Below are 237,555 nucleotides of genomic sequence, written 5' to 3' on the forward strand. Positions count from 1 at the left end.
GTGATCATCTGTTCATCAACACTGAACAGGAAGAGCTCCACTGACACCTCACAAAGAGAGAATGACAAGGCAGAAAAGGCAGCTATAATTAAACATATTTCTCCACCTCAGGTAGCTGTTCCTTCATCCGCTGTCACTGAGTTTCTTTTCATCTCACTCCCCGTGAATACACCTCTGGTCAAGAAAGAATTCTTAGATTTTATTTTACCTTTCCTATATTGATATCTTGCTTGGAGAGTATGTTTGACCATGAACACTCTTTGTGAACACATGAAAAACATGAGACAACCTTGATTTATTGAATTATGCAATCCATTAGAATTCTAGAAAATGTGATAAAGAAAAGCAGAACACAATGAAGGTTATGTGTGCTGTAACACAAAACATGAAACACATTGAGATAAAGAATGTATATTCAGCAACTTGTAAATTGCATCAACAAAAGAGAAAAGTGATAAAAGCTACTTTGAAACAAGGATCCACATGATTTGACTGTAAACACGACTGCTACTCTGACTCACTGAAAGTGTCACTGTATGCGTTACGCGCTCTAGACGTGCACTTCAATATTAGGGCTATTTATTTACTGGAAGTTATTAAATCTTTTATTAAGCAGGAACACATAACATTGGTTAAAGTGAAACAAAGGTCACATAAAAAAAAACATTCAAATAGAAAACTGGTATTGTATTGTACGCATAATAATATTTCACAATAATACTCTTTTACTGTATTTTTACAGGGGTATTTTTTGGAGAACTTAAAATCATGTAAAATTGGATAAAACTGCACAGAAAAGATTAATATTTCAATACTTATGGATTGGCCACCTACCCTTCAACTGTACTGCAAATGCCTCATTATAACTCCTTTGAAAAAAAAAAAACAGAAAAAAAACAATATATTCTAAAGTCTAAATTTATGCTAGTCAATGTCACGCCACAAATAAACACAGCTTGCCGCACCTATAATATTTTCTTAACCCCAAATACTGACGTACATATTATTATTATTATTATTATTACTATTATTGTTATGATTATATATATATATATATATATATATATATATATATATATATATATATATATATATATATATATATATCTTTTGAAAATCTCTGATGAATCAAGCAGCTTTTAGTCCAACTAGTCATCCATATTCATCCAATAGAACTATTTTTATCTCAAAGCATTAACTGTTTTTATGAGAGTGGAGTGAACACAGAATTGTAGTAAATTGCCATTGTTTTATAATATTCATAAGGACTGCCTAAAGCAAAGCAGTGATTCTCTTTTAATAACATTCCCACAAGGAAGTTCTTTTGGATGCGAGACTGTTTTCAGCTCGTTGTTTCCACGTGAGCCAGAGAGGAGGTGAGGGTAGAGTGTCAAGGGCTCTAGAGTTGTGAAACTGGTCGAGCAGGTAGATACTGTATGGCACTGGCATTCCTCCATTATGAATAAAAGAAGGAGGATAAGAGGGCAGTCCTAACAACGTCTTGAAAAGCAGGTCAGAAATAGAAAAGAGGGTCTCAGTTTTTCTTTAAGCTTGTAGAGACAGGTTAAAATCCCGCCCACCCTAATACACAGACACTTTGGATCTAACCATAGTCCTCATTTAATGGCAGACAATGACAAGGTAATTATTTTTATGCATGTTTGACATGTTAAAGATCTGTATTGTGTCGTCTATTTCAATGGTTTATATGAATGCATTTGTATGAGTCTAGGCTTGCTTGTATCGCGGGGGTCTCAAACACTCAGGAGATACTTGAGCTGGCTTTGCGTTGTTAAAACATTGAAATTGAAATGACAACATCAAAAAAGGCTAGTCAAGTAACTGAAATAATAAGTGTACTTAACCTCATGGTTTTAGATATTAAGCTTTAAAAGTAACAATAGATGACACTAAAGGTAAAGTGGGACTTATTAAAAATGCATTAATTATGCATGTTGCGTTAACTAATTATTTTATTTTTTTCTCATGCATTTTCCTCCTTCATTTGTAGGACTATTTACCAATCAAGTTATTAATGAACTGCATGTATAATCTAACACACCATTTGAAATTGATTAAAAATAAAAACAAATAAGTGGGTATACTGTATATTGATAAATTATATAATAGTAACAATTTACAGTAAGGTTCTATTTATCAACACTGGTGAACTATAATATTAGTTAACATAAAATAACTATTAACAATACTTTAAAGGCATTAATTAATCTTAGTTAATGTTCAATCCAACATTTACTAATATTTTATTCAAATCAAAAATTGTATCAGTTACGTGATGGATCTGAAATAACTAACTAACATTAACAAAGATGAATATATGCAAATATTAGTTGCACTTTATTTTACAGTACGTGTACTAACATGTACTTATAGTGTACTTCGTTCTGGTAATACAAGGTAACTACATGGGGTAGGGTTAGGTTTAGGGGTAGGTTCAGGGTTAGTACCTAGTTATTACACAGTTATTGTAATTACTATAGTAAGTACATACTATGTACATGAGGAACAGGACTGTAAAATAAAGTGCTACCCAAATATTTGTTGCTCATTGTAAGTTGCATTAATCAATGTTAACTAATTTAACTTAATTTTAAAGAATTATCTACTGCTCATTAAATATAACTATAAAAATGTAGAGGTAGTGCATTAAAAGACTATATTTTATTTATTATTTACTGCCTCAGCTTGCTGCTAATTGCTTTATATACAGTAAATGCTAGTCTCTCTCTTAGAAAAGGGTGAGAGTTTTGACAAACCAGTTTTTCCACATTGAAATGAAAACATTCTCGTTCTCTGTTTCAGCTTCAGACACAACAAAGCGAGAGCTAAACCACATATCATTTGTCAAATGCAGACGCAAACCTAAGTCTTATTGTTTGAGGGTGTTTAACCTGAAGTTGGATTATTCCAGCTATCTAAAGTAGATCACCTGCAGAGTATGAACTTGTTTTAAAGCCCTCTGAATTATAAGAATGGATTTAAATAAATATGGTACATTGAGGTAGTTAAATAACACTCTCATTGTCCTACATGCCAGAGAGAAACACACTATTCATTCTGGACTGAATCTTATCCTGGGGTCAGTATTGTTTGGGTATTTAAGTATGTTAGACTATGTCTCTTCCTTCTAGTACTCAATAAACTTTTACTGCGATATTTTCTCAAGGGTTTAAAATTAGAATCGCTCACTATAAATAGTACATAATAATAGCCTCTCTAAATCTTTTTATTATGACTGATTCATATTTGACATCATCAAGTTGGCACTGCACCAAAAATGTAATCAGAAACCAGATTCCCATGCTGTATTGTGATACTTTAGGATCGGTTTCTATGGTGAATGTAAACTACATGAATACAACATGAATTCAATATACAAAACACAAGACACATCCACCAAGTCCTGGCAAGGTGTGAAAGTGCAGAGACAGTGAATTTAAACAGGTTTATTATTATTATTTGGTCAAGAAGCTAGAAGCACTTACTGTACGCACCTACTCACTGGGCTGAAGAGGGACATCTTTTGAAAGTGACAGAGAAAGCAGCCATTGAAATGCAAATTCAAGTGAGATAGTCTGTGGTCTTCGGAATACATCAGTCACAAATAAACAGCTCCATACTACTGTACATAACTTCAAATCCATAGTTTCTGAAGGTGTAGACCTACTGCAAATACAGTGTTTAAAAAGAATATACAGTCAAGCCAGATGTAATCAACCATGGTTTTACTACCAAAAAAAAAAAAAAAAAAAAAAAAACTTTTATAAGAGTTAATAACACATGTCAGAGTGTTTGGGACTAGCATACATTGCCACAACAATATTACGTAGATACTGAAGTGCTATGAAATCATTTTACTAGAGTTGTTCCCCAAGAGCATCAGTTGCAAAACTCCGATTCAGTGCTCGTTCACACGAGAGACAATTGTTACTCGCAGATGCAAATGTATTTTAATTAGGTTAAATACCTAGAAGTGTTCAAGATGCAGGTCCTGTGATGTTCAGTTTTTGCTAATTTCATTTGTGGAAGGATTCGATTCCCGAGTTCAGCTCATTGACTTATTGATTCGCTCGCAACATTAAAAGGCTCCGTACAGGGAATAACAGTATAACACTGGACTAGACCACTTTTATTTGCATCATTTTTTAAGTCATCATCAGAAATGCTAATCTTGTGTTCCACAGAAGAAAGAAAGTTACACGAGTTCTGAATGACGACAATGGAAATAATTGATATATACTTTCACAGAACTATTCCTGTAAATATAAACACTTCCTGTAATGACATACACCCAGAAGAAGAGACAATGTAATCCTTTTTGCCCATTGTTGTGTTCTCACAAGGAAGCAATCCATTCGATCCTAGTGACCAAACTGTTTATGTACAGATCAGCATTGAGACATCAACACCTTGTCAAAGATAGTCTGCCAGACATTTACTGGTAATTTTACTAGTGAACATTGTTTGTACATATTATTATTTTTCAGTGCACTTTCCGTCTACATAGATCTGTTTCCGATCCATAAATCAATTTGAGCCGTTTCACACAGCTATACAGTACAGTACATCAAAACCTAATGTCATGCCAACTTTGATTTTTTAAAAGCATGTATTTAAAGAGATATAAAGAGATATTTTTTTTGTAAAACAAAAGTAGACCAGAAATACAAGTATATTGACATATTTGTTATGACATTTGACTAGAATGTAGAATGCAAAGAATTCTGGTGTGGGAGGAAAGTCAAGGCATTTTGAAAGTTTAGGACAAGGCGCACAAACAAATTCTAAGAGCATTGCGTGACATTGTTTGTTGTTTTAAAATGATAATGCTTTACAATGAACTTGTCAAACCACGCCAACCATAATAGAGCTAAGGGAAAAAGTTCATAATCATCTATGAAACCTTTCACTTTTTCTTTCGTAGAAGGACCCTCCGCCACCATACTACACTGTGGCAGCAGAACCACAGACACCTCCTATAACCTATGAGGAGGTCATTCTCCAGGACAAATATGGGTACACGCAGAAACCTGTGCCGTGCTATGTTCCCAAGGATCCAGCACCAGTAAAGGTAGACGCCGTCATCATCACCACACAGCAAGTTGTTGGTATGTACTGAATCTCTTCAATTGATTGTGAGTGGTTCGTTGAGTATGAATTGCTGACAGAATCCTGTTCCTTTAGTTCCTACAAAAAGGCAGAAGTCTTGTGGACGGAGTGCCAAGTGTTGGGGTGGATGGGTAGGTGCGCTGCTGGCATTGGCTCTCATTGCACTGGCCATCTGGCTTGGAGGTAAGGGAAGGGATGCTTACGGAATGACAGGACTCACCATCAATGCTTACTTTGTATCTAAACCCCTCTGCTTTGTTTTTTTCTGTGTACCACTCTCACTGATGGGTATAGTGCGTTATAGATCCAATTCAAATTCTGGAAATTATGAGAATGACTGCAGGGGAGACGATTGCAAAGAACAGGAACATGACAGTGATTGCAAAGGAAAAGACTGCGGGGAACATGATCACCACAAGATACAAGATGGAATGAGTGTACCTGACACCTGCTCCAACTCCTCCAAGCAGTGTGATGCCATCCAAACCTGCCAACAGGGTGCCGATGAGACAAACTGTGGTGAGAACACTTTCTACAGCAAAGAGGCTGACAGTCAGATGTAACTGAGGGGCACAACACAGGGAGATTAATGGTTGAGTGTTTCAGATAGTGCTTCGGCTTTAAAAGTGGATCTACACTCAAGGATGACGTGTGTAGATAAGGAAACTAGATTTCAAGATTAGCGAGAAACTGTACTGCTCTTAGAAAAGCATTTATTGTACACAGCAAGGCCTCTATTTACTGTATTACGACACATGATGGTGAAAGCTGCATTGCTGGTTACACTGCAAAAATTGTGTTAGGTAATAAAACCCAGAGAACATACTGGATTAAGTTATGAATATATATTGAATTGATTAAACTAATTCAAGACTGTTGTTATTGTTAACAAATGTTTATACTAAAACATCTGCAAACTATAATTGAAATAAATGATGATATATGTGACCCCTGGACAACAAAACCAGTCTTAAGAGTCAATTTTTCGAAATTTATATTTATACATCATCTGAAAGATGAATAAATAAGATTTCCATTGATGTATGGTTTATTAAGTTCGGACAATATTTGGCCGAGATACAGCTATTTGCGAATCTTGATTCTGAAAAAATTTTTTTGGATATTGCTAATAATATACCCCAGTGACTTTAGACTGGTTCTGTGGTCCTTATATAGCTATAAGATGGAAAAAACATAACTTAAAAGTCAAAATTGTCTTGGCAAATTACTGAAATAAATGACTTGAAGTACTAAAATGACTAAAGCTGAGATAAAAATAAAAACAAACAAAAACAAAAATACCAATCAAGGAAATTTAATACACTTTTTTGTTCCTCTTCAATAATCTCAGTAAGATTTGGTGAAGGTGGAGTGTTGCAGGTCAGAACTGCTCAGGATGGTCGATTCCTCCCAGTGTGTTATCAGGGAATGGATCAGAGTTATGCTGACCAGATCTGTGAACAGCTGGGCTTTAGAAGGTAAACATATTTAAAATAAATACATTAAAAATAACATCAACTAACAAGAATATTTCACCCAAAAATTGAAAATGCGATCATTATTACATCGTTACCTTTTGTAGAATGGTCCATATGACTCATTATGCCTTTTTCATTTATTTATTTTTATTTATTTTTTCATTCTGTTCCATATTCGAAAATAAAGGTCATACAGGTTTGGAACAATATGAGCAAAAATTATGAAATATTTATAATTTCTGGGTGAACGATCCCCTTAATGCGTTACTGTATCTGAACTCAGTGGTCGAGATATGAACAAATATGAATCTTGTCCTAGCAACTATTTTAATATGACTGATGCCTCTGTTTTCTGTGCCTTAGGTCTTATGCATTAAATCCAGTGGATAGCACGACGTCTGTAGCCCTTACTGTAGGACCGAGATCAGCCAAACTAATACAGGGTCTGGTCAATGTCAGGTAAGACTAGATTATATCAAAGCACAGAGTTTTGTTTTGTCAAGATAACAGTCCCCTCAACAGTATATAATGTATTTCGTGATCTTTCTTTGTCTTTTCAGTTTGGGCTGTCAGGATGAGAAAGCAGTCTCACTTCAATGCACAGGTAGGACTAAATCTATTTCTAGTAAACCACCAGTCATATTTAATCTCAGTTTATGTCTAATAACTGTGATGCATAACTAAACCTTATCAACTATATTTGCTAATGAGAACTTGTGTAGATGAGTTAGTGGATGATTCTTCCCATGTTGAACTATGGAATCCTTTTCAGACTGTGGCAAGCAGCAAAGTGCCTCCAGGATCATAGGGGGCAGCACCTCCAAGAGTGGCCAGTGGCCTTGGCAGGTTAGCCTGCATTACACTGGAAGCCATGTTTGTGGTGGATCACTGGTCTCTCCAGACTTTGTTGTGTCAGCTGCCCATTGCTTCCAAGGGTTGGTATTCAATCGTGCCATTTTGGCAGATTTTGGCTTTAATATAAGCTTTGTAGACAAATTCTAAAATGTTTTAATTTCTGAAATGTGCAGGATGTTTTTATAGCAAAATGACCTATATATATATATATATATATATATATATATATATATATATATATATATACATATATATACATATATATACATATATATATATATATATATATATATATATATATATATATATATATATATATATATATATATATATATATATATATATATACATATATATATATATATATATATATATATATATATATATATATACATATATATATATATATATACATATATATATATATATATACATATATATATATATATATATATATATATATATATATATATATATATATATATATATATATATATATATATCAAAAGATAATGATTTCTCACTTCAGGACCCCTTTAAAGGAACACTCCACTATTTTTGAAAATAGGCTCATTGTTAGGTTAACCCTAACCCAATTTTAATCTTCTCTCTCTCTCTCTCTCTCTCTCGCTCTCTCCATTATAACATTTATTAAAATAAACATGCTTTTTTATTTTGATCACAGCTCAATGAGGAATTCTGGAAATTGGCGTGTCTATGCTGGGTCTATTTCCCAGAGTGCCCTTCAGACATCTTACCTTGTGAATAAGATCATAGTGAATGAGAACTACAACAGTAACACCAATGATTATGATGTTGCTTTGCTGAAACTCAGTAGTCCTGTAACCTTCTCCGGTGAGTTGGATTTTCTTGATGAAATAGTTTCTCCTAAAATGAAAATGCACTGCTTTTTTTCTACAGTGAAACCATTTATTGCCCATAAAGTGCCACAAATATAAAATTTACGGTGTATGACTCTATACAGCATATACTCTATATTCCAAACATTCTATAGTAATATTTCTCCCGCTCATTCCAGACACTGTGCAGCCAGTCTGCTTTCCCACATTTGACCAAACCTTTTCTGATGGATCAGAGTGCTGGACATCTGGCTTTGGGACAACGCAAGAGGGAGCAGGTACAGGCAGATAAAAGTGAAAATGAATGAAAACGGAAGAGGAGGAGTAACGGCACAAAGTGTAATTTCCCTAAACAGGACAGTGTGATACAGAAAGTAAACACAGAACATGTAGTGATTCACAAAAAGACAGAATAAAATAATATAATATTATGTTATATTTTATATAAAAATAAAATAAAATGATACACTATATAATGTTTAGTAATAAATTTAATAACATAATAATATAATACATTATACTAGTATTGTGTTGCCTTTAAATTATGTTATATTTTATATAAAAATAAAATAAAATAAGAAATAAAATATATATTTTAAGATTAAGATTAAGATTAAAATTCTGATATTTATATTCTGACAGTTATTACACAAACAATATAATGTTAAGTAATACATTTATTAACATAATAATATAATACATTATAGTAGTATTGTGTTACCTTTAAATTATGCTGAAAAATTAATATTATGTATATATATTTTAGTGCTGGGCATAGATACATTTTTTTAATCTAGATTAATCTTGGAATTAATCTAGATTAAAATGGCTCATTTGAATTCTGCCGAAGGCATTCAGATTATGTGTGCTACCCAAATAAAATAATGACTAAAAGTAACAGAAACGCGTCCTGTGTGAAAGCACAATGAGTATGAGTCTGTGCTGCTTCTGCACCACACACGTAACGCACACAGACTGCATACGCACTGCAGACGGAGTGTGTGTGTGAAACATGTGTGCGTCTTGTTGAGGTTTCCATTGGGAAGCTTCTTTAAAAAAAATTTAAAAATTCCCTGAAGCAACCCCGGCGACATCTTAGCTGCATCCATGTTAGCATGTCGATAACTGTAACGCAGATAACGGCCCACCACATTGTTATTGTTTTTGTCAAAATTGTCCTATTATATATATATATATATATATATATATATATATATATATATATATATATATATATATATATATATATATATATATATATATATATATATTAATAGGACAATTTTGACAAAAACAATAACGATCATTATTGAGAATAATGAGAATTACCAATAAATGTAAAAGTAAAGCATCTGATCACATTACGGTCATTACAAATTGGGTGTTAAATCTTAAAAATAATGTCACAATAAAATAAATAACTTTCTTCCTAACAAATTACTATATTATCTTTATTTAAAAAATGCAATTAATGTAATTATATAAGAAATGTTCTTTAAAATATTATTACAAAATTATTATTACAAAAACTATTGAAACCTTTTATTTTATTTTTTTATTTTTATTTTTATTTATTCATACTTTATAGTTTGAAAATGCAGATTTGATCTTAGAAATCTGCCCATGGTACAGCTTTCAATGTCTTTTGTCTTCTTTGAAGCTTTAAGCTGACCTTTGACTGTGAGCGTTTCCTTTGCTCTCACAGCCTCTGGCTCTACAAGCCTCATGGGAGTGTCAGTGAATATCATCAACACGCTTCTGTGTAACAGCAGTCAGGTGTACCGTGGGGCCATCACCAAGAATATGATATGTGCTGGTGATATGAACGGGGGCCGGGACTCCTGTCAGGTGAGTCTCCTCAGCTACTAGAGCACAAGTGACCTCAGACAAATGCATTATTCACTGGCCAAGTCTCGCCCAATGCTTCTTTGTCTCATGACATTGATTTATTCTGGTTTGGGCTAATACTTTATGCTATTGTTCACAGTGCTACAACTCTTTTTTATTCAACCAAGTATGTAGTGCATGATGAAATTTGCTTTAAGAACTACTTTGTATAAAAATTATAATGGGTCAGTGATATTACCCCCAATTTTTCATTTAATCATTAAATGATTAAAATGATTAAAATGAAGTCGCTTTGGATAAAAGCGACTGCCAAATGCATAAATAAATAAATAAATAAATGCATACATAAGGATTGTTGTGAAATAATTGTTTAATTGTTTAAAAAACTGTTTATATAAAATACTTTGTATTAAATTTATTTATTTATTTTAATAAAAGGTATTTATTTATTTTAAAGTACCATTCAACAGCTTTTGAACAGTAAGATTTGAAAAAAAAAAATAATAATAATAATAATGAAAAAGTCTCTTCTGCTCACCAAGCTTACAAAGTACAGCAAAAATATTGGGTGAAAAAAGTATATATATGTATATATAAAGTATATATATATATATATATATATATATATATATATATATATATATATATATATATATATATATATATATATATATATATATATATATATGCTTTTACTGTATTTTGGATCAAATAAATGCAGGCTTGGTGAGCAGAAGATATTTCATAAAATAATAATAATATTAATAATTTTTGACTGGTAATGAAGACTAAAAATTAGTAGTTTTCAAAGAACTACTTATTTATTTATTTTATGCTTATACTTTTATACTTTTTTACTGTCATCGTTATACATGCCTGTTCACAATGATCTGAAAGTCCATGTTCCATTTGCTTTCTCTCTGTCCTTGTCATTGGTCTCAGGGGGACAGTGGAGGTCCGCTGGTGTGCAAGGGGGATAATAACCGCTGGTATCTGGCTGGAATTACGAGCTGGGGAGCTGGATGTGGAGAAAGACAAAAACCAGGAGTATATAGCAGAGTGACCAGTCTTCTGCCCTGGATCTACAGTGAGATGCAGGTTAGCTGGACATCATGAGGACACACAGTTTGTTAATTCATAATATTGTTATTTCATAATCATACTTATTTAAACCTGTCTATATCTTATCTTAGCAAGAGAAGCCCTGATGTCTCTTTTCTATATGATGTGTCCATTCCTGAAGACAACAGTGGATACAGCGAAAACGATGAAGGACTGATCAATGCACTTTGACATGGGACAATATTGCAATATATGTAGCCACAATTGGACAAAACAAACTTTATTAATCACACATTCTCAAGTAAGAAAACAATAAAACAACTCAACTAGGGAAAGCAGAGCTGCAGGCATCGAGGATCCTGTGATCCCCTTCTGTTGCTTTGCTTTCCTCTTTCTTTTCTTTGCATTTTACTGTAAGTTCAGGGCACAGCTGCTGAAACGGAGCCTTTGTTGCCTCTTTGTATTGTTTTCCTTGGTACTTGGTATCCTTGCACTGATTCTACAAAATAATATAGGGAGTATTCTGAATGTATTTAATGACCAAAAGGGTGTTAATTTTGTTTGAAAATCAGTGTCTATGAACTATATGATAAAATGTGGTAACATTGTTTTAGCCTATGTGAGGGTCCGTCCTCTTCTATTTATGATTCATGCCGTTTCTTTAAAAATCATGCAAAAATGGATACAGTTTGAGCTTTATTCTCCTATTGCAACAGAGAAAAGAGATCATTAGGGGAGAATGGGGCTAGCTTTGAAAAATTCTGTATCTCATTGGGCCGTAGCCCCTATGGCACATTCAGATATCCAGTGCAACACTTCATCTGAAAGAGTGAGGTACTGTAAGATACATAAACGTTTAATATTTGACAACTATTTTACAATAAAAATGTTACACAACCAGGACTAATATCCAGTTATCCAAGCTACACTATATGTTGTGTGTGTGTGTATATATATATATATATATATATATATATATATATATATATATATATATATATATATATATATATATATATATATATATATATATATATATATATAATTTCATTATTATTATTCTGGTAACCAAGTTATGTATCTATGCAGCAACTGACTTTCAAAAATGTAAAAAGTACCTCAACTAGTAGGCTAGACCACTCCAATCCTGGGTATAATACTATTGCAGAATCACATCTGTCCCAGTTGTTTCTCCTAGAACAACTTTAGAATAAAAAAGAGAGACTGACAAAGGTTAATATAGCCTTTATTATACTTTTGATTGACTGCCTTGGGTATCAGTCCAGATTTGGGGACACATTTGAGATATTTTTAGATCTCGTCTGAATGTGAGGTCGCACGCTGGTCTTTTTCTCAGGAGAGTCGTCTGAGAACCTGAAGAGTTCAGTAAAAGTTCCGATTTGCTTTGCATTATAACTAATTGCTGTTTAAGAAAACCAAAATAAAGATATCTCATTTGAACGCCGAGAAAAAAAAAAAAAAAAAAAACAGTATTGAATATTTTTTTGGAGTCAGTTCGAAAGACTCTGCATAGACTTTTAGATAAGCTTTGAAGGCTTGTGTTATGTTCCCGTACATGCTTGCTTATAAACACCAACCAACCACTACTCGCGACCAACGCGCGCGGTATCCCTCATTGCGCGCGTGGCGGGGCGGGAACCGAGAGAGCGGGAGAGAAGAGACGAGGGACAAACCAACAGTCAATATATTTACATCAGAAAAGAGGAGGTGAACCTTGTTGACTGCTATACAATATCGAACGCTCGCTTAAGTGGATTTTTAACCATTCATAACTTTTCGTTCCTTCTCAAAACGCAAAAAATCCACTTAACAGACAACGACCTGAGGACCCCTACAGACGTGCGGATCGTGAAGCAGCATTTGACCCACTGTTGCCCATCTACCTACAAGTACCCTTAAAGAGATGAGACGAGGTAGGATATGGAGTCACTTATCCAGTTAGGGCGTGTGCTGTTGTTTTTTTTTAGTCTTAGAGATGCTGCGTGATGTTTCCTCATTATAAAGAAGGAATTTTGGAATGATGTGCGTCAAGCCTCGCGTTTACTCCAATGACATCATCAGTCTAAGTAATAAAAACATTTAATAAACGGACAGTGTCGATTTTATCTTGAGATGCATAATTTAGTTCACACATAGCATAAGTGAATTTGAGTTTGTTGAACAAATGTGTGAGTATAAAATGCTGTAGAATGACAATGTTATTGTTGCGCGAGGGTGTGTCCGTGCTTTATGCGTTATTATACATAACATAACTGTGTGTTATGTTATGGCATATTATTTATGGAGTGGTTTATTTGTGTTATAATAATGAAAATGTCTGAAATTATTCGTCTAGAATGAATGTTGATGGCGCGCGAGCGGATTAGAGTTGAATTACTGAGGGGGAAAATATATCATCGCGTGAAAAATATAGACGAAAAAAAAAAGAGCTTTTAGTATGCGTGCTGAAGAAAATCCACAGGTTGGGAGGGGTCCGGTAATGAGCACGACTGAGCTCCGTGCACAACAGGTAGCGCGTTATCTTCGGTTTCTGATCGATTCGTTAACGGAGGGCGCAGAGTTAAAGCGCTCATCACGTGCGCTCTGGAATACTTGATTCTGATTGGTCAATGGATACACATTTCTTCATAATTCATTCTTTTTTCATTTCTCATTCTTGAATTAAAATCATATTATTGCAATTCGTATCAAAATAACATGTTTGGTTTTGTAAGTGAAACAAGTGGGAGAATGTACACCAACAGACCCCTTCAGGGGGACACAAAACAAGGTGACCATTATAGTCTGGGGAAATGATTATCTAATTGTACTCGTCCCTTACAATTTATGCATTTATTAATTGCATCTTATATCCCGCGTTTATATGATTTTTATGACGTGCTGTTAATGCCATCGCGTTTCCAAATAATGTCTGATTTGCCAGAATGTCTAGACAAGGAATTGTCCTGCGTTTTATCAAACAATGATAGCCATCAATTTCAGTTTCCAGGTTGCCAGCGCTATCTCTTTCAAAACTAATCATAATCGTAATCACCTGACGGATACAGTTGCCATAGCAATATTTCTGCACCCTCGTCTGGCAACGCGCCAATGAAAGCTTTGTTGTCATGGATACAATTTACCCTCGTTACGGTTGTGATGAAAGGCTGGAGAAGGGTCTCACCTTAAATAGTCAAAGATGACCTATTGTTCACAATGAAATGTTATTCATTAAACAGAAATCCTGGATCTGTCACAAACAATGTTCTGAACATAAATATATTGTTCTGCTGAAGTATGGTAAGGACTTATTGTGTGTGACACTGCATTTGACAGCCAGTGTATTATCAGAAATAATATGAGCTTGCCAAAAAGAAAAGAAAGAGTACAGTGTGTCAATATTGTTTCGCAGTCTATTGTATACTAGCATTTTCTGTCATCAACACCCCCGTAGACATTTCAGCAGTTTACTTAAACTGTATCACATTATTTCCAAATGAAAGGGATGCTATTAAGTTGATCGCAAATACTTTAGATATAATTTTGCAGATAAAAACAGAGGGAGGGGAGGGAAACAGGCACACCATTCTAAACTCATGGCAAATACTCAAGTGTGTGCTGGATGTAAAATTATGATAGATACCATCTAAATATTATTATTATTATTATTATTATTCTATATGTGCATTATGCTGTTTTAATAATAATAAAAGTTTAAATTTTTAGTTTTTATAGTTCATTTTAATTTGCTTTACTTTTTTATGTTTCTTCATGAAGTTTGATGTGCTGATTACTTTTTGTGTATCATTAAAAGTGCTCATGAAACTAAAACAAATAATCTGTTGTTACTTATGCATAACAGTTACATGGTACGTGCATAATACTGAGCGGACAACAACAGTTTAACATAAACAGTTATCAAAATGAGTTATCCAAAGCTTTTGTCTTTTATGACTAGTTCCAGAATGTTCTTGAATAAAAGCACTAGCATTTTACAGCATACTACAGAATGTTACATACACGTCTATGTTCCCATCCTTTAAGTTTCTTGAAAAAAAAAAATAATAATAATAATTAACACCACAGCATTACAGAAAAACCACACACACACACAAAAGGAAACTTACACATAATATTTGTTGTTGTTGTTTTTACATTGTGCTATTTTACCATTCTGTGATTGTGTTATGTGGACTCTGTTTTCAGGTGGTCATCTACAGTACCCATTTGCACCATGATGTCGTAGCATTTTTAATTGTTTAATGACCAATTTATTCAGAAATCCAGGTAGGGTAAATCCAGGTGTTCCCACACATGTTCCTGAAACAGAAATATCACAATACCACTTTGTGTAAAAGTCAATGAAAATAAATATTGATTTCATCTGCATACATTTCCCAACAAATTCTGCCTAAAATAGAGATGGCAACTGGCATGAGAAGTCTCCCCCCTAGCTGGTGTTTTAAGTGGGCCTAAATAGCATAAAAGAGAGCTAATTAGATGGGGAGGGAAACTGCTCCATTTCTGGCAGAATGAATGCGTGTAAACACTTGCAGTCCTCTTACACCTAGTCATGAGAGCTCTCAGCCGGTGCCAGGCTCTGTTGATGATATTTTTTGCTCTCATTCATAGCGTGAGTCATATTAATGAGGTCAGATTCTCTCAGCTTCGGACATATAGTCTAGTAACTACTGCTTACACGATCAAGCTGTATTTGATGACGAAACCAGTCCGACAAAAATAGCACAACAACATATGCACTTCGTTTATGACTGGTTGGCGTCTTACACAAGATGCTCTTCTGTTCACGATGTGGTGCTCTTGGTGGGACACTCAAAAACAGTGTGAAGAGTGCAAGCACTTAAAACTAAAACTCTTAAATAAAAATAAATAAAAGAAAGAAAGAAAGAAAGAAATGTACATAATCTAGGCCGACTCTACCAATCCCTTTGTGTGTTTGTGCAAGCAGTGGTTTGTTTGTATTTGCTACATATGACAGTCAATGGGAGTGAATTATGTTTCGTCTCGTTCGCAAGCTATCCAGATATAGCGACAGTCTCCCTTTTGTCCTCCAGGGAGCACAGGAAATATCCGTGGCCGACAACATGGTCTCAATTGACTTTAAGGGTGAATTACACGGGTCAGCGACTGACTGGGGAGGCTTTTACTCAGAAGGAGAAATGAATTGGTGCATCTAACTATAGCACTCTGTCAATATGTCTGCTGAGGTCAGAGGCTGTGTTTGATGATTGAAGCCTAACAAGTCTCGTCTTCTAGTGCCCGTGAGTTGACAGACTGGCTACTACTTACTTGTAGTTCAAAAGATGCCGAGCAAATGGATCCCAACCATAAGAATACTGTGCATGCAAAGACTTTATTTGTGCTCTAATGTATGGAACAGTGAATAAGGTTATAAGGGCTTATTTCAAACACATATTTAACAAGAATACTTTCAAAATGTTTCCCTCCATTTCAAACAATTCTAAAAAAAAGAGAAACTATCACGTAGGCCTAGTGTAGAGACCCACACTTTGGTAAATACTTGTATAGAGACCATTAACAGGTGTCTGTTTAGTCAAGCATTGACTGCTTATTGATTTTCTTTCCACACAGAAAATGATTTGAGGTCAGTAAGGCACAAGTGATTTATCCAAGTACATTTCTGTAAAAAATAATCCTAACTCTATCCCTACCTCTAACTCTCTTTATAATCAGTGCCATCGATAAAATTCACTTGGCCGGGGCATGATTTTTTTGGGTGGGCACTCATTACTGTGATGGATATTGAAACACAAGTGTGGATGGTTTCTGCTCATGTCTCTAAGAGACTGCTTGCCATTGGGAAGAGAGAAGTCAAGCTGATCTAACAGACAGTGTCTGTTGTTTACAATATACACACAATACCATGTTACATCACATGATACAATGTTTGTAATAGCCTTTAGTAATACTGCTACCATGTTTGAGTATCGTGACCCAAGGCTGTATTTTCAGGTGAGATTGAACTGGTTAAACAGAATAACAATTTTGTCGTTGTTATCGGCTCATTCCAAACACTTCTTCTCCTTGTGAATTCACTGAGACTGATATTGTCCATTAGCAGACTGCAGTGCCTCTGGAATGGGTGACATGCTGATAAGACTGAAGCTCTTAAAAAAAGACCAAGATAAGGGCGTTATTATGCTGTGTTAACATAATCACACATAAGGTAGCTGTAGAGCAATGTGTCTCTAGATAAAGTTGAAAAGAACATGAGGTTATCCAAGATGGTAGATAACAATATTTCCCAGATGTCCTTCATTTCCTTGTGGTTTTGGCTCATTTGTCCCTTCTGCTGTTTGGACATCTGGTAGCCAAGAGGTCTGCTACTGTATATCTGTAAAATGATGAATCTAATGAGTACAACATTATGAGACAGTATTGCATTGAATATAATAACTCTACAGACAGAAAATCCAAATTAATCCAAAAACTAATATGTCCCGTGTTCAGAATGTTGTCCGATAAGTATACGGTCCGAGTTTTTCACTTGCCAAATATCAAATGAGGTTCAATAGTTCATTAGGTAGTTCTGGTAGCGCCACTGTTTCGTCTGTGAAATGTCTGAAGTTCAAATATTGAATTTCAGAAAGGTCAGTGTAAGTGCAGTTGAAATGAAACACTGATAAAGAGATGCCACTTCCTTAAATATGATGTCAGAAAGGTCAAATATGTATTTTAGAGTGGGAATGTCACAGAATAACAGAGTTGAATAGAACAGTAATAAAGACAAAATTGTGTTTTCTCAAAAAAATCTGCATAAACAAGGTCACAAAGGTTTTTCACTTGTCCGTGTTGCGTTTTTCTAATTTAGACAAACTGTCTGTCTGTTATGGAAGTCAGTTCAGTCTGTTATGGAATTAGAATTGTGAGTTCATATGAAGCAATTTTGAGATGTATTTTTGTTTTATTCAGTGGCGGAAACAGGCTTCCATCATTATTGTTGAGATTTTACTGACTGTTTATCCAGGTTAAATTGTTACAGCAATGGGTTGAGATAAGTAATTGTCTCTGTGAGTCATTGAATCATTTAACTCAGTTCGAACTGATACTGTAAATGATCCAAAGGGAATACCACTATTGCATGTTACTGCATGTTGAAATGGCTGTGCTTTGACTTGTGGAACTATTTTCACTGGCGGAGCAAAGTATCTAAAGTTAATGTGTGTAAATTGTGCGTCATGTGTTGGCGCAGATAGCCTTGTGGTTATATAGTGCAACTGTGCTCACAGCAACCTGAGTTCAGTTCCCACCTTGAGCCCACCCAATACTTTCCTGTCATACAAATATAACTGTATTGTATTATGGCTATATGTGTTGCATTGCACACTAAATTGAGTTAGGTGAGTGTGATATAAATTAGCAGCATCATGTTAATTTCATCAGTTAGTCCTGGGAAGCACATTTTCTCAGAATGACCCTGTTCCCTTTACAGGTTGACCATGACACCATTTCGACATGATGGTGCCCTACTTAACAGCAGGGTGGCGATGGAAGGTTTGGCTCTAAAGGTTTCAGAAGCAGCAGGGTTGTTTGGTATTTTTAGTTTTAAACATGTATTTGTCTTGTGTGTGAAGAAACCCATATGAGTGAACAAATATCCATAACCTGATATAATGACTTAAAGATTAAAAAAGAAAGAAAGAAATATAATTTAAATCTACATGTCTAAATTTGTAAAAGTTTGAAAGCTATCTCAATGACTGTGTTGTGATTTGGTAAATTAATGGTCCATTTGGAAATCTTTTTCCTGTGACACAATCCATTTGTTGAAACACTCAGAGAAGAATGATACATGTCCTTCCTGTGGTCAAGGGCAGTTAATCTGCTCTGCTCCGTGTCATTTTCTTGTCGATGGCTCTCCAATGCTTAATGTTCTAGTAAATGACACTGCTCTGACTGGGTCCCTGAAAGCTGTCACAGGGATTGTGGGACTACCGGCAGAATCCAGTAATATCCTGCCCATGACACAGAACAAATGACTTTGTCCTTCTATGATAAATGTTATTACAGCACTCACTGACAGAAAGTAAAAAAAAAAAAAGAAAAACCCAGTAAAACAGCTCATTTTGAAGGCAGATTTGTATGACATGTGTTTGCAGCGTTTTCCACATTTCCACAGATTTCGAGCTATGCAAACTACAAGGTTAAGTTGGATAATAATAATAATAATAATAATAATAATAATAATAATAATAATAATAATTATTATTATTATTATTATTATTATTATTATTATTATTATTATTGTTGTTGTTGTTATTACTATTATTTTATAACATGAATATTAATAGTAATATTTGTAAAAATGTTTTTAACAATTTGAACATGTATAATAATAAGAAATGTGTCTTGAGCAGCAGATCAGCATATGATTTCTGACAAATCATGTTACATTGACGTCTGAAGTAATGGCTGCTGAAAATTCAGCTTTGCATGAAATAAATAAATTATACTTTAAAATATATTACATTAATTAAATAATACAATACATTAATTATATAATTACAATACATGAAACCATACTGGTTTACTGTGTTTTTGATTAACACTAATTTGGTGAGCATAAGAGACTAACTAAATAATACCAATCTCAAACTTTTGAATGATAGTGTCTGTGTTTATATTGTGAAATGTAATTATTTAATTACTCAAAATGTAATAAATATTTTGGACATACCAGGCAATCCTGGCTGTTGTATGACAACTTTAACCAAGACATTTCATAAAATGGCAGAAAAGAAAAAAAGAGGGAACATTTTCTAAAAACCGCAAGATGCATATTTCTGATTTCTGGGTCTACAGTCTAAATTCAACCTGTTGTCAGGCTTTCTGACTGTGCTCTTTCAATGACGCATAGATACAATGACAGCATGCCAGTCAAGGATAGAGAATTATCGTGATTATAAATAATGTGAGCTTGTGAGAACTCTAGTCATGTAACCCACTAACACCGATTCTCACTCTGTTTACTATCTCTTTCTCACTCTGTTTCTCTCTCTCTCCCCATTGCAGTTGCCATGGAAACTGTTCTGGTCTTCCTTTTTTCCCTCCTAGTCTATGTGGCGGGTAAGTGCCCCCTCCCTTTCACTCCCGACTCCCTGTGTCCTCTGGGATTGGAAAGAACTGGAAAAGCATGGGGAAAAGCCATGACATGACACATTAGCGCCATCCTAGAGTTCTTAACTGAGAATTTGATCAGTGACCTCTCTAGTCTGATATCACGCGTGTGTGTGTGTGTGTGTGCTCTCTGTAGTTCTTCACTGGACTCAGCTCTGTGTTTGTGCTGTATATGTGCTTTTACATGTCTGTGAATTGCTGTCCTGCTTTTGCCAAACAAACTTCATTTGTGAAATGAGAGCATCTATTTAAATAACACTCCCATCCATCTCAGTCCTCTGAGAGACTCCACCCTTCCCAAATTTAGGCCACATGAAACACACGCAGCTCTCTACACTGGTAAAAAAATGTATCCTTCAGCTGTCAGCAAACCACAGCTAAAAGCACTGCTGATTGTCAGACTAATTTTTATCTGGTTATCTTTCACACTGCAACCACAAGTTTACATTCTGCTCTTCCCTCTCTCTATTTTCCAGTCCTTCCTTTCATTGTTTCTTCCTTTTTTCTTCTTTCCCTCATATGGTTCCTTTCTTCTTTTCTTCCAAACTCTGTACCTTGAAAATGACAGATTGACTATATTCTGCTAATTTAACCATACATTCTTAAAAATAAAGGTTCCAATATATATATATATATATATATATATATATATATATATATATATATATATATATATATATATATATATATATATATATTTTTTTTTTTTTTTTTTTTTTTTTTTTTCATAATCATCGGAAAAAAATTGTTCCTGTATAAATAATGTTGTGCACAACAGAAAAGTTGTTAAAGGTTCTTCATGGAACCATTTAGATGCCAGTAATGTTATCAGAATCACTGGCTTTCTTTTCGCAGTCACATTTCAGTAAATTGGTGTGGTATAGAAATGACATTTTACTGGTGTAATTTGACCATTTCTCAAATTAGATAACTGGCAGATATTAAAGATGCTGTTTAAACTTGATCTCAAAGCGGTAATTTACCAGTTATTTTTCAACAAAGTTTGCAGATATGGAAGCCTCTCGTGGTCTCCTCCTGATCTTCATTATTTTTTCTCCTTTTTTTCCCTATTATTGGTTCTTCCTTATTCATTCTCACATTGTTCCTTCCTTCCATTGTTCCTTCCTTCTTCCTGCATAGTCCCTTCCTTCTATCCATCCATTGAATTTTTTCCTTCTTTCCTTCTGTCACTTCCTCCCCTTATTTTTTTCTTTTTCTTCCTGATCCATTTTCTTCCCACCATTCTTCGTTCAATCCATCCATCAAACCATCCAGCCTTCTTTTACTGTCCTTTTCTTCCATTCATTCTTCCTTCCATCCGTCTATTCATCCTTCCATCATTCCTTCCTTCCTTCACACTCCTTTCCGTCCCTTCCATCCATCCTTCTTCCTTCATCTATCTATCCATCCTTCTTCCTTCCTTCCATGCATCTGTCCATCCATCCATTCTTCCTTCCTTCCCTCTATCCTTCCTTCCTTTGCTGTCCCTTTTCTTCCCTTCCTTCATTCTGTCCTTCCTTCCTTCCATCCATCTGTCCATCATTCCTTCACTGTCCTTTTCTTCCCTTCCTTCCATCCATCCATCCATCCATCCTTCACTGTCTTTTTCATCCTTTCCTTCCTTCCTTCCTTCCTTCTGTCATCATTTCTTTTCTTTCATTTATTCTTCACTTCATTCTTTCTTCCATCTTTTACATCTTTCCTTCCTTCTTCCAAACCGTCCTTCCTTGACTATCCTTTTCTTCCATTCATTCTTCCCTTCATTCTTCCTTCCTTCCTTCCTTCCTTCTTTACGTCTGTCCGTCCATCCGTCCATCCATCCATCCATCCATCCGTCCATCCATCCATTCTTCACTGTCATTTTCTTCCCTTCATTCTTTCTTCCTTCTTTCTGATATATGTATGTTATTTTCCATCATGCCTTTTTTGTCATGTTTTTTTCCCACTCTTCCTTCAGGTGTCTGTCATGCTTTGTTCATTCTACTGTACCTTCAGTCTTTCACTTCCTGTCATTTTTCATTGCCTGTTTTTGTGTTCCATAAAGTTCCTCTTACCTTGCTGTCTCCATCACCTCTTGTGTGAGGATGAGTGAAAAGAGGAAATATGTAATTTCATTTCAAAGTCAAATGATCAACAGAGCAATAAAGCTATAAATATCTTCACCTGTCAAATTATCAACTGCCAAGTGGCATATTAATATATTTGTTAATAGATTATTTGATGCAATAAACTTCCGGGCTTGTATTTAAGACTGTTAACTCCTTAAATACTTATTTCAGTTTGATGGTGATTCTAGTCTAGTATACAATCAACATTTGATGTAAGTTTGACAAATTTAAAAGCACAAAACCAATCCTAAACTGCTTGAAAATCACTTTTAAACTCATTTCAGTGCTACAGAGAGGACAAATCAGTAAGATGTTAATCATTATGAGTTTCCCCTCCTGTCTCACAGGCATTGATTTAGTCTAATGGAGTTTGAAATACAACAAATTGTATTGACCCTGTCAAAACCCTGTTATTATGCCTGCATCGGATCACACATTCATTAGGCAATGTCATATTCCTGCCAATATTGCATTTAGCTTAGGGCTCTGAGATCTTTCTCAACAAGCAAAAACACCCACCACAAACAAATAGTTTGGATTCAGTCAGTGGTTGTTTTGTGAATATAAAGATCCATAATACTAATGTGTTTCACTCTTCTTATAATGGTTTTGTTTCTGTATTGATCTTCTGTCTTAGCTCTGTCTGAATCTAACAAAGGCAAGTTCTGCTTTATTGCATTTACCACCTCACATATTTCTGTTTTACCATATATATGTATAGAAGGCAAATGGCTTCATGCATAATCTCTTATTGTTTTCTGTCAGATGGAAAAGAGAAGCCATTGGAAACATTTGTATATGGTAAGAATCAATACTTACAAAAGCTTGCACAGGGAATATAAGGAACATACTTCTTACAGCAGGTACACATAGAAAGTGGAATATAACTTGGCTTCCATTTAGAGGTCTTCACGGGTCCAAAAATTCGTGCCCGAACCCGACAGAGACCCGTAAATGTACTACACCGAACCGACCCGGACCCGTCTATTATTTCAAAAGCTGGACCCGGACCCGTGTAGATCCGAGAAATGCCTACCCGGACCCGACCCGGACCCGACCCGGACCCGTATATTATTTGAAATCTGGACCCGAACCCGCCGGGAAGACACAGACCCGACTGGACCCGACGTTCACATATTCCACCTTAAATTGCTATTACTAGTCAATAAACCTGTTGCGAAGAATACCGCTTTTTGTCTTACCTAATTTAAAGAGCCGTGGTCTCTCTTCCTTGTACCTGACTGCCTGTGAAGCATTACAATCTTCCGAAAAGAAAGTTATTCATGTTATTCCTCTCGTTATTCCAAGTCCAAGCGGAATCCACTCATTATTTCAGCTTCAAAAGTCCACTTGATGTCACGGTGACGGATGACAAATGCTACTGTGCACATGTACATTCTGACTCGACTTAATTCGCATAATAACTTACACTGTTTGCCTTTTGAACTATAATAACGATCGCTCGTGCAATGCCATGGCCACTGACGTTATTTATTTGCTATCATCTGATCTCTGTATGTGCTCTCTGCTCTGCATCCAGTCTGAATCTGAACCACTAAAACTTTAAGATTAAACGGTTAATTTATAATATTATAAAAACGGGAGAAAATGTAAAACGCGGTTTGGCGGTCGAAGTGTCCCTCACTGCTTGCCATAGAAACATAACTGCACATGCGTGCTAGCTTTATCAACCTAAAATGCTTTAACGCAATTTGAGCGTCATAGAAAACATTCATGTGACAGTTCACCTCAGATTGTGTTGCTGATTTGAAATATATTAAACATGAGTGTGTCAAGTCTGCAAGCATTACCGTGTGTGCACTTGTATTAACTCTTGAGTCTGCGAGTGAGAGAGAGAGAGAAAGATCACTTTTTTTGGCTCACTCTTTTCTTTTCCTAATTTTACAAGTTGCAAGTTACAAAAAACACAAGCAGTCTTTGATCACGGCCGGATGTTATCCGAGTCCGATGACTCCGATCGCACGGGTATTACACACAATGTTAAACACCCCCGGGACCCGAGGTAATAGATTCGGACCCGACCCGGACCCGACCCGGACCCGGCTGATGATTTAAAATATAGACCCGAACCCGTACGGGTCCCGGGTCGAGTCCGGGGTCGACGGTTCTCGGGTGCACTGTGAAGACCTCTACTTCCATTACCTGTATAGTCACACTTCATACAGTCACATCAATTGTTGCCTTAGAAAGCAGTTACACCCAAATTCATTATTTCAAAATGTAATCTAAATTAGTTTTTTACACAGTATTTTTAACATCTCCAGACACTATGTAACATCTGAAAATCTGTGAATTGTCCTGCCTGATGTGACTAATATGATGAAATATGAAAAATACAGGTCAAATTGTGCTCCAAAACAGTCTGTATCCACTCAAACCACAATTTCAGCATGTGACCACATCACATTTGCACTCCAAATACTAATATGTCTTGATGCATCTTGGGCAGCTGTGAAGGACCTGTCAATCAAACATGTGGTTAACCTAAGATCATTCCAGGTGTAAATAGAGCCTCGCATGTAAAAAAAAAAAAAAAAAAAGGAAAGAAATTCACATCAGACATACTATCATCACATCACACTTCTTAGGAACTCTGTGATGATACTATAAAGAAGAGAAAGATTAGAAAAGACCACTACGATTGTAGATAGTACATGAAGCTGTTCACCCAGATAGGCAGTTGTCAGGGAAGAAACCAAAAGGCCAGTTTCTAACTGGCAGAGCTCCAAAGGTTTTTGACTGCCGAGATATCAACAACCACTTTAGCACTACACAGGTTTAGCCTCTGTTGGAGAGTGACTAGAGACGAGCCACTTCTGAGTGAGGCCACAGTTACAACATCATGCCTCGAGTTTGCTAGAAGCAAAAACCTGCAATCTGCTGACAGATTATTTTGGAGTAACAAAATTCAGAAACGAAAATTCATCTTAACACCCATGGATGGTGGTAACTTATTGGTTAAAGTTACAATTGAGCATGGTACCTTAACCCCAAATTTTTCCAGGGATTTTCTTTGGAAAAATGCTTTGGATATTGAATTTAGGTATCTGTCAAATAACTAATAACCAACACTGGCCTGAAACTATTTCAGTCTTCTACAGTAACAAATATATATAAAAAAAAAATAATAAAAACTGTAAAAAAAAAAAAAAGATAATAAAATAATAATAATAATAATAATAATTTTTAGAAGATACTATTTCAGTCTTCCTACTTCAAAATTTCACGTTTAATTAAATGTTACTTGAAATCTATGATTTTTTTTTTCATTTTTCTTTTTTTCATTTTATTTCTTCATTAATAGTAATTAAAATGCAGTACATAATTATCCCTGATAAAATGCAATTTAAAGTCCCATGCCGTACCATTTTTTATTTATTTTATCTTTGAATATCCCATTTCATCTGAGAATATTGCATTATATAAGTAAACTGGTTTGCAAACTGAAATTGTGTGTGTGTGTTTTCCACATAAGCTTGAGTTTTTCTTCAAAGACAACTCCAAAAATTAATATCCTTTATTTCTCAACCAGACTATGAGAGTTTGAGGATCGGGGGTTTGGCGTTTGCTGTGGTGCTCTTTGCTCTGGGAGTGCTCCTTATTCTCAGTAAGAAACATTGTTTTATTTAATATTTTTTAATTCAACATCTTCATTCAGAAACTACATGGTGTAGAAATTAGTGTAAAAGAGATCAGAGCACAATAGCTAAACTGAGCTGCCGAACAGCACAATAGATAACAATTATACAGCAGTGCTTTTATTCAACTGAGCATGAGATGAAGTTTTATTATCAAATAGAGATGCATGAATATATGTCACACTCAGTGGCAGCGATAGAAATTAACACATGCTTGCTATCAACATTTCAGTCTGGTTACAAGAATAACATTTGTAAGAGATTATTGTCCCTTATTATCCCAGTCATTATCACAAAATAAAGCCGACAGGTCGTTTGTATGGTTCGACATTCATCCGTTTGATCTAAACTGTTTTGCTTGTGTGCACCCTTCAGGCCGCAGATGCCGCTGCAGTATAAACCAGAAGACTAGGTTAGTCCTATAGAACCTCTGTTATTCTCTGTCATGTGTTGTATGAGTTTATAACCATCAGTTATAATTTTCTTCATATTATATATTTCCTCAGGGCTCCGGGGGATGAAGAAGCTCAAGCAGAGAACCCCATGGTCCCCAAGGGTGAGATCAGTTCTATATCTTGTAATACACGTTGGTCATCTTTAAGAACAATTTTAACAGTTATTTTATTCTTCTTCTTCATAAAGACAAGGAGACCCCTAAAACAGAGAACTGAAACAATCTAGGTACATATACTTTCCTTATGAAAGTGTGATTATGGAATCAGAAATGACCAAAAAAGCAGGGAGCTTGCTGTAATATCGGCTTTATTTCTTCTCAGTGCTGTTGAACACATAGCTGTGGCTGAACGACTTCACTGATGCTGCGGATGCGGATGATGATGAAGCTGATTCCAGACCATGGCTATGAGAGGATAGAGAGGAGACAGAGATTTGTTGGGGGAGGCTGATGACTTGGGATTTTAATGGGCCAGTGTCTTGTACGTAGACCTCTAGTCCTGTCACGTGAACAGTAACCGTAGTCGTCTTTTCGTCTGTGCCCTTTTGCAACAGTCCGTCTTGAGTGAAATGTTTTAGCAAAACTAGCCACTTTCTGCAAATCATTCTTAACATGTTTGGCTCCTCTCCAATCAAACTTTTATGTGCAGTTTAAGGAACAGTTCACCCAAAAATGAATATTCTCATTTCGTTCTAAATCTGTATGCACTTATTTCTTTATGTTGATCACAAAAAAGAGATCATATTAAAAATTCTTCATGTAGCCCTTATTATATAATGAAAAAACCTAAGAAAAAAAAATGCCATGGTTAAATTTTTTGGATGAACTGTATCTCTAAAACAATTTTGCTTTAACATCCAACATTGAATAACTGCTACTGTTATTGTTGGTAAGAACACTTGCAATTTCTCATTTGTGTCGCATCTGCTGTTTTTTTTCTCTTTTAGATTATATAGATTATATGCACACATATTTAAAGTATTTAATTTAAGTATTGATTCATATGTGATGCAGAATATATATTTGGATATACACTGTTTACATGTGTGCGCGTGTATGGTAGAGCTTGTATAAATCTGTGTGTGTGTGTGTGTGTGTGTGTGTGTGTGTACGCCCATATTCAGGGCTCCTTCTCCCGACAATCTTTCAATCATTTTTCCCAGACCAAGCACAAAAACAACACAGTACCACCACTGTACCATAGGGGGCGCTATACCACTTTCCTATGATCAGCTGAAACACTGCCGGGCTCAAAGCCCCCATTCGGACCCATAGTCTAACCGTCTGCGGCCTGAGAGTGAGCCCGCAGAAGCAGTTCACTTCACCATAGTGCCACATACCTGTGTCCTTTACCTTGACTATCTCACGCCTTCTGTAGCCTACGTATTCACTTTCATAAAGGAATAGTTCACCCAGAAATGTAAATATTTTATTATTGTCTACACACCCTCATGCCAGTAAACTTGAGATGGTTGTCGTTGTTATGTGGAGCACAAAAAGGAGATATTTTGCTTAATGTCCAAGCAGCTGTTTTCCATACAGTAAGGTAAAGCATAAAGTATACTAGTGCATGTGTAGCCAATTTATTTATTTTTTTCAACGTAGTTAGTAAAAACATGAGCACAAAGGATGTTTTATTCCTGTTTAGTGTCTGTGCCATATCTATCTAAAAGTTGTGAGCTGAAAAGAACCTTAGTTAAAAAAAAAAAAAAAAAAGTAGTTTCCTATTTGACCTTGAAACAACATGCTAGGGCAGTATTCTTCACCTGGTGGACAAACTAAATAAAGCAAAATATACATCTAGAAAAACCTTAAATAGTTACTATACTTTGGAAAATTAAACATGGTTTTATTGTAGTGGTATGGTTTTTGTAGCAAAACCATAGTTAATTTGTGCTAACCATGTTTTATTATTATTATTATTATTATTATTATTATTATTATTATTATTATTCAAACTGTGGTTAATTTTCATAAGGGTGGGACTTTGGTGCAAACAAAAAGCACCAGAAAACTGTATTTTATATTATGAAATATACACAAGGAAGGAACAGACGGAAATTTTAATCATTATTTGCTGAAAATCTCCAATGTAGCTTTCAAATCTCTTTCGGCGTTCTTCTATGTTAGTTTGTGCATTTTGTGTGATCAACTCTGCACCATATTTTAATGTAAGCCAGCGTGAATGAGATTCAAGCAACTTAAATTCCAATCTGTAACACCATATCTATGGTGAACTTGGCATTCAAATCACATGAGGTTGAGTAAACAATGGTAGAATATTGATTTTTGGACGAACTAACTATTGGGCGAACTATTATCACTCATATTTATAAACACTATTCATTGGGACCAAAATGTCGGCCTCTAAAGAGACCAACCTTTAGATTTGTGTGCGTCTGCGTATGTATGTTTGTGTGTTGTTCCTCAAATCACTTGCTGTGATAAACCCATGAGAGCTGTAGAAATGTAGGTCAGTTTATAAAGAGAGAAGCGTTTCACAGAATATTAATCAAATGTATTGAAGAACACAGTCTAACGCTACAGATGCTTCGCTATCAGAGAGGAATTTAATACATATTAGTCTCATATCTGTGCAGCTGCTGGCCGCTCTTTGTGCTTCAAAATAAATAAAGTCTTTGTCTGAAACAGACATCGGTGTGTGAATTCGTTTCTGTTGCTTCAGTCAGTCTCTCTTCTTCTGGTTCTTTTAAAAAGGTCATACATCACCTGCCAGAAAAAGATGGTTCTCTTCAGTACATCAGGTAAAATTTTATTTAAGACCGTTTGGACTTGGTTATCCATCAGAATGATCGATTTGACACCATTGTAGCATCTAGTACCATGTTGTCGACTAAAATTGAGTATCTGAAGTCAATTACCAAAGCTCTCTGAGGCCTGTTGGTTATAGGCGACTAGACAGAATCTGGCCACAATCACTCCCAGCATTTTATACTGTGATGTAATTGGACTTCCCTTGGGCAATGACTCCAAAGGTTGGGCCCAGCGGTATTTTATCATAGTTTGAAGGCCAGTGTTTATGGGCTAATAAATGTGTTTCAAAGAATGGTTGGGCGGTCAGATTTACGAATGCTCTAGGAGTCAGGGAGTGGTAGAGGGATGAAATACACCAGAACTAAAGACACGCTCTCACAGTAGTCAAGACCTCAGAAGGAAGGGGAGCTCTCCACAGTACAGGTGAGGTGAGATGGTAACTGAGTTATGGATTTCTGCAGCATGTTAATCATCAGAATTTCTAAAAATGGTCAGATTTGACAAGCACAATGTTTTTTTTTTTATTGGTTTATGTTCATGACATGACAACTGTGGTTTGGGGCATGTTAGGTTGCATGTTCATGCTCATGTTTTTTTGTCAAAATTCGCTTTGTAGGGGTCCCAGAGACTTTTGTGTAGTTTCTAAATGACCTTATTATATATTCATCTAAAATTATTTTTCAATGCTTTACCAACTAAGCTTATTAATATATATGTGTGTGTGTGTGTGTGTGTGTGTGTGTGTGCGTGTGTGTGTGTGTGTGTGTGTGTGTGTGTGTGTGTTATTCATTTTTTGAGTCACTTTAAATTTAACACTTTCAAGTTAGCATTTTGGGGTCAATTTAAGCTAATAACATAAAAAAAATACAATTAAACAAATTCTAATGGACATGTGGTAGCAGTGTATCTTAACATATGAAAGTATATTGGATTTATTGAGTAATTTTGGGGTCAACTTGCTACAGTAACTGTTCATGTTTCAAAGTTTTTGTCACTAAAAACTTTTGTCACTGTAAGTGTGTCCAATTGTGGGTGGTGTGGTGAAGTGGTTAAAGGTTAGCTCAAGAGCTGTTGCTTGTTTAAGCAAGGAATTAACAATAAGCTAAAACCACTGTGCCCTAGAGCAAAGCATTACAGATGAATGTAATATCATGGACCTGAAGTGTTGGTTTGTCTGACAAGATCTGCGTGTAGAACTGAAAGGCAAACTGCCCTGACTGAGGCTTTATGAGTCACATTCTCTTCAAAGAAGCATAAGTTAATCATTACTCATGAGATATGGATTGGGAAGGCAATCAATATAAGTACTATCCTTAAGAAAGCCTGGAGGAACTGAAATGAGAGAAATGTAGAGGATCTGCAATTAAACCTTTCTTTAAAAAATAAAAATAAAGAAATAAAGAAATTTGGTTGCTGTTTTTGAGTTGAGCTGTATGGTTCTTTATGTTCTTCAGGTCAGTATATTGGTTTCAGTGTTGGTTCTTTTAAAAAATCATTTAAATCTTGTGTGCTTTTGATGCATTTTATTATACAGTATACAGACTACATGAAAATAGTACTAATATAAAACTGTGAACAGATTTTGAATGCATTATGAGGGTTAAACCCACTGCAAGGCTATGGATGGCAGACGGGGCCAAAATAATTAAATAGATGGCGTGAAATTTGACTGTCTGAACATAATGGTTTCTGCATTAATGGAACAATATGCAGAGCAGCCAATTGAATATATTTGCATATGTGATTTGCAAATATGTGTGGTACATTGGTATATATGTATACAAACAACAGATGTCATAATGGTATACTGGTATGCTTGAATGCAAACATCAGAGGGTATATTTGTTCATGAGGGATAATGAATTTGTACATTTTCTCACACTCTAAGAAATGCTGGATTGTTTAAATCCAAATTTGGGTCAAACATGGACTATCCACCACTATATACATTTTTACAATACATTTTTAAGCCAAAAGTTGGGTTAGTCCTTATTTGACCAATAGCTGAGTTGAAACAACCCAGCATTTTTTAGAATGAAGGTAGAAAACTCTTAATTTACACTGTAACATTAATTAAATTACTCTAGCACAGCATATATCGGTAAAGCAATAGCACAATGAACAAAATAAATAATGTATATGTGGATAAATCTAAAGGTAAAACTGATTTTAAAAGCATTATACGTTCAGACACGGCCAGAATCGGTGTGCATAGAGAGGCACATTCAATGAAAATTCTTCAGCATAATGTGATAAATCTGTGCGCCTAAACACATATACGAAATGTGGCTAAAACTAACACCTAACACAGCCAGAATGTAAATTTCTTTTCATATAAAACAAACATTTTCAAAATTGCTGCATGTGGACAGATTTTACGCATCCCATTTAAAGACTTTTGCCCCCATCCGCCTTCCATACACGAGTCCTGCCAGTAGTGGGCACTCATGAAATGAAATTGAAGTACATCCAAATCAATGACAGGCTAGAAGTCAGCGAGTACAGTGCATACAAAGCAATGTGGGATTTTGGTGAAGGTTTATGAAATTACGAGAAAAGGGGCTTATTGCTTTTCAGCAGTAACAAATGATCGTGTACAGATATCCACATTAATTACAACAATGACACTATTCACTACACTGTATTCAACTCAAATACACTGAACTGCATGCAGCAGTTAGCTATTTTAAGCGCTAAGACTGTTGGATTATAATGCATTATTATGATTTACATTGCCAGTTTTGCCATTCTGCCCCGTGACCCACAGACAGCAGCCATGTCTTCTGGAGCAGGTGAGTCTAATTTTAAAGAGTTTTATTTGTACTTTTATTTTCCACTCTCTACTTCACACTGCTAATGAGAGCTGGAGTTCAGTTCAGTTCAGATCAATTTATTCATATAGTACATTTAAAAAGAACCATGGTTGACCAAAATGCTTAATAATGTCCAGAAAATAAAAATAAAAAGTCACACACAAATAAGACAAATACAGTAAAAACATCACAACGTCACAGCTCAGCTCGAAATAAAAGCCAAGGATTTCAAGTGTGTCTTAAGTAATGACTTAAAAATTCCAACAGTCTGATCAGTTCTCATGTGTACAGCCAGGTAAACTGTTCCACAAATTATGTGCCACCAGTGAAAAAGCCCGGTCACCTTTATTTTTTAACCTAGTTCTTGGAACATTGAGGAGCACCTGATTGGATGACCTCAATGCTTTAACGGGAGCGTGGACATGTAAAAGCTTTGATAAATACGCAGGCGCCAACCCATTTAAAATCTTAAAAACAAACAATAAAATCTTGAAATCAATCCCGAAGCGGACAGGAAGCCAGTGTAGTGAAGCTAGGACAGGGGTAATGTGCTCATTCTTTTTAGTCCCAGTTAAAAGCTGAGCGGCTGCATTTTGGACTAATGGTAATAGTTGAAGAGATGACTTATCCAGACCAACATATAAAGAGTTACAGTAGTCTAGTCTAGATGTTATAAAAGCATGAGTTACACTTTCAAACTCCTTACGTGGCAGGTAGGGCTTGACTTTAGCCAACAGCCTTAGTTGAAAGAAACTGGCTTTTACAACAGAACTAATCTGTTTTTCAAATTTAAAAGCACTGTCAAAAATCACACCGAGATTCTTGGTAACATTTAAAAACAATCAAAGCATTATGGGTTTATGGTTTGTTGTTGCACCAAATGTGCATTAAAATGGAATGATAGCTGAATTTATGAATATGGGCGTTTCTGCGATAGAAATTGTTTTCAACTGATGCAGTGTTTAATATTCTTCTGCCTATTCTGCCTTATATACACAAGCACACACACACAAACACTTATTAACTTAGGCAGATTTTTATTTATTTATTTATGTTTTGCAAATAGCTGCCTTTGACTTACTCAATAGGCATTAAGCCATTACTTCCTTTAAAACGTCTTTGAAGCAATCTATTCTGAAAGCGCTATTCAAATAAACTGAAGTGAAAATCCACACCACTTCCTTTGCAGGTCTGTGTTTGCATGTTATTTTAGGTGTTTCAGTTCAGACTGTTGTGTTGGATTGTGAAACTCAAAATGACAGTTATGCCATGTTTTCCCTGTAGACCTTGATTTCCTCTTCTACTCTGTCATTTTCTCACTTCTGGGCAGAAGTAGGGCATGTCTCGACCACAAAACAAATACAGAACTAAATCCTTTTGGGAAATCACATACCCCTTATTCCCTAGCCTAGGGGATATTATATATATAATAGGAAAGGCTATGGAATAATTATATATATATATATATATATATATATATATATATATATATATATATATATATATATATATATATATATATATATATATATATATCATTAAAGATCTAAAATCATGTTTTTGTAGTTTACACAGAGGCTATAATGGTATAGTTTTAAAAAATGTGCACTTTGAATTAAGTTTGCATTTTTAGGCCCCACAGCATTTTTGTAGTCTACATGAAAGACAAAAAATGCATAAGGATTTCTATTTTTAGCTAAAAACAATGATTTGTAATGGCTCCAAGGTGATATGATTTTATTGAACGTTATAACTAGGGATGTATGAGAATAACCAACAAGTTGACAGCTGCTGCTAAACACTGAAAATACTAGGTGGCTTGTCAATATAGTATATACTACTAGTTTATATATAGTTTATATCTATCATCTATCTATCTATCTATCTATCTATCTATCTATCTATATATATATATATATATATATATATATATATATACAGTATATTCACTGATTTCTTAATTTAAAAAATATATATATGTGCCTAATTTCATTTGATTTTATTCTGAGTCTCTCTGTTTCCAGTCCCTATAGTAGAATCAGATGCTGACTTCTACTATGGTAAGGATGAGCAAATTCCTCTTGAATAATTCAGTTTTCTGTATATGTGGACAATAATAATCTGATTACCTATAAATACTGCCTGATGGTCATATTCTTAATATCCAGGATAAAATATTCCAAATTCTGCTAAGCCCATTAAGACCAAGAGCTTTAACTCTTTAAGAATAATTATAATTCATTAGAATAGCCAGGTCCACATCTGAGACAGGAGAACGATATCATTTTAAATCATCTTCAGAATGTTTTAATCAGAATTTTGCGTCTTGTTTTCCTTAATCAGAATATCTTTATTCACAGACTATGAGAATCTGCGCATTGGAGGCCTGATCTTTGCTGGGGTCATTGTGGTACTATCTGTCCTCCTCCTGACAGGTACGTTTTAGCCTCTGCGTGTGTGTGTGTGTGTGTGTGTGTTGTATGAGTCATATCAAATCACTGATGTGTAATGAATGTCTGGGCCTGTAGGTAACCGAATCAGACGGTGTGGCAAGCGTAAGGTAAGCACCCTTAACTTACTGATGTGTTTCTGGTGTCATCTAGTGGTCAATGTTTAGTGAAAAAATATTGTCATTTTAAACAAAGTAGTTGTCACTTTTTTTACTGCTAGATATATTCACTGGAGTAGGTTTACTTTGAAACTGACCGTTATGTAATATATACACATATGTAAAATTAATATATATATATATATATATATATATATATATATATATATATATATATATATATATATATATATATATAATGAGAAATGTCCTTTAAAAAGAAAAACACAGAGAACAGTGCATTTGATCCGAGCTGAAATGTTTTTAAATGTTTCTGTATTCTGTGTGTGTGTCAGGCGAAGCATGTGGACGAAGACATTTAAGATGGCTCATTTCTATACTGGATGGTTTTGAGATGTGAAAAGCCTGTACGTTTGGAAAAAGTCATATCATCATGTTTAACTTAACACTTACAGCTTTGATTTAATTGTTAAACATTTCATTAAACCATTGATTTGGAAAAAAAAAACTGTTTGGTGTTGAAAACCAAGTTTTCAGAACTTTATTTCACCATCATCTTTGCAAACAATTTACCAAATCTAACATCTACACAACTATACAACCGCAAACCCATATATTTTACAAGGCAAAAGTTAAATAATTGTCAGAAATCATACAAAGAGCTCCATTATATATAATATATATATTATACAATACAATTATACAATTATATACATTTCCTATAATATATAAAAATGCAGTTCAGCAACCGACAGATATGTTTCCTTCCTTGACTGTATTTAAACCCCAAAATAAAATACTTTCAGAAAAATATTAATTAAAACCACCAATTTTTTTTTTTTTTTTTTTTTTTTTTTTTGAAAATGGAGTTTAAATTAACTGTCCATTCTGGTTTTACATTTTCGTTTAAACCAAGGAAAAATCTCCATGGTGTATCTGATTTCTTAGCAAGATGATTCTTGTTAAAAGCTCACATCAACTCCACACCAAACACTTAAAGTTCCACATTTAAAATAAATAAAGAAATAAATCCATCCATCAATCAATAAAATTAAACTATTTTTCACAGAAAGGTTCCTTACTTTCAGCTGACTGATTAATAATACTTACAAATGCATTTACAGCAATAATTCCATGTATTAATTTCCATTTCAAGACTCCAGTAATTTTGGTCAATGGTGGTTTTTATACTATTCTCCATTCTGGTTTATAACTCTCATCAACCCCAAAGTGTGATTTCCAAGGCATATCTGTTTTACTTTTGAGCTTATCTTTGCTCAACACTTTAACACTCATCTCATAAAGTTATCAATGGGTGAGAAAAATCTTCTTCTGCAAAATCAGGAAAAACTCCATATTAGGAATAAAAAAAGAGTCATCATTATCAGGTGCACATCCATTATTGTATCACATTATAAACTCATCTCTTCTTCAATTAAAAGTAGAAACTTAAAACCTACAACTTAAAAGGAGTGTCCAAAAAAAAGCACTGCTTAAGATACAGCAATAAAATTTATAGAAACCTTACTGTGAGGCCATCAATTCCTGGAGCTCTTCAACTGTCCATACTGTGCAAAGCCTCATATAACTAATTCTCAGTTAATTGTTCCTCTAATTTTGCATTAGCTGTGTCCTCTACTCGTGGTAAATCACTCAGGAAATCTTCAGAGTTTTCTACCTTCCACATGTTCACTTTTATAAAGTTCCACATAGAAATCAATAATTCTCTGACATATATATGATTCTTCGCTTAGCTCATGTCAGTTGTGAATACATCTATGAATACATCTACTTTGGCCATTCTTCTTTTCTAAACCAAAAAATAAGAATAATTAAGGCCACTTGTGCTTTATAGCCCAGCAGATTTTCCAAGAAATATATATTTTTTTCTTTTAAATCTTAAATAGACCTTGTTGGCTATGCTCCTAGTGACACTGAAATGGCATTGTTTACACAACTTTTGTATTTGCTATTTTCCCAATTTCCGAAAGTGACATGGCCAAGTATGGTGACCCACACTCAGAATTAGTGCTCTGCATTTATCCCATCCAAAGTGCACACGCACACACACACACACACACACACACACACACACACACACAGAGAGCAGCAGTTGGCAGCCAGTGCAGCAGCACCCAGGGAGCAGTTGGGGGATTGGTGCCTTGCTCAAGGGCACCTCAGTCGTGATATGAAGGCAAGAGAGAGCACTGTACATTACCTCCCTGTTGGTATGAGACTCAAGCCCACAACCTTTGGGTTAGGAGTCTGACTCTTTTAGCATTAGGCCACGATTTCTGATCACGATCAGTGGAAACAACTGAAATCATCTGGCGAAGTGATATTGAACTGTAATGCGGTTCCCAGAAAATAACTGCACACCTTATAACGGTCGTCAGCCAATCAAGCATTCAACTGGCCGTGGTAACATATGTGTGTTTGTGTGTGTGTGTGTGCATGCATGTGCACCATTTCTTCAGGTAATTTACTAATTTATTAATACATTCCTTGCCATACAACCTTCTGATAATATCAAATATGAAACAGTAGAGGGCAGCCAATCTCAGCTTTTGGGATACAACCTTCCACGCAAAACCCGTTGCTGGTCATATTGTACATTTGATCTTTTCTTCCAAGTGTTTTATGTGCAATAATACTACTTGATATAATGAGTACTTGGTTTTAATTCTAGAATTATAATTTAATTGCTTCTCAGGTCTTAATGAGACAAATAAAATATCACACACACACACACACACACACACACACATCAGTCTGCGTATAAATAACACGACTTTACACTTTCTATTTGCGTGTAATGCATACGCCAAATGCCATTTTTGCGTGCATATGATACGCCAATCCTTCCCATTAATTTCGGTGGAGAGCAGATGCGTCCAAATAACACGCATCATCTTCAGCGGCAGTGACGTCACTAGCGAGGCTCGTTCAGTTCACCTGATGCGCGTACACCTTCAAACAGGTAAGCAAGGGTAAATATATTTTTTTATTCTTCTTTTTGTAATGATATCACGTGGTTAAGCGTATTGTTTTAATTATTTCAGTATTTCTGCATCACGTTAGACAGGGCCGTGTTTTTAAAGGGCAGTTTATGCTCCAATTATGGGTCAGTGGGCTGCTCAGCTAGCCTACCATTGTCATTAGCCTAAGCTAACCTGTACTGTTTATAGACCTGTTGCAGTTTTAAATAAATTTATGATGTGGCATATGGGTCTTCAGCTTTTAGACATGACTAATACAAGCACAACAAAGCACCCAACCCAATATCGCGTGATAATCGTGATCGTGTAAAAAGTCCACACATTTAGCATATTTTTACAATACTAGCCTAACTTTTGCTTGACCACGTCATGTGTAGCCAATACACACACAGTAACTACAGCATATTTACCATGCTTCTCCTACTGTAACTGTAGTTTTACTCTGGACTTTGTAACGCACATAACCACGACATTTACTATGGGTTTACCATAGTAACCATAGTTTTACTCTGGTATTTGTATTTACTAACACACAATAACCACGACATTTACTATGGGTTTACCATAGTAACCATAGTTTTACTCTGGTATTTGTATTTACTAACACACAATAACCACGACATTTACTATGGGTTTACCATAGTAACCATAGTTTTACTCTGGTATTTGTATTTACTAACACACAATAACCACGACATTTACTATGGGTTTACCATAGTAACTTAGTTTTACTCTGGTATTTGTATTTACTAACACACAATAACCACGACATTTACTATGGGTTTACCATAGTAACCATAGTTTTACTCTGGTATTTGTATTTACTAACACACAATAACCACAACATTTACTATGGGTTTACCATAGTAACCATAGTTTTACTCTGGTATTTGTATTTACTAACACACAATAACCACGACATTTACTATGGGTTTACCATAGTAACCATAGTTTTACTCTGGTATTTGTATTTACTAACACACAATAACCACGACATTTACTATGGGTTTACCATAGTAACCATAGTTTTACTCTGGTATTTGTATTTACTAACACACAATAACCACGACATTTACTATGGGTTTACCATAGTAACCATAGTTTTACTCTGGTATTTGTATTTACTAACACACAATAACCACGACATTTACTATGGGTTTACCATAGTAACCATAGTTTTACTCTGGTATTTGTATTTACTAACACACAATAACCACAACACTTACCAGGATTTTACCACAGTAACTGTTTTTACTCTACACTATTTGTAAAGCACAGTAACCACTAAGTTTGCCATGCCTTTAATATCTTTTTGTGATGTAATTGTAATTCAGTGTTTTTTCTGTCTTGCAGTTACGTCAGATTACATACTCCACAACAACCTGTAATCCAGCAGATCTTTAAAGAAGCCATCTCTTGTAAAATCTCTCTCTCTCTCTCTCTCTCTCTCTCTCTCTCTCGCTCTGCTAGAATTAACAGGGAACTTCAACTCCACGCTCCCAATGCTGATATTGAAGAAGCAGTCAAGGGGGCTGAACAAGTCCTTCAAAGGATCAACCCTTCACAGGTAATGTTGAAGACTCTTAGTTATAACTGATTTGCTTTAATGAACGCATCCTTATATTATGTGTTAATCAAATATTTTGGTCACAGATCATTTTAACACACTGTCTCAACATGTTTATATTTCAGGAAGGCCTGTCATGAGATTTGAATTTGACCATCTTGTGCATTTATGAAGAAGACCAAAAGCTGCAAAGGCAAACACTTCCAATGGTACGTCAGATACATTTTTCTCAGCATTTGATGTTTCTTAAATTTTGGTTCACTTAGCCCATCAGGAAGAACACTCAACAAAGAGCATGTTGTAGTAGTAATAATTCATCCAATAATCATATTATATTGCACAAGCGTACTTGTACAAAATTCTACAACTTTTACTCCTACTGCTGTTATTGGCCATTACCACAGCTCCCATCAGATTGTGCCCATTGTAAGAGTGTTTATATCATGAAGTTTAAATGAAGTCCATTGTATTCTTTATTAATCTTTACAAATTGGTGCCGCCTCTTCCTGTTTCAACAGTACATGATATCTGTCCACACCTCATAGTCTGCCTTTCTTTCTATGGTGATGTTACTGAACACATCTGTCTTAGAAGCAAGAGAATGGAAATCCTAGTTTAACTTTTCAAGTGCTACAAATCAGATCAATGAATTTGGGCAATCAGATCACTTAAAGTTGTTCACACAAAGACCAATAACTATAATGAGAAGTATTTTAGCATCCACACCAACAGACAATACTGTTCTCTTAAATCTCTTAAATGTTCCCCTCATTCTGTTAAATTTATACACAAAATTCTGCCTTTCTCTGCCTTTTTCACTTCATCTTCATGCTGTACTCCCTCACTCACACATTCTTTTATGCTCTGTTGTAAGGCAGAAACTGAGAGTTTGCATGATGGCATTTTCTCAGACGCTGAATCTGATGTGTACAGATGAACTCAGGAGCCTACTAGAGTTGCCAAGGAACTTGTGCTTGAAGTATATAATGATATCTGCTTTATTTATATTTTTAAACAACAATAATGATTAAACATGGGGTCAATAAATATTTTCTTGTTTTACAGCTGAAGACCAGAAACGCAAAGAAAATCAGTCAAACCAGTCCTAAAGAAATGAGGAATGAACATGGACTTCTTGTGCCCCAAAAGAAAAGACAGAAAGGTGAAAAGTTTCACATTTCAATTTGTATGTCTGAATTCAATGCAGTTATGTGTGGTACAACATTGATGTTGATCTCTCAAAAGACTTTTCAAGTCCGCAGTTATAGTTTTTCACATATACATCTTTTTTATAGCTCCTAAAATGAGCAAATAAGCTGTGCATCATCTCTGTGATTTGGGAAGGAAATGACTGAATATGGTGAGTACTGACACCTGCAACTGTATTCACCAACACTATTACTCTAGAATGGTTATTGCTGTTATTGCTGACTTATTGTTTTGTCTGTTTGTTTGAATTAAGATGAAGCCAATTGATGAAGATATCAATTGAATGGCCACCGAGTGCATCACTGCTACCTGAACCCATCAGTTATCTTCTGTGAAGACTGCATTCACAAACCGCTCTACTGCGACAGCTCAGATGTTACGGTCCGTAAAAGTAAACATCACAGCTAAACAACGAGAGCTAGTTGTTGTGGGATTCTTTTGGCCAATATCCCCAACAAGAATCAATGTTAAGTCCAGTGCAACAATTATAAATAAAAATACTATATATTGTTTATTGATTTACCATACCCTAAATACATGTTTTGGCCCTCCAGGACATCTAGACCAGGTGGAGTGTGAGGAGGACCGTCAGAGACGCCAGCCAGCCGAGCCATGGATTGCTCTCACTGTTACCATCAGGCAGGCGTTATCACAGAACCTACACCAGCAGACAGTGAGACAAGTTCCTTTCACAGGCAATCAGACTGAACTGAACTCATACCAGTAAAACCATACACACCCCACCAACCTCATATGCCCTGCACTCTTATCAGTTATGCTGACTGGACTCAATATTATTATGCACCCTGACATTCTGTTTGCACTAATTCATACCGTGCTTTACTGCAGAGATGTATGTGTACTGTGATTATTATTGTTTTCAATTCATGCTCTTTGTATAGCATAATTTTTAACATATATTGTTCTCTACCTGAATTGAGTCCCTTATATATGTGTGTTGCATATATATATATTCAGAATTTTTATTTCATATATATTCATGAATTAATTCATTTGTCATCCATACTGTCACGCTGCAGTCTGCACCCAAGACTTTCATCACCTGTATACTTGTGTTCATTGTATTGTGACAATAAAGATATTTGATTTAAATTAGTTACATGTCTTTTGTTCATCAGTTGTGCTGTAGGGTACTGCATAACAACTGCAAAAAAAAATGTATGACATGGAAGATTATGATATGTCCAGGACATGGACAAGCAAGAAGAGGAAGAAAAGCAGGAGAGCTCTAAAAACTTGATGTGATTCTTTGGGGCTCAAGACATTTCACCATGCATGCATTTGCATGGTTTCATCTGATTAGAAAAACATGGTTTTAACATAACCCATTTTTAATATTGTTAAAAATTGTATATCATTTGTCTTAATACACTACTTTAGTTGTCTTTATGTTGTATCCTCCAGTAAAGTACTGCACATGGTGTTGGATAATAAAGTAGGGTGAATATTCTATATTAAGAATGGTGTTTGGTAAATACACCATTTAATTTTGTAAACAATAGATAAATGTGTTTTAATTAAGAAATGAACATTTGGTTACGTTAATGACATTCAGTTAGATGAAGGGCAGGCTGAAAGCTGCATTAGAAGATACTGCATGGACTATAATGCTGCAGGAATTTCATGTACAACTGAAGGTGATGGACAAGGGAAAGATCAACATGAATCCAGTACTGTATAATAAGCAAGATGAGCATGCACATTACTGATGTTTAGTACCCGAGGAGGACAAATATGAGGAGTATTTTACACAGAGACACAAATTAGCTCTTAATATTATGATTCTTTGCATTGCATGAATTGTATGGCTTTGCACTATAAACTACACACTCTCTGTACCTTGTCTTACTGAATGACACATTGACACTGTGAAAGTACAATGAAGTGTCACAGTATGTATTGGTTGTTTAAATTGGTGTCTTTGTTTACTTTCAATACTGTATCCTTGCACCTGATATAATTCAATATTTGGAGCCTATTCCAAATAGGCACTGATGTATATTTTTATGGTTCTATTCTTATTCTAAGATAAACATGACTTACAACTTACATATTGGCAATTTGTTGAAAAGAAAAACTTAAAAATTATGACCCAGCACAGTCTGTTGTCCATGATGAGAAAAGGTATGTGTATGTTTTACTGCCCTTCCATCTTCAAGGGCCCAGTAGAGTCCCCTAGAAGAGCAAAAAAATGTAAATTTCAAATGGCTGTAAATCAAAGTCTGATTATAGTGTCAAAGAAAAAATTGGCAGGACAACTACTTATGCTATGCTAATTAAATAATGTTGGACAGAGTTTTCAAACATATATGGAAAGGTGGTATAAAGGTGTTTAAAAAAGTGCACTTAGTAAAATATCGAATTTCAGCCTGCCTCTTAAATATGTCATTAATGTTTACACAATGAACATGTTTAGATTACCCTTTGTTAAAAAAGATTGCATTTTCCCATTTTTTTAATTATTAAACATTTTAAACTACATTACCCATAAGCCTCTGCCATTCTATCGTTTGAACGCGAGTAATATTAGCGCTGGTATTTGGAGTTTATTGGAGTTGTGCTTAGGGTTAGGGTTACGATTTCGATAAAGAGGTAATTTCTCACGACATAGCAACACTGCATTGTTAACTGAAGGTGTTACTGACGTAATAATTACAGTCAAACGGACTTTGCAACATTAAGCGGTTTATAATTTGGGTTAAAAGATAGTCCAATCACAGCGAGTTCTGCGAGAGCCAAGGGAACGTCAAAGCCAATGGCAACCCAGTTGAGCAGAGGCGTCACACTAACTTGTACATATATGGTCATTTATGCCGGGAGCTTCCGGGTTCCTGTAGTGAATGGACAGAAGCTGCAGTTACCCTGATGCAGCAAGAAATACGTTGATTAAAGGTGTTTTTTTGTTTTGTGTTTTAACGAAGGTATAATGATTCCCATTGTATTGAATAGGCTACATTGTTTACACTAATATTAGTGTACAGTACTTAAACTCAAAAGTTTGCATATACTGTGTGAAAAATAAATGTCAAAATGTTTCATTTGCTTAAAAAAAACACCTCTGAAGATTATTTAAACACAATATTTTTCTACTACTCAATTTTCCTTCTGTAATATTTACAATGTATTTATAGTGTATTAAAGGTAAACAATTTATCACATCTACGTTTCATGGAAATGGACCCTAAAAACTTGCCATTCTTAGATCCACCAGTTGAACTATAGGAATAGAAAACAAACAAACAAACATCATGACATCAATCACTCATTGTCTAGTCATTTTACAGTGTTTATTGATATGTCAAACTTTTCGCAGATAAACATAGTGCCCAGAACAGTCTCTCTCCAGTTTATTCCACTATGAAAAAAAAAAGAAAAGTTGATAAAAAAAAAAATGCATAGAGGTAACTAAGTGAAAACAAACAAACAAAATTGCAACAGAAACTCCCTTCAAAAAACATAAGTTTAATATTCAAAAATAAAAAGGGAATTTGTTTACAGAAATCCTGACAAAAGATGCCAAAGAATAATCAAGGCTACAGTTGAAAATATATTGTTTTCTACCCTTTATCAACCAAATAGGCAAAAATGATTAAGAACAATGCTCCAATATTTTACAATTATCACCTTTAAAAACATATATCCTGTAATCATTGTTTGCTTCTATTGTGAATAAATGCAAAACAAATAATTGGTTAATAATAATTATTATTATTATTATGTGTATATATATATATATATATATACAGGAGTGCTTATAGTAGAGATTGGAGTGATGAATGTAGAGGAAAAATGAATACAAGCAGAAATGCTAAGACTGGAGGTTGGCAGTAAAGGACTGAGAGCAGATGTGTCACACAAGAGAGGAAGATCTGGAAGCTTTTGAATGGGCTGATATTGTGAAGAGCTGATGAAGAATGATTAAGTCATCTGTGAGAAATCCTGCAAGAAGAAACAAAGATAATGTATCACATGATGAACAACAAAAACACTGACAACAACAAATGGCAGAATACAACATACTGTAACTGCAGTGTGCATAGCAGTAATTGTACAGTATTGTCTGTTTGTGTGGATGCTAAAATACTTCTCATTATAGTTATTGGTCTTTGTGTGAACAACTTTAAGTGATCTGATTGCCCAAATTCATTGATCTGATTTGTAGCACTTGAAAAGTTAAACTAGGATTTCCATTCTCTTGCTTCTAAGACAGATGTGTTCAGTAACATCACCATAGAAAGAAAGGCAGACTATGAGGTGTGGACAGATATCATGTACTGTTGAAACAGGAAGAGGCGGCACCAATTTGTAAAGATTAATAAAGAATACAATGGACTTCATTTAAACTTCATGATATAAACACTCTTACAATGGGCACAATCTGATGGGAGCTGTGGTAATGGCCAATAACAGCAGTAGGAGTAAAAGTTGTAGAATTTTGTACAAGTACGCTTGTGCAATATAATATGATTATTGGATGAATTATTACTACTACAACATGCTCTTTGTTGAGTGTTCTTCCTGATGGGCTAAGTGAACCAAAATTTAAGAAACATCAAATGCTGAGAAAAATGTATCTGACGTACCATTGGAAGTGTTTGCCTTTGCAGCTTTTGGTCTTCTTCATAAATGCACAAGATGGTCAAATTCAAATCTCATGACAGGCCTTCCTGAAATATAAACATGTTGAGACAGTGTGTTAAAATGATCTGTGACCAAAATATTTGATTAACACATAATATAAGGATGCGTTCATTAAAGCAAATCAGTTATAACTAAGAGTCTTCAACATTACCTGTGAAGGGTTGATCCTTTGAAGGACTTGTTCAGCCCCCTTGACTGCTTCTTCAATATCAGCATTGGGAGCGTGGAGTTGAAGTTCCCTGTTAATTCTAGCAGAGCGAGAGAGAGAGAGAGAGAGAGAGAGAGAGAGAGAGATTTTACAAGAGATGGCTTCTTTAAAGATCTGCTGGATTACAGGTTGTTGTGGAGTATGTAATCTGACGTAACTGCAAGACAGAAAAAACACTGAATTACAATTACATCACAAAAAGATATTAAAGGCATGGCAAACTTAGTGGTTACTGTGCTTTACAAATAGTGTAGAGTAAAAACAGTTACTGTGGTAAAATCCTGGTAAGTGTTGTGGTTATTGTGTGTTAGTAAATACAAATACCAGAGTAAAACTATGGTTACTATGGTAAACCCATAGTAAATGTCGTGGTTATTGTGTGTTAGTAAATACAAATACCAGAGTAAAACTATGGTTACTATGGTAAACCCATAGTAAATGTCGTGGTTATTGTGTGTTAGTAAATACAAATACCAGAGTAAAACTATGGTTACTATGGTAAACCCATAGTAAATGTCGTGGTTATTGTGTGTTAGTAAATACAAATACCAGAGTAAAACTATGGTTACTATGGTAAACCCATAGTAAATGTCGTGGTTATTGTGTGTTAGTAAATACAAATACCAGAGTAAAACTATGGTTACTATGGTAAACCCATAGTAAATGTCGTGGTTATTGTGTGTTAGTAAATACAAATACCAGAGTAAAACTATGGTTACTATGGTAAACCCATAGTAAATGTTGTGGTTATTGTGTGTTAGTAAATACAAATACCAGAGTAAAACTATGGTTACTATGGTAAACCCATAGTAAATGTCGTGGTTATTGTGTGTTAGTAAATACAAATACCAGAGTAAAACTAAGTTACTATGGTAAACCCATAGTAAATGTCGTGGTTATTGTGTGTTAGTAAATACAAATACCAGAGTAAAACTATGGTTACTATGGTAAACCCATAGTAAATGTCGTGGTTATTGTGTGTTAGTAAATACAAATACCAGAGTAAAACTATGGTTACTATGGTAAACCCATAGTAAATGTCGTGGTTATTGTGTGTTAGTAAATACAAATACCAGAGTAAAACTATGGTTACTATGGTAAACCCATAGTAAATGTCGTGGTTATGTGCGTTACAAAGTCCAGAGTAAAACTACGGTTACAGTAGGAGAAGCATGGTAAATATGCTGTAGTTACTGTGTGTGTATTGGCTACACATGACGTGGTCAAGCAAAAGTTAGGCTAGTATTGTAAAAATATGCTAAATGTGTGGACTTTTTACACGATCACGATTATCACGCGATATTGGGTTGGGTGCTTTGTTGTGCTTGTATTAGTCATGTCTAAAAGCTGAAGACCCATATGCCACATCATAAATTTATTTAAAACTGCAACAGGTCTATAAACAGTACAGGTTAGCTTAGGCTAATGACAATGGTAGGCTAGCTGAGCAGCCCACTGACCCATAATTGGAGCATAAACTGCCCTTTAAAAACACGGCCCTGTCTAACGTGATGCAGAAATACTGAAATAATTAAAACAATACGCTTAACCACGTGATATCATTACAAAAAGAAGAATAAAAAAATATATTTACCCTTGCTTACCTGTTTGAAGGTGTACGCGCATCAGGTGAACCGAACGAGCCTCGCTAGTGACGTCACTGCCGCTGAAGATGATGCGTGTTATTTGGACGCATCTGCTCTCCACCGAAATTAATGGGAAGGATTGGCGTATCATATGCACGCAAAAATGGCATTTGGCGTATGCATTACACGCAAATAGAAAGTGTAAAGTCGTGTTATTTATACGCAGACTGATGAGAACGGGTTGATATATATATATATATATACAGTCATTTCTGTTGGTATATTCTTACTAACATGGTTGTTTCTTTAACTGTTAAATATCAAAGCATTTTAAAACGTCATCTTCTTCTTTAAAACCTTCTGTAATTGGAAATGTTTTGCTTCAGTGGAGTTCCACGAAACATCCTGAGGTCTGTTTAAACTGAGCAAACACAGATGTATGCAGATCTGTGAGTATTCACTAATCCTGAACGATCATTTCTCCAGATCGAAACCTGCTTCCTGTGCAAAGATCACAGATAAACTCTCCAGCTGAGCTAGACAAGCCTCACACGGGAGAGAGGGGTATGATGGTCAGTTACTTAGATAATACAAACATAAAAATAAGGGTCTAGCATGAAGTATATTTACAGATGTCTCATATCAACTCAAATTATTAGAAAGCAATATAGCATATTTTGACATTCAGCAGATGTCCATGCTAGGCAGTGAAATTTAATCCATCAGTTAATTGTGTTTGGAATTTTTTTTTTTTTTTTTCTCAGCACGGAAGTTCATGGAAAACCCCTTACATCAATTTCCTCGAATGTAAAGACTTTTTTCTCTCAAGTAATGCTCTCGGATTTTTCAAAGAAATCTACTGATTTCCTAACCGTCCTTAAGCCAGTGTAATGGAATCCACTGTAATCGCTTGCAACGTTCCCTAATAAATTCACAAGCTGACATCTTCAAATTGTCTGGATTGTATTTCTCTTCCACAGAACTGTCATTTTCACATGTCTGTTTTTCCTTAAAGATTTTGTTGTTTGTTCCTTTTTTCAGTGTCTAAACACTATCAGTTCTGAATAATAATTAACAATGCAACAAGATTTAAAACCATATTGAACAACCACTGGTGAACTTCCCTCAAGGTAGGTCATCTTACAGTGGCTTTTCTTACCCCAGTGTCGTCTACATCACATGTACAGTATCATGCTGTACATCACAGTCTTGGTCATTGCTTCTACAGATGTAAAGAACTGCATGGTTAGACAACAGAAAGAATAGAAGAGCTGGAGATGAGCCAGGGCTCAGGAAGCTTGAAATATTGTTCTGCAAGCTGACAAAGAGCATTAATCACTGCTCCAGGCCTGAGCTTAATTATGCTTGAATAACTAAGTCATTAAAGGCAGAGACAGGGCCTGTCAGCAGCGCTCAGGAGCTGAAATGCTCTGCTAGCATCACCTTCATCTTACTCATTTATTTGTATTAATTATACAATGTTTACATTTATTTTTTTCAAGTTTGTAGGTGTCCAGGTACAGAAACCGAATAATTAAATGTAAAATAGCACTGCATAGTCTTTAATGTAAAATAAAATACACAGTCAAACCAAAATGTTTTCAGACACCTTCAACATTTCTCACATTATCACAGTTTATTTGCTACAGTTTGGAAAATGGTAATAAAACATGAAAAGAACTCCGAGTTAAACTGTGTCAGAACAAATTAATCTTGATAATGTCGGATAACTTTGATAGAAAGATATGTATTGAATAACAAACAACCAAAACTTCAGACCGACTTCAACTGTTAGTATGACAATATTTACACAGCTATCAATACTTTGTTGACCACTTATCTTAAAACTATCTTAGAAATTAGAAAAAAAAAGAAGTATTTCACAACTATCGCACCTAAATGTAGGGCACTGAGACTCTCTGTGAAGTCCTCCATTTAAACACCATATGAACTGAATGAAGCTGTTGACCTGCATGGTTGGTGGCCATCACTTAGAATATAGAGAGAGCACTTATTGTTCACACTTAAAGGGGTCATTTTATGCGATTTCAAGTTTTCCGTTCTCTTTGGAGTGTTACAAGCTGTTTGTGAATCGTTAAGATCCCTAAAGTTCAAAAAGAGATGTTCTTTATAAAAGTTGAGACTCATCCACACCCTCCTAATTTAACCCCCCCCCCACCCACCCACCCACATGTCTACATCATTGTGTGGGAAGATTTGCATAACACCACTCAAATGTTCACGCAAGAAACAAGGAGGGACTTTGATTCTCGCCGTCGTATTGTTGCCCCCGCCATCATGTTGTTTTTTGAAGGACTGTTTCCTGAATGCCGGACTCAGAACCTGTTAAGTATGTTTTTTTTTTTTGTTTTTTTTTAGATTTAAAGAATTTGCCACTGATGATTCAAACGTGAGTTTTGAGCAGTGTAGAGTATCGCTTGTTGTTTGTCATTTCTCCGGTCACAAATGAAGACAAATGGTTTTATGTTTAAAGAAAGAACAGATAGATAAATAAATAAATACATAAATAAATAAATAAATTTGAACTTTCGCTAATGATTATTTTGTTTATGGAGCAATCTGCCAATTATTCTGATGATTAATGGCGTAATCGGATAATTATTTTTCATTATAACAAATGACTGTAGAGGGCGCCAACGGCCTGACCATTGTTTTTACACATTAGCTTGATGTAATGCTTGTTTAATATTGACATAACAACATTTAATTAAAATGTACACTTAATGTTTATAATTTGTACATTTTATTTTGACAGAAATGCTACAGCCACGTAATTTCTTGAATAGCTGTGGACATCAAAACGTGTACACTCCACACATTTCCGAATTTCTCGGCAGCGGAAGTCGTGATAAGCCCTATTCGGACAGGATTAATATTATCACCTGGTGACCTCTAGTCATGTGGAGGTTGTCTGTGATCTTAATCCCGTGCGAATCGAGCATGCCTGTAATTCGTAAAGTAAAAATTCCCCCGCAAATGTCTTACCATATTTCATCTAACGCTGACGAACACTGTGATAATATTAGTCCCGTGCATATCGGCATCTCTGTGATTTTGCAGGGTCGTACAGTATATGGTTTTTGTTTTATGTGCACCTTTTTATCCATCTTTAGAGAAGAATGGAGTCTTGTGAGTGTTTTGATAGTATTTTGAGTGTTGATAGTATGTTGAGTGAATCGCTACAGGGGCAGATCTAAGATTGCATCCACAGGTGGGCTAAACCTTCAGACAGATTTGGAGATAGATTACCTACATTTTATGGAGTAAATATAGACAAATATCCATTAAAGATACATAAGTTACTTATTTAAGAGCAACAAGTGATTCTCTCTTTTATTGTTTGATTAACGTTATTAACATAGCCTAAGATATGCATGTGTCTGTTCACATCAACTATTTGTGTTCGTTTAAGAATTTTTTTATGTCGATACTCGTCGAGATAAATTTGGCAATTTGCTCAAAACTTGAATAAGAACTCAATTTAGTATTTGCTTGCTGTCTCAGAGATGACTTCCTTGTGTGCACGACAGAACCACATTGAGATCTCTTTCGTGCCATCTTATGTTTGACTAACTTAAAATGTTTTAAACTGACGAGCCTTAAAACACATGAGGATGATAAACTTGAGGATGATAAAAGAGGAAGCAGCACTGTCCTAATGGTTCAGATAGTTTTAGGCGGGCAGAGGGGGGATTTCTAATTCACACAAGGTCCCCAGATAATACTTATCCAATGCGGTTAGGGCTTTAGGGTTAACTTGAAGAGCAGTGAATGGGAGAGATATATATATTGTTTACATTGGCTCAGATAGCCAAAGAAAAATTCCACAATAGTGTATTCATGACTTTCAATACAGGGGAAAAAGAAAACATATTGAGAGAGACTGACATATATGTTGTTGTTCATTATGTAAAAGTCAGTCCTGGTTTTCAACTTTATTTTAGCCCAGTGTTCGATGTTTTCTTATTATATCTACTAATGTCTCTTTACCAAAAGGACAACTTGGTATCTGTAAAAATCAGGTACAGTTGAGTACATTCATTCATTCATTCAAACATTTGTGTTCAACAGAAAAAAGAAACTCATACAGGTTTGGAACGAGTACATGATGGCAGAATTTGTGGGTGAACTATCTATTTAATACCTCCAAGCACTTGGAATATCAAGAATACAATACTTAGTCCATGAGCACCAAATTTGAAAGAGAACAAAATAGTTTTTTTTTTTTTTTTTTACAATTTTGCAATGGAAATAAGCTGAAACCATTAAATCTAACCTTAAAAAGTGTTGAAGTTTTGATGTGACCACATCTCGATGAGCTTGCAGAATAAAGTGTAAATAGAGGTCTGCTTATGTAATGGTGTGAGGATCAGTACCTTTAGGTTCCCACACACAGAGAAGTGTTCAAGCCTGAAGCGTATACATGAGTGCACTGGGTCTTGTTGCAGTTGGTCAGCATTTTAACACCCCTGCTTAGAACTTAAGGATATACTGGTTTAACTTCTCGTGAAAATAAATCCACTTGTTTGGCTTTGTTAAACTGGAGGGGGGCACCTGTAGAATGTGAATGGAGATACAATCTAAACACGCCGGTCTGGATGGAAACTTGTGTTGTGGATGTAAACAATATCAATCAATCCAGATAGATAGATAAAATCTGCATTGTACGATCTTCCCACTAGATGTCAGTAAGCATTCTAATTCATTCTAATACACTGCATGTCGTTATCACTCACTTTCACATACACACCCAGTCCAGAGAAAGAAAGAAAATAAAATAAATAAATAAGTAAAAATAAATATCATCCCGTTTTGACCTAATCGGCAAGAGAAAGATTCCGTTATGTGACAGGAATACTTAAATAAATTAGATTTGCAAATATATAAAATATCATACACTAGGTCATCTGTGGTCAGAGAAGTCCATACAAGCATTCATGCCTTTCAAATTAATTAATCGAGGTATAACCATCACATTTTCTGATGATACATTAAAACATTTTTAAGGTTAAATCTGGTGTGTGTGTGTGTGTGTGTGTATCAGCTTAAATATTATTTTAATTGCATGTACACAAATTCCAACTTTTCTCCTCCTTTTCTCCAGTTCCTGCTACACTGTTTCTGCCATCCATAATGGCGAGAGATTCTTGTAAGATAAACGCATGAAAAAATAAGGAAGATCAGGAGATGAGAGATTTGCAGAGCGAAACAACCAACCCCCCATTTCTCTCTTTCTCTCTCTTTCCCTCTCTCTCTCACTCTCTCATTACCCTCCCTTGCTCATTTGAATAAATTAACACCCCCCTGACGTCTCGCTTCACCACCTTCCTCTTCCCCCCAATCTCTCCCCCTCAACAGGCTGCAGGGAGAGGGAGAAATCCAGAAATATCCTCCTGTTTCCACACACGTTCATTCACTTACAGACACCATCACACCCACCCTCTAATACACCAAATTCATCCCGAAAGCTTGGGTTCAACAGTCTCGTCGCTGCTAACGCAAAACAAACCCTTCCTCAGCACGCAAAAATAAATAAATAAATAAAAGAAACACAAATTACGAAATAAAAACATTTGGTCTTGTAAAAAAACAGACTGGCGCGCAGCCGCAGATGCACGGGTCCCTCCCTCAGCTGACTGACTTGGTGCAGCTCACTGACTCATTTGACTAATGCTGGCGAGTGCAACATGGCGTACGGTTCTGTATCAGGCTGGCTAATTAGTGCCAGTGCAGCTCCAGCAAAACTGGGCAAGCCGTGCACCACTGCGCCGCCATGCTAAACCAAAGCAGCTCACCATCTGGGCCTCCTCGGCCGCCATTTTGGATCTACATGGCACTAGTTTGCATAGAGTACTCTAATAGGTGGCCCGTACTGCAGCAGGAACTGAAACGGGGCTCGTTAGCCACCATTACAGAAGACTAGCATTTAGTGCCCTCCCGTTACCTGCGTGTGGCTGAGGTGGAAAGGCGCCAACCCTTGCCCCCTCCTTTCCACTCCACTACCACCCTCTACCCTCAGTGACCTTGTAGGCATTTGGTTAGGGAGGGGGCTCTCTGCATTAATACCAGATACATTAGCGTTAATATGATTCTACCATGTAGCCGTGGCCTGAGGGGGGACTCTGATTGTCTGCGTATTAGCATTACCGTTCTCATTAGCCCACCCGCTTCTGCCCTCTCCGCTCTCTCTCTCCTTCCTTTTCCTCATTGGCGTACTCTCTCTCTCGTTCTCTGCTTTTCTCCAGGCAACAGATGAGAGAGAAAGTGATGCAGATGATTTGTATTAGCAATGATTTCAGCAGTAGCTGCCTGCCTGCAAGTCAGTGGTCACTTCCTCTCTGATGCACATTGTGTAGATACATACACAGTATCTAGATTTCTTTCAGCCAGTGTGGCTTGTACTTTCTTTCTGAGCGTGTGTGTGTGTGCGTGTGTTTCTCCATAAGTGTGTGGGCGGGTAAGGGTAGCATTCCATCTTCTATATTTCCACTTGTTACATAAGAGTTGAGAGAAGTGGTAGAGAGAGGCCTCGGTAGGAAACAAAGAGTCTGGCTGATCTGCTCAACTGCTATCTTCCCTGCTATTCCATACAAACCACTGCAGAAAGAAGTGGATCTTGACTGGCAAACTTTAGTATACATTTCTGAATTTCAGAGGTATCCAGGAGCTTACTAGATGGATCATTCCAATGTGTGTGAGTTGTACAAGTGAACATCTCTTTATAATAACAGAACTCATGATCATATTGACTCTACCCTGGCTTGGACCCAGCTCCCTATTCGATCTTGACTTGAGCTCGAATGAGCTAGTCTGGACTACAACACTGGACAAGTGACCCCTAATGGAAAGGCAGGGACCCTGGAGAGCCACTGTCTTGTAAAGTTTACTCCAACTTACCTAAAAAAAACCATGTCTGGAAGTTTCCAAAAATACCTAGTAAGACATTGATTATTTGGTTCAAGAGTTTAAATTGTGTTGGAGATAAACTCTCCAAGACAGTGGCACCTCTGGACACCTCTGCCCTAAGGTGTTTGGTCAGAAGTTGTACCCTTTAACACAAAGTGTCAAATGCATTTCAGAACTTTGTGCCACTGTGCTTTACACTTTTGCTCATTAATTTCAAACTAGATTTGTTTGTCTTAAAGGGTTAGTTCACCCAAATATTAAAATGATATCATTAATTACCCTCATGTCGTTCCATACCCCTGAGTTTAAGATATTTTAGATTTAGTCTGAGAGCTCTCTGTCCCTCTATTGAAAATGTGTGTACGGTCTACTGTCCATGTCCAGAAAGGTAAGAAAAACATCATCAAAGTAGTCCATGTGACATCAAAGGGTCAGTTGGAATATTTTGAAGCATCGAAAATAAATTTTGGTCCAAAAATAGCAAAAACTATGACTTTACTCAGCATTGTCTTTTTTCCGGGTCTGTTGTGAGCGCGTTCACTGCAGTTTAGTGATATCCGGTTCGCGAACGAATCACTCGATGTAACCAGATCTTTTTGAACTAGTTCACCAAATCGAACTGAATCATTTTAAACGGTCCGTGTTTCCAATAAGCATTAATCCACAAATTACTAAAGCTGTTAACATTTTTTAATGTGGCTGACATTCCCAATATTCCCAATATAATAACAAACCAGTATCCCGGAGTAATTAATGTACTCAAACAGTACACTGACTGAACTGCTGTGAAGAGAGAACTGAAGATGAACACCGAGCCGAGCCAGATAACAAACTAAAGATTGACTCATTTATTAAAATTCTAACTGACCCTCTGATGTCACATGGACTACTTTCAAGATGTTTTTATTACCTTTCTGGACATGGACAGTATACCGTGCACACAGTTTCAATGGAGGGACAGAAAGCTCTTGGTCAAAATAAAATATCTTAAATATCTTAAACTGTGTTCCGAAGATAAACGAAGGTCTCATGGGTTTGGAATGAGTCATTAATGACATAATTGTAATATTTGGGTGAACTAACCCTTTAAGCTTAACCCAACCCAAAACTTGGGTAGTTATCAGGTGAGAACAACAAGGAATATTGTGACAACATCACTCTCAGAAAAAAAATTGTACCTTAAGCTTGTTGGGGCATTACCCTCAAAGGTACACATTAGTGCCTCATTTAACCTTAAAAGGCACACCTTATAATTTCAAAGTATACTCAAGGTATTAATGTGAACTCTTTGAAGGAGTAATTCAATTTCAGCATTTCTTTTTTTTTTTTTTTTTTTTTTTTTTTGCATGCATGCATGCATGCAAAGTTACTTTATGGTAAAGCATTGTCTTTAGGTGATAGAATTGACTAGCCCATAAAAAATAAAAACTGCCAAACGTGTTAAACTTAACTTAGAATAACTCATATTTTTAGTTGAAAACGTAATGAAATTAACCAAAATATGCAACTATGTAAATGTTCCGATTTTGTAGAAAGAATTTATGTGGGCACAAACATAAGTTTCCCAGAGTTGTAGCAGAGTAGCAGAGTCTTAATCTACATGTGATGTACCCTTGCCACTTAATTCCAGGACGAAATGTTCTGCTATGACAACATATTTTCACTAATGATTATTCCATTTATATGATCTGAAAAAAAAAAAAAAAACGGATGAAATGACATTAGATAACCTGTTCTGTTATGGGCTGACCAGGGGCTGGGTAAGTATGCATCGCTGTCATTATGTGTAGAATCACATGTCAGTGTGATGGATTTCTGTATCGGTTGATTCTCTGACAGGGCTGCACATAGCCTGTAATCAATAGCAGTACAGCACGTTACAGTTCAATAATTACCCGAAGTGGATGTGGGAGTGTGAAGCCAGAGAGCACTGGAGCGGAACCATCAAGCCAAACACTGTAACCATTGGTAGCATACGATCACTCTACACATTGTTTTCATTTCTTAAGTTGCCCTGGGGATAGTGTGCCATACTGTAATTTTACACCCAGACATGTACTCTGGCATTGTTACGTATCCTTGTCAAAACAATCCATAGAAATCCATCAGACTGCTTTCTTCCTTTTAAGATGAAGGGTTTGCCAATTTCCACATATAAAGACTGTCAAATGCAATACCGTTTTGATTTATCTGAATTATAAAGGTTTAACAATGCTGTCCAATTACGATTTCAGATTTAAAATCTGTTCATGTAAATATTTCTTTTTGCAAACTTGGGTGGTGTAGAAAGACACTATAGTCACCAGACCGAGGAAGCCGGGGTGGTCTGTGAGCGTTTTTCTCCACTCGAGACAATACATACACGATACGCCCCTCAGATGTCATTCCTCTCATTTTGAGCACTGAACAATGCCGGCGATTCAGACATTCCTCCGTGCACGCGTTCTCCCTCATTCGCATACATTAACGCATAGAGAGACCGTGACAGGGTCTCGTGCAGAGTCTCTAAGGACGCACGCGTGTCACTCACTAAGCAGTGACATAAAAGAACGAACGCAGAGGCTTTTATGCACACAACATTCGCACGAACTTTAAAACATATTGCAGATGATCCGCGGGTCTTAAATGGTTTAAGGTGGTCTCCCAGTCTGGACTTTTTCGCCCGGGTCTGTTGAAAAGCGCCTAAAACCAGCCAAAAGATCATACTGGGAGAACGGACAATATTTAAACAGTTTTTGACGGCAGCGTTGCATCAATGCACGATTTCTGGCGGTAAAAGGTAAGCCGTTGTCATTGCGAAAAGTGATCCGCCGTGCGTAAAAAAGCAGCCATTAAGTTCCCAGGTGCGCTGTGGTAACACTGAGTGCCTCAGAATGCCCCTGCTGTCTCCAGCCACGTGGACCCCTCACAACAACAACAACATGTTAAGTCCTGTCCTCCCTGATGCACTCAACCCACCCCCACCAACAAAACTCCGCGCGCCGTCCTCGCCGCGTCTCTCTCTGGCCCCGCACCAGCACCTCTCCATCTCGCCTTACCATTAGACTACCGAAGGAGGGGCCGCTCGGATGACGGTCCCGCGGAGGGGAGGGTACGAGAGGCGGGACCAGAGTCTTCCCCGCTTCTCGGCGCTGGCGAGTCCGGGACTAGGGCTGGAGAGATCGCCGGGGAGCATCGTCACCACTCCTGCACGGAGCCTCGCCTGGCCGAATACTGCACAGTGCACACGTCGGGATTGCAAAACATTCCTGAGAAATATACCTGCTATTTATGGCATGTGGCTGGTAACTTTACTCCTGCTGTATTCTTTTCAAGAAGGTATGTAGTCAGTTTGTTTTTTCTGCTTTTTACTTATAACAATGTTGGAATAAACCGTTAAAATGTATTAAATTAAATTAAATGGAAATGTGTGTGCAGAAATATATATATATATATATATATATATATATATATATATATATATATATATATCTCGCTGTTAAGTTTATTGAGTAGATATTCAGCGTTATTTTATTGCGCGCTCGCATATCTGGATTTCATGAAGTTTCTTTCGCTTCAAAACTTATGCAACTTCGTTCAAAAATGTTTTTAGTTGCTTAAAATATGAAAAGATGATTTTTCTAGTCAGCGATTAACCACGAAAAGGAGATTATGAGGCTGTAGGATCTGCATGTTCCCGTGCGCAAAGATGGGGGAGATATCATGATTTGTATGCAAGATATGAATATGCTGTTGAGTTATGAATATGTAGAACGGGATCAGATTTTGCGTCGGTCGTGTGCATTTACCTTACACTTTTGGCCTTCTGTACTTTGCTGGGTGGGAAAAGTAGAGTTGGTCAGTGAGGTGTGAATTTGTTCGCGCTTGGTGTTCTTTTTTACTGGGCTCGATAAAGAATGTACATTTCCTAGGATTTGAATATGTCTGTTCGCTGTTTAAAGTAACATGCTGCTGTATGCCTTTAGGGAAAATGATAATAGGTATTTTGTAATAAAAATGCATGTTTTTTTGTGGTAGAGGATGGATATATCTGCATAGATCTTGTGACAAAATAGAATGGCATATGCAGCTTCATTTCCAATTAGCACTGGTGCAATTAGTGGTCCTCCATTTTCTATGCCAACAAATTCCCGGTTTGGCTGTGCTGATGGTGGGTTTGATAAGGCACATTTGAATTTGTATAAATGCAAAACGAAGATGTGGGTTATTGTAATCATAAGTAAGGTTATTTATTTGCTCATTCTGTTAGTTTTACGCATCATTTTTTTGTCATGGTGTCTCTTCAAAAAATTTGTTTTTGACACCTCACAGCATATATACCCCTCCTTCTCTCACCCTCCAGCCTTGGAGATGTGATTTCAGTTTTCGCTCATATTTTGTTTTCCTAAAATTATCTTACATAATAATTCTGGATGAAACCACTTTTCAAACGTGTGCGCCTATTTCCTTTATCTGATTTTTATTTTTATTTTTATCAAGTATGGATATCATATTTATTTACCCACAGTTCAAATGTAAACGCTTTTCCTGGTTTTACAGTGCTTGAGTATAGATGCTTTAGAATTGACAAGGTGTGTGTATGTATATATATATATATATATATATATATATATATATATATATATATATATATATATATATATATATATATATATATATATATATATAATTATTCTCTCTCTCCTAGTGTGTGAGAGAGAGATGGTTTGTGAAAGAGAACTGTGGTGTATATTAGTAATGTGTTTGTGTATGTTTGTGTGTGTTCTTGTATGGGGGAGGAAGGGCGCAGTAGGGCGTAAAGTGCGTAAAAAACGGGATACGGAGCTCGGAAACAAACTTATCTTTTGAATTTTTTTGCAATGTTTTATTCTTTATTTTCTAATGCTCATAGTTCATGATGTGTTTTCTTTAATTTTCACATTATATTTCTTATCTTGTATCTCGAGACCTGATGACACGGTCGATAGGAGATGTAAAACGCACATCAATTATCATACATGCATATGCATTAGGACTGCGTATTTTTTCCAAGAGGGCCGCGCCTCCATCTTTTCCACTTTCAAGGAATGTAGAAACATTTCCCATTAAAAAATTAAAAAAATAAATATTACATTTCCCCCTCACATTTCCCGAAATAATTGTATGTTGTGATAAAAACACATTTTAGTCGTTGTTGGTTAGGAATTATCAGTCATTTTAATTGAATTATTATGCATCATCGTGACCCGGGTAAGTTTGAGCATATTACCCCCCGTCTCCACACCTGAACCCCGGTCTGGGAAACCGAATCCAGGGTAAACTGCAGTCTCGAGGGTCAGCTTGTCTTTTTATGGAAATGCAAGTAAATGAAATGGAAAAAGGCACCGATGAATGCTGCAGTATTGTTTGTGGAAATTTCCATTGTTATTTGCATGGGAGTTATAATTGTATTATTATTATTATTATTATTATTATTATTATTAACAATAAAACAATAATAGCAAATAGCTATTTTTATTAAATAGATTAATAATGACATAGTTTATTAGTTTTTTTTTAATAATATTGGCTTTATATGAAATATGGAATATATATATATATATAGTTTAATTAATTGATGTTATTAACCAGATGGTCTGTACCTTCAGAGTGATAGATCTCAAATCTGTTTAGAATATCAAACAAAACATTTGAACAAATATTTGTTTATCTTTATCAATTGTATTTATGCCAGATTTGCTTCATAGGATAATGAATAATGAATAAAAGGGCTGTGGGCAGTGTGTGTGTGTCTGTGTCTGTCCAGTATTTATTTTAAGGATCAACAGTCGTCAGGTCGTCAAATTTGTGTGGTGGCTGCGATATTATCCGGTCTGATCCGATTTTCTGAACATTTGCCTAAATTAAAATGTGATTGAAAGGAGCTTGCCACGTCAGACCTTTTTAGACTGAGATATAATAATAATAATAATAATAATAATAATAATAATAATAATAATAAACAACTTATGTATGTCTAACATCATCAATAACAGAAATACGTGAACATAAAATATAATAATAATAATAATAATAATAATAATAATAATAATAATAATAATAATAATAATAATAAATAATTGCCCACTTTCATGCGTTTTCACCTCCAAACTGCTCGCAATGTCAAACCTGCGCCTCACATCAGGACACCTCTATCCCACCCGGTCTCCCCCTCATAGAAATATGCAAAATCGGTTTCCTTTCTCCCCCCTGTTCTTCCCAGCTGCGCAATTAGTAGGAGATCTGCCGCATCCCCCACTCCAAAAGTAAATCAGGTCATTGGCCATAAGGACTCCATTTATTTCTCTCTCTCTCTCTCTCTCTCTCTCTCTCTCTCTCTCTCTCTCTCTCTCTCTCTCTCTCTCTCTCTCTCTCTCCGTGGATCTGTCTATCTCTCTGTTTCGTTATACTCGTCATAGAGGCCTGCACCTGTTTCCCTCTTCTTCTTTTTTTTTTTTTAATTCTTTATTTTTATGTAATTTGCCGGGAGAAACATTGCGTTCATTATAATACGATATTTCCTGTATAAAAATAAAGAGCAAAGCATTGTGTGACAGCAGCATGAGTCACAGTGATAAACACACGTTACTCTCATAAACTGTAGTAATATGTACTTGAACTTTACGTCTACTTGAGAATGAGATGGTTTCGACTAAACAGGTTTGTCGCATCAGTTGTTGTTTTTTTCTCCCAAGAATTATGACTGTGCTGAATTGATTTTTAAAACCCAAACTGTTCCTATCTAAAACATTTCACGGAACGCATTTAATAGACAAATATAGGGTACTTAAAAAAAATCAAAATAAATAAATAAATAAATAAAGATTTAGAAAAGTTTCACAAAGTATGAGTTTCATTCCAATGCCCGTGGGAAACATCAAAACTTGCTTTGTTGCACAAGAAAGTTTGAAACATTGTAAGTCACGAATCACGATTATATATGGACATATGTATCATAGGGAAATGTGGGGGGAAGACATGATACTTTTTTTTTAATTCGTGTGTTTTTAATAATAGACTTTTTAATAATAGACTAAACTATGTATTAAATATGAGCTTTTAGCTGAATCCTTATTGTGGCATGTTTTACATGCCTTTCTTTTATGGAATTAAACAGCTCTGTGACTGCTTACACCGGACATGCAAACTACCATATAAACTCTAGACAGTCTGAACTCTGTGTAAAATACATCACTCTCAGACCCTTCAAAACGCAGAAGAGAATTGGCGCCACAAATGTAACCGTCGAGAATTACTGGGTTAAGCGGCGAGCTATTTTTTCCCTCCGCCTTAAATCACACCCCGCCGCTCCACCTGCCATTTCAGCTGAAGTGCGGTCAAAATAAAACTCTGCGTGTCACTCTGGCGTTCCGCTTCGACAGGTGACCGCTGTTCTCCTTTCAGAGCTCGTGTGCCGGTGAGTTAAGCGCGCGAGCAAACACTCCTCGCCTCCGGAGCACCTGCTGCACGCGGTGCGTCGGGGCCACTTGACCAACCAATCGGACGCCATGCGCAAGGCAACAGATCTGGAGACTGAGAATACTGTAAGATCCAGTGTCAAGGTGCGAATCTTGATTTGACTTAAAGCATGAATCCTCCAATCAATATCTAATCAATCAGGGATGGAGGTCTCTTCTTTGTGTGTGTTTGTGCGTGTGTATATATATTCCTATTCCTATATATATATATATATATATATATATATATATATATATATATATATATATATATATATATATATATATATATATATATATATATTTTTTTTTTTTTTTTTTTTTTTCAATCAACCTCAAAAGTTATCTACAATTACTCACGAACAGCAGTAGCCTCAGGAGGTAACCATAGCAACAGCACGTCGCTCTAGCGCTTTGCCGCGTTCCTTTGCGAACAAATGTGCACTGGGAAACAACAACTGGCAATATATTTTATCATAGATTTAAATACAACAAATAGAATCACTCACGCACACTCTCTCTCTTCACACACACACACACACACACACGCACTAATAACTCTATGAACAGGAACCACAGAAGTTCAGATTCCTGTCGCTCCTGTTGCAGATAATGATATAGCCTACTTGCATTTTACTTAGAGGTAAAGAGTGGCCAGAAGAGGGGCAGTTTATAAAGTGTTTAAACTACAGTCTATAAACTACCCAAAAATGGCAAAACATAAGATTCTCATTTTATTAACTCTTTTAAAAATGCATTGAGAGGACTGAAACTCTCAACCTCCAAAATCATCCTTTGAAATCTGAGTGACCTCTGCAAATGGAGATTAAAAAAAAAAAAAAAAAAATTCCCTGATGCTGCAGTAACCTGAAAATATGGGGGGGTAGAAAACCCTTACCCATTTCAAAATCCAACCCCTAATGCATTTTCAACTGCATTTATCAACCTCACGCTCTTACGTGATCATATGTGACCCTGGACCACAAATCAACTCGCTGAAGTATATTTTTTAGCAATATCCAAAAGATTTTTCTTTCATGCCAAAAATCATTAGTATATTAAGTGAAGATCATGGTCCATAAAGATAATTTGTAAATGTCCTACCATAAATATGTCAAAACCTAATTTTTGATTAGTAATATGCATTGCTAGAACTTCATTAGGAAAAAATCAAAGGTGATTTTCTCATTATTTATATATTTTTTTTTTATTTTGTTTTGCACCCTTCCAGAAATTCAAATAGTTGTATCAAATACTGTCCGAACAAACCATACATTAAAGGAAAGCTTGTTTATTCAGCTTTAAGATGATGTATACATCTCAATTTCCAGAAATTGACCCTTATGACATATATCTGATTCATTAGATGTATGCAAAATGCTAATTTTATAACCAAACGTATAGATTTATACTTCTTCTACTCTACCACTTTTCTCTCGCTCTCTTCTCAAAGAGATTGCCATACAAATGTAGGAGGTTACATGTGACTGGTTTCCAATCCACTCGAGCTCACTCACGCAAAGCACTGAACATTCACAGGGACAACAGTGGCAGGCAAGATTTACTCTAATACAGCAGAACAAATGTAATCTAAACACTAGGGTACATGTGTCCTCCTCAGCCTAGCTATGAAGAAATGTCCAACATGCACACACCTCATTCTTGCTATCATAAACCCATAAGTGCACAGCTGACTTTAGATCCAGCTGGAAGTTACTCAACACCTGTAGTATTGATTTTTCCTTGACTGCACCGTGCATAAATGATTATCAGTTTGATAAGTGGCTTGTCTGATGAAAGGTATAAAAAACAAAGGAGGAAGAAAGTCAGCCCCTCTCTCTCTTAATCTCATGAGTCATTTTAAAAGGTTAAAGAAAACATTATGACACTGGAAGCTGTTAAAAATATATATATATATGCGGCGTTGTAGCACGATACAGACATGCTTGACAGCGGAAATGGCCCTTGAACAATCTGCGAATAAATTAATTGGAAGGCTCGGAGGCAAATGGATGGTTGAATTGCGTTGTTGTCGAACAGTTGCGCTCTCCAAAAATATGCGCCTGTATTCAGACATGCTTATGTAGGTGAGACACAGTGATCGAAAGAGAGATTGTATCTAGATTTCTTTGAGGACAGGGTGTGAAGATCTATGCGTGTGTATGCGAGAGAGAGTGTGTGTCTAAGCAAATGCAGATGAGCGACTGTGAGAGCTGCATTATGCATAGCGGCTCACCATTGGCAATAGGCTGTCTGCAATACATATTCAAATGCTATTTCCATAGTGACCGAACAAAAAAATATATGTATGTATGTATGTATATGTTGTGCAAATGTGCAAGAAGAAGGATCGCATAAAGAGGAAGATGGGAAAGAGGAAAATAGAAGGCGATTAGCAGGGAGAGATAGCGAGAAGGATGGTAAAACAAGAAATGATGAGCAAAGTCATTTTTGAGCAGGATTTTTTTTTTTTTTTTTTTTTTGGTTCGAGGAAGTGGGTGGAGAATAACGCGTCCATCTTGAGAGTTAGACAGATAGATAGGGAAAACTGGCATCATTAATGGAGCATTTCAGCATTCCCAGCCCTTTCCCTCGTTTGGCATATGGCAACGAGAATGGCAAGGAGCTGCAGGGCTTCGTTAGCCCTCACACGGAAGTCATCTCAGAACAAAGAGAGAAGAAATTGGGTTATTCCATTGCCCTTTCTGTTTTACCTCCTTAAGACCCCACTAAATTACTGAACATCTACCCTAAATGTCTCAACGATTTTCCATGGACATATGAAGTCCTTGGACATAGAGGTCAACCATTTTTGTATAGTTGTATGGATACTGCAGCTGATGTATTCCATTTTTTTTTTCTCATGCATAGTATCAACAAATATCTTTACTCTAAATTAATTTTCATTGACCACATTGTTTAGGGTGACCATACATCATCTTTTTACCTGGACATGTCTTGGCTGTGATTACTAAATTGCCTATAGTGTCCTGGTTTTTGCTTTGTTTTCCTATTGACGTTCTCTATATTATATATACGTATTTGTATTTCTTTTTCTGTTTTCTTTAAATCCTACCTTTATATATATGTTTTTGTGCCAATCAGCATTATAACGACTTAATTTTCTGCAGCTTTAAGGTGAGGTCACACTAGCGAAATTTAGGCAAAGTTTTTCTCAATTAAAAGTGTAGCGATGTATGAAACATAGCTCACAACCTTTAAACAAAACAGATTAATTCTGTTTGATGTGGCAAATTCATGAAATTCGTGGAATCTGCATGGAGAACTTTTTTGCACTTCCACAAAACTCATGATCACAATGATTCCTATTGAAATGACTGGAATTTTCTCTCTAAAAATTCACAAAGCATTGGTAAATGTGACAACTCCTTTAGGGTTATGAATGGCATGCCATTTACAGCTCAGGTTATTGGCTCAGAAAGTTATGACCAGAGGTCCTGTGGTAGTCCTATCAGCCTCCCAATAGGGGCACCTGTTGGTGTGGAGTTCAAACTGCAGCTGTCGGGCTCAAGCTTTTCCTTTTCCCCCTCCTTACCTCAGACTCCCCCAACCACCATCACCCAGACTGTAGGGGCGATATCCCCAGGCTGTCCCTTTTGGATCCACAGCCCCTTACCCAGAACCCCGCTGTGAGATTATAGATATTGCAATCTTTATTATGGGGGTTTATGCTTTAGGCTATAATCTGCAAAGGCAAAAAGGGTTGGGGGGCAGGGAGACTAACCAGTTGACCTGTTTTTCATCCCATTTCAATAAGACCATGACCATATTTCCCAGTGTTGCTGTGTTTTGTTCAGATCTACTGTGAACTGATGTGTTGTCACGCAGGCATTCCGCTATTGTCTATATTTGTTTTTGCCACGAGCGGGGTGGCGTTTGCTTTTGTTTGTCCAATAATAAGAGAGATATGTTTGTTTTAGTTTTAGTTTTTCATATATATATATATATATATATATATATATATATATATATATATATATATATATATATATATATATATATATATATATTCTTAAAATGATCTCTTAAAAATTAACAGATGCTTTTATATGCTTATTTTTAAGTTGCATTTCTGTGGAAAGGAGGATATTGGCACTGTCTATAGTGCTGAAATGTGTTTAGGGACCATTCAGTCACTGTCCATGGTCCTGAAAAGGGTTCTCGGAATTATATTTGACACAGCTTAGAAACCAGGCTAGAGTGCACTCTGCTCTCGTCCCAAATAGCACTTAAGGCTGACGGCAGCCAGGGACTGCTCCATTTTGAGCATGTCAGGAATCTTTGCTGTTTAACTCTAATGCTGGATCCCAGAGGTTCTTTACACAAAAGCTCGGGTCAAACATTTGCTTCAAAACCTAGATTTGTCAGTACATCTGTGGTACTGCACTGAAAGCCAACTTTGCATTCACAACAGAGTTCTCAACAGGGGGTTTTTCATAGCCCAGTATGGGGCCTCAGTAAACTTTCAAGGGGTTAACTTAGAAATAAATAAAAGTAATTAACAAATAATGATTTATTAATTATTTAAATGCTAGTTCTTCCATTATTTATTTATTTACTTGAATGAATGTTTTTTTTTTTTTTTTTTTTGCATAATGGGACTAGGTGTTATGATCCCAGTATTCAGCTTTTTAAAGAATAACCTTGACTGTAGGGGACTTTGGAGTAACAAAGGTTGAGAACTGCCAGTCTAGACGTTGTTTTAAGCCTTTCATGCAAAGTTTTAACAATGAGAAGCATTTTATTTCATTCCTATTCAACTTGTAACTCTTGATAGCACATCCCATCCATTCCCATCAGCCCCAATCCACCCCCCCCCCCCCCCACATTTAACCTACCACTATGCACACTCTAAACCTGGTCCTGTCTGTACTCTTGCCCCCTGGTTCGCACCCACCTCCATAATCTGCCCTCCTCACAGGCAGAGTGAGGGGAAGTGATAGAGGCCCTCCACCGTGCTGCGATTACCAGGCCAGGAAGGCTCTGTGTGTGTTAAATGTGAAAGAAGATTATATGGATTTAACTCTCTGCGTCTGGCGTACAAATTCCAATCACATAACATATCCCTTCATGTTCTATGGGAATATAAAAAGAGAGGGAGAGAGAGAGAGAGTGATGGATGGAGAGAGAACGAATCCAAACCCCCATCTTACCCAATAAAACCTTTAGCTCTAATCTCAGCCTTTGAATTTTCTAACATAACTTTTTTTTTCATGGTTTTTATTCTATGTTTTGCATGTTTTTACATTTTACATTTTGCTAGATTTTTTTTCCCTCATTAAATAAACATTATTATTGTCCTTTGTAAGACTTTAAATGGAGTAGCCTACAACTGTCAAAAGTAGAATTGACATTATTATAGTCATTAAAGGAATATAGTATCTTGAGAACATTGAACTTTCATTGCAATAAAACGAGCGGCATTTTCATTGTTAGGTGAACTGTTCCTTTAATATTTAGAGTTATTGGGTAGGAATTCCAATTTCATATTTATTTTTATATACTGAGATGCTGTCTGTTCAGTATGCGGAAGCTTATAGGTACCCCATTGATTTTAATGCCAAGGTAGCATGTCACCATTATTCTTTCAAACACAATAAGAATCACAAGAATGGGGGTTAATCCAGGCATTGTTGACATAAACCTGGTGGGGGGCATTAATTAAATGTAATTGCCTTAGAAGAAAATTATCTTGCTTTGGGCTTGTGTCTCCCTTGGCTTGGAGCCAGAGCTGAGCTAAGCAATTCTCTGAATACAAAAAGATTCAGAGCCATCCCACCCGAACCATGTAATCCGTAATAGAGCCTGCAGATAATAGAGATGCCAGGATGGTAAATCGCTAAAACGCCGCCTTTAAAAGACATAATTAGCTATGCTGCTAAATTAGCAAGTGTATTAATTTACGCAAACCACCACTTTTTTTTTCCTCTTTTCTCATTGTAGTCCGGTTTTGGTAATACACCAAGAGCGAATGATTGTCTGATTCACATTAGCTGTCAAAGAGGTTTATAGATACATAGAGGAGTTTCTATGACCTATTTATTCTCCTATCAGATGGCGGCATTCAGCACGGCTCACACCGCACACATATTAGATTAGTGATATTCTTTAATGCTTGCCCTACAACTGTGCTGTTATAGCTGTCATTTGGGTTAAGGTTGGATAAGTCGCTTTGGTAAGGAATCATCTGCCAAGAACATACATAGGAAAGATGTGAATGGAATATCCACTCTTGCTGTGGACAAAGTTGGCATTTGTTTGGAAGCCTCGCTGAGTCTTGCATCTGGCTTTGTTCATTTACTTCTGTGTTTGCTTTTGTGGAAATTGCAGCATTTTCTGTTTTACAAAGAGTCATTTTTATCATTCTAAAGAACTTAGTGAGGGTAGCGCCATATTTAGTTTTTGGCATGAATGAAAATGAGATATGAGGGTAAGAAGTACTCTGCGTCAAATGGATTGTACTGTTCTTTGCAACATACAGATTGGTCAGCTTACAAAAAAAAGAAGAAAAAAAAAAAGAAAATAAAACTTAATTTAAGCGAAAAGTATGTGATTATAAAGACTGTAAAGGCCTGTTTACACCAAGAACAATAACTATAAAGAAAACTATATACTATTGTCTGTTGTCAATTCTGAACCCACATTCGTCTGCCACTTTAAATTCTCAAGCTCATTATATAAGGATTGATTCTGATTGGGTGTCAATGTTTTTATCATTCATAAGCTGGAAAAATCGTTCATGAATGTGATTCTAATAATATTGTTTCTCTGTGCCTTTATCATTATAGCTGTGGTGTGGACTCTGCTATTCTTTAAAATTGAGAACGATTTATATATAGTTATAGTCCTTGTTAAATTCAGTATGACGTCTAACCTGACTAAGATGCTTAAGATCCTTTGGTACATTTTCCAAAAGTGCAGTTAGCCAACTATAGTTGAAAGTTCTGTCATTATCAGCATAGCTCAAAGATTTGGTGTTGTCTAAAATTCCGAAAATTGGAAAAAGTTCCAAATTAATATTTGTTAACAGTATTTCAGTGGTTTGAAGTATAGATTGATTCTATATTTTTCAGTTTATCAATAGATGGTTAACAGTTTTTCAGAGTTAGAATGTGCTAATGAAAGTACATGCAACCATAGTTGGCTTTTTCTTGCAGCAAACAAATGCAACCTTACGGTGCAGCTTTCGAAATGATACAGCTATTGTTTCATTTTTTAACCCATTAATTAGCATAATTTATTATTTCCACCTGTGTGACAAAAAAATAAAACAAACATGATGAACCAACATGGTTCAAAGGGCACATGTGTGGTAATGTTCAAATATGAACCAACTTGATCCAAACATCAAGCGGGTGACATAGTAACTTTGGCTTTTGGAAGCAGTTCTCCAATGGTGCATCATACTGTAGTAATTACACATTAGTTGGGATGTTAACATTAAATATGTTGAACCAACTTGGTTTGAATTACAGATATGTGACTAAGTACAAATTTGTTGAACCAACTTTTTCAAAATTATGAATGTGTTACAAAGTTACTGAGGTTTTGGGAGACAGTTGTGAATAACATGGGCAGTTAATTTATCCAATAATGCATCATACTATGTTGTAAAATCAATATCAAATTTGTCGGACCAACTTTCTTCCGAATGATGGATGTGCGACAAAATATCTGTGGCACTGAGATACAGTTATGACTAGCTAAAGTAGTTAATTTGTCCAATAATGCATCATACTGTCGTAGCTAAGCATCAGTTGTGACGTCAACATCAAATATGTCAAACAATGGATGTGCGATAAAGTAAATGCAAATTTGGGAAACAGTTGTGACTAGTTACAGTAGTTAATTTCTCCAACGATGTTTCATTCTATGGTGGTTAAAGGGTTAGTTCACCCAAATATTACAATTATTTCATTAATTCCAAACCCGTAAGACCTCCGTTCATCTTCGGAACACAGTTTAAGATATTTTAGATTTAGTTCGAGAGCTTTCTGTCCCTCCATTGAAAGTGTCTGTCCATGTCCACAAAGGTAATAAAAACATCTTCAAAGTAGTCAATGTGACATAAGAGGGTCAGTTAGAATTTGTTGAAGCACATTTTGTTCCAAAAATAAAAATTACGACTTTATTCAGCATTGTTTTCTCTTTCGGGTCTGTTGTGAGTGCGTTCATGGCACTGCAGACGTATGAAGCTGCTGACGTGTTTTCTGGTGCGCCCAATAACAAAGATAACACGTCAGCAACATCGTACATCAACAGTCACAGCAGTCGTGCTCACAACAGACCCGGAAGATAAGACAATGCTGAATAAAGTCGTAATCTTTATTTTTGGACAAAAATGTGCTTCAACAAATTCTAACTGACCCTCTGATGTCAGATGGACTACTTTGATGATGATTTTCTTACCTTTCTGGACATGGACAGTAGACCGTACACACAGTTTCAATGGAGGGAGTGAGAGCTCTCGGACTAAATCTAAAATATCTTAAACTGTGTTCCGAAGATAAACGGTGGTCTTACGGGTTTGGAATGACATGAGGGTGCATCATTAATGACATCATTTTAATATTTGGGTGAACTAACCCTTTAAGCATCAGTTGCAGAGTGGACATAAGATATGTCTAACTAACTTAAAGGTGCTGTAGGGAACTTTTGTAAAAAAATATTTTTTACATATTTATTAAACCTGTCATTATGTCCTGACAGTATAATATGAGACAGATAATCTGTGAAAAAAATCAAGCTCCTCTGGCTCCTCCCAGCGGTCCTATTGCCATTTGCCGCTCCTGGTAAAAAATAACCAATCTGAGCTACGGTCCGTAACTTTGTTTGTGTTCAAAATGTAAAAAAAATGTATATAATAAGCGAGTACACCAAGAATCAATTTTCCAAACTGTGTTTTTGGCTTGTACTGAATCACTAGGGTGCACCTATAATAAGTGTTTATATTCGGACTATTTTAGATTGCTTCAGGGATACCGCCACGGAGTAACCCAGTACCTTTGTGATTCTTCATAGACATAAACAGAGAGAAGTAGTTCCGGCTACGATGTTCTTCCGCAAGACGCAAGCAGTTCTGTTTATTAACCGCTAGAGCGTCAAAAGTTCCCTACCGCAGCTTTAAAACACCGGACGTGCGTTAAAGTAACTGCAGCTTTAGGAAAGATTTGTGACTTGCTACTATAGTGACAAGCTGACCTAGCTTTCCCATATAGATTGTCCACCTGGTAAACGACAGACAGATAATAAGATAAAGGACCATTTTTGGTTACATCATCTTCTCAATCCAGTGATTGATTTGAATTTAGTTGTGCTGACCCAGTGGGAACGTCTCTGGGATAATCCAATCAGAGCATGGCGTGCACTTTACCAGACGTGAATGTGAGGTGGAAGTTTGCCAGAATGACATGCAGTGCTTCTATTACGATTTCAAAGTGCCGTAACTCAAAGGTACCAGTATGCATTGGGCCCTTTACCTGTCTAGGTGTTGATTTGAAGAATAAAATTATTTTGTCACTTCGCAACTGACCATGTTTTATCTCTTCCAGTGCACAGCGAGGATGTGGTCTCGACGCGGCTGTACTTTGTGAATGCTTCCCTGCAGAGAGTGACCTTCTCCAGCTCAGTGGGGGTGTCCCTGCCCTGTCCTGCGGGTGGCGCCCCCCATGCCGTCCTCCGCTGGTACCTGGCCACCGGCGACGACATCTATGACGTGCCACACATCCGCCACGTTCATGCCAACGGCACGCTGCAGCTCTACCCCTTCTCCCCCTCTGCCTTCAACAGCTTCATTCATGATAATGACTACTTCTGCACTGCCGAGAACCAGGCCGGCAAGATCCGCAGCCCTAGCATCCGTGTCAAAGCAGGTGAGACATGATCCCATCCATCCATCTGTCTATCCATATATTTAATGTATTTATATGGTGGTGTAGTGCAGTGTGTAAACGTCAGGGTTGGCAACCACTAACGTTCTTCGTCAGATCTCACAAGGAACAGGCCATGATCAATTCTCACTATTAAGTAGTTGCTTATAAGCAGTGTTTGGAATAACGGCGCTTAAAAGAACGGCGTTAGGTAACGACGTTATTTTTTCAGTAACGGGGTAATCTAACTAACTACTTTTCCCGTCATTAAAATGCTGTTAACGTTACTGAATGTTAAATGCGGTGCATTACTAAGAATTGATTTAATAAACGCACCCCTGGCTCACACTGTCACACAGCGAGTGAGCAGGTGGGTTAATAACGAGATAAGCGATTATTATTGGCTAAGGCAGAGTCATGTGTTTCATGATAGCCAATCAGAGCCAGTGATTCACACACATGCTGGCACATGCGCCAGCGGCGCCAAACACACACACACACACACACACACACACACCACCCGCAACAGCTACACAGAGATTCGCAGCAGTAGCAGAAATGACGAGTCAGGAGCAATCCGATGAAAAGTTGGCATTTTCAAGGTGGAGATATAAGCACTACTTCAAATTCATTGTGGTCAAAGGAAAGAACGTGCATGTAATGTGTACATGTAACGTGTGACACACGCATCTACAAAGCTAGTGGCCAAAAACACTTTTCTTACAAAGATAATACTTGAAGTGCAGGATAAAACTCTTGCTGTCTGTTGACGTGCAATTAATATCGAAAGTTATGTACACCTGTCTGTTCTACTCATTTCAACTGACAGGTGAGAACTGCTTAAAAAAATTCAAAATCTTTGACATATAGCAACTTTTTATTTATTTATTTATTTATTTATTTTTACAGTAACACAAATAGTTACTTTCCCTTGTAATGAGTTACTTTTATTATAGAGTAATTCAGTTACTAACTCAATTACTTTTTGGAACAGGTAGTGAGTAACTATAACTAATTACTTTTTAAAGCAACGTTCCCAACAGTGCTTATAAGCATGCATATTCAAAGCATATTGACTGTGTATTAATACTTATAAAGCACACATTTATGCCTTATTCTGTAAGACCATATTTTAGATCGCTTTAGCCCCACCCAATATCTAAACTTAACATCTATCTTACTAACTATTAATAGGCAGCCAATTAGAAGTTTATTTAGGCAAAAGGTTGTTCTTAATAGTTAATTACTAGTGAGAATTTGTCCACAAATCTATAGTGTAAGCAAAACTTGGTTAGTCATTATATATAAAACATTAATTATGTCAATAACTGGTAGACAGATACATTTTCTTAATAAATATGAACATAAATATAAATAAATGTAGTTATGCACACTACCTTTTTGTGTTTAGTTTTAGAATATACTATAAATATTAATATATTAATTAATATAAAATGTATATTAATCAATTTATTAATATAAAATAAATTAATAATTTTATATGAATAATTTGACAATAAAGACATTTATAATGTCAGAACAGGTTTTTATTTCACATAAATGATGTTTTATTTTATTCCTTATTTATTCCTGCCCAATACCTCAACTTCACAACTACCTTACTAACTATTAATAAACAGAAGATATTAATAGTTCACCTAAGCAAAAGTCATAGTTAATGGTTTGTTAATAGGGAGAACTGGACCTCAAAATAAAGTGTGACACTGCCCACTTTTACCCTGAAAGACTGCAATGGCTTTAGTTCTTATCAGCATCACATTACAGGCCATAATGCTCTGAGAAAAGAGCATAGTCCACGCAGGCACTGTGGCAGAAGGGCGCGCGTGACGTTACAGGTGGAACATGAGTTCTTAACTTAACATCTGCAGTAACAGCAGAAGTAGCGGCCGCCATATTGCTAACCTAAATAAGAATGTAAGTGCCAAATGGATGTCCCAGTGGACGGCCTGATGACCTGGCTGCTTTAAAAAGCATCGCACAGACGGACACACGGCGTTACAGACAGTTGGCTGACTGACCCTCCCACTCGGTGCCAAGGTCACCGCTCGTGAGTGGGGCTGGCCGCCCAGCAACAGCGAGGGATATCCATACACCTCCCTACACTCACACACTCACTCTTATGCCAGCCTGCGCAGTGCCAGTGTCCCTCCTGTCTCCCAGTCTCCATCTGTCCTCTAAGCTAGATTTCCCATCTCACACAAACACACACACACACACACACACACATTTACGCGTTCACCTACTCTGAATTTCCTAGAAATCAGCCCATCAAGCAACGCAGATCAACCATCTTTATAAATAATGTCTGCTTGAACAATTATTCAACTGTAACCAGGCTAGTTTGGCCGGTGCTACTTTTTCCACTTTACCCGCATTAACATTAAAGTCTCAGAGGATGGAATGAATTACCAACCAACCGGCGACAAGACGGGGGTGACTTTCGCCTCAAATAATTACACTAATTAATCAATTAAGTGCTGAGATGCAGCAAAACTGCTAGTGGACCTAGCAACCCAAAAAGAGCCCTGAGGAACCCATCACTAGGGCTCCCTTACCAGCCAATCAGATCCTGGCACTGAGGGGTTACCATGGGTACGGTGAGGGGAGGGGCAGGGTGTGGCGCTGAATGTCTCAGGTGGCACTGGAGAATGATGACAGCTGACAGCTCACTGTATGACACCATCCCCCCCATGCATCTCTCTCTCTCTCTCTCTCTTTCCCTCCTCCTCTTTTCTCACCCACTCTCCTCCATGCTGATCCTGTGCCAATAATAGCATGGGCACCTGTGTGGATAGCTCTACATTTATGAAAATCTCCCTATGAGGGCTTCATATGAGTGTGTGGTTTCCTCCTTGCACTCACTATTCATTTTTAATTTAGCCTTTTACAGTGGCTCAACTCTTAGCATGTCATTTGTTTATGTCCCTGTTTCTTGTATACTATAGGTAGGCTATTCATCTATCTATCTATCTATCTATCTATCTATCTATCTATCTATCTATCTATCTATCTATCTATCTATCTATCTATCTATCTATCTATCTATCTATCTATCTGTCTGTCTGTCTGTCTGTCTGTCTGTCTGTCTATTAGTTGGAAGCAGGTAACTGTCAGGAGGATACAGTCAAGTTAAATGCAGAAATTTGCTTAGCAGAAGCCATGCTATAGTAACTAAATCACCTCTATTATCCAAAAAACATAGTAGCGTGTTTACTGGAGATTGTCCTACTGTATTGAGTTTGTCTAAAGTCATCTCAAGGGTTAAACACAGACCCCATGTGACGTGTGTGGCAGGTGCACTGTGACACAGGCTCGCTCTTCCTTTCTTTCCGCCCTTTGTTTCTTAGGCTTCCTGCCTCCTGATAGGTCATGTTCATTTTGTTTTTCTTCTCTATTACATTAATGAGCACCTTTCACCGCCTCATTCTTATTCAATTTGGACCTTTTCTCTTTTTTTTTTTGATACGTCTTGCGTCATGAATAAGTAAATACGGTATTTGCTTTCTCTCAAGTTAATTATTTAAACGACGGTGATACAGGACTCATGGTGTGCGCAAAAGGAGAAAGAGAGCACCAGCCCGTGTGTCAGTCCGTTTCCAAGCAACCGATGAGTATAGTCAGGCATCGGTAACATTCTAATGATGCCACACATGAAGACGGAGAGTCATTTGCCCATAACAAATGCTATCTGCTATTGTTGTCTGCAAATTCGTCTGCGAATTTTACACATGCATTATTGAAGCCTTAGAGATGTTTTCGCTTGTTTACGCTCCTTCCACCGCTGTAAAACAGCATTCCACAACCAGGTCTAGCACAATCCGAGTCGAGGCGAAAATAAAACTAGCTAATAGAGGGCCGCTTTGAGTTAGTTTATCTTTAGAAATTCAATAAAGCCTGAGACTCGCAGTCAATCAATGACTGAATAAATGATTATTTGTAGACTATGGAGTCCTGAGTGTAATAGGGAGTTCTATTGATTTGTTCTATCGATTCAAATCTCATCTGCATCGGTAAGAAGCTGGTTAGTTAACAATGGGCAAATATACACAGCCTGTTTTAACTTACTCAAGCAACTTTCATTTACATAATTTCATAGACCGTAGTTAAATATTGAGAAATATAATGACTGGGCTCAACGATTCATGACTTAACTATCAGACAAGGACACTGATTCGCCTCGCTGTGGGTGACACTGGCACCTGGCAGAAACCTTTATTAATGACCAAGGAAATTCACCCACAAGCCAGGCATTAATTATATATATGTGACCGGGGAATTTAATTGACCACCAGAAACACTTTTAGCGGGTTTACTTACTTTGTAGTTTATTCATTTAGTATTTTCAAAAGAATGACATGTTCTGAAATGTTTAACAAGAGTGTACAAGAAACCGTTCCGGCTCAAAATAGACCGGAAACAAAGAAAAAGAGTTAAATATCTATTTTTGAAAATAGACGGAACAAAAAAAACAGAGAAGGATACAAAGAGCTGGGAATAAAGTTTAAATCTCACAGCTCTATATTTCTCAGTGTATAATTATTCCTAATGTTCAACAGATTGTTCCACAATCCAACTGCTATAAGCAGAAACAAACTCTTAACCATCGCAAACACGGCCCAGTAAAAATACAGCCGCCACACAAAGATACAAAAGTTAAATAATTAAATACAAAAGGAATACCACAACAACAAAATGTTGTGAGACGCTACAGAGAAACTACCACACTAAAATCACATGTGGTACTACACGGTACAATACGGCAGTGGGAACACTATACAAAATAAACAAAGCATAATAAGAACATGGAAATATTACCCACTTACATATAATTTGTGAAAAATAAAAAGATAACACTCACAAAATGATGAGCTCCTACTTTACACCTCACATTCACTTTATGAGGGCTGAAATCCTCAACAAAATGCTGTACTGTAAATAATCAGATAAAACATCAACACCTGAAACATTTGCACAATGTAAAAAAATGTGTAAAGCCACAATTGAACAGGCCTATACCGCATGGTGTGACGTCATTCCATCGTACACAATACAACTTTAATAACATGACATCTTTAGAAACCACACAACAAAATATATATCCAGAAATGATATTTAAGAGGAAGATTAGAAGGAAATACTAGATTTACCCTTGGATGGTCTTAAATATGTCACTGATTACAGAGAGTGCACATCTCCCCAATGTTGCTCCCTGCACATCACCCAAAAAGATCTGAAAACAGCACATGCGCATTTCCCATGCATAATGCAAACAGCACCACCTACTGACGACTCAAGGAAAAATGCAGATATTAACTGTTTCTTCTGACTTAGTAATTTACAGAAAACAGAAAATAAAAATACAATAAGTTTAACGATGCAAAGGGAGAAATAAATTACTATACTTTTTACCACTCGGTTACATTCTCCCCTGCAATAAGTCAGCGTCCTCGATGACTCACTCAGTAATAAATTCAGTATTCATGGCACCCCGTAATGCCTTCTCAAACAACGCAGTGCCAATACTGGTCAGCACTTGCGACACCATATCTGTGCTGACACTTACTGCATTACAAGCAGACCTAGGTGCATGGAAAGGATTTGTGTGAACACCAGCAGTTGCACGCTTACTTCTGCGCACAGCTGGAACGGGTACTTCTCTCTGAACTCTGTCACACATTTCACCAGTTTCAAAACCTAGAGACCGAATAACCTCATCTGCAACCTCTGCATTTAAGGCCACACCATCAGATTCTGCAAAATCTCTACCAGTGTCAGATGATACTGGTACTTGGTTACCTTCAGAGCTACCCAAAGTACCGGGTGCCTCTGAGTTAACTTGAATGTTGGTGGCCCCTCTTACAGAAGGTTGCACCACCTCCTCTACGACCACAAAATCTGGCTCAGAAGTGTCATTCTCAACCATGGTAACCTGCTGTGTATCTGGCTGAGATCTGTCCCTACTCCTAGGCCTAGGAGTAGGCACAGCACCTGGACGCAACTCTGACCGGTGAACCTTTTTTTGAGGGCCCTCCCTCTAAAGGTTCCACAGTGTAAGTCGTGCCTACTACTTCCACTACTCGGTACACAATTGGGCTCCAGGCATCTTGAATCTTGTTCCTGCCTGGAAACCGCTGACGCAAATACACCAACTCGCCCACACCGACCTGGGGACAAAATGCCTTCTCATTCAAACGAGTCACTCTCTCTAGAGCTTTTTCCTCTGAGTACTCCCTAGCTTTCTCATGGGCATACCTCAGCCTCTCCTGATGAACAGATAACCAGTCTTGCTTCCCCTCAGAGACTTCCTCACCACCCAGCAATGCATCAATGGGCAGATGTGGCTGTACCCCAAAAAGAAGATAATAAGGGGAAAAACCGGTAGTAGCATGTGGCGTCACATTATATGCATGGACTAACTCTGGCAAGTACTCAGGCCAACGCCGTTTCCGTTCCGGGGGTAGTGTACGTAACAGGTTGTGGAGCGTTCTGTTGTATCGTTCACATTGGGCATTTCCCTGCGGCCTATAAGGGGTTGTACGGGTCTTTTTCACCCCATAGAGTCTGCACAGCTCAGCGATTACCTCACTTTCAAAATTTCTGCCTTGATCGGAGTGCAACCTCTCCGGGACGCCATACTTCATAAACCACTCCTTCAACAAGACCTTTGCTGTGGTATCGGCCTTTTGATCTTTGGTGGGAAATGCCTGTGTAAACTTTGTGAAAACATCTGTGACAACCAGAACATTTTCACGCCCGTCAGAAGCAGGCTCTAGGACAGTAAATTCCACCGCAATTACTTCAAGGGGCCTGGAAGCCAAAAATGCTTTCACAGGGGCACGGACTTTGGGCTGCGGCATCTTTGTGAGGATGCACCGTTGACACTTCTTTACCCATTCCTCCACATCTTCATACATACCAGACCAAAAACATCTCTGCTTCAACAACCCCACAGTCCGTTCAATGCCCTGGTGCCCCATATCGTCATGCACACTCAGCAGCACTCGCTCTTTCAAACACGCTGGCAACAACAACTGCCAACAGCTCTCCTCAGAAGAAAAATCTACTACCCGATACAGTAACCCATTACGTTCTCTGATAAAACTCCACTGCTTCAGAAGACACTTCGCTGACTTAGATAACGACTTTCTTTCTGGGTGCACTGGTCTCGTTTTCTTGTCCCAGAATCTTCTAAATTCTCTCAGAACAGGGTCGCTTTTCTGAAACTCAACCAGCTGTTCCCTAGTATAGCCAGGGAGTGTATGAGTGTTTCCTTGGAGACCAGTGCCAGCTTGTTCTCCAGCCTCCAATGCACGGATCTGCCTCAACCTGGCGCACTCAACACCCTTAAATGCGAGTTCAGGTCCCAAGGCTGTACCCCGACTAATCACACTGCAAATCGCTATACACTCATTCCAGTCAGCGTCCGGATCAGATTCAGGCTCCCCTGCAAACTCCTGCCTAGACAGCGCATCGGCTGCAGCATTACTCTTTCCCGGTCTGTATTTCACCTCGAAATTGAAGACAGAAAGCTGTGCTACCCACCTCTGCTCAATCGCTCCTAACTTAGCGGTTTGCAAGTGACAGAGCGGATTATTATCTGTGATCACTTCAAACCAGGACCCAAGTAAATAGCCACGAAACTTCTCAACTACTGCCCACTTGAGGGCCAGTAGCTCGAGCTTCATGCTACTGTAGTTGCGATCATTTTTCTCTGCATTACGCAACCTACGGCTGGCGTACGCAATGACCCGCTTCTCATCACCCTGTTTCTGATATAAGATGGCACCTAACCCATTCTGGCTCGCGTCTGTTTCAAGGATGAAAGGGCAACTGAAATCTGCGAAACCAAGTACCGGGGCTGTTGTCAGTCTATCCTTTAACTGATTGAATGCACAATCACATTCACTAGACCACATAGTACTAAAGTGACGACCACTTCTGGCACACCTGCCTTCCCTCAGACAAAAATTTACCAGGTCATGTAAGGGTCCAGCTATCTTTGAAAATCCCTCAATAAACTTCCTATAATAGCTGCAGAACCCCAGAAATGACCTCAACTCCTTGACATTCTCCGGGATCTTCCAATTACTAACTGCAGCAACCTTGTCAGGGTCAGGTGAAATCCCCTGCACTGACACCTGATGACCAAGGAAGCGCACAGTGTCTTGGAGAAATCGACACTTCCCTAGCTTCACCTTTAAACCAGTCTCTGCCAACCGCTTCAGCACCATCTCCAGTCTTTCTAGATGTTCTTCAAATGTTTGTGAAAACAACAAGATGTCATCTAAGTACACTATCAACACCTGAAAGATCAGATCGCTCATGACAGCTTGCATAAGCCGCTGAAAGGTCGACGGTCCATTACAGACCCCAAACGGCATCCTCCGGTACTCAAATAAACCAAAGGGTGTCGTGAATGCCGTCTTGGCTCTATCCCGGTCACTCACTGCAATCTGATGATAACCAGAGGCCAAGTCCACAGTTGAGAAAAACTTTGCTCCCCGGAGGGCATCAAAGCTCTCGTCAATTCTAGGTAGCGGAAATGCATCACGCCTTGTCTTTGCATTGAGCTTCCTATAATCTACGCACAAACGTAGTGACCCATCGGTTTTGCGAACTAATACCACTGGCGAGGCATAAGCACTCACACTCTCTTGAATGACACCCTTCTTCAGTAACTTTGTGATATGCTCTCTAACCTCTTGGTATTGATTGGGTGGAATGCGTCGATAATGCTGATTCACCGGAACGTCATCAGTCAAATGTATCTCGTGTTGAACCTTATCTGTATAACCTAGATCATCATCGTCCAAAGCAAATACACCTAAATACTTCTCAAGAACCGCTTTTAGCTGAACCTGCTGTTCAGGCGTGCCTCCCATGTCGACATGATCCAAGACCGATTGGATGGGGGGTTCAGAACACTGACCGACACCAACAGTGACCCGTTCTGTGTCTGCGGAGATTCGCTGAAACTTCACTTCGCAGGATGAACCCGCAGTGCTACCATCTATCAGAGACACCATACCCAAACGAGCTCTGGGCTGAAGCCAAAGGTCTTCCTGAGACAGGTTAAGTACTCTCACTGGACACAAAGGTAACTCTGATGTGACCAAGGTAGGTACTACAACCAAACCTCCTGGCAAGGGTGTGTTCACTGGTTCAACCAACCATGCAGAGCCATCCCTTTTTTTTTTAGATTCCACACCCCTGATCAGGACAGTGGCTGCAGACCAAGCAGGCACATGGGCAGGAGTCTTACCTGCGACACGAGCGAATGAAACTCGCTCCACTAACTCAACCGATTGGGCCTGCTGGAAGGCTACCCTCCAGTTGGAGTCTAGTCTCCCACCTAATGCAGTGTCAAATTCAGCGTGAACAATCTGTCGGCACTTACTAATAATGTTCATTCCTATAAGCACAGCCATAGACGATGGACTAGGAGTTTCTTTAACAATCAAGAAGCCACACTCAGGCAAAGTCATCCCCATAACCTCCACGTCCAGCTCCATGTAACCCAAATAAGGAATGTCTAAACCGTTGGCTGCTGTGATCTTCAGCCAACCTGAAGTTGACAACACATCACTCTCATTACCAAACAGATGCTCTCGGAAGAATCCCTCTGTGATGGTACTAACCTGACTACCAGTGTCGAGCAGACATGACACTAGCACACCCCTGATTTTCAAGTCCACCATAGGGCACGTTCCAACTGCTCGTTCAAGGAACCTATCTCGACTGGTTCCCTCAGGCGGTGAACCAGACACTGCCCCTTGCGTTGCCTGACTCAGCGCCATGGAAGGACCTGGGTTTTCTTGCCTTTCATTGGTCCTGGGAGTACTCTTGGGTCTCCCACCCCGTCTCATAGTGCAGCGCCTAGCAATATGCCCAACCTCATTGCATCGGAAACAGATAGGTTCTCCCTCCTCTGTAAACCTGGGAGGAGACTTTGACGAGGGCACAAAATTTTGCGGAACTGACACTGATCGTTGTGCAGTCAACTCCTTTACCGCCTTAGTGAGCTCTGAAATGGTTTGCTCTTGCTCACTTATTCGCTTGTCCTGCCGTGTAATCACTTGTAAAATATCATTTAACACAGTGGATGTTTGAGCCTCAGACCCGGCAGCATTATCCTTAGTTTCACTCAGAACTTCTGAATGGATGGGTCGATTATTTGCAACTCTAATCGGCCTGCTCTCTTCCATTGACCAAAGAATGGCTTCATTACGTATCTCAAGCAGGGTCAACTGGGGCTTTTCTCTGATTGTTTTACGCAGCTCTCGCCTTAATGCAGCATCTCGCACACCCTCCACAAACTGATCACGTAAAATTCCCTGCTCATTAGCCAGACCACCTGGGGACTGTTTTGTGACAGAGCTTAATAGGCGAGAGAGAGCATGAGAGTAATTTCGAAGGTCTTCCCCCTCCAATTGTTTGCGATTGTAAAACATCTGCAACAATTGTGTCCCGCTACGCCGTTCTCCAAACGCTTCCCGTAGGAATGCAAACAAATCACTGGCCTGTCTGGACTGGTTTCCCACACATAAACGCACCTCTTCAAGTGCGGGCCCCCTCAGATGTGAAATAATAAAGTCCAACTGTTCTTCCTGGGTTTGATCTCTGGCCCGTAGAACCCTTTCTACCTCCTCAATAAACTCTTCTACAGACCTCCCATCTTTGTTGTACTCCCCGCAAAAGGGTTGAATCTGACGTTCACGAGGGACATAAATATAAGAGCGAGTTGAATTACCCCCACCAACTGCCCTATTGGCCAGAGCATCATCCCTCCAATCTCTTAACTCTTGAATTTGACCTCTCATTTGCTCTATAACATCATTACCCACAGCCCCCTCAACAGGGACATCTACCCCCCCTGCAGGCAGTTCGTCAGTGTCTGACATTTCTTACACAAGCAGGTCAAAATAAAATAAAAATAACTCAGGATGAACAACTCAGTCAAATATAAATGTCCTTGGTGTAAAACTCGTCCAAACTTCCCAGTCCTTTCCAGTACCTCAGACGCCCTCGCACTGATACACAGTTCTTGGATGGATCCGTTAAATCATGGAAGCTACGCTGCACATTTGACAGAAGGAATCACGTCAACCTGGACCAGTCTTCTGAGCAGTCGTCACACCTGGCACCCCGTAAACCCGATCAATCCAACGTCGATCACCACGTCCACAACCGCAATCCTCCACGCTCTGGACGTCCACTGCCTCTGCAAAATTATTCACCACTGCCGTATTGCCCGACAAAACATGTCGCTCATCACAAACAAATCAAACTGAATAAACTACCCCACTCCTGGTACCAAAAATGTGTGACCGGGGAATTTAATTGACCACCAGAAACACTTTTAGCGGGTTTACTTACTTTGTAGTTTATTCATTTAGTATTTTCAAAAGAATGACATGTTCTGAAATGTTTAACAAGAGTGTACAAGAAACCGTTCCGGCTCAAAATAGACCGGAAACAAAGAAAAAGAGTTAAATATCTATTTTTGAAAATAGACGGAACAAAAAAAACAGAGAAGGATACAAAGAGCTGGGAATAAAGTTTAAATCTCACAGCTCTATATTTCTCAGTGTATAATTATTCCTAATGTTCAACAGATTGTTCCACAATCCAACTGCTATAAGCAGAAACAAACTCTTAACCATCGCAAACACGGCCCAGTAAAAATACAGCCGCCACACAAAGATACAAAAGTTAAATAATTAAATACAAAAGGAATACCACAACAACAAAATGTTGTGAGACGCTACAGAGAAACTACCACACTAAAATCACATGTGGTACTACACGGTACAATACGGCAGTGGGAACACTATACAAAATAAACAAAGCATAATAAGAACATGGAAATATTACCCACTTACATATAATTTGTGAAAAATAAAAAGATAACACTCACAAAATGATGAGCTCCTACTTTACACCTCACATTCACTTTATGAGGGCTGAAATCCTCAACAAAATGCTGTACTGTAAATAATCAGATAAAACATCAACACCTGAAACATTTGCACAATGTAAAAAAATGTGTAAAGCCACAATTGAACAGGCCTATACCGCATGGTGTGACGTCATTCCATCGTACACAATACAACTTTAATAACATGACATCTTTAGAAACCACACAACAAAATATATATCCAGAAATGATATTTAAGAGGAAGATTAGAAGGAAATACTAGATTTACCCTTGGATGGTCTTAAATATGTCACTGATTACAGAGAGTGCACATCTCCCCAACGTTGCTCCCTGCACATCACCCAAAAAGATCTGAAAACAGCACATGCGCATTTCCCATGCATAATGCAAACAGCACCACCTACTGACGACTCAAGGAAAAATGCAGATATTAACTGTTTCTTCTGACTTAGTAATTTACAGAAAACAGAAAATAAAAATACAATAAGTTTAACGATGCAAAGGGAGAAATAAATTACTATACTTTTTACCACTCGGTTACATATAGAAATAGAGGTAGCGAGTGAAAGCGAGAAAGGAGGGGGTGGCCTCGGAGCGCGTTTGTGGGTGATTGCCACATTTCATGAATTTTTATGATTGGTCTCTTTTTGGATGGGCTGAAAAAGCTGCGTAGTTGAATTGGCCACGAATCCAATTGCAATACCCACAGAGTTCTCTGAAAACATCCCCCGACTGTGTGATCAAATTTGCGCCGTCATGTTCGTGAATGAGATGCCCTTGCTCTGCGTCTTGCGTTACTTCCCCAAAGATACGAGGGAGAAATTAAAATCCATAAGTAAATAGATGTTGATGAAAGACACAAAGCAAATTGAGTCTCTGAAATTAAAATGAAATTCAGCGCCTCCTTTAATCTGCTTGCAATCCCCCATCGCCCTTTACCGTAGGAGGATCTCCTCGCCCGTAAACAACATCACCGTACTCCGCTCGCTTTGTGTGTTCTTCTATTGATTTTTGTCTGGATTCCGGTTGTCAGGTGCAGAAAGGGTCCCTTTAGCGGGGGCAAATGTTTCTGACAGCTCCAGAGGCTGTGCAGTGTCGTCCACTCACCGCCGTCTGCATGCATTTCATTTATAAAAAGGCTAAAAGAACTCTTGAACATCTCTTGATGAAAAATAAAAAAATTAATAAATCCAGTTTCCATCTCACAATCCAATTATATATTTTATAAAATTAATGCATTTGACCCAGATCTGTTTATTTGTATTTTTGTTTATTTGTATTTATTTATTTATTCACAGAAAAGTGCATTTCAATGAAAAAAAATATATATATATATATATATATAAAAATATATAATAGTGAATTTAAATATTTTATATAACTATGAATATTATTTTATTTTTTTATGTTGTTGGTGTATTTAATTTATTTAATTTAAATTATTGTATAAAATTGACTAAAGTGTTATTATTAGTGCTGTCAAACGATTAATCGTGATTATACATATGTTTTTGTTTACATAGCGTATGCGTACATGTGTACTATGTATATTTATTAGGTTTTTATAAATACACACATACAGTATATATTTTGAAAACGTATATGTATTTACATAAATACATGTATGCATTTATATTCATATAATTTATATTATATATAAATATATTCAATATATAAACATTACATATGTTTTTCTTAAATATATACATGCCTGGGTGTTTATTTTTATAAACATAATACATATACATAGTACACACAGATATAGCATGTAAACAAACTCTTTTATTTTGGATGTGATTAATCGTGATTAATCGTTTGACAGCACTGGTTATTATTATTATGATTATTTTAAATGTATTTCTCTTGGGTCTGCCATTAATATGATTGGTGATGTTGTGTTAGATTAATAAAATAAAATAAAATAAAATATAATAAAATAAAACTATAAAGATATCTCACTTTCATGCTTGGTTAGAGGATTCTTTTCTTTATGAACAAGTCTTTAAAAAGATAAAATATAAATTTACAATTACAATTACATATATATTTAATTATTTAATAAGTAATAAATAAATTCCAACCTCTGTTTTTCTTCTGCTTCATCATGAACAGTGTTCAGGGAACCTTACACAGTTCGCGTGGCGGACCAAAGGTCCATGCGGGGCAACGTGGCCGTCTTCAAGTGCCTCATCCCCTCTGCTGTGCAGGAGTACGTCAGTGTGGTGTCCTGGGAGAAGGACACTGTCTCCATCGTCCCAGGTAAGACATACCTTGCACGGTTGGGCTGTTAAAGTAAACGCAGGTTTGAAATCTGCTATGTTTTCATTCATTTTATGATCCTAAACCTGTAAGCCTTGTTGCAACTGCAGTTTGCAGTTGATTTTCTCCGTCATTCAAAGGGTGGGAAGGTCATTCTGGTTTCAAAGTGTGAAAAATGATGGGTGTTATTTGGGAGTCCCAACAAGATCAAAGACCCCACCCCCAAACCCCGAGCAATTCTGCACAGAAAATGCTAAAAATTCTAATTTCCATATGGTTTATATTTGTGTAGAATTTAATGGCTGAAAGATTGGTGACCCTCTTACTGGCTGCATAATGAATTAGGCCCAAACTCCAAAATAGAAATAGATAGATTTTTTTTTGTTGTTAAAATGAAAATGAAAGCCCCTGTGTTTGATTTTATTTTTATCCTAATGTTCTCAATATGGTCTTAAAGAACTCTTTTTATCAGTCCTAATTCATTTTGGCCTTTCTCAATATCTCCCATTTTGTCTGGATGGAGTGGAAACCAAAAAATAGGACAATTCAACAAAATGGAGCTGAATCAAGACACGTAATGCCCTGTACTGTCAGAATGGATGATTCTCACTCATTCCCAAGATTATCTAACATGGTATGCGTACAACATTACACAAAGATTTTCATGGGGTAATGTCCAGGGAGATTTGTCTGAGAATGACTAATATGGTTGCAAATTTAGCCTAAATTAAGCTAAGACTCACTATCTAACTAGTTTGGGACCGTATGTTGGTTCATGGTTATGAATAAACACATTTTGCATAAACGTGATCTCATTGTAACATAAAACCTAGCTATTTTTCATGCTAGGTTTTATGTTATATGATGGTTTATTGACAGGATTTGTGCTTATAATGTAGTGTTATATTTGTATAATTGATGTACTATGATAGTATGTATTTATATTTTAAATGAGCTTTTCTTTTGGTATTAACAGTGTTTGTTTTGATCTTACTTGTGCTGAAAATCATTTCACTAATTTAGTGATCCCAGTAAAGAAATGACAGCCTTTTAAAAATTGCTTGTGAATCTAACATTCTGCTATATTATTACCAAATCTTGGATTCAATCTTTTTGTCAACTTGTTTTCTGTCAGTTAGCACATATTTTGTATTTCATTTTGGAGCTGATTGATCATAAGCATCACTGATCTAAAAACCCATTATAATGGAAAGGAACCCATTTGCTAAAATGAATCCAAGATCTGGTAATAATATAGCATGACATGAAATTTATAAGCAGTTAGGTTATACTGTATGTGAGCAAGTTTTAGTGCAATGCATTAGTGCAACATTAACTAGCATTTTCATGAAAATAAGTCCTCTCCAGGTCCAAATAACGGCAACACAACATAAGGGTTAAATTTGAGTGATTGTGTTATGTACTTGTAATTTTTTACTAGTTTTGTATGTATATATATATATATATATATATATATATATAAAGTGTATCTTAATCCTGTTTTAGGGGGCTCAAGATATAACTACGGCACTGAAACCTCCCTAATAATTCCCACCCTGTACATGTGTGTTTGTTTGTGTGATAAATCCAGTCTGGTAGTGGACAAATGCTTTTCCACTTTATCAAATTCCCTCTAAAGGCAGCAAAATGATTCTGCCAAGAGTGCTTTGTGTGTGCGTTCAAACAAGGTAGCAGTTTTCTTGAGTAGCGGACTTCCTAGCTCAAGTGGCAGTGTGTGTGTGTGTGTATACGTTTGTGTGAACCCTGGCCTTGTAGTTGATTGGAAAATCAATAGGTGCTGCTTACACCGGCGAAGTCAGATGGGATCAGTGACTAGAGTCTCTCTCTTTCTCTCTCTGCTCAGTTCATCTTTCTCAATGGAGGTGTGCGTCTCCGTGCCCTTCACACTGGAGCGCTCATTGATCCGCTTTAGCCGCTGTGTCAATGTGTATCAGTATAAGGGGTCCAGAGGTTTCCAGCAAGTATCGATTGATTACATGCTCGGATTCCCCTCTCTCTTGTCACGGATGCGGACGTGTGAGTGGTCATCCACACGATACGGGGGATTGTGGGAAAACATCCGTAGGGATGTACACCTTAGGGGGCGCGTGTGTTTGTGCACTTCCAGGCCAGCGCTTTTGTTGTCTTTTGTTGTCTGTTGTGTAGCATTGTTGTGGCTGACCGTGACTTCCAGCTTAATTGATTAACCAGTCGCTTTAATGGATAAACAGAAGGTCACACTTCCAGCTCTAGCAAACTGACTATGACACTCTTTGCTTAAAGATTAGCCAGCACATCAATCGAGCTAAAAAAAAATCGAATGATCTGCTCCAACGTGGGCAACGCTAACCCTCTGGTTTATCTTGATCAGTGTAATAGACTTTAATTATGTTGTGGAATAAAGAAAGGCTGCTTCAAAGGCTTTTCTTTATAATGTAATGAAAGTGAATGTTGCCTAGCGTTGTCAAGCACGAAATGATATAAAAAATTATCATAAAAGTGATAAATATATATATATATATATATATATATATATATATATATATATATATATATATATATATATATTTTTTTTTTTTTTTTTTTTTTTTTTTGGCAGGGTCCCCTTAGTAAAAATCACATTCCAGGGGATAAATATCATGTTATAAGACTCGCTTCAACCCTTGGACATGAAAAACAACCCGCGGCAACAGTGTTAAAGTAGCCCGATTATGTGGGAAAACCACGGATTTGGCAACACTGCAAAAATTGTAATTGTTATTCATTTAAAATCTCTAATGTCACTGACATCATTAACATTTAGAAGGAGGGGAAGATTTCAGTCTGTAAGATTTAAATTGATTATAATCATTTGATTTATTATTTAGATCAATAATAAATATTAATTCATTGTTCAATAGTGTTATGATTTTTGTTAGATTTTAATCATCCAATATGAATACATATATGATTATAATTATGTTAAAGTTCAAATGTTTGGGGTTAAGAAATTAATAATTTTATTCAACAAAAGTGACAGTGAAGTATTTGTCATTGTTACAAAATATTTCGGTAGCACTATATTTTAAAGTCCTTTTCCTCATTTATATACTATGTACTTATTATAGTAATTACAATAACTATGTAATAACTAGGTACTAACCCTGAACCTACCCCTAAACCTAACCCTACCCCATGTAGTTACCTTGTATTACCAGAACTTTCTAAGATAAATACACTGTAAGTGCACTATAAGTACATGTTAGTACATGTACTGTAAAATAAAGTGCAACCAATATTTCTATTAATTCAGATTTGTTTGAGCTTTGTATTTGTCAAAGAATCCTGAAAAAAAAAAAATTAAAATGTATCAGAGTTTCCACAAAAATATTGAGCAGCACAACTTATGTTTCTTGAGCAGCAAATCAACACATTAGAATGATTTCCGAAGGATCGTGACAATGAAAGCCAGGAGAAATTATGTTGAAAATTCAGCTTTGCCTCACAGGAATAAATTACGTTTTAAAAAATATTAAAATTGTACAAAATATTTCACAATATTAATCATATTTTTTGATCAAATGAACGTACCCTTGGTGAGGGTAAGACAACTTACCACTGAACATCTGAACAGTAAAAAAATTATCTTATATAAAATTCTGAGAAACCTGAAACAACCCCCATTGGGTTCAGGTGAAGAACTAGAGCTTTTTTGGAGAACTTTCAGTTAAGAGTACTAAGGTGTTACCATGGCAGATGTCTTAAAGGAAGAGAAACTGGTTATACGATGGTACTTTTTATTAATGGTGTAATAGCAGCAGGGTTCACTTGTATGCGTAGGAGGGCCGGAGAGAGTGTGTGTATGTGTGTGAAGCAGTAAGCTGATTTCTGCTGTGTGACTCATGTTTAAGATGGCAAGATGTGTAAGAGGATCAGAGAGAGCAGTGAGGAGTTAGAGCAGGATTTACAGGTTCAATTACACTGCCTGTCATTAGTCTACTCTTGTTATAGCTGGGAATTAAAAAAAAAAAAAACCTTCACCAGGCCAACACACTGATTTTCCTCACCACCACCTGAGTTTGGCCCTCTCTAAATAAATTCTGATGAAGAAACATCTTACTCAATTGTCGGGCAAACAATTTTTTGAGCAGCACCTGGATAAATTTTCTCAAATTGTGATCTCAGAATCATAGCTTGATTAGACATAACCTCAGATTCAGCAATGTGCAGTTGATCTTGGGGTCTCCCTTCTATTCAGCCCTTTTTGAAAGTGTCAAGCTATTTCACCATTTCCCATTGATGACGCTGGGATGAGGCTCATAACATCCAGGCAATTCCCTGTGCAAATTTAATGAAATGCAAAAAAGATGGAGGGATGCTAAATTATTGATCTGAAATGGAAAAGAAATAAAGAAATAAGCACGTCAGCATGTGCGATGTGGGATCATTATGCTGATAGGACTATTTATATCAAGGGCGAGGAAAAACTGCATCTTGTTTGCAGTAAATCTCAAGTAGTGGTGCAGTTTGTGAGTGTGAGTGTGGATGTGTGTGGCTGTAGTCCTACATCAGCCTGACACTTCAAGGAAAACCAAGCAAAACTGGAATAATGGGTAAAAATCTCAATTTTATTTAGTGATAAAACATCATTTAGCAGTAAAATGAAGTCCATTCTCACTTCCATCCCAGTACATTGTTAGTAGTCTGATCCCACTCAATATACTTTCCCTTTACAATCCAGTAAAAGACACATTGCTGATCTGTAATAGTCAAGCTCTTCGCTTTCAGTTGCCCTTTTGTCCTTTGTTTGTCCTCCTTGTCTTGTCCTGTGTTAGTATAGCATCACTGGTGTATTCCAGCAGTAGATATTTGACACTACATTGCCATGCATACATTATTAAACTCTATGTGTGACAGAAAGTGACCGTCCTGCTGCTGTCTCATGTGTCAATATTTGACTACCTGATAAGTCCAAGACTGTGGCTCTTGGATACATATACACAAACTAAGAAAGGATGACTAATCTGGTGAATAAGAGAAAAGAGGACTATTTTAATGTTGAAGTTTCTATATAAATAAAGTAATTGAGGAATGGGTCTGCAAGGCTCAAAAAACGTCATAAAAGTCATACGTTTTATTTCAAATCTTCCAAAGTCATGCAATAGTTTTTTTTGTGTGACAAAAAAGACTGGATTTTGGGATGTTAGTCACTGATAACCTGACTGTATCATTGAATCAGTGATTTGAACTTGAAAATGTACATTTATAACCCAATCAGCATATTCTACCATATTCTAGATTTGTCTCGATTTTAAGCGAATAACAGTTTAAAATGCAATTATCCTCATGGTGTTCTAAACCAACGCTATCTCGCGACCAATTCGCACATATTTTACGAGGTGGCTTTTTCGTACGAATTTGTACGACCTCACTCGATTTTATACGATTTTTCTAAACCCCAGAGACGGTTAGGTTTAGGGGCGGGTATAGGTGTAGGTCATTCGTACAAAATCATACGAATTGTGCAACTCGTAAAATATGTACAATTTTGCAAAAAAACATATGAATTTGTACGAGTGTGGTCGTAAGAATTCGTACGAATAAGCCACATCGTGGAAAATGTACGAATTGCCGTGAGATCGGGTTGTCTAAACCCATAAATCTTGGATTAAACTGCTTATTTTGTATGGATTACTTTTACAGTCTTTTCTGTACATTGCGAAGCATCAAAGTTTAGGCTGTGTCGACTTTTAATGGAAGGACAGAAATCTCTCAGGTTTCATTAAATATATTCTAATTTGTGTTTTGAATATGAATGAATGACTAATGGGTTCGGGACAACATCAGGGTAAGTAAACTATGATAGCATTTTCATCTTTTCTTCACGAATGTTTAAATTACTTCTGAATACTTGGGGTATTGTATATGACTTGTATGTACTTATTTTATGGTGTTCTTTGTCTTTTTTTTCACTATTCACTTTCATTAAATATGCGAAAATATGGGTTTAGGACAACATGAGGGTGAGTAAAGAGAATTGTTGGTTGAACTATTGGCTTAAAATGTTCCTTTTTGCCACTGGTGTCAGTTTTTGTGTGTGTGCATGAGTTTTCATCAGGCAGTTTTGTTCAGATCGTTCTCCTCCTCTTCTGTAAGCCCAAAACAGTATGAGTTTTATCTTATCTCCATGGCAACAAGTATGAAACTACGGTCGGAATGAGGAAGGTGTGAGGATGCATCGCAGTGTGATTTTTATTTTCTTGTATTAGTGTACCACCACGGCGCCACACACACATACAGTCCAGTGCTTTCACAGTTATGCGCATGCCACAAACACATTCTGAATGTCTGACAGATTTCCTGCTGAGAGGGGCATAAACTCCAACCTGGATAGACTTTCCTGAACCAAACACTTCTGCAGAGAAAGCTCAGAGGAAAAACACTGAATGAAAGCACAGATTCAGAGGAGGAAGTGAGTAGACCCGTGCTCAGGTTATTTTAGGTTATTTCAGTGAAAGTGAACTGTGTCTGTTAGAGAAGCTAAGATGTTTCTAGGTTTATACATTTATGTCGACACCAGCAATATATTAGACCAGTTTTACTTTATTATTATTTATATACTATTATAATGCATATTAAGAAATTGAATTAACTATTATTTAATACATCATTTTTCTTATTCTTATTCTTACTCTTATCCTATACATTATATATATTTGATTTTTTTTTTTTTTTTTCAGAAAGTAGTTTAACTTGATTAAATATTACAATAAAAAATGTTACCTTGGCAACTAGCTAACATAAAACAGATTTATGGCCTAGCTTTATGACTCAGTTTTAGTTTTACTTAACTATAATAACCCTGTTCTATATAACTTAAATATTTCTTTCAGTTTTATCTTTAGTAATTTTAAGAGAGATAAAAAAAAAAATTCAGTCACATTTAGGTGTTTAGGTGAATATATTGTTTAAAAATATTATAATATTTAAATATATAATATATAATATATTTGTAAAATATATATATATATATATATATATATATATATATATATATATATATATATATATATATATATATATATATATATATATATATATATATATATATAAATTACCCACACACACATATACATATATATAGCTTTTGTTACCAATAGCATTACATTTCACCCAAGCATACTTATTTTGACCAAAAAATTCAAATAAATAAAAAAAAAAAATAGGAATGATTGATTGATTGATTGATTGATTGATTGATTGATTGATGGTAGACCTTAAAAGAAGATTTGTAGCAGAATGTTCATGCTGTTCTTTTCCCATTTAAAAGTAAATAGAGAATTTGGCTGTTGAGCTAAAAAAAAAAAAAAAAAATACACACAACTACCATTGAAGTGATCCATATGACTCTTTGCTTTTATAGCACTCTCCACAGCTTGACACCTTAAGTCCCAATCCAATGTCATTGTATAGAAAATAAAACTCTATTTAAAAGTTAGACCTGTCATCTGGTAACTTGAGGACACACTGTTCCAGAGGAACCCGTTAATGATCAATCATCACCTTGTGTGTGTTTCCTAGTTTGTAGTGTTTCAGTATGTGGCTGTACATTTTAATGTGTATTTGAGTATGAGTGAGTGAGAAGTCGGTCATGTCCTAACATGCCCCTCAACGTCACAAGTTTCAGTAACACACACACACACACACACACAAACACTCATGCATTATGGAAAAGCTTTATACAAATTGTCCTCTGAAGTAGGCCTGAAAAATAAATCAATAGTCTGAGCAGTGAATGGAGTGTATGGGTTTTATTTGGAGGTGCTGAAGGAGCATGTGACGGATGAGGGAAGAGGGGACTGAACTCCAGTGGGGACTCACTCGTTGAAGAGGAATTACACCACACTGATTCGACTGGACGTTTCTGTCCCACAGTGCATTTCTCCAGTCATATTCCTTTTTTTCACTGTTCAAAATGTACACTGATTTGTTTGGCCTTTTTGCCACTTAAAAAAAAAAAAATGTTCATAGTATTAGAATGGATTTTTGGGCATGGCATTGTGGTAGTACTATATTTTCGGATGTTTATCATGTCAATACCGGGGTGATCTTTGGAGTTCTATGTATATTCATGGAATATAAATATGGTAATAGGACCATGTTACAAGTCTTTTAACTTGTGTTGAGATAAACTATGTAATTTGACCACATGTGGTATGGTGGTTAAAATTCATTTTATTTTATTTTCAACAACAACAACAACAACAGCAACAATAAAAATAATAATTATTATTATGCATTTAAGTTTGTATTTTATTTTATTTTATTTGAGAATCCTAAGCTTAATCAGTGGGTCTGTTTACAATGAATACATCATAATCAATAAAACATGGATGGATGGATGGATGGAACAACAGACAAAGACAGACGAATGAATGAATGAATGAATGAATGAATGAATGAATGAATGGACAATTTAATTTTAGAGCTCTATTAATTGGTCTATTTTTTTTTTTTTGCTGCATCCCCACAATTTTTTTTATTTTTGATTATCAGTTTCATATAGAATGTATTATTATTATTATTATTATTATTATTATTATTATTATTATTATTATTATTATTGTTGTTGTTGTTACTGTTGTTGTTTTACATTTTATGTACAGTCAAATTTAACTTTACATTTTGTGAATATGCACCTTAATTTTTTTTTTTTAAATAAAATAAAACGGATGAAAGAAAGAGTCTATACTTGATCAGCAAACATGTATGTAAGTGCGTCCTATTTTGCTTATAAATGTACATATATATTAGCTCAATGAATTGCAGTGAGACTCAGCTGATCACACACAGGCCTCTGTGTCTGCCAGCTACAGCCATTTTCTCCCAATCTGCATATTCAGACCCCAGCTTCTCTACAGCACACACACACACACACACAGAGGGAGAGAGAGGTGAAGATGGAGAGCTGCTCTGTGAGCGTTAGTAATCAGCACATTCTTTAGTGGAGCGTGCCTCCACTCCAGCTGCTCCCTCAAACAACCACACCATTTTCTCTCTCTCTGTCTGTCTGTCTGTCTCAGGGTTAGAGAACGAGTGACAATATTCCCTCAGAAAGTGGCACAACAAAAATAAAGAAGGAAGGGACAGAGTAAAAGACAGAGAGAGAGGCAGGTGCTGAATTATGTAGAGAGTGAAAGAGTGATGAAAACTGTGGTGGGGCCGGACAGATGGACAGAGAGAGAGAGGTGCGTGCTTTTAAGTCCCAGTGTCACCACAGCCTCTGGGGAAAGAAGGGCTGATGGCCACATGTCAACCCATTAAAGACGCCCTATCTGTGCCTTATTTATTTATCCTGGTCTCTGTGTCTCCATAAAAGAGTAAGGCGCTAAAGGGAAGAGGCTGTGGGCATCCTACCTGCTGTGTGTGTATTTGTGTATGTGTTTGGGGGTGAGGGAAATGGAGGCGTTTACTTATTGATGTGTGTTTACGGGGGCAGTGGTGCCGGTTTGAGCAGAGGGTCGGAGGACTGGGCTTGTTTATTCACGACCGTGTTTGGATGTTTTACAGGGAGAGCAGGTGCAAAGCATCACAGCGTGTTTAAGAAGAGACAGCGCAGAGAGTGCCCACAGAGAGGAAGAGAAAGAGGAAGAGAAAGAGGGAGCGATTCAGCCAAACATGCCACAGCATAGATAAATAGATAGATGGATGGATAGATAGATAGATAGATAGATAGATAGATAGATAGATAGATAGATAGATAGACAGACAGACAGACAGACAGACAGATAGATAGATAGATAGATAGATAGATAGATAGATAGATAGATAGATAGATAGATAGATAGATAGATAGATAGATAGATAGATAGATAGATAGATAGATAGATAGATAGATAGATAGATAGATAGATAGATAAGCACTTTCATTTTAGAGTTCTTTTAGTTTGTCAATTTTTGAGCTGCATCCTCACAAAAAATATAGACAGACAGACAGACAGACGGATAGACGGATAGACAGATAGATAGATAGATAGATAGATAGATAGATAGATAGATAGATAGATAGATAGATAGATAGATAGATAGATAGATAGATAGATAGATAGATAGATAGATAGATAGATTTATGAAAAGATGCTGTGAAAGTGATAGAGAGAAGGAGTGACAGAGAGATAGGAAGCTGGGAGAGGAAGGAGTGCAGTGCGAGAGATGAATATCAATGGCACTCCAATCATCCAGCTAGGCTCGTTAGCCCAGGGAACATTTGCATAGAGCCTCAGTGAATTCATTTGGCGCTACCCAGAGAAGATGGCTTCCTCTCTACGCGCTTAGCTATGCAGCAAACCCCACTCTGCGCCATCCACGTACCGCATATACGCATGTGCCAGCATGTTTGTCATCCAATGTGTATATTTAAGCGTAATATTTCCAGGAATCTGTAAGATCTTCAAGCTGGATCCAAAAACAGAGCTGTTTTTTTATTTTATTTTTATAGCAGCGAAAACATAAAAGCAAATGTAAGGACTAAAATGAGACCTGCTTGACCAACAGTACTAATTAGTCTCTAACGAAGACCCCAGCCTTGATGTTAACCTGGTTTAGTGTATGTGACTGAATGTCAGTCAGTCCAGTTCATGCTCTGGAAGGGTGTGGGCCGCCTAAATGTGGGAGTGGAGATGTCATGCATAATTAAAAACGTGGGGGATGTTTTATTTGAATTATCCCACGGGTCCCAGAACAAAGATTAATGCTGTTTGACTGCAGTAATGATGACTTTGGTATGTGATTGTTAGATCTGGAACTGACATTGGCAAGGAATGACAGATTTTTCCTTGAGTTAGAAAATGATTTTGTGAAATTCTTGAAGGTATTCTGAAGGACATCAGTTGTTGTTGTTTTAAATTAAATTTGGGTGTTATTGTGGCTGTGGATTGGCCGTAGGCATGAGAATGCATGCTGAGAGCATTTCTTAATGCCTCTCTCTCACTTTCTCTCTTTCTAGAGGTATGATTGAGTACTGGTGGGGGAGATGGCTTCTCAATGCGCCATTAATGGCTAATCAATGGCCTCTGTGTTATATAGTGAGCGTCCTGGGACTCCCACAAGTCTTTAATCTGGACATCATCTCACTGGCCTCCCAGAATGCCTGCACACACACTTACACATTTACAGCAGATCAATGCTTCCCAGAAAAGTGGAGTCAGTATCTGTAATGCATTTTGCACTTGCTTTATACTTGCATAATTCGTAATTTGTGCATTGTTGCTTTCTAAAGTGGCGTTCTCATCGACAGCTCTCTTCAGCGACAGCCAGAACTCATTCATTTTCAATGAGAGAATGGCAGTGCCCTTCGGCGACCCGATCTGGGAGTGTTCTGTGATGTGACCAAGTTGTGAAGCTTAATTTTATGCAAATGAGCTCAGTGTTAGAAAGACAAAATACATTTTACTGTGAGTAATTGTATTGTACAGTGTGATTTGTGCCTGCCTACATACAGCGATAATACAGGAAAAAAATATTGATATTTGTTGGAATTATTGATTTACGCACTGATAATTGTTAATTTTGCTCATGGTATAATGCGTTATGCTCTCATGCAGTTTGTATACACACATTTTGTTTTGCACCATTGTTAATATTTAGTTGAAGTTGTTTTAGATAAAACTCTGTAGTTTTACAGCCATTAACTGGACACTTGACTTGTCACAAATGTTGCAAAATGTGCGAGAAGCAGTTTAAAATCATTTAGCTGAAATGTCACCACAGACACGTTTTTATACTTGTCCTGGTTTGGATTTTTTAAGAGGTATAGCCAGATACACAGTCATATTATGAAGCTGCTGTCGGTATGAATATGACATAAGACCTTGAAAATCACTTTTTCAACACTTAAGAAAATTTATTTTATTTTCTATTTTGGGGTCTGATAGGTTGCAGTGCACCTTCACATCTGCTTGAGAAGAGTGTCTTCTAACCTGCTTCTCTCTGAGCATAGTTATTTATGAGTTAAGAGCATGTTTGTGTGTAAGTGAATATGTGTTTGTACCGCTTCTCTTGACTTCCACCTCCTCAGGCTCTCCTTTCGCTCCACTCTATATTCATCCTTTGTTTCTCTCTCTTCAGAGCATTTCTGGCGCACCTGACCCCCCTCTTCCGCTCAGGATCGTTATTTCTCTCCTCCTGCTCATCTAACTAGCTTCCCCATCCATTTCCTCTCTCTCATCTCTTCTGTCCCTCCTCCCTTTCTCTCCATGCCCCTGCTGAAGTGTCAGGTAGTATGCATTTCTGTTGCTCTCTGCCCAGTTATTATAGTCTGACGGCTTTGGTCCAGTACCCATGCTTTTGCACTGCCTTGGGCTTGTAATGCTTTTTTTTCCCCCATTCGTTTTGTCTTTTAAAATTTTGTGAAGACATTTTTTTGGAAAACATACTTTGAATGTACATTGAAACTCGACAGCTAACATGTGGAGTTGTTTTCCTGGCTATCATATTGTTTTGCACTCATACTGTGGCGGTGTACCTCAGGGTTCGATCCATGGCCCTATTTATTTCTCTTCCACTTACTCTTACTCTTCCACTTACTTCTCAGACAAGTGAAGTTGTCCAGCTTTTCAATATAATATTCAAGAAAATATTCCACATGAATCCATAGCCTAGTGACCCCTGTTTACATGTTTTTGTTGTATTGTATGATTCATCAGTGTACGTTATTCCAACAAAATAAAATTATTTTAAATGAATACATTTTTAAGAATCTTTCAGATTTTTTTTTTTCTTGTTAAGAATATAATTTTATTTAAAATCTAACAATTTTACATTATGGAAGTACAATATGTTATGAAATATGCTTATTATTTACTTTTTTTACTTTTTATTTACCATTTTTTTAATAAAATTTTACATTTTCGTCCGAAACCTTTTGCCTGACCATGCACAGGATGCTCAAATATAGGTTTTATTGAGATGTCCAAAGAGGCCCAAAATGTTCACCAGAGTGGCCTTTTAAGACACCTGTTTAACTTAAGGTGTCTTAGTCCAATCACTATGATACAGTATCTCAGTGTATTGAAACATGTCAGCAGCGTGTAGCTGTTGTCTCCTTGGTTAGATAAATTATAAGGGAAAACAGAGAAGGGAGGGAATGTTTCTGAGCCTGAAGCTGACTAAGAATCCCAGAAGACAGAGAGGAAGAGAAGGAAAGAGAGAGTGGAGGGAGGAGGGGTGGAGAAAGAGAAGAGCAGGCATGCAATTTGAATCTCATATACATTTCAGTTGAAAACCAGCCTAGCCTTGATACAAACTCTCTAGAGACCACCACAAACCCCCTCCACCTCCTCAAACACACACACACAAACATATCTCCTCTGCAGTCACCATACCTTTAATACAAGGCCTAGGGCATCAGAGCATGACCGCTTGCCATGCACAACAAACATACAAAACACACACGCAAACACACGCTGACTGGTACACAGTTAGTCTTTCTGCGTGCATTGGAACAGATTGTTCTCGATGCTTTTGCTGAACAGCTGAATGCTCACGGTCTTGCTAGCGTAAAGCAGGAGTCGAATGCTGAAAAATGCACATGCATGTGTATGTTTACACACATGCACATGCACTATTGTTCACTTTTAAGCTGACACCTCTTAACTTTTCTCACAAAGTTTGTTATCAGTCCACCAGGGATTTGTGTTTACAAGGTACAATGTGCAACAAGCAAATTTGAGGACAAACCAATCAGTGGGTTTGCAAACTGTTGTTTATTTATATTCAGTTATACTTAATTGGTATTAAGCATTAAATTAGTTATCTGCAATTATATATTCTGCTTTGTTACATGAAGAGTTACAAGAAGAAGTGACAAGATTTAGAAATTTAGAAGAAAAAATATATCTAAATCTTGTCACTTTTTCTTTTTCTTCCTCTTCTTATTCTTCCTTTCCCTCCCTTTTTTTCTTCCTGATACTAACTCTAACCTAATTAGTTGTAAGTTATTTATCTATTAAAATGAAATATGTGGCTGTGTGAAACTACACCCTTCATTTATCTTGTTCATTCTGAATGTGTGCACTCATCCATTGTTTGTTTGTCTCATTGTCTCACTCTTCCTCCAGAGCACCCTCCTCTTCTACCTCTCCTCTCCTCCTCTCACCTCGTGACCTCCTCCGTCTTTCTCTATTTCTATTTATGCAGCTGTACCCATCTCAATGTTTTTTGAATGGCCATGTATTTTTTTTTTCTTTAGACAATTTGTGATTTCTGTCTCTCTCTATCTCTCTCTCTCTCGCATTCTCTGATAAATAAGAGCTTGCCTTGTTTATTTGAGAGGAAAACAGAATCACATTCATCAGCTCAGTGTATTTCTTTCTCTCCCTTCACTCCTGTCTTTTTGAGACCCTCTTGCTGAGGTTATGTTTGTGATGTTCCTGTTCCTCTCCATATCTCTATGAGAAATGTGATTGACATCCACATCAGATCTTAATAATATTCCTTTTTGTTCTTGTAGACAATAATGAGATTGAACGGAGAAACTTTTGGTTTGTCTCCCGAGGAAAACACCTCCTGAGATTGTAATCGTACACATTTCTCCGCTAGAGTGATCTCCATAGTGTCTCAAACTGTGCTCAGATCTGCTAAGGTAGTGTCTGTTATTAAACATAAGAGAGAGATATTTTTTTATATATATAATTGACATTATTATTACTACTTATAAGTGGTCTGACCGCTTTAAGTAAAGTAGCATCAGAAAAATGGCAAGATATGATACTTTATAACTATGAGAAATATAATGTGGATAAATAAAAGTGGATGCAACGTGTTCTTTGTGTTATAAATAATCATACTTTAAAAGCTATAAACACAAATAAGTAAATATTATAATATATTAAAACGGTTCTTATGAATATTCATGAGTTGATATAATATATTATAAAGTTTTTTTTATAATGCATTATGAATTGATTACAATGCCTTAAGAATACCCTTATAATATATTATAAATACAGGCTTCATATAATGTGTTACCAACAAAGAAATAATAATAATAATACAAATTATAAATAAATAAATAAATAATAATAATAATAATCTCACATGTGTCTCTACAAATTCTTAACAGTATTAAACTGTGGTCAGATTTTTCCAGAGTCAGCAATCACCTTCTTCTTGGATTTTGTCTCTTCTGCAGTTTCATAAGTAATCTCAAAAATGACTCAAACTTTTCTCAAATTTCTAGAAATCAGAGATCTCATCAAGAGCTCAAAGATTTGTCCTTAAACCGTACATCACAAATTATCTGACCTATACTACTTGTATGTAATTGCTTCTCAAACAATGATATATATCTTCTCCAGCTTCTAGGATTTTTACCCTGAGAAAAAGACCTCAGAAATCTCACATGCCTCCTTTAAAATTTTTACAGGACTTCTCAACAATGTCTTAGACTGTGCTCAAATGTTTAAACAAACAGAAATCTCATTATGACTCCAAATAATAATATAACAAATAAAACAAATCAAATCTCTTTAATATATTTCAAAAATGTCTCAAACTTTGCTTGGATTGTCCAGCTGTTCGATCAGTAGTCATAGATTATGAACTCAACTATTTCTCAACAATCTCTCCAAGACAAAGACGTGCAGAGGTGTAAGTGTATATTTATCTAGTAGAGTGCACGCTCTGTTCTCACGACGTCTTGCTGTTTCATTTCCTGACCTGACCCATGTCTGCTCACTCATGTGAATCACTGGCTTTCTTTCACTTTCCTGTATCTTTCCATCGATCCCTCTCTTTCTCTTCGTTTCAGCTTGGGAATGAGTTTTATTGATGTGACAAGAGTTTGGCGGCACGCTTGGAGCTCTTTCGGTTTTACCTCCCACCGATTTTTCCCTCTCCTTCTTTCCATCCATCCATCCCTGTTGTCTTTCTCATCTACCCATCTTCCTTTCTCCACCCCTCTGGCCTGTTCCAGCGCTCCATGTGAAGGAGGGTGTGTGTGGTCTACGTCAGCCACGGCTTCAATTACAATTCATCTCCATTAACCTAATTTGGGTCTTTTGTGGGAGTGTGTTGATGTTGTGTGTGAGTCTAGTTTCTGCAGCTCTAGTCCTTCTGGTTGCTTTGTAGCCCATTTGCATTTACATTAACTGTAGTGTCTTTAAGCAAAGGGAAATAAGGTGAAAGGAGAGAGCGGATGAAAGAGAGATGTGGGCAATGGGGTAAAAACAGCCCTAGGTTCTGCCAGATGGCTGACTAACTGCCCCCCTCAACTCCCCCTCATCCACACCACATGCACTTTTTTGTTCTTTCCATCAAAACGGGCAAAGGGAGACAGAATGTGTATTACATACACAGGTAAGGACATAACAAACCAGATTTTAGGATCCTTTGCTGAGTCAGTGTGTTCTTATATAAACGGGTGGCACATTTAAAGGGACAGTTCACCCAAAAATGAAAATTATGTTGTTGTTTACTCACACTCATGTGGTTGCAAACGTACTTTCTTCTGTGAAACAAAAATGGAGGTGTTTCAAGGAATGAACGAGCTGTTTTTTCATACTATATAAAAATATTGTAAACATATGCTCCAAAAGTGCACCACAAACAGATTTATTTATTTATTTATTTATTTATTTTTCATTTCATTTTTTGTTTTAAGGAACAGACAAAACTTTACTTTGTTGTTCACTCAAAATCAGATTATATCAAGCCTTTATAAAATAGCGCCAAAAGTCTGTATATGACATGTTTAATTTTACAAAATAATAAAACTAAAAATAAGTTTTTATTGTATATATATATATATATATATATATATATATATATATATATATATATATATATATATATATATATATATATATATATATATATATACATACAGTATATAGGCTACTTATTATGGAAATAATATACTTTAAGAGAAAGTACTTAAGTGTGAGCAAAGCTTTCACACACTTAATTGCAAGTTAATTGCAATTAAATGTAAAAGTAGTTTTAATGTAGTATTAAAAGTATTGAAGTATTAAAACTAATTATAGTTTTCATTTGTATTAAATGCAGTGGGCTTAACATTAGAGTGCTTAGCTATAACTTAAGCACATATTTATATGTAATTTTATAATTGTATGATAATAAAGTACTTTTCATGTGGTTTGATACTTAAGTAAACAACATAATGTACGTAAAATGTAATAATCTAAAATGCACTTTAATGTAAACATGAAATATTACAAAGTATGCTTTTTTTTAAAGTGCACTAAAGCGTGATAAGAAACATAAACGTGAAGTGGCCTTATTTCAATAATTTTATATTATCTGCAAGTACGCACACTCACTCACACACACACACACACACACGCACGCACACACACGCACACACACACACACACACACACACACACACATATATATACATATATATATATATATATATATATATATATATATATATATATATATATATATATATATATATATATATATATATATATATATATATATATATACTTTACAAGTACATTATAAGTGCAAATTCAATACCATTAAGTGTACTTAATTTTCACAAGGCTTAATTCTGTATGTTTCAGTGCCTTTGGAGCTTACTCAAAATTGCCACAGTGCAACACACAGGAAGGCATTTAGTGTTGTCAGTATCAGATACGGTGCAACACGTCAGTTTTGGTACACTTATGCATGAATGAGATTTGACAGAAAACATTTTCAGTGAAAAATGATGTAAATTTCATCCTGTTTTAGCACAGATCTATTGAACAGCTTCAGACGGGGTTTAAAAGGAAATGATCACAGATGATTGTTATAAAATCATTTTTAATGCACGTCCAAAGTTTTCAGTCAAATCTGTTTGCTTTTGTGTGAGCGGTTTTTCTCACCAAATGCATTTCAGTAGAAAAGCATTATTTCAGAAACAGCTGAGATCATTAAAACCTGCAGTGTATTAATGCAAAGCTTAGCACTGCAAACAGTCAGATCTGAATAACCCAGTTTTATTTTAAGACTAACAGCAGCCACATTACACATATGGACCGGGTGCCATAGCAACTCTGACAGTATGTTGGGATGTCTTTGCAGATATGTGTTGTACAGGCGTGTATGTGTGCCATGGAGTTGTGTTTGTCCCCTTTTGTGTGCCTGAATCAGTTTGTGCACTTTTGATATTGATTTGTGGGTTTGTTTTGGTGGTGGGCTATAGGGTTGTGTCATGTCTCATACTCAGATTAGTAATCTGTGCACGATATGGTATCTTTCTGATAGCAGCATATCTGCCATTAAAATCAATAATCCTCTCATGGGACCGACCCTGCGGCCAGTGCACTAATGCACCAAGCTGCATACGCAAACAGACACAAACACACTAATAAACATGTCACATTGATATTTACATAATCTTGCACTGATATTTAAACATGAACAAACACTGTGCTTGTTCATATGAAAAAGGCATCTTGTCAGGCACACATTAGCATCTCTCTCTCTCTCTCTCTCTGGAGGTGTTTTAAGGCCTGTGTTTTAAGCCGTTCTCTTGTCCTCTTTTTTTCATGTTGCGTAAAGGTTAAACCTGATGTGACCCATAACCCAGACAGCCAGAACGCTGCTTTGTCTGACTAAATGAGTGTGTGTGCCTGGCTCTCCATCTCAACCCTGCCATCCCAATCATTCAAATGAATACCTAGGAAATTGGAATTGATTCGGCCCCTTTGTGTGTCCTTATGTGTGTTCTGGGCCCTTAAACAGGATAGATTGTCACCCTTATGCAGGGAAACGCACATTCGCACACACATTTTCAGTTTTTCTATCACAGTGAGGACTTTTGATTGACATTTATTGTTTGTTTGTACTGAACTAATGATATTTTCTATCCTCTACTCCTTAAACTAACCCTCATGCCGTTGGCTGATTGGTCGATTTCAGGTTTTGCTGTCCGTGTGGGGACATTTGGTTGCCTCAGTGTTGTAAAAACCTGACACACACAGTTTGCAGTTAGCTTGTAACTGGAGTGTCAACGTGTAATGCCAGGGAGATTAAATGTATGTTTTTTTCCGCTCTTCATAAGTCAACAGCGCGTACCAGCGCTCAGCTAATAGGAAGACTGCTTGTACACACACGCACCGTGTTGCCAAGCAGACTCTGCCGACTCTAATGCTGGCATGTGAGTGTGTTTGTGTACGTGCATAAATACGAGGGCCGCTAACGATTCCGCATATCCTGTGCCGTAATGCCAGATGCACCCTTGCCACATACGTATCTGGTGCCATTTTAACCTATAGAATGAAGAAGGGATTCAAAAATGAAAAGAAGTGAATGGTGGAATCAAGAATATATAAAGTGGGGAAGATATAGCAAAAAGAGGGGGTAAATGGAAGCATGGAGGAAGTATGGGCCACCAAATGCATGTTTAAATTTTGAGCAGGCACTTAAGGGGACAGCACAGAAATGCATATTTTTCGAAAGACACAGAGAAACAGCTTAAAGTGTGCACATGCTGCCAGGGCAGCAGTTTTTAATGGGAGCGTGTGAGGTGTGCAGAAGAAAGGAGTGAGAGAGGAAGAGGAAGAGAGGGGAGAATGGAAGCCTTAATGGATTCATTTTTGCTTCACTAATTTTAGGGCCTTTTAACAGCATGTGCCTTCTCCCCCTTCTATACCTCCCTTTCTCTCCTTTTCTCTGCATCTCCAGTTAATTTAATGAAGAGTCGCCCGATTGCTTTTAGCATTAATATTCCAATATGGAGTGGTGTAAATAATAAATGCTTCTCTCTCTCCCACTCTCTCTTGCTCGCTCACTCTCCCTCTCGCTCATGGATGATGTTGAGTCCCATCTGTTGTGTCTTTGGTGCTACTGACTGAGCACTCCCTCTGGATAGAGAGAAAGATAGAAAGAAAATAGACACATAGCAACAGTATGGCTGAAATGGAAAGGTGTGTCTGTTAGCAAATCTGCTGGAGTTTTGGCTTTTTGATGCTTATTGTCAGGATACTAAGAACAACGAGTGTGGTGGCAAATTATATAAAGACTGTCAGGAGATTGAATTTTTATACGTGAACACCAACCCACAAAACTATTGTATGACTACAGAATACTTAGCATACATGTTTTATGTAATACTGCCATGGAGATTTCATTTACAATTTAAAATTTGTTGAAAATTTACTCACCTTCAGGCCATCTGCAGTGAATGGGTGCCATCAGAATAAGAGTTCAGTCAGCTTATAAAAACATTACAATAATCCACCGTGTGTTTGTAAGATACTCAAAATGTGAGTCTGTGTTAACGGTTTCTCTAGTCCATCCTCTGTTCTTCTCTCTTATCAAAATACATCAATAGAACTGTTTTAGACTTTTTTTGATGGTAAAAGGTAGTTGATCTATGCAACTTTTTTTTAAATTGCTAGAGAAAGCAATTGTATTGATAGAGGACTTTTGTTTTAGCTAATAGCATCTGTTAAGTTAAAACCATCTTGATGATGGATTTATTTCTTACGAACACATTTTCGCTTCATATAACAATTCCTCAGCTTGTTAGACTCCTATACTGATGTAGATCATTTAGTCAGCAAATTACATAATGCTTCGTTTTTCGAAATATTTTCTGATGAACAAACAAACTCATCAACATCTTGGATGGCCTGAAGGTGAGCAACATTTAAGCTTTTTTTTTTATTTTATTTTTATCTAAGCTATTGAACTCTTCCTTTAAATAGTATACAGTATATTCCTATATATATATATATATATATATATATATATATATATATATATATATATATATATATATATATATATATTATATTAGCTGTGTAACAACTCACTCGTTTTTCTCGATGCATTGATTATAAATCCGGACGATGCAATGCATCAATCTTGAAACATGGATTTTTTTTAATTGTGAATCACCAATTTCAGACAGATTTAAAACACTAAGAATTAATAAAATTGTAAAAAATTGCAATTAGGAAAAAAATTTGATAACAAATGATCAGTGTTGGGCATTTAAAGTATAACAACATTACTAATGGAGTTTAATTTTTAGTAACGGAGTAATCTAATTAATTACTTTTCCTATCGTTGCAATGCCGCTATCTTTACTGAGAATGTAAAATGTTGCGTTACTACAATTTGGTTGAATAAAGCGCGAGGTGTCATGCTTTGGCTAGTGGCTACACATCAGCTGCCTGACACCGTTGCGAATTCGATGATGATTGGCTGGGTGGGCGGTGCCCTGCTTACACTGTCTCACTGCATGCTCTGACAACCACTAAACACAAGACGGCATCAGCGATAATGGCGATCTCGAACTGGAAGTACTGGAAATAAAAGGCGGGAATGTTTCTGTAACATAAACGGTATGCCCAGGAAAAAAGAATTTATCCATGTCTGCCTCAAGCAACTCAACTCTTATGATCCACCTCACATCAACACATACTAACATGTTACTGTACTGAATATTTAATGCTGTGTTCAAACCAGATGCGACTTGCACGAATAACTTGCGCTATTCGCGTGAGTTGGACACTTGTACATTTTGAGTTCATATGCTTCATTCGCGCGTGAAATTAACTTCACACCAGACGTGAATTCGCGTCATGGGGTGGGGGACTTCTGCCAGCTGAGTTCACACAGCATTTTCAACCACCATTTTTATTCAGATTATTTCCTAAATATTACTGTTATCGTGCCATGAAATGTAGGTTTAGGAGTATTTCATGCGATAATGTATAGGGGTGCTCCGATCACGATCGGCCGATCGTTATGCGCATCTCGTCAGTAAAGCCAGGTTCTCTAATCAGCTGTTAATTCCATCAGTAGCGTGAGAAGATGCGCAAATCCACTTCATTTTCAGCATTTTTTGGCGCATCTTCTCACTTAACAACGGCTCTGTGTAGTATCAGCTGCTCTATATGAAATCACGCACCTGATGGAATTAACCGCTGATTAGAGAACCGGCTTTACTGACGAGATGCGCATTAACGATCGGCCAATCGTGATCGGAGCACCCCTAATAATGTAGTTGTTTTAAACTCAAATATGCGTTTTTATTTTTTTTTAAATGTGTTTCACCGATTTCCGGAGGTTGTCTATTCACGTCTTTACATTGACTTAACATTGAAATCACTCGAGTCAGACGCTCTATCCGCATCTGGTGTGAACGCACCATAAGAGTTGGATAGTGTTCTGTTTATTGTGCAGTTATTTTAGGCCTAATATACAGTTACAAAGATTTGCACTAATAGCCAGGTTTTCCATTGTTTCTTTTTACACAAGTTTAAATGTGTTTGTCTTAATTTTGTACTTGAATTGTATTATATTACAATATAATGAGTCCAAGGGCGTGATATTACATCCCCACACCACACCACCCCAATCCCCCGAGGCCACCGAGGCCACCGAGGGAGGAGCCAGAGAGGAGAGAGGAGGGAAGAGGTACCCTGAGTTGGACGAGCCAGGCGGGACCCAGGCCAAAGCCATTATGGCGGCCAACAGTGGAGCCGACAGAGGGAGGAGCCATGGTGGAGGAAGGGCCAATGACTCCAGGGGGACGACCGACGGTGGCGGAGCAGGTGGAGGAGGAGCCAGAGGCAGAGACGGAGAGCCGATGAGCCATTCAGAGGGCCAAGGCGGAGCAGATGGCGCCAGTGACCGAGGCTGAGGCAGGGATCCAGAAGGCCGCGGTAGAGCCGGAGCAACCGAGTACTGAGGTGTAGCCGAGGGGCAGGAGGAGCCTGACAGAGCCAGAGGGACGAGGTGAAGCCAGAAGAGTGGAGTCCCGAGGTGGCGGATGGGACGAGGGAGCCCAGTGGGACTGGTGGACTGACGGGCCACGGTGGAGAGGAGGGAGCTAGGAGCCATGGTGGAGCCACTGAGTCGAAGCCCTGAGGTGGAGTCTGGGAGTCAGAGGCTGGAGGCAGAGACAAGGGATCCTTCAGTCATGACGCCGATGGAGAGTGGCAGACCAATGGCAAATCCAGCACAAGGATGTTGGGCTGAGGGTGAGCAAAGTGGCTGACAGGTGACAGCGATGGCGATGGAGAACCAGCAATGAAAGGAGAATGCAGGAGAGGAAGGGTGGGTGGGAAATCCAGACAGACATCAAGTTCTAGGCAGACAGATCATTAAGAGCTGACAGAGAGTTCATATGAAGACAGGAGAAGAGGGGGCATGTCTGCATATATATCCAGATTAATTAGATCCTCATTACTGTCCCAAGAGTGCTGCTCACCCTCAGCTATGGTGCAGTGGGCGGAGCTTCCCTCCGCACTTTCTCTGTCCATAACACTCTCTACCATGGCGAGCTCTGTTGCTGGCTCTCACACCTGATCTGATGTTGTGGCCTTTGGCTCCACAGCGATCCTGAGGTCTGTCACCATCCATTTCAATGGCTCGTTGCTCACATCGGGCTCTGGCTCTCCATCAGTGGTAGGATCAGGCTTCGGGTCCATGCAGTGGGAAGATGATGGGCTGGGCTATGGGTCCAGAGTGGGGCTGGTGTCGTCCGCGATGTCTACAGTCAGAGGCAATCCACAGGACACCAGCACCCACAACACAACACAACATAATGAATCCAGGGTTGTGACAATGCCATGGCATCATTAAACTAGTATTTACCAATGCACAAATGTGTTATTTTCTTCTGTAACCTATGGTTCTGTAACCATAAAGGCTGCTATGTTATTTTTCCCTAACTTTAAATAATTTATGGGAAGCATTTAAATAATCCTGTGAATGCACTTAAATAATTCAGAATCAAATTGTTAATCAAATCGAATTTAATTGTGAGTCAAATTGAATTGAATCTGCATGAATCGAATCGAAAACTTATGAATCCTGAATAGATTGATTGCTATATATATATATATATATATATATATATATATATATATATATATATGTGTGTGTGTGTGTGTGTGTGTGTGTGTGTGTGTGTGCGTGAAGCAAAGTGGTAGATCTCAGCGTGTGTCTGCAGAGTGTTTCATTAAAGCTAGAGGGCCCTTAAAAAAATTTAATGAGTTCAGCTAATTAATTTAGACCATGTCAACAGATGGCTAAAGCCACATGGCTATCGCAAATGTGATGTTCTCTCTCACTCTGTCCATCTTTACCATATGCACAAACACACACTTACACACACCTAGCAAACATGAGCCTTCTCCATTTTGTCACTGATATAGATATCTTTAGGGGTAGTCACTATTATGTTTGACTGTCTGAAAATTTTACTTAGATTTGTTTTGTGAAACAGAAAAGTTTCTTGTGCTTTCTTGCTCTCTTGCAATTTCATCGGATATCACTTATTTCTGTTCTTGCTAGTCAGAACCTTAGTTAGATGGTGCATACATCTGACAACTAGTCAACCAGATTTTAGTTTAAAATCTGTCTTATTATTTGCTACTGTATAAGGAGCATGTTCTGCATGTTCTGTCTATAATGTAGGACTCTTTAAATTAGTTGCTATATAATTAGCTTTACATAACAATAATATAAATATTAGTTTTGTCCTCTTTTAGGTAAACGTGTGTGCATAATAGAGTGTCAGTATCAGGCAGAAAGCCTGATCGATCTCCTTTTCTTTGTTCTGCTTCTCTGGAATCAGAATGGGCCCAGAGCAGACCCCTGGGGTACGCCTGTGTGTTCTCAGCCTGTTAAACAATTTTATACACACATGGGACACTCACCTCAATCCTGAGACACACTTACACACTAACATTCTCGTTTCCCCTCCTTAACCTCACTAACACTGAAGACCAAAGTATGATTCAGTTTTGACATGAATGCTTGGCGTGTGTATACAGCCAAACGGATAGTCTTTCAAAATATACTCTATTTGATAGTGTGTACGAACACAAAGTTTAATCCTTTTTCAGTGTCTGCCCTATTTCTCTCCAGAAATTTTAAAATATCTTTGTACTTGTTTAAACTAGTGTTATGTGTTCTGTAAATTTATGTGTAACCCCCTCACAAAAGCTCTCGTCAACGTGGGTACCTATTGTTGTTGCTGTCTCCTGTAGTTTGTTGTTGTTCTGTCTAATCTGTTTATTCTCAACTTTGAAACAAAAGTCTGGAACTGTGAACAGCTGAACAAAAGACAGACAAACAGACAAACATTAAAAGTAAGTGCAGATGGAGAGAAAATGTACAGTACACTAACGCTCAAAAAATTGCTTGCTTCAGAGCACATGAACGTAAGAGTAGGCATGGGCATACTGTATGTAACATGAATGTGCAAGGCTTCCAGTGTAACGTTATTTTTAGCTTTGCAATTGTAAGCACGCTGGTTTGTAACAAATAATTTTACAGCTTATAACATTTAGTTATTCTTGTTATTTAATCTATAGCAGGAAATGAATCAGAAGTCTCACACATTCACTGAAAATAACTTACTTATGGTTTGCAAAATACAGCACATATAAGGGATCATCAAATTTGTCCCTGACTTCAAAAGTCCTTTTTTTTTTTTACAGGAGAAAGAATGGGATGAGGGGAAGAGAGAATAAGTGAAAGAAAGTACCAGAGTGGTTTCAGCAGGTTGTAGTTTTAGGGGCATCTCTGAGAGTGTGGTGAGCATAGACAATCTGTCAAGGACAGGTTGGGTTGGAGGGGGGTGTGTGGTTTTAAAGAAAACAACAGAAACAGAGAGTGAGTGGAGAGATAGACCACATTAATGGCTACATTTGTCTGAACGCGCTTGCGGTCATGTAAACACAGCCACGACAGAGAATTGTTCCATTCTTCCACTTAACCTTCCTTCTCCCCCAACCCCTCTTTCGTTCCGTCTCTCCTCGTATGGCCTCTTCACTCATGCCGCCACAGCCATTTCACAGCTAGTTTTGGTCTGGGTATGCGAACAGAAGCTGCCCATTAAAGATTAACTGTTAAGGGACAGTACATTCAGTGGTGCCTCCCTCCCCCCGGTGTCTGAAAGAGGTCACAGTACTCTAAAAAGGGGTGTGCTAGTTTTAAGCGACATTTGTGATTCTGCAAAGATCTGACGAATCAGCATTTACAATGACCCCACATGGGTCAGGTCAAAAATTACTTTGAGATGCGACCATGATACACTTTTAGCTGCTGGACTTGAGTTAAGTAAACCAGTTGAAACAGTCCTGTGCTTTGTAGTGCACTCAAGAGCAGGAAGGTTATGAAAAGTTATGAACTAAGGCCCCGTCCACATGGAGATGAGTTTATACACACAATTTATCAGATTGGCTTTTCGTACAGACGGATTCAGCATTCAGGGAGACTGAGACCACTATTTTTTGAAGCCAATTCGTATATTTTGTAAAATGATGATGTCATCATACCACGTCTTGACCCTAGTTAGACACCGCTATGCCACTTAACAGCAACAAAAACATGAACAAATATTGAACGTCTTTTTATTTTTTATTTTATTGTGTCAGTTTCATGGTTTCGTGTGTACGCAGATATTTCTTGAGAAGAGGGGAAAAAAAGATTGGATTGGGAAATCCCTGGATGTACAGTAGCCTAAGATTCTTCTAGTAATGTTAATATACAGTAAAGTTTTTATGTCTGCACAATTAGTTATTGTTTAGAGTTATTAGCACAAAAACCTTCATCAAGAAACATTTTATTTCTGAAAAATTTTAGCTGGACGTTCATCTAACTTATTTTTTAAATGTTACTACTTTCCCATAATTGATCAACATTTTTAGAATATATATATATATATATATATATATATATATATATATATATATATATATATATATATATATATATATTTATTTATTTATTTATTTATTTATTTAATTTTTTTTGATGTTATCTGGTCTTTAAAAATTTTTTTCTAAATGTAGAAAATTATACATTATACATTGCTCATGGAGCTCTATATTTCTGAAATATTTTAGTTAGAACTTTTTTGTTCTTGTTATTCCGATAAAGTTATAAGAGATATTGTTCCCTTAACATTCACATAACCAAGAAAAAAGGGTACACTTTGTTATATTGTTTTTATTACTAAACTCTGAAGTACTAAAACATTGTTAGAGGCAATTATGAACTGAATCTGTATTTGTGCATGCATCCATATTTTGGAGGTCATGCCGTCTCTTACGTCTGCTACTCAGAGGCCATGTCTTTGTCAAAGCCCCAAGTGGTGTGTGCATGCATATGAGCATCTCAGGGTGCGTGCGTCTTTGTGTGCCTGTCAGTTTGTGTGTGTCTGGTGCACAATAGTGGTAATTATGTTGGCTGTGGGGGCTCAAGGGGAGTTTGTGAGGCAGTGTGTGTGAGCCAGAGCGAGGGGCAGCAGTCAAACAATAATATAATCAGGGGTTTTTGTGTGGGTAGGGCAGAGGGCAAGACGGTGTCAGCTGTTATTGAGTACTTATCCCTGTAACGCACCATTCATCACACACACACATGCACATACACACTTAGGCCCAATCCCAATTCTACCCCTTAGCCTTACCCCTACCCCTCCATTTTGTGCGTTCACGTGAAGGGGTAGGGGTGTCTCGATTCTCTTTTGGTTGGAGGGGTAGGGATAAGGGGAAGGGCCAGATAGCCCTTCAAACGAAGATTTTTCGGGACCACACTTCAAACGAAGGGGTATGAATTATGTCAGCAACATGGCTGCCATACCAAACAAAAAGACACATAAATGTAAGCTTTTTTGACATGGATAAAGATTTTAACGAAAAATAATAATTTGTTGTATGTTACATTCAATTGTGAGTTCATATTAACGGTCATGTTACTCAAAGACATGTTAGCAAAAAATCGCTAATATTTGCTAACGTCATATCATTACAGACTGCATGATAGTGCCACAGCATTTGTCTGATCAGGGCAATAACTGCCGTAGACATTGATGGGGGCTAATCCCCCCAATAATTCAAATCGCAAAACCATTTTCTCAAATATTGGCTATTCGAGAGAGAAAGAGAGAGAGAGAGAGAAAGAGAAATGGAAGTTGCGTGTATTCGTATCTGTGCTTTTATCTTTTTAGAGTGAGTTTACTTAAAAACAGCGATTGTGTCCTCTCGTCGCTGGAAAATATAATGTATTAAACTGTATTTAATAAAAGTCGTGGGGCAGCATTGGCTAGTTTATCTTCTCCTGAATGTGTGAGCTTGGCGATTTCCGATATGTGTGTGTGTCAGTAAGCAGCGCATTAATACAGAACGATAATTAAAGGCTCTAATGCACACCAGCACACCAGTATATGTGTATATTGTAAGAGCTAGACGACGAATGATGACGTGTGACGACATAGTAGTGGTGTCCCAATCCTAAGGGGAATATTTTCATCCTACCCCTTGACACTCTGTTTCAAGGGACAAGGGGAAGGGGTAGGCGGAGTGGTAGGGGAAGGGGTATAAAATAGAATTGGGTTTGGGCCTTACAGTCACACACACACACATCCTACAAGCCTCCCTTAAACACAATAGCAACCTCGCCATACATATATCTCAAAGGCCACAATTTACTAAAAAAATACTCAGCAAATATACAAAGAAACAAACACACACGCTCAGTTGCCACACAATAGTTCAGTGACTGAGAGTGGAGCTTGTTAAGGTCTGAAAGACTTTTATTGTATTGAGCCGCTCCTGAAGCCAAACAGCAAAACGCTAGAGAAACTGCTTGCAGTACGGTGTTTGTCTCTGAGGTGAGTTCATCTCTAACTGTTTCCTGTTCGATTTCACATATGCTAGAGGAAGCTCTGGTGGAGTGTTTGATGGATTGGTATAAGATCTGTTTTGAGGCTGTGGTAGGAGTATAATGGTGTCATAAATGGTAACATTTACCTTTTTGTATGTGAATTTTCACAGACATATTACAGTCATTTCAATTGGAATCCACATGATTGAAAATTTCACGCGACAGATTTTCCCACGCAGATTTTGCAATGGGTTCAAGTGCAGCCTGGTCTCATTGTTTATGCTTAGGGATTAGTAAGTAACATTAACAAGCACAAAACATAGATAAAACATACACAAAGTGTACAGTTGTTCATACGTAATAATTAATATTTTAGATTTCATCGATGCATCAGTAATGTACGTTTAAATGCTGAAAATACATCAATATTGTATGTTTAGATGCTGTAAATGCGTCAGCATTGGACGTTTTAGTGTCTGTAAAAACGTAAGTAAATCTACGTTTTGTTGAACCGCATTTTACGTAAAATACATATCATAAGATCGCATCAGAAATTGTCATGCTGAACAACATAATCTGCATCACTACGTTATTAATAGACTTTTTTGGCTGCAAAATTTGGCCGAGATATGGCTAATGCAACCACATGCTTTATAGATGGGGTAGAAGTTCACTGTAGCAATGCGTCAGTGTGGGCTTGGCCTGTAAGGTGTTTGTGAGTGTTTATTGAACCTAAATTTAGGTTCAATAAACACAGTCCATTGGAATTTTTCAGAAAAGATTAATATAAAAATGTAAAAATTGTTTTATTATTATTATTATTTTTTTTTTTTTTTTTTGATTGCTTGAATAATAACGCCATTCTAACTGTATTCTAACAGGACACATCACGCAGTGAATGCTTTTGAACTCTCAAGACATGTTTTTTCAGTTGTTTTCTTTTTAAATAACTTCAAAAGATGTGCTTAAAGCATTTTGCATGAAAAATGACAACTGCTTGGCAAATCACCGCTACTTAGTAATTTTTTTTTTTTTCTTAAATCTGTACAAAGAAAACTTTTGTAATGTGTTGATCAAACATTTGCATCTGGGATGGCATTCGTTCGGTTTCTGTTTTACAACTGTGGGCTGTTCACTAAATATCCATCATGGCATGGGGGGACAGTGTGTTATGGGATTGCAGTTAGAGCTCTCTGTATGGTCTCTTTGGGGTTATCCATGACCTTCTCTTTACCACAGATCAGCTGCAAGCCTGGCAGGGGGTCGAACTTGATTTTGAACTATATGACTCTCGGCTCTTTGATCCCTCTCTCTCTTGCGCTATCTCTCTCTCTTTCTCTCTCAGGACTGTGTCCGGGATGATAAATAAATGTTTCGCTTTGTCTTGTCATCAATAATGCATTCTGTCTTTAAGTGCTGATGTGAGCTCTTTCATTCTTTCCCTCCCTCTTATTCATTCAATTTATTCTATCCTTCAGCTAAAGGTAGACGAGTGAACTAAGAGATTGAAACAGCGAAAATCACTTAAAGGGTATTGTTGTGGATCGGCGTTTGGGGACGTTCGTGTTTATGAGTGTTGTACAGCGCAGAGAAGAGAGAGAGAGTTCAACAGGATTCTCTGGTATCATCATATAAACTGTTGCTGCGGGGCTTTTGCTTGCTGTTTGCTTGAAATGTTCTTTAACTTTTCATTGCCTTAACACAGATTTTTCCTCCCTGTTCATTCATTTTTTATGCTGTTTTATGGTATTTTTTTCTTCATTTGAACATAACAAGGAAATAATCTGTATTACTGAGCATGTATGTCAATCAGAATTCACAAAATCTACCTTGTATGAAAGGAAAATAGAGAACGAGAGGAAGAGAAAAATTCCACTTTAGCTGAGAGATCACAACTATTTTAACACTGTAGAAAGTGTTTTTTCAGCTAACCTAAAAATGTGCTTTATGTGGTAAATGTTCATCTAAATTAACAGGTTTTATTCAAAGCAAAAATATTATTTCAAGGAATGTGCCAAGTTCATTTAAGCTGTATCAGGCAAGGCATACCAAATGGTTTAAAAGCAGAAATGTTCAGCTCATATATTTTCTAAAGCATTTATATAAATTATTTAATTTTATTCGGACAAAGCAATTTCTTTGGCCAACCAAATATTTTAAAACTTAACAAAACACACACACACAAAAAAAAGAAGGGAAAATTATAATTATATTAATTTCCTTGAGTCTGGAAGTCACACTTTTTCCACGTTTTTTTTTTTTTTTTTTTTTTTTTTTTTTGTGGAAGTTTTAAGGGAACAGATTAAAATAAGAAAAAAAATTGTATTTTCCTCTTAATTGTTTAGCTGCTTTAGCTTTCAATAATTTACTATATATTTGGCCTGCTGCAACACCTTGCCCCAGTATTTATCGATCAGGGGTGCATTTCCCAAAAGCATATAGTTGCTAACCTGTATGGGAAAATGTATTGCAACCAACAAAGTTGCTAACTAAGTTAGGGAAACGCACCCCTGTTTGACTTAGGAAACACAGTGAAAGTCATTTTTTATAGTTAAATCAAGTAGATTAATGCAATTATATTTTTAAATTTTACAATGATAATTATTTTTTATTTTTTATTTTTTTATCTGTATTTTTTACCAATTGTCATTAGCTGATATTAGCTTCCCAGGATTGTGTTTTTGGACATTTATGTTCCAGAAACGTGAGAGGAGAAAACAGATGGAGGGAGTGCTGGAGTTAAGGAGGGATGGGCGGAGCAAAGAGAAGTGCCCAGAAAGATGGAGAGATCAGGGGAAATATGGAATATGAAGGGGGTGGGGGTGACCTAATTGTGGAAGGGCAGGGCAGGGTGACCGCCAGTAATCAGCTTACTGTAGCACTCCACTCCTCAATCTGGGACACCATCTCCCTCTGTATGCATGTGTGTTTGTTTTCAGCCATCTCTGTGTGTTGATCATGTGCTCGGTGCATTGTATGGAATAGGATTATAAATGTGATTTATACCTTGTATTTTGATAAGAATAGCCTAAATGTACTGTTTTTTGTAGGCGAAAACGTATGGATATAAATGTAAATGTAAACATATCCAGTTTGACTTCATTCCGAAATATGTCTGATCAACACTCATTACATGATGCAAACCTTTGCTGCACTTAAAAGGGGTGCTGTAATGGCCCCTGTCTGATTTTTGAGCCAGTTTGTTCTGAATGGGGGGGTGAGCATTACATCAATTGCTCACCAATGGATCCTCTGCAGTAAATGGGTGCCGTCAGAATGAGAGTCCAAACATCTGATAAAAACATCACAATAATCCAAAAGTAATCCACACCACTCCAGTTTATCAATTAACATTGTGTCAAGCGAATAGTTCCATTTTTGTAATAAACAAATTTGTTATTAAGACATTCTGAACTTTGATATTGCTTTCTCCAATGAAAAAGTCACCTCTCCTGAAGCAGGAGAGAAATATGCACAGATCATGCACTGGTTTATTGTGAAAACAGTCCAAACAGTGAGAAAACGGTTAAAATGCTTGACAGCTGGAGTTGTGTGAATTACTTTTAGGTTACTGTAATATTTTTTTTGTCAGCCATTTCAACTCTCATTTTGACGGCACCCATTCACTGCAGAGGATCCATTATTGAACAAGTGATGCAATGTTACATTTCCTCTTTCATCTGTTATCATGAATAAACTCTTCTACATCTTGGACGGCCTGAAGATGTTTTATTTTTATTTTATTTTTATTTTTTTGCTTTAAAGAAAATTATACATTCACCTGTCAGATTTGAGTTTTTTCTGCATATAAAATTTCCCATATCTTTGTCCCATGCAAAATGCCAAAGCTGCTTATTTCCATTTAATGAAAATGCACTGTAAATGTTGCTTTATTTACTCCCCAAAATACTTGCATTGAGTATATTCATAGTGTAAACTGTCATATGTGATGAGCATATGCTCCGTGACGGTATGAAGTACAGTATGAGTGGACGGCTGTAGGCAGCATGAGACAGACTCCACTGGATCACTGTCACTCAGAAACACACATACAGATGCTGACGGCACATCACAATGACACAGATCTGGATCTCTGTCCTTTTCTCTTACCCCTGTCCTGTGTGTATGTGTGTGTGTGCTGTGCTCTCTCACATTAAATCAAAGGATGGCACATAAATTTTAGCCACCAGCCTTGTTGCACCTCCCTTCCCCCCGCCACTATCTCTCTCTGTCTGTGTTGATATGTGCCTGGTAGTGGCTGCTGCCACACTGCCTAATTGGGGCTGTCATAGACTGTTACGTCCAGGGCAGAGAGAGAGAGAGGGATGAGCAATGGTATGTCTCCACTCTGTCACCTCTCTCTTGGTAGCATGCTACAATTTGGCCGGGTTAGAGGGTCAAACAGGACACGAAATGTCAACGGGGACCATGACCTCTGGGTAAATACATTGTCACTAGCTGTTGTGAATTGTACAGGTTACCTCAGAGAACAAATAACTCTCAGAATATATTGGTGCCCGCTGATTTCATTTCTTTGCACATGCTATCTCTGTTTTTATAGAAAAATATTTGATTGCAATTTTTATTTTATTTAGCTCCATTCAAATCACTTCTGAATTTGGATTTTGATTCAAATCAGTTAAATTCCGGTTCTGACTTCTAGGTTGTAGGTAATGCAACGAACTTCTGTCATCCAGAAAATGTTACTTTTGAAAAGGACTGGGTGTCAGTACTGATGTCCTGATTCAATTCAATTCCAAATCACATGCTTATGATATGGTATGCTTTAATTTAATTTCATTCTGTTTGTGACTGATATTTATCCTGTTTGATTTGTTTCTGATCTTGGATTTTGATTTAATAAAATTCCTCATCATGAATACCTGTTTTGATTGTTTGGCTTTAGAGGAGGTTGTGAACTTCTATGATCTAGAAAATGTAGAATTCATCAGTTGATTATTATTCATGCAACTATACATATTACTGTGATAGATTTCACTATTAACCATTTCTTTTTAGACGATAACGGTGTCTAGTGCTCTTATTAATGTTTTTAGCATGGTTTTGTAAAACTATTATTGCTTTGCAATAATTTTTATCGAATTGTATCTTGAATTTAATTATTTAAAATGTTTTGCAAATACGATAAGATAAAGATATTGCTGACCCTAAACTGCAATTTCCCACATTATTAAAATGTCAAATTAGTGCAAAAGACAAATCCAAGATTCTAATGATAGCTGGATCTGGGGCTGTGCCGTTATGTCGTTTTGGCTGCCTTGTTGAGCGCTGTCGCACTAAGAACATTATACCTTATTTCACAAACTTTAGCTGTTTTATATTCCAAATGTTATAGGATTAGTCCAACAAATCAAATTATTTGTTTTGTAATGCATACCGAACTGAAAGCCTCGCACTTAACAGTTCAATACGAATACCCCTAGTTAATTAATATATACAGGTGCATCTCAATAAATTAGAATGTCGTAGAAAAGTTCATTTATTTCAGTAATTCAACTCAAATTGTGAAACATTGCACAGAGACTGAAGTTGTTTAAGTCTTTGGTTCTTTTAATTGTGATGATTTCGGCACACATAAAAACATTAAAAAAAAAAGAAGAAAAATCACGATCTCAACAAATTAGAGTATAGTGACATGACAACCAGCTAATCAACTCAAAATACCTGCAAAGTTTTCCTGAGCCTTTAAAATGTTCTCTCGGTTTGGTTTACAAGGCTACACAATCATGGGGAAGACAATCATTGACACCCTACACAAGGAGGGTAAGCCACAAACATGTATTGCCAAAGAAGCTGACAGTTCACAGAGTGCTGTATACAAGCATTTTAAAAGAAAGTTGAGTGGAAGAAAACGTGCGGAGACATAAAAGATGCACAACCAACAAAGAGAACCGCAGCCTTATGAGGACTGTCAAACAAAATTGACTCAAGAATTTGAGTGAACTTCACAAGAAATGGACTGAGGCTGGGGTCAAGGCATACAGACATGTTAAGGAGTTTGACTACAGTTGTCAATATTCCTCTTGTTAAGCCACTCCTGGATCACAGACAATATCAGAGGTATCTTACATGGGCTAAGGAAAAGAAGAACTGGACTGCTGTCCTCTTTTCAGATGAGAGTAAGTTTTGTAATTCATTTGCAAACCAAGGTCCTAGAGTCTGGAGGAAGGGTGGAGAAGCTCATAGCCCAAGTTGCTTAAAGTCCAGTGTTAAGTTTCCACAGTCTGTGATGATTTGGGGGCAATGTTATCTGCTGGTGTTGGTCCATTATGTTTTTTTTTTTTTTTTTTTTTTTTTTTTTTAGAAAACCAAAATCACTGCACCTGTTTACCAATAATTTTTTGAGAACTTCATGCTTCCTTCTGCTGACCAACTTTTTAAAGATGCTGATTTCATTTTCCAGCAGGATTTGAACATACTTTCCAGAAGGCCAATGATTTAAAAAAAAAAAAAAAACATGTTTTTATTGGTCTAATAAAGTTGAATCTTTGTTGAGATAGTGAATTGGTGGGTTTTTTGGTAAATGTGAGCCAAAATCCTCACAATTAAAAGAACCAAAGACTTAAACCACTTCATTCTGTGTGCATTGAATTTATTTAATACATGAGTTTCACAATTTGATTTGAATTACTGAAATAAATGAACTTTTCTATGGCATTCTAATTTACTGAGATGCACCTGTATATATATATATATATATTAATTCATTCATTCACCATTGAGATCAATGGGAACACTAACTGATTGCTTTCCTCGAGTACTATGAACCTGCTTGGTTTAAACTCATACCTTAGAAGAATTCAGATTTACTTTCAAAATCACCCACACATTTAATCTCTGTGAATCAAAACATACATTCAGTAGCGTCTTTATGTAACATTTGAGCAACAACAACATGAACTAGCATACCAGCACAAATGTACCACACACACACACAGAGAGAGAGACAGAGAGAGAGAGAGAGAGAAGCCTGCCAGCTCTTCTTGTAATCCCTCAGACAAATTACAAGCTCTTCTTCTCCCCCTTTACTCTTTCTCATTCTTCCAGCAGCAATTGGATTTGGATAAAGATGGCTTTTCCTTTTCTCCTCTGTTTTTCCTTCGTTTGGCTAAAGACGGATTTGCCCAGGGAGATTACAGTCAGCAGTAGAGAAATCGCATTTGAGGAAAAACGTCTTCACTAACCCCAAACAACAATCCCCCAGTTCATCCCAACCTCCCTTCCTACTCTCTCTCTCTCTCTCTCTCTTCCTTTCTTTTTCTTTCAGTATGTGCAGCTTATCGCTCGGAGCAGAACAAGAGAAAAGCGAGATTGAGACTTTAACCCTCCTCGTGATGTTAGGGCAGATAGACAGGGAAAGACACCAAGGGTCAGCAGCCACTCTCTATCTCTTGCTGTATATTTCTGAATAACCACCAATTCAGCTGTTGTAGTTAGTGGCATTAGCGCAGAGGCTAACATTAGCGCTAAGTGCTGAATGGACTGGGAGTGTCAGAAGGCCAGGCTAAATGAGAGCTTAGCTGCTGCTCTTTGGCAGCTTAGCGTGTTAAGAAACTAGCCTGAATGTTGCCGCCAGATGAGGCTTAAGTAGATAAATGAAGTGGCCATCACCGAGTCAGACAGTCTTACAGTTTGGAAGTGCTGTGGTTACTGCGGCAGTATGGTAAAGTGATGATAACATATGGTAATATCATATAGGTCTACCTAGGTTCACTGAACAATTAGCATTTTCTTATGCTATGATATGACCATGGTGTATATCCAAAAGAAACCAAGGTATTACTTTGATTATTTAATGTTGCACTGCTGGGTTAAATACAACTGAGTGCTGGGTGAAATATTGACAAACCCAGCAATTGGGCTGTTTTGACTCAGCAGTCAAAGGTTGGGTTACTTCTCAGAAGGTTGAGTTAAACAACCCAGTTGCTGGGTTTGTCAATATTTTGAAGGTACTAGGTATTGGTATAGCACAGTATTGTCATGGTAAATGTCCAAAAGCCATGGTACATGTCAAAAACCTATGGTACCTGTCCAAAACATGTGGTTTTGCCATGGTGGATGTCCAGAAAGCATGGTATTGCTGTTGTAAATGTCCAAAAGAATTTCTGTAGTACATTCAAAAGAGATAGCACTACTAAGGTACATATCTTAGAAAACATATTTATCCATAAACAGTTTTAACATGCCACATGTCCAAAAAACTTTATATTACCACTCTAAATGTCCAAAAACATAGAATTATCACAGGAAATATGCAAAAAGCATAATATTAAACAAGGTACATAAACAAAACATATTCATATGCTACATGTCCATGCACTGAAAACAATGTTATTGCCATGGTACATGTCAGAAGTAGAAACTATTTTTCCACATTTATTGGTCTGTGCGTTTTTAAATTGACTTCTATATGATGTTTCAATATTTTTAAGACTTGATACTGCTCATATCCATGTACTGTATCACAGTAGTTGCATGGCATATGTCCTTAAAACATGGTATTGCCATACTATGTGTCCAAATAACCAGTAAGGTTTGACCATAAAACTTAATACCAAGTGTTGTACATTATGTGTTTCCATGTGCATTGGTCCGTGACTTCTTAACATTCATTCTATATTTCAGCATGAAATCATCAATATTTGATACTGCCCAATCAAGACTTCTGAGTGCATCTTGTTGAGTGTGCTGTGTATCTTATGTCTGTGCTGTGTGTGTGTGTGTGTGTGTGTGTGTGGGTTGGTGGACAGACGTTGGGCAGGGTGAATAATTAAACAGTGCGGGCGGCAGAAGGTCTTTAACCCTGAACCTCAAGACAACACAACCAATCAATAATGCAGCTAGAGGACATGATACAGACGTACACACTACCACACTGGAACTCTTTTATTTCTGCATACTGTACATTATGTTTTTTCTTCTTTACCCGCCACAGGTACTACATCAAGGTTACAAGTTTGAAACATAAACAGGTGGAATATATAAACCTTGGCGTTTCAATGAATAAAAGCATCTGCCAAATGAATGTAAATGTCCTTTTTTAGCATTATCGACCAGAGCGTAATGCATGCATTTATAATTAAGATGGGTCTTCATGAGGGAAAATTCTTTGTGGTGCATTCGGATTCTTCGGAGAGAAGGAAAGTGTGTTTGGTGTGTGTGAGCACGTCCCACGTGGTGTGGTTGTCAGGCTGAGACAGGCCTCCATGTGTTGGGCGGCTGCATGTGTCTGTGTGTGTGTAGTTGTCAGGCCGCTGTGTGCAGTGTGTGCCACCAGCGCTGGTAATGGGGATGGACCTGTCAGCTCACTTAATGCAGCTAATGTGTGCTAGAGCCGGGGGATATGAACACACACACACACACACACTCAGTGCTCCCCTCTCCTCGCCTCGTCACTGCTCTGTCAAATTCTTTCACTTCCTCTAGCCTATGCCTATTCATTTCCCTCGCATATACCTCCATTCTTTCTCTCTACACTTTACACTGTAAAAAATGAGGTGTCTGTGGAGCTTGAAAAATGAAGACAACAGTTTGGAAGTTGAGTTCATCTATGGATAAAAGTCTTCAAAACTTGAGCTTGTCAGACTTGTTAAATGCAATGTTAAATTGTAACCATGCATTTCAGTTCATATTTTATCCACATTTTGAGAGTACATTTGTAAACCCTGGGTAGTTGTTGGTGTTTGCATATTTATGAGGTCAGTCCTATCGATTGGATGGATATAGCTTGCTTAATAACAGTACATAAATCCACTCTGACAGTTTTAAGTCTCTTTAACTGTCAGTTAACATGTTTGGTGTCCCTGTTGGTGTCCATGACATTTTTAATTGTTTCCTTCAGATGCTCTAACAGAACAGAGTGTGAAAGTTTCTGTACAAGTGACTGTACACATGAATATTTAAGGAGATGTGCACCGAGGCAGGTTTATGATTTGTTGTCTGTCGCTAAACAACTGGCTGTAATGTTCTAGTGCTGTATCATTTCACACTGACTGTACAGCTTTGACGCTGCAGTTCAGGTGCAGAGTTTCATAACCTCCAAAACTGTTTTCAAAATTACTAATCTGAAACATTTCATGCCTCAGAGTTAGAACTGTCCTTTCCTTGTCCTTTCATGCAAATTGTTTTCATTATTTACGTTCAGTATTTTGTTGAAAATATGCATGTCATGGAAAGTACTTGCTGTCTTGAAAGTGTAGCTTGAATATTAGTCACATGAATATTCAGTCAATTCCTAAAAAAAATAACATTGGTTAAAGACAAGGCGGGAAACTGATTTTTACATTAAAATGATAAAACTAAAACGGCAAAATTAACAAGAATGTACTAAAATGACCAAATGAGCCATAAAAATGTATAAAAATAACAATATAAATTTTTCATGTAATAATTTTTATAATTTTATTTGTTTTATTTATTTGTTTATTTGTTTTTATCTAACTAGTTTTTTTATTCATTTTAAGTATTGATCCGTTTATTTATTTTATTTATTTTCAGTTACTAATTTTACACCTTTTTTTTTTTTTTGTGACTTTTTTCAGTTAATTTCCAAGGCTACATTTCACATTTTTTATTAGTTAAGTTTTTCATCTTATATTTATATTTAATTTAATTTCAACTTTATTTCAATTAATAAAAATAGTTTGAGTGACCTTAAACAATATATTCATTCAGTTTGCCTGGTCTGCTAATTGGATTGACTTAATATATCAGAAAAGCTCCATTACTTGATCATAGATCATTTTGAGTATTATTATCTCTATTGAAGAATATGATTTAAGTGTAGCTACTTTTCTCAGTCATCACTTGTCTGTTTTTATGATATTTTTATGCTGGCACACTAAACTCTTGGGTCCTCAGTATGCGAGAGTGCGGATAGGTCAGAAATCTTGCCCTTCAGTAGAGGTCCCGGTGCTCTAGTAATGATTATCTGTTGACAAATGTGATGAATGCTGAAAGTGCCTGAACCCAAACAACCGTGAGGAAGAACGCGCGAGAAAAATCCAATATGTCCAAGGAGAGAAACCTCATAAAGAAGGAGTGGCATATGGAGATGGAGAAATTCCTTCTGCCTTCCCTCCCTCCGTCTCTCCCTCCTTTTTCCACGCCTGTCACTCTGATGAATATCATCCATGTATAGATCCACCGCAATCGTTCTTTCTTTCATCCCCTGCTGCATCATCTGCCCTCACCTCCAACTGTTCATTGTCCATCCATTCTCCATTGTTAGAATTACAGAATTAGAATTACAAACTCAATCAGTGACTATGGTTTTGCCAATTAGGACATGTTTCTGGATCTACCATGTTTGTTTGCCCTTGAATAACATTCCTGTGTAACAAAATTCAGCCCAGCCAGTCCATTAATACCATTAATATAATAGAACATTATGATACAATATAATATAATATAATATAATATATACACACAGCTCTAACTGTATTAAATTAAATATTTTAATGTATTAAACATAATGGCTCCAAAAAGTTTTTTTTTGAATAATGCTAGCACATCTGTATCCCACAGACTATTACATGTGAGGCAGCGTTTCTGCAGAAGACAGAAGAAGAAAAATGCATGTGTGCAATCTGTTCAAGAATGGGAACGTTCTTTGTTAATGAGATTTTATCCCAGAAGACTAACATTTACACATGATAACATCTTTTTCCCAGTCAGATCATTGGTGGAGAGTTTCTGGATTTCTGATGAAGATATCATCAGTGGGAATTTATTTGAAATATGATTAAACCTGAATCAAATTATATTAGGTCTGAGTTGATTTGAAAAACTATAAAAGGTATTTTATGGCATTTTCAGCTAAACTATTTTAGGTGCATGAAACGTTGGTGTGAATTAAGTTAATAAGACCAAGTCCAAACCCTAGCCCAAAGGCTATTAATATCACTCAAGAAAACCCTAATATCTGATAGGTTGACGTTGATCCAGAAACACATCCTACTTGACAAAATCACAGTCTTTTATTTAAAGCATATGCTGTATCACAGATGCCATTTTAGCTTGTCTCACACCAGCGTCTCACAACAGACCTCATAGTTAACCATCCCGATTCTGTCTTCAGACTGCCTCTGAAACAACAACAAAACTCTAAGCTTATAGCGACACTTTGACTTTACTTGGCTGAGTTCTGACAGTACAATGATCAAGAAAGACGTGTTACACTACACTCGTCGTTGTGGTTAGGTTTCCTCTAATTTATGCCTATTCACAGCTCTCACCTGCTAAGGCAGAAATGTTGTAATCAGTGCATAAAAAGGAGATTGGCCTCCAGTTCTGAAAGGATTTTTGATTAGGGCTGTTATGCGACGTGGTGTTGCCAGAGAAACGCATCATCAGACAGGCCGTGTTCGTTTGAAAGGGGCTCACATGCAAACCATCAACACTCAACTCAGCTGCTTAACAGACAACACTATCACTGTGCTCATCGCAACTCAACTTCTGTTCTCAAACTTGAGTTCTCTCATGGCAATCCATAATTATTTTCCACTCTGGCAAATTGGATGCTGAATTGTCTGACTTTGTACAGGCTTATTTGTGATTGCGTACAAACTGCTAACAATTCACTGACAGTTCGCCTGCTTAACAGACACAACTAATGCAGGTTTTTTTTTTTTTTTTTTTTTTTTATTCCATTCTCAAAATTGTGGATTTGATGAATTTTTTTTTCACAATCTCAGCAAAAAAAAAAAAAAAAAAAAATTCAAACAAAAGGCAGAAAGACCAAGGAACTCAAGAAACCAAGCTTATTTTACGTTTTGGCGAATTAGTTACTAAATTTGTATGTAATTGTACAATCTTGTTTGTTTTCATACAATCTAATTACAATCCATTGATGGTTAGATTTAGGGATGATTCTCACCTGCTTAACAGACACAACTAACACCTTTTTTTTTACACGACTTCTGTTTTCGAAATTGTTGAATAATCGAATTTATTTATTTTCATACGATCTGATTCAGAGCAATTGGCAGTTAGGTTTAGGGATGGACCTTCACCTGCTTTACAGACACAACTAACACCAGTTTCTATGTGACTCAACTTTTGTTCCAAATTTTGAATATAATTAGTTCTGCACAATCGTCGCAATAAATAAATGGATAAATAATGACAGAAAGCAGAAAAAACAAGAAACTATCTTAACAGAATTCATAAGGAACACAACACTTATGGCAATTCTTAACTATTTTAGATTTTGGAGAATCGGTCAACAATTTGTATGACTTCGTACAATCTCATGTGTATGTTTTGGTACAATCTGCTTATGATCCACTGATGGTTAGGTTTAGGGGTTAGGTTTAGGAGTTAACCTTCATACTTCCTTTTCTTTTAGAAAGTAGTTTGCTTAAAGATGCAAGTCATACAAATTCACTACCTTTTTATATAGTTGCAGTTTTTTTTTTTTTTTTTTTTTTTACTATTATTTATTTTTTTCTTTTAATAATTGGTGATTGCCATATAGATTTTATAGAAGTTTAGCTCTAACCCTAATCAAACACACCTGAGCAAGCTAATCAGTGTCTTGAAACTCAATCAAGTGTCAGTGTCAGTGTCAGTAATCAGTGTCTTGATTTTCATTAGAAAATCACAGGTAGGTGAGGTTGATCAGGGTTGGAGCTAAACTCCGCAGCACATTGGACCTCCAGGGTAAGATTTGAGGAACTATGATATAGATTGTAGAAAGGATGTGTTTCCAAGTATTGTCTCCCATACTTGGAATTTGTGCTCTGCATTTAACCCATCCAAGTGCACACACACAGAAGTGAGTAGTGAACAAACAAGCAGTGGGCAGCCAGCTGGGAACCCATAGGAATTGGTTGGTTTTCTACATTAACTGGATATACAATGTACAGTAATCCAATCCAAATTCATAAAAATCATAAGTATAGACAAACATAATGTGCTTAAGCTAAAAACACAATTGAAATATTTAATGTATTCACAGTTGTTCATAATATTTAATGTATTTCAGAGTTGTTGTTTTGTTTTTGTGTTATAAAAATAAATTCCAATGGGTTCACATACTTTTTCTTGCCAATGTTTTATTTAATTTTGTTTTTATTTTTGCTCATGAATTCAGGTCTGTTTTTTTTTTCCTTCTTAATCCAAAAACACATCTATGCACCACTGAGAACAATCCAGCTGCATGTTTTCCAATAGCATTGTTCTACTCAAATGAATACACTTCGCTGTTTTTTTGATGGTGATGTGTTTGCTGTGGTGCACATGAACTGATGTTTAAATGGATAGTCTATGCATTTTGAATGCTATGTTTGCAGCTTCTTGTAGAGCAAGTGGTTTTCGTATTTATAGTGTATGTAAAAGTGTGTGTGGAGGACACACATTAGCTGTGCCATAGCAGATGTCACCAGGCACATGGTGCACGGCTCATAAATTATAAAGTCATCCTTTCACCCTCCCCCATCACATTTCCCTCATCTCATCTCTTTCCCCTATTTTCACTCTTCCATCTCCCCTCCTCAAATCTCTTCATCCCTCTGTTTGTGACCACCAGGTTCATGTTAATTTGCATGTTGGTCTAGTATTCAGGTTTTCTAATAAATAACTGTTTTCTAATGCATGTAATTTATTCCTGTGATGTCAAAGATGAATTTTGTCTCCAGAGTTACGTGATCCTTCAGAAATCAGATAGAAATATGCTGATTTGCTGATCAAGAAACAATTCCTAGTATTATCCGCTTACCTTTTTTAGTTCTTTTTTTGAATTTTTTATAAACTGTGACATAATGGTTTTAAACAGTATTGTACAGTACATCCAATTGAAAACCTGTAAATATTACTGATAAATAGATCAAGATACATTCCATTTGATAAAATTAATCAACTGCACACAATGAAATAAATAACAAATTAATTTCTAAATAAAAAAGGAAAGCACTGAAAAAAAAGATCTCTCACAGCCTTGTTTACCTACATAAGGCTAAATATAGCTGTAGAATGACTTACATTTATGTTTCTTTCTGCATGACTTCATTCTTCATCTTTCTCTGTGAACATACTCTTCTGTTGCTTTTTTCTTTCAGGGAAGCTGTAGCCAAATGGCAAACAAATATGATTGGACATTAACAATGATTTCACCAAAAATTACTCTTCTTGTGTCATACTAAAATTGCATGAATTTCTTTATTCTGTGGAATACAAAAGGAGACATTTTGGATAATATAGAGTACAGTTGGTTGCTATCTTCAAAGCAGTGCCTATAATGAATAGGGACTTTAAACTTCAAAGAGCATCGTTACAGTGATCTATACAATGTATGTGCTATATTCAAACTCATAAAGGTTTAACTGAGAAAAAGACTGAAAATGAAGTGGTTATTCATTGATAATTATTGTCTTCACTGGCTGCTATCTATCACTGAGTCTGTAAATTGAACTCGAGAACCACATTGAACCATTTCAGACTCATTTAAAAGATCTGACTTGATTCATGAATCAGATCTCACTATTTTAAATGTATAAAGCACAGTATATTTTTTGGTTGTTAGGTTCAAAGTATGCACTGGTCTTCTTTAGCAAGAGCATCCCTCTGATTTAAAAGAATAAATAAATAAACATTTAAGATTGTTCCCATTGACGAGAGCTACTCTTCTGCACAGTAATAGTTATAAAGTAAAGGTAAAGTTATGATTTATAGCTCCCCATTTTAATTCTCTCATTTTTTCATTTATCTTTCTTGTTTTCTCTTCATCCCCTTCCCCCTGTGTTGTATGCTGTTTACTGATTATAGTGGCATTGGTTAAATTGGGGCAGAGCATGATGCACTGATCCAGAAGAGACAGTGATGCAGACAGGATTCTCTCTCTCTCTCTTTCTCTTTCTCTCTCTCTCAAACACACACACACACATACACACACACACCGTTGTGCTCTTTCTCTCTCTGTCATGTGTAGTCTCTCGGCCCCTGGGCCTTCGATTAGGGTACACCAAGTGCCACACTGCAACATCTGTCTGGACAGTGCCTCACACACTCCCTGCCTTTATCATTGTTTTATTATTTTCTGTTGTTCTTTTTTATCCACTTTTGATATAGTGGATTCCAAAAGTAGTATACTTATGGTCAGTGTTCCCACACTCATGAAAAACCTGGAAATAGTAGGGTGTATTAAAGTTGAGACTTTCAGTCTGAAACGTCGTGGTAATTAATGCATTCATAGCCTTTTTTTTTTTTTTTTTTTTGCAGTGAATATATAATTTAAAGTTGCTATAATTGTCTTTTTCTAGCATATTTTGCTTTAAAAATCAACTATATGTGGCTCTTGCATACAGTAAAACTTGTTTGCAAGCCATAGCAATGTCCTATATGCAACTACTGTAGCCTTTTAAAAATATAGATTGATAAAAAAATGCTGTAAAAACAAACATGCATGAAAGTCATTGCATTTGATTCAAAATAGCAAAGCAAGGAGCATTTTAATTTTTCATCTACATTAACTAGCTAGTCAAAATTTTGAAGAAATAAATCACATTCTGTTTCTCAAACGTTGTGGAACATGTTTACTTGTAATATCAAGAACTAAAAATTTGGTTACTCTGCTATGAGAACTTTGTCTAATTAAGGTAAAATAACTCAGAATGTTTACCCACCAGTCCAGAAAAGGTATCTTATAGTCTGCAGATGCCTTTTTTTTCTTATGCAATTTAACACATTTTATAATGCAGCTTGAGTGTCTGAATGCTTTTTGTGCCACTGTTTGTGGAAGAATGCACTTATAGCAAACATGCATTCGTAAGCCTGTTTAGAAGTTTGATTCAGTTAAAAAAAAAAGAAGCTAATCCTATCTTTTAAATCTTAAATGAAAAGAAAAAAAAAGGCATAATCAATCATAAGAACAATTCAACTTATGGAAGAAGTAGTGCAGTTCTCTGTGAGTGATGTTTTGGCGCTGTTGCCTCAGTGTAGGAGTCAGCCAGGCCAAACTTTCCTTGGCGAGACTCTGTATTGATTTGTGTGGGAATGACCAGTGTGTGTGTGTGTGTGTGTGTGTGTTTATGTCTTGTATTCTGCACATTCAGTCTACAGATTTAAGTCAATCTCACTGGCCATTTCTACATCAATCACTGTCTGTTACATGCATGCAATGTACAGATTCATCTTGTCTTTAGTTCAACAGGCCTGGTTAGTTTATTAATACTTCATTTGCTGCTAAGATTTTCAGTAGCAAACACAGATTCATCTTTTGCCTGGTTGGCTTTTTTTTTCTCTCTAGACTGCAGATAATCTGCTCATGTTTTGTGGTGTTAGTTCTCTTTGGTGATGTGCATTAGATATGGATTCCTCATTCCTGCTTTTTAAGGCCTGTGTCCGTATCAATTATCAATGAGCCTTAATTATTAAACGACGAGACTCAAAAAAGGACTGCAAATGTGTTTTGATGTTGTCAGCCGCTTTTATGCGTGTGCGAAGACACAACAGCATGGAAGTAGAATAGCACATGGTATTTTTAACATCTCCATGGTTTCTCCAAGATAGCAATGAGATTAAATGGCAAGCTAAAGGAAAATGTAGAGGGAAATAAGGGTAAAGAAAAAAAGGAACCCCACCAGAACTTCATCTAGTTTCAGCAGAGATCTCATCCAAATACCAACTTTGCTCAATCTCATTGCTATCAAACGACTAATCATGGTTAATCGCATCCAAACTAAAATGTTTTTGTGTACATTGTATATGTGTGTGTACTGTGTATATTTATTATGTGTATATAAATACACACACATGCATGTATATGTTTAATGTGTTTATATATTAAAGGTGCCATAGAATTCATTGATAAAATATTTCTCTGATGTCCCCAGGGTGTGCATGTGAAGTCGTATCTCAAAATACCACACAGATCATTTTTTATAGCTTGTTGAAATTGACACTTTTAAGGTATGAGCCAAAACGCACAGTTTTTTTTGTTTGTTCCCTTTAAATGAAAATGAGCTGGTGCTCCCGCCTCCCTTTTCAGAAGAGTCTTGAGCTTCAAGAGCTCATGATCAGGTGTTACAGTTTAACTGGTAGTGACTGTGTTACTGACCTCACATTAGCCTTACAGAGAGCCAAGAAGCTCTTTTGGAAAACAAAATATGCGGCATAATGCTTACTTTGTCTGGAGTCTAGATGTTGAAGCTTTGGTATCGATCCCTCTTTTAGCAGCAATCTTTGCACAACTCAAGCACTGAACTGACGCTCATTTGTGAGGCAGTCCAGCCTAAGATGTTAGCACAAACATATAGGACTTTTCAAAAAAGGGCATTTCCTTCTAAAAAGAAATGTAACCACCGTTTCCTCAGTGGTCAATAGAGACTCTCATGTTCATTGGTGCATTCAAATACACAACACTTTTAATGGCTCTTTGGCACTGACATTGCATCTCCAGCAGCTTCGGCAAGAAAACAGTAATGGCAGACTGCTGCTTCTCACTCAGGGCTGTGTATATGTTAATAGGGCAGATAGCATCACAAATGACCGACTTTTCCCCAATATTGAGGTGCATATGTATATGCATATGTATATATATATATATATATATATATGCGCGTGTGTGCTTTTATATACCTTGAATCAGTTCCGATTTTTCCATTCTCATTTTCTCTCTCTTCATGCCAGTTCTGGTTAAAGCCTCTCCCACACTCAGCAACCTAATTAGAATGGCCATAAATATTCAAGAGGTGCAATGTGAAAGAAAAGAGCAAGAAGGAAGGGAAAAGGGAACAAGAGAGGCCTTAACAGGAAGAACACAAGTGGAAGAAGTAGATTCAAAAAGACAGAAAGAATGAAAATGAAAAAAAAGTGTAATATGCTGAATATGAATGTTATTGGCCACAGGTCGTTTCTAGATAGAACGATAAATAGATGTATGTATTTTGTTTGGTTAGACATAAGTAGTAGCTGAGGTTGAACATGGGCATCACAATTTCCCACTGTAACAAACGGAGAGGGATAGAAGGAGGAGGGAAAAGAGCGGCAGCTGGCATTTGATGGTGAAGCATGCCTTTTTAATGAGCATATTAGTCCTCCACAAACCCACTCTCCTCCAACTATTGCACAGAGAGAGAGAAAGAGAGAGAAACATAGAAGGAAGGGAATGTAGGAAGGGTGTGGTGGAAAATAAGTGAAGTGAAAGGCCAAGGGGTGGAAGAGTGTGGGAAATAAGGAGGGTTCGGAAGAAGGGGAAAGTAAAATAAGACCCACATTTAATCAGTAAATAATAATAATAATTGAAAACCACTAAATTTGAAACTAAAATGGAAAGTTTGCCTAAAAATGAAAATTGCCTTGTTTTTATGTAATAATAATAATAATAGTAAATAACTTGTTCCACAGAAGAAGAAAAGTCATACTGGTTTGGAACGACATAAGGATGAGTAAATGAATTAATCAAATAAATAAAATAATGTTTGGGTTTACTTTCCGTTTAAGAAGACTCCTGAGTAGTGAGGTGTTCCTCTTGGAACCCTACGAGGTTGCAACCTCCAACCTCATCGAGGGGTGGAGACCGGTAATAGCTACATGAGCTGACCTTCAGATGTGATAAACAATCTTCCCACCTCACATCAGCATCTCAGACATAACGTTTGCGTTGTCATTGAGAGCCTGCGAGGTGTCAGGCGTCTTTTATCAAAATATGCTTCTATTATTACAAGACACTTCAGGCTGCCTGTTCTCTCTCTGCTTTGAATGTGAATAGAGCTGAAATGAAGGAGAGGTATCATTCATAAGCGTAGATAGTGAAAGGGGGGCCAATGAAGGAATGAGTGGCTATTGTCAGAGGGTGTAGATGTCCTATTGTCAGCCGCTGAGTATTTCTTTTGCGACGAAGATAAAGGAGAAGAAAAGAAATGATGGTGGCGGGGAGAGGTGGAGCAGACGAGAGTGAGGGAGAGGGTGTTATTGATTCTGCCGGAGCTCTGTTCATTCCCATTCATGCCCCAGTCAGATAGTTCAGTTAACACAGCATTCAATGAGGCCTTAAGATTTAGTAGGACGGGTGTTTTATTACAGTTCAATCTTAATTACTTCCTCGACACACACACGCCATACTATGGCCAAATGTTAATTAATTTTGTATTGTGGCTACACTGCAGTGAGTTTGCAGGTGTGTGTTTTGTGTGTGTGTCTGTGTGTTAGCGAGAGAGACAGAGAGACAGAGAGACAGATAATTGAGTGAAAAGTGTGAGAAGCAGGTAGGTAGGTAGGTAGGTAGGTAGGTAGATAGATAGATAGATAGATAGATAGATAGATAGATAGATAGAAAAACTGTATGAATGATTCATCTCTCTCACTTCTCAAGAGAGAAACAGACAGACATACATATAGGCACATGCATCCCGCCTCTATTTCACTCCTTCCTCTTTCTGAATGGCTAAGCAGGTTGTTGATTTTGTCCTCTGCAGTAGATGAGTGTTTGTGTCACTGTTGCTGGGCTGAGTTTTGTGGCCATGTACCATATGTCACATTACTATTTAATTTGCGTGTGCGTATCCACGGCGACCCTTTGGGCATCTTCACTGCCTGGTGTAACATGATGTGGCATAGTGAGGTTAGGATTTGTGCAGTGTTGTGTTTTAGTTGCGATATACCTCTGTTCCATTGTTTCTATGTAAAAGAGACTGTGTTGTGGACAGCGCCATGGTCTGCAGCTGTCCAAGGTGCTGAACTGGAGCAGCCCTATGGAAAATTGTCGCTGTCTGTGGTTCTGAAATGTTCTGATACTATACAAATACTCTCTACTCTTCTGGTTGATCTCTATATCCTTAACCTGACCATCTCCTGTTTCCATCCAAAGTAGCTTTACGGCTCATGAATCAGGCTGGAGACAGATTTGTAGGTTATATCACTGTATGCGAGTCACCAAAAGGCAATGAGATTGTCCCCATCTCTACACAATTATATATATATATATATATATATATATATATAAAAAATTTTTTACTTTTTTTTTTTTTTTTTTATGGTGGTGGTGGTGTATGTGTGTATTCATGAATAATTATGTTTGTTTGAACAGCATTGGTATCAAAAGCAAATTAAGTTTATCGGGGGGACTCTGCTCTGACCTTGGCGATGCAATAATGGCAGAATTTTGATCATACATACACACATACAGACTCTCACACACATGTTGTGGCGAGGGGAACACATGTTTATAGTTGAACTCTCCACACTCAGCAATGTTTTATGCCTGCCCCCTGTGTCCTGTCATTAGGGCAAACCAGGACGGAGTATAGCGCTCGGATGAATACTAACATGCATGTGTGGATTATATGGGGGACAGCTGGCTCTTTATATGACCTCTATGATTCACAGAAAGCAAATCCAAAATTCTGTCTTAGTTTTATGTAATCTAGTAAGGCTTTGTTGTGTTTGACGTTAAAACTATCAGGGCAAGAGTTTTTTTTTTTTTTTTTTTTTTTTTTTATGTTACCACTACAATAAAATAGAATAAAGATGAAGATGGACTAATAGGGCATATTCCACTTTGGTCACTATCCAAGCCAGTAACCCTAATACTATAACAGACATCTTTATTACCCTTTTGTGGCCTTACATGTCTGATTTTCAAAGAATGAATCTTAAGTTGCCCCTGGGCCCTCGCATAGACACACCCAAGACAGGGAATGTGGGACAACTTCAGATGCCTAGAGTGTTAAATAGAAGAAAAGAGTTTTTGAAAGAGAGGATTTGTTCACACTGTAAGTGTTTGGGATTGCAAATAGCATTTACTTAATGTGAGACTCAAAATGTCCTGTTCACACAGCAGCTTTGAATATCGACTCTAACACCATCTATGAACATGCAAGTCAAGCTTGTATTATGTGTATGTCAATCACTTATACGCCATAGCATTAACTTAAGTAATATAAAATCAGATGGCATCCATAAAACTGGAAAGACTTATTAGATGACACAAGAAGAGTGCAATTGAGACAAGAGGCTATCCATGAAAACAGCAGCTTTTATACCTGAATTGGTGTGAAGTATTTGAGTCAGGTGTAGACCTCAAAACTGATGGGTGTAGCTTTGGTAGAACACAGTGACTGGATCTAAAACAAAAGGTCACAGCCCTACAGAGTTTATCTTTAACCCTAATTAAACACACCTGGCCCATCTACTTAAGTCCTTAAGGGTTTATTGAAAACTAGTGTTGTGGCCCTCCAGGAACTGAGCTAAAATCTTTAGATGACAAAGCTCCTATCCCCAAAACTAAACATAAAAACATGCAACACATTCGAGATGTGCGTGTCCACCAAGTGGCTCTCTCACACTAAAGGACATGACAGACTATTAGCTGTCCACTGTGGTCACACTAACACAGCAAGGGCTCAAAAATAAGGTTGTGAGTCTTGAAAATTTATGGGTAAATAACCAATCTGCATTTGAATCCAAGAGCCTGACCTCCAACAAAAAATGACCATATAGGTCATTTGTACAAGAACCTTATTATGACCTATATTTATATTTTAAAAATAATGACAGTATCGTGTTGCATCTGTCGTCATGCCGTTTAAATGCAATGTACAGTATGTACTTTTTACACCGATCTCACAGTAATTCATACATATTTTACTAGGTGGCTTATTCGATAGAATGACCACCCCTAACCTAACCCCACCCCTAAACCTACCCCTCACAGAAATCATGCAAAATTATAATTTATAGAGCGAATATACATTTTATGAGCATTTGCATTCTCTTGGATCAAACCCATGATTGCATAATTACATACTGTCATATAACGCAATACTCTACCAACTGAGCTACACAAAACCGAATTATAGTGCTAATAAAAGAGTACAAAACATTAATATGAAAACGTCCTGTTCCTGATAGGGGCGCAATTGTAGTATACGCTCTGATGGGTCGTATTTCATGGATTTGGACAAACCGCCTATATGGGCGTATTGGTTGGAGGACAGTTTTGGAATGCAACTCAAATATGGGAGTAACAACTGTGTTCTGTTACTGTGTGCACATAGCTGCAAAGAGGTCACCCACTCATATGTGATTAGGGTTCTCAAGAACAGTTAGCTGGAAGGTTGGAGTACGGAGATAAGGAGAACAGCAGGAGCTAAAGAACAGCACAAAATGAGAACACAGCCTGAAGTTGGACAAGAGTGGGTGGGAAGAAAAGAGTGACAGCAGGGAAATAGAGAGAAGAGGTAGATGCAGGGAAAGGCACAAGAAATGTGTGGTGCATTGGTTAAAGAATTCGGCTTCCTTTCCCAAATGTACCTGCAAACTCTCTGCATCAGTAAAGTACAAGACAGAACACTATATGTGAATGTAGTCCAAGCTAAAGGGCATCGTAAGGCATGACATACAGGGGAGCATCTGCAACCTCTTCAGTAAAGAATTAATTCAAAGTGTAGCACAACTCCAGTGCCTTATTGCATAACTGGAATGATTAAACTGAAACAATTACATGCAGAAAATTATATTGGAAAATTAATTGAGTGCCGTTCTTCAACAATAAGATACAGTAGTTCCTGAAATGCAGACTAAACTTAATAGTTTGCCACTAAAACCTTGTCTACATTGTGTACAACCTTGTTCTGTTGCAAGTTTGATTGTCTATACTGAATGTCAAACAAAAATTTCAAATCCAATTGTACTGTTGTTGGGAGTAGCACATGAGTATGTCAAAAATAGATAGTTTAGACATGGTGTAAGAGTGCTGTGCAGTCACACTGTACATGGAAGGTGTTAAGCAAGTGTTTCACTTCAAAGATGTTTGACCAGTCGAGGTCTAGAACTTTCAGACATATATCCAGTTCATTTTATAACTGATCTAGACATCTTTCTCAAATAATGCACCTCATACATCCAGCATAAGGGCCCATTTGTTGTGATTTGTTATAAGACAAGGCCAGGTGAGTGGGAACTCTAGAGTCATCTCTGGATACGGCACATTGCGTCAAGGAAGATTCATTTGAGGTTTTCTTACAAAACCAGCAGTGAAGCATGTGTTTGAGCGTGACTGAAAAAGAAAAAAAAAATAGTCGACAAAAGAGTCTTTTTTTGCTCCATCTCCCGTTCTCTGTCCCATCGCCGACTGTCTTCCTTCACTTGGTGACATTGTTTTTATCTTTGATCCCTCTTGCTCTCTTGATTTTTGTCAGCTCTCCTTCGTTAACGGTATTCTGCATTGACATGACGTTGAGTCCAACCCGCAGCCAATCAGAGCACCGCCTGGCCTGTCTCTCCGTGTGCCAGGCTCTCCGCGTGTGCCCTGGTAGCCCGTTTGTGGCTTAACGAACAAACGAGCATTAGCATCCCTTCCATATACACCCCTCCTCGCCAGCCTTCCCATCATCCCTCCCTTTTCTCTCGCTCCGTTTTTTGCACATGCCACCGCAGCGCCCCCTAACCCACGTCACGTGAACGCAGGGGCCCTAGCAACAGCGAGCGAGAAAGGGAAAAGTGGAGCGAGAGAGGGAAAGAGGGAAAGAGGGAGGGGGAAGAGACGCAGAGCATTAATAAGTAATGGGCCGAACAGTTTGAAACCCGGTCCTCGTTAGCATTGCAGCTGCGCCATCATTTGCATGGGAGCTCCTAGAGCAAATTCAACAACAGCTTCAGCCCACACCCCTCTCTTTTTGTTTCTCTCTCTCTCTCCATCTTCATGTGTCTATCGTTCTGTCATCACGCATTCTCCTTCCAACTGTCTCTTTCTCTCTTTTTTTTATTTTTTATTTGGGATATTTCGGTATTTCTCTTCTCTCATCTCGTGAGCGTCTCCTTCTGTTGTCGTTCTGTCATTCTCCGCCCCTTCCTCTCCTGGCATCCGCACGTTACGGTTTTCTTTTTGTTGTTGTTCTATTTCCCACACTGTTGTGTGTTTCACATTACTATTCATATCCTCTTTTATTCTGTTTCTTTTTTACCTTGAAAATGATGGCAGGAAAATGGCGGCTTTACTTCCGGGAGGGTATTATTTTTAGACCAGATTTTACACTCATACAGTCCTGTGCTGAGAGAGAGAGAGAGATAGAGAGAGAGAGAGAATCCGCCTGCCCTCCTGACATCCTGTAACAAAACACACATTCTTGAACATGTATACAAACCTCTTTTCCCTTTATGTGTGTGTGAGTGTTTTCTCTGGCCTTTGGGAGTCTGTGTAGAGTGAGATGTAACTGGAAGGTTGCCATGCTCCACACATAAATCCAATTCCATATTTTTTTTTTCTTCCATCGGTCTGACATGATGCCCCAGGCTGCCCACACACACTCCAGCACTACCACCGAACCCTGTATGTGTGTGGAAGATGCACTCAAGCCCTTGTTTCAGACTGACCTTACATGCCCCTTCTAATCCTCCATTCACACACATATATGATGTTTTATTAACAATAAAAACGATATTTTATTTATACTTATAGATAGTCAGATAGTCTAATTAACACATGAAGGGTGCACTCAAGTTAATCAACACCAAGTGGTAAAAATACAGCAGACTTACCTTGATCCATCGGGGTACTCTGGATTCAGGCCATTGCCGAGCTCGAAGCCCTTCCCTGGAAAGCACGCCAAATACACATTACTATACTTCAGCTAATAATATGTAACTCGTGAAACACACCTCAAGGCGAAGGAAGACTAGACAAGAATTGATCTGCACTCCCAAACAGAACTGATAGCAGGGTGAAGTGGGACTAATATGTGCATAGCGCTGTCTGCCTCTCTTTTAATCCATCAATCTCCATTTTTAAACCTGTACACCCAGTGGGTCACTTCTTCTGTGAAGTCAGATGTAGTCAAGTAATGAAGTTGTATGTACAGTCACACACATAAAGGCATTTGCTCTGTTCTGACAAGCAAAAGGCAATGCCGAAATAAAAGACATTTAAGATGTTGGAACCATTGCTAAGCTGTGGCTTTGGTGCTCATATGGACAGTGTTGGTTTGAATATGACGTGCAGCATTTCCCCATGCCATTCCTCTTCCTCATCTTAGTTTATAAGGTCAAAATAAAAAATACAAGCAACAGACAAAATCATATGCATAAGCCACTAATTTGTAAAAATGTAAAATGTATACCAATTATTTGACTTCTCTTCACACAAAGCTATAGTTTCGCTTTGATTTACTTATTTAGATTGGAGCAAAGAACATTGTGAACATTATGCAAAATGTCCTCCTTTTGTGTTCCTCAGAAGAAATTGATTTGGAAAAACATGAGGAAATTATGAATATTTTTATCAGTTTAATATTTCATTTGTGCAATAATTTTACAGCTAAGAAAAAAAGGCTGTAACAAAAAAAAAAAGAGTGAGAGGCTGCTCATGTGACTGCTGATATTTAATTTGCCAGTCTTCACAATGAGGAAGATCCAAGTGACTGCGATTAAACCAAAACTACTCACTGACTACCTCTCTTTTACTCACTCTCTCTCCCTCCCTGGTCTCTCTCTCCGGGTGAAATGTTGTGACAGCGTTGCGCTGATGTTGTAGGGGGTTAAAGTCACCAAGTGCATATTATCCTGTAAGGCTTAATATGCAGGTTGAAGCGTGAGGGCCGACTCTTAAATTACAGTTTGCCGAGCCTAGCACTCAGCATGACAACAATACCCACACAGACACTTTTATGTCTATACACACACACACACACACACGTGTGCACTTGTTTAGCTGTCGTACGAGTATTCATTCAGCAATATTTTTTTGTAATGCAAAAATTCATGCATCCATGCACACACAGCCAATGCTGTGCGCACATACTTAATTTCATTGTCTTATCACATGGCCATGACACTCACACAGATGCACACTGAATTTAGCTTTGTTTCCAGCCATTGTCTTTGTTTGTCTGTAGCTACTATCTGTGTGTGTGTGTGTGTGTGTGTGTGTGTGTGTGTGTGTGTGTGTGTGTGTGTGTGAGTGAGCTGCTTGTTATAGTGATGGAGTGTGTGTGTGGGCTGCCGAGTCAAGCCTGTCCTCTCCGCTTTCATAAATCTGCGTTGGATGAAGCTCTCGAGCCATAAAATGCATCGATCGCCATCCTTCACACACACACACACACACACACTTTCTTCCCACAGGGTAATCTTGCTTTCTATAGCAATGTTGTGTCTTGTTGAGTGAATTTTGAATACACAAGTGTGTCCTAATATAGAGGGATAAATAAGACACATGGCAGTCAACTAATGATACCTCACCATAAATATATAGACACCTTCACGTTTTTATTGAGTCACAGTGTGGAAATGAATCCAGATGTTGGCCTATAGCTAAAGGTTTGTTCTTAAAGTGTGTTTATATATGTGTTTGTGTCAGACAGAGTGTGTTTTGTGACTTTTTATATTTCTAGTTCAGTTAGTTTACTCATAACTGTGCGGTTGGCCCAATCCACAATCCCTGCCTGCCTGGAGAAACTAGGACACACACACACACACACACACACACACACACACACACAGGAATTGACTGACTGTTCTCACACACTGACATACTTTACTGTTGTTATTGTGTCCAGGATGTGCAGTTTAGCAGAACACCCACACACACACACACTCTACATACACCTAAGTCATCCCAAAGGAAAATTGCATTGCTCGTACTTCTCGTTTTTTTTTTTTTTTTTTTTTTTTGTATCAACCTCTTCTCATATGTTTTTTATGATGTTTCTCAGGATATAAACCTAAGAAGAAAATTTTGCCCCCAAGGAGAAACAATTCAAAACTTCATCGCATTCGTTTTAATCCAAATAGTTTGTATATGAATTCTAAAACAAACACACATACACACAATCAGTACATAGAACATCTCATTTGTGAATTTTCAGTCTTTTGTGTAAGAAAACATTCACAGCTTAAATGTACCAAATTTAATAAAAAAGACTGAAAGTGAAAGAGAAGCATTCACACACTTCTGGTTTCTGGGTGAGTGCAGCATTGTAAAATACAGCCTTCGTGAATGTACAGATATATCAGAGTCAGGCCTCGCTGATGTGAAGTGACCATGACAGTAATATACTGTTACAATAACATGCACATCAAATATTAAAACTCTCTCTCTCTTACTTACTTTGTAATGGAGTATCTGCTGTGTCCTTCAAAATTGTGTGTTGTTTTTTGAATGTGGTGATTATAAACATCTTTCTGGAAGATTTGTAACTCCATTTTTTTTTTTTTTTTTTCACCAGTTATAACTTTGGGATTTTTGTAAAAGTTTAATGATGGATTCAGAATAGAATAACTGAACTGTGGTTGAAGAGTTGCATATGAAGTTGGTACTAAATGGATTTTTGAAAATTGTCTTTTTGTCTGCAAATGAAATCAATGTACATATCCTCTGTTCTCCTCTCTCTTCAGGTAACAGGTTTTTCCTGACATCATATGGGGCCCTCTACATATCTGACGTTCAGAAAGAGGATGCCCTCTCTACCTACCGCTGCATCACCAAGCACAAGTACAGCGGAGAAACCAGACAGAGCAATGGGGCTCGTCTCTCTGTGCTGGGTGAGTATGTTGGTATATAAGTTTGCTGGATAGTTTATACATCTTTTTCATATTTGTCAATCATAATGAACTAATCAGTCCCTCCAGGATTTTCTGATTTTGTGATCGCTGAATTGTTCACAAATTTTCGTAACTGACGCAAATTTTCCACAGAATCTGGGCTTAGACTCATCCTGTGACGTCATCGCAATGCACATTCAGAATTCGGTTAAAGCTACAGATACCAGAACAAACGCCACTGATGTGGAAATCAGGAAAAACATTGCTCAATAAACACAAATCTTCACCACCGTTCACCAGATTTAACATAGCAAAACTACAGGAACAACAGAAATGGTCTAATGTTTTTGAGTGTTTTTAAATGCTTCACACAACTTTCCCCAGCACTTTAAAGCTTTAAGTATTACCGAATTTGAAAGTTATTTTCATATTTATTTATACTTCATAGATTTCCCCCATGTACAAAACTAAAAGATTCATAACGACTAACCATATTACATTTGTATTTGTTACCATCTTGGATAAAGAACATTTCTTTGAGAAATAGCATTGTAATCCTAATTTATGAAATTCATTTCTAAATAAAACATTAACTACTTATGATGTTAGTAAATGGTTCTTAAATAACAAATTACCTTACTGTTTCCATGATAACGCATCAGGCTTGTCACGTGACAAACCGTGGCTAAAATAACACTGAATGACAGATGGATCGCTTTTATTATTATTTTATTTTTTATTCTTTATTTTTTCTTTTTCTTTAGAACATTCACAAATTTGCATTCCAGGTAATGAACAGTCTGATATTCCGATTCACAAATATGTGTAAATGCGTGTGTTTAGTCGTTTAAAAACCTTTCTAAATGATCTTGATCTGTAATGTGAGATGGGTGCTGCCATTTTTGTTTTAAAATGACATGACATTCAGCCATCCAAAACTCACACACACAGAGGAGTGAACACAAACACCCAGAGCTGTGGGCAGCCATTTATGCTGCGGCACCTGGGGAGCAGTTGGGGCTTCGATGCCTTGCTCAAGGGCACCTAAGTCATGGTATTGAGGGTGGAGAGAGCACTGTACATGTACTCCTCCAATCCACAATTCCTGCCAGCCTGAGACTTGAACTCACAAACCTTCGATTGCGAGTCAGAATCTCTAACCATTAGGCCACGACTTCCCCAAATACAGACCTTGCGCTGCAGGTCAGAGAGTCCTGTCAGTCAGATTTACAGCACGTGAACTCATCAATTTCTCCTGAAACACAAGTTGTGATAATATGATGAGCAGTGCACGTCTGGCTCAGCGCCAGCCAACGCGTGGAAACGCAGTTTGAATTTGGCAGTTATGCAATGTCACCGAACATTCTAAATCCCATATGTGGGACCATATCGTTCGAAGGATAAAGGCTTATGTATGTAAAGGACTATATATATATATATATATATATATATATATATATATATATATATATATATATATATATATATATATATATATATATAAATTGGCAATAATTGCTTGGTCTTTTTTAAAGAACTTTTTCTGTCCTTAGACCCCACTGAAACCCAGCCTTCTGTGATGGACAGTTTCCAGTCAGGAGAAGTACAAGTGGGGCGAAGCATAGAGTTGCCCTGCATCGCCTCCGGTTACCCCAACCCCACAATCCGCTGGTTGAAAGATGGGAGGCCACTTCCTGCTGATTCCCGCTGGACACGGCGACTAACTGGCCTCACAATCAGTGATCTCCGTCTGGAAGACTCTGGAAACTACATCTGTGAAGTCACCAACAGCTTTGGTTCCAAAGAGGTCACAGGACACCTTAATGTCATCGGTGAGGAGAAAATGTATAAAGGGCAAAGGGGAAAAAGGGGAGGTACAAGAAGAGGGACTAGTCATATGATAGGATGAAATGATGAAAGATGTCACCAATAAACTGCTGGTGAGGGAAAAAGACAAGCTTTTCAAAAGTTCCAAGTTATCTTCACCTCGACATAGATTGAAGCACGATATGGTCTTTGTATCTAGGTCCCAACATTCATTTGAACTTGGATTTTAAGGTAAGGCATATAGGGCTGTGAGAGGACCTTAAACAAACACTCTTATGAGCCTAATAATGGAGTAAGAATTTTGTTTGCTACTTGGAATCTTCTTTCAGAAACAACTAAATATCTAGGAACATGTCCTACTTGGCAGAATCTTATCAACCATTTCATTCCATGGAGTAGGACATATTCCTGGATCAACATCATTGTGCAGGAACAACATTCCTATTGAAAAGTACTTGGTTGGAGTGTCATCATCTTTCTTTTCAACCTACAGTAAAAGTAGGATTATAATGATGTTTGCTTGACTTTTATGTACTTGCAGAACTAACAAAAGGTCCAGCAACATGTCCAACTCCAAAGTCACCTAGTCTATTCCCCAAAGCAGAAATCAAAATCTTATGGCAGGTGTCCTTATCCTTGTTCCAAGAGATCAACCCTCCTGTACATTTAGTTCTAACTTAGCTTCCAATGAACATACATGCAATCTTCAACTAAACCCTAGGGAATTGATTAGCTGGCCAAGGCTTATTGGGAGTTAAAACTAAGCTCTGCAGGATGGTTGTTCTTCCTGAACAGGGATGAGGACATTTGCCTCAGGGTTTTGGCTTGTCCTATGGGAGTACTTACCTTTCATATTTCTGTAGAAGGTTTGACCCAATAATTAAAACCTTGAAACCAGTGGATCTGGGTTACTTATAAGGGTTTATGGAGTGAATTGTTGGTCTGTCTCTTACAAAGACCTGGAATATCCATGCTTTTTCATCCAAAGGAGAGGGTCCAGGTAATGTTGGTCTATCATCTATTGCCCCCGATCCCATGTGCAACTGTGTCATAGGGAGAGAGAGATATCAGAAGGAGTATACCAGGTATTGAGTAAGAGAGAAGCACATGTGGGTTTAAGAGATGTTGGCACACTGGTCGGCCTCTGCCACCTTCTTGTTGACTTACAGAGAAAGTAATATGAGAGGACAGGAAGACCGTTCTGGCCTCTCCAGTCTGACCCCTGTTACACCAGAAATTTGTGTGTTTTCCAGCAGGCTTGGGGATGGATCTTAGACCAGTGGGATGGTATTGGCTGGAGTCTTAATATGAAAGTAGAGGGGAATAGAGGAAGGGGAGGTGGGGTGGACATTTGGACGTTTAGCCACTGGGCACATCACACCGATGTGCTCACACAGATTCTGACAGAACAGGAGGGGAGGAGGGCACACACACACACACACACACACACACACAGATACATGCCCAGACACTCACACCATCACACACAGAGGCCTCCAGCACATAACACCAGCTGCCTTATTGCTCACTGACATTTTCTCTGTCTCTCTGTCCGTCTATCTATCCATCTATCTAGACACCATAATTTTGAAACTTTACCCTCATATTCAAATAATATTTTTCACTCTGACTTTTTCTTTCTCCACAGAGCCTCTGAGAGTCACATTGTCCCCTAAGAACCTGAAAACAGGCATCAGCAGCACAGTGATTCTGTCCTGTGCCGTTCAGGGCTCGCCCCACTTCACCGTCTCCTGGTTTCGCAACACAGAACCCATTGTGCCTGACCAGCACTTCTCCATCCAGGGATCCCACAACGAGACTCTCTTCATCACAGCAGCCCAAAAAAGACACTCAGGGGCATATCAGTGCTTTGCCACCCGCAAGGGTCAGACCGCACAGGACTTCTCCATTATACTGCTTGAGGGTGAGTGGAAAAAGTGGGTAATGGGATAGTGCTGAAGGTTGTGGTTCTGATTCTAACTCTGCAGTGTACATTTACTTTTGGACATCAATGTTCCAAATTTAGATTACTATGACTTTAAAGCATGTTACACAGGGTCCTAAACAACCACTACACATTTTTTTTCAATAACAGGTAATTTTGCTGTCCTTAAAGGGTTAGTTCACCTAAAACTGAAAATTAGTTCATGTTTTACTCATCCTCAAGACATCCTAGCTGCACACGACTTTCTTCTTTCAGAAAAATCCAATCGCATTTACATAAAAAATTGCCCTTGCTCTTCCAAGCTTTATAATGACATGAGTGGGCGTTTTTGTTCAACAGTCCAAAAGCAGTCAAATAAAGCACATGCATTCATAGTAAAACATGCCTCACATGTCTCCAAGGGGTGAACAAAGGCATCGTGTAGCAAATCTATTTATGTAAGAAAAATATAAGCACCTTTCTTTCACTTCGGCTAACTGTTGTAGGTGCAAGCCGTTACGGTGGATGACTTAGGATGTAGGATGTAGGCATAGCGCACATGTCAGTGATTAGTGGTGAGCTTGCTTGACAAAACAAAACACTGGTCACAAATAAGAAGTACAAAATGAGGATTTGTAAAGACATTCTTTTGGAGGATTTCGATATAAGCCAAGAGGAGAGTGGTTTCCCTTTGGCAAAGTAAGGAAACTTTTCTTCCTTTGCTCCTGTAAACAAACATTGGTTTTCACGAGACTAACGCACTCATATGCTACGCCTATGTCCAGCGGCATCTGCCGGAAAGGCAGTCTTTTGTGAATGTGCATACGATAGTTAGCTGAAGTTACACAAGATTGTTTATATCGTTTTAAATATGAATATTCAGTTTTTACAAAAACGCTTACATTTGCTACAGGTCTTTATTCACCGCCCAGAGCCGTGTGAGGCATGCTTAATATGGATTAATATATTTTATTTGATTATTTGACTTTTAGACTGTTGAACAAAAACACTCGCCCATGCAAATTTAAAGCTTGGGAGAGCAAGGACAATATAAGTCCGACTGGATTATTCTCAAAGGAAAAAATAATATACTCCTAGGATGTCTTAAGGGTGAGTAAAACATGGGCTAATTTTAATTTTGGGGTGAGCTAACCATTTAGTACCATTTTGTACATAAACAATATATGAAATTAAATGAGTATTGGGTAATGGGTATTCATACTGACCATGATTTACAGCATAGAAGAGATATTCAAAAAAAAAAAAAAAAAAATGAATATTAAAAATTAGAGATAACAGGATAAAATAGTTGTGATAAATTAATTTTTGACAATTTTAGAAAGGAGAATCAAACAGTAATAATTTGATAAATATTATGTGTTTTATTTATTTATTTAGCTGAAATTATTCACAGACCCTCAAACACACTCTTTGGTCCCCAAATTTTATACTGCAGGAATGGGTAAACTTGCAATTTGCGATTTTAACATTTACATTTAGTGCATACAATTTAATAAACTTTAGACTAAATATTCAAGAATTCAGTTTTTTATTGATTAAATTTAAACACACTCAACATTACTTGCTTTTTACACATCACAGCTGGTTAGGATACAGAGTAATTCAGAGGCAAGACAACATTAGTGACATAAAATTGACCACTTTTGAACTCTTCTTATAAAATGTAGCTCTTCTTATGAAAGAAACATTTCAGCAGTGCACAATTCAAAGATTCTTATATGTTCTATCTGTATTCTGCTCTCTTTTTTTTTCTGTTAGACGGCACCCCACGGATTGTCTCGTCTTTCAGTGAGCGCGTAGTAGCCCCTGGCGAGCCCTTCTCTCTCATGTGCGCGGCCAAAGGTGCTCCACCCCCCACCATTACCTGGACGTTGGACGACGAGCCGGTAGCGCGGGACTCGGCGCACCGGGCCAGCCAGTACACGCTCTCCGACGGCTCCACTGTCTCGCACGTCAACGTCACCAACCCCCAGATCCGAGACGGGGGCGTGTACCGCTGCGCCGCACGCAACTCGGCCGGTAGCGCCGAGTACCAAGCGCGCATAAACGTAAGAGGTGCCTGTCTACTTTTCAATCTCAGACATTTAGGGTTATCACCCGCCACCTTCCCGACCCCTTGACCCCTGAATTCCTCCACCTCATCTCAAGTCCATAAATCATCACTTCCTATCAACTCAAGTGTCATTGTGTATGTATGTGGGTGGGGTTGGTGATTGGGTGTATGTGTATGGGTGGAGCGTCTTATGTTCTTTGTTCATCACAGTGCTGTCACCTGTGCGTTTTCTCATTCTTTCCACTGTCAGATCACCCGTTTGTGTTCTCTGTATCTTTCCACTTCTCCTGTTTGTCTCTCCATCTGCGGAGTCTTTGTTCCTCTCTTTCACACATACACGGTGTCTCTGTCTCGATGTCGCCGGCTGGCTGGCACACGTGTGGTGTCCTGGCTGTTCTGGGACAGAGTGGAGATCTGGCAGAAGGGAGACGCCATCACGCCAAAACAGAAAAGAGACACGTCAGCTAAGAATCCAGACTGAGAGGACAGAAGACAAGTAGAAACGGTGTATAAGGGTAGAAATGTGAGGAAAAATACCTAAAAACTCAAAGAAAAAACTAAAAGAAGAGAGGAGGATTGTAATGTGAAGAAAAACTCAAAAGTAATACGAAATATGACTGATCACAGCTCAATTTTATGTGTAGTTTAGAAGTGTTTTTATTATTATTAGAAGATAGACGATTGGAAGACACCACAATAAAAGGCCAGTGGGAAAAACAGCATTTAAAGTAGAGTTTTCTTATGATAATTTGTGATTTCTTCTATTTCCTCTCTTATTCTGTATGTACTATTGAAAATGTATGTACTCCAGGTACTTCATTTTAACCATCAGTCATTGTTAGGATTTTGATATGTGGCTGATTTACTCAAAAATGAAATGAAAACTTGTAGTCAGTTAAGGTTGGATTGTGTTTAAATGGACTAAATGATGCTGAGAAGTCTGATATACATCGCCAGAGAGAAGTCATTTGTTTCCCAAGAAAATCAAGTTATTTTGAGTTATCATAAAGTTATGTAATTTTTGTGGACGAATACATTTACAAAATAGATAGGATCAATTTCATGCCAATGTTAATCCATCATGGAAATTCCAATAGGAACAGTGGCAAATGTATATAGACTATGATTTTTCCATCTTTAGATTAGCAATGAGTAATGATTATTACACAAAGTTGAATTCAACGTTCTTCTCATGGTTACCAAGATGCCTCAAAAAAAAAAAAAAAAAAGAGAAAGAAAAAGAAAAAAAAAGATTTGGTACGTCTGACCTTGAATATATTTTATATATCTGAAACCACTTACCTCACAAGCATTGACAATTCCAGTAATAATTGTATCCACAGAATCACTTGTTCTATAAACCCAATACCTTGCATACAAGACTTCCAGTCAAACAGATAGATCCCATTGCGCTATTGCTCTTAAAGTTGCATTAAGTCAGTGAATCAGATTTAGTTTGCAAGATCAAGACAGCTTTGTGCATATTATGCATCAGATGGTCAGTGAATGGACTGTGGGTGGTCCATGGGTGTGTCTTCTGAGCCTCAGACTAAGAGTGATATTGAGTTGTGTTGACAGGCCTGTTGAATACACCCTCTCTTCCTCTCTCTCGATCTCTGAAATGTTCAGTTATGACATATCTGTCTGCTTTAAGAAGACATGCCAGAACAATCTTTGCGGTGAGAATGAGACCCTGTGCCAGGGAGCAACAGTTTTGCGCACACACGCTGAATGATACCAACGCTCACTGACACATTCATAGTCTTAAAACACTACTGCCTGACTAATACACTCTGACCACAGTAAGCTCATAAAAACCGACAGCATTATCCATATCACGCACACGCATTAATTCTTGAGATGATTGTTTCACAACACAATATTTAACAAACACAGGCACCCGTGAGCAATCAGGCCCCATTATTCCTGTGAACAGCACAATAGTAGTGCTCAGTTCCTGTCTGCCTCCTTATCTAAGTTCATACATTCATATATTATGTTTGAGAACAAAAGAAAAATAGAGAAATAGAAAGACAGCCAGAGAATAACTGTGAAGAAGAGAGAAGAGGGATACTGTGCGACAGTCTTCTTGAATAATACATCAGGGTTGACTTGTCAAAGTGGTGACTTCAAAGCACAATGCACGCTGAGCTGAGAGAAAGGGAGAGAGAGCAACAGAAGAAAAGAGAGAGATACAGGGATGAGGAGTGGGCTGTTAGAGAGGATGAGAATAGTTGTGTGCAAAAAATCTACATGCGCCCCATCGACGATTTATAAACCGATTCACCCTCCATTTTAAGGGCAAACAAAATTTCCTTCTTCAGTACTTCTTATGCTTCTTCTGGTTCCTCCAAAGTTAATCCTAAGCCACCTTGTCTCAATTCTGTCTCTTTCTGTTTCTATTTGTTCTTCATCTTCAGACATTGGCCATTCAAATCTTCACAGTGCCCCACCATCCATTTGTTCGTTTACCCCTCCATCCTCGTGTGTGATCTGAGAGCAGAGTCCTGAACAAGTCAGCCTTCTCTTTTTGCCAAAACAAACAAAACAAAACAAAACAAACACGAATTGGACATTACTAACCTTTTCAAATTCGGCAATGACTGGTTATGCTAGAAAGAACCAGAAGCTGTTAGCATATGCTAATCACATTAAAGGGCATTCGCACTGATAGCGATTTGCAGCAAAAGAGCAAGTTGAACCCATAGTTCGTGAGGTTACTTAAGACCTAAATTTGCGACAAATCTAAGCAAACTTCATGCAAATGCACAGTGACTGATCAGGAATGCATAGTAGCAATCAAAACAAGCCTAAGGTTTAATTTAATTCAAATCAAGTTTATTTGTGTAGAGCATTATGTATTGCTTATCATTTCAGAGCTGCTTTACATGAGATGCATTTCTCTAGATTACAATTATAAGTTATTTGTTTTGAGAGATTACTATGTCAAAGCAATATCCATAAAACAGAAATGTCAGTACAGTTAGTCAATGACATATATTCAAGCAGAACACAATGAACACACTTGAACTGTGATTATAATAATTACAAAGTAAGGGAAATTTGGGAGTTTTGTCTATTTATTCAGACTTAAGGCCAGATCCAGACTGGAGCGTGTGCAGTCTAGTTATCTTAGGGTGGGCATCCTGAGCTAGAAAAAAACTAAACAAATAGAAAATAATTAGCACAGGTGCTGTTCTTGACTTTGAAATTAATAATCATGTGCATTTGATCAGATACAACTGGAGTACCAGGTTATGAGATCCATTTTGTGAATGCTTTTCTAAAGAGATATGTCTTTGATCTAGATTTAAACAGAGAGAGTGTGTCTGAGCCCCAAACATGCTTAGAAAGTTTCTTCCAAAGTTTAGGAGTCAAATGCAAAAATGCTCTATTTTTGTGGACTTTGCCTATCATAGGTCTTACCAAAAGTTCAGAGTTTTGCAACCTTAAATAGTGTGATGAATTGTAGCTTGATAGAAGACAAGTTCTAGACGTACACTAGAGCTTAACCATCTGGGGCCTTATAAGTAGGTAGCAATTCTTTGTATTCGATACAGAACTTAATAGGTAACCAGTGTAGAGATTGTAAAATTGGGGTGGTATGATCATATTTTCTTGACCTGATAAGAACTCTAGCAGCTGCATTTTGGATTAACTGTTTATTGAACATGCAAAACAACCACTTGGAAGTGCCTTAAAATAGTCCAGTCTAGAGGTCATGAATGCATGAACTACATTTTCTGCATAAAGATGTGTTGCCGGCTTTAATTAGTTTAATCTGTCTTAACTAATCTCATACCCTAGCAAACATTGTGTTTACCTATTTAAGCTGTACTTAAATGCTGAAAAGTTTCCCAAAGCCACCAAAACAGACCAGCCTGACCTGACAAGCTATATTTTATTATAAGCTTTTTATTTATTTATTTTTTTTCTTGTTTCAGTAGGGCAGTACAGCAAGCTCTAATGATTAAGTCACTGTCAGTGTGAACGCCACCTTACACTTTACACAAGCAGCACATTATAGCCTTTATTGTTAAAAGCTATTCAGTAGCTGTTAGCATTTAGCTATTCAACCATAATTATTTGATTTAGCATGGGACAGTTTCGCTAAAGTAATTCTAAGGCCTCTGTTCTCGCAGTCCTCAATCCTTTAAATGTGTGTTTTGGGACGTTGCTATGAAATGTAATGTTGTATTTTTACTCTGTCTACACAAACACATTAGGTTAGTATTTTATCGTTAAGAATACACCTCACATTGCTTTACTATTAATTACATTAACTTGGCTTATTAACGGTACAGAAACACACCTCATTTATTGCTGAAATTATATAAAGGCATGGTTCATCTCTACGATATGTGCCTATGTGCCAAGCTACAGTATGATTAAGGATATGGTACAAGACACATTGAAACAGTAGATACACACCACATTCTCTGCTGTGAAGTCCAAGAGCATTCTAACCCCCTCCTTCCCATCCACCACTCGCTCTTCTCCTTTCTTCTGTCCACATTTCTCCCTTCTTTACCCCAAATACCCATGCAAAACCTGTTCTCCCATCTCCCTCTCATTCACTTTTTCAATCCTCTCATTTACCCTTTTCTACCTGGCACATTCTCCCTCTTTTTTGTCTTCCTCTGTTTTCTCCTCTCTCTCTCTCTCTCTCTCTCTCTCTCTCTCGCTCTCTCTTTCTGTTCTCTCTCTTGCAGGTCCTCCCAGTATCCGGGCCATGCGGAATATCACAGCTGTGGCTGGTCGCAACACTTTCATTAACTGTCGTGTGATTGGCTACCCCTATTACTCCATCAAGTGGTTTAAAGATGGGACAACGCCGTTGCCAGACAACCATCGTCAGGTGGTGTATGAGAACGGCACTCTGAAGTTGAGTGATGTGCAGAAGGGTGCGGATGAGGGGTCGTATCTGTGCAGCGTGCTTATCCAACCCCAGCTCTCCATTAGCCAGACTGTCTACGTCACAGTCAAAGGTTAGTGATTACTGCTAATGATTTTGGGGATGTTTGTTGTCCCTTTAAAAAGTCACAAGTAGGCACAAGTCAAAAAAAATAAAAATAATAAATAATAAAAAAAGAAGGGCCCTCTAAATTTGATTTGGAGCTGTTTATTCTCAGGTTTCTAAGCAAGAAAAATAAATAAATAAACTTTTGCAGGTTTGAACTTTTGAAGTTTTGATATATGATAAATTTGTGTTGATTCATCATTTTAAATTAGGCATGAAGTCCTATACCAAGTTACAATATAGTCATTAAATATAAGTTATTTATTTATTTGGTTGGTCAATCAGGATATATGTATATATATATATATATGAATGACCATGCTCTGAATCGTGTGTGTAATCAGACCAATGGATCGACACAGCGTCACAGACGGGGTGATGTATTGACCAAGAAGCTATGAGAGCACGTGCGGTGGAACCCGGAGCAATACGGATATTGAGTTCGTAGAACATGACAAATGTGAGCTGCAGGGTAAAATTTGATTTTGTTTGTATATGTTTTATGACCAGTGATTCCCAACCACTTACATTATATGACTGATAAACTGCAATGGTTTGAGTTAAAAATTTCAATTTGTGTTTTACTGAAGAAACAAAGTCACCTACATCTTGGATGACCTGGGGGTAAGCAGATAAACATCAGATTTTCATTTTGGGTGAACTATTCTAACTATTCCTATTCCTTTACTCTTTCATATGGGCAAAAACAACATCTAGATTTCGAACCACCATCTACTACGATTGAGCTAGAGACAGCCAATTGTCAATATAAGTTAGTATGCAGATACTCTGGAGTCACAGTGGAGCCAGAGCAGCATCCACACACCCACAAAGTTTGGGGTGAGAGTGCAAGGCCGAACAGAATAACCCAATATTGGTAAGCTTCACCCCCGAAAGCAAACCTCAGGAACTTCCTTTGTTGAGGAAGGATGGAGATATGGAAGTACATGTCTTTTAGATCTATCATTACAAACCAGTCCTCGGACCTGATCTGAGACACAACCTGTTTGATTGTAAGCTCTCTTGAACTCCAGGTGCATGACTGAGCAGTTTAGCTGACGAAGATCTAAAATTGGGCGTAACCCCCCATCCTTCTTTGGAACAATAAAGTACCGGCTGTGAAACCTGGATTCTCTGTCATAATTGCCTACTTCTTCAGAAGATTATTTACTTCTGTTTCTAAAATAAGCACCTGCCCACCACAGTGGAAACTAAGAGAACCAAACTGAATTCTGTAACCTCATTCTACAGTCTGCAGGGCCCATCTTGAGATATTTGCCAGAAGCTTCCATGCTGCCAGAACCTCTACTAAGCAATTCAGCCTCTCAAGAAAGACCTCCGGTTTAATGGGAGACCTCCTTGGAGGTAGCAAGCTTCCCAGATCTTCAATGTTTTCTGACAGACACTGAGACTACGCTTGCTGGATGCTGTTGTGCTCTAAAGCACTGGCGGTGGCAGGGTTAACAACTTGGTCTCCCGAGGGCACTGAGGATAGATGGGCACTGTGTAATGAGGTGTACACTGCTCTTCCCCAGATGGAGCTGCCTTCAGAAGCCCTGGAACACAAACCTCAGTGCTTCTTGGGCGAAGACTTCTTAGCCAGGAAGATGGTCCTCATATCGGCCTTTGGCTTTGAAGCCATCGACTGTTACTTTCTATGTCTCCGTGTATGAGGAGCGGCTGGGACAGCTCCCGTCCAGCAGACCCATGAGCCAGAGAGCTGCGAGGCAAGAACCACTGAAATGCTGCTGCTTGTTTATGAGCCTCCTGAAACCCGTTGACGCCGGAATTGACAGTGTCACTGAACAGGCTAGTAGGTGCAAGTGGGGCATCAAAGGAGGAAGACCCTCTCTTTTTCTTTAATTTCAGACAACGTCAACCATAGATGCCTCTGTGTGGCCACTGGGGCTGCCATAGACTGCCTGATTGCCAGCCTGACCTGCTGCCATGTACCCTTTGTCCACCAATGTTGATGAAGTGTGAAACAGATTGGTGGGCAGTGCCGGGGCTTTTGGAGATGATTCCTTGCCGGGAGACAGATAACCCTTGAGTGTCTTTTCAAGGGGCATCGTTGTATAACCACGCTCATTTAGTCCTATGACATTGCTGTAATCAATGAGAGAGGGACTAAAGTGGTGAGTCGAATATGGTCTTGACCATGGTCTTGACACCTCAGTGTGGAGATTGCAAAAAAAACGGCAAGCCTTGGCATGGAGGGGGCGGTTTAGACCTCAAAAACTCTCATCTAACTTGCTATTGGAGGGTTCAAGCCTGCTTCTCGGTGTGCCATTCAAGAATTAACTGGGCCACAGCACAAATTATCACCTCCACAAGCTCCCCGTACTGTGCAGACTGGGCTGGTTCTTCAGGGGGAAGAAACGGCTCCCTCAGAGTGTTCTTCCAAACCCTGGAAGGTGGCCCTGGATCCGGTGGCTGAGGGAGGAGAAAGGGACTCTCTTGTCATCATCCCCTCCACCAGATTCACTTGCGAACCCCACAATCGCAAGTCTGTCGAGGCAACGCGGGACCACAGCTGTAAGGAATTGCTGGAGAGGGCTCTCTCCTCGAAGACAGCCCTCAGGAGTGAAGTGCCCATACCGAGAGGCGCTCACAGTGTGGATAGTCAGCCCCCTTGAGAGCTGACTCAGCATGCTTCGTTCACAGGCAAACAACACAAAGACTGCGTGCAAAAAATGCTGCTTTTCTTTATCACCTTCTTTATGTTTTGCTGTTTTATGCTTAGACTTCAGCATTTTTGCTTTTTCGTTTGAGACAGTGACAAAAAATGGTAAATAAGACATGCACATACAGAGCGCTTTGCTGAATGGCGAAGCTGCCACTGTCTCCACCACACGCTTTTATAGCTTACTGGTCTCTACGTCACCCCGTTCGTTACTTCACATACTTCCATTGGTCTGATTACACATGATTCAGGGCATGGTCATGCTGAAGGCGTTCCCAAAGTGTTCAACACAGCTTGAGTTCCTGATTGGGAAATTGTGTTTACATACTTATATTTTATGCATTGTCCAGTCACAGTGGATTCAGTTTGAACTAGATCTAAAGCAATTAAACAATGCTTTTCATGCCAAGTCTAAAAAATATCGATTTTACTATACCCATTTATACCGTTTTATTTATCTCCATTTTGTAAGGTACCGTGTGTTTGTAGTATTCAGACTGAGCATTATATTTTTATTCATATAATAAATTTGCCATGTTTATGTCCTAAACAGAGCAGCATTTGTTATATGCTTACGTTTTTTTTTTTTTTTATCTCACTTTTTAGTACATTAAGTGAAAAAATAAAATAAAATAAAAAGTAAATACCTTTCATCCTTAGTTAACTATAATAACCTTGGTAACTTATGTCTTTTTTTAATTGTTCATATGCCAAACAGTTACTTAAGGCATCCACAGAAAATTCAAATATAGGCTTTGGATTTGGATTTTGGAAACATTGGACTTGGTGTGAAGAGGTCACCCTGAGAGGATTTTTGGATTTGAGCCTAGTCAGCAGGGTATCTTGATTTTATGGAGGATTTCCAAAAACAAAACAACCCTCCATTTGAGGTTTGGCATTTTTGAAAAAAAAAAGAAAAGAAAAAAGATGGCCATTGTACAGTACTTAATTTTGACATTTCTTCTGAAAAGAAAAGCGTAGTAATTTATTGTGTCAGAGTGGGTGTGTTTTGATAAATGGAGTGTGTGTTGCCTTCAAACAAGAGTATATTTAAGCTGTAGGCGGGTGGTGAAGGTTGAGGATGGTCTTTCCCCTCCACTGGCACAAAGACCCTGAGAGAAAGCACACCACTAATAGCCTTTGATTAACAGGATTACAGGCCTTCTGCAGCATTACAACCATTCATCAATTACCCAGTGTACTTAGCATGTGTATGTGGGTAGGGGTGTTATTTTCAGTATGCTAAATGTAAATGAAAGGGAGGTCGCTCTGATGTTGGGTTTTGAATCTTCACTTCACCATGTGTGTCCATACATGGGTCTACAGCTCCCGGTACAAAGACAGCGAGGTCTAGTGTGTGCATTTGCATGAATGCGTGTGTATGTGAGTACCAGTACAACAGAACACTGACTCCAGTGTGAAGTCAGTATAGTGTGCTGCTTGTCTTGTCATGTCTCTGATTTAATTAGCTGAATTTTAACGAGCCCCAGATTAAATCCCCCAGATGTCTCAGATGGAGCCCCCCACCTCTGTTTCCATGGTAATGCCATTATTCCCCATGCCAAATGGGCTCTAATTAGAGCAGCTATTATGGGCTGGAGGGGTGGGATGTGTGTGAGTGTGTATGTGTGTGTGCATTTTTAGAGGGTGATGGGGTCAGTACCACATTGGAGACCATGAAGTGTTTAATACTGAAGATCTCTTACTCTTTTCCTTCATCAGTTCCTCCCCTTATCCAGCCTTTTGACTTCCCTCCCACCTCCATCGGTAAGCTGATGTACATAGCTTGCGTGGTCTCTTCCGGAGACATGCCAATCCGGATCACCTGGAGGAAGGACGGGCAGGAGATCGTGTCAGGAACATCAGGAGTCACCATCGAAACCAAGGAGTTCATGAGCTCCCTTCAGATCTCCAAAGTTTCATTGGAGCACAATGGAAACTACACCTGTATTGCCAGCAATGATGCAGCAACTGTCAGTTCAGAGAGACAACTTATAGTAACAGGTGAGCAAGAGAGTGAGGGTTTTACGGCAATGTAGTATGGAATCCTCAGCATAATTTCACCATTTAATACCATTTCTGGATCATTTTAGGGACATTCACACCGGAGGAACCTTTTGATAGTGTATCTTCATAACATATTTAGTTCTAGGAACTCTGTTTGGGTAACTAAATAAGGCCCTACTTCAGGGTAGGGTCTACAAGAGTTCTATAGGAAATACCAGTGAGCGTGATTTCATCAAGTATTTTTTTAACATCCTTGTTGATCCTGGAACAACATTCCAATCAACCAATCAGAATTGAAATATAACTTTTCAGGAAATATCTGTTTTAGGCTTTCAACCAGGGTTAGGTGCTTCTACACCCTTGTTAATAATTTCCCATTCCCACTGATTTTAGGAATATATTATGGGTAGGGTTAGGTTTAGGGCTAGGGATTGGGTTAAGTCCATATTTTTGGACAATAATGTTGATCCAGGATCACCAAAAGATGTTGACCCAGGAACATATCTTACTTGGCAAAATCACGGCGACCAGAAACTACCAGTGACTCAAGTGTCTACTGATTGGTCAAACGCATTCAAAACACTGGCAACCCACCATTTTTAAAAAGCAGTGTAAAATAACTATTTCATGAACACAGAAAACAGTGATAATGGCATTTACTTTCCTGTTTTCTGCAGTGTTGTGTTCTTTTCTCAGTCTTGATAATATGTAAAGCACCAAGTTGTCATCGGATATTTAGCCAGATTTGAATGCTCTTGTAAGTGGTGCATTTAGGATATGTTATTTATATGTTTTTAGTTATATAACAAATAACATTATATGTTATTTAGTTTATTTACTCCGTTATCATTTCGTAATAACGGAGATGAAATGTACAAACGTTAACATCCGGTGTCCTCCATTCACCGGTTTTTGACGTTTGTAAATGCCATGAATAAAGATGTCACTGTCGGCAACTTTAGAGTTCTTGCTAGAGGCTGACATTTTTTCGGGATTGGAAACAAAATCACTATTAATCACGTGATTGGGACGGGACAAGAAAAATGTCAGCGGGAGTGGGCGGGACAGGGAATCACAATAACAATATGATAGCCAACTTTATACACAAATATACCTTTTATATAAATAAACGATAAACTGTATATTTTCATTTTGAACTAAATTTTAGTTGCCCTGTCTCTTTACGCTCTCCTCCTGTTTGCTTTGGTGTGGCTGGCTCAGTGAATGACATACGCAGGCTGTGATGAACAGATCGTTAATGGCTGGTCTATGTCATAATACAGTACATCGGGCAGGACATCAAAAAGCCCACTTATCATTCATTGACCTCAAATACAGCTTTTCATCTGAAAGATGTATGTAGTAAAAAACATTACATGGCCGCTAAATCTAATGTTACCATCTTAGTCTGTGAACTTTAGAGAGAAATTTCGAAACTCTGTGTATGAAAAATAAATCTATAGAGAGTGAAATGTCTACTTTCAAATGGGGGGGGGGGGGGCATGTATGATTTATGTGAAATTGAATGTGTGCAATGCCAAGATGGCTTTCAGTTCAATAAATTAATCAAAAAATTAGGATTCGTTTAGGATTTTTATTCACCTAAAGTATGCATGCTGTGTTCTGCAGGCTACTTATTGTTTACTGTAAATGAAAGATTTGGCTAACCAATTTATTTGGTATCTCCTCTTCTGAAACTGTGTATTTTCTTTGTTGTAGTTCCCCCTGGTTTTCGGGTTCAGCCCAATAACCAAGATGGAATCTATGGCAAGTCAGAAGTTCTGAACTGCTCTGTGGAAGGGTACCCTCCTCCTAAAGTTGTCTGGAAGCATGCCAAAGGTAATATTTTTTTTTTTTGTTACTGCATGTCCAATACATTCATTTCAAGTTGTCATGAGCAGATGATAAGTCTTAATTTTGATTTTGAAGGTATAGGGAACCCCCAGCAGTACCATCCAGTTCCACTGACAGGTCGCATCCAGATCCTGTCCAATGGTTCTCTGCTGATCCGCCATGTTTTAGAGGAAGACCGGGGATATTACCTGTGTCAGGCCAGCAATGGAGTGGGGTCCGACATCAGCAAGAGCATGATACTCACTGTTAAAAGTATGTCAGTCTCTCATGTACATCTACACTTTTAAAAATAAAGGCTCCAAGGTTATACATTTTAACATTAACATTTTACTAAGCTCAAGTCTCAATACTCACTGTAAAAAGAGTGTAAAAAATACACTAATACTACAGGAAATTCAAGTTCTTAAAATTGTTTAAATATTTCGAATTAGCAATAGTTTTCAGAGCATATATTAAGAAATTTGAATTTCCCTTGATTCCATTCAAAATAAAAAATAAAATAAAATAAAAAATCTAAACAAGGTTCCTTACAAGGCTACATAATTTATGCCTAGACATGTTCTCTAGGTAGACAGGTTTCAGGGCATAGCTGTTGAATATCAGAAATTAAATAATAGTTAAATCTCTCATTAAACCATGACATACAAATAAAGCCATATTTTTGAATTCCAGTCACGGTAGATTTGAGGATTTCTTGGAAGTGATCTGACCTGCAGCCTTTGGGATGGTTTGCGATGGTGTCTGTTTGAGGTCTTGGTTTAAGAATGGCCCTCAGATGGGCTTTCACGTCTCAGACTGATGCCTGCGGGAAGGGGGTTCGAGACGCTTGAGTAGACACACACTCACACACAACATAAACCACCTCTGCACACACACACACACAGGCACACACACACCTGCACCTGTCATACTTTGTCAATCAAACTAATGACCCAGCTTATGATATATCAGTCAAGAAGCCTTTGACTTTTTTTATATAGTAGCTAGAATTGCCACTAGTAACTGCTTGCATGTGTGTGTGTGTGTAAACAGCTCTCAATAAGAGTACCAAAACAACAGATTCAAGTGTAACCAGCTCGTTTAGATTAATAGAACATTACAACGAATCCGTAAGGTCATCTCATGACTGATCGTTAAATCGGACACACAATCTGTTCTGTCTAAATCCATATTATTGATCCTTTACATAATGTAGAGTGCAGAAAACTCCCTTCCACGCAACACTGCCCTAGGCCTGAGTTACAGTCCTGACCACATTTAAACAAACCACATCCACCAGTGTATTCATTAACATCCTACCCAGTTCAATCTTAAGAAATGTGCTATGAAATGTACAGTATTGTTCAAAATAATAGCAGTACAATGTGACTAACCAGAATAATCAAGGTTTTTAGTATATTTTTTATTGCTACGTGGCAAACAAGTTACCAGTAGGTTCAGTAGATTGTCAGAAAACAAACAAGACCCAGCATTCATGATATGCACGCTCTTAAGGCTGTGCAATTGGGCAATTAGTTGAAAGGGGTGTGTTCAAAAAAATAGCAGTGTCTACCTTTGACTGTACAAACTCAAAAATATTTTGTACAAACATTTTTTTTTTTTTCTGGGATTTAGCAATCCTGTGAATCACTAAACTAATATTTAGTTGTATGACCACAGTTTTTTAAAACTGCTTGACATCTGTGTGGCATGGAGTCAACCAACTTGTGGCACCTCTCAGCTGTTATTCCACTCCATGATTCTTTAACAACATTCCACAATTCATTCACATTTCTTGGTTTTGCTTCAGAAACAGCATTTTTGATATCACCCCACAAGTTCTCAATTGGATTAAGGTCTGGAGATTGGGCTGGCCACTCCATAACATTAATTTTGTTGGTTTGGAACCAAGACTTTGCTGTTTACTGGTGTGTTTTGGGTCATTGTCTTGTTGAAACAACCATTTCAAGGGCATGTCCTCTTCAGCATAGGGCAACATGACCTCTTCAAGTATTTTAACATATGCAAACTGATCCATGATCCCTGGTATGCGATAAATAGGCCCAACACCATAGTAGGAGAAACATGCCCATATCATGATGCTTGCACCTCCATGCTTCACTGTCTTCACTGTGTACTGTGGCTTGAATTCAGAGTTTGGGAGTCGTCTCACAAACTGCCTGTGGCCCTTGGACCCAAAAAGAACAATTTTACTCTCATCAGTCCTCAAAATGTTCCTCCATTTCTCTTTAGGCCAGTTGATGTGTTCTTTGGCAAATTGTAACCTCTTCTGCACATGCCTTTTTTTTTTAACAGAGGGACTTTGCGGGGGATTCTTGAAAATAGATTAGCTTCACACAGACGTCTTCTAACTGTCACAGTACTTACAGGTAACTCCAGACTGTCTTTGATCATCCTGGAGGTGTTCATTGGCTGAGCCTTTGCCATTCTGGTTATTCTTCTATCCATTTTGATGGTTGTCTTCCGTTTTCTTCCACGTCTCTCTGGTTTTGCTCTCCATTTTAAGGCATTGGAGATCATTTTAGCTGAACAGCCTATCATTTTTTGCACCTCTCTATAGGTTTTCCCCTCTCTAATCAACTTTTTTATCAAAGTACGCTGTTCTTCTGAACAATGTCTTGAACGACCCATTTTCCTCAGCTTTCAAATGCATGTTCAACAAGTGTTGGCTTCATCCTTAAATAGGGGCCACCTGATTCACACCTGTTTCTTCACAAAATTGATGACCTCAGTGATTGAATGCCACACTGCTATTTTTTTGAACACACCCCTTTCAACTAATTCAACTAATTGCCCAATTGCACAGCCTTAAGAGCATGCATATCATGAATGCTGGGTCTCATTTGTTTTCTGAGAATCTACTGAACCTACTGGTAACTTGTTTGCCACGTAGCAATAAAAAAATATACGAAAAACCTTGATTATTCTGGTTAGTCAAATTGTACTGCTATTATTTTGAACAATACTGTATTTGAAAAAGAGGAAGTATTTTACTTTTATTTTATATTTTCACCTCAATTTCTCATTAATGTAATGCAAGTGGATCTCATTCTAATTAATGTCCTGTAATGCTTAAAATATAATTATTACTGTAATTAAAATGATAGTTTCCAAAAATAAAATGCTAGAAATATATGCTTATAATTGTACTTGACACGTGTCAAACTGTTAAAATATATCTAATTATCATCAATGGCATGAAACCATAAATAAGAATGACCCATATAAATCACTTAGTATGATAACTACTACCATTCTATTTACTTACTGAGAATGAGATTTTATGGCATTAGGCTGCTGACAATTTATATTTATATTTCTACATTACATTTTTTTTTTTTTTCTCAAAAGTAATGTAGTGTTCTTAAGTAAAAAATAAAATAAATGGATTTGTGTTTGTAACCTCAGAGCAGTAATAGGTAGAATTGCTAGGATAAATGTAAGTTATGTGGTGTTATTCAACAAGAGTTAGAAGAGCATGGTTTTAAATTTTCATGCAAAGCCTGTGGATATCATTTGGCTCTGTTTACAGCATCCTACTATTTTTTTCTTTTTTTTAACAGGAGATCTGTCTCCTTTTTGCTGTCTCTCGCGTTGTCTGATTCAGTGTTGGTGTTATTGATTGAATCGTTCCTCTGTTCTGCCTCCCTCAATTCTATCCGTTTCACTCGTTGGAAGGGAGGGAATGAATAAGTGATGAAAACAAAACAGTGGAACCCTCTTCAGATCGATATTGTGTGTGTGTGTGTGTGTGGCGCAGCGCTAGAGAAGAGTTACTCAGGGGGAATGAGCAAGCGAGAGAGTGTGAAAAAGTGATTGAGGAGTTGAAGCGAGGCACGCTAACGCTCACTGCCCCGTGTCACAAGAACGGCAGGTGTCAGGATAAAATCACACTGACCTCTGCCTTTTTTTTTTATTCATTTTTTCCTTCACATATATTCACTTCCTGTCCTGCTATAATTTATTTGTGTGCAGTTCCAGCTATGATCACTTCCCACCCAAACACTACCATGGCCATAAAGGGGCAGAACAAGGAGTTAAACTGTACTGCCCGGGGCGAGTACCCCATCATCATCCGCTGGGAGCGAGGTGACACCGTTATTGACCCTGATCGTAACCCTCGGTACTCCATCACTACCAATTCCAACGAGAAAAGCGATGAAGTTATTTCCACACTAAAGGTGAGATACATGTGCACACACACACACACACACACACATACAGTATATGTGTGTTGTCAGTGAAGGAGTTCAATAAATGTTGAATAAAGGCATAGGCTTGCCTAAATGTTTCCAAAAAGGTTTACAGTAGTATACACTTTTACCTTTTCTTTTATCAACTTTTATTTTTGGTCATGTGGTTAGCTTGTTTGTTTACTTTATTTGATATTCTGACCTGAGAAGATCATGGAGCATTTATTTATATATAATTCATTCATTCATTATGTAATTCCTATTTAGTTTTATTTGTTTGTTTGTATTTATTTATTCATGTTTGATTTTGTTATGTTATTAAATAAGGACGAAGACAAACTCATTTACATAATTATTCCAATCATAACATAGTAGTGAATACAGTCAGTCATCCAGCATTCCTAACTTAATGCCAAACTATGTACTTTTGTCCAATTGACACTTGTACATTGTACAGCAATACATGACGTGGACCTCAAAATGAGGATAAAAGAAAAACAAGTTTCTCTCTCTTTCTGCAGCTGAAGCCAGCAGAGCGAGGGGATTCCGTCTTTTTCTCCTGCCACGCCATCAACTCATACGGCGAGGGCCGAGGGCTCATCCAGCTGACGGTGCAAGGCAAGACAATCAGCCATGAACAACACGCTCACATCTTACATGATACTCTTTATCTAGAGACACAAAATCAATAATTTACCTCCTGGCCCCAAGCCACCTCTTACTCTTCAGCCTCTCTCTCTGTCTCAATCTTCTCCGTCTGTTTGAAGACTATTTCCACTTGTTTTGTTGGCAGAACCCCCTGACCCCCCAGAGCTGGAGGTTCGAGAGGTCAAAGATCGAAGCATGAACCTGAGGTGGACGCAACGGTTCGACGGCAACAGTATCATCACCAGTTACGACATAGAGTACAAGAACAAATCCGGTGCGGCATTGCTTTGTTTCCATTTCAAGCTTGGATGAATTACATTGTGAGGGTGTATTAAAAATGTATTTGTTGTCAGAAGAATATGTAGCGAACAAGCTCTGGCTGCGAGAAGATGAATGGGATGTGAACGGATTTCAGCAGCATTGCGACTTGGGTGTATTGCCTTATTTGCTGTTTGTACATCTATGTTCGTCCTAGTTTTCAGTGCATCGCTGGTTTTTCCAATCCGTATGATTTGAACTGTAAACAGTCCTAACACAATGTTCCAGAACAGCCTGGGTGGAAGTGTGATGTAGTAATGTATCCGTGTTGTTTTGTCCTTGTTGTAGACCCGTGGGAGCTGAAACATGCCACACGTAAGATCTCCCCCACTAACAACCAGGCCAATATAGTGGAGCTCCACCCGGCGTCCGTGTACAGCATTCGCATGTACTCCTACAACAAGATTGGACGCAGTCAAGCCAGCAAAGAGCTGACCATCAGCACAGAGGAAGCACGTACGTCTTCCACCCCTGATCTGGCATCATCTGCTCACCCTCATGAAGTTCCATACCTGTACTTACTTCTTTTCTGTGGAACACAAGATGTTAATTTTTGAATAATTTCCTGGTCACTCTTTACCACAGTAATGTACTGATCTGGTTTCGAGTTCTCACTGACTCAATGTTTTGATCACAATGATTGAAAGTTCACTGGAAGGGTGAGATTATCAGTACATTTGAGTCTGTTTCTCACACCATCTATCATAGGAATTAAAATAATTGGAATATAGCACTTGAATAATATAGGGCACTTGTATTATTCTTTTATGGTGCTTTTATACCCTTTCCTAAGCTTAAAAGTACTGGTCCCCTGTCATTGTACCGAAAAGGATATCATTCAAAATGTCTCCTATTGTGTCTCACAGAAAAAAAGAAAGTCATGCAGGTTTGATATGACTTCGAGGTGACAACATTTTTTATTCCTTTAATATTCTTCTTATATGATGTGATTCTCTTTTAACAGCTCCTGATGGGCCACCCATGGATGTGATTTTACAGCCAATGACCTCTCAAAGTATCCGTGTCACCTGGAAGGTATGTCTGTGACTCCTAAACTTGCTATTCTTTGGACTTTAGACCCAGTGTCTTCAACCCTGCTCATTGGGACCTACTGTCCTTCAGAGTTTAGCTATGACCCTAATCAAAAACAGCAGAACCAGCTAATTGAGGTCTTCAGGATCACTTGAAAAAATCACAGGCCAGGTTTGCTGAAGAAGGTTGCCCCCCACCACAAGCAGGGTTGAAGACATAGGCTTTAGAGTTTTAGATTCACTTCATACTATATGTCATTTTCTTTTCACTCCACTTAGGCACCTAAGAAAGAGCTACAGAATGGAGTGATCCGTGGCTATCAGATTGGTTATAGGGAGAATGGACCGGGCAGTAATGGACAGTACAGTATAGTGGAGATGAAAGCCACAGGTGACAGTGAGGTGTACACCCTGGATAACTTGAAGAAGTTTGCTCAGTATGGTGTGGTGGTCCAGGCATTCAACCGAGCCGGAACAGGACCTTCCAGCTCTGAGATCAATGCCACAACACTTGAGGATGGTAATAAAATACACTATCTATCTATCTAGCCATCATGCTCTGAGGATTTATCTTTTTTGTGAGTTGTGAGTACAGGGCAACTCTGGCCCATGGCCCTCATCCACATGTGTGTCACTTTCAGTGATATTGATGCTGTTAAGGATAATAGTAATAACAACAAGCATAGGAAAAAATAATTATAATTAGCCTGTCTGCCGAGGCCCCTCTCCCTGATCCACTGCTTTTCCTCCCAGTCTAATTATCTGCAGCTGAGCGCATTGTCTCCCCCTCTCTCTTTTCATCTTTCCTCCAGATCCCTCTCTCTGGCTTTCAACTCCCCTACTCTCAGCTCCCACTCCTCTCTCACTCGCTCTCAAAACACCTTTCATTTATCTCTCCCTCCATCTCCCAACTTCCCCTTCCACCCCTCCGCCCACTTCTGTCCCACTGCCTTTCTTCTCCATTCTTATTTTTGGAAAGCTCCTGGGTTCTTTTTGTGCAACTGTTGAGCTCTTCCATTTTTTTTTTCTAGATGCCTTTGTTTTTACCTCCATCAGTGGTGTTCTTATCAAGTTTTAGCTTTTCTTCTAACCCTAATATCCTAAAAAGAAATTAGATTAAAAACTACTACTTCCTGGTAATCCAACCAGTTGACAATCCAGACCACTTCTGACCAGCTAGAACGATTTACAACTTGAATGTGTTTTCACTTGCATCTTCTTTAAAGGCTAATTCACACTGCACTGACAGACCCAGAGCAATGCAGACAGTCAACAGATTGCAGTACATCACTTCTCAGACATTCCAAGACCTGACAAACAAGGTTCAAAATGTCCAATCATCAAAAACAAGCACTGGCGTGGGGCAACACCGTGATTAAATGACACCAGTCAAACATGTCTGTTGCTGTTGGTTGGTGACTGTTGATGCAGTTTAAATTGGAAAAAAATGGTCAAAAGTTGACCTAGAGTAAAAATGAACCAATGACCAATGATGTTGTCAAGTTGTTGTCATTCTTGTTTTTGTGGTGTGTTATGCACTGTTGCCTCTATTTGGAATGACTGAGAATACTGAATCAGCAGTGAAGTCCATTGGCAAGAGAGATCACACTGATGTGATTTCACAAGAAATGAAAAAAGGGATGTGATTACACAAAGTCAAGAGGGCAAACACAGAAGACCCTTCCTAGCTCTTCCAGTTTTCCTTTTTGAATGACAAAAACAGACTACTTCTACATGCTGGTACAGAGAGTTATTTCCTCTCATGCAGGTGTAGAACATATAAACTAAGTTGGCTGTTAGCTATAGTCTTTGCAGTGTGTTCAAGCAACTTTTTGTCCCAAATGTAGGTGGCGTGAAGCAACACCACATGCGGCTTTCATCACTGCCAGGTCTATGATGTCAGTTTGATCTATCTGGGCATCATTGAAAAGTGGTCCAAAGATGGATGGTTTAATTTGCTTCACAGGGGCCTCTTTGGAATGATTCATTGAAAAGATCTGACTCAAACAAATGATTTGTTCATGAATCAGACATGGCTACTTTTCTCATGAATGAGCCAAGATGACTTGGGTTGGATGTCAAGAATTTCAGTGCATTATGACTTGAATTTTGTCTGTTTGTCGCATACTGTTCAGTAAGCCTACTGTTAGACAGAAGACATATAGTGCACAAATTATACAGGCAACTCACATTACACTTTCACTATAATGACAAAACAGCCAGGATATTCTTCACAAAAAAAAAAAAAAAAAAAAAAAAAACTTTTATGGAAGACATAAAGTCAAGCTTGTTTGAAATGACACATGGGTGAATAAGTAATTTTGGCTGGGGGAAGCAAGATGCCAATATACCTGTTCTATGTGTCAGATCCAGACAGCACATGAGAGCTTGGGTTTTGTGGGCAGTGTTGAAGATTTATTGAGAGTTGTGCTCGTGAGCGTTCTGTCAAGCCGTTCTACTCTAAATGGCAGTTTTAGTGTGGTCCACCAGGGCCAGACAGAGTCAGACCCTAAGGCCTCTTCAAACAAATACCATCATTTCTCCTCTGCTCTCCCTCCCTCCCTCCCTCCTCACACCATCTCCTTTACTCACTCCTTCTTTCCTGCGCCAGCTGCAGCTGCTCCCTCATAGAGCCAAGCCAGCTTCATCCCTCCTCTATTCCTCCTTTCATCCTGCCGCCCGCACATGCTTTTTTCCCTCCCAGCAAGTAACACAGACAGGCTCTGTGTCCCCTCAATAGTGCTATTATTTATTCAGAGATGCAATTTGGCACATCACCACTGCCACATTTGCGGCGTATCCGGAAAAAAAAAAATCTAACACATTTAGTAGGTGAAACAGCTCAAGATCGAGATAACAGGAACGTTTCACTTCTCTCTTTAGCTTTGGGATGTGATTGTTCTGTCCATTTTGAGTGTAGTTACAAGGTTGTTGATGCTCTCGGGCCATACCAAGTGCTCCAATTGCAGTATATTACTGTCATTTTACTATATCAATGTAATTGTGCTCTTCCACTGCAATTTTTGGTTTCCACTTCACCTATTGTATCTTGTTTCCATTGGCGCCTGAATTATTTTCCTGCCGCTTCCTTTGCTTTTATGTGACCGTCTCTCGTTTTTCTCTCGCAGTTCCTAGCCAGCCGCCCCAGAATGTACGGGCCATTACGGTGACATCAGACGAGGCGGTGATCACGTGGTCCGAGCCCCCAAGGATGACCCTGAATGGGGTTTTGAAGGGCTACCGTGTGGTGTTCTGGTCCCTCTACCCCGATGGAGGTGGGTGCTGTGGGGGCCAGAACCTTAGGCTCAATCAGAGTAATTATACGCTATTACTGTTACTCCCTCAATAGACCCACTCCCTGTAGAGCGCCCCCTACTGCCCGCCCATGTATCCTGGCCAGTCCAACCCACAGAGTGTATATTTGTGGGGGGACAGGCATATGTGTGTGTGTGTGTGTGTGTGTGTGTGTGTGTGTGTTGTTGTGGTCTTTTATAAATATATAAAGTGAGTATTTACTGTTTACAAGTTTACTAAATAAAATTAGCTTAAAAAACAGAAAACTTGTAAAAATGTAAAAATGGTTCATAAATGTTCTGAATATTGCGAAAGTAATGACAAGGTAAGGGTATATTATTTATACCAAACAGAATTGAGAGTAAAAGTCAAGTCTATGGGTCTTTTTGTGTTTATTCGGCTATGTCACTTACAAAAAAAATTACTTTGGCAGCACCTTGGCACAGTAACGATATCAGATGGTAAAACTACTGTATGATATTTTGATATGTACCTACTGCATTGTATTTAGTAGGATTTAAGGTTCTTCAAAAAAGCATGCTGTTACCATGGTGTATGTCCAAAAATAAATAATATTTTAACATCTCCGAAGAGCCATGGGAAAACTTTTAACTTTTTGTTTGTTTTGCATTTGGACATAAATATCATTGTCTGCTAAATATAGCTATAGCACTGACAAGTAACCCTTTGTCCAGCGAAACAGACTATTTTAGTATCCCTCTGCATAATACCACGGTACTTTTTTTGTAAGTGGAATGTGAAAACATGGTTCTCCTGTGTTCCCTCATGTGTTCAAATTGTGTGCTGTTATTAGGAAGTAAATGAAAATGCAATAAAAAAGGAGAGTCATTACAATTTTTTCACGTCTCTCAGAATGGGGAGAGATGCAGAACATCACTACCATTCGTGAGCAGGTGGAGCTGAAGGGTTTGGAGAAGTTCACAAACTACAGCATTCAGGTTCTTGCCTACACACAGGCAGGAGATGGCGTCCGCAGCAACGTACTCTACATACAGACCAGAGAAGACCGTAAGTTCACGCATCACACATGTACACATGACCACTGATTGAATGTCAAGTTATTTGCAGAAAAAATAAAATAAAATGCAGCATTTATTCTAAACATAGTAAGCTGGTTTGTTCTCTGTTCACTACATAGGGAATGTAGCTTGTTGTCCGTTCCCAAGTTGACTTCTAAGGCATCTGTAAATTCTCTCATGCAGCCCACAAAAGTCTTGACTCATAATTTGATCCAACAGAGTTTAATGTTAGCATGCTGATAAGCTAAAATCTTATTGGTCTTATATTGATAATTTTCAGATTTATATATAGGTCCATTAACATTTTAATTGTTGTGATTGGGGGGACGTTTTAATTATTTTGATATAAGTATATTATGCTCAACAAGGTTGCAAATATTTGATCCAAATATTTTTGCAGGATATTTGAATATTTTAAAATATCCAAATATTTTGAATATTATGATTCAAAATATATATTTTTTACATTTAAATCTTTCGTAACATTAATATAAATTTTTACTGCCACCTTTTAATTACCCAATTTAATTCATTCTTGCTGAATAAAATATTGATATATATATATATATATATATATATATATATATATATATATATATATATATATATATATATATATATATATATATATATATATATATATATAATATTTCCTGAGCTTGCAGCATTGTAGTTCATTCTGGGACTGCCACTGCCTTTATGAATGATTTTGTCTTAGAATGTGGCCCTTTGAGGGGACTTTAAGGACAAATTAATGTTACTTTCTAATGAGCATATTTAGGATCCCTTTAATGGGCAGCTCACTAGGTTTTGGACCACAAATATACCTAAATGTATCTATATAACAGATAATTGTGACCCTCCGATGAGATTTCAACCCAGCCAGTGGTGGACCCATATTCAAGCATACAGCCACATTATGTGCAAGCCACTTCTCCTTTACCCAGACTCTGTTCAAGCTCAAGGGTGTTGTGTGTATGAGGTCTGGGTGGGTGGGTGGGATGGGGGGTTGTCAGATATAAAATCTTGCCACAAAACCACATTAGCTGGAGGCAAATGCTGCATGCCATGGTCCAGGTCTAGAATGATGCTGGATTGCTTGATTGCTGGATACGGTCACTGTGGCAACATTTAGGCTCTTATATAGTATTAGCACACTTAATGAGAATTAAGGCGCTGAAGGAGGGGGGTTCTGGGTATGTGTCTCAAAGCAGATCCAACATCCAACACAAGGAGGATTTATTCTTTGTGGATTAGCTGACATTAATTTTGGGCTTACACTGGTTGGGATAGGATTAGGGCGATATCTGTCTCTCCTCTTTTCCTTGGTGGGGTTGAGAGGGGTTGAGGGAAATAAGGGGTGTTTTGGTGCTGGAGAGTGAGAGAGATGCATTTTCTGTCTCTCCTCTTTTCCTTGGTGGGGTTGAGAGGGGTTGAGGGAAATAAGGGGTGTTTTGGTGCTGGAGAGTGAGAGAGATGCATTTTCATTTAATTGAATTTAGATTTAGGAGTATACAGATTTGTGTGATGCGCTTTGTCAGTGGGGCTACCACAATAGTGTCACTACCAGAACTTTTGGTCAATAGTTTTGACCATTTTCCTTCTGCTCCTAGTAAGGAATCATGCTGTTAAATCATCATTAATACCACAAAATATCACAACAGTTTGTGTCACCATATTTTAAGACCTGAACCCCCTCATGGATTGACCCATTAGATTAAACCCTAGCAATGATGATGATGATTTTTTTTCCCAAATCCTCCTTAAATCTCCACGTCTTCCTGAATATTGTAGACACACAAAAGTTAGATGGTTATTTCTAAAATGGCATAAGTGTGATGGTGTTTCAATGGATTTCGAGCCAATCCTGCAATAAAAAAAGCCTTGGTCTCCCACAAAAGGTTCAAGTCAATCAAACGAACAAACATTGCTTAACATTGCTCTAGATTTCACCTTCTCACACGCAACCCCACGATTGGTCGATTATGTACAATACCTGCATGTTATTGGTCAAGCTGCTCTGGATGTTTTAGGTAATATAAAAATCCTGTCCGGGACGTGTCCCGTATGAACGGCGCATATGGCCACTCTACAGAGATAAGGAAGCCAGTTCTATATTAATCTTCTGTTGTTTAATGTTGCTTAGCAAATTTGTTGTGAGTGCCACCAATTCATAGTTTTCTGTAACGGCAGCAGATCTTTTGACCAAAAGCTCAAAACTTAGTGGTCGGCAAATATTCTTTGCAATTTAATGAAAAGATAAAACAATGTGGTCGCATTTTTGGCCATGCTAATGTGTCCTCCGAATGATTATTCAACTAAAAGTTAGTGTTGTCAAATGATTAATTGCGATTAATTGCAACCAATATAAAAGTTTTGGTTTGTATGTTTGTTGTGTATATGTATATATAAATACACACACATGCATATATTTCAGAAAAAAAATATTATTTTTAGATATTAAATATATATGTTAATTATATGAGTACAAATATATACATGTAAATATTTTTGAATATATACTTTGTGTGTGTATTTATATATATATATATATATATATATATATATATATATATATATATATATATATATATACATAAATATAAACAGTACATACGCATATATGCAAAAACGTTTACAATTAATCAAGATTAATCGTTTGACAGCACTACTCAAAATCGTTACTACATTTCCTAAAAGCATTTTACGTATACGTTTTACCTTTTGGTCACTGGGAAATGTGGTAAATCCCACAATGCCTCTGTCATACATTTATCTAGTTTTCATACTCTATTTTTTTCTATTTTTATTTTTTTTCTTTTAGATCCTGGTCCTCCAGCGGGCATTAAAGCTGTGCCATCCTCTGCCACCAGTGTGGTGGTTTCCTGGCTTCCCCCTATAAAGCCCAATGGTATCATCCGAAAATACACAATTTACTGTTCCAGCCCTGGATCAGGCCAACCGGTGAGACAAAAAGGGGTAATTTGTTTTAAACATTGATTTTGGTGTTGGTGATGCTTGGTTGAGTATTTTTGTTTACAAAAGAAGGCATGCTTGCATTTGTGTGTTCGTTGAATCAGACGAAAGTGAATATTTGTGTATTTGCTTTATTTCATATAGGTGTGGGCACAGTATGTGTGGATTTTAGATTGTGTGTGTGTATATATATATATATATATTTCTCGATCCTAAGTATAAATCAGTGTTTATTTCACCATTTTGTCTATTTGTGTCGAGTGTATTTTTAATCTGTGCATGTGTGAGGTTGTGCTGCAGTATCAGCAGGATATGTGTGTGTGTGTGTGTGTGTAAATGAGAGGCTCATACTGCAGTGTGTGCATGCAAGCTCACCCTCCCGTCTCATTTGCATATCTACGTCTCATCACGTTGCCTAGACAACCTCATCTGTTCATCAGGGAGGGCAGGAAACAAGCTGGCAGCACACACACACACACACACACACATCCCACAGGCTCGATCACATTTATAACCACCTCTTCGACAAACACACACACACACACGTAATTTGTGTACTCTCACATTGAATTAATGTACCTGTCCAGATATACACATTCTCACTCTCTTCCTTTCTTTCGCTCATTCACAAATCACTCCTCTCTCTCTCTCTCTCCGGCCTCTCGCAGAGCACGGGGTGATTACTATGTAAATGAGTGTGAGTGGGGGGGGGTGTAGAGAAGGAGGTGGGGGGGTCAGACTCAGCGTGCGGGGAGTACTTTTGTTCCTCTTTTCATTATCTCCCTCTATCGCTCCCCGGATCACTGCTATCTCCACACCGGAGGAATATTTTAATATCCGTTACAGTGCCCCACCCCTCCCGTCTGCACCTCCCGTACCTGATTCATGCTGAGATACACAGACAGAGAAGGGGGGGGGGGGGTCCAAATGAACTAGGGAGAGAAGGTTCAGACACACTCCCAACACAGCCTTATAAGAAAACTTTTTGATGTCCCACAAATATCACTTGTAAGGGACCCCCTTCCTAAAATGTCAAGGCAGCTAAATATATAAAACCTATTTGTCCCAAAAAATGGAGAGTGATGTACATTTTTATTTTTATTATTATTATTGTAGGGTTAGTTCACCCAAAAAATGAAAATTCTGTCATTAATTATCACCCTTATGTCCCTCCAAACTCGAAAGACCATCTTTGGAACGCAAATTAAGATATTTTTGATGAAATTTGAGTGTTTTCTGGCCCTGCATAGACAGCAACAGAAATACCATATTCAAGGCCCAGAAAGGCAGTAAGGACATCATTAAAACAGTCCATGTGACATCAGTGGTGCATCAATCACATTTTTATGAAGCTACGAGAGGCCTTTTTTTGTCTTCGATGCGTTCACTGGAGTACCATGATGTATGCATGTGATGATGCTGCTGATGCAGGAATATTCTGACACCCTTAGCTCATCGTCTGTATCTTCCTGTTCAAATAAGTAAGGCTCTGCAAAAAATTCTCCATGTTTACAATATAATCATGTTTATGAAGACTGTTTTATATATAGTGTGCATCTTCCTCTGCTTGCAAACAAGGTGAAGCGCATCAGGGTTCTACATAAGAACATTATTTTTTGTAAAGTATTTTTAATAAAGAGGTTGAACCACTGATGTCACATGGACTATTTTAATGATGTCCTAACTACCTTTCTGGGCCTTAAACATTTCAGTTGTGTTGCTGTTTATGCAGGCTCAGAAAGCTCTCGGATTTTATCAAAAATATCTTAATTGTTGTTCTGAAGATGAACGAAGGTCTTACGGGTTTGCAAATAAGGCTAGCTAAGAATGCATTTTGATGAACTCTATCTTGTAGATAGGCTCCATCTGAAATCGCATACTGTAAAGTAGTTGCTAAAACTTACTTTGCGACTGTTTAAGTAATTTCTAGTATGAATCTCTTAAGTATGAATATAATTTGGACGTACTACATCGGTCATGTTTTCACTGTAACGTTAAAGTATCCGTTTGATGCGTTTCACAATCTTAGCGGAAATAGCGGGTCATCAATACTATGGATACTAGCAGTTTTTCGCCTGCTATATTGTATGGAAGTAGGCAAATTCACATGCAGGGAAAGAGTTATTTCCAAGTTGGCTAACCAAAGTGGTCTAAGTATACCTGGGGAACTTATGTGTCCATAATCACACTGTCTGCTTAAGCCATCCAAAAATCAATCACTTATGAGGTTCCATTTCAGTTCAAATGCCCCCTCAGAAGAGCTGCTAGAACAACACTATGTGTGTGTGTGTGGATGTGTTAAGCATCAGGGCCGAGGGGTATGACGGATGATGGCAGGGCAGCATTCAGGGTGAACAGTGGGAATGACACTGTGTGTGTTTGCATGTCTGTGGGCAGCAGACAGTCACTGTGATGAGCATTCGTTTGGACAGCAGACACACGGCTCTCTTAAACACACTACAATTACAGAGAGCTGGAAGCACAGCCTAACATCATGTTATTTATGTGTGTGCACAGCGTATATTGTTGTTTCTGTTGCACATTACAATGAAAGGTGGATATAATAATAGAAATACTCATCATGGAGTGTGTGTGTGTGTCTCATGCATGCTGAGGTGAGCAGCAGATATCTCTCATTAGCCGGCCTCTATTGTTAGTGTTATCTGAGGCTGACTGATCTTGTGTGTCTAGGGGTATTGTCTTTATACCCTCTCATCTACTTGTGTAAGGCCCCCTGGGTCTCTCTCACACACATACATAGACGCAAACACACATGCAGACACATAGTTCAGCCTTTTACACTCACATAAAGAAAAGCAGCAGAAATCTCTTAGCATGTTATTTAGCTAAGAATTGTGTTTGAATAATCATTTTCTCCAGGTGCTGCCACACCAAGAGTTACACATTCATCTTCACCGTTAAAGAATCCAGTGTAAATTCTGCATGAAAACAAGTCATCATCTTTCATTTTTAGCTTTAAAAAGCATTTTTATAAGAGCTGGTGCCAAAAGCAAGGCCAAAAACGTTCTCTGTGCAAATACACATACATTTTTAGCAAGTGCAGCTCTGTTGTGTAAAACAAGTTATAAATGTGATACTTTAAAACTGAATCTGTAATTTAGGTGTGAAATTTTGTGGAGAAAAAGGTCACTGTCGATAATTTATTAATGTATAAAGCAAATATTACACATAAGTGACTTTTAAACCAAGCAACATTGTTGTTTAACATATCAAATTTATGTTGGTACTGTAAGAGTGATTTGTGTGAATTTCAATGCTCTGAATTCACATGACTAAAGCTGGTCACATTAAAGTAAGATTTCTTCACACAGATTCCACAATGGTTTCAAACTGCTGATGTGATTTTGCTGCACTTACAGTCTGTGTAGGCAACTTTTGAAACTCATGCTCATGCAAAACTCATGCTCATGAAATTACAAGATTTTGTCCCCAAAATATTGCGGACCCTTTATAGATGTTACTACACTGTTACTCATGGAACTAGCTATAAATTTAATAATTTAAAGCTTTGCATGACCAACTAAAATAATAATTACTGTTTTCAAACAGGTTTCCTGAATAGAATATATAAGTCCCGCCTACAATTTTAAATTCTAACTAGGTAAAAGAGAAAGCTGACTATAAAAGTAGACAATTTATGTTGTTGCCTTTATCAGCTCTGGGCACATTTGTAACTTGTGCTTCTGCAATGGGTTCTCCAGGCACCCAGTGAATATGAAGCCAACCCTGAGCTGCTGATATACAGAATCACCCATCTGACCCGGGGTCAGCAGTATTTGATCTGGGCAGCCGCCGTTACCACAGCTGGTCGGGGCAATATCAGTGAGAAGGTGACTGTGGAGCCTGCTGGAAAAGGTGAGTCCACCTTGAGTTTAATGAGAAAATAGTTATTAATAAACATGCTGGTGTGATATATCTCCAGTCATATCTATAGTGTTCCTGTAGCTCAAGTGGTAGAGCATTGCCTTATCAAGCCCCAAGGTTGGGGGTGTGATTCCCAGGGAACACATGATAGGTAAAAATTGATAGCCTGAATGCACTGTAAGTCGGTTTGTATAAAAGCGTCTGCTAAATGCATACGTTTAATTTTTATTTAATATCTGTACCAAAACAACTGCACTAAAGTCAGTACTTGATCGCAAAACAGATGGATTGACAGTTTCCACACATAAATTGATGGTTGAGGTTTCCTGTCTGTAATTTCGCTTTATTTACTTAGCATGTATCATGTAGACGTTGTGCAATTGCCTGATAAGGCAGATGACCTGAGTGAGAACTGGGTGTTACAGGTCATTCTCTGTCACTGATGCTCTCTTCTCTTCCTTTTCTTTGATTTTCTCCTGATGGATAGAGGTAAAGCCTGTCATGTATTATGTGGAGAGGAGTAAAAGTATCTAAATGAGAAAGAGATGGCAGACAATGACCTGGCCAATATGCCAGACAATGAAGGGGGCAGTTCAATCAATATTTCTTGGGTCAGAAAACCATGGAGAGAACCTATGAGTTGCACATTTTCAGTGTGTGTGTATGTTGTTCTTTTACAAGTAATTCACGGCTAGTTCAAAGAGCAAGAGTCCCTTAAAGCCCAATTTTTTCAATTATGGATGATTTCCAATGTGTAAAATAAAAATAATAATAAATTATATATATGAATACACTAAATGTTCATATATAATATGTAGACTTTAAATTCTAGAAAATAAACTTTTAATGGGGATGGTCACACTGATTTTATTAATTTTTTGCGAGGTGCAGTGCAGTTTTTTTTTTTGTGCTTTGTTTTTTTAAGTTGAACTTGAGTATCGTGTCATGCATGAGACTCTGCCAAAGAGATGAGCGCAGTGGTCAAAGATGTCTGTTTAAATTGACTTGGTAGCCTCGTAGGCAGTATGCCAACATAAAATGCCTTTGCGCTTTGGATGTCCCTAGTTTGATGCCGCGTTCCAGGCAACCCGTAACCCGTGTTTTTCCAACCTTCTACCAGTGAAAGTGTACTGGAACAGCAGTCAAACCTGTGACTTCCCACCCGTGAACTCGTGCTAGATAGATGTATTTCCAGTTCCGAGCTCTGATGTCACATAGCCCGCGAAACAACAATGGCAGCCCCTACAGATAATATTGCGTATGGATGCAGTGTTTATTCAAGTTGTACACATAGAAAAATAGATTTTAGGACAATGTAATGCTGCAATAAAATTAATAATCTAGCTACAATATCTTGCACTCAGGAAGTTTGGCGTGACTTGCCTGGAACGTTACAAAGTCATGAGTCGTGGTCTGAAGTCGTGACTTACGGGCTCAAAAACCTGCCTGGAACGCAGCATGAGTCCCAGCTCACGGACCTTTCCCGATCCCGCCCCCTCTCTCTCCCTCCCATTGCGCTTCCTGTCCTATCACAATAAAGGAAAAAATACCCCCCCCCCAAAAAATCAATCAATCTAGTTTACCTGTATATTAATACATGACTGTTTATTTGTCCTACTCAGCTCCTGCTAAAATCCTGTCTTTCGGAGGAACGGTGACCACTCCGTGGATGAAGGAAGTTCGGCTGCCGTGCAGCTCAGTGGGAGAGCCAACACCCACCATCAAATGGACCAAAGACAGGTCTAGGATCAGCTTTAAACACAGTGTTTTTCCAATGAGTTCTTAAAATATAGAGACTTAAAGGTTTAGATTTACAAACCCAGATACCTGATCACATAATTGCCTCTATATTATTCAAAAACGAGAAGGTCAATATGAATGATTTGATCCTTACAGTGAGGACACTGCCATCCCAGTTACTCAAGATGGTCACCGGAATATTCTTTCAAACGGTACCCTGGTGCTGCGCTCTGTGAAAGCTGAGGATTCTGGGTACTACACCTGCACGGCCACCAACACACTGGGTTTTGACACAATCATCGTAAACCTGCTGGTACAAGGTAAGTAAGCGCATACTTTCATGTCACCCTGTAAAATTTACCTTGGATAACATTCCTATGAACAAGGTTTTAAGATTTGATTTTAGAATTAAGGTGCAGTCACGTGGAATTTGGCTCAATTTTGCCCAAAAAACATCCATTGTCAATAATCCAAGTCACTTTCTAAGTAGCCTTTTCTAGGTCAGTTTGGCAATTTGCGTAACCAACTTAAACCTGTTGCAAAATCTGTGAGTGTAAATATTTCGCTCTCAAGTAAAATTCTCAATTTCACAGATTCCTATTGATGACTCAATTTCAAACAACAGTAGATGTTACCACAACTATAGAGTGGGGATATAGATTATATATGAATATAGATGTCTTGTTAAAGGTCAAGTAAAAATTTACTGACATCAAAACACATAGTGGAGGAAATATAAAATATTGACTGCTGGTGTTTGACTATCAAAAGAACAATTCCCATCAATCTCTGTGTGCCCTGTGTTATAGTGCCTCCAGATCAACCACGTTTGACAGTTTCCACCACATCCACTTCTTCAATCACTCTGGCTTGGATCCCTGGAGACAATGGAGGAAGTTCCATCAGAGGTACAAGCACCTGTCCTTTTTCTTTCTGGTTGCCTCAGAACTTTTATACAAACCCGATTCCAAAAAAAGTTGGGACACTATACAAATTGTGAATAAAACCAGAATGCACAATTTGGAAGTTTCAAATGACAGTATTTTATTCAGAATACAACATAGATGACATATCAAAATATGTAAACTGAGATTATGTATAATTTTAAGGGAAAAATAAGTTTAGATTTTAGATTTCATGGCATCAACACATCTCAAAAAAGTTGGGACAAGGCCATGTTTACCACTGTGTGGCATCCCCTTTTCTTTTTATAACAGTCTGCAAACATCTGGGGAGACAAGTTGCTCAAGTTTAGGAATAGGAATGTTGTCCCATTCTTGTCTAATACAGGCTTCTAGTTGCTCAACTGTCTTGGGTCTTCTTTGTCACATCTTCCTCTTTATGATGCGTCAAATGTTTTCTATGGGAGAAAGATCTGGACTGCAGGCTGGCCATTTCAGTACCCAGATCCTTCTATGCAGCCATGAGGTTGTAATTGATGCAGTATGTGGTCTGGCATCATCTTGTTGGAAAATGCAAGGTCTTCCCTGAAAGAGACGACATCTGGATGGGAGCATATGTTGTTCTAGAACTTGGATATACCTTTCAGCATTGACGGTGCCTTCCCAGATGTGTAAGCTGCCCATGCAACACACACTCATGCAACCCCATACCATCAGAGATGCAGGCTTCTGAACTGAGCGCTGATAACAACTTGGGTTGTCCTTGTCTTCTTTAATCCGGATGACATGACATCCCAATTTTCCAAAAATAACTTCAAATTTTGGTTCATCTGACCATAGAACAGTTTTACACTTTGCCACGGTCCATTTTAAATGAGCCTTGGCCCAGAGAAAACGCCTGCGCTTCTGGATCATGTTTAGATATGGCTTCTTTTTTGACCTATAGAGTTATAGCCGGCAACGGCGAATAGCACAGTAACATTCCTGTATGTGATGCAGTGCCATCTAAGGGCCCAAATATCATGGGCATCCAGTATGAGTTTCTAGCCTTGACCCTTACGCACAGAGATCATTCCAGAGTCTCTGAATCTTTGGATGATATTATGCACTGTAGATGATGATAACTTCAAACTCTCTGCATTTTTTCTCTGAGTAACTCCTTTCTGATATTGCTCCACTATTTTTCGCCACAGTATTGGGGGAATTCGTGATCCTCTGCCCATCTTTACTTCCGAGAGACACTGCTACTCTGAGAGGCTCTTTTCATGCCAAATCATGTTGCCAATTGACCTAATAAGTTGCAGATTGGTCTTCCAGCTGTTCCTTATATGTACATTTAACTTTTCCGGCCTCTTATTCTTACCTGTCCCAACTTTTTTGGAACGTGTAGCTCTCATGAAATCCAAAATGTCTCACTTTCAACATTTGATAGGTCATCAATATATATTGTTAAGAAAATATACATTTGAGATTTGTAAATTATTCCATTCCCTTTTTACTCACAATCTGTGCAGTGTCCCAACTTTTTTGGAATCGGATTTGTATATTGGGCTCCTCAAAGTAAAAGTCATTTCATTTTCTTTTCTCTATCTCCGAGGTTTCTTTACATTTTGCAGATGCTCACTTTTTTCTGTCTATCTTACTGTCTTTCTTTCAGATTATGATTTATCTGTCACATGTTACTGTCAAACTGCTTGCATCTCACAGTACATTTGAAAAACAAACAAACAAACAAAAAAAACGTTGTCTGTGGTGTTTGTGTGTGTAAAGGTGGGTGGAAAATAAAGAGAATACAAGGCTGTCTGTGGGTAAATTCTTCTGAAGTGACGCCCTTTATTTTGCCATCTGCCAAAGCCAAAATCAGACATCAAATTTGGGCCGCACCTAATGATGGGCGACGCCATATTGTGCATTTATTTGCATAACTGTGTAGTCAGCATTTCTCGCTCTGTCTGGGTTACTAATGGAGGTTTACAGCAATCTGATCTGCACTACATCTGAGATTGTTACTCTGATTAATCTGTAAGGTCAATGCGCCATCTGGTGGTGATGTTAAAAAATGTTCTGAGTTAGGCTTGCAATGCCAACATGAGTTTGATTCCTAGGAATTGCATGAACTGATAATATCATTAATAAAATCATATCAATAATACATTGCTTATGTGTGTGCACATTCAGGTTTCGTGCTGCAGTATTCAGTAGATAACACTGAGGAGTGGAAGGATGTCTTCATTAGCTCCAGTGAACGATCTTTCAAGTTGGACAACCTGCGTTGTGGTACCTGGTACAAAGTCAAGCTTGCAGCAAAAAACAGTGTGGGAGCTGGTCGCATCAGCGAGATCATTGAGGCCAAGACTCACGGCAGAGGTGAGCAGATCTAGCTAAATGTTAGAGTTCTTGCAGCTTGTTTTCTTATATATATATATAATTTGCTAAACAAGCTCATAGTGAAAAATATATTTTTATTCATAAAAACTACTGTTCAAAATATGAGGGTCTGTACATTTTTTTGAAATAAGTCTTTTATACTCACCAAGCAAAATATTTTTAAATGTAATTGATTTAAATGTAATTAATTTCTGTGATGGCAAAGCACAATTTTCAGCTGCCATTAATCCATTCTTCAGTGTCACATGATCCTTCAGAAATCATTATAATAACTTCTGAATTTAATGCGTCCTTACGGAGTAATTTAATATATATATATATATATATATATATATATATACACACACATACATACATAAATACACACACACACATACATAAGGTTTGTACGGTAGTGAAATTAGATTATATGGGTGTAATGTAAACAATGCCACTGAACCGAACAGAACTTGCAAATTTTTCTGTTTATTGATGTTAAAAATGGTTAATTATTGTCATGTTTTGGCTGTACTAATCAGTCGGACCGGCAAAACATTTAGAATACTATAGTTATAAGTTAAAGGGGTGGTTGATTGCGATTTTCACTTTTTTAACGTAAGTTTGTTTGTAACGTTGCTGTTTGATCATGAACAATATCTGCAAAGTTGCAGCACTGAAAGTTCAATGCAAATGGAGATATCATCTTTTAAAATTCTGGCAGTTTAATGCCTACAAAAACAGCTGGTTAGGGACTACCACAAGCTTCTTCCCGGATCCGTTACGTCACAAACTCCCCCGCCCCTGGGAGCACACAACAAAGGGGCGAGGCCATGTTGTGCTGCTTTAGTTAAGAGGAAGAGAAAACTAGGTGTGCACGTTAAAATCTGTGCATATATGAATCGCGATTCTGTCTTCTAACGATTCTAATGGATTCACAAGTTTCAAAACCCAGTGTTCTAAAGCAGCGGTTCTCAATCCTGTTCCTCACATTGCCCTGCTCTGCCTCTCTCTCTCTCTCTCAATCAGATCCTCAGATCAGCTCCAACAAACTATTCCATTTATACACTTATTTTCACAAAGCAATGAGAAGCGTTATACATGGTCGCGTGTACGTTGCTGTGCTGTATCAAAGCTTTAATCTGAATAAAACCGTATATTAAAAGCGGTTTTATCAAAAGAAGTAGCATTTATAAACAACAGCGCATCTAAAAAAGTGTGAGACAACAACAAAACAACATACCATTAACAGTCGTGCTTGCACAGGTTTGGCACAATCCTCTTCATTAATATTCACTGCATCTCAATTGTGCTCAAATAGATAAGCAATATAGAAGATGTCATTGTTTACAATACAACCGGAGCACATTCTGATCTTGAGGGGTGGGATGTACAGATGCGCTCGAGGCGGTTTATTCAAGCCTAGAAAAAAAAACAGTAAACCACCCCTTTAAAACAAATCAAGGAGAACATTGCAAGAAAAAAAAAGGCATTTATGGTTGGCCAAACTGAACCAGGATTTCCAGGGTAAGAATATTGACAATATTCCTGTTTGTTCTCATCATTGCTTGCCACGCAGGGAAAATATTTGGTTAATATCTTGACTTATACTGCTGTATGGATCTTTTTTCACCCATTAACTTTTAGTTCAAATATCATGCCCTTTATAACTTGACAAGTCGTGCGCTATATGATTAAGCAACTTACATAGTTATTTTTCATGGTTTAGACAGAATAAATTAATCGAACATCTTCAGTAGTACAGTATCCTTGCAATCTATGCCGTAGTTTACATCTTAGTATATCCGATATGTCTGCGCATCTGGGTAACAGACCAATCTGTGATGTAGGTACAAGCACTCTATACAGTACACATTAATATAGATTTGTAAAATGTTATCTTTCTTGTTTTGCAGAGCCGCAGTTCAATAAAGACCAGCCCCTCTTCACTCACATCAACTCCACCCACGCCCGCCTCAACCTCCAGGGCTGGACGAGCGGCGGCTGCCCCATCACTGCTGTCCTGCTAGAGTTCCGCCCCAAAGGCACCTGGGCTTGGCAGAGCGTGCGCACCAATGCCTCAGCTGACATATTCCTCGCCGAGTTGCGTGAGGCCACTTGGTATGAGCTAAAGATGAAGACATGCAACAGCGCCGGGTGCGGAAACCAGAGCTCCCAGTTTGCCACCCTGGATTATGACGGTAGTAAGTTTACAAGCAAGAGAGAGTTTAATTTCCCAGTAACTCTGTCACCATTAGTCAAGTCACTCAATTTTCATTCAGTAATTGTTCGGATGTACAAATATATTTCCTCCAGGGCCAGGGCATGTAATAGAGGACAAAACAAAAGGACATGAACAATTAGCAGCTAAATCAATTAATTAGGCTGTTTTTAGGCCCGAATCTTAGAGATAAGAGGCCTTGACGTGAGCTTTATCTCTATCTTTGTACTTATCTCTATTGCCTTTCCTCCACAGGCACTATTCCACCTATTAAGTCAGCACGAGGGGAAGGGGATGATGTTAAAAAGCTTTTCTCTATCGGCTGCCCTGTCATCCTCGTCACACTGGGCATGGCCCTACTTTTCATAATTCGCAAGAAACGCAAAGAAAAGAGACTCAAGAGACTTAGAGGTGAGAGGAAATAGGCAGAAAATGTATAAAATGCTGTTTGAATAGAATATTAAATATACAGTGGCGGCCAAACTTGTTAGAACACTGCATATTGAAGAGGTTTCACTGGTTTTTGTTGAATTGACCATTACAATAGCCATCAAGTGAACTATTTCCGAAACTATCTGCGATGGAAGGAATCTGCTCGAATATTGAAAATGATGGACTGGCAACTCAAAGTCCGGTCACCCTGATTTTGCCAAGACACATGTTCCTGGATCAACATATTTTGTTGATCCTGGATCAACATTACTGTCCAAAAATACAGACTTAACCCAATCCCTACCCCTTAACCTAACCTTACCCATAATTTATTCCTAAAATCAGAAATGATAGCTGATTAACAAGGGTGTAGAAGCACCTAATCCTGATAGTAAACCTGAAGCTGACATTTTCTGAAAAATGATATCTCAATTCTGATTGGTTGATTGGAATGTTGTTCCAGGATCAAAAAGGATGTTGATCCAGCAACATGTTGTACTTGGTGAAATCACGTTCACCTCAAAGTCCAGACCTCAACTCCATCCAGCAAATTTGGGGCGAGTTGGAAAATAAACTGGACAGATCTATTATACATGGCTGAAGTTGCAGAAGGCATGGGATTACATTAGTGTTAAAGTTCTCAGGAAACATATTGACATTATGCCAATGTCAGAGAGATGTGCTGCTGTAATTGCTGCAAAAATATTGCTATCAAATATTAAAGTTAAAAGTGGATAAAGAACATACGACTCACTTCAACAGATATTTGTTGTGCTCAGAGCAATCACCTTCATGTTTCGTGAACATTATGAAATGAAATCATGTTTTGGAGACAAAAAAAAAGGTCAATTTCAGATATGTCAGGTGTTATTACAAATTTTGGCCAATACTGTATAGTATCTATTTTTTCAATTTTTTGTATTTCATATTTATATTAGACATTTCCAGAATCATAAGAATAAAATTACTCTCATTTCCATCTGTAGATGCTAAGAGCTTGGCTGAGATGCTCATCAGGTAAGGATATATTTAGAAGTCTGTGTACAGATTAAACTCCAGAATTAAAACTCAAACCTTAAACTCAAAATTAATTCCTTAATTTGTGTTTAAGGAAGTGGCAGTGGCAATACATTTTTCCCCTCTGTGTTTGTGTGTGTCTGTCTGTGGTTGTTTTGTACCTGGAGCAGTAAGAACAATCGAAGTTTTGACACTCCTGTGAAAGGCCCACCTCAGGGACCCCGACTGCACATAGACATCCCCCGCGTGCAACTGCTCATCGAGGACAAAGAGGGAATCAAGCAGATAGGTCAGTGTTTTTCATATGTGTTTGCATATATGCAAATCATATGTTATTGCAATATATATAGGCATGTGTGTATTTCTCTTTTGTGTGTGATAGGTGAAGACAAGGCCACCATCCCTGTGACAGACACTGAGTTCAGCCAATCAGTGAACCCTCAAAGCTTCTGTACGGGTGTGTCTGTGCACCACCCCGCCCTCATCCAAAACACAGGACCTTTGATTGACATGTCAGACATCAGGCCGGGCACCAGTATGTCACACCTACTCACCCACTCATTCCATAACAGATGGAAGATGGTATAATTAGTGAGTGTTTCATACTCTCTCTGATATTACTTTTCTCAGATCCAGTATCGAGGAAGAGCGTGAAGTCTGCGCACAGCACGAGAAACCGCTATTCCAGCCAGTGGACTCTGACTAAATGCCAGGCGTCCACACCTGCTCGCACTCTCACCTCAGATTGGCGGACAGTGGGCTCCCAGCATGGCATCACGGTCACAGAGAGTGACAGCTACAGTGCCAGCCTGTCTCAGGACACAGGTCCACACACTTCCATTTCAGATTTTAAGAATATTTATGGTTCCATTATCTAGAATTGGTATTATTCCAGTCAAAACTTTCAACAGAAAGGGTCATCATATGATGAGTGTTAACACTCATTCTGTCCTCTCCTGTGCTCAGATAAGGGACGAAACAGTATGGTGTCCACAGAGAGTGCGTCTTCCACCTACGAGGAGCTGGCCCGAGCTTATGAACATGCTAAGCTGGAGGAGCACCTGCAGCATGCCAAGTTCGAGATCACCGAGTGTTTTATCTCTGACAGCTCCTCTGATCAGATGACCACAGGCACCAACGATAATGCAGACAGCATGACCTCTATGAGCACACCATCCGAACCAGGCATCTGTCGCTTCACTGCCTCTCCGCCCAAACCGCAGGATTACGACCGCGGCAAAAACGTTGCAGTGCCCATTCCCCACCGCGCCAACAAGAGTGAGTTGACAACACATTTTGGGGATGTTAGACATTTATTGTTGGAGCTGTAATTTCCAAACGAACAACAAAACCAGTCACAAGGGTCAGTTTTTTTTTTACTGAAAACATCTGAAAGCTGAGTAAATAAGCTTTTCATTGATGCATAAGACGATATTTGGCTGAGATACAATTATTTGAAAATCTGGAATCTGAGGGTGCAAAAATATTGAGAAAATTGCCTTTAAAGTTGTCCAAACTAAGTCCTTAGCGACACATATTACTAATCAGAATTACGTTTTAATATACTTGCGCAAGGAAATTTACAAAATATTATTATAAAACATGATCTTTACTTATCTTAATGATTAGATTATTAATTCTAATTATTATTTTTTTTTTTCAGATTTTAATAAATCCTAATAATTTTTGGCCCGTAATAATTTAATAAAAGTATTCATTTTGACCCATACAATGTATTGTTGACTATTGCTACAAATATATCCGTGTGACTTGGTTTTGTGGTCCAGGGTCACATAACAGCAATATCTATAAAATAGCCTCCAACTAAAGAAGCTGCAATTCAACTGTTTTACTGACACTTGTCTCTGTCCTACAGGTGAGTACTGTAACCTCCCCCTTTACATGAAGACCGACCCTTTCTTCCGGAAACAGGCGGAGCTGCACGACCCCTGTCCTGTGGTCCCGCCTCGCGAGGCCTCCATTCGAAGCCTTGCCGCCCGGGCCTACCACACACAGGGCCGCCACATGACATTAGACCCCTCCAAGCAGCAGGCCCTAACGCTGGGCCACGGTGGCCTGAGCAGCCTGACCAGCTCAGGGGCCTCTGGTACATCGGGCCCAGCTTCAAGCGGGGCCGCTGGGAGCTCCAGCATCAGCTCAGGCACAGCCACCCTGCCCCAGAGGACTCTAACCATGCCCAGCACCTCCTCCACCTCCTCGGCCCCAAGCGGGGCAGCTGCCGCTGGAGCAGGAGCCAGCTCGAGCTCCACGGGAGGCAGCGGCCCGACGCCTGGCAGTTCCAAGGTTGGGGGATCCAGAGACTCTCTGCTTGAGAGCAGCTCGTCCGGCCTGGGCAGACTGCAAAAGCAGAATGCTGGGGCGTACTCCAAATCCTACACTCTGGTGTAGCTCACACACATACAGTACGTTCCCATACTCCTGGAGTCTGGGCAGGGGCGGAAATGAACAATGGCGGGACAGGGGTCTCTCTTTTTTCCTCTCTGTTACCTTTTTTTTCTTTACTTTTTTTATTCTTCTGCTCAAGCTTTTTTGTCTGGCCTTCTCCAGGATTAAATATGCCAAACCCCAGGACCCTTTCTCCCAATTTTGTGTTTTTTTTTTTCTTCTCTCTCACTTTCTCACCCTCTATCCTTTCTCTTCTCTCTGTCAAAGACACCTTGGACCTTATGCACGAAATGCTTTCCATGTGCACTTGTTAATTTGATTTCTCGACTTCGGAAAATAGGAAAAAAAAGGTTTTAAGAGATATATTGTTTCACATTAACCTGTCTAGATGTTTTTAGGCTGTCAAAAAAAAGTGTCTCTTTTTATGTCGCTCATACTGCAACGCATTGCCTCGGAAAGCTTATGCATAAACAAATTCACCATGATGTACACCTTCCGCCCCTCCTGATCCTGGAAAAACAGCTCGAAGACGAAAGTCTCGACCGCCTGAATCGAGTCTGGGATTTTTTTCATGCAATTGATGACACAGTATAGAGTGTTATTGACTATTTTGTAAACAAACAAGAAAGGAAAAAAAAAACGCGAAAAAAAATGTCTGGAGCCATTTTCACTGCGGATGTATGGTTACTGTACTTTTATTTTTTTGTTCGGTTTTCTATTTTTCGAAATTTTGAACTTCAGCACTAAGGAGGGCCGGGTGGACCCACTGAGCTTTCTAAAGCTTGTGTACATGGTGTGTGTGTGCATGTGTATGTATATGTGTAAATATATATGTATACATGTGGCCAGCACACACCTTTAAAGGACCTCTCGACCAAGCCTGCGTGCTTGGTCTCTTGGCATCGGATCGGCTTGGAGACGCCAAGTGCCGCCCACTGAGCAACAAGGTCTAGAGTCCATCTGAAAAGAGGGGACAAGTTGGAGAGAGTATGTAAAAGGGTGGACACATCTCCCTTCTCTTCTCTCTCGACTCCCTTCGATATGAAAGAAAGGCTCTTGTTTTGCTGTTTGTTTGTTCGATTGTTTGTGTTTGATGCCATATACTTATCACCCCTCCTTCCCCACCCAGACCTCCCCCAAAAATGTTACCACTTTCTCTGTCTCACTGTGAACGCCTAACAGCCTCTCCTGGAGGGACCGAGCACAGGCAGAAAGGCGGGAAGAGGGCAGAGAGGTAGGGAGGAATTAGAGGCAGATGGGCCCGTGAACAGAGAGGGAGAGATATCTGCTGTCGCTGTGTAGCTTTTCTGCGTTTGTTCATCGTTTCTCTTTATTCTTTGCTTTCCTTTCCCACATGAAGACTCTAGCGGTCGTTCCTATTCGAAGGTCTTAGAGACTCTAGCTTTAGGTAGCGCAGGGGTGAATAAAGGAGGGAATGAGTGAAATGTAGGAGGGGAAGGTTTCATTCAACCCCTAAATGGATCGAAATGCCTCTCAAGCCTCCTTCGTTCACTCGGTTTCCAAAGCAAACCCCCATCACAGAGAAACTTCCAAAAATCGACAAACTCTCCCAATGATTTCAATGGAAAAAAAGAAAGTACTACATCAGGGCTCCTGCAATACAAAAGAAAAAAAAAAGAAAAGAAAATATATTGCAATGTTTGTTGTCAAAATATATACATATATATTTCTATCTAAAGATATAGTAAATATATACGTGGTGAGAGCAGAGATTTAATGCCATATCTAATTGAAAAAGAAAAATTTTATTTTAAAAAAGATTTGAAGACAATCGCTCAGTGGGAGGTGCAGCAGTAAGCGAGAGGAGGTGTCGATCAAGAAACGCTGAGATAAACGGGTAACATAACTAAGAGAGATTGAAAAAGAACGGCAGAGGGTGTGTTTCGACATGCCGTGGTTGGGAATTCTCGGGAAAGATCATTAAAGGTTCCCAAACTAACTTCCTTTCATTGTTATAATCAGCCGGGCTGCAAGGTGCAACACCCTGTATGGTATGAAGGAGATATTTATGGACATTTCCGAACACACTCTCTACAGTTGCTTGGAAACAATGGAAATTTGCCACTGCAACTCCAGCTCATAGATGGACATCTGTGAGTGCCATCTGAATCCATGCACCATCTCTACTGGCCAATGAATAGTTTAAAATACCCACAGTGCTTTGAGAGCTTTCCATCAGGTCCCTAAAGAGACAGTTCACCCAAAAACTAAAATTCGGTCATTATTTACTTACCCTCGTGTTGTTCCAAACCAGCATTATTTCTTCTGCGGAACACAGGAGTGCCTTGTCCATACAGTGAAAGTAGGGGTGTCGCAATATACTGGTATTGGCGATAAGTGAAATATTGCTATGGTATTACCAGGAATAATCCAGCACCAATAATATCAGGTTGATACTCCAACATAGTGTATTGCACCTTAACGCTGGTTGCCACCCATCATAAAATGGAAACAAGAAGATGATGCGGTGTGTAAAAGTAATAGAAAAATACAAACAGAAATGGCCGTAGAAGGTCTAAATGAACAAAATCTAGACCCCACTGACTTTCATTGTATGGAATAATTGATGAATAGTGAATAGATAGTGAATGATGACAAAATGTAAATTTTGAGTGAACTATTGCTTTAAGGTGAGATTGCTCCTGTGTTATAAAAAAATCAAGCTTTCAGCACGTCTGATAGTTCAGATCTTATTTATCAGGGGAAAGATTGCTACATTTATGTACTGCATATTTATTGGTGTGTTAGAACACAACCCCTGCAGACTTCAGCACAGGAAATAGCACGCATTTATCGTTTGTACAACAGGATTCAGTTTCATGCAGCCGCCTGAACATATCTCATGTTAGGAAGACCTGACACAACAAATCCTAAGGTACAGAGTAGGGACATGTCGTGTTCGATTTAAAACCGAGCGGATTGAACGATAATATATCTGTTTGTGGCATATGAAAAAAAAAAAATATAATAATCTGTTTGATTTACCAGGAGATGTTTTATTGGTGGCTTGATGAATTAGGATTGTGTTACAGTGTACCCAAGTTGTGTAAGATAAATCAATTTGATCACCCAGATCCAGCCCAAACTTCAGATAGAGTTGCGAAGAATGTGGACTTGTTTTAAAAACAGTGAAAGACGTACGTGTTCCTCTTATTGCTGCTCAAATGCCCACTGACTGGGTTATTAAGTCTGTCTGATGGCAGACATGCCCAGTGGATTTTGCCATGAACGTTTCATTAGAATTAGACCGATATCTATATCAGTATTCATACCTGTTCAGGTGAAACATCATGTGAAAATATCCCCTTGACCACCCCAGAAAGCCCCCACGTCCCATGTTTTCGACTTAAAATGAATTAGATTTATTTTTTCTCTGTTGAATTCTTTATGAAAATAGATGTATTCAACTTGGTTTTTGTTTGGTTTTATGATGATTTGTGTTGAAAAGAAAATGCAGTTGTGTTGCGCAATGGGGCAGGCCTGTTTAGCCAGTCGAATCAGGGACCCCCAAGCTCCAACCAATCATAGGAGAAGCTGTGTGGATACTGGGTGGAGTCAGGAACAGAACTCCATCCCCACACGCCTGTTTCCCTGCCCGAATGATCCGATTAGCCCCTTTTCCTCAACCAATAAAAATTCCTGCTATACCCAAGACTTCCCTGTCAGCATAATTTCTAATCTACAAATAAAGACTCTTGTATATATGAAACTGTTTTGTATAAATAATTACTATTTTCGACATCTCCATTAGCAACCAGAGCACAATTATAAGTCTGGTTATAACTTTAAATGTGAGGGGATTAAAAAGACAAAAATAGTATAAAATCTAACAAAAAATACTTTACACCTTGAGTTTTGAATGGGGCACATAAACCCAGACCAGATGTCTGGCGTTTGATTTATTTTCTCCTTTTTATAATTTGTCTTATGCTTTTATTCATTTATGTTGTTGGCTGTTTTGTTTGTTTTTACTTTTGTTTTGTTTTGTTTCTACCTTTTTATTTAACTTGATGAAAAATGGCATTGCATGCTCTGAATATATTGCTGGTTATTAAAAGAAAAAAGGAAAAGGAGACACATAACTAAAAGGGAAAAAAGTTTTAAAAATAAATAAATAAATAAAATGCGAAGGGGATTCCTAAACTTTTATGGAAAAGTTGCTTCAATTTGCAATTGCTTGTGTTTAAATATACAATTTTTTTTTTTTCTATGAAAACAAAACAAAAACAGAAAAAGAGTACTCCAACACCTTGTGCAATAAAGCTATCTTTCTATGAATGATGAATGGTGGATGTTCTTTGTGTGATTTTTTTATTATATATATATATATATAAAAAATAAATAGTACATTTATTTATCCCTACATTTTACATAATAAATACCGAAAACAACTGTAGCACTTGTTTTCAGTAGTGCAATTGTAATGCCAGAGATGCAAACGGGTGGTGGGGGGGGGGGGGGTACTCAATTGAAGTTACTTTATAGTAACTACTTTTGTAATATATATTACTTCATGTAAAAAAATACATATTGTTAAAAAAGAAAATAATAATAATAAATAAAGAAATAAAATAACATTGTTCCAACATTTTACAAAAATCAAGATTCAATATATTTGGTCAAATCCCTTGTTAAAAAATATGTGCCATGCTATGCAGGCTATTTAAGACAACATTGACTGATTAGACGGCAATGCTGACCTAAAATGCAAAATGTTTGCCTTCTCACTCTTCACTCTCAGACCTCAAATACATAAATGATTACCCTTTTTAGATGTAGTTTAGTAAAGAAAATGATATACAACATTAACTAGCAGTTGCCAAGTGGTCATACTTTTCCAATACAAATAAGACAAATCTACCTTCTCATAACTGAATATAAAAAGTTATGAACAGTCCACAATAGGGGTGTCGCGATATACCGGTATTGATGATTACCGTGATATTCAAGAAATGAAATATTGACATCATGTTAATTTAGGGTGTGATGATATACTGGTATTGGTGATAACCACAATATTTAAAATGCCTCCAGATCCCTCACACTCGTCTAAAGACGAGAGGAAATAGAGCATTCAAAGTGGCTGGTCATACTCTCTGGAACGACTTACTATCTCATATTAGAATGGCCTCTAAAAGATTCGTTTTTAGACCAGATTTAAACAGGTATAGTGGATACCTGTTTAAATCTGGTCTAAAAAATTATCTTTTTTACTTTGGCATTCAATCATTTTGTTATAGTCATGTGTATTTAGCATTATGCCATTAATATTTTACGTATTGTATTTGTGCTATTGACAGTGTGCAGCACTTTGGTCGGCTAATAATCTTGAACTTAAATGTTTAGCCATGCCACTGCTGATCTTTGAACTAATCAATTATGTTACAATTTAACAGCACTTATTATGAATTTCACTGACATTACAGTAGAGTCGCTTTGTGAAAAAATCTAAATGGTTAATTGTATATATAGTAAGACAGAAACTCACCTGTTCCCCACTCACGTTGGTCTGATGTAGGCTATTCCCTGAAAATGTAAACAGATGGTCTCGAGAACTAGCGTAAATTGACGAACTGCGCCATCTGCTGTTTTTGGAAACGGAAGTTTCAGTTGTATTTGTGAGAAAATCAAGCCACGTTTCATCATAAAAAGTCAAATGAGTATCACAGTTGTAACATAATATGTTTGTCAATGCCTCTGAATTTTCTCTCGAATAGAGTTTTGTATTTGCAAATTAGTTTGCGTTTGTTTTGAAAGTCGAGTTTTTCTTTGCAAAGCAGATTTATTTGCAAAAAGTCTGATGAATATTGGCACAAAATTCGCTCCATAGTTTGCATCTATGTAGAGCACTCAGTACTTTTGTTCATTAACTTTTCTTTCAACTGCAATAAAGAAAAAAAAAAAAGTTTTGTTCATTAACTTGCCTTGAACTTACTGACACCTAGCAGGAGCGTCAATAATACAATAACGAAATAGTTTGGTTATCAGTGCCAATGAAGACATAGTCATCCATCCATCCATCCATCCATTCATCTTCTAAACTGTGTGTATACGGTATTGGTGCCTTTTCCAGTTTCTATTAATATTCATGCGTAATAATGGGGGTTGTGGATATAAAATAAAAAGTCCGAACGTCAGCGATCGTGAAAAGTCTGCAAACCCTTACTTACCTGAAGGATGAAAGGATTTTACCTCCTTAGCTAAAATCACACGCAGTACAATAAATCCCAAACACTGTTCAGACCAATCTGGCTAATGCGCACGCGCATTGTAAAGTTAATAAACACGTGTTTGGCGGGACCGTCTTATTTTTTTATTTTATTATTATTATTTATATATATTTTTAAATATGTATTGCTTGCGACTACACATTCAGAACTATATAACACATTTTACTCAAATTAATAAAATTTGATTTATTGCGTTTTGGAACCAAACTCTTCATAGATAGATAGATAGATAGATAGATAGATAGATAGATAGATAGATAGATAGATAGATAGATAGATAGATAGATAGATAGATAGATAGATAGATAGATAGATAGATAGATAGATAGATAGATAGATTCAGATTCTCTATTCAGGATTTGTAGGCAACTGATTTTTGAGCCTTTCACTTGCACTTTAGCTCACCAGCAGAGGGAAGAATGACATTACATCTTGGAGCTAGTACTTGGGACTTAAATAAAATCTTTATTGAATGTGATTGTACGTTGCCATGGCATTGAGTGTATAAAAAAATCACTCATACATTATCATTTGAAAAATACACAATGCTCTCTGCAGGCTTTCAAATGACAGATATGTATTTTTCACATTGCACTTCTTCACCTAGGCACATACCCACGTAGTATGTAACTTATAAATGTTACAATTAAATTACATATATTGGTACACAGTGTGGTTAACCTAAAGTAAATATAGGAGGTGGGGGGGGGGGGGTATTTAATTATATTTTGAGGACACAGTTTTACTCATAATTATCTGACAAAAACTCAGAGGGCATTAAGAAAAATAAATAAATAAAAAATGGTACATATCATCCTCATTTATCATACAGATCTGAAAGTTTTTGTGTATGAGGTTTGTGGCGTCCATTATCAGCAAATGGTCTGAAATGTTTGTCATTGTGTGAACGTGTTTTCATGCAGGTGTCAGCTATCTGTAAATCAGAATATGTGACTGTGCCTCTATAAGGTGTTGTCCTTTAGCATTGATGGAGACCAGGTTTGCATGTGGACAGTTGCTGGGGTTATAGGGTTCAGAAAGGAAAATACTGGGTTTGATCAGCATGAAATGGACACTTCAAAAACTAATAGTTTAGCTTTCATTTGTGTTCTTTCTGCTTCTTTTGGTGATACTTCCTGTACTGGTTCTGAATTGTAGCCGCTGCTTTATCAGCAGAAGGTTTGGTGTGTCCATTACTGGAAGAAGAGCCTAAAAAATAAGGGAGTGATTAAAACTAGATCATATTTTGAGAATTAAATAATATTTAGAGAATTAGGTAATCATTTAGAGAATAATTTATTATTTTATGTATGTAACGATAACAAAACATTTAATTTTATTTTACAGCTTTTATTCCACAATACAATTTCAGAATTGTTCATACTTACTCTTTCTGTAAACTCCTATGCTGTTCCTTCTCTGGCCCTCAAACTGTAAAACAAACCAAAAGTTTGAATTGTTAAAATACTTTATATATTTCTAATAAGCACAGATGACTATAAATAAGACATCTGTAGGTTCATTTAACAGAAAAGTGTGACCATTGTGGTGCTACCAAAACATTGTTTTGTTTATATCATCCTGACAAGCTTGGCATAGCAACAATGCATGAACCAATCATGTGAGTTTGTGGGCGGGGCTATCTATCCTTCAGCCAATAGTTGATGGGAAAATGTTTGGGTTTGAAACCAATTGCCATTCCACTTGGTAATGCCATTGCATAGAAACAAGGCCTACACACTTTAAGTGAATAATTCTTTCCAGAATAAAAAATAAAACATAAAAAAATATTTCCAGAATTAAATTAATGTGCTCATCCTCATTTTGTTCCAAATCTGAATAACTAACCTTCCTTCCTGGAACACAAAAGAAGACTTTTTGGAAATACATTTTATGAAGGTGGTTATTTTATGTCCTCCGACCTGCTGTCATTCATTGAAAATGGCATATTTGAATGAATGTAAACTTTATTGTGTGAGGAATGATTTAACCACATGATGATTTATGGTTTAAATATATATATATATATATATATATATATATATATATATATATATAAAATAATAATATTAAGAAAAACGTATGACACGTGTGTGAGTAAATTATGAGAATTTCCATTTTTGCGTGAACAATGCCTTTAACGGGTACAGAAATTCACAGCATCTCAAAAATGCTTTTATACTTTGCTTTTACGTCACTACTTTGAGGTCCACGAAAGTGTCAGTGCATCCTCGTGTCCTTGAACACAAAAGCACCAGCCATGACAGTCTTATCACATGTGTCGCCTCTCTGTCTTTCCCGCCGGAATGTGCGAGACATGGTGGCACAGACAGATCACGCAGGTGTGAGACGTCTCTGCCGGGACATTCCACACATGCTTCTGCAGCGGGTTACGGCGACTCAATGTGTTCATGCCGCTGGGGTCATGTCAGGGTCATTTTGGGCACTCTTCTCCATTCAAAAGTAATTATTTTCACTCAAATGGAATATGACTATTTCAGAACAAAATCGACATTATAAGAAATGTGCATGAAAGTGTCTGATAGTATTTATTGGATGCTTTTAATTAACTGATTTTTTTCTTTAAAGGCACTGCATGGGCTGTAAATAAACCTTTAAAAGGACTATGTGGCCCCTACATAACACTAAATTTGTGGGAAATTTGATCTTGACCTGGGGACCGAGTAGTTTCCTTAATATCATATAGAGTGGCATCTGGTAATGGTAAGCATATACATCTATTTTGATCGAAATGCTAAAGCACAAAACCCATACGGACATTAGAACTGGTGTACAAAAGAGCTTAAAAGCTAATGCAAAGAAAGTACACCAATGTCATAAGCTTATTAAATTATTAATTGTAAACCATTAGCAGCCTGATTTGACCGTTTTGGGTGTTCCAGCACATGTCAAAAGGAAAGCAGCTTTGCTTTCTTTAGTAAGGAGACTTTTACATGGGATTGTCCCCGTAATCAGTGTTCTGTGATATGCCTCGGATGAAAATGTCTGCTAAATGACTCCCTTAACACTCTCTACTCTTAAGAAAGCAAGAATTCAAATGGAAATTAATGAGTATATAATGAAATATGAATGTACACTCAGATAAAAATGTACATAAGCTGTCACTAGGGTGGCATTTTAAAAGAGACCAATATTTATAATTCAAGTACTAATAAGGTATTAATATGCATTATTCGGGGGTAAATAAGGTACAAAGAAGGTAGTCTAGCCGCTACATGCATAGTTGAACATGAGATTTCAGAATACTGCAAAACAGTTCACATAATGTACTATAGGTAAACTAAAGGAAATATGGTTATATCTATTAGTTAAAATTACTGATTTCCTTTAAGCATAGATTTGTAAATCTTTTATGTGGCAATTTAAAACAGACCTGCTGTTTAAGCAGAACCTCAGGACATCTATACAGACTTCTCTTTTATAGACCATAATGCACTAAGACACAAATCCTTCTTCATTGGATTACAGGCACTTGAGGGATGTCCAAGCCTAGATATTCTGAGAGGGAATATCTGTGTGCATTGGCCTTTAATGGCACCTAGTAATGTCTGACAATAAGTGAAAGTCATAGTGCAAAACTTTTGACTACAGTACAACAGTAGAACGATATAAAAGTATACAGCGGTTGGGAATATAAGGTCCTGTTCACAGTAGTAAGAAAGAAACCCCAAAATAAGACCAAAGCATTGAACAAGGGCCACCCACATATATAATCATTATTATTCTCATCTCTGTCCACCCATCAGCATTGCCCTCTTTCACCTTTAATAACCAGACTATTACTGTATAACTTTGAGGGTGAATCTCATTAAGAACTGGTCATGTGTCATCTCAAAATCAAGTTACTAGCATAAAGAAAGAAGCATATATTATTACTATTATTGTATGTTTGTAACATTATTTCATAAATATTAAGTATATTTCTCAACTTCTCATTAATCTAAGAATTCTAAAAATAAAAATAATAATTCTCATGACTGTCTGGACTTTAAATACTTTAAATACTTTATTTAGTTTTATTCGAATAAAATATCTCATTACACAAACATTAATTGTATATGTATAAATTAATGTATAAATACTTATATAATTGAAATGTATGTGCTTATTTTTTTGGATTTACATTAATGAGAATGAGATTGTTTTCACATTACAATAATTATAATTGAGGGCATGTGCACATAATTGTTGTGACAATTATTAATTCATTAATAATTCTTGATTTTTAGTTTTTTTTCTTTTTATCACATATTATAGGTTTTCATATAATTATACATCAACATTATAATGATCCTAAATATAACCTTTATTTTCAGTATGCATATTTGTTTTTTCTTTTTTTTATTATAGGGTGAAATATGACTTTTATATTTTCCTGGTAAGATTCATCCTTGAAGAAACATTGTTGGATTTTTTTAAGCAGTTGTAAAAAAAAAAAAAAAAAAAATTAATAAATAAATAAATAAATCACCTCCTTTGAAAGACTTCCTTTCCGACTGTGGGAGACATAGTGGACCTGCCATGGCAGTGGCTGAGACACCATATACGGAAGAGGTTGCTGTTGACGTACCCACCGAACACCCAGCTGAAGCAGAACAGACACAGCTGAATCAGTGTGTGCATGTGTGTGTATGTGCCGTGGTGTGTGTTGCATGTTGTACAGTACGTTGTTGTAAATGAGACCACATTTAGCCTCTTTTACAAAGTCAGGTTTTTTGGTTTGACTCATAACGTGTCATGATCTTGCATTCTAATCTGTCGTTACAAAGCGTCCATCTTGTCCCCGTGTGAATTTAATCAACTTTTTGTGGAATAAACAGCACAGCTGAGTCAAAACTTAAGTGATCTAGTTCCTGCTGTCTCATTTCCATTTGTTTGTTGGGAAAGTTAAAGCACTGGATTGCAGTGTCATGTACCATTATATCTTTATTACTGAGACTCAAGGATGTTGTGTGACTAACCAATTAACCAATTTTATTATTATTACTATTCATTTAATTTAATTTGATTTAATTTTCAACAAAAGATATGTCTGTCCGTCAGTTGTGACATCATTTCCACCTTGACCAGCAAATGGTAGAAGTGACAGTAATCCTCCTGTGATGCATGAATTCTGGACATTTACATATTAAGCTAGTGATAGAAACACCCCTAAAAGTTACCTTAAAGAATATGTCCACAAAACGTTCAAGCACCTTATTTTAAATGTAAAAACATGAATGGAAATTCACCTTTTGTCCATGTTTTAATGTGCTTTGAAACAAATGAGCTTTCTCTCTCATTTCCAAGTAGTCAGTAAGAAAATAACCTATTTAATTTAGAAAATAAATACAAAAAAAATTGTGATATTGCACTGTGTGGCAAGAATTACTCCTCTTATCACATTTGTCGATCTAACGTTTTTGTCATAGATCATTATGTCTGGCATATGAAACTATGAAAAGAATTTCAGTCAACTGAACTGCTTTTGGCTGGTATGTTGCGATTGGCGACAAATGCACAAAGATATAATCCAGCGAGTTGCCTTACCTGTTCAGCCACTCTCACCATCATATACATGGCTGTTAGCATTGTCACCAGCATTTTGAAAGTCAGTTCAATGCCTTTCTTTGTGTTTTTCTTCAGGTAGTCCCGTTCAGAGCACGTCAACCGTGGTTATCCTCAGAGAAGTCAAGGCTCTACAGCTGCATCTTTCTATTCAGACGGACACACTCACACGGCTAAGTCATTTAAAGAGCTTTGTGTTACAGAAATAGGAGGCATGTAATCTTTTCCTATGCGCACATGAGCGTTTATCCCTCGGGGTAGAGCTTTCACCTCATCCTGAGCCAGTCATTACGCTTAACCCTGAATTAGTTGAACTTGACTCAAAGGAACAATAAGGCACCACCAAGAACACTCCAGTAACCTTATGGCAAAGCAAGCATTAGTTCACATTCATTTATATACATTCATATACAATTTTATATATTACAGTGTTCAACATTTCAATATAAGGTTTTAAGTTACCTAATAAAAGCTTTGCTTTCCACTAGGAAAACCATTTGCAAAACACGTGGTTTGAGTTCCCGGGAAATCTTATGTTTGCTTCCAAAAACACTGAAATATTGTTTTAAAGTTCATATTATTTTCACGGGACATCAGAAATCACATTTGTAAACAGGACTACCTGTTAAGCAGATGTTATCGAAAACACATGAATGTTCAGAATCTCTTCTCAACTCATCACATTTAATCAGTCAGCAACTGTGTAGATAACAGAAGGAGTGATGTCATTAATGAAGTCATCACTCCTGCATGGAAGCCGATCACGTTTGAAACCACAGCAGCACAATCCTTATCTAAACACCATAAATGCATTAAAAATGGAGAGCAATAATGATTAAAACCTGTTTTTATTATTATTATTTATTTATGTATTTATTGCTTGCCTTCGAAAAAACAACAACAAATGTTTAACATAAATTAACAAGTTTTACTTGATATAATCTATTAATGCTTAAAAATAAATGGATTTATTATTTCTATATCTTTTTTTCCCCTTTTTTAAATAAATTACACTTGGTTCAACATTTTGCTGACAAAACAATATCTATTGCAGAAGTGTTTTAAATAATCACATGAGGACATGGATTATTTGGTACTTTTTCTGCTTGATGGGAGTTGTTTTCTGATTGTGTACGTGATAAAGAACTGCACGTGCATATACCTAAAGTACGGGGTGGGGCAAATTCCCAAAAAGCAGACTGTATCACTCTCAAGGCTTGTATAAATTCTCAGTGTCATCCCAGTCAAATCACTTCCATGTCATGACAGCAAAGAACACAGCCAAAGAAGGCATCATTCATTTTAGGTAAGCGTACTTGCTTATTTATCCATTTGCTTGTTTGTTGTTTTAACTCCTAGGAGAGATGATATGGTAATATGTACTATACTAGTATACTATTATACTACTGACAACATATTTTGTATAAAACCATTAGCAAAGTTTAGTTTTTCAGTCATTTAATTTAATTAAATGAGGAATTGCATAGTTATGATGGTATAGATGTGTACTTTATATCTGGGTTTTAACTGATCTGTGGTTTTGGGTCTATGAATTAATAGTGACTGCCTAATCTGAGGAATACAAAATCATTGATTTTAATGAGAAATTAGATTTCCATCTATGTGGCTTGTGAAAACTTACTTATAACCCTCAGGAAAGAAGATAGATACATGTTAAGTAGTTGCTGATGAATGAAAAAAATTAAAAATAAAAACACAAAATGCTGATTTTATTAACAGTTATATTGACAAATGATAAAAGAAAACCCCAGCTATGCGATTTTGATGTACAGGACATGCTTATATCTACTATTAGACATCCAGCCAATAATTGAGTAATTAGCCCAGTACGATTTACATTATTTGTCCCCCTAAGGCAAACTGTCAACAGATTTGTTGAATTGCGTTCCTCAGATGGATGCAGTTTAGGAAAAGTTGGATATGATTTATCCTCTGTCAAGGATATGAACATCTAATTTGCAAATACCTATCTGTCCTAAAAAGCAGATTTATGAATCTATTATCAGGTCTATGAATCTATAATTAGGTGGTTTCTGCATGAACTCTTAAGTTGTTGCTGCATAAAAAATTTATTAAACTGACTTTTGAGTTGACTTTTGAGTTTTGACTAAATGTAATGTAATCCGAGCTAAAACTTGCCGTTTGTATTTGCATGTTCTATGTTGTGTACTTGTATTCATTCATTCATTAATTTAGTTTCTGAAGTATAAAGAGGGACATTGTATAACATAATGTTGTTTTTGGCTGGCAGGTCAATGTGATCCTTCAAATTTTAACTGACAATTAAATACACATTCTAAAACAATGTCTCTACATCGGAAGCCTGTCCCCGACCCGGGGCCCCTTACTACTAAGATAGGTAAGAGTTACGATATGCATCAGATTTCTGTTTCCATCATCTCATTATTAAGCATTTCTTTCCAACCTTTTTAGAAACATTATAACAGAATAATTTATTGAAAAATTATTATAATTAGAAAAATTTTATATTATTATAACACTGAATTTATTTACCAAATATGGTTCTCCTCTAGTGTCTGAAATTGACAGGGACAAGCATATTTTACTGCACATGCTGGACCTGCACAGGGAAAAGGTGGCACCTCTGGACCTTACAGCAATGCAATATGTAAGCACTCCAAGCACTGAAGATGACCTTCCACAGGACCCAACAGGGCTCTTAAATGCATTCCTCCGGCGGCTCTGGCTATGCAACCCCCAAGCCCGCAGCACTTGCTGCAAGGTACCAGTAGGAGACTACGGTTTGGACATGGATGAGAATTCACAATGCGCTATCAATCCTTTAGACCTGGTTGTTGTCATCTACATGACAACAAATAGTTTCCTACAGCAAGAGATCGCCCAGCGAATGATGCAGTGCAACTTTGCAGTGCCTCTGTATCTTCCCCCTATTCACCCAGAAAAGAATGGAACCATCCTCCTGTGTCCATTTAGAGGAGTTCTCGGTCAGTGGAAGTCAGCTTCTGAGGGACCAATCATGAAGAACATGGCTGATTCCAGGATGCCATTTCTCTCCGCAGTGAGGCTAGGTTCCTGCAACATCTCAAAATCTCGGGTACTCAACCGCGTTCTTGGGGGTCCACATGAGCAAAATGACTGCTTCATAAACTGTGGTATGGAGGGAGGGCAGCTGCCCCGAGTTCTCGCTGATGGTCTGGTAGAGGTTTGTTGGAACCTGCATTCAGGAGATCATCATAACAACATCTTTTCTCGTCCTGTGCTAGTAGCTAATCTCCGTGGAGATGCAGCTGACTGTGAAAAACAGATGAGTCTTCTGTGTTACACATCTGCAGTCCTCATAGTTTTCTGTGGAAGTTTTGGTGCCAAGGAACGAAATCTACTTGCCTCATGGAGGGACAATACAAGTCACATGATTATAATAGACTGCTCAGCATCAGCAGAGGATGGACAAGAGAATCAAAATGAGAAAATTAAACAAAGGCTGATGAAGGATTTAGAACTTCCAGATGGAACCATGCTTAATGGCCGTGAAGGTGATGAGGAAGAAATTGCTGAGAACTTAAGAGATGTTCTGGATCGCTTTGTTGCATACCTGCACACCACAAACCTTGTAGGTACAGCTGGTATGGCCAATGACCTCGACATTAATGTTGATGAAGATGAGCTCTGTCGAATGGCATTCAGTGAAGTTGAAGAAGTCCTCAGTGGAATTGAAGATGGAGTGTCTAGCTATTTGGAGAATCAGCTGCCCCTGCAAGGTACAGTATGGAAACAATTGTGTCAGCTGGAGAAGGAGGAGGCACGTAACATACAGCATGCATCCCAGAGCTTAACAGGGGAGAAGGAAAACCTTATAAAACAACTGCTTGATTATAAACTAACAACAGCCATGAGAGCCTTTACTGCAGCTCTTTGTTCATTTGACACAACCAAGCGGGCATTCTTTCTCTCTTGGATGAGAGTGAAACTTGAAGTTATGCAGTTGGGTAACATGTCTGATCAAAGGGAAGCAAATGAGGAACAAATGCAAGAACCTTGCATTGGACTTGAACATTTACTTCGAGAGATGGGACTGGTCTATGAAAGATACTTCCGTGGCCCGAACAGCGACTTGTACGACATGTTCCGCTTACCGTATTTAGGGGCTGAACTACTCTTGCATGGAGTTCCCCTTGAACTCTATGATGGGGATGCCTCTGTATTTCCCATGAACTGGGTATACAGCGTTCTTTACGAGGTTCACAAGCAGCTGCCAAAGTTCAGTCGCATGAGAGTTCTGACAATCCTAGGTTTCCACAACTCCAAGAATGCAGAGATCTTATCTGCCTTGTTTGGGGTCAACTTCCCAAAGTGGGGTAGAAGGCATATCAAAGGGGCATACATGCTTCTCCTCAGCCTGCCTGACAACTTCAGAATGGAGATGGACTGTGAATTTCTGTTGTTGATAAGCACAGAAGGTTTGAATGCCACAACAGAAAGAAGCCTCATGCATGCCACTGAACTGGCTACATTTGTCAGTGGACTGAGTGACATCACACTAATAAATCTACCAGATGAGGATCAGATCGAAACAAGACGCAACCTTCAGATTGCTGTCAATGCTATACTCTGCACACGGAACTTGGAGAGGAAGACTACCTTCCAGGTTGCTTCAGAGGGAGCAGGAATGGATGGAAAAATCATGAGTTGTGTAATTGATGTACTGACCCAAGAAAAGCTCCCAAATGAATCTCAAAGAGAAACACTTCCCACAAGTGAAAGGAGAGGTACAGGCAGCAGCTCTGGGACTTCACAAAATGATCAAATCTACAGTGATGCAATTCTCAGACTAAAGAAAAGACTGTTGACTATGTTCCATGAAAAGGCAACAAACGGCCATCCAACCTGCTTGGGTGCATTTATGGAGTATATGTTAAGGCTGTGGGAGTCGGTGAAAAATGCAAATTTTGACATAAAGTTCGGAGACACGGCTACAGCTGATGCCATCATTGGTCTCTGCAGAAAACTCGCACAGGGAGAGAAGCACCTCAATGATCAACTGGATCTTTGGGTGGATGAATTGGACAATCACATCATGAAGTTGAAAGAATCAGCAAGCCAAAAGAGAGAATACCTGGATTCAGATAGGCTACTCAGAATCCTGAGAGATGAAGCAGCTACCCAAATCAATACAGAAAGAGACCACATTAAAACAAGTCTCTGGGACTACCTTAGGCAGGAGGATATTGATATTGGCCTAGTGGAAAGTTACAAAGTAAGCCTTAACAAAAAAGTAGACCACATTCAAGAGCAAATGACATATGATGTTGCCCAGAAACTTGAGTCTGCTACCATTCGTCATGATATGATAGTTAAGATGCACGCCTTATTGACATCACTTGAAGCAGCCCTGGAGGTGAGGCTACGTTCACTCTTGCAGACCTCCAAGGAAAATAACTGTGTGATTGATGACAAGGAACTTGAACGTGAATTTGTCAGTGTTTGGGAAAATATCCCATCCAACATGAATAATCCCCCCATAGAGACACAAGAAATCTTTGTAAGGATGGTGGAGCAGCTAAAGAAAAACCTAAGTGACCGTGGTCTAAAAAGACAAAACATAAGACTCCGAGATGCAAACCAGCTCAACGGCTTTAAAGTGAAGACTGCCCATTTCGCTTTGAGTAGTAAGATGAAGAAAACACTGAAGTACAACAAGGATGTTGCACAAAGATTCACCAATAAGTTGATAGAAGACTGCGACAGAAAAGTCTCAGATAAAGTGTGCCACAAAGAGGTCTATTCAGATAGCTACATACGAGAGTTGCTTGCAACCGTGGACAAGGGTCTAGAAGTTTTAAAAGGAGAGCCATTCGTGATGAGTCCCAAATTTGAAGTGGACATTAAAGGATATGTCTGTGGCAAAGCGGCAGAATCCTTTCAAGAGGTGCAGGAGTCATTCATAAGGGAAAAGGAAATAAAAGATAGATTCCTAAACGAGACCAGGGAAAGGCACATGTTGAATTGCATATATCAGTTCCGAAAAAGGGACCAGTGTCAAAAAGCTGCTCAGACTTTCACCAATAAGTGCCTCAAGCCAACAGTCGAAGACTTCATCTACAACAGCTTGGAGAGACAGATATTTAATGATATGCTCAAGAACAAAAATGCACAACTTTATAGCTCACCAAAGAAGTTCCACTACAGTCTGCTTAAAGAAATGCTAATTAAGGACAGCTTTGAGGATTTCCATGAGTACCTTCAGTCCCATGAGAGCTTCCAAAGGAAGAGCATTGAGAACTTTATCAGAGTTCATCTGTCAGGTTCTGTTATGATCGAAGACCGCAGGGAACAGCGGATGCACCAAATCTTTGATTGGGTAAAGAGGTGCATTAATCAGGCATCTGAATCTAGTAGTGGGGCACAGAGAAATGTTAGACAACTACTTGAGGAAGTTTGTGCCAGTCTGGAGAGTCAAGGAAAAATTACTATTCCAACTCAAATCTTGAAGAAACCGTTGTTTGACATAAGTACACATCGTGAACATTTCTTTGCAAACCTAGAGGAGTCAGTCTCTGAGTTATCCTCATCAATTAATCAGGAATTTATGGAGAATGAGGATGTCATTGAAGTCCCGGATGACCTCCCTGATAAACTTCAGGACATGCTATATGAAAGAGTCAAGGGGTGCGATAAGCGCTGTCCTTTCTGCAAAGCTCCATGTGACCTGGAAGAAACAGAGCATCAAGTGCACGAAGCGGTGGTGCATCGGCCCAAAGGTCTAGTGTGTTATACCAATGCCAACTCGACCACTCTGTCTCACAACACCTGCTCTGCAGATATTACAGGACAAAACCAATTTCAAAACAGAGATACAGCGGGCCGCTCTCTGCCCTTTAAGGAGTACCAGTCTATTTACCCAGACTGGAACATTTACCCAGAAGATCCTAGGAATAATGGGGCTGCAGTCTACTGGAGATATGTGTTCATGAGGTACAACAGTAGATTTGCTCAAAGATATCAGTGTGCACCTGCAAAATTACCAGAAGCATGGGGAAATATCACTCAGAAGGATGCACTACAGAGCTTGAGGGAGGCCTTTCAAATTACAGAGTGATAATTATGTACTTGTCTGTGTTTCTGATGATTTTACTTCAGCTGATAAAACTGTTTACTAATACAGAGCTTCAACACTATTACATAACTCTAAATAAAATCAACAGAAGGTGAAATTCTGATTCATCACTTACATGCCAGTCGATGAAAGAATTGATGAACTCTTTCCTGTAATAATGTGGTTTAAATTCAGACTTATAAATTCACTTATTTGCATCTTAAATAATGTTTAGTGTAAAAATCTAATAATAATTCAGTAATACTCACTGTTAATGTCTTCTGATACACTTACAATAAGATGTATGGCAAAATGGCACTGTTACTCATTATAAATGTTGCATGTTCTTCATTACTAATAAACAACTGTAAAACAATTTAATTAAAAACTACCTTTAAACCTTTTTTATTTCTTATTCCGGGTCATTTCTTCCGGGTCATATTCGCATTGCATGTAAGGTAGCATTCAGAGTCATGGTCTATTAGGTTTCACAAACCACTTAATTAATGCAATAATTAATGCTTACAAAATGTATACAAACTGTACAGTAAATTCAAAATAAATTTTAATCATGATAAAGATTTTCTCAAAAACATAATTTCCACTGGAAGAGGAGAAAGTAATAAGGGAGGCTGGACAGTGGAGAATTTTAGTTAAGGTTATGTTATTGAATGGGTGTGTCAAAGGAATGCACCTTGTACTGAGACTATCCTGTGGGAAATTTTGTGTATCCATTTTACCTAACCTGTATATCTTTGGAATGGGGACACATACCAACATGAGGAGAGCATGCAAACCCCCTTCAGAAAGCCTTCATCTTCTCGCATTAAGACTTGATGGAGAAAGAGTAATCTACCAGCAGGAGCTTGAATTTTATTCATATATATTTCACACACTGTAAAAAATAAGTGTAATTCTAACTGTAAAATTTTGTAAAAACGCTATGGAAAAAAACTGATAATAGGTTAACAGTAAGTTCCCGTACTATATACAGGGAAAAACTGTAAAAGATCTAACAAAGCATTTAATGTAAATTTACAGTAAAATTCTGTTAATTATACAGCTTTTAGAAGTAAAAAAAGAACAAATCAATGTATAATTTACAGTCTAAAACTGTAAACTGATATTCCCAGAATTCCCTGCGTGACACTCCACGTTTGAAAGTATTTTGTTTAAATAATCATGTTTTTAAATAGTTCTTGTTATCAGTTATGTACATTTGAGCTTTATGTTACATCTTCTGTTGCTTAATGAAAGTTTTTTGCATTATTTAAGTATCACGTGTGTTACCATGATGGTGTTTTGTGTTTCCATAAATGTGCACCTTCTATATGTTAATATATACTTCTGCTTGTGGTGAAGCTACTTGTGATGAGCTTTGATACTTCATGTGGCTTTCTCTTATACAGTACCATCTTTATTATTATAGTGGTTGTCAGTATTTTCAAGGTACAAAACAGATTTAATTTTGTGTGTTGTTGAATTTACTGGTTTATATTCACATTTTCTTGTTTGTAAATTACAGCTTTATATTGTAAAATTAACAGTTTTTGACGTAAATGTGTTTACAGTTTTCTGTATTTTTACAAAATTATTCTGGCAACCACAGCTGCCAAAAAGTTTTTGTAAAAACAACAAGAAATTTTTTACAGTGCACTTTATACGGACTGAAAATAATGCTATTGTCAAATCATAATACATGAAAGTATTACTATATAGTGACAAACTTTTGCACTTCTCATTTATATCAGATTTTGGGAAAACTGTTCTGTGGCACAAGTATGTGCTTTCAATTAAAATAGAACTTTTAAAGAAATACAAAACACAGACACTTTTATAGTCTGTATTGGTGCTGCTCAGGCTCCATGGATTAATATTATGATGTATTATGATGCCATTTGACTTTTTAAGTGACAGACAAGTTTCCATTTGGAGCTACTCATGTTATGGTATAAATGATTAAGCAAAGGTTTATGTACAGAGTTCTATTTAACATGGACTTCTCTTGGACGTTTTTCCATATTTTGGTTTTTCTCAGCCTGACCTGAAGCCCTAATTTGTAGGAGCAATTATCATCAAATACATTAAAGTTTAATGGGAAAAAGGAGCAAATGAAAAGTAATTTAATTAACTGCACTGGTTTTATAGAAAATGGATATCTAGATTACACATGTATAGATGTGTGAAGTTGAATTGTACATGCATGTATTTATTTATTTTTTTCTTTAGAGAACAGTTTAGACTTTGTCAGCAGTTGAGTAACTTCACCACAAGAGGTCAGAATAATCATGTATTATTCTTACTACACACTACATCTTATTCTTATTACACACGCACACACTTAAACATTGTAAGTAGTACAAAGCCTGCTCTGTCATGCAACACGGGTTTTCTATGCGTTTGATATTTGCATTATTCTTATATGCCCCAATAATGCACTTTGAGATCAAATTAAACGGTAACACTTTAGAATAAGGTTCCCTTAGTTAATGTTAGTTAATGTATTAATTAATATGAACAAACAATGAATAATAAATTTATTACTTTATTTATTAATCTTTGTTAATGTTAGTTAATGAAAATACAGTTATTCATTGTTAGTTCATGGTAATTCACAGTGCATTAACTAATGTTAACAAGCACAACTTTTGATTTAAATAATGCATTAGTAAATGTTGAAATTAACATGAACTAAGACTTATAAATGCTGTAGAAGGATTGTTCTTGCTTAGTTCATGTTAACGAATGTAGTTAACTAACATTAACTAATGGAACCTTATTCTAAAGTGTTACCAATTAAACCTTTTAAGACATACACAACACATGAAGAGACATTTAGAGTCTGTTTGTTTTGAGTAAACCCAACGTGGAGCATCTGCAGTAACCTCAGCGGTGGAACATGACGCATTATCACGCCATAGTTACGAGGCGGCTTTTCAGATCAGTTAAACAATTTCTGACCGCAATGCACAAGTTAGCAGTAGGACGAGATTAATTTCAAATTAATGCATTCTTGCTGGTCATATAATTAGAATATCATCAAAAAGCTGATTTCACTAATTTCATTAGAAAAATTTGACACAGACTTATTTATTACAAATGTTTATTTCTTTTATTGTTGATGATTATAACTGACAACTAAGGAAAATCCCAAATTCAGTATCTCAGAAAATTAGAATATAACTTAAGACCAATAAAAATAAAGGATTTTTAGAAATCTTGGCCAACTAAAAAGTTTGAAAATGAAAAGTATGAGTATGTACAGAGCACTCAATACTTAGCAATGCAGCGTGGCATGAGTCGATCAGTCTGTGGCACTGCTCAGGTGTTATGAGAGCCCAGGTTGCTCTGATAGTGGCCTTCAGCTCTTCTCTTATATTAAACCTTGTCATATTTTTTTCTTCCTTATAACCATACAACAACATATTATTTGAGTCAGTTTAAGTATTAAGAATATGTTGTGTATAGTACATCCTTTTTTTTTTTTTTTTTAGATTAGGAGAACATCATTCATACAAATGTGCACACATTATTATCCCTTTCAGTTTAAGTTAGTCATCCTCCACATCCTCTATCCCTCTGACCAACATGAAATGTGTACATCAAAAAAAAAAATAAAAAAAAAAATGAAGAAACAAATCATTTAGCATAAAAAATTTCTAAAATGATAAATGATACAAGGGGAAAAAATGTGTTTTAGATTTGGGAATTTGTCATTTAGTTTAAATGCTTGTGCAATTTTGGGAACTGTTAAAAAAAAATAGTAGGAAACCCCCTAACAGAACTGAATTTCCAACATATATCCAAAATAAAAGTATGACTGAATTTAAGTTTAAAAATGCATATAACCCTTGTTCACAGTCTGGTCCAGCTTCCTTTGAACCACGCTTCATACATCCCCTACTGTCTTGCTCTCAGCTCTATTTTGGATGTTCAGCTTCTGGTAATAGAGTTTCAGACATCAAAGGCTGTGCAACAGTGAACCAGTTTCTTCATAATACAATCTTCATGTCATAAAAACGTCCTTTAACTTTTCAATGAAAACTTAAAAAGGGAACATTGCAAAATGTGATGCCCAGTTGGTTTCATCTCTACAGAATGAAGGCAAGTTTATTTATATAGCACATTTCGTACACAATGGTAATTCAAATATATATATATATATATATATATATATATATATATATATATATATATATATATATACACACACACACACACACACACACACACACATATATATATATATATATATATATATATATATATATATATATATATATATATATATATATATATATATGATATATATATGTGACTAGTGTTTTAGCACATCTGATCTTTTCTGGAAGCTGAATCCAGCTGCGGGTGGCATAGTAACTAAAAGCAGATTCCCCTTGTTTTGTGTGAACCATTGGTATTTCTAACTGACTCGATCCTAATGATCTGAGTGATCTGTTAGGTTTATATTCAGAGAACTTATCTGCAATATATTTTGGTCCTAGGTCATTGAGTGATTTATAAACAAGTAAAAGTACTTTAAAATCAATCCTAAATGTAAATGGAAGCCAGTGTAAGGACCTGAGGACTGGTGTGATATGCTCAGATTTTCTGGTTCTAGTCAGAATCCTGGCAGCAGTGTTCTGGATGAGATGCAGATGTCTAATGGTCGTTTTGGGAAGGGCTGTGAGGAGCCCATTATAATAGTCCACCCTGCTGGTGATAAAGGCATGAACATGTTTCACCAAGGAAAAGACCGGGAAACAAAACATCTAATTCTTGCAATGTTTTTTTTTTGTTTTTTTTTTTTTTTGAATCAGCCATAAATCAACACCATGCTTGTTTATATGATATGAAATTATATGATATGATATGATATGATATGATATGATATGATATGATATTGGGTTTTTTTCCTCCGTTTTTTTTTTTTTTTTTTCTACATAATGAAAGTCAATGGGAACAAAAATGGTCTGGTTTCCATCATTATTCAAATTTTTTACTTTTTTGCTCCAAAAGAAAGAAATGCATGCAGGATTGGAATGACATGAGGGTGAGTAAATTGTGACACCATTTTTCTTCTACTGCTAACATTCTGGGGGGGGGGGGGGGGGTGATATAATATCTGATATAATATGACATCACACATGGATTTCTTTCTGGACAACAAGCCGGAGGCGTCAGATGGCCAATCAGGTTGCAGGAATGTTGCTAAATCAGTTTAAAGTGGAACACATTAAATGCATAGCATAACTCTTATTGGATTTGTGATGCAACAAACATGTTCATGATAGAATGTGTGTTTTCTATGTGTTTTTCAGATGGAAGAGCTTCTAACTGAGCAGCACCTTCAAAGTTCTTACCATGTTATTTATCTCCTGTGTGAGTGGGTATAAATAAACTATGAAACATACTGAACGCTAAAAGCCTGAGGGGTCTGGGTTAAGGTGAAAGTGGAAAAGAAGCATGTTCTCTTTACTAGCACTGATGAAATGGCCAAACAGAGAAAGATCCAATTTTATGCAGCTGACTCTGGGCTGCATGCTAAAACCTCAACATGACTGAAGAAATCATCTGAAAAAGCTTCTTAGGTGACAAAACTAATTTCAGAAATTTGTGTGAAGGTGACATTTGTGCACAGCTCCATGTATCATTGTTTGTTTCATATGGAAATGAGTTTAAAATTGCTGTGTTCTATTTTATTTTCTGTTAGGCTTCGCAAGTGGTGCATGAATTACACACTTCACCTTTGATGACACATACACTAAAACACGCATACAGTACAGAAATGCATTCTGTTAGACATTCAAACTTTGTGAGTTTCTGAATCGTTCTTGACATTTATTGACCCTTTATAAACTCAGAATTCCGAGAAGAAGAAAAGAGGAAGTTATAAGCACTCAACTAAATGATCAATTATATTATGGAGGAAACAAGCCTTCATAATTAAGTCCATTGTAGTAGATGGAAAAATTATACTTGACATAGAAGTATCAAGGCTGATACATTATTTCATTTTTACCAATCAATCCCCAATGAATAAAATGCTTTTTTTCTCTTACTTAATATCTTGTTTCATTCAAAAATAAGAGCCTTATATAAAGCCCTATGGAACTGATCTGGAAAAGGGGTTTGCACTTTCAGAAAAGTTCAGTGCCTGAGTCTGGTAAACTGATTATGAGTCAGTGCCATTGAATGAGTTTTAACCCCAGCCAAAATAATGTTCAGTGAATCTATGTCTTCTCTTTCTGATCTCTTTTATGCTATTATTTCATCCCCTCGTCAAGCAAAAGCAATAGCTTGCATGTGACACCATCACAATGTGAGAGCGGTCGCAGGGGACGAACAAGGGTTGGGTGACTAAAGAGGTCAAAATCCTCATGACATGAGGGGTAAAATTATTAGTGTTGATTGTCTTACACCAAAGGCTTTGCCCGCAGTCAAATTCAGAACACTAGCTATGCCAAGACATTTACTTAGACAGGCACAATTGCAATTAACCTTTCAAATTCACTCTATTTGCTCAATTTTTTGCCCATTTTTAGTTCACTCTTCTCAGGGTATCAACAAGATGGCAATTGATTGCGTTAAGCCTCGTGCCAGCCCCCTCAAAAACAATCACTCTGTGTCAGTTTGACTGTCCAAACTGAAAACACCCAAGTCAGCTGTCCTTTGAGGGAGATAAGGCATTTACCATGAATTAATGCGAATTAAATGTCTTTGCATCAAACAATCATTTTTGATTTTAAACTTTACTCTTCCTTTTAGTGTAATTCAGTGTTTAAATAATCAGTACATTCCACGTTGGATTTGCTCATTATAGAAACTCTTTTTTTCTTGTTGACCATTTAATCACATCATGCCATGAGAAGTTTCCTGTATTCCGATCGCTTAATGACTCTCATTCAGAGTCATACACATGATTGCCTTCTCATTGTGATGCAAATAGCAAAGCTAATGGTGATTAGAAGTGATGCTTAAAAAAGGAATTACTTGTCTGACATTCAGCTTTTTTGTTGTGGTCAAGGGCATTTTAGTAAGTAGCATAGTCATCATGCTGGGGAAATGCAAGAGGGCTGTTTTCAATCACTGGGAATCACAATAAAATAAAAACATCCACAATAGTCAATGAAAAGTTGATCAAAGTTGTTGTCTAGGAAATATAAGACAGAATCTAGGATGTAGTGATTTTTCCCAAATTAATGACAGTGGCGATGAATGTCAAAAATCAAAGTGAGTGATCTCTAATTGCTAGACACTGTATTGATTCTAATCACGATATTGACCAACTTAAATGTATAAGTATTGAAAGAGTGATTAGTTTCTGCTGATGTGGAGATATTGATTTTAACAAAATCATACAAAGACAGGCATTTTGGATGTTTTATTTACAGCCAATGTCATCTTTGGGTTCAAATGAGAATTTTGATGCATCCCATCTCTTGCAATATGAAGCACTGTCTTAAAAAAAATCACAAAAGCAAACACCTTTGGCATAATATTAATTTCTGTAAGATTTTTGTGTTACATAGAGAACTGTGTATTGTGTTATGCAAAAAGTGTCTTAAAAGCTGAGATAAAAGCTGAGAATTAGTGTATGTGATTTGGAGTGTGGTTCTGGGGTTTGAGTGTCAGGTTTCAGAAATTGTGACACAAGAAAATATTCTGTCTGCAAAATGCATTTTATTATTATTTGTATTATTATTATTATTATTAATATTGTATTTATTATTAAATACATTTTGGTTTATTTTAGCTTCAGATTTTTCCTTATTTATATATATATCCTCCAATGTTCTCTTACAAAAAAATAAAATCGAAAAATATGGTGAACATAGTTAGATGAGATCTTATGCGTAGGGTTAGGTATCGATTGTGTTTTACACGATACTGGTGCCATTTCGATACTTTTAAAACGGAACCAGTGCCTAAACGGTGCCTGAACCGATACTTCTATAAAAATAAATTCATTAAAAAACCCTTAAAAGGATAACATTAAAGAACATTAAAAATATTTAAAATATTTTCATAGAATTCACACTCTCCTTGGATGCTCTCATTTCCCAAGCTTCCTTTACTCTAAAGCTAATAAATGTATTTCACAATCTGGGTCATTATTTAATACAAAATCACACATAGTGTTTCTACTGTATCTCTGTCAATCACTCTGATATGTAGTTAAAAATAAGTGCTGTCTGTCACTGTCTTTAATGAGTTCTGTGAATGACTGTTTGCTCATTCTTTATAAAGTAGCAACAATGTAGTTTGTAAAGTACAGTTTTAGGCACATTAGTGTTTTCACTTCAAAAAAGGGTTTTAAGCCAGTTCATATCTTTTGCTATAATGTGTCAGTAGGAGATATCAGTTTACATTTCCAAACATTCATTTTGCAATTAATTTTAATAATAATCTAGTGAGATGGTTGAATGCACAAGCAGTCTGACAACCGACTGCCTAAGACTAAGTCTTTTACACAGTAGTATATGTATAAATTACATATAATTAGATGAAGTATTTTTAAATAAGTTTAATTAAAGTATGTGTTCATATGTGTTAAGGTCTAGATTGTCGCTGGACGAAACACCTGTGGAGCGGTGAAAAGAGCGAAAACTTTACGGTAGATGAGAAACCAACTGCTCTCTCTTGACCTTTTGTAAACTGTATGTATGACAAAGAACTGCACAGATACAAATATTCTGACAATCGAACAATAAACACACACCTTGTGTCCTCTGTTTCTGTTTGAGTCCGCTCGTGCTGCTGTGCCGCGGTCTGCGGATTGAAGAGCGCGCTGAAAAACAGAGAGGAGACGGGTCTGATGCCAGTATCATATGAAATTTAAGGGGACTGACTCTGAGGCGATCGCAAATTTGTGTACAGTTTATGGAGCTAAATACTATGGCCCCGCTAAAAAAGCCTAGCGATTCCCATGCGTCTTGAGTACATTTCGGAGAACCAGGACACATATTTCAATTTTTCGCTCAGGCATTTAAGAGGCACTGAAATGAGGCATCGAAATCTGCGTTCTTATTTGGTTCAATGCATACCGGTTCCATAGGTACATTTTGGTACCCAACACTAGTTATACGTGATGACAAAAAGTTTTTTTTTTTTTTTTTTTTTTTTTTTCGGTATTACAATGTAAAAATGTTTTCCCACACAAACAGGTGTATTATATAAAATCTTGTAGGCTATAACATATTCTACAAAAAAAATTATATATTTAATATAATGTTCATGTATGTATGTAGGGAAAACGTCAAGAGCATTGAGAATCAAAGTAAGTGATCTCTAATTGCTAGACACTGTATTGATTCTAATCACGATACAGAACAACTTAAATGTATAAGTATTGAATGAGTGATTACTTTCCGCTGACGTGGCGATATTGATTAAAAAAAGAAACCATACAAAGAGAGACATTTTTGTTTTATTTACAGACAATGTCATCTTTGAATGATAATTTTGATATCTCTCTCTCTCTCTCTCTCTCTCTCTCTCTTTTGATATCTCTCTCTCCGCTGCAAGTTTCCCATCAATTTGTTTGTGTTTGTTGAATTTAAGTCTGTGGATTAATTGATTATGGTCACATGATGTTTCTATATAATCACTGAGAAACAAAGAACTATTAGACTGATGAAGGCAGAGAGTGAAACATCTTCTGCTAATTTGTCACAAAATGATTTATAAAAATTCCTATAGATACATTTTTATATATTACAAGGTTTTTTTTCAACTGCTTACATATATTTTCAAAACTTTGCCTTTTTTTAAAAACTTTATACACAAACTCAAGAATTACACAAACAAAATGCTTCACATCTCTTGCATTCAAAATATCACAAACACATATCAAAAGCAAACATTTGCAAACACCTTTGCCATAATATTCATTCCTGTTCGATTGTTTTGTGTTACATAGAGAACGTCTCGGTTACGTATGTAACCCTGGATCCCTGAAGAAGGGAATGGAGTTGTCACTTCGGTAATGACTGACAAATTGGGATCTTGCTTAGAAAGACCAATCCATTTCGAGTGTAACTAAACAAGCCAATGCACATTGGAATTCAGTGATTGCATCTGCTGCCACTGATCATAGTGTGAGCATAAAAAGGCAGCAGGTGCAACGCATACCAGGTTTTCACAGAGGAGCCGAGCTGGTAACCCGACCATTCAGCGGTGGTACAGCAGCTGTGGCGACTGGACGTTACATCTCTGTTCCCTCCTTCCAGGTTAGAGGGTTACATTTGTAACTGAGATGTTCCCTGAAAGAGGGAATGGAGATGACACATCGCTAATTACTGATGAATTATGTTCCCTACCAAAACACTGTGGGTGCTGCCCCTTCCAGTGTCCTGTGCGAGCCTCCAGCCCCCCCTTTTAATCGTAGGCTGGCGCTGGCAATAAGAAGGCCAGCCATAGCACTGCCCATTCTTTAAGATTGGATAACACTGGGAAAATGTACCCATTCCACATGGAACAGGAATGTTGCGGAGGCCCCATCTTTCCCGAAGGAGGTTCAAAAGCACTTACACATATGAACTACCATTTAGGTGAATATGGAAGATTAGAGGTGATTATAACTCTTGGAAAATGGCAGAAAGTCTGCCAGGCAAACACTGACTCTGAGGCTATATCGTGGACTTTACACATATGGGATCCACTTAGGTCTCTATATACAGAACCCAGCCCTCTACCGGTTTTCACAGATTCATCGAGTGAGTGTCTGGTGCCGGATACTATGCCACGTCTGGCTGCTAAGGGGACAAAAGAGTTCGACAGGGTGTACAGTACAGACTCTTTGGCGTGGTTTAAGCAAGCCAACACTAAAATTGGGTCTCTAAGTGCTTCTACCCTTGTGCTCCACACAAAGGCTAGAATCGCAGCTCTACAAATATCTTTCAGTGAGGTGCCTCAAGCCAACGACCAGGAGGATGCAACATTTCTAGTAGAGTATGCTTGCACTCAGACCGGCAGGGCACACCCTGTGCCTGATAAGCAAGGGTGATGGAATCCACTCTCCAGGGGACAAAGGACAAAGCTAGGTCTGGGTCTGCCTCCTCTGGGGGTAGTTCTTGCAGGCTCACCACCTGATCCCTGAAGGGAGTAGTGGGAACCCTGACCTTCGTCACTTGGAATGAGAGGTCAGTTGTAGTTTGGAGCTCTTTCAGAACTTCTGGATTGTCTCCACCCTCGTGCAGGTCTCTTAGTGCTTTAGCCTGAAGAACCTGCAGTAGCGCTGTAGCGTGTAAGATGGATGCAGCTTCTCCACAATCCACATAAGCATCATCAGACAAAACAGATAAGTACCTACAGACCTGGGAGGGGAGGCATGGTTTGTCCTGCTGGTTGGAGGCGTTATTAGGTTACAACTGCATCGCAACTGACTGCTTCAATGGGGGAGGGGGGGAGATAGCAGGTCAGTTTCCGGCAGGAAAAGGTGCCTTCCACAACCTGGTAAGCCCCAGCTCCGGGAAGAATGGCACCTGGGCTGGTAGTTGAGAACCAGCCCTGGTCACCCCGAAGAACCAGTTTTCCAAATGTTTGGGCTCGGGACACGGTGGAGATCTCCACTTGAGCCATACCCCCATGGTGGCCTGGGAAAGCATAGCAGTCATTTCCAGATGAAGAAGTAATCTCATCTTTACAAAGACACAACTTCGAGTTTGTCAGACGCAACACCATCTTTGAAAAGACACACCCGTGAATGCTCTTTTCGAGAAAAAGCTATTTTATTGTGCTGAAGCACATATGGGAGATGGCCGTCTGTAACATACACGGGCTTGTGATCTCTCTCTCTGTGAGTTAATTGATTATGATCACATGATGTTGTCGCTTTTCTATATAATCACTGAGAAACCAAAAAATTATTACACTAATGAAGGCAGATAGCTAGACATCTGCTGTTGATTTGTTTTTTTGGTTTTATCTCTTGCTTTAACTTAAAATTTTAGGATGCAATACATTCTTTGTCATACTTATATAAGTCTTGACACTTAATTAGCTGGGAGAGTATGGTGAATGTATTGATTACAGATTTTTATATACAATTTAGCCATCCCAAAGTTGTTTTGTGAATTCCACCAAAACAATCACCAACCGGTTTTTCCAAAAATATCAGCTGCTCTCAGATACCAAGCTGGGGAATAGAAAAAAAAAAAAATTCTCAAAGAGAGATTAAAGATTGAGTTTTTATAAAAAAAAAAAAAAAATCTCTGAAATATATGCTTCTATGTGGATTTTAATCTAGAGAGAGAGAGAGAGAGAGAGAGAGAAAGAAAAAAAGGAGGTTGGTCTCAGTAGGAGAACTGTGTTTTCTTACTGCGTTTGTGACAGAAGACAGAGTCACTCCCCCTTCTCTCTCTCTCTCTCTCTCTCTCTCTCTCTCTCTCTCCCTCTTGCTCACTCATTCCCTCTCAGCCTCCCAGCACCCCCTCCACCACAGACCATTGGGTTGGTGGATTTGCACCTCACTAACCACTCTCCTCCTGTGAGACAGTGGTAAATGATATCAGATACACATGGAAAACTGGGCACAGAGGATCATTTATGGATGTGGACATTTGGAGCTGAATTATAATATCTCAACTGTGGAAGAACACTGAGGGGACATAAAAAAAAATCACACCTTGATATACATCAAGCTTTTGTGCAGCAGGTACTCTTTCTGTGTGTCTTTTGCAATTTCTCTGACAAACACACACTTGCTTGTCATTTACATTGCATGTGCCTTTTCAAAACTGTGCTGTAATTGTAATTGCTTTTAAAACACTTTTTAATTTATGTTTTACACACATTGTGGATTCAGTGCTGCATTGTTTTACTATTAAAAATAATACATTTAAATTCAGATTCATTATTTTTGTATTCAATTGCTTTAAACTGTAAATTTTAAAAGTCTTCAAAATTCAGTGCGTATGATTTTTCGAATCCTGACCACACGCTGTCTGTTTTACTGGCAGCTGATGGCACCATCAGATATCATATCTAATATAACACGCTGATAACAGTGTTTTCATTTATACTTAATCTCTATCGCTATTAAAAAAGGTGGCATATTAAGAACACACTGTATCATAGTGCACAAACAAAAACAAAAACAAAAAATGCAAAACATTGTTATTAGATAAAGATTTTCAGCTATTAACTGCATTTACATTTGATATACATAACCATCATTATTACTTTTTGGCCTTGTCCACTCATGTTTGCTAAGCATGCGGTATAATTACAATTGTAATAATCAATTCATGTAATCACACATCCTGTAATGAAGTTTGATATATACTCAGGAAGTAATTATAGAGTCATCAAATGCAAATTTTCCTCCATTCAGAATGCTGATAACCAGTACATCTTTGTGAATTACCTATTCCAGACAATGTGGCTTTAAATAAAGGTAAATACCTTTGAAGTTTCTTCTAGATAATACTAAATAATAACACTGCAATTAGACGTTATGACTCACCTTGAGCAAAAAAAAAAAAAAAAAGTCTGCTTGAGCAATTAATTCGATCCGTGAAATGCAACCTTTCTGCTTAGTGCTTAGAGGGTGCTCAAGTCTCATCAAGACAAAAAGAGAAAGACTTTTTAAAAGGGGTTCCATCAAGAGCATGGCAACAGCGTTTCCATGTGCCAATCTCACACTGAGTTTATCTCTAACGGATGAGTGAGTGTGTACCTGTTTGTGCATAAAGGTTGTCTTTGTTTTTCATTAATGTTTTTGTCACAGGTTGAAATGGATCCTCTTCTGGAACAAGTTTTGGCCGGCATTAATGCATCCCTCGGAGCTACGAATAGAACAGACCCCCTGGATAAATTTTCGGGAACCCAGCTGCTTTTACGTTTCAAACCTCTGTTTATTCCACTCTACACCTTGGTCGTTGTTGTTGCTGGTGTCGGGAACAGTTTCCTTCTTGCCTGCATTCTGGCGGACAAGAAGCTCCACAATGCCACCAATTTCTTCATCGGCAACCTGGCAGCTGGGGATTTGCTGATGTGCCTTAGCTGTGTGCCGTTGACAGCATCGTATGCTTTTGATGCACATGGCTGGGCATTCGGCCGTCCAATGTGTCACCTTATTCCTCTGTTGCAAGGTGCAACGGTCTTCGCCTCTGTATTATCCCTCACTGCCATCGCCATGGACCGTTACGTGGTGGTGGCATATCCAGTGCGGAGGCGTATCTCAGTGTGGGGCTGTGGTGCAGTGGCATTGGGTGTCTGGGCAGTTTCATTGGCCCTGGCTGCTCCTCCTTCCCTTCATACACGCTATGTGGACCTGCGACCCAGTGGCATGGAGCTGGTAGTATGCGAGGAATTCTGGCTGGAAGCCGAACGCCAGCGCTTGCTCTACTCCTGCTTCTTTTTGCTGGCATCCTACATGATCCCCCTGCTGTCTGTAAGCGTCTCCTACTGTGCCATCAGCATGCACCTCCGAAAACACACGATGCCTGGAGAGTCGTCCCATAGCCAGCAGCGATGGAGCAAGCAGCGGCACAAGACTTTCTCCCTTCTGGTGGCCTCCGTCCTTGCCTTTGCCCTCTGTTGGCTCCCGCTGCAAGTCCTCAATCTCCTTCTGGATCTAGACTCGGACTTCCAGATATTGGACAAGCGCTACGTCAACGTGCTGCAGGTCAGTTGCCACCTGATAGCCATGAGCTCAGCCTGCTACAACCCCTTCATCTATGCCTCGCTGCACAGCAAGGTCCGCATGCACCTGCAGGGTTACCTGTGCCCTTGCAAACGTAGTGGACAGGAGCTACTATCTCGCTGTGCTTCCCGCAACCCTGCCACCTGCTTGACACTCATTTCTGAGGAAGCTGTGAAGGAGAGCCAATCAGCCGAGAGCCCCATCCCCGACAGCTGCCTCTGAAGATCCGTGGCACATCGACACAGACTAATCAGAAGGAGCACTAAGACATTAAGAGGCTTTCGCAGCACTGGAGTGGTATTCCAGCCAATATTCAATGGTCTTATATGAGAATGAAGGGTTTTTTTGTTGGTAGGCTTTTCTTTCATGAGGACTAAAGAGAATACTCAGGCTCTCAGCTTTGTTTTGATGTTTCTGTGGACATTAGTGATTCAGCCTCAAGATTCCCTCATGTATCCCTTGGACCTTGAATGAAAACCCCTGATACTAAACACAAATTTACAGAGCGGCTTTTACTGAAGGCATAGAAGAATGTTTTTGGTAATACCCTGTCCTTGAACTTACTATGGCTAAGGGGAGTACCAGCAAACCACAGCTAGATGTTGACAGCTCTTTGTCAATTCCTTCTTTCTCTCTCTCCAGCTATTAGGAAGTAGCAAGGGAAATATCAGGGGGTTTGGCTGAGTTACCTCTTTCCCATCACCTCTGTCCCTGCTGTATCTTCATTTAGAGGATAAGCGGTTAACGCTGTTGCTTTAGCTCTCACCCATACCAGAAAACAAATGATGCAGAATGTCTTATAAACCCTATCAGTCTCTCAATCCTCTAAGGATCACTGCTTATCTGATATAGGTCACTGCTCTGAAACTTGCCCTCAGAGCCCCTCTCTCTCTCTCAAGTCCAGACACTCTCAAGAGGGCTCCGGCAATCTGAGTTCAATCAAATGACTGCCTTTTGCCTTTGGTAATGGACTGTGTGCTCTGCTTTAAGACACATACGAGGTAGCTCACACTGGAACACTGCTACATTTCTGAAGATAGGCATAGTTCCAGAAAATGTTCAAGAGACTGAGCCTGACCTTTTATAAGTGGCAAAAGCTAAAGTAATGATAATTTCACAGGAGCAAGTGCCAGTTGTTTTGCTATTATGTGGTTTCGCCGTTTCCATTGGAGAGCTGTAAGAATTGAGGTCTCATTTTGAAAGCTCTCTGGAGGTGTGAGATAGGCTTAATTAGATGTTCTACAATGCATTCACACCACACTACATCACTCATTAAGTCAACCATTTCTCAGATGAATTAACAAGAGTATATAACCCAAAACATTTAAGGAAATTAATGGTAGATTGTCAGTGTTCGTGTGACGGAAACAAAGCCATACTATTAATGGTTTTCTTTTTCTTTAACTTAAGATGTGCATTTTTTTGACGTCTTTACAATAGTTGCTTGTCAGATTGTATGATGTGACCCCAGTGAGATGCTGAGTAAAATCCAAAGTAGACTATGCAACGTCAAATATCTTCACTCCTCGCCCTTGTCAGTTCTTACACATTCATTTGTATAGTATGTAAAATTGGCATCAATGGCTGTTCCCTAATTAATTCTTCATTAGAGAACTACATTGTAGGACATAACATTTTTAATACATTTTTAATCAGAACTTCACTGGAAGCTATTCATCTCAAATTTAATAAACTGAAACAATACTAAGCTGCCTGTGACCAACAATAAAAATATATTTATGACCCCGAAATCATGGTAAAATCACAGTGTCTACTCAGCTTTAGACATGAATTGCAAACAGTTTTCCCCACACACAATTTTCTTTTTATTCATACAGTCTTGTAGTTTTCTGGCTGATTCTATGCTACAACAATGTGGTTATGACCTGTGTGAATACATCATATAGATAATACCTGCTGTCACTGTGGGCGACCTTTTGCAACTGTGTTACCTTATAAATGTTTGAGTAAAATGCTACACTTGCACCAGTGTTTGAAAGAGTCTTGTCATTTATTAGAAAACATATAAAACATGATCAAATATATATTCGCAGGGAAATTGACCTAGCCAAAATGGACCTAGCCACCAACCCCCAAGGGTTCCTTAATGATAACTTGTGTATTCCCTGCACTCAACATGCCTGGACCACCTAATTTCAATGGGTCCCTTTACATATACGGAGCACAGTAGCAATGATGCTAATAGTCATGATTCATAATAGATGACAAATAGACCCCAGGACTTTGTTGAAACTGTGAGAGGCAGCAACAGTTTGTTATCCCATGTTGAGCATTATGAGTAAGCATGTAGTCACAGCTAACATTTCACACTTGGATGTCTTTAAAAATTCTGAGTAAATTTTGCAACATTGTTGAGACTTATTCTGAAACTCTAGAGGAGATTTTCCATCTCCTCTTCATATAATCTCATTGTTCACTCAAAAAACAAGTGAGATATTAAAGGTATGTCCTTTCTGACTATTCTTTTCTATGCTAGTACTCAGACATCACATCTCAGTATCTGCTCAATACAGCATGAGGTACATCAACATCAATGGTGAACTTTTTTTATCCAGCAAAAAAAATAAATAAAAAAAATAAAAACAAAATAAACTATTTGACTTTCCTGCAGAAAGTATTAGGAAAATCAGTGAAGTGAGAGTTTTGGTCTAATGATGTCACTAAGCTTAGAGAAAGGAATGCTGCAGACTTGCAGATATCACGATGTGGTGCAAACAAATATACTTGCCCTGCAACAGAAGGTTTCATAAAGAGCAGCTGTTGTTATTGGTTTCAATGTCAAACACATTTGGCTGCTTAAGATTCAATTGGAAAGAAATCAGCTAGGCCAGAGGGGGAGAAAGTGATTCTAGGAGTGAGATTTCATGTCCTTATTTATAAAAAAAAAAAAAAAAAAAAAAAAAAAAAAGATATATAAATGGTTTTAGATGTGCATTATTCTCTGACCACCTCTAAACTTTAACAAGAACCTTAAAGTGGTTTTCAAAGACAAACTAGCTTTGTTCAGACTTCAAGATTGAGGAAAACATAGCCCACAGATCAAAAGAGCTCAGACTTTTGGTCTAATTTGAGGGAACAAGCATCACCTTTTGTATAAAATAAAGGCAGCATGAGGCATTTGAAGGCATTAATTTTGCATAGGTAAAATGCAGTCTGTTGTAAAAGGCAATTAGGATCTGTGGAATGGATAGCAATTAATATGATTTGTCACATGATAAAAATAGATAAAAATATTTTGACTGGGTATTTTAAAATATGTCCATAAAACACTGCAAAGCTGTCTATATTATATGGAGCCCCTAAATGAACATGGTGGTGAAAAAAAATATTTATTTTTTGTTCCCACACAAAACTTTGGCATCCTCTCACAAATATAGTTGCATTCCCTCGTTCATAAATTTGCATTCATACAGCTCCATACATTCACAATAGAGTGGTTCATAGTTTTATTTTGAACTTGGACAAAATTGGTCTAGTCAGTGCATGTCTATCAAGGCATGGTTTTGGGTCATTCTAAAACAAATGTAAAACGAGGGATGACTTAATTCATTACACACCTTATTAATTAAGCAAACAGGCAAGCAGAATAGTGCAGAACAGAAATATAACCTGGTAAATTGCATGTTAAGTTTAGGCTATTCTTCATAGAAAGAAAATGCTCTATTAATGGACTAAGACAGCAGTATAAAAAGGCCGACTTCGGTATAAGTCAGGGGTACGCCCAGATGTGCCCTCTATAGTGCCATCTCCAAATTGGGTGCCCTGATTTTAGTCTCTGAGGCAGGCTAGTGCCCTGGGAAGATCTCCCACTCAGAGGTACGGGATGCAAAATATGTATAATTTCAGTTCATTCTTAGCAACAAAGAAGGAACTAAGGTTCCAGAGCAAAATAAGAATGTAACAGTGTATGCTTTATAAAAAATTCTAACCATCTTTGGTTAAACTTTATTTTGATAGTCCACTTTAGACAAGTAACTTTGTAATTATATGTCAACTACATCAGCTAAATCTCATGATTTGCAACTACATGTCTACTAACTCTCAGAGTAGACTGTTAGAGTAGGTTTAGGGTTAGTTGAATGTTGACAAAGAAAGTGTCAGTCTATTAATACTCTAATAACTTCTAGTTGACATGTGGTTGCAAAGTTACTTACTGTTAGTATAAGGTCTAAAGTGGACCATCAAAATAAAGTGTTATGCAATCTTTTATATTCTTGAGTCCAAGTTTAAAATAAAATTCTATGAACCTCGAGAGAATGCAAAGGTTTTCAGAGTGAACACAAATATCTTTGCAAAAGAATGCAAAAGTCTTGCAAAAGAGGTAAACGCTACACCTGTATATATGCTAGAGATCCGCAAATATTTTTGCAAAAGAATGCAAAAGTTTTGCGAGAGAGGTAAATGCTACACCTGTATATATGCTATAGATGATGGTATAATGGAAGGAGAGGCGTGCGTGTTTTTACTCTCGGTCATGAATTGGTGGGGGTGGGGGAGTATATATTTTTGCTGTTTTTGCTTGGATTACTCACCTTTAAAGGGATACTCCACTGTGTTTTCATATTAAACTATGTTTTTCCCTTACCTAAGACGAGTTGATACATACCTCTCTCGTCTAACATAGTTACTTTACACTTAATATGTTTTAATAATACTGGCCTTCTTCTTTTTTTAAAAAAAAAATTGTCATATGCGGTACTTAAGCCTCTTATTAAGAAACCAAAACTAGATCCTAGTGAACTGGCAAATTGTAGGCTTATTTCAAATATTCCATTTATGTCTACAATTTTAGAAAAAGTTGTGTCTGTTCAATTGAGCACCTTCCTGTACAAAAATGATCTGTATGAAGAATTTCTCATTTCTAGTTTTACTTGATCTTAGTGCTGTGTTCGACACCATAGATCGTGACATACTCATAGATCGATTACAAAACTATGCAGGTATTCAAGGGCAGGCTCTAAGATGGTTTAGATCCTACCTGTCCAATCGCTACCATTTAGTTTATTTAAATGGGGAGTCATCTAATTTATCACCAGTAAAATATGGAGTGCCACAAGGATCCGTCCTAGGTCCCCTTCTATTTTAAATATACATGTTGCCCCTTGGTAATATTATTAGAAAATACGGAATTAGCTTCCACTGTTATGCTGATGATACTCAGCTATATATCTCAACGAGACCAGATGAAACTTCTAAATTATCTAAGCTAACAGAGTGTGTTAAAAATGTAAAAGATTGGATGACCAATAATTTTCTCCAATTAAATTCGGATAAGACAGAGATATTAACTATTGGACCAAAAAACACTACACAGAATCTTGTAGATTACAATCTGCAACTAGACGGATGTACTGTTACTTCCTCTACAGTCAAAAATCTGGGTGTTATATTAGACAGCAACTTGTCTCATGTTACATAAACTGCATTCTTCCATCTTAGAAACATTTCCAAGCTACGAAAGCTAGCTCATGCATTCATGACCTCTAGACTGGACTATTGTAATGCACTTCTAGGTGGTTGTCCTGCATCTTCAATAAACAAGCTACAGGTAATCCAAAATGCAGCAGCTAGAGTCCTTACCAGGTCAAGAAAATATCATCATATAACCCCAATTTTGCATTTGGCTCCCAAACTCTGGAATATACTTTCTGATAATGTTCTGTGTCTTACCAAGGGATTTACATCCTGTGGTAACTAGGATTTACACAAGCTCCAGTCTGGATCCAGAACACCTGAGAATAGATTATGCTGACCCCTCAGAGGACCCCAGACGATGCTAACACTGAATCAACAAACAGAATTAACAAATATTGCTACAAATGTGACTGCATCATATAATAATTGCTGTTAATAATGCTCATCGTCTGGCTGACTACGTCTTGTATTAATTTTTCTGAAAAATCCTGTCATACGCACACAAACTGACAGTCACCACTTATAAACTACTACTAAATATTGTAGAATCTTAATTTTCTGTAAAGTTGCTTTGTAATGATTTGTATTGTAAAAGGTGCTATACAAATAAACTTGAATTGAATTGAATTGAATCTCCAATTAAGTAAAAGATCACTTAAGATCAGATTGACCAAATGCTTAAAGATCGCATTATTTAACCTTCCTTCTTTCTGTGGTCCTCCCCCATAGTGTTAGTCCCAAAACTGGATGGCAGCTATAGGTTTTTTGTTCACTACCGAAAACTTAACAGGTAGAATGGTCCTGACGTATATCCCATGACCCTCATTCACGTCATCTTGGAATCCATGAATGGTGCAGCCTGGTTTACCACGTTAGATTTGCAGCCAGGATACTGGTAAGTGGAGATGGATAGGGGAAGCAAAGATAAGACACCATTACTCACCATTAAATGTCTCTACCAATTCTGCTAATGCCGTATGCCCTTCGGAATGCCATGGTCACTTTCCAAGTGTTGGCTGATGGAGTAAGTCTTAGCTGAATTGAGAGGTGACTTTTGCTTTGTGTAAATAGACAACATCATTATATACTAATGTACACTAAAAGACCACATCAAGCATTTGGATACCATTCTCCAATGACTCACCCAGGCTAATCCCACTTTCAATATGTAGAAGTGTAATTTTTTTCAAGCAGTTAAAATTCATCGGGCACATCGTTTCAGCAAGAGGGGTGGAAATAGATCCTGAAAAAAACAGGCTATCACAGTATCCGCCACCACAAGACTTAAAGTCTATTCAACGCTTCTTGAGGCTAGCGGGTTGGTACCACAAATTTATACATAGTTTTGCAGATATCATGGCACCCTTAAATCATCTTAACAGTAAAGGAGTGAAATGGGAGTGGACTTCTGAATGTCAGACCATTTTGACTAAATCAAACAGGAATTGCAGAAACCACTTGTCTTGATCCAACCACACCTTAGTAAAGACTTTCAAATCCATATTGATGCCAGTGAGGTAGGAGTGGAAGTCAAACTGAGTCAACAAACTCTAGAAGAGGAGAGCGTAGTGCCATATACATCAAGAACTCTTTGAGGAGCAGAGTTGAATTATTCAACTTCAGAGAAGGAGTGTGAAGAGAAGTATAGGCACTACCAAGTCAGGCCCTTTGATGTTTACACCGATCATGCAGCTCTGACATGGGTTTTCAATTACCCTGAAACATCCTCAGACTCACTCGTTGGTCACATATAAGCACGATAACACCTAACCAAGTGGTTTGTTTTGCAGGATACCCAAGTGACTGAACTAGGACATACAGTAGGAATGGACTTCCTGGGACCACTTCCTGTGAGCAAAAAGGAGAAATTCTTAATTGCTGGCCATAGTTCATTACTTCACCAATTGGGTGGAAGTGTTTACCCTGAGAGATAATAAAACTCAGAAGGTGGTAATAATTCCCAAGGAGGAGATATTCACTTGTTGAGGTATGCCTAAATATATGATTTCTGATAGAGGTGCGAAAATTACATCTAACATCTTGCGTGAACTCTGCAAAACTTGGGGAATTATACAAAAACTTACTACCATCTACCACCCACAAACCAATCTTAAAGAAAGAATAAACACTCAAAACCATGATATCATCATATGTTGGCAAAATCATCAAACATGGGACCAGTGGCTACCCGAGTTGTAAAGACAAGGATGAAATCACAACAAACCAGACAAGCTAGGTATTATAATACTAAGAAGAAAGATTTGCTATTCAACCTGGAGACCTAGTCTGGATATGAACTCATCCACATCAGCAAAGTTTTCTGCTAAGCTAGTGCCCAAATGGGAGGGACCAGCTGTAATTGTGAACAAAGCAGGGCTAATGAATTACACAGTTATTTCGGGAGACCCACCAAATATTGATAATGTGAATGTGGTAAATATGAAACTCTAGTACAGATGTTCTCCTCTCATGCCGCAGGCTAGGGATGGGGCGAGGGGGTATGGTCTGTGTACCCTGGCCACATAATGGGGTTTATATATGGACTTGTTCTATAAAAGTTCAAAAACACTTTATTATCCCTATATGCTTTTAGTTTTCACCTATGTAGTACTGTGTTTGAGCTCTAATTCTGTTACCGCAAGATGATATTTAACTCATTACGTCCGTCTATGCTGACAGCCCGGAGGTTAACGCTGCTACATCTGAATATAGGCTAGAGATGACAGTATAATGGAATCTTAGGCATGCCCGTTTTTACTCTCTGTTGTGAATTGTTGGTGGGGGTAAAAAATGTTCAGGCTGTTTCTGACTGGCAATCATTGATTCTGTCTCAATGTGGAGTATATATTTTTGCTGTTTTTGCTTGAATTACTCACCTTTGAGGACTTCAAACTGTTGGATTTAAAGGAAAGATTCTGATGTCGGAAACTGCATATTGGTGAGATTGATCTTGAATTCACTCAACACGCTGGACTGTTTACACACAAACACACAAATACACAAATACAATTGTAGATCTTGTTGTATTTCATTTAGTCGTCTAAATGTTTGTTATTGATGTTGGCTGGGTTATTGAAACCTACCTTGTAAATACACCAGGGGGTTATCAATGCTTTTTTGTTTGTTCTGGGATATTTATATATACATAACAGACATTCTTGTTTATGTAGTGTACCACCGCTATAATATTTAGTGGAGTGTTACAATGCATCTTTACATCCTCACAGAGACTGTATATGCTAATGGATTTTCTGTTGATTGAATCACCATGCCATTAAAATGTCAAGTGTGTGATTTCTTTAACTCACTAGGGTGAGCAAATGGAAAATACATTAACAATACTTGCTTTCAAACCTTCCATTGGTTGGACAAACAGATAGCCCTGCCACAAACAACACCAGTGGTTGAGTCAAAGTTGGCAGTTGTCATAAATTTTCTATCTCTTATGAAATCAACCAACAAATAGCTTACATACAGCTGTCTCAGCACATTAAACTGGAATATGTATTTTAAACATTACACTTTTACACTGACAATTCATTGCACAACATTGAAAAACAATAAAGATTTTTCTTTAAGTAGCACAAATGCATCTGAATTCAGCATCCTAAAAACTGCAGAAAAGCACAAAAGAACTGTAGATCCAGTCCAAAAAGTAAATCGTTTTTTCTTTCATAAATTCAATGTTTTGTGCATTTATTGTGAACCAAAATAGAATATCGCACTTATCTTTACACTCTTTTTACAATAAAATCCAACTCAAAGCCCAGTACTGCCAATGTTTTGAAAAGCTGAAGTGTAAGGGAACATTGCAGGGGTCAAATGGTGCTTCAGAGAAACCATAGCAACCATTTTTTAAGTTGCCACTCAAATAATATTAATTTAGATTGTTTTCATTTGGCAGCATACCGCTGTAGCCTTCTTTCTTTCACTTCAAGAATTCAAAAATTCCCATGGGGAACGACACAAAGTGTAAATCCTTATGGCAGCCGCCATAAAAAAATGTGATGAAAAATATTATAAATGGACTATAAATGGCATCAAAAATACAAGATGAAACACCTTTCCTTTTTATTACCCCTCATACATATGTAACATGATTCATTGGTTTCGCTGCCATTTTAATTTTGTCTATTGCCACTATGCTTTAATGTGAAACGCAATCAGGGTAATCAACTAGTTATGATCAGTGGCGTATAAAGTACCTGAATGCCAAAGTACAGATATCTTACCCAAAAATTACTTTGGTAGAAGTTGAAGTCATCGTTTAGAATATTACTTGAGTAAAAGTTTTAAAGTATGTGATATCTATTGTACTTTAGTACAAAAAGTATTTTTTTAAATATTAAATGTACTTAAGTATTGAAAGTAAAAGTACAAGTAAATGCAAAATTAAAAAGTAGGTGACAGCAAGTGAATGTTAATGAGTGAGTTACTGTGATTCATTCAAACGGCTGATTCATTCACAAAACAAAGCATTTGACCATGTTAAATGAGTGAATCACTGAATCATTTATTCAACCGATTAATTCAAAAAGCTGATTCATTCATTAAGTAAACACAGTCCATTGCTCAGAAATGCCAAGCAGTGCTGTGATCTTTGGTATTAGTTTTGTTAGCGAAATTGAGAAAAAACAAGCAAGTCTAAAATGTAAGTCAAAACTTTGCTTTATTAAACTTGTATAAAATTATTATTTAATGTGTCAATGCATCTGCAGAGAAACGGTTCTCTTGTGTGATATAGATTAAGTTAACTAGGCCTATATAAAATTAAATAAATATAAAAAATATACAGAAGAATTTTTTATGTCTACAATTTAGAATGCCTGGAATTTTGAGTTTTAATAGATTGATAAATCAATGTGCTTGCACTCTGTGTGTGATTGTCTTCTTGATAACGTCAGATTGCACATCATTATAACAACACTTGCCAAATTATCGCAGACAATGTTGTATTTCGCATGCCCCAGCCTCGACTCAAATCATCCGCAGATGTGCATGCACTTGTTTGCACGTGAGCAAAGGTGTTATTTTTATGAGTCTAACTTGCAAACGCCAGACCACTGATTAGTCAAACCTGCTTTCCTGCAGTCTGTGTTCTTCTGACTATTTTCTAGTAAGCAACCAATATACTAGGAGAAATGTATACAAGTAAAAGTATACGTTATAATTAGGAAATGTATTGGAGTAAAAGTAAAAGTTGGCTAAAATATAAAAACTCAAGTAAAGTACAGATACTCCCGAAAAATGCATAAGTACTGTAACAAAGTATTGTTACTTCATTACATTACACCACTGGTTATGATGCACTTATTTTACAGAAACTTAAAGTGTTGCCCCTCATTCTGCCAAGGTAAACCATTTGCATACATTTGCATAGGCTGTTCAGAAGAGTAAACAACAATAAATGAGATAAATGGCAAAATGTGCCAGACACTGAAATAAAAGCAAGCTGTAATCCCAGATAGCAAAAAATCATCTGGGTCAGATCTGGCCTGGGACAATCAGAAGTTCTGGTCCAGATCCGAGCAACGGACTCGGGCCGGTGTCTTTTGGCATACCGGGCCAATACCAGTGCGGATCCATTTTTCCGGATCTGGACCAGAACTGGGCTAGCTCTGGACCAGATGCAGATTGCTTTATGATAATTTGGCCTAAATGTGGGCTGGATCTGGTACCATCCAGTACCATGCCGGATCTGGGCCAGCTCATTTTGTATATACAATGAACAAAATTATAAACGCAACAATTTTTTTTTGCCCCCATTTTTCATGAGCTGAACTCAAATATCTAAGACTTCTTCTATGTACAAAAAAGACCAATTTTTTTCCAATATTGTTCACAAATCTGTCTAAATCTGTGTTAGTGAGCACTTTTCCTTTGCCGAGATAATCCATCCACCTCACAGGTGTGGCATATCAAGATGCTGATTAAACGTTTCACCCCAAGCGAGTGAACAACGCAAATCAAGTTAGGAATTTTTGTATCACTATTCAAGATAGACTGACGGCCAGGGCGGTAAAGTAGTCCGACTGGATAACACATAGACTGGGCACGTCAGGTTTGCGATTTTACGAGCCCTGACACACACACACACACACACACACTAATCTTAGTTCATAGCGATCTCACAAAGATACGTTATTATCATTAAAGTTCTTTGCGCTGCACAACGAATCTCTTATTTACATTATTTCAACAATTTGTTATAATGAGACGATTCCTGTTGAGCACAATACCTGGAAAAAACCTCCAGCGAATTCAGCGGTGAGTAGATTTTTACTTAAACGCCTCTGATTAAAGAAATCAACAGATATGTCTGTGATTTGCTACACTGCTCAAGGCTGCAAAAACCATTGAAACAGAAATCTATCTCCAAAGCGCAAACACACCGGATAGTTTGCAAATTCTGCAATAAACAGCCATTAATACAACCTTAAATGAGGGTGCTTTTGACTTAGTTTGAGCCCCTCTGTCTTGGTATCTCATTTCATTCACATTCAAATCCACTGTGAATAAAGACAGATCCTTCACGCAAAGCGAACTTGCTCCAAGTAAATTTATCTTAGTCATACTGTACAAAAATAAATAAATAAATAAATAAAAGTAATAGTCACGGTCTGTCATGAGCAATAGCAATGTTGCTTGTTGGAACCAAATAAGTTATCTTCGAAATTATAGTAATAATTTAATCACTTTCATACAGTTGTACACCTGTGTAACTTTGTGGCATCTTGAAACATAAAATAAGATATTTTTACTGTAAGTCAGTGGGGTCCAAAATAACACTGAACCCCTTTGACTTTTATTGTATGCTGAAAAACAGTTTAAAGAAGACACACACACACACACACAAAATGAAAGAAATAAGAAAGAAAGAAAGAAAGAAAAGAAATGTGTATATGGGTTCGGAAAAACATTATGACAGTATTGTCATTTTCAGATGAAATCCTCTTAATAGTCTGAAGCCTTTCAAATCTATATGCTTTGTATGTGGTGTATCAGTGATATTTCATCACAAGACAGGAAACTCATATGACACTGATTTGTTTGATGGGAACAGTCTGCTCCCTCTTACCAAGAGCTCATGCTGTGTTTATTTGAGACAGATTGTATGTTCCTCACATGTCCAATTGTCTTCAAACTGCCAGAAATAGGTGCCACAGGGTCAACTATTACCAACTAGAAGAGAAAATTTCTTCTGGAAAAGCTGGAATGGAATGAAAAAGCTCCTGTGCCAGAGAGTTGGTGTAAGATACTGTAGGTTGGTTTGCCCTTGTGGATTTTGTAAGCAGGTAAATTTGCATTTGCAAAGATGTATACTGTACTGTAAGTAGACACCATTGTTGGGTAAGTTACTCTGTAAAAGTAATTAAGTTACCTCTTCAACAGTGTAATTAGATTACTGTACAAATTACTCTCTTGAGTGGGTTCGAGTCTCAGGTCTGGCAGAGATTGTAGGTGGGGGGAGGTGCTAATAACCAAAAAGTTATATTTTCATATTATATCAATATTCATATTAACTCAAAGTATTTAAAGTGAGAAGGGTTCATAAAAAGCATGCATTTTAAGGTCAGACTTTAAATGTTGATGTTACTGTAAATCCATTATTGTATTGTATATAAATGTTCTACAGTCTATACAGTATTACGTTCAATAACATAAGTAACTATAATTGAAGAAAAAAAAAATTAGTAATCCCTTACTTTACTTTTTCAAGGGAAAAGTAACTAAATCACAGTAACTACTTACATTTACAATTACATAATAATTAGTTACACCCAACACTGGTAGACTATTTGTCTATTATGTTCTATGAAGGTATCTTTTCCATAATGGGTTTAATCCTCAATGACTCTTGGTCATTAAACCTGACGTGACATTTGAATTGATGTAAATGCGAGTGAGCTTTTGAATAATTTTTGTGAATAATAATATAAATGTTGGTCTCTTCCCACGTAGCTGCTGTTTACAATATAGGTTGAGAACCACTTCTAAGACACTTCTTGTTTGTGAATATTTGGAGTTTGGAAAGTCCATTTACTCTCTTTGTAAAGAAAAGAGAAGGCCAATGCATTCTGCCTCACATTTCCCTTTGAGTTCTGTGCAAGAGAGAAAATCAAAGAGGTTTGGAGGAACATGGGGGTGAGTGCATGAACTATTTCTTCAACCCCTTTATTTTATGTTCCTTGAACCAATATTCGTAGGGGGGAAAAAAGCAGTCAAATACTGCTAATATGTACTCTAAATGATCAGATTCCATTATAGATGCCATGGTTAGGGTCTATATATATAAATATATATATATATATAAAGACCCCGTTTTTTTTTTTTTTTTGACTAAATAGAGTGTTCAGACCAGAACTCATGCTTTATGCTAGAGTTTATTTTAGTAAGAAACAGAGAAATAAGCAAGTGGCTCTAAAATTCCCAGAAATATTTTTTTATGGAATATTATGTTCAGAGATCTTGTGTTACTAATTTTGCAAGGTTTCCACAAAAGCAGAGCAAGCAGTTAAATATGTCAACAGCTTTAACCCTTTACATAAAAGTCTATCTGCAATTTATAGACCTGTTACTGCCTGCAAAACAGAAAAATAAATATGTGAAATCAAATAAAAAATGTGTTTTAGTAAAATTTAGCAATCAATTTAATCAAAATATATATATTTAATGTGTATGTAAAATATAAATTATACATATTGTTTGCTATTTTATTGCTAATTTAGTCTTTCCTTGTTTTGTTTTTTTAAGACATTCATGAGGCACCACTATTGTTTGTTGCTGCATAACAATATATTATCAATCCCATATCAAGACTCATGCCTACAAGTGGAAAAACGTTGGGTTATTGTGAAGTTAAATATGATCTCCTGGTCTCTCATTTAGAGTCACTAATGGATTCCAAAATCCCTTTGTCTCACCAGGCACTGTAATGACAGAGACCCTTTGACCTGTTGGGAGAATAATAATGAGGTGTATGATCCGAACTGCAACCACCCTGACAAGCTCTTTTCTTTTTTTGAATCCATAAATTTGACTTGGGGAGGTCTGAGACGTCCCTGTGAGGTTCTCAGTCCAAAAGTTCATTCAAAGCTCTGTGGTGATGCTACATGTATAATAGTAAGAGTGGCTGTCAGAATGTTAGTCAAAGGGATTAATAAAAGGCTAATTTGATCAATTCAAGTGATTTAATATTTTATATTTTTATTAGTTTTAGTTTTTGACATCTTAAATGACATTTTATATTATCATAAAAACATTGACCCTTGCCAAAAAAATACTTAAAGATTCCAATAAGAAAACTGTTTGAATTAGAATTTAGATAGTAAATTGGTACCATTCTAACCATTCTTACAGTATGGGAATTAAGACATGAGAACAAGCTGTTGCAAAGGAAATTAACAGGATAGGAACAAAATCCTTTGTACACTTATCTTATTAATCTTATAGGAATGTTTACTTATTTGACTCTTTTCAGATTTGTTTCGCCAAGGGTTCCACCTTTCTCTCTAATATATATTATAACAAAAGTGACAATAAAGCCAGAATTTTTTTTTTAATTCTTTTTTTTATAAATACTGTTCTTTCAACCTGTATATTCATTATGATTTTCTCAAATCAAAACACTTTTTTGAAAACACAAGTAATTGGAAAAAATACTTTACAGCATTATTCATTGCTGTAAAAAAAATGAATGAGCCCAATACCAACCCTAAACTATAGTATATATGCATACAAGGTCCTATTCTTTATTGATGTTGGTGTAAAATGTGACCCGGGGATGTTTTTGTGAGATATACTCCTTAGGTGCTCCGTTAAACAAAATCAATTATCTGCATTTTGATACATGAACATGCTCTCTCACCTCCATCCGTTGTGTGCATTCAGGAAGATGCTAACAAATTGCTCGAGCACATGAAAGCAGACACAGTGTTCTGTGCTGTTCTTGTCTATCCCACCAGACTTCCTGTTGCGGTGAGACCTCATTGGCAGCTGCATTGTGTAATGCAGAATAGCTTGCATTAGTTCTATTGAGATACAATATGGTTATTATGATGAAAGAA

The 237,555-nt window shown here is 37.6% G+C and overlaps 6 protein-coding genes and 4 long non-coding RNA genes across 27 annotated transcripts; 6 read left to right on the forward strand and 4 right to left on the reverse strand.

Moving 5' to 3' along the window:
* The first annotated feature begins 1,497 nt into the window (after positions 1-1,497).
* Positions 1,498-12,141, forward strand: tmprss13a (transmembrane serine protease 13a). The gene is made up of 13 exons (XM_052576511.1): positions 1,498-1,641; positions 4,946-5,129; positions 5,206-5,313; positions 5,425-5,649; positions 6,482-6,608; positions 6,972-7,067; positions 7,169-7,212; positions 7,381-7,543; positions 8,149-8,318; positions 8,503-8,601; positions 10,029-10,171; positions 11,114-11,269; positions 11,365-12,141. The coding sequence occupies exons 1-13, from the start codon at positions 1,624-1,626 to the stop codon at positions 11,377-11,379; spliced, it is 1,548 nt and encodes a 515-aa protein (XP_052432471.1). The 5' UTR covers positions 1,498-1,623; the 3' UTR covers positions 11,380-12,141.
* A 682-nt stretch (positions 12,142-12,823) lies between these two features.
* On the forward strand, positions 12,824-29,266 carry fxyd6 (FXYD domain containing ion transport regulator 6). The gene is made up of 10 exons (XM_052577220.1): positions 12,824-12,961; positions 13,068-13,167; positions 20,288-20,341; positions 23,138-23,158; positions 23,266-23,301; positions 26,054-26,128; positions 26,535-26,571; positions 26,666-26,715; positions 26,802-26,840; positions 26,936-29,266. The coding sequence occupies exons 2-9, from the start codon at positions 13,158-13,160 to the stop codon at positions 26,828-26,830; spliced, it is 312 nt and encodes a 103-aa protein (XP_052433180.1). The 5' UTR covers positions 12,824-12,961; positions 13,068-13,157; the 3' UTR covers positions 26,831-26,840; positions 26,936-29,266.
* An 8,263-nt stretch (positions 29,267-37,529) lies between these two features.
* On the forward strand, positions 37,530-41,658 carry LOC127972204 (uncharacterized). 8 transcript variants are annotated; one of them, XR_008157038.1, is made up of 7 exons: positions 37,530-39,336; positions 39,462-39,545; positions 40,211-40,315; positions 40,402-40,498; positions 40,632-40,696; positions 40,799-41,084; positions 41,189-41,658. It is a non-coding gene; the product is annotated as an uncharacterized LOC127972204 (long non-coding RNA). The 8 variants fall into 8 exon arrangements; XR_008157040.1 differs by having other exon boundaries at positions 37,530-37,760; positions 39,123-39,336; positions 40,799-41,658; XR_008157039.1 differs by having other exon boundaries at positions 37,530-37,750; positions 39,123-39,336; positions 40,799-41,658.
* Positions 41,659-43,839: 2,181 nt separating this feature from the next.
* Positions 43,840-47,245, reverse strand: LOC127972215 (uncharacterized). Of its 2 annotated transcripts, XR_008157044.1 has the most exons (4): positions 47,020-47,245; positions 45,359-45,572; positions 45,150-45,233; positions 43,840-44,505 (listed from the first exon to the last, which is right to left on the reverse strand). It is a non-coding gene; the product is annotated as an uncharacterized LOC127972215 (long non-coding RNA). The 2 variants fall into 2 exon arrangements; XR_008157043.1 differs by having other exon boundaries at positions 45,359-47,245.
* Positions 47,246-56,955: 9,710 nt separating this feature from the next.
* Positions 56,956-192,793, forward strand: LOC127972510 (cell adhesion molecule DSCAML1). Of its 8 annotated transcripts, none has more exons than XM_052576055.1 (33): positions 56,956-57,246; positions 70,976-71,296; positions 85,365-85,511; positions 142,485-142,631; positions 144,185-144,463; positions 146,107-146,382; positions 148,162-148,458; positions 153,169-153,444; positions 157,882-158,163; positions 159,886-160,005; positions 160,096-160,272; positions 163,996-164,201; positions 164,735-164,831; positions 165,007-165,135; positions 165,468-165,635; positions 166,144-166,214; positions 166,490-166,730; positions 169,339-169,524; positions 170,378-170,533; positions 173,369-173,523; positions 177,243-177,396; positions 179,028-179,145; positions 179,302-179,465; positions 179,955-180,053; positions 182,226-182,414; positions 184,328-184,612; positions 184,888-185,043; positions 186,051-186,081; positions 186,249-186,370; positions 186,464-186,616; positions 186,712-186,906; positions 187,048-187,359; positions 187,958-192,793. In XM_052576055.1, exons 1-33 carry the CDS (start codon positions 56,997-56,999, stop codon positions 188,488-188,490), a joined length of 6,492 nt encoding a protein of 2,163 aa, XP_052432015.1. In that variant the 5' UTR covers positions 56,956-56,996; the 3' UTR covers positions 188,491-192,793. The 8 variants fall into 8 exon arrangements, with proteins under 8 accessions (XP_052432015.1, XP_052432013.1, XP_052432014.1 ...); XM_052576053.1 differs by having other exon boundaries at positions 56,957-57,246; positions 184,328-184,615; XM_052576054.1 differs by having other exon boundaries at positions 56,957-57,246; positions 184,328-184,615; positions 186,252-186,370.
* Positions 144,303-151,546, reverse strand: LOC127972511 (uncharacterized). Of its 2 annotated transcripts, XR_008157109.1 has the most exons (4): positions 149,759-151,546; positions 148,676-148,870; positions 145,305-145,501; positions 144,303-144,450 (listed from the first exon to the last, which is right to left on the reverse strand). It is a non-coding gene; the product is annotated as an uncharacterized LOC127972511 (long non-coding RNA). The 2 variants fall into 2 exon arrangements; XR_008157108.1 differs by having other exon boundaries at positions 148,676-151,546.
* Positions 183,519-194,761, reverse strand: LOC127972512 (uncharacterized). 2 transcript variants are annotated; one of them, XR_008157110.1, is made up of 4 exons: positions 194,679-194,761; positions 189,344-189,447; positions 186,243-186,333; positions 183,519-183,833 (listed from the first exon to the last, which is right to left on the reverse strand). It is a non-coding gene; the product is annotated as an uncharacterized LOC127972512 (long non-coding RNA). The 2 variants fall into 2 exon arrangements; XR_008157111.1 differs by lacking the exon at positions 194,679-194,761 and adding an exon at positions 193,997-194,105.
* A 419-nt stretch (positions 194,762-195,180) lies between these two features.
* Positions 195,181-200,488, reverse strand: LOC127972927 (uncharacterized). The gene is made up of 4 exons (XM_052576931.1): positions 200,289-200,488; positions 199,231-199,344; positions 196,127-196,169; positions 195,181-195,947 (listed from the first exon to the last, which is right to left on the reverse strand). Exons 1-4 carry the CDS (start codon positions 200,340-200,342, stop codon positions 195,838-195,840), a joined length of 321 nt encoding a protein of 106 aa, XP_052432891.1. The 5' UTR covers positions 200,343-200,488; the 3' UTR covers positions 195,181-195,837.
* Positions 200,489-202,576: 2,088 nt separating this feature from the next.
* Positions 202,577-207,780, forward strand: si:dkey-202l22.6 (interferon-induced very large GTPase 1). Its single transcript, XM_052576899.1, has 2 exons — positions 202,577-202,686; positions 202,862-207,780. Exons 1-2 carry the CDS (start codon positions 202,632-202,634, stop codon positions 207,403-207,405), a joined length of 4,599 nt encoding a protein of 1,532 aa, XP_052432859.1. The 5' UTR covers positions 202,577-202,631; the 3' UTR covers positions 207,406-207,780.
* A 12,082-nt stretch (positions 207,781-219,862) lies between these two features.
* Positions 219,863-224,048, forward strand: si:dkey-202l22.3 (7 transmembrane receptor domain-containing protein). The gene is made up of 2 exons (XM_052576813.1): positions 219,863-220,060; positions 221,135-224,048. Exon 2 carries the CDS (start codon positions 221,141-221,143, stop codon positions 222,272-222,274), a length of 1,134 nt encoding a protein of 377 aa, XP_052432773.1. The 5' UTR covers positions 219,863-220,060; positions 221,135-221,140; the 3' UTR covers positions 222,275-224,048.
* Positions 224,049-237,555: the final 13,507 nt, after the last annotated feature.

Source organism: Carassius gibelio, chromosome B15 (genome assembly GCF_023724105.1).
Source record: "Carassius gibelio isolate Cgi1373 ecotype wild population from Czech Republic chromosome B15, carGib1.2-hapl.c, whole genome shotgun sequence".
Classification (NCBI taxonomy): Eukaryota; Metazoa; Chordata; class Actinopteri; order Cypriniformes; family Cyprinidae; genus Carassius; species Carassius gibelio.

Coding starts and splice junctions, on each gene's coding strand:
- tmprss13a (XM_052576511.1), top strand. Junction 6,609..6,971: donor GAACAGCTGGGCTTTAGAAG/GTAAACATATTT, acceptor TCTGTGCCTTAG/GTCTTATGCATTAAATCCAG. Junction 8,319..8,502: donor TAGTCCTGTAACCTTCTCCG/GTGAGTTGGATT, acceptor CGCTCATTCCAG/ACACTGTGCAGCCAGTCTGC.
- fxyd6 (XM_052577220.1), top strand. Junction 23,302..26,053: donor ATTGGAAACATTTGTATATG/GTAAGAATCAAT, acceptor TTTCTCAACCAG/ACTATGAGAGTTTGAGGATC. Junction 26,572..26,665: donor AGTATAAACCAGAAGACTAG/GTTAGTCCTATA, acceptor ATATTTCCTCAG/GGCTCCGGGGGATGAAGAAG.
- LOC127972510 (XM_052576053.1), top strand. CDS start 56,997: ATGACGGTCCCGCGGAGGGGAGGGTACGAGAGGCGGGACCAGAGTCTT. Junction 57,247..70,975: donor GCTGTATTCTTTTCAAGAAG/GTATGTAGTCAG, acceptor TATCTCTTCCAG/TGCACAGCGAGGATGTGGTC. Junction 184,616..184,887: donor CACCCTGGATTATGACGGTA/GTAAGTTTACAA, acceptor TTTCCTCCACAG/GCACTATTCCACCTATTAAG.
- LOC127972927 (XM_052576931.1), bottom strand. CDS start 200,342: ATGCTGGTGACAATGCTAACAGCCATGTATATGATGGTGAGAGTGGCT. Junction 199,345..200,288: donor TGGTGAGAGTGGCTGAACAG/GTAAGGCAACTC, acceptor GTTCTGCTTCAG/CTGGGTGTTCGGTGGGTACG. Junction 195,948..196,126: donor CATAGGAGTTTACAGAAAGA/GTAAGTATGAAC, acceptor CTTATTTTTTAG/GCTCTTCTTCCAGTAATGGA.
- si:dkey-202l22.6 (XM_052576899.1), top strand. CDS start 202,632: ATGTCTCTACATCGGAAGCCTGTCCCCGACCCGGGGCCCCTTACTACT. Junction 202,687..202,861: donor GCCCCTTACTACTAAGATAG/GTAAGAGTTACG, acceptor GTTCTCCTCTAG/TGTCTGAAATTGACAGGGAC.
- si:dkey-202l22.3 (XM_052576813.1), top strand. CDS start 221,141: ATGGATCCTCTTCTGGAACAAGTTTTGGCCGGCATTAATGCATCCCTC.